This window comes from Cetorhinus maximus, chromosome 8 (genome assembly GCF_964194155.1).
Source record: "Cetorhinus maximus chromosome 8, sCetMax3.hap1.1, whole genome shotgun sequence".
Classification (NCBI taxonomy): Eukaryota; Metazoa; Chordata; class Chondrichthyes; order Lamniformes; family Cetorhinidae; genus Cetorhinus; species Cetorhinus maximus.
This window is the reverse complement of record NC_135886.1, coordinates 142,213,807-142,457,599: the sequence shown is the minus strand read 5'-3', so window position 1 is coordinate 142,457,599 and position 243,793 is coordinate 142,213,807. Positions and strand designations below refer to the sequence as shown.

At 42.8% G+C, this 243,793-nt stretch overlaps 1 protein-coding gene across 4 annotated transcripts; it reads right to left on the bottom strand.

Annotated features, from left to right (window-relative positions):
* Window positions 1-2,798: 2,798 nt before the first annotated feature.
* atp11c (ATPase phospholipid transporting 11C (ATP11C blood group)) lies at window positions 2,799-158,319 on the bottom strand. 4 transcript variants are annotated; one of them, XM_078547698.1, is made up of 30 exons: window positions 157,927-158,319; window positions 125,306-125,425; window positions 122,087-122,176; window positions 121,730-121,810; window positions 121,301-121,408; window positions 116,984-117,112; window positions 112,683-112,786; window positions 94,705-94,755; window positions 93,991-94,055; window positions 93,671-93,752; window positions 91,963-92,113; window positions 81,986-82,183; window positions 81,344-81,517; window positions 71,723-71,880; window positions 70,834-70,905; window positions 66,388-66,461; window positions 66,074-66,177; window positions 64,718-64,899; window positions 61,536-61,802; window positions 57,099-57,273; window positions 52,916-53,018; window positions 46,054-46,199; window positions 44,972-45,031; window positions 44,533-44,660; window positions 35,024-35,159; window positions 33,831-33,896; window positions 28,379-28,482; window positions 27,335-27,491; window positions 19,443-19,551; window positions 2,799-3,916 (listed from the first exon to the last, which is right to left on the bottom strand). In XM_078547698.1, the coding sequence occupies exons 1-29, from the start codon at window positions 157,951-157,953 to the stop codon at window positions 19,456-19,458; spliced, it is 3,408 nt and encodes a 1,135-aa protein (XP_078403824.1). In that variant the 5' UTR covers window positions 157,954-158,319; the 3' UTR covers window positions 2,799-3,916; window positions 19,443-19,455. The 4 variants fall into 4 exon arrangements, with proteins under 4 accessions (XP_078403824.1, XP_078403826.1, XP_078403825.1 ...); XM_078547700.1 differs by lacking the exon at window positions 157,927-158,319 and adding an exon at window positions 139,031-139,140; XM_078547699.1 differs by lacking the exon at window positions 19,443-19,551.
* Window positions 158,320-243,793: the final 85,474 nt, after the last annotated feature.

Here is a 243,793-nt window from a genome sequence, read left to right as displayed (position 1 = left end):
GTTTCCCAATGGTCATCCATCACAGAGTGATGGGCATTTGAAAAGCAGCAGCTGAGAAATTCAGTCATTTAAAAAAAAGATACATTTCACTTCATTTATATCCACTATTATAGTGTATCATCAATATCTCTACATCACAAGTGACCACACTGAAAAAAGTAATTAATTGGCTTTGAAGAGCTTTGGGATGCAGAGGTCATTAAACGCCCTCTATACAAGAAAGATTTTCTCCTCCAATGTCACTTGGCTATTTCTCGTCCACATGTGCAGCCACCCCTGCAAGATGGGAATTGCTGCATCCATACAGTAAGTGACCCTTGTTACAAAACCCAAACTTACCATACAGTGTTGAGCTCGGAGGTTGAGAACCTCAACTCCCAACGGGCCTCGGACTTTCTGTGCATGCACAGGCCAGGAGCGGGCTGTACATGCACAGTTCTGCATCTTTTACATTCTTTGGGCTGAGGACAGGCCTCAGGCACCTGTGCATAAACAGAAGAGGAAGGGTGCGAAAAACCCAGGGCAGATGACCGGGTGCAGAGCATCATAGCCAAGTGTCGCAGGCAGGGGACAAGGACGAGGTGTCAAAAGGAAGTCCCAGGTAAGGCACAGAGGCAGGGGACAGAAACAGGTCCCAGTTAAGAAAAAAGAGCAGAGAAACAGGCTCCCTTCAAACTTTTGTCCACTTTGAACAAAATGTTATTGGTCCCTAACCGGACCTCACCAACAACTTGGGGATCTGGCCATGGATCTAACACCTTGACTATGGGGTTTAGAATGGAGCAGTACGTTATGCTCCACCCCAACTTCTGTCACCAGAGCCAGGAATTCCAGGTTCCCCATCTCTAAATTTACACATAGGAGTTAAATGGTACATTCCTTTAGTCTACCAAAGCTAAGGAATCTGAATACAATAACATTATATGGTATTGGAGCCATGGAAAAACCACAGGCAAAGGGTTCACTATAATGCCACCAGAAATGAGTAGAGTTATGAAAAAGGTTAGGAAAAATTGACAGTCAAAAAAAATTGTGGCTTTTTCAAAGAAACAATTAAGTAATGAGGTTTTCATGAAAATGAAAGATTGTGAGCACAATTAATGCTCATCAACTAGAATAGGGAGAATAAAAACCAAGAAGCTGAAAGAAATTTTAAACAGCACTTAGAATATGAAACACTTCACCACAAGTGGCTACAGTGGCACAAATAATAACAATTTAAAGCTGAAATCAATGACTATTTGAAGAGGAATATTAAAACACGGGAATGGACTTAATAATAGGTAGCTTTAGTTGAAGATCTAGCACTGGCCCAAGGTCAGTGGGTTGAGTGGATGATGAACTCCTTGTGTTGCAATTTGAGAGATAGTGTCTTTGAACATAAATTAAGGGTCTATTTGTAGTTTTGCTTGCGTTGGTGATATTATTATTGTTGTTTCATCCACTGTGAAGACCAGCATTTGACTTTGCAGGACCAAAGCTAGAACTAGGTCAGCATTGGCAGAATTAGCTGAATGCTGCCAGTTCATTTACTCATTTTTGGGCAGAGGAGGCGCCACAAATATATTGTGTATTAGACATCTGATTTATAATGATGAGTAGGTGACTACCCAATGTGAACATGCCCAAATAGACTAATGACAAATAAACTCATTTCCAATTTAAGCTTTTAACTTGCAACAGGAAGAGTTAAGTAATTAACAATTTTGAAATGACCTGAAGCAAAAAAAATAATCCAGACATTTAATATGTACTCCTTTTATGTGTTCATAGCTAGTTCATTGTGCAGGAAAGGATGCAGAATAAATTCCCCTCCATCCAAATATCATGCTATGTGTTTTTATTCAATATATAGCACAGCTACATACTCATGAACTGGATTGGTTACTAAGAAAAGCCATGTTAAAAAAAGAAAAAGGGTAGCTTGGTCATACAGAACTTGAATATTGCTTAAAAAAAGATGTGTCTCATGTTCATCAGACACAAGAATGTCAAGTTTCAAAGGGTGCAACAACTTTTATACTGCATGAGAAAAGGCGGCTGATTAGTTGGCAAGTTGACCGGCTGAGGTGCTGTCATGGAGAATACATTAGGGAACCATTGCCCCACATCCACTAATAGGATGCTCCTGTCAAGCAAAAAAGTCATTCTGCCTATCACATAAATAAGTTATTTCAATGCCAGTGTAATCCAGGTACGTAGGCAGTACATCCCGATGGCAGATCTTATCAAACAGCATGTCTCTTATGTTTGCAATAGGCAGAGCACTGACTGTACTCAACCAGCCCGTGCTTGTAAAGCTCAGAACATAATGTCTAATGTTAGATGTGATTCAATGATTGGACAGCATTTGCTGAACAATCCAGAGTGTGCCAACAGTTAACCTTAAATTGTTAGTGTATCAGTTGGGCTTGCAACGTGGCTCATTTACACTCGCTAGAAGCTACATATATTCATATGCAGGAACCTGTTCTTTCAGCTTGCAGAGGACATGTGCAGGCAACGTGCCTTTATTGAATTAGACAAAAGCATGGGAACAATGATTCCATGGTACATTCTCCATGGCAACGCCTTGACCAGAGTGGACTCGCCAACTAATTAACACCCTTTTCGCATGCAGTATAAATTGTTGCTCCCTTTGAAATTTGGCATTCTTGTATCTGCCCTGAGTGCAAGACAAAAAGCTTCAATAGCATTTCCCTTTTTTCAGCAATAAATAGGAAAATGCTCCTCTTATCCCTTGTTAAAAGAATTATTAAAATGGTATATGCAAATTATATGCACAAATTATAAAACTATTCAAGATGGTATTTGTTTATTCCTGTTTAAGTTCATACAGAAGCTTCATTTTCATATGTACATATATAAAATGCCAGCATACATAATTATCACAGACAAGTTCAATCATATCAAGATCTGGACTTTGTATTTTCTTATTAACTGTAATAATGTCTCATACATTCCTATATATTTAGTTTTGAATTAAAAACATGACTTATTTCTCTGCAAGGTTAAAAAAACCATGAACAATGCTGGTTTATATTCATGCTTCAGAAATTTACCATAGTTTATAACTCACGTGGTAAATGCAACTTTACCAGCTTGCAATATATGGTTTGATGTAGCCTGTAAATAATTAATCTGAAGGTAAGGACAAGAAACGATGTCTTCATTCACTAGCATCAATTGGTCACTGGCTTAACATTCAAAAACCGTAGCTTGTTATATAGACTACTAACTTTAGACAACGGGACATTCCAAATTGCACTAGTATAGAGTTAAAAATGTAAAAACCAACAGGGGCAGTTGCTTTGTGCATCACTCTAAACAGGATTTATCAAACAGTTTAGTCTGCTCAACAGGTAAATAGCATTCAGTTACACAACTTACATCTGACACGGCACTGAAACATTGACAAACAATTCTATAATCCCTGATTACTTAAGTGGAGTTCAAAATATATAATGGAACAGTAACAATTCAAACTTTAATACGTTGACAAGTGAACAATGCTAAATCATTTTACAAGATGACTTTAAAAAAAATTGTTTGATAGCTATCTTAACAAAGCTGCTGGACAAGGCAAATGCAGTCTACCTATTACATTACAAGAAGTGCATTCTCAGAACGCAGATCACTCTGCAGTTTCTGATCTACTACAGAAACGCTGTTCACCAAAGTCAAATTCATATTCAGATACCCCACAAAAGACCATTTCGGGCTAGGTCCAAACAGAAGTTCAGGGCTGTTAATACCACAGGCACTGGGTACAGGGTGGTTTGATGTGCATTACCAGTCCAACCACAATCATTTCTTCACAGGTTGATCAATTCACTTCAGGTTTTGGGCTTGGGCTGAAAGGACCATCTTTAATGTATTTCAATGTCAGCAATTCATGCTTTGTAAATTTTACACTCTGGAAAGGATGAACACAAATGAAAATAATTACGCTAATTTAATACAAGTTAAAAGTATTACACATCCATACACACCACTTGTAGCTATGTGAAAATTATACATGAAGTCCGTGAACACGAAGTTTTACATTTAATCTTTGCTAATGCAAAGTTGATTTTTAAAGTGAAAGAGACATTTCTGAAACCAAAAAAACCCAAATTAAACTATTTGGATACTCCGTCTAATTCAAAAAAATATTTTTTATTTTTAAATTAAGAGTATAATCAACACTTAATCCTTAGCTAGGTTCTTACCATTTGCGAACACATCTAATGATCTTATTGCAATACATTAGTGACATTCACTCTACTGATTAGAATTCAGATTTATTTAAAATTATTAAACAATTGGAATTTAGTTTGAAAATGCTATTATTTGGTTAACTTAATGCATGTTTTTGAATTTCTAAATAGCTTGATTTTTCTTTAATAAGCAGTAGACTTGAACATTGCTGGAAAAAAAAAGACATTCTGTTGAAGTTTTCGCCTCGAACTCATCGCAAGAATACCACATCTAAAAGGGAAAAACAATTTGTACTGCATGAGAAGAGGGTATTGACTGGTCAGCAAGCAGACTCTGATTGGTAGAGGCAATGCCGTGGAGAATGCAACAGGGAACAGCCAAATTCAAACAAGGCAGGCTGACTCTGATTGAATCAGGATTGTTCAGCAAGTGCTGTCAAATTGTGGAATCGCATCTCATGTTGGACACTATTTTCTGAGTTTTGCAAGCACAGGCTGATTGAGTATGGTCAGTACTTTGCCTGTTGTGAACAGCCGAAGGAACGTGCTGTTTGATACGATCCACTAGTCATTGGGATGTACAGCCTACATACCTGGCATCACACTGTCATTTAAATTCATATACCACATTACTTATTTGTGTGATAGGCAGAATGTCTTTTTGGCTTGACAGCAGCATCCAGTTAGTAGAGAATACCACTTGTGTTGCTATTGCATAGTAGAATCCTTATTGTGCTAGAATCATACTGAATCAATTTAAGATCATCACACAGACTCTCAGTGTGGCTCACTTACGCATGGTAGGAGCTACATATATTCACACTCAGGGCCCTGTCCTTGGCAAACAGAAAGAGTATGTTCACGTAGTGCGCCTTTTTCAGTTAAACAAAAACTGGGGAGGCAGTCATTCCCTGATTTATTCCCCATCTTGACCAGAGTTGACCTGCCTGGTTTGAAGTTAAACAAAAGCTTGGCAGTTAACCATCCCCTGGTGCATTCTCCATGGCAATGCTTCTACCAGAGCCCACTTGCCAACCAATTAGCTCCCTCTTCTTATGCGGTATAAACTACTGTTCCCTTTAGATTTGGTATTCTTGTGAATCTGTCCTGATGAGTGCAGGATGAAAAGCTTCAATAACAATCTTTTTTCAACAATACTCAAGTTCTATACTACCAGTAGGCTGCACTAAAGTGGGAACACAAATATCATGCATCATTGCACTGGAACAGAAGTATAATAGAGATAGATGGAAATCCACCACCATGACCCCCCCCAACCCATCCCCCTCTAGTCACCTCAGTTTACTTGTGTTAAACAGGAGTCCTGAAAGGCAGTAGTACAAAAACACATCATTAGAAGTATAATTGTAACTTGAAGGCTACTGGTAGTCAGATTGCAATTTTCTCTAGAAAAAAAGAGAAGGCAGAGAAGTGATCTGATGGAGATCTTTAAGATAGGGTAGATGTAGAGGAAATGTTCCCACTTGTAGGGGCAACTTCTTTACCCAAAGAGTGGTTAGATTATGGAACTCAATACTACATGGGTTGTTGAAGCTAAAACCTTAGATGCAATTAAGAGCACACAAGATAAGCACAAGGAATAAGATGGTAGGGCAATAGGTTGAAATGAAGAGGGGTTGGAGGCAGCTCATGTGGAGCATGAACACCAGGATGGACCAGCTGGGCTGAAAGGCTGTAGACTCTTGTGTAGTTTCTGTGCTGTAGATTCAATGTAAGCTTAGCGAGTCAACTGGCCATAATCACCTGTTAAAGAGAAAAATGATCTAAAGAGAAGGGGCATGACTACTTTTTAAAATATATAGTGAAGGTAATATTGGGATGACCAGAATTTCACTGACATTTAACGAAGTTGCAATTTTAATTCTGATGCAGGAGCTTCTCCCGGTTTGGGGCTACAATAATGTTAGTTAAGAGCATGAACATGAAACAGTTCCAATGTAAATAGCATGACTTCAAACCAGCCTGGTGCCTGCTCCACCTCACCCAGAGGAACCATGCTACTGGCTATGAAATTTACATCCCCAGCCTTTACATGCAATGTGAATTTATATAGCATTTATGTGGAAGGATGTTGCACTTGGATATTTTAATCCAAAACCAATCCATTAGACTTTTTCAACTAACTGCTGGAGAATTTAAAAAACACCTGGCTCCAGTAATTTCTAATTTCTGTTTTAATTGGCTAAAATTTATTCATTATTACTGAAGGAACACAAGACATTGAGGTTACTGGAATAACAAGAACGGAATATTTGTTTGAAATTCCTCTAACTTCGCCAGAGGCTTTAACCAATTTGTTTCAAATAGTTGTGTTTCCATGAAACGGTGTTTGTACATCATAAACCGCAGTTATTTCAAGGTTTGCAGTATTTATTGCTGCACATAAAAGTGCAACATGCATCTGATACAATATCCACAAAACCAAAGGAGATTTGGCTTCAGAAATGACTGAGTTTGCAGTAACCTGGTGTGCCAATTTTAGTTGCTTTCAAAATGTTGCCTTGCATCATCTCTCACCAACCATCTTTCCCTCAAATGATATTCCAATACTTTCTTACATTAAATAACTTCAGGGATATGCAACAACAGATCTAGACAACTGAACAAACAGAATTAATTACTAAACTAAGTAGTTGAAGTGTTACAAGTAAATATTCTGTGACGGGCTGGTTCCCACAGAAACATCACAGGAATCAAATTCTCAAGAGAATTCTATTGCTTGCTCTTTTAAACTGGTTCCAGTAACTTCTAATTTCTGATTTAATTTACAAAGTTCTACTTCAAAACTTAAATTCTGTTTCTTTTCTCCCCCAGAAAATACATTTTTGTTAATGGTCACCAGCATTCCACTAACGTCCTTTCACCCACTGGTCAGCATCTGGTCTCTCTGCCTCTTCCCATATCATCAGGAAGTTACATGGATCTGTGATACTGAAAGTGGAATTCACAACAGAAATACCTCAGATGTAATGCACACCATATTTCTTCAAACTATTTCAAAATTCAGAATCGATGATTTAAGACTTTTGCCAGCTATTTTTTTTAAACTTGTGATTGAAACAGTAACAAAACTGAAATTTAAAAGGAAGCAACTTTACATAATCTTCACCTCTTTTTAAATAGAAGAACTTTAAAAGGGTTGCACTTGCCAACCTCCAATCTGCCAGGACTGTTCCAGAATCTACTGAATTTTGGAAGATGACAACTAGCACATCCACTATTTCCATGGTCACCTCCTTTCGTACCCTGGGATGTAGATTATCCGGCCCTGGGGATTTATCAGCTTTCAGTCCCATTAACTTCTCCAGCATTATTGTTTTAATAATACTAATTTCCTTCAATTCCTCCTTCTCACGAGATCCTTGGCTCCCCAGTATTTCTGGAAAGTTATGCCTTCTTCCTGAAGACAGAATTAAAGTAGTTGTTTAATTGCTCTGCCATTTCCTTGTTCTCTATTATAAATTCTCCCTTTTCCGATTGTAAGGGGCCGACATTTACCTTCACTAATCTTTTCCTTTTTACAGTCCGCTTTTATGTTCCTTGTAAGTTTACTCTCACACTCTAGTTTTCCCCTCTTAATCAATCCGTTGGTCGCCCTTTGCTGAATTCTAAACTACTCCCAATCCTCAGGCTTGCTACTCTTTCAAGCAATTTTATATCTTTGGATCTAATACAACACTTAATTTCTTTTGTTAGCCATGGTTGGGCTGCTTTTCCTGTTGCATCTTTACACCAGAGAGGAATGCATAATTGCTGAAATGCATACATTTGTTCCTTAAATATTAGCTATTGTCTATCCACCATCATGCCTTTAATGAAGTTCCCCAATCTATCTTAGCCAACTCACGCCTCATACATTTGTATTTTCCTTGTTAAGATTTAGGACCCTAGTTTCATATTGGACTACTTCATTTTTTATCCTAATGAAGAATTCTATCATGTTATGGTCACTGTTCCCTAAAGGACCCTGCACAACAAGATTATTAATTAACGCCTTCTCATTGCACAATACCAAATCTAGGATAGCCTGTTCCCTGGTCGCTCCTTCAACATACTGGTCTAAAAAGCCATCTCGTACACACTCCAAGAAATTACCCACCATAGTATTCTTGCTAATCTGGTTTGCCCAGTCTATATGTAGATAAAAGTCACTATTTCTATTTATCTTGTATGGGGGACAATGGATCAGTGTTCACATCACACCACTTCCCCCCCCACAACGCCATCAGTACCCAGGTGACCTAGGGAAGCCAACGTTCCTACCAGCAGACACAATTCCAAGAGAAAGTACTCAAAGAACCCCCTTACGGAATCCCAGTCATATGGACAAGGAGTAGGAGTAGGCCATTCGGCACCTCAAGCCTGCTCCGCCATTTAATAAGATCATGGCTGATCTGATAGCAACCTCAAATCTGCATCCCACCTAACCCCGATAAACTATCACCCCCTTGCTCACCAAGAATCTATCCACCTCTGCCTTAAAAATATTCAAAGACTCTGCTTCCATTGCCTTTTCAGGAAGAGTTCCCATGACACACGACCCACTGAAGGAAAGAATTTTGCCTTTGCTTTAAATGGGCGGCCCCTTATTTTTAAACAGTGACCCCTAGTTCTAGATTCTCCCACAAGAGGAAACATCCTCTCCACATCCAGCCTGACAAGGTCCCCCAGGATCTTATATGTTTCAATCAAGTTGCCTCTTACTCTTTTAAACTCCAGCGGATACAAGCCTAGTCCAACATTTCCTCATATGACAACTCACCCATTCCAGATATTAGTCTGGTAAACCTTCTCTGAACTGCTTCCAATGCATTTACATCCTTCCTTAAATAAGGCGACCAATACTGCACACAGTACTCCAGATGTGGTCTCAATAGTGCTCTGTATAACTGAAGCATAACCTCCCTAATTTTGTATTCAAATCCCCTCGCAATAAATGATAAGATGCTATTAGCTTTCCTAATTGCTTGCTATACCTACATACTAGCCTTCTATGATTCCTGCACTAAGACACCCAGATCCCTCTGCACCTCAGAATCTGCAGTCTCTCACCTGTTAGATAATATGCCTCTTTTATTCTTCCTGCCAAAATGGACAATTTCAAATTTTCCCACATTATACTCCATTTGCCAGGTCTTTGCCCACTCATTCAACCTATCCATATCTTTTAGTAACTTTTGTCCTCTTCACAAATTACTTTCCTCCCTATCTTTGTCTCATCAGCAAATTAGGCAACCATCCCATCCATCCCTTCATCCAAGTCATTTACATAAATTGTAAACAGTTGAGGACCCTGATCCCTGTGGCACACCACTCGTTACATCTTGCCAACCTGAAAGAGACTCATTTATGCCTACTCTCTGCTTCCTGTTAGCTGACCAATCTTCTATCCATGCCAATATGTTACCCCCTATACCATAAGGTTTTACTTTACCCAATAACCTTCGATGTGGCACTTTATTAATGCCTTCTGGAAATCTAAGTTCAGTGCATCCACTGGTTCCCCTTTATCCACAGCACGTTACTTCCTCAAAGAACTCCAATAAGTTGGTTAAACATAATTTCACTTTCACAAAACCATGTTGACTCTGCCTGATTACCTTGAGTTTATTCAAATGCTCTGCTATAGCTTCTTTAATAATAGCTTCTAACATTTTCCCTATGACAGACGTTAAGCCAACTGGCTTGTAGCTTCCTTTCCGTCTCCTTCCCTTTTTAAATCATGGGGTTACATTTGTTATCTTCCAATCTAATGGAATCTTTCCTGAATCTAGTGAGTTTCAGGAAATTAAAACCAATGCATCAGCTATCTCACTAACTACTTCTTTTAAGACCCTAGGATGAAGTCCATCAGGACCTGGGCGCTTGTCAGTCCACAGCTCCAACAATTTACTCAGTACCACTTCTCTGAGGATTGTAATTTTCCTGAGTTCCTCCCTCTTTTCCATTTCCTGATTTATAGCTGCTTCTGGGATGTTACTTGTATCCTCTATAGTGAAGACTGATGCAAAATACCTATTCAATTCATCTGCCATTTCCTTGTTTTCTACTATCAATTCTCCAGACCCACTTTCTATAGGACCAATGCTCACTTTGTTAATTTGTTTCTTTTTTAAATACTTATAGAAACTCTATCTGTTTTTATATTTCTGGCCAGCTTCCTCTTGTACTTTAATTTTTACCACATTAATCTTTTAATCATCCTTTGTGGTTCCTTATATTCGGTCCAATTTTCTGGCCTTCCACCTATCTTTGCACAATTACATGCTTTTTCTTTAAATTTGATACGATCATTAACCTTTCTAGTTAATCACGGATGGTGTGTCCGTCCCTTAGACTTTTCCTTACTCGTTGGAATGTATTTATTCTGTGTATTCTGAAATATCCTCTTAAATGTTTGCCACTGCATCTCTACTGACCTATCCCTTAACCTAATTTGTCAATTCACTTTAGCCAGCTCAGCTTTCATGCCCTCATAATTGCCCTTATTTAAGTTTAAAAACATAGTCTCGGACCCACTTCTCTCTCCCTCAAACTGAATGTAAAATTCAAGCATATTACGGTCACTGCTACCTAGGGGTACCTTCACAATGAGATCATTAAATAATCCCATCTCGTGGCATAATACCAGGTCTAGTATAGCCTGCTCTCTGGTTGGCTCCAGAACATGCTGTTCTCAGGAACTACCCCGGAAACATTGTATGAACTCTTCAACTAGGCTACCTTTGCCCATCTGACTTTACCAGTCTATATGTAGATTAAAATCTCCCATGATTATTGCCGTGCCTTTCTGACAAGCTCCCATTGTTTCTTCCTTTATGCTCTGCCCTACCATGTGGTTACTGTTAGCGGGGCCTGTACACAACAACCACAAGTGACTTCTTGCCTTTACCGTTTCTCATCTCCAGCCAAACGGTTTTCAAATCCTGGTTTCCTGAACTTGTGTCATCCCTTTCTACTGTGCTAATACCATTGACTAACAGAGCCACCCCGCCATCTTCTCTTGGCTTCCTGTCCTTCCTAAATGTCCTACATCCTTTAATATTCAGGTCCCAATCCATGTCCTCCTGCAGCCATGTCTCTATTATGGGTATCAAATCATACTTATTTATTTCTATGTGCGCTCTCAGTTCACCTGTTTTGTTTCGAATGCTTCATGCTTTCGGATACAGAGCCTTTAGTTTTATCCTGGTATTCTGTTTATAACTTCTAGTCTCATCTGTTGATTTACTGTTAGATTTGTACCATCCCTTCCTGTTACGGTCTGTTTTTCATTTCCTGTAACAATTCTTTTGTGCCTCTTTGATTTACCACATCTTCCCAAATTTCATACCTTCCCCCCACTACTTAGTTTAAAACCCTCTCTACTTCCCGAGTTATATGGTTTGCAAGAACACCAATCCCAGCATGGTTCAAGTGTAGACCGGCCCAAAGGTACAGATCCCACACTCCCCAGTGTTGATGCCAGTGTCCCACGAAGAGGAACCCCACTTCTCCTACACCAGTCTTTGAGCCATGCATTCATCTCTCATCTTATTTGTCCTAAGCCAATTTATACATCATACAGGTAATAATCCAGAGATTATGACCTTTGAGGTTCTGCTTCTTAATTTAGTGCTGATCATCTACGTCATATTGACTATGCAGAACCTCCTTCTTTGTCCTGCCTATGTCATTTGTACCAACATGGAGCATGACAACTGGGTCCTCTCCCTCCTACTGCAAGTTCCTCTCCAGCCCTTAGCAGATGTCCTGAACCATGGCACAGGGCAGGCAACATAGCCATCTGGACTCATGGTCTTTGCTGCAGGGAACGGTGTCAATCCCTCTAACTATGCGGTCTCCTACTACCACGACATTCTGTGTAACTCTCCCCTGATTGAATGGCTTCGTGTACCACAGTGCCATGGCCAGCTAGCTCATTCACCCTGCAGCCCCACTCTCATCCAAACAAGCTGATAAAACCTCAAACCTGTTGCAAGGGCGCAGGCTCCAACACTCCTGCCCTCTGGGTCCCCTTACCTGCCTCACTTGCAGTCACACCCTCCTGTTCCCGATCACTGACCAAATCAGAAGACCCTATCCTAAGGAATGTGACCGCCTTCTGGAATAAAGTGTCCAGGTAACATCCCCCCTTTCCTGATGTGCCACAGTGTTTGCAGCGCGGCCTCCAGCTTAATAGCTCGGAACCAAAGTTCCTGAAGCCGCAAACACTTACTGCAGATGTTTGCACCCTGGATCACACTGGTATCCAGAAGCTCTCACATTCTGCAATCGCAGTACATCACATGCTCTGCCATCTCCAATATGTGTTAATTAATTGGTTGCTAATTAATTAACTGTACAACTCCCAATAGGTTTTAGCATTGCCAGTAAACTTTACAATACTGATAAAACAATGCAGTATTTACAATACTGATAAAACTAATACCACCAGTTCCTGGATTACTTGCTCCTTCTGCTGCACCAAAGTGGGAATCAAATACTGAAGGCTGAAAAAGAGTAGGAGAAAAAAGCACCTCCTCTCCTTCCTTCACTAAACTCCCCACTCAGCACACACTACTTCCTGCAGTAAACCTTACCTAAAGCACCTCTTTCCCCCTATGCACTGAATTCCCACATTGAACCAAATTCCTAAATATACTCACTCAGACCAAAGTCTCCCCTCACTAACCAGTCTCAACATTGAGCAGCTTTATGGAAACAGGGTATGCTCTCTGAATCTTACAACTTAATGTTGAGGGCCTGTCGGCCACGACGGGAAAACTCATCGGATGTCTTGCCACCCAAACCTCCACCGTAGGAAATAGGAGGAGTAGGGGTAGGCCATTCTATTCGTCAAGCCTGCTCTGTCATTCAAACAGATCATGGCTGGTCATCTATCTCTTACACCAATTTTCCCACTATCCCCATATCCCTTGATGTCATTAGTATCTAGAAGTCTATCAAATGATTGAGCTTCCACAGCCCTCTGGGGTAGAGAATTCCAAAACATTCATCACCCTCCAAGTAAAGAAATTCCTCTCATTCTTAATTGGCCTGCCCCTTATTGGTGAGATAGTGCCCCCTGGTTCTAGACTCACCAACCATGGGAAACATCCCGCCCAGATCTACCCTGCCTTGCCCTGTAAAAAGTTTGTAAGTTTCAAGGACATCACCTCTCATTCTTTGAAACTCTAGAGACTACAGGCCCAGTTTTCTCAATCTCTCCTTGTAAGACAATCCCGGCATCCGAGGGATTAGTCTGGTGAACCTCCGTTGCACTCCCTCTATGGCAAACACACCCTTCCTTAGACAAGGAGACCAAAACTATACATAATACTCCAAATGCAGTCTCACCAAGGGTTTATACAACTGCAGCAAGACAACTTTACTTCTGTACTCAAATCCCCTTGTGATGAAGGCCAACATACCATTTGCCTTTCTAATTGCTTGCTGCACCTGCATGTTAGCTTTCAGTAACTTATAAACAAGGACACCCAGGTCCCTTTGGACACAAACAATTCCCAAACTCTCATCATTTAAGAAATAACCTGCCTTTCTGCTTTTTCAACCAAAGTGGATAACTTCAGACTTATTCACATTATATTCCATCTGTCATGCTCTTGCCCATTCACTTGGCCTGTCCAAATCCCTTGAAGCCTCCTCACAACTTACATTCCCACCTAGTTTTGTGTCATCAGCAAATTTTAAATTATTACAGTTGGTCCCTAAATCCAAATCAATTATATAGATTGTGAACAGCTGTGGCCCAAATGCTGATCCTTGTGGTACCCCACTAGTAGCAGCCTGCCATCCTACTCTCTGCTTTCAGTCCTTTAATCAATTCTCAACCCACAGCAGTACATTATCCCCAATCCCAGGCACTCTAATTTTGTTTACTAGCCTCCTGTGTGCGACCTTATTGAAAGCCTTCTGAAAATCCAAATACACAGGTCCACTGGTTTTTCCTTTATCTAGGTTATAAGTAACGACCTCAAAAAACTCCAATAGGTTTGTAAAACATGGTTTCCCTTTCACAAATCCATGTTGACTCTGCCCAATCATATAATTATTTTCCAAGTGTCCATCCTTTATAATAGATTCTAACATTTTCCCTAATATCCACATCAAACTAACAAGTCTGTAGTTCTCCCTTTTCTCTCTCCCTCCCTTAAATATTTCTTCACTCAGTTGTGAATCTTTAGAATTCCCAACCCCAGAGAGCTATGGCTGCTCAGTCATTGAGCATATTTAAGATGGAGATTGATGGATTTTTGGACACATGCAGAATCAAGTGATATGAGGATTGTCTGGAGGGAGTGGGGAGGGAACAGAGTTGATGTAGAAGTACAACACTATTATTAAATGGCACAGCAGGTCCAAAGGGCCGTATGACTCATTGCTGCTCCAATTCTTATGTTCTACAATAGCTTTATCAGGCAATCAGTTCATCTTCTACAGTTGTTTTGGGGAGATCATTTTTTTCAAATAGCTTCAGATGAAGGAAGAGCAGTAGAGGAGGAAGTCATCTCAGTACTTTCAGCCCAAAATAATTCTATTTTTATTGAATTCTTAGAGTTTACATTAATACATATTTTATGAAGCCATACTATATTACGGCCGTGTGTGGAGCAGATGGTGCTCCAAGGTTTATCATTGTTGGCAAAATACTGCGGATGCTGGTAATCTGAAACAGAAATAAAAAATGCTGGAAAAACTCAGCGGGTCTGACACAGCATCTGTGGAGAGAAAGACAGAGTTAATGTTGCAAGTCCGTATGACTCTTCAGAGCTCTGAAGAGTCATACGGACTTGCAACGTTAACTCTGTCCTTCTCTCCACAGATGCTGTGTCAGGCCTGCTGAGATTTTCCAGCATTTTTTGTTTTTGTTTATCATTGTTGGGTTTGCTTGGAGAGTTTTGCATGTTCTTGACTGGTGAGAAATCAGCTGGGCCTGGGACTTGAGATGGGAAAGGCATCTACCAACCAGCAGTCACGCTGATTAAGCTCACTATTTTTTCCTTTAATCGAGCGCATTGCTGTGCATGGGGATTGGAAAAATCCATCACCAAAGCCCAAACAATAAATCTCAAGCTGCTCAATATTTCCTCTGCTGCAGACACAGGCCAAACACCATTTGTTCTGACTCAGTGAAGTAGCAGCTTCTTCAGGGGCAATTATGGGGAGGGGTGTGTTCACCCATGTCAGGGTAGGAGTGTATGGAGCAAAGAAAATCATGGCTCTACAGCCAAGAATTAGGTGGAATCCTCCTAAATTGCTGAAACTGTCATTGTTCAGATTGTAATCCAGGTGAGGATTAGGCTGAATACAGATACAGGATCAGAGTACATTTAGAAAGCACCTACTAGGCCAAAATCCCTTCAGCAGTTGGCTTGTATGGGCTAATGGGAGTGTTGTATCAGTGGGTTCTTGCACATTCGACCGCAGGCAAAAGGAGCCCAGGATATTTTTCTCCTTTAGTCAACAGTTTGGGTTCCACCTCTGGGTTCTTTTCAGGTTTTCTCTGTTGCCTTTCATCATGGAGGTGAACGTGGTGCACCGGATAGAGATTCGTTTTTTGTTTTGTTTGGGCTATAGTCTGTTGGATTTCGTACACTGTGTCTTATCTGAACACTCTGGTATAGGTTGCACTGGGGTGACATTTATGAAATATTTAGTGGAAAAAAACTTTACACACAACTCACTCATGAGGGAGAGCATCTGATGACTATGTAATGTAACTGTAACGCCACCAACATTCTTGCCTTGCTCTTCCCTCCGAATGCAGAAAAGGCACTTGATCAAATGGAATGAACTCACGAAACAAGATGGGTCTTTGCCATCTTATTCAGCAAATGAATTAAAATTCTCTCATCCCACACAGCTCTAAAGACCTCAATTTTACTGCAGTCTTTCCCCATTTATGGACCAGACAGGACCTCCTCCATTGCTCTGGCCATTGACAGCATGCAAAGGAGACCCATGCATCCATAGAATACAGGTAGAAAGAAATTTGCACAAGGCATTTGTGTAAATCAATGGCATGCAAACATTTTGTTCCTAGCAACTTTCAAAATGTCAGAGAAATTCAATAACTTTCCAGGTACAGGATCACCCACTTTAAAGATGTAGGGCATGGTTCCTACGTAGAATGCTCAATGTAGATACAAGAATATTTCCTCTTATGCCCAGTAATGGGTTTTAAATGGCTAAGTATGTAACAAAATCTATCACCCTGTACTCAAGTGAACACAAACTGGAATATCCTCCACTTTCTGAACCTATTCTATATGCTACTTTTCATGTTTGCTTCACTAAGTGAAAACTCAATTAGATTCTCTTCTCTACTGAGCAGTTCCATTGTAAACATGAAGGACTGTGACCTGGAAGCCACCTGAGAGCTGCTTCTCAGCCTGTAGCAGGGTTTCTTGACGGCAGGCAGTTCTGCAGCAGCTCAGACTGGTCTGAATAACTTGAGCAAATTAAGTGAGTGGGCAAAGGTCTGGCAAATGGAGTATAATGTGGGAAAATGCAAAATTGTCCATTTTGGCAGGAAGAATAGAAGAGAAGCATATTATCTAAATGGTGAGAGATTGCATAGCTCTGAAATGCAGGGGAATCTGGGTGTCTTAGTGCATGAATCGCAAAAGGCTAGTATGCAGGTACAGCAAGTAATACGTGATAGGATGTTATCGTTTATTGCGAGGGGAATTGATACAAAAGTAGGGAGGTTATGCTTCAGTTGGACAGGCACTAGTGAGACCACATCTGGAATAGTGTGTACAGTATTGGTCACCTTATTTAAGGAAGGATGTAAATGCATTGGAAGTTCAGAGAAGGTTTACCAGACTAATACCTGGAGTGGACAGGTTGTCTTATGAGGAAAGGTTGGACAGGCTAGGTTTGTATCTGTTGAAGTTTATAAGAGTAAGAGACGACTTGATTGAAACCTTTAAGATCCTGAGGGGTCTTGACAGGGTGGATGTGGACAGGATGTTTCCTCTTGTGGGAGAATCTAGAACTAGGGGTCACTGTTTAAAAATAATGTGTCCCCCATTTAAAATGGAGATGAGGCAAGAGACGAAATTTTTTCTCTCAGAGGGTTGAGTGTCTTTGGCACTCTCTTCCTGAAAAGGCAGTGGAAACAGAGTCTTTGAATATTTTTAAGGCAGAGGTGGATAGATTTTTGGTAAGCAAGGGGGTGATAGGTTATCAGGGGTAGGCGGGATGCAGATTTGAGGATACCATCAGATCAGCCATGATCTTATTAAATGGCGAAGCAGGCTTAAAGGGCCAAATGGCCTATTCCTGCTCCTTGTTCATATATTTCGTAAATTAAGTGAGTATCAAAGGTAAGAAAAGGGATAGCAGCTATGTGAGAAGAGGGATGCAGAAGATAGATGTTGGAGAGCTAAGTCATAAGATGGAAGAAAGGAGTTTTGAACGACATAGTTTAGGCATCAGTTCAATACTATAGTGATGTTTATTTAGTGATTTAGGTGGAAATTAACAAAAGTGAACCAACTACAGCATTCGGACTTGAATTTTTACCTTTTAATTACAACCAATAAAAAAATAAACCTTACATATCTCCAAATTATCTGAAAACACTTGATGTGCAGAAATGGTGGTTGGAGCAATGGGAGAACTCTTTTTTTTCCTACAGGGTAGATTAGGCCTTTTAACCACCTGAAATCATGAAAACTTTTCGTCCAAAGGTTGGTACCTCGAGGCACTCAATACTTAACTGGAATATGTGGAAATAAATAAATTTCGTCATCATGCAGGTTGTGTGTTCATGTCCTGGAGTGGGCCTTGAACAAAGAACCTTCTGAGCCAGGCAAAAATGCTCAGAGCCAAGGTGACTAGAGGATTTCTGCCTCCAAATGTGTATGATAATCAAAAACAGCACTAGCCATGTTATTAAATAGTATACATATAGGAAAGAAGGTATTCCTAGCTGGCTTGCAGTACATTAGTATACATTTAAATTAAGGATGTAGTCAAGTATCTAGGAAAGGACAAAGGAAATCTTAATATTTGGTGCCTTAATCCTGCAGATGCTTCTTCACCATTAGCCAGATAGACTACACAACACTGGATGAAGCCAGTTTCCACCAGACATGGGAGCATGCTCATTAATCACAAGGGTACATATTATGGAAAGGGCATGGTTGGGGCTCAACAGCCAAGTTAATTATCATTGGTGCATGGCAAAATGCAGTATAACAGGGTGACACATGGCTAAGTGTGCATGAGGATTTGAGAAATATTCTTCTTCCCCTAATGACTTGAAATCAAAGGCAATTGCAAGCCACCTAGATTGCAAGGTTATCAGGACCTGTTAATTTCACACATTTAAGATCATGCGCAGCATTTATTCTCAGCATTTAAGTGTTAGTTTACTATACCTATTTCAAAACTGCCCCACATATTAGGACATATCAGTCAAGAAAAAAAATCAGATCACATACAGGCATTATTTTACAACTTTGCGTGCTGGATTATTGTGCATCTGTCTCAGGACAGATCTGACATTTACCAAAGTTTTGCATGCAACAGACACAGCTGAAGCTACATTCACATACAATGCACGATTAACAAAATGGAAGCACCCCACATCGACAGTAAATAAAAAGCTTGTGTAAAATTGAAGGCCAGTGGCTACCTATTCATCTGCATCCAAAGATATGGCGTGATACATTGTACTTAAGGGGAGACGGTGGTGTAGTGGTAATGCCATTAGACTAGCAATCCAGAGGCCCAGGATAGCGCTCTGGGGAACATGGGTTCAAATTCCACCATAGCAGCTGGTGGAATTTAAGTTCAATTAATAAAATCTGGAATTGAAAGTAATGGTGATCATGAAACCATTGCCGATTATCGTAAAAAAAGCCATCTGGTTCACTAATTCCCTTTAGGGAAGGGAATCTGTCGTCCTTACCTGGGCTGGCCTGAGAGATTCCAGATCCAAAGCAACGTGGTTGACTCTCAAATGCCCTCTGCAATGGCCACAGTGAGTAAGCCACTCACTTCAAGGGCAATTAGGGATGAGCAACAATTCTTGGCCTTACCAACCTTCTCATATCCCAAAGAATAAAATAAATAGTTTTCAATGTCATACAATCATTTATTATTAACCTGCCAAATCATATTATCATAGTCCATAAATAAAACTATCAAACTAATCTAAATTAAGCAGAAGATCAAACTAGGAGGTAACCACCAAAATACCAGTACCTGTCAGTGGTAATCATGATTCAATTGAGAATGATCTTGCAAGAAGTGGCTCGACAGGGGATCTGGGGGTCGAAACTGAATCAGAAGCCTTGTTATAGACCAAATATTTCTGTAACAATGAGGGGAGAAACTTAGAACACTTATGTAACACAAGCTGCATGAGGTAATAACTGGGAGCTTAAATCTCTTCTCAGAAAGGGCATTTTCATGGTCTTAAATTTGCAATGAAAATAAAATCAATACTATTCACAGATATTTGAATTAGTATGGACACAGGTGTGGGCAGATAAATTTGTAATATAATTTGCATTGCATATTGCCCTTTTGCCTACTATAAATTATTTAGCATGAAAATAGCAAAATACACACTTTCTGCTGTGCTAGGTAATTTGTCCCTGTGCTTTGAAACTAGAAGTTATGAACTGCTACCGGAGACAACACATTTTAAATCCTTGTCACTGAACAGTTTCTCCCTTCTGAACCTGTTGACTACTTGATGGAGTAGGCTACATCACGTATGTCATCATTATAGAACACTGTATGCTGCACAAGTAACAGCCCACAGTAATGTCTGCTCCCAGGGAATCAAGGCAAGTCTGTATAGAAATGGCACTACCAGAATACATTTCTTCTCCTTAGGATGCACTGGATCATTCACTGAAAATTATGTAAGGGTACAGGCTAGCTAGTTCAGCTGTGAGTTGATTCAGACTCTGCTTTAATGTGACTTAGAAAGGATAGAAATGTTTAGCCAAATTTGCATAAGGCGTTATAAGGTTGGGCCCTGTACCAGTCACCACTAACATGCATATAGCTGAAGAATAATATAGATAATAGTATTATGGAAACATTATTTTAGAGAAACCCTCAATTACAAAACATTATCTAATTATAGGAGGGATGTGATTGCACTGGAGGGGGTGCAGAGGAGATTCACCAGGATGTTGCCTGGGATGAAACACTTAAGTTATGAAGAGAGGTTGGATAGGCTTGGGTTGTTTTCGTTGGAGCAGAGGAGGCTAAGGGGTGACCTGATCGAGGTGTACAAGACTATGAGGGGCATGGACAGGGTGGATAGGGAGCTGTTCCCCTTAGTTGACGGGTCAGTCACAAAGGGGCATAAGTTCAAGGTGAGAGGCAGGAAGTTTGGGGGGGGTGGAGGGGTGGGGGATGTGAGGGAAAACTTTTTTACCCAGAGGGTGATGATAGTCTGGAATGCGCTGCCTGGGAGGGTGGTGGAGGTTGGTTGCCTCACATCGTTTAAAAAGTACTTGGATGAGCACTTGGCATGTCATAACATTCAAGGCTATGGGCCAAGTGCTGGTAAATGGGATTAGGTAGGTAGGTCAGGTGTTTCTCACGTGTCGGTGCAGACTCAATGGGCCGAAGGGCCTCTTCTGCACTGTGATTCTGTGAATTGTAAGCTGGTTCATAAAGGACCACCTGCCAAATCCACTTGTTGGTTGATGGTGATGCTATATGTAGCACATGATGCTGTGGATCTGTATTTGGTCTCAGATGCAGTAACCAGGTGTTGCCATTCTGCTTTGCGATTGGGTTTGAAAAAAGCATCTAATTAAGAGTGATTCTTTTTTTTCCCATTAAATTTCTACATCTACAATCCTGTATGAAGATTAAATGGCCTCCAATTTACATTTTGTGGAATTTCAATGTATTTTTGATACTGGAATTCTATGAATTGGCTATACATTTAGTCAGTCAAGTGTTTAGTTTGTGCTTACTGTAGAAACCGGCCAAATTGATAGAAGGTGATCTGAATTAAGCATAATTAATCTAAATGCACACACTATTTCTATTCCCTTTTCTACTTTTGTCAAATCCTGGTTAAATAACATTTCTTTGTATATGTATTATAAATAGTTCAGGATTCAGGGCAGGGGCTTAATCATCTTTGGAATGCAGTGACAAAAAAATCTCTGGCACATTGCAGTTTTTCTTTACACTTGAGTGCGCTCAGCAGGGTGCCGGACACAAATGAAACTCATGCACAGGCTCCAGCCTCTGCAAACCTTGCTACTGAGAAATCTACAGATGTAATGTGTAGTGTACTCGCTATTCCTGTGCAGAAATACCTCAATTACCCAAGGCCAAAAAACCTAGGTGCAAGTTGCCAAAAGGCAAGACTTTGGGGGCACTCTAAGTGGCTGCAGGGTACTCCTGGAGTTAAACTAGATAGAATACTTGCAGACTACACACAGTTCTGCAAAGCTGTTTTTTGAAAAAATATAAAAACTTGACCCTAACATATGAAGTTATGTGAAACTGAGCAGGAAGAATCCTGCCTCTAGTTTCAGGTCTCTACTCAGGTCAAAAGAAGCCACACTGAATGATTAACAATCAACAGTGCCCTGAAATACTGCAGATCTCCCAGATTATGGAGTCTGCCAGAGACAGTGAACTCAGATTCACCTTCCTCTAAGGGATAGACTATAGTTGCACCTCTTTCCCTGGCAACTGTCTTGAGCTTAAACCAGACTGTTCAAAACCATGGCATTATATCTGACCAAGAGATGAGCTGCCGATCACATATCAGCACCTTCAGTAAAACTGCCCATTTCTATCTCCATAACATCGCTTGACTTCACACTGCCTCAGCTCATCCGCTGCTGAAACCCTCATTCAAGCCTTTGTTATCCCTGGAGTTAACTATTTTATCACACGCTTGGCTGGTCTCCCACATTCTACCCTCTGTAAACTTGAGGTCATGCAAAACTCTGTGGCCCACGTCCTTACTCACACCAAGTCCCATTCACTTATCGCCTGTGCTTGCTGACCTACACAAGCTCCCAGTCAAGCAATGCCCTGATTTTAAAATTCTCATCCTTATTTTCAAATCTCTCCATGGCTTCACTCCACCCCATCTTTGTAGCCTCCACCAGTGCCACAACCCTCCAAGGTCTCAGGGCTCATCCAATTCTGCCCTTGAGCATCCCTGATTTTAATTACTCCACCATTGGTGACCATGCTTTCAGCTGCTAAGTCCCCAAGCTCTGGAATCCTCTTTGACTTTCCTTCTTCCTTTAAGACCTCCCTTAAAATCTACCTGCCCTACTTTGCCTTATGTGCCTTGGTGTCTAATTTTTTGTTTTATAATATTGTGAAGCTTTATTAAATTAAAGGTGCTATATAAATGCAGGTTGTTGTTGTTCCATACATTTAAGCTATTGCTCAGAGGACTGTAGGTACTAGCAGCTCCTCACTACAAGCGTGGTAATTAAACAAAACGAGAGAGGAACGCCACCATCCTCCTAACCACAGCATAGGCACACACTGCACCATGTTGAATTGAATTTCCACTGTTTGCAGATGTGAACCTTGAGCAGCAGTAGCTGCTTACCAATGATGGCGAGCACAGAAGCCTGGGTACATGAGTGGGGATTCCAGCTAACACCCTCCACTAGCTTTGGTCCCCAGTCTTAGAGCTTTCTCTGCATCAACCCAGCATTCACTTAAGTGGGGCTATTTGCAATGTGCCAGCCACCTTCTTTGCATTATGGCACTGGTGAACAGAGGCAGCGTTTTCTCAGATATATTAACCTGAGCATTGATGGAGTACATATAAAAACTATTAATGCAATCTAACATAATCAATAGAGTAATATATGCTTTGAAAAATCATAAAAAAGAAGTTTATTTAGATATTTAGACAGTGATTTGCCATCCAGCCTTTGCTATGTTCAGGGTACATTTTATCAACCTAAATCAATGGAAGTAAGAATCAAAATCAATGTTCATGCTGTCCTACATCAAAGACTTCTTCAAACACCGAATATATACTGTTAGCATGAGGTGGGAACGGCAAAGCAAAATAGCCAAGCACATACAAGAACAAAGCACATGTAACTAACACTGAACATGCATTTAAAATAGTATTACAAGAACAGAATTGATGAACTGAATACTGAAACTATATAAAATACATTTTCACCCAGTTTTAACAAATCTTTCTGGCTGAATGCAAATTTCTTGTTTAGCATTTTTTTTGTTACATAGTTCAAAGTTTATCAAGACATGTTACCTGATGGGAGGAACGCGATAAATACATTAAAATAGCACTGACCCAAATGTTAGCACACTAATTGGATGTTGTTCATACTTGACTCTTAGTCTTAGTAGCACCATATTGTGGAAAGCCAAGCTCAGGATCTCGTAAAAAATGTACCAATCCACCCATTACCCACCCCAATGGATACAATTTTACAGAGTTTGCTTCTCTGTAGTTGCTGATTGCGCTGCTTGTAAAAACAGACTATTTAAGCTTCTTTTATTTGCTTATAATGTGGGTTCAGTCCATGAGCAGATTCAGTGTTTACACTGTTATATCTATTTCCGATAGCCTGATGGCAGCTTGTAGACCCAGTTTCAACTAAAACCATTGTTCTGCCACCAGGCTACAGAGAACAGATTTACCACCACAAATGGAAAGCTCTCAGAGCCCAAATTAAAATAGAGAAGCAGTTTTAGTTGACAAACAATTGTCCATTCGGCATTTCTTGAAGTCCAGAGAAACTCCTTAAAATATTTGTATATGTGTGTGAAAGGCATGCTTTAACTTTCAGAGATGTGCATCTAAACAAGCACTCATACAAGTCAGAATCCACGGAAAAAAAAATGGAGGAATGAATAGGCTATACATGCTAGATAGAAAAGATACAAGTTACACATAAAATGAGAGATCACCTCAGTCACTCCAAGAGAAACTCTGGTTGCTGGAAGTTTGGGAGAGCATAAAGACTGTAGACTGTCTGGAAGAAGGCAAGTGTTGTCTTGCCTAGTTCATAGGAGGAACAGGGTGGGGGAAAGAACAGAGTGGAAAGGAGATTAACAGAAGTGTTTCAAGCAGGAGTACAAGTTTGAAGATGTTAAAGAGGGAAGGAAAAGGAAGAGAAGCAAATATAGCTTTAGAGGGTCTCACAAACCAGTTTTGTCATTAAGAAACATCACAAAATTTAAAAACACCAACAGTTTTGCTTTGCTTATACACTATTTCCAGTCAGATGCATCTGAAAACACTGAACAACTAACAATTTTCACCTGATATTTAGCATTTGAAAAATTATTTATTTTTGAAAATACTTTATTTTGGAAGGACTGGCAACTCTTCTTTTAATACCCAGTAAAAATTCTATGTATAGGGGGTTATTATTTTAATTTGAACACCACATTTAGTTTTACAGCAAGTTCTGTAGTCATTAGAAACAAAAAAAGCAAAACAATGTGGATGTTGGAAATCCAAAAAAAAATATTTTGGAAATATTCAGCAGCTCTGGAGGCATCTGTGCAGAGAAGCACCTGTGTGGAGAGGAACAGAATTAACGTTGAGTTGAATATGACTTCCTCAGAGATGAGTTACATTCGAATTGAAACTTTAACTCTGTTTCTCTCTCCACTGATGCTGCCAGACATGCTGAGTATTTTCAGCACTTTGTTTTTAAATCATTAGAAGCCACTCTAATTACTGAAATTGCTGGACTGAAAATAAGCTACCAGTGAATCAGACCAGGCAAAGTTAAGTTCCTTGACTCTTAAATGCAACAGTACACAAATTTATAAGGTGATTTTCTCACTCTCAGCTCTCTCCAAAATGACTGAATCACTCACTTGGCAGCAGTTACTTCTTTCGTGCACCCTCAAGAAACTTGGCTAATCGTCTTCAACTTGGCTCACTTTCTAGATTTAGATGCCAATCCTGGCACTCAACCCAAAGCGAAGGATTTATACCATTGGTTTCAAGTCCTCAGCTGCTAATTTCCCACCCTTTAATTTGTTAACTGTAAACTCAGTGTCATGCTTCCACATATTCGACAGATTTATAAGGGCACACTTTCTTTAGAAATATGCAAAGTTTAATGCATTTACATTGTTGGTTGAGGCTTACTATCGCCAGATATGTTAAAGTATTCTGGAAAGATGAGGAAATCCATATGCTCTGGTTCCCTTTATAAATATATAGACAAGTGTAGAATGTCCCTAAATAGGGGGCATAGATTTAAGCTAAGAGATAGGGGCTTTAGAGGGAAAATGTTTTCACCCAGAGGATGATGGGATCTGGAACTGACTGCCTGCAAGGGTGGTAGAGGCAGAAACCCTGATAACATGTAAAAAGTGCTTGGGTAGGCACTTGAAGTGCAAGACTACGGACCAGGAGCTGAAAAATGGGATACAGCTGGATGTCTACGTGCCAGATGGCACGAACACAATGGGCTGAATAGACTCCTTCTGTGTTGTATATTTCTATGATTTTTATGTTACTCTTGCCTTTCTGTCCTTCACACCCATCAGAAAAGCAGACAACTTTTGCTTTGCTACTTTAGGATCTAGTTATTAGGGTGCTGGAAATGGAAATAGGACTTGGGAGTGAGATTAGGACCTGCTGCAATTGTACTATTGTAGACATAAACCCACTTTAAAAGGTAAAATTTAAAATTCCAGATAGGCAGACCAAATCCACTAGTAATGCTACAAAAAATTACAAATAACAGAATGTAAACAAGTCATCTGTCCTGCAATAAAACATTACAGTCTTTGCTGGGGTCCCAAAGCAATATGTAATATGTTATTGTCCTGAAAATTTCAGCAGAATTTAAGTTTGAATTTACTGGATAGGTTTTCCAAACTTCTCTAAAACATGCAAATGAAGCTGATTCAAAATATTTATTACAGTAAAATAAATTATTGCAGAATTCCATAAATCTGTTTTCTATCCAGTGTTTTCACCCCGCAGTGAGAACACGTATTAAAAAAAAAACTAAGCAAAATGTTTGCAAGGCCTCAATTGTTGAAGTGCTAACTGGAGTTTAGTCTGTATTTTATTACTTATTTCTACTCATTCTCCACCTGAAAACATACAAGTATGTTTGCTAATTGTTTGAACAGAAACAGGACGTGGAGAGCCAGACTGGGTTTTAGATAGATACTCCAGTTTATGTTAAATGGAGGAGGAGGCAACTAATTTTGTACTTCCTCATCAGACTGGTTCAGTCGAAGTGGCTTTTGCTTCCGGAGCCATAAGGTGGGCTTGTCAACCCTTTGAAATTAGATTTTAATGCTCAAAATCATGGAAAATCAGCACAAGAGAATGCATTACTCCCTTGAGTTTGTCAGGGTTAATTGTGTTGCAGTGTTTGAGAGATAGGTGAAAATTAATTTCTTCTGCAGAATCTCAATTAGAAGCTAGATAATCACAGGTCATTGTTCCAAGAGGAACACATTTTCTTACTAGGAACAGCAGCAAGTGGGCTTGGAACACTCAAAAAATCCCTGTATCTTAATGGTATCTTTTTTTATCTGTTCAGATAATTAAGAAAATCATACTCAGCCACTGAAAATAAAACATGTTTTTTTTTTCCAGATTTTTTTCAAACAGGTTCTTAGTTGAAATCTGAGATATAACAGGGACTAACTTAACAGATTTTTAAGGTATCTTGACGAAGAGGGAATGATTAAAGTTTTTACAATTTTTTCACCGAAACATAAGGTCAATGTTCATATGTTTGAAATACAAATGATCACAACTGACCAAACAGCACTGTTATAACGGAGGAAAAGGTTTCCTGCTGCTCACTAATTAATATCACTAGAAGAATGTTTACTAAGAGATACCAACAGCAAAAAAAAGTACAATTTTCCATTAGCAAACTGTTTTTCTTTCCTGAAATATATTTTAGAAAGTCCAAAGTTGTGACACAAACCACCGTCGAATGGAAGGTAAGCAATTACTTCAGATTACAGCAGTATTATAATACCTTGTCATTTCTGTATTCCTTTAGTTAGTTATTTACTGTAACAGTTTTCAAATAGTCACCACTGACAAGAATACACAAATACATACTTTTAAAGAAGGGGTCATATTTTCATGTTTCAACACCTACCTGCAGCCTGCCTTTCTCAAGTGGCTTGCTAAAGAGTTTTACCACAACATCAGGCACCAAACTAACAGTTATTAATAAAATTATAACCAGCCACGCTGAAACAGAAGTCAGCATCTGTGCAAACACATAGTACATTCTTTGTTGCTTCAGGAAAGGCCTATTGGAAAGAAATTAAAATAATTAGGTTCAGTATTTCTTAAGTCACACACAATTCACATGCAAAGAAGTGAGCAAAGTATGTTTGCACAGAGGTTTTTTTATACTTCTTTCGAAGGTTGATATAGATCTGATATAACAGCCTAGACAATTTACAGGGAATACTGTTAAAATAAGCACTCAACCTGTGATATTTATCAACAATCTGGTCAAACTTCCAGAGATGCAGATGCACACTATATGAATTATAGAAGTATTCCAGCTCAATTATATCTTCAAAATTGGCACCAAAAATAAAGCCGTACATAAATATAATGATCAAATTGAATGCCACCAACATTTTGGGTACTCAATAGAACTCATGTTAGGATGGAAGAATTTGTGTTCTTCCATAGATCCTGAAAGCAAAGCCCGTTTAAAATGCAATTGATTTCTGCAAATTTAGCAAAATATTGATATTCCAGAAATGCAGAATTATAGCACAAATTTCACATATTATTTAAATGCCTAGCAGAAAGCAGAATTAACAAATTATGTTGTGGTAATGACACTATAAAACTCCAGTGTTCAAAATCTTAAATGTGCTCTTGTATTCTCTCGTCAAATTTACATTCTCTCATAACTCATGTGCTTCTTGGAGATCAGTACAACAGAAATAGTATTAAATTGAAAGTAATAAATATGGGATCATCACGCTGTTTTAATAATGAAATCGCTATCTACCAAAATGGAGAAATATGCTGTTAGATCTGGGGCCAAAAAATATTTCATAAACCAAGCCATTTTAAAAAAAACACTCCTCTTTGATCACATTGCAGGAGTCGAAACACAAGTTTTGACAAGGTGTAGTTTTCTTAAATGGTATTGCAGGTATTTATATTCACTTACCATATGGCGCCACCCCAAATCAAAGAAAAGGTGACAAAAAAGGCTAAAGAACCCCATATTACAAAGTGGTTGACCCATGTCCAGTATCGAGTGTCCAATACAAGCTGAAAATATAATAAAAGAATGATGGAAATTGAAGGCTATGCAATCAAAACCAAATACCCTAATTACTTGCATGCATTATTTTTTGTTATTGCTCTACACTTTAAAACTAAAATTAGTTATGCAAGCAAAATATTCAGATAAAAACACAAATATAAAACAAATACAAGTTCAAAGTCATAATGCTTACGTGTTCAACTAATTCAGAATATGCCACAAGAGTAAAGGCAAATGAAAGTTTGCTGCAGTAACGTAAGTATTCTTTGCCTGAGCCAGTGTTGAAAGTTGGTGGTGCCAAACTTTCAGCTTCCCGGAAATAAGTTCAAATAGGATTGCTTCTATTTGACATAGAATAAGGGTGAAATACAGGAAAGATCTGGTTCATTTATAAACGAAGGTACAGATCAAAAAGTATAATACTGCGGATGTTGGAACATGAAATGCTGGAAACACTGAGCAGATCTGGCAGCATCTGTGGAGAGAGAGTTAATGTTTCAGGTTTTGTGGCTATCAGAAAGGTCACAGATCTGAAATCTTAGCTGTTTCTCTCTCCACAAAGTATGTCCAGTATTATAGTACTGATCAAGAGTTAGTTTAAGGTTCAGCCATCAGTTCTCCAAATGCTGTCTAAATACTGAGAGAAAAGGAAGTGTTTGCCAGCAAGTCAGAGACTCCCTTGATTCCCTTAGTGTCCAAAAATCAGATCTGCCAGTAAAATGCAAGACTCCAAAAGGACTATGGGTACTTTTACTCCATCATAACCAAAGCTCCAGGTAGTACAGGTAGAATTAAGAGAAGTGTAAAATAAATGTTACACCAGCTAGTTGTTTTGTGTTAAGAGATATAATTAAGATTATTTTTATGTTAAAGAGCCATGCTTAAAACAAAATTAACAAAACTGAATAATCCCCTTTTAAACAAGTGGGCCTATTTCTGTGATTCAAAGTCATTAAGGCACACTGGGTTTTAATAATAGTTTGTTAAGTTGAACAATCCATGCTGGAGTTTAAGGAGCTCCATATACATCAGCTCGTAAATCTCCTGAGAGAAGTATGCCAAAGCAAGAGATTTACCTAATTTCCTGAAGGCTTATGCATTATATAGCTGACTCACTGCTTGGCTATACTACAGCTACTACATACATGAGTTGCTCTGCATTATCTGTTGAGCAAACTAATATCCTACAATGACAGTGATTATTTTTTCCTTTCTTTCAGACAGCAAAAATTCTTTGACCAAGAATAACATTTCCAATTTAATTCTTCAGGGTTGCCAAATTTGTGCTGTGGAGTGCAGTCACTGGGAAAAATAACAAGAGCCAAAACATTTCATGTGCCATCTCTCCAGCCAGCAGAAGACACACTGTCATCCTGCCAGTCTGCTGCACTACTCAGCAGTGCAGAGCACATTCACAAACAGTCCCATTCAGTACTTTTTTCCCTTTAGCTAGGAGCAGTTTCAAAAAAAAAAGGAATCAAACAGGACCTTGAGAATATTTAGATAAAATGAAAACCTAAAGATGAACAAAGAAAAAATTGAGTAATAGTGTCAGACATGCACACAGTTCAGGGGCGCTACAGTTCTTATTTGTACTATGAATATACAAGGGGCATTTCAGAAACGTGAAAATATATAATAAAGGAATTATTATATATGGGAAGGAAAGGTTACTAAATCTGGCATTATTTATTCATGCACAGGATGTGGATATTGCCAGCAATTATTGCCTATCCCCAATTGTCCTTGATACAATGAGTGGCTTGCTAGGCCATTCCAGATGGCAGTTAAGAGTTAACTGCTCTATCTTGCCATGGCTCTGGAGTGAAATAAAGGCCCTCCAGCAAGGCCACAGTAGGTTTCCTTCCCAGATGGCTTTTTACGACAATTTGGTAGTTTCAAGGTTACCATTATTGATATTAGCTTATTTCCCCCCAGGTTTATGCAATAAACAGAATTAAAGTCCTGAGCTGCTGGGTGAGATTTGAACTCATGGGCAGAATATTGGCCGGCGTGTAAAATGATGCATGATGACGTCGGTCGTGCATCCCGGTGTCATTTCGCTATGTCGTTCAGCGGGCACATGCCAGAGGCAGCTGTGTGTCCGCCGCACTGTCAGCGGCCTATTAAGGCCTTTAAAAAAGCAACTAAAGTTGTTAGCAACGCTGCCCGTCTAACTTTAAGGTTAGCGGGCAGGCGATGAGCCCAAGCGGCCTTCGCGTTTTTCAGGAAACCTCATCCACAGGCGGGATGAGGTTTCCTGAAGGATTTTGAAAATAATTAATTAAATTTTGCTAAATTCACATGTCCCAGCTCATGTGACACTGTCACATGATGGAACATGTTTAAATAATTTTTTTTTACCTGCTTTATTAAAAAGTTTTATCATCAACTTAATCTCCCTGAGGCGGCTCTGGGAGATTGCTGTGCTCAAAGAGCACAGGACCCGACTCTCCCTCCTCCCCCGGCCCGCACAGGTAGCGCTGAGCGCTATGGAACACGTATTACGCTGGGTGGGCCTTGATTGGCCCGTCCGCATAAAATGGCAGCACGCAGCCAATCGCGGGCAGCGATTGGCTCCGCGCCTGCCCCTGCACGCCCAGCCGACATAGGTAAGATTCAGCCCCGTGTCTCTGGATTATTAGTGCGGGCCTCTGGGTTACTAATCCACTGTGTCACTGTACCCAACAAGGTTAGTACTGTCTTTGTAGGAAGATTTACACAAAGTCCCCCTCTGCTTTATTTTAACACTTTAGCCTTGGGTTAACACCCATGTTGAAAGTGGAGGAATTTTACATGACTGCATTAAGCATTTGTACTAGGACAGCATCAATAGTAGTTCCAAAAGACAAACTTCCAAAAGACAAACAAATCAGTTCATTACTAAACTGTACACTTTCAGGTTCTCTGCAGCTTCTTAATTAGGATAGAGAAACCAGCTCGGATGATCCAATTTCTGCATCGATGTTGCCAGGTGCTTCAGTGGTCCAGTTCCAAGTCTCCTAAGATTTTTTACTTCATACTTCCTAGGACATACCTAGGTTGCCTACAATATTAGGTAATGTTTCCTGTTGTCATTGTTATTTGATGGAAATCATTTTTGATCAACTTTGTGGTTTGGAGAGGAATTTTCTAGAATTATTCTTCTCCCTGAATTTGCCCAGGATTAAAATCTGTTTCTTCTTTTCTCTCTCAGGAGATTATAAAGATTTTGGTAGGTGCTGAGTATTGTAGGCTTGTAAAACTCACTGAATGGGACAGTCTTGACAGACCAACTAACCTTTGTCAACTTACCTCTATTGCAGATTTATGCTCAGTACCTGCCACACCGATGCAGCTGAGGCCAGCAACTCAGCAGACTTAGAAAATTCATATTGGTGTTGTATTCTATGGTGCTCAGCTTTGAGTTGATTAGTTTTACATAGTCTGTGGAATGTAAAATCAGTACTGCAGAGCAGAGATCTGCTATAATCACAGCATGCTACCGAGGTGTAGTTCAGAATTAATGTCACCTTCCTTAGAGGAAAAAGATAGATGTCTTCATAATGCCAATGCAAGGCTGAAGCATTTGTAACCATCTTTAGCCAGAAGTGCTGATTGGATAATCCAAATGATCTTTAGCTAATTAGATTCATTCCGCACTATACCAAGAAACAGTTGATAGCACTGGATAGAGTAGAGGCTATGGGTTCCGACAACATATTGTCTGTAGTACTGAAGACTTGTGCTCCAGAACTAGCAACATCCCTAGCCAAGCTAAAACATTAGCATCTAGGTGACACTGTAGAAAATTGTATATTTTGTCCCAAAAAAGCAGGATAAATCTAGTTCAGCCGATTACCTCTCCAACAGTCTACTCTCAATCAGCAAAGTGTTGGAAAGTGCTAACAAGCAGCACTTATTCACCAATAGCCTGTGCACAGTCGGGGTTCCGCCAGGACAATTCAGCTACAGACCTCATTACAGTCTTGGTTCAAACATAGACAAAGGAGCTGAATTCTAAAGGTGAAGTGAGAGCGACTGCCCTCAACATCAAGGCTGCATTTGACAAGTGCTGCATTAAGGAGCCCTAGCAAAATGGAAGTCAATAGGAATCGGGGAAAACTCTCCACTGGTTGGAGTCATGCCCAGCAAAAAGGAAGATGGTTGTGGTCGTTGGAGGCCAATCTCAGTTCCAGCACATCTCTTGCAGGGTACTGTCTTAGGTCCAGACATCTTCAGCTGCTTCATCAATGAATTTCCTCCAACATAAAATCAAAGCTGGGGTTGTTTGCAAATTATTGCACAGTGTTCAGTACCATTTGAAAATCTTCAGACACTGAAGCATACCTACATGCAGCAAGACCTGGACAATATCCAGGCTTGGGCTGATAAATGGCAAGTAACATTCATGCCACGTAAGCACCAGGCAGTGACCATCACCAACAAGAGAGAATCTAACCATCTTCTCGTGACATTCAATGGCATTACCATCACTGAATACCCAGCATCAACATCATGCAGTTCTTATCATTGACCAGAAACTGAACTGACTATATAAATACTGTGGCTACAAGAGCAGGTCTGAGGCTGGCAATTCTGCAATGAGGAACTCACTTCCTGCCTCCCCAAAGCCTGTCCACTATCTACAAGGGACAGGTCAGGAGTGTGATGGAATACTCTACACTTGCCTGGATGAGTGAAGCTCCAACAACACTCAAGAAGCTCAACACCATCTAGGACAAAGCAGCCCGCTTGATTGGCACCTGATCCACCACCTTAAACATTGACTCCCTTAATCATGGATGCACAGTGACTATAGGATGCACCATCTACAAGGTGCACTACCGCAACTCACCAATGCTCCTTCGACAGCACCGTCCAAATCTGCGACCTCTACCACCCAGAAGGACATGGGCAGCAGATGAATGGGAACACCACCACCTGCATGTTCTCCTCCAAGCCACACAGACTTGGAATATATCATGGTTCCTGCACTGGTCACTTCGTCAAAATCCTGGAAACTCCCTCCCTAACAGCAATGTGGGTGTACCTGCACCACATGGACTGCAGTTAATCAAGGCAGCTCAGCACCATGCTCTCCTGGACGATTAGAGATAGGCAATAAATGCTGGCCTTGCCAGCAATGCCTACATTCCCTAAATGAATAAAAATTACAGCTTCTGATTTTAAACATGAATACATAATTAAGGCAGAATTTCCATCTACTGATAAGTATTACATGACCTTGATAAAAACTTGAGATAAAGCTGCGCTGGGGCAGAGAGTACGAAAGAATGCAACAAACTAAAAATAACTATTTTCACCTCTCCCATAGATTTTCAATAAACAAACAAGTTTAAAAAATACATACCTTCAGATTAACTGTAAATACCAAAACAGTAAAGACAATTGTCCCAAAACTCCAGTTTCCATAAACCTGCATAGATAACAAAGTCAAACACTACATTCCAGCTGAATACACAAAAGGTTAAATAAGGTTCCTAAGGGATGCAGCCAGCTTTTAATTCAATTTTAAAATCCAAAATTAAACAACATTTAAAAAAAAATCTGATTAATTAACTTATTACAAATACCTGTAGGGCCTTTCAGTATACAAAGCACAATACAAAACAAAGCACTCTTTGTAGTCAATGTTGCTATGCACTGTGCAACAATCAATGTAAACAAAATTGTTCAGTACAGTTGCTAGGGGAATGAAAACTTTTTTTTGGGACACATCTCTGCCCAGGTCCTTCTTCAGGGTGGAATGCTTTTCGGTTTTCAACAAGGAAAAGTTTAGCAGGTCTCAATTTGTTAACATGAGTAATAAAGTATTATGAAAAATCTCCATCAAAATAACCTATTTATGTGTGGCACACAAGTTGGATGCAAATTTGTGTCAATGACTGCACCCTATTAAGTCACCAATATCACCAACAGGAGGCTCTACCCCTCATTGTGTAAGAATCTGAGGAAGAGCTCTCAAACTTTCCTTTTTCACACAACTTAATGGTTGGCTCAAAAGCAAGACAAGTGGGCGCCTAAGTGCTGTTCAAAGCTTCATAAAGAGGAGGTAATACTTTCACAGAATTAGTTACTTTCAAAGTAATGGAACACCACAATAAGATTCTACGACATTGTGGAGGTGATGCTGTCCTTCAATGAAACATTAAACAAAGACTATCTGTTCCTATGATTCAAAAGGGCATTGAGATCCCCTGACTAGCTAAAGATATTCTCCCAACCAATAATTTGCTTAAGGCTGTCTGATCATTTATATATTTGCTGTTTATGGGAACTGGCTGCGCAAAAAAATGGCTACTGTATTTCCCTATATATAGGAAACTGCATGTCAAAGTAAATAATTATATCTAAAGTGCTGTGGATGCTTCTAAAGAACTGGCAAATTCCTTTAGGTATGAAGTAAATAAAATGAAAATACAAAATATTTAATTAACATAGCAAAATCACTACTGAACTTGATTTTAAAACTGATGCCGTTATTCACAAACTGCTTAATGATCAAAGTTGACAGATTAATAATGAATATAGTTCTGTACTGACCAGACCATTCTCTGCAAGGGTTGATTTGTCGTAGAAGAAATAAGCTCCAAAGAAAAATACTAGGCCATTGAACAGCCCCAGAAATGTCCAATAAAGGAAAGGTTTCCATTGTAGCAATGCATTATTGGCAATATTCCTGCATAAGGTGTAAATAAAATTTAAAAGATCAGCCATGGCACATCTATACTAAGATTTCAGAGTTGACTATTGCTGAAAGAGACGTGCTGTCGATGCTTTTCGTCTTGTACTCATCAGGACAGATACAAGAATACCAAATTTCAAAGGGAGCAACAATTTACACTGTATGAGGAAAGGGGTGCTGATTGGTTGGTAAGTCAGCTCTGATTGGTGAAGACATTGCCAGGTTTGCCCTGATGAATGCAAGACAAACAGCTTCGACAGCATGTTTTTTAAAGCAATATTCAACTTCTGTACTATCAAGCAACTATTTCAGATTCGCTCAGAACATTGCTTAATGTATTGACAGAAAATGGAAAAGCATATCACAGAATCACAGTGCAGAAGAGTCCCTTCGGCCCATCAAGTCTGCACCGACACGTGAGAAACACCTGACCTACCTACCTAATCCCATTTACCAGCACTTGGCCCATAGCCTTGAATGTTATGACGTGCCAAGTGCTCATCCAGGTAAAGGATGTGAGGCAACCCGCCTCCACCACCCTCCCAGGCAGTGCATTCCAGACTGTCACCACCCTCTAGGTAAAAAAGGTTTTCCTCACATCCCCCCTAAAACTCCTGCCCCTCACCTTGAACTTATGCCCCCTTGTGACTGACCCTTCAACTAAGGGGAACAGCTGCTCCCTATCTACCCTATCCATGCCCCTCATTATCTTGTACACCTCGATCAGCTCGCCCCTCAGTCTTCTCTGCTCCAACGAAAACAACCCAAGTCTATCCAACTCCTCTTCATAACTTAAATGTTTCATCCCAGGCAACATTCTGATGAATCTCCTCTGCACCCCCTCCAGTGCAATCACATCCTTCCTATAATGTGGCGAACAGAACTGCACACAGCACTCCAGCTGTGGCCTCACCAAGATTCTATACAACTCCAACATGACCTCCCTACTTTTGTAACCTATATGTGGCATACATTATCTGTACTTAAGAGCTGCTGAACACCAGTGACTGAAATGGACACAATGACAAATCTTAATACAAATCAGAAGATATTTAAAGTTCTTGGCCTGTGTACATTGCTCCGAAGTGTGCTTTGCCAAAACAGTAGCACAAACTGCCAAAGATATAACTGATAAAGTACCAGTCCTTCTGAAGCATGAGATTCATGCTTCCTGAGGTTAGGGCTGTTAGGAAATAGGGATAGTTTAAGTAAGTTACATTGGTATTTGCAGGTGTTAGGAATGAGTTTTAGCTTTAATGTTTAAGTTTGAATTGTATTTCCGTATGTGTGCTAAGAAAAGGTCAAGTTGAGTTTTAGTTTCACTTTAAAATGTACCTGCCTTTCTAATGAGAGTTCACGGCTGCAAGAGAAGTTAAGCAAACACAAGAGTAGAAAAACTGGGCTGTTGCCTAGCAACAGGGGTCCAGAGAGGCAGGTCCCTTCCACAGACACAGAATAAACTAGAAACAGCAGTTTTTGAGTTCAGTTTTGAAGACAGCTACCAAGCAGAAGCAACTAGAAAGGACAGATAGCCAGTTCCAAGCTAAAGTTGGTTGAAAGTGGCTGCCAGAGAGAAACTGGAGCAAAAGGAACAGATAGTAAGTCCCAAAACTAAAGAGAAAAGCCGCCAAAAGTCCAGGGGAGTGGAACAGGATACAGTCCCAAGACGACCTTCTAGTCAAAGGAAGGACAAGAACCTAGAAAAGGTCCTGTTAAGTGAAGTTAAGCGTTAGGAGCAAAGAAAGGCTCCAAGCCTCAAGCTTAAAGAGGTAAAGGCTTGGGAAAAGTCAGGAGGTCCAAAGAGGGAAGTGAAGGTCTGTAACTCTTTGCTATCGGCTTACAAAGCAGTGTTGACAGCTGAGTCAGTGAGACAGAGTGCATGGAGGAAAGCTTGAATGCGTGTGGTGACCCAGGGGAGAGGAACATTGGAAGGAGTTCGAAACCCTGGAGGTGGACCCTTGCGGAAGGCATCTGAGAGAGAGTGTCGGTTTGGGAGAAGATTCCAAAGCGAGTTCTTGGAGAGTGGAGATTAGAAGCTCTCATGTGAAAGACAGAGTTCAGTGAGACCGGTTGGCTCAAGGTGTGACAAGTGTTTGGGGGGAGTTGAGGAGAGATCCATAGCATCTATTGGGGTGACATCTGACACTTGGTTTCAGAGTGTGATGTGCTTGACCACAGGTTGCCTATTGGTTTACATAGACTGTGTACTTACTGTGAACATTAGAATACAAGATAGCTTTTGTAATTTGTGTTATCCTTACAAATCTGTATATATCTGTAAAGGTATAGTTGTGCGTGGAGTATTGTAATATAGTTCATATTTTCTTGTATAATAAATATTTTATGCTTTTGTTAAAAGATCATTAGCTGACTCCAGTGACTCTGTTCAGTAGCCCCTCTCCATGTTTCTAAACAAACAAATAAAAGTTAGGATCTATCAAGCTGGGTTCCACCCTGGGATCATTAGTGAACCAGATGGGCTTTTATAACTATCTGGTAGTAGCATTCACCACTGCTGATACTAACTTTTTAATTCCAGATTTAATTAACTAAATTTAAATTCCCCAACTGTTGGGTGGGATTTGAACTCACTTCTCCAAATCATTCATCCAAGGCCTCTGGATTATTAGTCCAGTAACATTAACCATTATGCTACAATGACTGCAAAGAAATCTGAATAGTTGGCCAAGAAACTTGTCATGAATGATATTTCCATGTTCAATCTACAACAGTAATACAAACTCACCAGAAGACAGTAGTGAAAAAACAGCAATGCTTGTTTTGTCTATATCATTGCCATGAAAGCTCAACTGAATGTTGCTCTATGTTGTGGCACTTCAAATGGACAATGCCCTAAAACCCAACATCTCAAAACATGCACTGAATCAATATCCACCTACAAATAACCAACTGGAATTATATAGTTCTTTTTACATGGTAAAATGTCCCTCGGCACTTTACAGGGGTGTTATCCAGCAAAATTCGACACAAGTCACACAGGAGATATTAAGATATTACATACTCTGGTGGGATTTCCCCAAATTTGAACTATGTGCGGTAGCGGACGGGTAAAACGCCATTTTGCCAGCCGGCTGTGATGGCAGGTTTTCATGTCATCTCGTCTCAAACCCGCTTCATTATTTATGCACTCCCGGAAAACACACCGTTTCCAGAGCGGGCGGGCTCTCATGCACCTGCCCGCCATCACCCCATCGCTGCATCACGCTGGATGGCATGTTTAAAGTCCAGCCACAAGCACAGCGCTCATAGCTTCCAGCTCACCACTGCTGCACGGAAGACATGGCCCTGTAACTGAAGAACACTGCAGCCCCCCGGTTTAACGATAGGTCTCTCGAGCGACTTTTGGATGCCATGGAGGCCCGCCGGGATGCCCTGTACCCCTGCTCTGGGCACAGGATGGGCAGCAACGTGACCAATCTGGCTTAGGGGGCATTGGCAGCGGTGGTCAGCATCAACACTCAGTGCCGTAAGAGAGTGAATGATCTCCTCCGTTCCGCCACGGTAAGTCACTCTTCTCACCACTCTCATTCTCAAATCTAGCACACATCCACAGGGACCTCACTCAATGCCAGTTCAAGGGACATCACCATTCACTCTCTCACATTCACCATCATTGTCCTCATCCTGTCCACGGGGCCACTCAACACCCAAACAGGCCAGGCATTCTTGTCATCTGGCCTGGCAGGCATCCTGCTTACATTTTCTCCATCTGTATCCATGCAGGGCAAGCTGGCACACAATAAAAGAAAGAGATCACAGAATGGTGGCAGAATGCCCAAAATCAAAGTCCTCGCAGACTTTGAAAACAGAGCCATCCAGCTGGACGGCGAGGATCTGGACCGGTCCTGTGCTGACGGTGAAGTTGGCTCTGCTCTACCAAGAGAGGATCCAGCAGTGCAACATCCATCAGGTGACCATGCCGTAAGTGAGCCACTTACCCATGCACTAATCATTTCTACTCGCTTTCGCAGGCAAATCTGCAAAACAGCTGACAGGGTCCATGACCCAGGGCCTCCAATCAAGCCCTGAAGGCACCTCAGGAGAGGAATCTGTTGAAATCCCAATTGAAGACCTGTCACAGTGCTCACACTCACCCTCCACCAGCGCAGAGACACACACCTCGGTAGGAGTAGAGTAGCCTCGGGATCACAATCTGGTGAGCACATCGCAGTGTCTGATCCACTGCAGGCGGTGGCAGGGACTTCCCAGCTGTCCAGTACTCGGAGGACTGCTGGAGGCCAGAACGTTGCTGAGTCTGAGTCAGATGACTAACCTCTGTACTCGGTCATGTTGCTGGAGCTGCAAAGGCAAGCTCGGGGACATCAGGAAGGGGTGCCCGCTGCACTCCTCTAATTGCAAGGCACAATGGAGGAGTCCATCCACCTTCATTCTGAGGTGATACCACCGGCATGCCAATGCACCGAGGTTAACAAGGAGCCATAGGCAGGGAGACATTCGTGGGAGTTTATTGACAATAGTGAACAGTATGTACAAGTGATTAACACCCGTGCCCAGGCTGTGCAATCTCTAAAAGAGTTAATTCTCCTTAAGTGTCCTAACCCTCCAATACATCTTGGTCCTCCCCAGGCACCCACAGCGGAGGTGGAGGTGGAGGTGGCCTGCTGGTAGGATGGCGGCCACCATGAAGACCCTGGTCCAGGACTTCGCTCCTTCACAGCTGCACAGGCTCAACTCCATTTCTGATGCCATAGTTGGCCTCCAACAGTGCTTACGCGAGAGGGGTGCCAGGCCGCTCGATCTCTCTCCAGCTACCCCTGCTCCTCAAGGAGTCAGCCTGGGGCCCTCGAGCACCCATAGGAGGGGGATCCGCAGGTGCACACTCCGGGCCCATCCATCCAGGTGACTCAGAGTGTCCGGCCCATCCGACTCCCCTCGTCCTGTGGAGCTAGAACTGCTGAGGTCACAGGAAGAGGGGGGTGCCATTGCTGCACAGCAAGACCCTGAAAGCAGGCCGGGGCCCTCCAAGTCTCAGCCCTCCAGAGGACGCCTGCCAAGGTCATCACAGACAGTGCGTCACAGTCAGCAGGCTGCCTCCACCTCCGCTGTGGGTGTCCGGGGAGCACCAAGATGTAGTGGAGGGTTAGGACAGTTAAGGAGAATTAACTCTTTTAGAGATTGCACAGCCTGGGCATGGGTGTTAATCACTTGTACATACTGTTCACTATTGTCAATAAGCTCCCATGAATGTCTCTCTGCCTATGACTCCTTGTTCTGATGAGCAGTGTTTATGTCACTCAGGTGTGAAACCTTTCTGCACAAGATAAAGGCAGGTGTCTCAGTCCAGGGCCTCTTCCCTGTGCTCTGTGCAACCGACAGACCAAAGTGATGGTCTGGCCTCACACTCCCTGGACACACTACTGATATCTGCACCTCGGCGGTGGTGGTCATTGCTGCAAGAATGTAGTGGGCAAGCACCATAGTGTGTTCTCATTCTCTCAATGTGCTTTCAGCACCATGAAGGAGGGGCTGGCCTCCACCTCTTCAGCATCCGTGACCAGTGACGCTGTGCTCCAGCTCCTGAAGGGCTCAGGTGCTGAAGGTGGACAAAGCATCAGATACTTCTAAAGTTTTATGGCTACATCTCTATATGACCCTGACCACGGAGCGACAGGAGTCAGACATTCTCAGAGGCTGTGTGAAGATTTATGGAGTGTCTTCAACGTATGTCGTCATCATCGTCCTGCAATCGAGCGACTATAAGGGCCTCCACCGCCTCGCCATGACAGGAGCATTCTCAGAGGGTATTCGTGCTGCCATATGCCAGACTGGAGTCAAATGTTCACAAATGCAATGTCAGGAACTATGGGGTCACCTCACTGCATGTTGTCATCATCCTCCACAAATGTAGCAGCTATGAGGGCCTCCCGAGCACGCCTGCCATGTCTTACCAGTATGAGGCCTCATCCCAGTCAGCATCGCCTTGGAGGACCTCCTCACCTTTATCCTTGACGGTGCCCTCCTCATCAAAGGAGACGAGCAGCTCCTCCATCTCCTCCTCAGCCAGGTCGTCTCCCCGTTGGGGCGCCAGGTTGTAACTGGGCACAGCAGATGACGATGATGCACGACACCCTCTGTGGAATCTCAACTTCAGCATCCCGATGGTCTGCTCCATCAAGGTTCAAGCTGCAGCATGAGCCTCGTTATACCGTCGCTCTACTGCAGTCTGAGGCCGCTGCACGGATGTCATCAGCACGGCCTCTGCAGGTAGCCCTTGCCCCCGAGGAGCCATCCCTGCAGCTTCTATGGATCCTGGAAGACTCCAGGGATCTGTGACCAACTGAGGATGTAGGTGTCGTACACATTCCCTGGAAACCGCGCACACACCTGCAGGATGCGTTTCTGGCGGTCACACACCAGGTGCGCATTCAGCAAATGGAAGTCCCTGCAGTTGATGTAGTCCACCGTGTTTTGCAATGGAGATCTGAGCGCCACATGAGTGCAGTCAATCACACCCTGCATCTGTGGGAAACCCAGGGTCTGGGCAAATCCAATCGTTCTTGCATCCTAGCTGTCCTGGTCCCGGGCGAAATGCACAAACTTGTGTGTCCTCGCAAAGATGGCGCCTGTGACCTCATGGATACATTTGTGGGTGGAGGCTTGAAGGATCCCACAGAGGTCACCTGTGGAGCCCTGAAAGGAGCCACTGGCATAGAAATTGAGCACCCAGTCACTTTCTAAGCCACTGGCAGTGGATGCCCTCCATGTCCCCATGGCACCAAATCCTGCGGTAACTGGCAGATGTGAGCGATCAGTTCCCTAGACATTCGCAGTCTTCGGCGATGCTGCTTCTTGGTCATCTGCAGGAATGAAAGGCAATGTCTATAGGCTCTGGGTGTCGCCAGGCACCGGCCTCTAACGGGTCGCTGTGGCTCTTCGGCAGCGTGTGCTGGAGCCCCATCTGCCCCTTCTTCCTGAGGTTGCTGTTCCTGCCTCCGCACAGCCAGGAGCCTCAGTCACTCTCTCCTCCGTCTTCTTCGCGCTCTATAGACCATTAGGCATACAGCTAGTTCACCAAGCTCCGTGATCCTGATGTTGTACTCCAGCAGGATGAGAGAGAGAGAGATACATGGTTAGCATGGGTGTACTAAAAAACCTGTCCTGATTAAGTGTGACGGCCCCTTAAATGCTTCCTGGAGTGTTTTGGCCACCACTTGGATGGCCCTAGGTTAGCTTGAACCATGGGGAGACTGGTCCAAACCGGGATGCTGACATTGCAAGGGGCTGTGAGCACCTCCAGCAGTGACTGCTCCATGGCCAGGTTTAGTGACGAGATTGTACAATGTGTGCAGTCCAACTGCTCTGCAGTCCACTAAAGTGCTCATGGATTTGCAGTCCGTGCCTGGCGGGAGGTGGGATTCTGGAGAACTTGATGGCACTTTGATGCCTGTGCGTTGCTTGAGTGGGCAGATAAGCTAGAAGTCTGACTCCAATCCTATCAATGCGGTTGCGCATGAACACTCATTTTCAGAGGAATGGTCACTTTCTACAGGTTTCCGGAACGCGTGGCCACTTCCCTCACCACCCCACACACCCCCCCACCCCAAATGCTTGTGCACTACATTCAACGGTAAGACTGCCCTTGCCGCATCCACCCCCCCGCCCCAAGTCGCCTCAGAGGCAGGACTGCCCTTAACCACCAACCCTAACCCCGTTCCCCCAACACCAGTGGCCTCAACAGCAAGGCCACACTTGCGCGCCCCCCCTCCGCCTCCCCACAAGTCGCATTAACGGCAAGGCTGCAATTGCCCCTTGCTCCCCCTCAAACATCACCTCCGAGGCAGGGCAGCACTTAATCCCACGCCCTGGCGCCCCTGAAGCCTGCAAAGCAACAGGCGATCCTGGTGAGCTCTGAGGACGTTGCTATGCACTCACCTCCTGTTCACCCAGAATGTAGGCCGCCAAGCGCACGTTGCGAAACACGTTGACGTGCTTTCCCGCTGACGTGGATGCAAGAGCCTGGCGGGATGGCCTGATAATGATATGCTGATGTATTACAATGAGGTTCCCGACGACCGATGGTGGGAAACTTGGCCTGCCGGCGGACAATCGCGACCTGCCTTCCCGCCGTCATGGAACAAATTGCACCATATTGTCTGCCAATGCCACCGTCAGTGGGCACGGAAAATTCCACCCTCTAGCACTCATTTCCAGGACAGCTCAGGGAGCCCTTTTGCAGCATGTGATTAACCCCAGGAGTCAGAAATAGGGGGCATCCGCAGGGTGAGTGGATCTCCTCTTCCCACCCGCTCAATATAATGCCTCAGCAGAAATGGGAAAGTCTGGTTTTTACCATTTCTGAAGCTGAGCAGCACAGCATATACAAATGATATGTGGTACAGTGCATACAGGGAGCTTCTCCAGTAAGAACAGGCTGTCTGCTCAGAGGCAATTCCTCCCCTTGAACTACAGAAGGAAACTAAAAACAGAAGGAAAATTCCTGCTGGGCAGTGTTCCTCAGGTACCATTTATAGGAAGGCTGTGCAAGGCAGCCACTTCAGAGACAATTCTTGGAACTGGAGTGGATAAGTGGTAGATATAATCAAATAGGACAGTGAAAGTGATAGGGAGAGACCGTGACAGCGAAAGTGAGAGAAGAGCAAGAGTGAAAAGGGAGAATGAAAGAGTGAGAGAGACTGAAAGAGAGCAAGTGAGTCTGCATCTATTCTTCCTTGTCCACAAAAGCAGGAAAGCACATTACCCTCATTCTCCACTCTGGCTGTGTCTATACTCGTCTACAGAGAATAATCCCAATCTCAGAATTTTAATGGCACAGGAGGCCATTCTGTCCATCATGTCTGCACCAGCTTTCCAAATTAGCATTATGACCTAGTGCCATTACCCTGCCTTTTCCCCGTACCCCTGCACATGATTATTTGAATAGAAACAACCTAATGCCCTCTTGAATGCCTCGATTGAACTTGCCTCCACCACATTTCCAGGCAGTGCATTCCAGACCTGAACCACTCATTGTGTGAAAACGTTTTTCTCTCATCACATTTGTGATATCACAAACTAGAAGCATAGCATGAAATTAATTCAGTGAAATTGAATTACTAGAACAAGAAGAATTTTTACTAACAGCCACTGCCAGGGAATGGATGAAACAACACCCTTCTTACATGTTCCAAAATGGGAGGGTGCTTCGGAAAACTCAGCAACTTTGCCACAAGCAGCTCAACAGACTTTGTTGGCTTTCTAGATTTTGTTGTGCAGGTGCTACTTGCTTTTGTTAACATAGCTCCTGCTAATGTCACAAAATGCATTGTAACGCTCTAAAGGGCTATTAGCATTAGATTTTTAATAGGAAATTAGAGTCATTACTTACCTGTAAAGGGAGGGGTTTTTTTTCAGTATTTCAATGCTTACATGCTGTTCCAGCAGACCATACAGCAGAATTGGCAGAGAAGTGAAGCAGATATTATATAACGTGAGATAAGTTGCATCATAGAGTGGCTTATGGGAAGAAAGAGCAAAATAAAAAGTAGTTAAGTGTAACATTCCAGAACAGGAGTACTTTTTTAAAAAAAAGCAAACAGAACTTCAGCTTTAGTAGTTCAAAGAAGGGATGGGAAAGAGGAAAAAAGGGGAAAAAGTGAAGGATTTAGTTTATTGATCAACCCAAAGAAATTTCACATGGCACCCCAATTTAGCTCTAATTTGAGACTACAGTTCTTAGCAGCCATCCTTTCAAAAGGTCAAGGACAATCTTACAAATCATCAACATTCTCTCCTAATCAGTAACAGACCAATAGAACAAAACTAACCTGCTGAGAAAATCCGCAGAAGAACTGGTACAAAAACTGAGGAAAGATGAAGCAAAGATTCTATAAAAAAGAAAAAAAGCACTAAATAAACTTGGGAAATTCACAACGGTAAGCACCCGCAGAGATTCTATTATGTTTAAGGTACTATACAAATGAAAGCTGATGTTTAACTGATCTAGCTCACACTTTCATAGAAAGACCATTAAATGCCCCCAGTACAGCATTCAAGAGATTTAATAGGTTTTCTTTATATACACTGTTATGATACGGCAGGTGGTAATTGCCAGGCTGACCAAATCCCAAAGGGCGACTTGGTCAAGCTACCACAACGATTTGCAATTTGTACTTTTATTATAAGAAGGTATGTGTACTGAAGTCAAAAGTAAAGGTTCCATAACCACTTTTGGAGATTTGGGCTTGAATTTTCAGCTGGGTGGGCGGGCATGATTGGCAGGCTCGGGATCAGCCAGGAAATGGGCCGCTGACAGGCCCCTGACCGCGATTTCACGCTGGCTGGCCAATTAACGGGCAGCCAACGTGAAACGTGCACTGAAAAGCTCAGCACTGCGGGGGTGGGGGGGCGGGCGATGACGTCAACACGGGATTGGGACAGCGCTGACAGAAAGATCCCTGAAGGCAGAGCCGAAGACCTGAAACAGCAAGAATGAAGGTTTCAAAAGCTGAAAAAAAAAGTGTCCATGCATCATAATCAGTCACCTGAAAATTGAGCTTATGAAAATGCTGTCCACAGAAATTCATTCATATTTTATTTCATCACGGAAATCTCATCCCACCTGTGGATGAGGTTTGTTGAAAAATGCAAAGGCTGCCTGCCCATCTGCCAACCGTAGGGTTGGACAGGCTATGTAAAATGACACACAATTGTGCCGTTAATGGGCTTAATTGCCCTCTTAATTGTTGGTGGGCGCGCTTCCAACTTTTGCACGTGCCTGCCAACTGAAATATCGCATGACTGCGTGAGGACGCTTGCCCGATGTCATCTCGTGCGTTTTCACATCCATTCGGGAAGGAAGTTCATATAGTTTCATGACATGAACTGACAGGGGTACGGAAAAGCAAACCTTGTAGAAGAAATACTGCACAAGATGTGCTATCCGAATGTAGTACAAATGTCCGTGGGCGAGCAGGAGCTTCTGGAGGTGCTTAAACTTTGGTATTGCATAATCACTATTTCTTGCTGCTTGACGGCCCTCTTTGCCTTTTAAACCTGAAATAAATGAAAGGAAAACCATTTAAAACAATTCAAGAGATGTACGAGCCACCACCTGAAAAAAAAAGGATAGAAAAATAAAAGCTGCTTAGCCTCTACATAGCTGGGGGTGATAACTGCCAAGCATGTTATGTGCCAGCTGCAGGCAGCAACACTTTGGGACAGGCAAAAAACCTCTTGAGGGGTTGGGGGGTGGGGGGGGGGAGAAGTGTGCGCGTGCAGATGATGGCATGAGAGAGGGGGCAAGCTGCAGGAAAGGAAGGGGAGAAGCATTTTTATCCAAATGCCCTCTACCTCCAACACTAAAAAACTATGTAAACAGTTTTTAAGAAGTATACCCTTGTCCCCCTTGTTATTTTTTCTTCAAACTTTGAATTTCAGCCACATATTCCAGCATAGCATGATTACAGGCATGTCAAAATTTTATAGAAATCCCTATGAAGCCATTGTATAGCTGTTCAGGAATGACTGACTATCTGATCCTATTCAAGGGCATGTCAAGGATTTAAGACATAGGTCATAAAGGTCCATGAGCCTGCTCTGCCATTCTTAGAATAGAATCATGGAATGGTTTCAGCATCGAAGGTCATTCTGCCCATCATCTGTGCCAGCTCGAGGCAACAGCAACTCAGCTATTCCCATACCCCCACTCTGCAAATTCTCTCTTCAGGTGCTTGTTGAATTCCCTTTTGAAAACCACAATCAAATCTGCCTCCAACACAATCTCAGGCAAAGCATTCCAGATCCTAACCACTCACTGGATAAAAAAAGCTTTTCTCTCATGCTGCTGTTGGTCCTTTTGCTATTCACCTGAGTAATGTCCTCTGGTTCTCGACTGTGTGGCAACACAATTTCTCTATTTGCCCTGTCCAGACTCCTTATGATTTTAAATATCTCTCAAATCTCTCACCCATCTCTTCTCTAAGGTAACAACCAAAGCTTCCCCAATCTATGCACACAACTGAAGTTTCTCATTCTTGGAGCCATTTTCACAAATTTTTCCTGCCAATTCAATGTGATCATAAACGATCTTCTACTCCAACTCCACTTTCCTGTCCTATCCACATATCCCTTGATTTTCTTGTGAACAAAAATCTATCAATCTCAGTCTTGGATATGCTCAATGATTAAGCATCACCAGCCTTCTAGATAGAGAATCCCAAAGATTCACAACTCAATGACGAAATTTTCATCTCGGTCCTAAATAGCCGACCTTTTATCTGGAGACTAAGATCCCTAGTTCATGTACTCTCTAGCCAGGGGAAACAACCTCCCACCATCAATCCTGCCAAAGCCTCTAAAAATTTTAAGATAATTTACTCTTCTTAACTCCAGAGAGTATTAACACATTCTATTCAAACTCTCTGCATAGAAGCATAGATAATTAGAAGCAGGGGTAGGTCACTTGGCCCTTCAAGCCTGCTCCACCATTCGATATGATCATGGCTGATCTTCTACCTCATTGCCATACTCCCGCTCTCTCCCCATACCCCTTGATGCCTTTTGAGTCCAGAAATCTATTTCCTTCTTAAATATATTCAGTGACTTGGCCTCTACAGCCCTCTGTGATAGAGAATTCCACAGGTTCACCAATTTCTGAGTGAAGAAGTTTCTCCTCATCTCAATCCTAAATGGCCTACCCTGTATCCTGAGATGGTGACCCCTTGTTCTAGACCCCCCCAGCCAGAGGAAACATCATCCCTGCATCCAGTTTGTCCGGCTCTGTCAGAATTTTATACATTTCAATGAGATCTCCTCTCGTTCTTCTAAACTCCAGTGAATACAAGCCAGTTGGCCCAATCACTTCTCATATGACAATCCTGCCACCCCAGGAATCAGTCTGGTGACCCTTTGCTGCACTCCCTCTATGACAAGTATATCCTTTCTTAGGTAAGGAGACCAAAACTGCACACAATACTCCAGGTGTGGTCTCAACAAGGCTCTGTATAGCTGCAGTAAGACATCCTTGCTCCTGTACTCAAGTCCTCTCACAATGAAGGCCAATATACCATTTGCCTTCTTAACTGCTTGCTGCACCCGCATGCTTGCTTTCAGCGATTGGTATACAAGGACACTTCATATATCAACATTTCCCAATCTATCACCATTTAAATAATACTCCGCCATTTTGTTTTTCCTACCAAAGTGGATAACTTCACACTTATCCACATCATACTGCATCTGCCATGTATTTGCCCACTCACTAAACTTGTCTAAATCGCCTTGAAGCCTAACATCCTCCTCACCACTCACATTCCCACCTAGTTTTGTGTCATCAGCAAACTTGGAAATATTACATTTGGTTCCCTCATTCAAATCATTGATATCTATTGTGATTAGCTGGGGCCCAAGCACTGATCCCTGTGCTACCCCACGAGTCACAGCCTGCGATTCCGAAAAAGACCCATTTATCCCTACTATGTTTCCTGTCTGTTAACCAATTCTCTATCCATGCCAATATATTACCCCTAATCCCATGTGCTTTAATTTTGCACATTAACTTCTTATGTGAGACTTTATCCAAAGCTTTCTGAAAATCTAAATACACCACTTCCACTGGCTCTCCCTTGTCTATTCTGCTAGTTAGGATGGGGCAGCCCTGTCATCTAGGAATATTTAGCTAAGGAGACCAAACTGTACATAGCATTCAAAATATGGAGTTCACTTGTACAGAATTCCACACAAGAACAAAAGAAATGGGAGCAAAAGTACGCCATTCGGCCCTTTGAGCCTGCTCCACCATTCCAAATGTGGCCTTATCATATCGAACAGCTGCAGGACATCCAAGTAATTGGTTTAAATAGAGTAGCTCGCTGCAGTAAGGGTAACATTGCTTAAATGAAAAGAGTACAAAGACAAAATGGCAGGTTCAACGTTCACAATAATCTTTGTGAAAATGTTCAGGTGAAGTGCAAATTATATGTGAATAGTACAACCAACTAATGATTGCTGTTATAGCACTATTCCAAGCAGGGATGAGAGTGGCCAAAGACAAAAAGGTCTGAAATTTTTCAGTGACAAGGAATCATGTAATTATAATGCTTATGATCCGCAGGAATGCAAAAGCTTCTTTTTTATATATGTTTGTTCACAGAATGTGGTTGTCGCTGGCTTGGCCAGCATTTATGCCCCAACCCCAATTGCCCTTGGGAAAGTGGTGGTGAACTGCCTTGTTGAACTGCTGCAGTCCATGTGGATTAGGTACATCCACAGTGCTCTTCGGAAGGGAGCTCCTAGGACTTTGACCCAGCGACAGTGAAGGAAAGTCGATATAGTTCCGAGTCAGGGTGGTGTGGGGCTTGTGGGGATGGGGGAACTTGCAGGTGGTGGTGTTCCCATGTATCTGCTAGCTCTGTCCTTCTAGCTGGTAGAGATCATTGGTTTGGAAGGTGCTGTCGAAGGCACCTTGCTGAGTTGCTGCAGTGCATTTTTTGATGGTACACACTGGTGCCACTATGTATCGGTGGTGGAGGGAGTGAATGTTTAAGGTGGTGGATGGGGTACAAATCAAGCAGGTTGCCTTGTCCTGGTGTTGAGTTTCTTCAGTTTATTGGAGGTGCACTCATCCAGACAAGTACAGAGTGTTCCATCACACTGCTGACTAGTGCCTTGCAGATGGTGGACAGGCTTTGGGGAGTCATGTACTGCGTTACTCACCACAGAATTCCTAGCCTCTGACCTGCTCTTGTAGTCAGAGTATTTATATGGTTAGTCAGTTCAGTTTTTGGTCAAGTGCAACCCTCAGGATGTTGATAGCAGGGGAATTCAGCAATGGCAATGCCACTGAATGAAGATGGTTAGATTCTCTCTTGTTGGAGATGGTCATTGCCTGGCACTTGTGTGGCATGAGTTTTACTTACCACTCATCAGCTGAAGCCTAAACACTGCCCAGGTCTTACTGTACTTGGACACAAACTGCTTCAGTATGAGTTGTCGCAAATGGCATTGAACATTGTGTAACCATCGGCGAACATCCCCACTTCTGACCTTATGATGGAGGATAGGTCATTGATGAATCAGCTGAAGGTGGTTGGACCTAGGATGCTGCCCTGAGAAATGCCTGGGACTGAGATGATTGATCTCCAACAACCGCAACCATCTTCCTTTGTGCTAGGTGTAACTTGTCAACCAGTGGAGGGTTTCCCCCTGGCTCCCATTGACTCCAGTTTTGCTAGGGGTCCTTGATGCCACTCGGTCAAATGCGGCCTGATGTCAAGGGCAGTCACTCTCACCTCACTTCGAGTTCAGCTCTTTTGTCCAAGTTTGGACCAAGGCTGTAATGAGGTCAGGAGCTGAGTAGGCCTGGCAAAACCCAAACTGAGCGTCAATGAGCAGGTTGTTGCTAAGCAAGTGCCACTTGATGGCATCGTCAACAATGCCTTCCATCACTTTGCTGAAGATCGAGAGTAGACTGATGGGGCAATAGTTGGTTGGGTTGGATTTGTCCTGCTTTTTGTTTTCAGGACACAGCTGGGCAATTTTCCACATTGGCAGGTGGATGCCAGTGTTGTGGCTGTACTAGAACAGCTTGGCCAGGGTGGCAGATAATTCTGGAGCCTTCAGTACTATTGCCAGGTTATTGTGAGGGCCCAAAGCCTTTGCAGTATCCAGTGCCTTTAGAGTGGAGTGAATCAAATTGGCTGAAGACTGGCATCTGTGATGCTGGGGACCTCAGGAGGAGGCCAAGATAGATCATCCGCTCAGCACTTTGTGGCTGAAAATGGTTGCAAATGCTTCAGTTCTGTCTTTTGCACTAATGAGCTGGGCTCCTCCATCATTTGACGATGGGGATATATGTGGAGCCTCCTACTCCAGTGAGTTGTTTAATTGTCCACCATCATTCACTACTGGATGTAGCAGGGCTGCAGAGCTTAGATCTGATTCATTGGTTGTGGAATTGCTTAGCTCTGTCTATCGCATGCTGCTTATGCTGCTTGGCAAGCAAGTAGTCCTGTGTTGCAGTTCACCAGGTTGACATCTCATTTTTAGGTATGACTGGTGCTGCTCCAGGCATGCTCTCCTGCACTCTTCATTGAACCAGGGTTGATCGCCCAGCTTAAGTGGGTAAAATGCCAGGCCACGTGGTAAAAGATTGTGGTTGAATACAATTCCGCTACTGATGGCCCACAGTGCCTCGTGGATTCGCAGTTTTGAGTTGCTAGATCTGTTCAAAGTCTATCCCATTTAGCATGGTCGCAGTGCCACACAACACAACGAAGGGTATCATCAATGTGAAGGCGGGGCTTTGTCTGCACAATGACTGTCATGGGCAGGTGCATCCTTGACAGGCAGATTGGTGAGAACGTGGTCAAGTAGAATTTTCCCTCTTGCTACTTCCCTTAGCAACCTGCCACAGACACTATCTAGTAACTATGTCCTTTAGGATTTGGCCAGCTGGGTCAGCAGTGGTGCTACCAATGGTCATTTATGTCCCTCACCCAGAGTACATTCCATGCCCATGCCACCCTCAGTACTTCTTCCAATTGATGTTCGGCATGGCAAAGTAGTGATTCATCAGCTGAGGGGTATGGGTGGTCGAGCGGTAGGGGTAATCAGCAGATAGTTTCTTTGTCCATGTTTGACCTGATGCCATGAGACTTCACGGGGTCCGGGTCAATGTTGAAGACTCCCAGGGCAACTCCCTCCTAACTGTATACCACAGTGCTGCCATCTCTGGTGGGTCTGTCCTGCCAGAGGGTGGTGGTCTAGGACATTGTACGGTATGATTGATTCAGTGAGTGTGACTGTGTCAGGCTGTTGCTTAACTTGTCTGTGGGACAAGTCCCCAGACATTAGAAAGGAGGGCTTTGCAGGGTCAACAGGGCTGGCTTTGCCATTGTCCTTTCCAGTGCCGAGGTCGATGCTGGGTGGGGTCTGTCTAGTTTAATTGCTTTTAGACTTCATAGCAGTTTTATACAACTGAGTAGCTTGCTAGGCAGAGGGCAGTTATGAGTCAACCACATTGTTGTGGATCTGGAGTCACATGTAGGCCAGACCAGGTAAGGATGGCAGATTTCCTTATCTAAATGACACTTGGATAGATGAACTATGTCTGAACTAAAGTGAAGGTTTTAGTGACAAACTAAGTTTCAGAAGGATTATTTGCTTTTCAGAAACTGAAGTAATGTCTGTCGTTACTGTATTAACCACATTTAACTAGATTTTCAACTTGTGTAGTGAACATAAAACTCGTGCTGTAGATCGACCAGCTGTGGTGAAAGCTGCTCAATTTTCAGAAATAAACTAACAAAGCAAGTGCCATCAGCAGGGAGGAAAACAGGAAATAAAAGCGGCACTGTTGTACCTCTGCATGGTGCTCGCAAACTGCGCTGTCTGCTTCCTGATTTTCTCTCAATCTGCAGCCATACTCAGGGATATCCTGCCCACACAGCTGCCTCACATTTGGGGCCACATGCGATCACAGAACTGTCCCCATGCTTTGTGACTATCACATGCCGCGTTCAATCCCTCCCTTCTCACCCAACAGCACCACGTCCAACAAAGCTGCACGTCACTTTGCACAGGTACACATCCCCCTTTGCTAGAATTGATAGCAAGTCCATTCCCATTCTGTTTTGCGTCGCAAGCGTGGTACGTTTCAAATACACCTCTGCGGAGGCGGAGGTCGTAAACAAAATTAAAATAGCAGAATTCCATGATCCCAAAACCGCAATTGGCAGAAAGCTTTCATTTCTGAAAATAAGTTTTCTTACCAATCCCAACATGTGCCTCTAGAACCATACTGACATCATTTGCACCATCGCCGATTGCTAACGTTATAGGATGATTCTTTGTGTTCTTCACCATTTTTACAATCTAACGATGGAAAAGAATATAAAGAGCTTTTGACTGGCTAAACCATTTCTGGTAGCTGTACATGTTTCACAGTGTTGACAACTTTCATATTTGGGGACCAAAAATACAGAATTCACATAAATGGAATAGTATGAGTTGTGGTAACATGCAACCATAATGGTTCATAGTTTTGCAAAGTTATAGGGTGAATGTGGTCTTTGGCAGTAGCACAAAGAGAGATGATAACCAATTGTCTGCCCATTTTAAACTTTGCCCGATTTCGCTTTCCATTAATGGAAATTGGGCAAGGTGTGAAACACCTTGATGTGTTCTCACTTGCTTTGCATCATAGGCAAAAATCAATTTTACCCCAATGTTACGTATCAATACAGTTTTTCTTAAAAACGTTCTCGGAATTAAAACTACTTCTTTCAGTTATATATCACCTCGGACATCAGAATATGTCTCAAAGTACTTCAAAGATATAATAAAAAAGGGATGTTGAGTCAAAGAGATTAGACAGTGACCAAATATTGGGCCAAAAAGCAGAGTGTTAAGGAGGATGGTGAGGTGGAGAGTTAGTGGGGCTTAAGAGAGGGGATTTCAAATTGAGGCTAGATGGCTGAAACCACAGCTGTCAATAGTGGGGCAAAGGGATAGGACATACAGGGGTCAAAGACTGAGGGGCAAAAAAGTTTGGGAGTTTGTAAGGTTGGAGGATGTTAGACAGAGGGAAGACAAGACCATGAACGGGTTTAAATACAAGAATTATTATATATCTGAGGCACTGGGGGAACAAGAGATGATGTATGTCAGAAAGCACAGGGGCTGCATGTGAGTGGGACTTGGTGTAGGTTAGGATATGAGTCCACAGAGCTTTGGATGAGCTGTAAGTTACTGATGCTGGAAAATATGAAATTAGACAGCAAGGAATTACAATAACTGAGTCTGAATGTGACAAAGGCATGGATGGAAGTTGAGCAAGGGGTAGAAACGGATGGTGTTAAGAGTTTGAAGCTGGTGATAGTGGTGATGGAACAGATAGGAGTTTGAAAGCTAAAGGTAAGCATTGAATAGGACGCTGAGATTCTGACTATCCAATTGGGCAACGACAAGGTAGGATGATAGTGTCGTCGACAAGGGTAAGGAGCTTGAACTAGGGAGTTGTTTTGGTTATAGCTTTCCCAATGTTTAACTGGAAGCAGTTCATCCAAGACAGTTGAGCAGGCAATATGACAACACAGAAGCAGTGCTGGGGCAGAAGAGATCCTGAAGTGAAAGTTGGTTGGCATTGTTGTTAATTGCATATGGTGCAATGGTGGTTAACTATATGCAAGTGGAGGGCATTAATTGGGTTGTTGCCTGAGCGCATATAAAGTGACACTTACTGACACTGGGGTGAGGATTGAGTTAGGAGGTACATTCTTGTAATGCTTCACTCTGAATAAATCAAAACTGAGTAAAGTTTGGCTCTAGTTTCATCCTTCACCAACTGGCTATCAGGAGTTTAAACAGACATCTTACATGTGGAAGCTGGCACCATTTCTGCAGCTGATGTCATCAGAAAGGAAACATGGAGAGGATAGATCATTGGGGAATTCTGGTCGTCATTGTGTCGGAGTGGGAAGAGAAGTCATCCTTGGAGATGCTTTGATAGGCAAGTAAAAACCAAAGCAAAGGCATTCCAAACATGCTGGACAAAACTGGGAGGGTCATGAAGGGGAAGTTGTTTGGCCAGCAATTTAGTGGTCAATCATGTTGCTACACAGAGATTCAGCAACATTCATGCCCTATTGTTACCATGTATTTCTGGACTTTGGTTAGGGTGTGGTGTGTTGTGAGAAAGATACAAGTGGGAAGTTGCAGGGCACGGGCTGAGAAAGTATACATTCAAGGACTTCAGAAAAATGCAGTTAGACCATGCGAGCATAGTTTGCGGCAACAGAAGAGTTATGGGTGCTTCTTTTCCAGGAGGGGTGATGATGACAGTTTTGAAAGGGAGATGGACAGGGCCTGACGAGGTGAAATCCTTTACGTCAGTTAGGATGGAAGGTCATGAAGGGAAATTGTTTGGCCAGCAATTTAGTGGGAATGGCATCAGGGGAGCTGGAAATCGATATCTGGACAAGGTGAGTTCAAAGGGGGTCATGGGAAATGGTAGGGCAAGTAGAGTGGAATAGGGGTAACAATCTGTAGGGAAGGTTCAGTCGGGCTAGCAATTGGAAGGGGGAGAACAGCATCGGCAATCAAGAGATGGTCTCCATCTTGATGACAGAAGTCTTTTCACGGAAAATTAATATCAACCGTTACTGAAGGTTAGTGATAATTGCTGAATAGGGAAATTATTCACCCAGTAATCAACTGCAGATTTGCAGTAAACTTATAATACTGACATCAAAAACACCTTCAGTTTAACACTCTTCAGTGGGTACTATTCAGCAACTTATTTACTATACAAATCCAGAATACACTACAAATGTCTTAGCTTAGCTGAAAATGCCAAAGATTTAAGAAAAAGTACACTCAGATACGTATATACTCATATGCATTCAATAATAGAAAGCAGGGAATGATCAATAGCCAAATAGGCTTATATCCAGAGAATAAGTTTGACTTAATTGGCCTCTTGCAATACATATGTTGGCTAGATTCCTCCCATGTAGCTGAACTTGGAAAATTAGCAGGACCGCACAACAGACTTAGGATCAAAGTTAGAGCTTGTAGAATAAAAGGAACAGTAGCCACAGAGGTAAGAAATTGGCTGGAAGACAGGAAACAAAGTAGTGGTGGATAGTTATTTTTCAGACTGGGAGAAGGCTTATAGTGGAGTTCCCCAGGGATTGGCGTTAGGACCCCTGCTTTTAATGGTTTATGTTAATGACCTAGGCATTGGAGTACAGGGCACAATTTCAAAATTTGTGGATGATACAAAACTTGGAAGCATTGTGAACTAAGGAGGAGGATAGTGTAGAAATGACAGACAGATTGGTGAAATGGGCGGACAAGTGGCAGATGAAATTTAATACCGAGAAGTGTGAAATGATTCATTTGAGCAGGAAGAATGCAGAGACAATATACAATAAAGGGTATAATTCTAAAGTGGGTGCAGGAACAGAGGGAGTAGGGTGTATATGTGCATAAATCACTGAAGGTGGCAGGGCAGGTTGGGAGCACGGTTAATAAAGCCATCCATCATCCTGGCCTTTATTAGTAGGGCCATTTGAAAAGGAGTTCTTCACCCAAAAACTTCGAGAACCACTGAATTAGGTTATGAGTAGAGTCTGACCCTGCTACATGTCGAGGATAATGAAAGGGATTTGTTTTTTTATAAATGTGATTTTGAACAGAGAGATCACATAGTAATCTCCTGTGAAGCTGCTAACAGGTGTATTAACGGGCACGCGTTATTCTATGGCTAGGGTATAGACATGTTTAAACCATTTGTATCCCAGAAGCTACAAACCCCAACTGCTGAAAATAGGGACATCCCAAGGTAAATTAGATGTTGCCATTGTAAAATAAGTTTAAAAATTGACAAGAGCCTGTAAATTCCCAACTCCAGGTCAAAAGAAACCTACATGGTGGCTTGCCTACTATTCTGCCAAGTTATAGGCACCCATGTCTCAGAGACTAGTAATCCCCTGCTGCATTGCTTGTGGGTAGTCTGGGGTCTAAAGCTAAGTGCAAACCTTGCCTGTCTCTTTAAGGCCACTGTTTAGCGCAGCACACACTTGAACACACAACTGAACGTATCCTGAGGTCAATCTTTAATTGCTGTTTCATGACAAAGGTTTGCAATGTCTCAAGTGCATAGAAGTTACAGGTTTTGTTTTAAAAAACTTAGACTGAGACGCTTACAGCACAGGAAGGAGGGAATTCTGCCCATCATGTCGGCACCGGTCAACAAAGATCTGACTACACTAATCCCATTTTCCAGCGTTTGGCCCATAACCCTGGAGGCTATGGCAATGCAATAGCCTCTTACACTTTTGATATGAGAGATGAAACATGGGATACACAGAAAGATGCATGGATACACAAATGGCAGATTGATGAATTTACACATGGATAAGCAAACATGTAAAAAAGTAGTCAGTATACCTGTGCTTTCTGTAATGGGGCCATACGACAACATAAAACTGCAGTACATCTATGGCATATTTGCAATAGCAGGTTTTTGTAGTTGCTTGCGCTCCCATCTTGGGTTGGTTTCAGTACTAGTGACAGGGCAGCACCATCAATGATCAAACCATATTCCTGCGTAGCAGACCAACTTCTACAACAGAAAAGGATGCAGATTTGTTTTTGAGAAATGCAATGTGTTACACAATTCTAATAGAAAAGTTTATTCTTACATCCGTATCCACATGACTGTGAAATGACCAGATCATTGTAAATTTTGGTGCAGTACAGACGTTCTGTCACTAGATGCCAGTGTACTTTAAGCACTGAAGGTACCCAAAGTAGAGGATGATTACCATATGCATTCTAATTGGAATAATAACTGCAGATATTGATATTCAAACACACCCAAGTGATTAAACATTGATTCCTCAATGTATAAAGCAGGGAAAAAATGACAACATTGAATGCAAGTTGTTGTAAATCATCCAAGGTGCTTCACAGGGGCATTATCAGACACTGAGCTACTCAAATTAGGATAGGTTATCAAAAGCTTGGTCAAATACGATAGATTTTAAGGAGTGACTGAAAGCAAGAGAGAGGCAGAGAGGGAATTCCTGAGATTTGGGCCCAGACAGCTATAGGCATGGTCCCCAGTGGTGGGGTGAAGGAAGATGCTGATGCGCTAGCTGCATAAGTCAGGAACATTTATAAAACAGTGGTCATAATATGCTTCATATTTTTGGAGAATTTGATCGTAATAACTAAAGATTCAAATTTTGATAAGGTTAACTTTAATGGGATGAGACATACTGGCAACAGCAAACTGGTCAAAACAGTTATTGGAAAAAAACTGCAGCTGAACAATGGCAGGGGTTCAAAACAAAGTCTGACCTAACAAGAATATGTATGTACTCCTAAAAGGACAAGAGTTCTATTTACCAAATAAAACAGCCACAGTTGACAAAAGAGGTGAGTGATAACATAAAACTAAATAAAGTGCAAAAGTGCAAAGAGTAAACCTGTGGAACCAGAAGAGATATTAAAACAAAAGGCGACAGAAAAAGATAGTATGGGTTGCAAAGAAAGACTTGCAATGGATATCAAAATTAAGACAAAAAAGCTTTTACAATTAAATAAGGAAAACAGTAGTTAAGGATAATATTGGCCCTTTTAAAAAAACAGATGAAGATAATATTACAAATTAAAACAAGGCAATGGCAGACTTGCTGTATAATTACTTTGTCAGCCTTCACATTAGAGAAAGATAATATATCTGGCATTCCAGGGAAATGGATACTTAATAAAAGAATGAAACTAATTAAAATTAATATGATTAATATGAAGAAAACAATATCAGAAAACAGTGGCACTGAATCTGATAAATGTATTGCACTGGGGGTGTCAGCTTGGATTTTTACGCTCGAGTCTCTACAGTGGAACTTGAACCTACAATCTTCTGGCCAAGAAGTTGGAGTTACCAAACTGAGCCACACTGACTCAAAAGTGTAGATCTGTAAAAGGTAGGTCAAGCCTAACTGACTTTTTTGAGAACAGAAGTAGCAGACAGGGGAATGTCTATGGATATAGTTTATATTGTTGATTTCCAAAAGGCATTCAATGGGATTCTAAATAAGACATCATTAGCCAAAATTAAAACATGGAATTGAAAGCAAATTATCTATTTATCTTGTTAGGTTGTAGAAGACAAGAAAATAGGAATAACAGGTATGTACTCCAATTGGAAGGAAGTGGTAATTGACATCCCACAAAGATCTGTGCTGGGGCTTCAACCAATGAGCTGCAACATCTGTGCAGTGGCAGAGTCGGAGTACCACTCCGCTCCCAGTTGCCCTAAAATTAAGCCACAACTTTCTCGCCCGATATTCTGTCTCAGGCTGGGCGAGAACAGTGCAGTACAGCAGGTTGTGTATTTAAGACCGAGGTTCTTGATTGGTAAGGGGATCAAAGGTTACGGGGAGAAGGCGAGAGAATGGGGTTGAGAAACTTATCAGCCATGATTGAATGGCGGAGCAGACTCGATGGGCCGAATGGCCTAATTTCTGCTCCTATGTCTTATGGTCTTCTGGTTCCAGAGGTGTTGTGTCGAGAGCAGCTGAGTTAAAGGCGGCATGCTGCTTTCTTCACAGCACTAGCTGTACAACAGTAAGTTTACAGGTCCAGGCACTTTGAGAGGCCAGGGAGAACCAGTGAGAAGGTAAGTGTATAAGGTTGGGCAGGAGTGAGGATGAGATGAGATGAGAGTCAGTACTATAGTTAGCCAGAAGTTAGAAATGGCTTTAATGCTTCTAACTTTTTCTGGGTAACTACTACTCCAGGCTGTCGGAACCATCTGAAGTTTGTCACTGAAACCGCAGCATCAGATGGTTCCCATTGTAGGACGATTGCCCAAAAGGAGTTTGAGCTTCCCAGGGAACTGTCATGCAATCTTTACGTGGGGGTTTCCTTGGGGCCGGGGGTAGGGGTGTGGTGTGGTGGTGGCCATGGCCCCAGCACATCTTTGCAGTACCCACCCACCTCACTCCCCTCAAGGTACAGTGCCCGAGAAACATAGGGTTTTTAAAATTCATTCACGGGATGTGGGCTTCATTGGCTGGGCCAGCATTTATTGCCCATCTCTGGTTACCCTTGAGAAGGTGGTGGTGAGCTGCCTTCTTGAACCGCTGCAGTCCATGTGGTGTAGGTACGCTCTCAGTGCTGTTGGGGAGGGAGTTCCAGGATTTTGACCCAGTGACAGTGAAGTAACGGTGATATATTTCCAAATCAGGATGGTGAGTGGCTTGGAGGGGGACTTCCAAGTGGTGGTGTTCCCATGCATCTGCTGCCCTTGTCCTTCTAGATGGTAGTAGTCGTGGGTTTGGAAGGTGCTGTCCAAGGAGCCTTGCTGAATTCCTGCAAAGGCACCTTCCTAACCCACAGCTTCTAACACTAGGCAGATGCATGGGAACACCACCAACTGCAGTTCCCCTTCAGGCCACACACCATCCTGACTTGGAACTATATCGCCGTTCCTTCACTGTTGCTAGGTCAAAGTTCTGGAACTCGTCCTAACAGCACTATGGGTGTACATACACCATATGGACTGCAGCGGTTCAAGAATGTGGCTCAACTTCGCCTTCTCGAGGACAATATGGGATGGGCAATAAATGCTGGCTTAGCCAGCAATGCCCACATCCCGTGAAAGAATATAAAAAAACCGAGGAGATTACACAAACTAGGGTTATATTCATATGAATAGATATAAGTGACTTGATTTGAGGGTTTTAGGATTTTCAAAGGAATTGATGGAGAAGATAGAAAACAACTATTTGAGCTGGCAAGGGAATCTAGGGCAAGGGGACATCACCTTAAAATCAGAGCCAGGCCAACAAACAGTTAGAAATATTTATTTACATAAAAGGCCGTAGAATTCTGAAACTCTTTCCTGAAAATCTCAGTATCCTTAGTGCAGGAGACAGCCATTCGGCCCATCGAGTCTGCACTGGCTCTCTGAAAGAGCCTTCCATCTAGTCCCACTCCCCTGCCTTATCCATGTAACCTTGCACATTCTCTCTTTTCAGGTAGCAATCCAAATCCCTTTTGAATACCTCAATCGAACCTGCCTCCACCACCCTTTCAGGAAGTTTGTTTCAGACTCCAACCAGCCTCTGGTGAAATATTTTTTCCTCACATCACAGTTACTCCTTTTGCCAATTATTTTGAATCTGTGCCCTCTAGTTCTTGATGTTCTTTTGAGTGGGAACAGTTTCTCACAAATTGCCCTGTCCATACCCCTCAGGATCTTGAATACCACAATCCAGTGTCCTCTCAGCCTTCTTTTCTCTAGGGAACACAGTCCCAGCCTCTCCAATCTATTCTCATCCCTACAGTTCTTCATCCCACAAGTCATTCTTGTGAATCTCTTCTGTATTTTTTTCAATGTCTTCACATCCCTCCCCAAGTATGGCACCCAGAATTGGACGCAGCATTCCAGATGAGGCCTAACTAGTGTCTTATACAAGTTCAACATCACCTCCTTACTCTTGTGCTCAATGCCCTTATTAATAAAGCCTAAGATACGATATGCTTTATTAACTGCCTGCCATCTTCAATGACCTATGTACATATACACCAAGGTCGCTCTGTTCCTACACTTCCTTTAGAGGCTATCCCTTTATTTTGTACTGTCTCACCATATCTTTCCTGCCAAAATGAATCACCTCGCACTTCTAGCAGTATATGTTAGCTCAATTAACAATTTAAAATCCAATAGTAATACCTTTTTGCTCGTGATGGGTATTAAGGGAAATGGAGCCAAAAGAATGAATGAAGTTTGGAAAAGGTTAAGCCATAATCTCACTAAATGGTAGAACAGGCTTGAGGTGTAGAACAAATTTCTAGGCTTCAAAGACATACCTTAACAGACTTAAAGAAGAGCATTTTTTATCCTGGACAACCACTTTGTATAGTTCCAGCAATAGCTCATGCACTTTCGCCTCACTTCTTGCTTTGTACTCCTGAATGTTCTTTGTTGTCAGCTCTAAAAGCTTCATATTGGTATGGAAGAGTCTGCAGGCAAAACACGTGGCCATTGCTGTTTCCATCTTGTCTCCTGTGAGCACCCAAACGCTCATACCTGCAGAGTGCAAGGCTTCAACTGTTTCTGCAGCCTGGTCTTGGAGTCTTTTCATAGGGAAAAAATAAAGCAATGCAATCAAATGTGACTTTAAAAAAGTGAAAGTTAAAAGAGCATCAAGAAACAGTAAGTATTAGCATTTCATCCTTCATCAAACATATATTCCAAAAATTATTACAGTTGTGCTTACTGAAACAATGCTTAAATTTTACTCCTGTTACCAGTTGTCAAACAAAAAAAAATTAAAACTTTTTTTTTTAAACCAGCTGCTACCCAGACCAGGCAGACAATTCATTTAGTCATAAGTGGAAACAGAAATTGTTAGAAACACTCAGCAGGTCAGGCAGTGCCTGTGGAGAGGGGGAGATGGGGTTATGTTTCAGGTTGCTGACCTTTCATCAGGATTTGCTGACAAACTGTCATCCACCTGAAACATTAACACCCCTTTCCTCTCACTGGAGATGCTGCCTGACCTTGAGCATTTCCAGCATTTTTGGTTTTTATTTTAGATTTCTAAGCATCTGTAGCATTTTTCTTTTTCTTCCCTAAGGCAAAGGTTCACAAACTGAAAAATTTCAGATACAAGGATGTGGGTGGCCAGCAAGTGACCAAGACAATCTGCTTCCTGACTTTGTATCTATAATTGTGTCCAGGTTGATTACTTCTTCCCTTCCTTTGAGGTTATTATTGATACCTTAACAGACATCCTGACTGGGCTCAGAAACTTTTGATTGTCATTAGTGATGTCAAATCAATTCCTGATTCAGCAGAGAATAGTGGGATATCAAAAGTAGGAATATTTTGAAATGGACAGGTCCTAAAATGAGCCCCAAGTATCCTTCACAAAGTAAGTATTTGATTGGCGATGTCTCATTTGCTGGGCTGATTTTGCAAATTGCCTTCAATGTAAAAATGGAACCCTGTCACAAATAGAAATATTGAAACTTGTGAATAAGCAGCTGCATTCAATGCAGCTTACTTTATTTTTAAAATTGATATTTTTATTCTAGTAAGCCAGTTATTCTATAATTTATATAGTTAAACAATAGAAATGCTATGCCTTTGCCAGACAATATTAGCTAGAACAAAAACAAAAAATGCTGGAAAAACTCAGGTCTCACAGCATCAGTGGAAAGACAGACAGAGTTAACGTTTCAAAGTCCATATGACTCTTCTTCTCCTCTGAATGCTGTGTTCTTCTTCTCTGAAGAGTCACATGGACTCGAAACGTTAACTCTTGTCTTTCTCTCCACAGATGCTGTCAGACCTGCTGAATTTTTCCAGCATTTTTTGTTTCAGATTTCCAGCATCCGCAGTATTTCGCCTGAATATTAGCTAGAAAATTGACTTTGTTTGCAATCAAATATTGAGAATTCCTGTGGCGTGTACCACTGACTGTCACAGCACTACTGCATTATATAATGGGAAAAAGCTATCTTTGACTAACTATTTTGCTCCATGGATACTTGTCCCAGCCAGGAGACAGATCATTCATGAAGTTAGAAATGGTGGTTGCTGGAAGTACCAAAAGTTTTAGTGAAAGCACATTTACTGTCAGGCCAGTCACTTCCCATAAACTCAAAAGTTGCTTCAGCAAGTAGAATAAATGTTAAGAAACAGCCAGCATTATTAACAGAAATGGTGGTGGTGATGTAATGATGTTTCATGTATGTCGATACAACATCCCAAACCTGGCTTTACTCCTGTTCAGAGTGTTGACTGACCTGAGGTCCAATTGCAGAGTTCTGCTTTTATTTCTGCTTCAGAAAGTGATGGTGCATTTTGCATTTGAATGACAGTGCTGGCTGGGAGAAGATTCCACAAGCATGAGAATGTGTGGGGGAAGTTTGCTGCTGCCATTCTGGAAGGTATTAAGTACAGTTTCAATCATACTGGCAACATGTGAAATCTAGCCTGAGTGCCAACTCTTTAATGATTGCGACTGCACTTACAGCTTGGGAAATATATCAGTCCTTTACATGTCTTTCAGAATTGACCACCCTCATCATCTGGTTTTCATGATTTTGCTAAACCCACTCTAACCAGTATCAATGCTATAAATACTTTAAAATATAATAACTTTATCATGAAGATAAGGTATGAGATTCAAAATAAAGTGGGCAAGTGGTGTAGAAGGTCAAATCACTTGTCTTAATTTTTAAAAATTCATTCATGGGGTCTGGGCATCACTGGCTAGGCCAGCATTTATTGCCCATCCCTAACTCAGAGGGCATTTAAGAGTCAACCACATTGCTGTGGGTCTGGAGTCACATGTAGACCAGGCCAGGTAAGGATGGCAAATTTCCTTCCTTAAAAGGACATTAGTGAACCAGATGGATTTTTACAACAATCAGCAATTGTTATCAGCATCAGACTTTTAATTCTAGATTTTTATTGAATTCAAATTTCACCATCTGCCATGGTGGGATTCGAACGCAGGTCCCCAGAGCATTACCCTGGGTCTCTGGATGAGTCAGTGATAATACCATTATGCCACCGCCTCCCCTGGCTATAAACAAAGGCGGATAAAAATAAGTGTTTTATTTTTACTATAATCTATTTAAAATGGATAACATTTGACACAGGTTAATTTATGCAGCAGGATTTATAAGAAACAGAGGCATGTTGTCAAACTGTAACCAAGGTTCCATTATCAAACACAACAACTACATGTCCTGGCATCACCCATATGTGGTGTTCTGGCAATACAAGATTTTGCGCAGATCTCCACATTTCAGCTTGTGATCTTGCAAGTGGGGCAAATGATAAACAGAGGCAAGTTACAGATCTCCTGGTCAAGCTGGTTGAAGAGAAAACATAAGTCGTCACCACATCACTAACTTGTATCCCTCAGCTGATGGGTTGCATTGACAGAATAAGTATGCGGTCTAGCAAGGCCAATGACACGTAGGCTGCTTGCCCAAGATATTGTAACACAATCTGAGCACAATTATAGACTTACTTGTCTTCAACTGCTGTTGCGCCAATTAAATGTAAATCGATTTCAATATCATCGTAAGCTTCTGCTAATTTTTTGTCTCTGTCCTTCAGGGTCATTTTGGCTTCATGAAGCTGTGCACTAATCTGGTCATATTCATCCTGAGTGAGCTCTCTGTATGCGACACAGAGTGTTCTCAAACCATCCTAGACATATGGAATTAAAGCAAAAAATGTGGGAGAATAATTTTTCTTTCCTTTCAGTTTTACTCAATTCCCAAGCCTTTTTTTAAAAACCGCACTGAACATTAAAATATGACATCTTTCAATTGACAGAATTTTGGCCAGTTTAAGATACATGGACTGAAAAAGTGATCAGTATATTGATAATTACTGCTAACTTAACAGAAATCTGTACTTTTTCAACTAAGACTATTAAATTATTAGTAACTGCTAAAGTCAGTAATGGGTGCTAAATGAAAAGCGTGATTTCACATTTTATTTCCATCCTGCAAGACAAATTTTTTTTTGTCGTTACGAGCAACCTTAGATCATAAGACACTGTATAAGCAAACTTTAATTTTGTGTCAAGGACATTGTGCTCATTTTCAGTTTCTGAAACAAAAAAACGGATTTACTGGCTTTTAGCAGTAGAATCATAGAATGATACACTACAGGAAGCAGCCATTTGGCTCATCATGCCTGTGCCTGCTGTTTGAAAGAAATATCTGATTCGTCCTACTCCCCAGCTCTGACCCCCCCATAGCTTTGTACATTTTTTCTCTAAGCATTCAACAAATTCCCTTCGGGTAGTATTCACTTTTTCAAATTGGCTTTTCTCCGAACTCAAGATGGAAATTTAAATCATGCGAAAAAAAGTAACAGCTCAGCAATATTTTCAAAATAACCTTCAGCTGGAACCAATGTGATCTTCCCTTCAAGCTGGTTTATCACTGTGCAACGTGAGGCTGGAAGGGCTTTGGAAGACTGAATCTGGTGCTTCTATTTTTATTTTTGCCTGCTTTATGAAGATAATGTCGCTATCTGGAATCTCCTCAAAAGAAGTTTGATAAACAGGAGATTAAAAGCAAACGAGAGGGTGGCACATTTTAAGTTTATGTCTGAAGGCTTTTTTTTTTGAAGGGGTGGCAGGAGAAAAAGGCAAGTTAATACATAGCAGAAATGATGTCCATCTGGAAAGTTACTTCAGAGGCCAGTAACACTACAATTCACCCCCAGTGCACACCTTTTCTTACCACCCTTGGTGAAAAGCATGGAACTGAACTAATTCCATTCAGGTTGCACAGAAATAACCATTAAATCCAAAGCTACCTCAGAAAGATAATATTTAAATGGGCTACATAAACACATTTGACCTTACCACAGCACTGCGCTCCACGTGCAATTTTATTTCCTCTTGTCTTCCAGCTTTTACCTTTGGAAAAATTGAAGAGTCTGCTCCTTTGCAGAAAAGGAAAATTTTCCCTATTATCGAAGAAAGCAAAATTATATGGGGACGTTAGAAAAATCGATAAAGGCTAACATTTTAGATGTTGTAAAAATTAAAAGATTTTAAGATATTTTGACCAAGGTTAGTGTGACAAAGCTACACACACACCTATCAATTTTATTCAATTTGAAATTTAAACCAAATTCTTATTCTTTCCCCATTTTCCTTAATGAAAAGCACACTACCTGAACTCTCTTTTACTATTACGCTCATACGTCGACGAACAGGGTCAAAGCTAAGAACCTGCAGAAGTTCATACCTGTAACCAAACAGAACAAATTCTATTATTTTTAAAGTTAGGCAAAGCTTGACATGCAAACTCATTTATTTAATCTGAAGTCAGTATGCAGGAGAAATGGACAATCCCAAACCATTCAATAAAAATCAATTTGCAGATTAAATTGCCTGTTGCTTCACTTTTTTTCTCAGATTCTAATCCCTCACTTCTCCCCAAACAGAAACAGAATGATAAAGCACAGAAGGAGGACATAGTCATTGTGCCTTAGCTGGTTCTTTGGAAGAGCTATCCAATTAGTCCCAGGCCCCTCTTTCCCCATAGTACTGAATTTTTCCCCCCCCATTGTGGCTAGGATGATCACTCTCCCTTTTTGTGGGCTGGGGTGTAATATTTGCAATCCTCCAGCCCTCAGACACTACTTCCATATTTGGTAAGCATTGTAAGAATTTCAATCCTTACTCCCCTCAGAAATCTAGGATGCATTGTCTGGAGAAAGTAGTTTTCCTACTTTGAGTACTGCCAACATCATGTATCCCCTCTATCTAATTTCATCCTATCCAATATCTCTTTCACTGGTTCCTTTATTGTGACATTGAAAACATCCTCTTCTTTCATGAAGACTGATGCGAAGCTTTCTAAATGCATCAGTCACATCCTTGCCACCACAAGATGATCTCCATGCTATGATGCACGGGAATGAAAGAAAGAGAAATGGTCAAGATATACAACTGTGAAGTGAAGTGTTCAGCTTGAGGATAGAAAGTGCTGGACTTTGAGAACATAAGAATTAAGAGTAGGCCCTACAAGCCTGATCTGCCATTCAACAAGAGCATGGCTGATCTTCTACCTCAACTCCACCTTCTCACACTATCTCCTTGTGCCTTAATACCCAAAAAAACTATTGACCTCTGTCTTGAATAGGCTCAACAACTGAGCATCCATAGTTTGGGGGAGAGAATTCCAAAGATTCACAACCTGAAGAAACGTCTCCCCTCAGTCCCAAATGACTGGCCTCTTATTTTGAGACTGTGACCTCATGTTCTAAATTCCCCAGGCAGGGGAAATATTTTCTCAGCATCTACCTTGTCATTCTCCTCAAGAATTTAATGTTTCTAATTAGCTCATCTTTCTTTCTTCTAACATACTTAGTAACACAAGAGACAATTTTACGACATAAAACACATCAGTCCTTATTTTGAAACATTTTGTGCTGAAAGGAAAAAAATCACAAAATGCTGTGGTGCTTTTTCGCTTTCACTTCTGCATTTTGGCAAGCATGAGCACTGCAGTTTTAAGAGTCCTCCAAAAAAAAAATGCTCTCTCTAGAACACCGCAATTTTCGTTTTGATTGGGTTTCAGGGACAAATCTTAAGCACCAATGTGAATTACAATGAGTAATGGCTAGTCTTTTTTTTGGCATGGGAGATAAAGAAGGTACTCAACAAATTTGAGGGTGAGAGTGGTCAAGGACAAAAGTTTTTTTCATGATAGGAAACATGTAATTATAGTATTTTTCATGATCTGTAGTAAATAAATGCTTCCAGGCTATTTAAAATGGGTGGAATTATGAGACTTCAAGTGGGCAGAAACATTAGTTTTTCCCTTTGTTTACTTTCTATTACCATCAAGATTGTGGACCAATGCATTTGTACAAAATCACCAAAGTGACCTCAACATTTCAGCATTCAATACAGTGAGTGCATTTAATACAAGATAAAGTCCACACTAACAACAGAACATGATCTTGCTGGATTATGTACATGCGAGACAAAGCAAAAGAATTATGGCAGTGCTTTGCAAACTGTTTTCCAATGTAACCCCATTTTAACTCTCCACTCTCGCAAGCATAATTGGGGATAGGCAAAGGCTGGGGCTTTGTCAGCAATGCCCGGATCTCATTAACGAATATATATAAAAAAGCCTTTTGAAAATTAATGTGATCCCAGACGCCAGCAAAAACAAAGCAGCAGAGTAACATTTGGTGTGTTTTATAAATCATATAAATGTTAAAACTGATCTTAAAAATATTTTATACACTCATGTAGGTTTCAGTCAAACTCTCCATATTCCATGGTGACGGTGGCTCAGTTGAGACCCTCTCCCCCACACCCATTTACATACTGTAATTAGCACCTCTCCCCCAAGCGTGCACACATCCCCCTTCCCAATCCATCCCGCTCCCACCTTCACCGCACTCACGCCATCTGTCCTATCCCCTCCTGCACAACCCGTCTGCCCACGATTTGGATTTCTCCACTTTGCCCGGATGTGGGAGAGCTCCCACCTCCCTCCCCACCACCGCTGGCCCCACTCCCATTCCAGCACCAGCTCCACTCTTCACTCCCAGGTCCAGGCAAGGACTCCTGCAGCAGAGCTGGTGGCCAGGAATATGGCCCAGCACAGAAGGCCCTCTGTAGGGTGCATATGGGAGTAGTAGCTACTGGGGAAACAGCCCTTGCACCTCCCAATCACATAAAGCAAGTTAAAGGCAAGTCAGAATTGGTGGCGGTTTGAAGAAAGAGGGGGTGAGTGACTGCTTCCCTGGACCACAGAGAGATTGATAAAAAAAATTAAAAAGGGCAGAATGTGTTCCATAAAGTGGGAATTCTGCAAAACAGCATAAATTTCTCATCCCTGCAAATTGAAAAATACCTCTATTCAGAACATTTGTTTCAATTTTTTGTACCTCATACATCAAATACCCCCAACAGCACATGATACAGTTCCTTCTATATTCTCTCAACTTTGATGTCAATTTGGTTTCTCCCTCCACAGATGCTGCCAGGCCTGCTGAGTTTTACCAGCATTTCCTGTTTTTATTTTGGAAGAGTAAGCTTTATCGTACCATCGTGTTATTGCTATTTCCAACACCAGTGAGCTTCAAGCCAACAATAAACCACATTAATGTGGACTCTATTGCGTAGACTGACATCACCTTAGGAAATGAACTGAGCCTGTTGCAGCTTCCTACATATAATTCCCCTAGACTTTTTGGTGGGTTCAAACTGAAATCCTGGGGGTAAAAGGATACTGCCTGGATATTCTGTGCCATGCATTACTCAGTGAGCTAGTTTTCCAATTTCTTATAAATTCTCACTTACTGCTAAAATGTATTGGAACCTTGAATTTTAATGCAAACGTGAGCCTCTCAGTTAGAGACACAAAATTAAATATAGAATATAAATAAAATCAAGGCAGAATTTGACCGAGTGCGGCATCAAGGAGCCCAAGCAAAACTGGAGTCAATGGGAATCAGGGGAGAATCCCTCTGCTGGTTGGAGTTATAGCTAGTACAAGGGATGATGATTGTGGTTGGCTGAGGTCAATTATTTCAGTCCCGGGACATCACTGCAGGAGTTCGTCAAGGTGCTATCCTAGGCCCAACCATCTTCAGCTACTTCAACAATGACCCCCAACACAAACTCAGAAGTGGGGATGTTCACTGATAACTGTACAATGTTCAGCACCATTCGCGACTCCTCAGATGCTGAAGCAGTCCATGTGCAGCAAGATATGGACAATATCCAGGCCTGGGCTAACAAGTGCCAAGTAACATTTGCGCCACACAAGTGTCAGACAATAACCATCTCCACCAAGGAAAAATCTAATCTTGCCCCATGACATTCAATTGGCATTACCATTGCTGAATCCCCCGCTATCAATATCCTGGGGGTTACCATTAACCAGAAAATGAATTGGACTAGCCATATAAATACAGTTTCTGCAAGAGCAGGTCAAAGACTAGGAATCCTGTGGAGAGTAACTCACCTGACTCCCCAAAGGCTGTCCACCATCTGCAAGGTACAAGTCAGGAGTGTGATGGAATATTCTCCACTTGTCTGGATGAGTGCTGCTCCAACAACACTTAAGAAGCTTGACACCATCCAGGACAAAGCAGCCCACTTGGTTGGCACACCATCCACAAACATTCACTCCCTCCACCACCGACACACAGTGGCAGCAGTGTGTACCATCTACAAGATGCGCTGCAGGAACTCGCCAAGGCTCCTTAGACAGCACCTTCCAAACCCACAATCTCTACCGTCTAGAAGGACAAGGGCAGCCACCACCTGGAAGTTCCCCTCCAAGCCACTCACCATCCTGACATGGAACTATATAGCCGTTCCTCCACCGTCGCTGGGTCAAAATCCTGGAACTCCCTCCCTAACGCTGTGGGTGTACCCACAGCACATGGATTGCACTGGTTCAAGATGACAGCTCACCATTACATTCTCAAGGGCAATAAGGGATGGGCAATAAATGATGGCCTAGACAGTGATCCCCCATCCCATGAATAAACAAAAAAAACAACTGTATTATATGGTTTACAACAAAATATAATATTGTCATTAACCGTATCATGAAGGGAAGAAAATAAAAAGAAACATCTCACATTTCAATTTCTGAGTCTCTATTTTGTATTTTCATCCAGTTGTTCTCCACTCCTTGAAAGGTGAAGCCCAGTCTGGCAGGGAAAATAAATACAAATGTTTAACATTTAACTCTATAATGGTTTCTGATTTACTGTGCAGAATAGAGGGAAAAATTAAGCATCAGCAGAAATACTTAAAAAGCTAGGCTGCCAGATACCAAAAACTTTAAGATCCTAAATATATGTTTGTTGCAAACACTAACAAGAACAGAAATAGCATATTAAGTACACTACTACATCAGTGTGATTAGTGCATGAAGCACTCACTTGAATCCCAAACAAGAATATTTTAAGCTGTCTATTCCAACCATTCTTGACAAAAAACAACAAAGACAGTTTGTAAACAATGAATTCTTGAATTAGGTAGGAGAGCCGTGAATGTAGGGATTTGGTACATGACATGACGTAACAAACCGGGAGTTAAGGCACTAACTCAGTGATTTTAATGTCAAAATGCAAGAACAAAGTTGTTTGCCAATGTGAAACCCAGAGACTGAATTAATGCCACAAAAGTAACGCAGTGATTCTTCTACATCCAAAAAAGCATATTTTGAAAATGCTGCAAATGCAAAGATACACAAGGGAAAAGAACAGTGATAAAGGAAGTAATTCACTATTCATCTTCAATACAACCAAAATAGGTTCCAATGGCCGTGACTACCAGGAAAAAAAGGATTCAAATAAAAGGTTCAATGCATATTTTAATTTAACATTCTCCCACAACCAACACAGGTGCATTAGCATTTCTTAAATTTTAGTACTGTCTATATGAAGAGGCATCTGTACCCTAAATAAAAGCAGCAGACACAATACCACAATTCATTCTCTTTTAAAATAGTTGGATTCTTACTTTTTAGCACCTTGTACCAAAGCAACTTCATCTGGAGAAGATGAGATGTATGTACACTGGTTCCCGTGCTGTTTTACTAAACCATCCACTTTGTCCTCTTCCTTTACTTGAACGGTGTGACATAAGCACAAAGCACGAAGAAACAGCTCCTCCTTTTCCTGAAAGCACAATAGAAATTGCACCTAAAAGTGAGATTTCAAATAATGCACAAAGGAGTAAAAACACAAAGTTGCCAGGTTTGAAATAATTTTAAATAGCTACTTGAGTGGCCATTACACAAGTGGCTTCAAACAAATTAAGCTAAAAGTTTGTTCATCTTCATTCAGTCTATAAGTGCAATGTTGAGCTTCTGGGTATTTGCCACATTAATTCTTCATCCCACTTTCACGCTCATTGCTCTATGTTGTAGCAATGAAGCATAACACAAGCTCCAGGAATAGCAACTCATGTTTCTACTCAGCAATTTATAGTCTTCCATTTTAATATGGAATTTCTCTCAGGGAGCAGGTACTGGTAACGGAGACATTGGGAAATGAGATGAGGGCTGGTGTTATGGTGGGGAAGGGGAACACCTATTGAAATGTGGTCAGTGAGGTGTTCACATCCCTGGAGTATATCTGCCTATCTTCCCCCAAATTCCTGCGCCGTGGGAGCTTTCTCCTCTTAGCCAGATTTTCTATGCTTCCCTCCCTGTCTGCTGTAACCACTGACACCTTCCTCCGGATTCAACTTATACCCAGCTAGAGTGGCCAATTCTAGCCACCGCACTTTTGAAGGGCCGTCAAGATCAAGAGAGTGTAGGAAAGATTTACAAGGTAGGAGGGGCTTCAGCTATATGGAGACACAGGAGAAGCTGGGGTTGCTCTCCTTACAGCAGGGAAGGTGAAAGAGAGATTTGACAGATGTGTTCAAAACCATGAAGAGATCTGAAATAGATTGGATAGAGAAAATAAAGAGAACAGTTTCCAGTGGCAGAAGGGTCGGTAACTGAAGGACAAAACTGTTGAGTAAAAGCCATATGAAACATTTTTTAAACACAGCAATTTGTGATGATCTGGAAAACACTGCCTGAGAGAGCAAAGGAAGCAGAACCAGTAGTAACTTTCAAAAGGAAACTGGGTAAGTATTTGAAGATGAAAAATTTACAGGGCTATGAGGGGGGAACTAATCGGATAACTCTTTCAAAAAGCCAGCACAGGTATGATGACATGAATGTCTCTTTCTGTACTGTATCATTCTACGATTCTACCTTTTGTTTCTATTCTTGTTTCCTTATCACATTCTTTTTCCTTGAACCTTCATCACGTGTGTCATTTAATCACTCCTGCCTCCAGCCCATCATACACTGCTCTCTTCCATTCTTTCCCTGCCTGCTTTTCCCTGGATTTCTGCTTGTTTAGAAGCTCTTCAGCTCAAACATCTTCTGGTTCTGATAAAAAGTCAAATCTGAAACATCAACAGTTGCCTGGCTGGTTGAGCATTTCCAGCACTTTGTTTACATTTTACATATTGTTTTTATTTCATTTTTAAAGTTAGCTCCCTCACATAGATAAGGTTTTATTTTATTCCTTTCCAGTAATTCACCAAACTTGCTCTAAGCAGAAGAGATAAACATCTTGCGTAATAGTGAACAAGACGACTGTCTAAGCTGGCCTTTGAATCAAATTGCAATGAAAAAAACCAGATGGCTGAAAAGAATCATCCCCGCACAAACAAGGGAGCATTTTATTTTTCTTTCACTTTGTTGTTTGTCAATACATTTTGGATACGAACATATGAATTAAGAGCAGCAGTAGGCCACTCTGTCTTCGAGCCTGCTCCGCCATTCAATAAGATCATGGCTGATCGGATTGTAACCTCAACTCCCCATTCCCAGCTACCCCCGATAACCTTTCACCCCCTTGCTTATCAGGAAATTATCTACCTCTGCCTGAAAAATATTCAAAGGCTCTGCTTCTATCGCTGTTTGAGGAAGTGAGTTCCAAAGACTCACTGCCTTCAGAAAAAATTTCTAATAGGCGACACCTTATTTTTAAACAGTGGTCCCTAGTACTGGATACTGGATTCTCCCACGCAAAGGGCAGAATTTAGCCCTTGGCTGGTGGGGGGGGGGGGTGGAATCCCCAGCTGTCAAAGTGCATGCGTGAAAGAGCACACTGCTCCCTGAGGCAAAGTCCTGTCTCAGGGAGATTAATGGAAGGTAAGTAAAGTCAAAAAATAGAGACATTTTAAAAGTAACATGTCCCCGCATGTGACAATGTCATACAAGATGGGGCCTGTTGATAACAAACTCATAAAATTTATTAAATTTTTACAAAACGGTAATGAAACTTCATCCCGCCAGTGGATAAAATTTCATTAATAATCTACAGACCGCTGGAGCTCCTGGCCTGCCCGCCAGCCTTAAGGTTGGACGGGCAGGGCATTTAACTATCTTAATGAGCCTGTCAATGGCCTTAATTGGCCATTGATAGGTCGGCCGGCTGACAGCTGATTTCGCTGTCCGCCCGCCTTAAGTTTTAAATGGACCGGGATGACGCCAGGGATTCCTCCCGATGTCATCCCGCGTCATTTTCCCCTCGGCGAGCGGGCCGCACCCCCAAATTGCCGAGGGGAAAATCCTGGCCAAGGAAACACCCTTTCCACATCTGCCCTGTCAAGAGTCCCTCAGGATCTTAAAGGTCTCAATCAAGTCACCTCTTACTCTTCTAAAATCCAGTGGATACAAGCCTAGTCTGTCCAATCTTTCCTCCTAAGACAACCCACCTAATCCAGGTATTAGTTTAGTAAACCTTTGAACTGCTTCTAACGGATTTACATACTTCCTTAAATAAGGAGACCAATACTGTACACAGTATTCCAGATGTGGTCTCACCAATGTGCTGTATAACTGAAGCATAACCTCCAACTTTTGTATTCAAGTCCCTTCATAATAATTGATAAAATTCTAGTAACTTTCTTAATGACGTGCTGTACCTGCATACTAACCTTTTACGATTCATGCACTAGGGCACCTAGATCCCTCTGCATCTCACAACTCTACAATCTCTCATTATTTAGATATGCTTCCTTTTTATTCTTCCTGCCAAAATCAACAATTTCATACCTTCCTACATTCGCCAGGTCTTTTTCCACTCATTTAACCTATCTATATTCCCCTGTAGCCTCCTTGGGTCTTCTTCACAACTTACTATCTTAACTATCTTTGTGTCAAGAACAAATTTAGCAACCATACCTTCAGTCCCTTCATCCAAGTCATTTATATGAATTGTAAAAAGTTGAGGCCCCAGCACTGATCCCTATCACACAACTCTCATCACAACTTTCCAACCAGATAAAAGACCCATTTATGCCTACTTTGCTTCCTGTTAGCCAATCTTTTATCCATGCCAATAAAGCTCTCACTGTTTTATCTCCTGACCTCACACTGTTTTATGTCCTGAACTCTCGCTGTTTTAACCAAGTAGAGAAGTATTTTAGTTGGCACTACTTAATAAACCTTACCAAAAAGAACAGTTCCTACTTTATTTTAAACCTTAGAAATAGAATAAACCTTAAATACTTACTAGATACTCACCAGACACTCACCAAACAGCTAGCTCCTTCTCCAAATTGCATCTTTCCTGTGATGTCACAATTTGTTTCTTTCATTCTCCTTTCGAACTCAGCGCTGGCCAGGTTTGAGCAGCTGACAGGTCCCCAGGCTGTATTTATTCTCTCCCCTCTCCGTGCATTTCCCGCAGGTCCGCCTCTCCGACTGCTCTTCCCGAAGGTTTTTTGAACTTAGGTCATCCCCCTCAATGTGCTAATACCATCATTAATTAACAGAGCCACCCCTTCACCTTTTCCTAGCTTCCTGTCCTTCTCAAATGTCACATACCCTTCATTATTCAGGTCCCAATCTTTGTCATCCTGTAGCCATATCTCTGCAATGGCTATCAGATCGTACTTATTTATTTCTATTCGAGTTATCAGTTCATCTGTTTTGTTTCAAATGCTATGTGCATTCAGATACAGAGCCTTTAGTTTTGTCCTTGTTATTTTTGTAACCTCTTAAATGATTTTCTCTTAGATTTGTACTTCTTGTCACATCTATTTATCATTTCCCACATTAATACCTTTTTCTCTTGCCTTGTCTCTACACTTCAATTTATCACATCTTCTCAAATTTGATCCCATGCTCCCACTATTTAGTTTAACACCCTCTCTATTTCCCTAGTTATGTGGCTCAAGAGAACACTGGTCCCATCACAGTTCAAGTGTAGACCGGCTCATCGACAGAGCCCCTACTTTGCCCAGCACTAGTGTCAGTGCCCCATGAACTTGAACCCACTTCTCCCACACTAGTCTGAGCCATGTATTCATCTCTCTAATTTTATGTACCCTATGCCAATTTGCACATGGCTCAAGTAATAATCCAGAGATTACCTTTGAGGTTCTGCTTTTCAAATTCAGCTCCTAGCTCCTCAGGTTTCTATTCAGAAACTCTCTTTCCTAGTTCTGCCTATGCTGTTGATACCTACATGGACCACAGCAACTGAATCCTCCCCCAGCTCTGAGCAGATGTCCCAGTCTTAGCATTGGGCAGGGAACACAGCCGTCTGGACTCTTGCTCTTTGCTGCAGAGAACAGTGCCAATTCTCCTCACTAGAGTCTCCTACTACCACCACATTCCTTTTTGCTTTCCCCACCTTGAATGGCTTCCTGAACCAGTGTCATGGTCAGTTTGCTCATCCACCCTGCAGCCCTCACTTTCATCTAAACAAGCGGAGATAACTTCAAAACTACTGGACAATTGCAAATGTTGAGGTGACATCACTCTTACCCTCTGGGTCCCCTTACCTGCCTCACTCACAGTCACACCCTCCCATCCCTGACCAAATCAGATGACCCGATCCTAAGTTCCTCAGGTAGTGTCCAAGGTCAAACCATCTTCAGCTGCTTCATCAATGACCTTCCTTCCATTATAAGGTCAGGAGTGGGGATGTTCACTGATGATTGCACAATGTTCAGCACCATTCGAAGTTCCTCAGATAATGAAGCAGTCCATGTCTAAATGCAGCAAGACCTCGACAATATCCAGGCTTGGGCTGACAAGTGGCAAGTAACATTCACGCAACACAAGTGCCAGACAGTGACCAACTCCAACAAGAGAGGTTCTAAACATTATTCCTTGACGTGCAATGGCATTACTTTACTGAATACCCTACTATCAACATCCTGGGGTTACTAGTGGCCTGAAACCGAATTGGACTAGCCATATAAATACTGCGGCTATAAGAACAGGTCAGAGGCTAGGGATCCTGGGGCAAGTAACTCACCTCCCTGCTCCCTGAACGCTGTCCACCATCAACAAAGCACAGGTCAGGAGTGTGATGGAATACTCTCCACTTGCCTGCATCAGTGCAGCTCAAACAACACTCCAGAGCCTCAACACCATCCTGGTCAAAGCAGCCCGTTTGATTGGCACCCCATCCACAAACATTGACTCCCTTCACCACTTACGCAGTGACAGCAGTGTATGCCATCTACAAGATGCACTGCAGGAACGCATCAAGCCCCCTCGAACATAGCACCTTTAAAACCATAAGATGTAGGAGCAGAAGTAGGCCATTCGGCCCATTGAGCCTGCTCCACCATTCAATGAGATCATGGCTGATCTGATAATACTCAACTCCACTCTCCTGCCTTTTCCCCATAACCCTTCATTCCCTTATTGTTTAAAAATCTGTCTATCTCAGCCTTGAATATACTCAATGACTCAGCCTCTACAGCCCTCTGTGGTAAATAATTCCACAGATTCACCACCCTCAGAAGAAATTCCTCCTCATCTCTGTCTTAAATGGGCGACCCCTTACTCTCAGATTATGCCTTCTGGCCCTAGACTACCTCACAAGGGGAAACAACCTCTCAACATCTACTTTGTTAAGCACCCTAAGAATCTTATGATTCAATAAGGCCGCCTCTCATTCTTCTAAATTCCAATGAGTACAGGCCCAACCTACTCAACCTCCCCTCATAAGAAAATCCCTCCATACCTAGGATCAACCTCGTGAACCTTCTCTGGACTGCCTCCAAAGCCAGTATATCTTTCCTTAGATACGGGGTCCAAAATTGTTCACAGTATTCTAGGTGTGGCCTAACTAGTGCCTTGTAAAGTTTTAGCACGACTTCCCTATTTTTATACTCCATTCCCTTTGAAATAAAGTCAAACATTCCATTTGTCTTCCTTATTACCTGTTGAACTTGTATGTTAGCGTTTTGGGATTCATGCACAAGGACACCCAAATCCCTCTGCGTTGCAGCCTTCTGCAGTCTTTCTCCATTTAAATAATATTCAGCTCCTCTATTCTTCCTGCCAAAGTGCATAACCTCACATTTTCCTACATTATATCCCATCTGCCAAGTTTTTGCTCACTCACTTAGCCTGTCTATGTCCCTCTGTAAACTCCTTGCATCACCCTCACCACTTGCCTTCCCATTGCGTCAGCCGCACCCACAAACACTACCATCTAGTAGGACAAGGGCAGCAGAAACATGGGAACACCACCACCTGAAAGATCCCCATCAAGACACTCACCACCCTGATTTGGAAATATATCACCGTTCCTTCACTGTCACTAGGTCAAAATCCTGAAACTCCCTCCCTAACAGCATTGTGGATGTACCTACAACCATATGGACTGCAGCAGTTCATGAAGGCAGCACACCATCACCTTCTCAAGGGCAATTAGGGTTGGGCAACAAATGCTGGCCTAGCTAGCAGAGCCCATATCCCACAAATGCTGACCTAGCTAGCGGAGCCCATATCCCAAGAATGCATTTTTTGAAAAGTGATGCGACCGCCTCCTGGTACAAAGCATGCAGGCAACTTTCCCTATCCTGGATATGTCGCAGCATCTGTAGCTCACCCTCCAGCTTAAAGACTCTGAGCTGAAGTTCCGAGCCGCAAACACTTACTGCAGGCTTGTTTGGCCTGGATCAAACAGGCATCCAGGAGCTCCTACATGCTGCAGCCTTTACACATTACCTGTCCTGCTATCGTTAATGTGTTTTAATTAATTATTTAATTATATTATTCACTCATTTATTTTCATTTTGTATATATATATTTTATTAACTTTACCACCAGTTCGTGTAGCATTGTAAACCTTAGAACTGGAATAGAGATTTTTACTACAGTTTTTTTGCATGAGCCAATGTATCTGCCAACATCCAACGAACTACAAAATCTCAAAACATGTTATCTGAATAATGAAAAGCCATACTTTGCAGTTACTTATCTTTCCTTTTCTACATTTACGTCAAAAATGGGCTTTTTCACCCAATGTGAAGCATGCAAGGTAAATTACTCATCACATTAATAAAGCTATCATAATTCTTTGAAAGGAGGCCACCAATCAATTTGCTTTCCTCTTTAAAGCATTCCTTTACACCACTTACCATCCAATACCCTGGGCAATGTCATCTTCTCCACATTAGGGGTGCACTTAGGATCAGTTAATGCTACAAAAACCTGGGATTGAAACTGCGTGCTTCCTGATCTCCATGATTGATTATTTCCATCGTTTCACATTAAACATAAGTGCTACCTTCAATCTTTCAACTGCTGGATGTTCAAAGTTAGGTCACTCAGAACACCTTTGATTCTTTGTACACAGAAACCAGAGAATGATAGGTACATCAAACAATGGATTTAAAAATAACTGGCTGGTAGGTCAGCTGCTACTCTCAAATGAAAAGACTGAACTTAAAAAAAGGGCAGTGCAAAACAGCAGACAACCTCCATTTCCTTCTCGTCAGCAAAGTTAAAGTGACATTTAGTGACGATGTCTATTATCCCCCTTAGCTGCATGAGACCTAATGGTCACCCCAGGCTGGTGGCCTGCTGTGGTTCCTTAAAAGATCAGTTAGATCACATGTGGACCAGGTATCCCTGAATCTAACTGGGGTCAGGCATTTTAGAGCCGCCTGATATTTCCCAGGTAGATTCCTAGGAGTTAAAACCTGAATGCCTGTGTTTTGGTGCAGACAGTGCACTTCCAGCTCCGAGTGAATTTCCTACCCACCATATTGGAAGCTTAAGCAGCTGTTCAGCATCCAAAGTGAGCAAATGTGGTTTTCAAAAATCTGAATGACTTTGAGAGAGGTTAAATAGTGATAGATCATTTATGCCGATTAGAGTATTGTCAAGGGAAAGAGTGACGATAAGAACACAATGGTGCATTAAAAGAATTATCTTTCTCCTCCCACTACAGAGGACAAACAATGCTTTATCACAAGCAGGGACTGAGACAGTAAAACTTCAGCAGAATTGGACAGGTATCTAAAAACACAATGAAGCAATACATACGGAATGGGAAGAGAAATGGAATTACATAAATAGATAGCTCCAGTTGCCCAGCCTGCATTAGCACAGGCACAATGGGTCAAGTTACCCCTATGGTACCCCTTCTATGATCATATCGTAATAATTATCTTCTGTGCAAAAACATGACACTTAAACTCGACTAATCTCCATTGTGTAGGTTTCAAATCATGATTAACAAGGGAACAACTTATATTTATATAGCACTTTCAGCATAATGAAAAGTCCCAAGGCACTTCAGAGGAGCATTATAAAGTATGACACGAAGTCTGATATGGAGATATTGGGCAGGTTTTAGTCTGTGTGACAGGGGTCTGGCCGACTGGTTGGAGTACCAGTGGGAACCCTGCATTGCTTCTCTCCATGATGCCCAACGCTATTCAAGTACAATCAGGCACTTTACTTGGACAGCGTGGGCCTTCCACTGGATCAAGGCTCCAATCAGTTGGAAATTCCCAATAGCTGCTGACTAATCAGAGGTCGGCAACTCCCCATTACAGGCTGCCAGTAATGCACTAAGGTCTTCACAGGGATCATAGCTAGGTCTGTGAAGAAAGGCAAGGATGGGATGGAAGTTGCCGGATGAAAGGGAAGGAGGTTGGTTTTCAGCAAACCTCACTCGCCACTTTCTGATACCTAGTCCTTCCATCGGGCATTGAATGCCTACGAACAAAGGACCATCACACCCAACCCTTCACCACAGAAGGCCACAGGCAAATGCAACATTATTGTACGAGCCCCATTAAATCCCAGTGGGCTCAGGAATAATGTGTGCCACATGGATCGTTAAGGAGCCTAATTACCTTACTGCCACCAGCGGACAGGATTCCTGCATCAGATTCTTCCCACCCCTCGCTAACTGCGGAACAATTTCCCACTGCTGGGAGTTGGGTGTACAGCCTCCTGCACGATTCTTCCAGCTCTCCACTCCTCCCTCCCACCATCATGCCTACCCCTGTGGCCTCCATTAAATTCTGCCCATTAGATCAAATAACCAAAATCTTGGTCAAAGTAAGTAAGTTTTAGGAAGGGCTTAAAGGAGGAAAGCCAAGTAGAGGTGTAGAGAGGCTATTCCAGAGCTGAAGGCACCTAGACAACTGAAGTCATGACCACCAATGGTGGAGCAATGAAAATTGGGGATGCACAGGAGACTAGAATTAGAGGAGCGCAGATATCTGAGGGCTGTGGCCTGGAAGAGATTACAAACCAGAATTATATTCAAAATAAGGAAAAGGCAGCTGAGATATTGTTACCTTTCCAGCCATTCCACAGACTCTACTAGCGGGACCATCATTTGAAGAGATGCCATCCACAACACACAAATCAATGCCTACGTTTTTATACTTGAATCCATCTATGCAACATTCAATAAATTCCATGTCGTTCTCTGTCAGGGTTCCAGTTTTATCCGTGAAAACATACTGGATCTGCAAGGAGAGTGGGAATTAAAAGGGAATAAATACACATTTAAAATTTTTGAAGGTCAAGACATAAGATAAAAAGTAAGTTTTGGGCCACCGTGTTCCATAGGAGAAGGCCCAAATGTAAACTGGATAAAGTTCAAACAGTAAAACGTGATTACGGAAATGATTAGCAGTTGAAAACCAATCAAAGCAAAAATCAGCAAATGATAGTAGTACATGGCAAGAAATATCTTTGAAATGTTAAAGTTAATCAGGAAAGTGTGTTTTATACAAGACAAACTCTCACAGGCGATACAATTATTCATTCAAGTTATTATTGGAGTAGACTGAATTATGTGAAAATGTGCCTTATCCTGCTAAAATTACACAGTGGTCTGTAGGAGAATTATTCACTCTCAGAATACGAAACGAGAATTTCACATGAAAGAGGCTCTTACGATGTCACAGAAGATTATGTATTCTGGTACAGACCTGCCCCAGTTCCTCATTGAGATCAGATGTGTTTACCAGTGCTCCTTCACCTAAATGGTCATCATACATGTCCTTATCCCATGTAATGAAGTAAGAACCCAAGAATTTCTGCATCTCCACAGTGACATACATAGAGACTGGAATGATGAAGTTGAAGAGCACCATGTAGGACAGGAAGTCGGTGAACATCTTCACAAGCTGTAAAAAGTACAGTTTATTAGCTAAATGTACAGAAAAGATTGGTCAGCTTCTTATTTTACCCTCTTTCATCTACAGTTTAAAGTTCTATCTTTCTTAATAGCAAACAAAATAAAAACTAAACATACAGTTAATGATTTGTTCAACCAATAGAATGTGATACCACCCCCCCTCCCCTCACTCAGTTACAACTTCAAAACAAACAAGCACAAAGGTTTGATTTCATAGCCAGCAGTGAAGCAATGGCGTTCATTGCTGACCTCGAAGAAAGCTGTCCATACCAATCCAGTCATCTTGTGACATGGATTTCCCCTTTCCCCAACTACATTTTGAATCTACCACCAATACAAGAGAATCAACCAGGCATCCAGCAAAAGTGATATCAGCAAGCAGCAAAAGTAATCAATCACATCAAAATATTTTCAGAGCAAACCAGGAAGTAAAAAAAAAAAATCCCGTCAACTTTTATACATTTTACAGAGTGAAATAAATAATTTGGACAGAAACATAGGATTAATGTGGAAGGTAAAATATCATATGCAAACCATTTTATTTTTAAGTACGTGGTACTTTATCATGGAGAAATTTGACACAAACATAAAACTATTCTTTCAGGTGTCAGTGAAGCCATTCAGCAATAACTATGAATTCTGTACACTTAAAAATTCAGTAAACATCCCATTGAACAAGGTGTAGCCTTTAAGGGTTTTTAAACAGTGAGACAAGCAATGTAACAGTGCAAGTTCTTGTATTCTGTTGGGGGGCTGGGGGTGGGGGTGTGTGGAAATGGTGCAGTTCAGCAGCGTTACGTCTAAAGCATAGAATCAATGACAGCAACTTCTAGATTTTCACTTATAGTGGGGCATGTGTGGATTCCAGAAGTTGTCAGTTTCAGAGAACGCTGACAGTCTGGCCATCACTGCTACGACAAAGTTCAAGCCAGACATTTGGCAGCTCAAACATTCAACCTGAATGTTACAAGTTCAATTCCAGAGCTATTTATCACTGCAATCTACTTGTTTTAGCTGAGTGAGTTGCACAGCTCTCAGGCATCTAGAAGAAAGGGAAAGGGGTCTGTACAACTGGCGTACAGTCATCTACTGCTGCATCATTAGCACATTTTAGATAATTATATAATGGGATGTGTTGTCTTTGAGTGATTAACTGAAAAAATTAAGCACGCTATATCATATATTAGCAACATGGTTTTCTTATGTCTGATGCAAAATGCACAAGTTATTATTGCTTCCAAAATCCTCGTCAATCACATTGTTTAAAATAGGAGAACTGAGAAAAGGCAGTGCAATGTAATTACAATAACTCCATGTTAAATTATTCATGATAGAAATATCTCTCAAGAGTGCAGTTTTCCCTTCCCAACAGCACTTTAGGCCTACCCGCACTGGATGGACTACAGCTGTTCAAGGTAGCTCACCACCACTTCTGAAGGGCAATTAGGGAAGGGAAATAAATTCTGGCCTTGCCAGAGAGGCCCACATACCATATAAAAAAAAAAAATCTATATACTGTTGGTGCACTTCATTATGAAGGTTTCTTCATTGTGTGTTGCACTTATTGTTTTGTTAGTTTATGAAAATTAAACTGGGGACAACATGAGGAAGAAGGTTCTTTTGTTATCTGTCATTCATGTCTGATGAAATCTCTCGCTAGAGGAGCACGCAAGAGGACGACTCTGGGACAGGCAGTCAGCAGCACCGAGAGGTGCGCGCGAAGGGAGCCGAATGGGAGCGCGCGAGGGGAGCCGAAGGGGAGCGCGCGAGGGGAGCCGAAGGGGAGCGCGCGAGGGGAGCCGAAGGGGAGCGCGCGAGGGGAGCCAGGAGCCGAAGGGGAGCATGCGAGGGGAGCCAGGAGCCGAAGGGGGGGCACGCGAGGGGGAGCGCGCGAGGGGAGCTGGGAGCCAAAGGGGGAGGGCGCGCGAGGGGAGCAGAAGGGGAGCGCGCGAGGGGAGCCGGGAGCCGAAGGGGAGCGCGTGAGGGGAGCCGAAGGGGAGCGCGCAAGGGGAGCCGGGAGCCGAAGGGGGGGGCGCGCGAGGGGAGCCATGAGCCAAAGGGGGGGGACGCGCGAGGGGAGCCGAAGGGGAGCGCGCGAGGGGAGCCGGGAGCCGAAGGGGAGCGCGTGAGGGGAGCCAAAGGGGAGCGCGCAAGGGGAGCCGGGAGCCGAAGGGGGGGGCGCGCGAGGGGAGCCGTGAGCCAAAGGGGGGGGCGCGCGAGGGGAGCCGAAGGGGAGCGCGCGAGGGGAGCCGGGAGCCGAAGGGGAGCGCGCGAGAGCAGGGGTGACTGAAGGAATTTGGTGAGGAGGGAACAAGGTGATCCTTTAAGTACCGTGTGTACGGCCGGTTAAGCATTTACTACTTTTACTGCTTTTAGTTTTTGAGGTCTTATTTTGTGGTTCATCATTTGTAGGGGCTATATTCTGTAACAACGAGGAGCAGGGAAGAAGGGCCCCAGAGTAATTAATATTAAGTATCTTCCATAAGGTTTAATTTAATTTAAAGGGGCAAGTCATGGCGGGAGAGCTCAAAGGTGTGCTCCTCCTGCTCTATGTGGGAAGCCGGGAACATTTCCAGTGCCAGGGGCCAGCATGTGTGTAGGAAGTGCCTCCAGCTGCAGCTCCTGGAAGCCCAGGTTTTGGAGCTGGAGCGGCAGCTGGGGACATTGTGGAGCATCCGCGAGGCAGAGAGTATTGTGGATAACACGTATAGAGAGGTGGTCACACCGCAGGCTAAGTGTCCACAGGCAGGAAGGGAATGGGTGACCACCAGGCAAAGCAAGAGGAAAAGGCAGGCAGTGCAGGAATCTCCTGTGGCTATTCCCCTGCAAAACAGAAATACCGCTTTGCATACTGTTGTGGGAAAGGCCTCTCAGCAGAAAGCAGCAACAGCTAAATTCGTTGCACCGCGGTTGGCTCTGCTGCACAGGGGAGGAGTAAAAAGTGTGGGAATGCAATAGTTATAGGGGATTCAATTGTGAGGGGAATAGATAGGCGTTTCTGTGGCCGCAAACGAGACTCCAGGATGGTAAGTTGCCTCCCTGGTGCTAGGGTCAAGGATGTCTCAGAGCGGTTAGAGGACATTCTGAAGGGAGAGGGTGAACAGCCAGTGGTCGTGGTGGAAACAACATAGGTAAAAAGGGATGAGGTCCTAAAAGCAGACTATAGGAAGTAAGTTGAAAAGTAGGACCTCAAAGGCAGTGATCTCAGGATTACTACCAATGTCACGTGCAGTCAGAGGAGAAATAGCAGGATATATCGGATGAATATGTGGCTGAAGAGATGGTGTGAGGGGGAGGGTTTCAGATTCCTGGGGCATTGGGAGCGGTTCTGGGGGAGGTGGGACCAGTACAAACTGGACGGGTTACACCTGGGCAGGACCGGGACTGACGTCCGAGGGGGAACATTTACTAGAGTGGTTGGGGAGGGTTTAAGCTAAAATGGCAGGGGGATGGGAACCTAGGCAAGGAGTCAGAGGAAGGGGAAATCAAAGATAAGATGAAAAGACAGACAGCGGAATAAGAAGAGTGATAGAGAAATCAAGGGCCTCAGTGAAAAATAGTGGGAACGGGACAAGTAATGTTAAAAAGACAAGCCTTAAGGCTTTGTGCCTTAACACGAGGAGCATTCGCAATAAAGTGGATGAATTAACCACGCAATTAGATGTAAACAGGTATGATATAGTCGGGATTACGGAGACATGGCTGCAGGGTGACCTGGGATGGGAACTGAACATCCAGGGGTATTCAGCATTTAGGAAGGACAGAAAAAAAGGAAAAGGCGGTGGAGTTGCATTGCTGGTTAAAGAGGAAATTAACGCAATAGTGAAGAAAGATATTAGCTCCGACGATATGGAATCTGTATGGGTAGAGCTGTGAAACACTAAGGGGCAAAAAACGTTAGTGGGGGTTGTATATAGACCCCCAAACTGTAGTGGTGATGTTGGGAATGGCATTAAACAGGAAAATAGAGACGCATGTAATAAAGGAACATCTGTAATTATGGGTGACTTTAATATGCATATAGATTGGGCAAATCAAGTTAGTAACAATACAGTAGAGAAGGAATTCCTGGAGTGTATACGGGATGTTTTTCTGGACCAATACGTTGAGGAACCAACGAGAGAACAGGCCATCCTCGACTGGGTATTGTGTAATGAGAAAGGAATAACTGGCAATCTAGCTGTGCGAGGCCCCTTGGGGATGAGTGACCATAATGATAGAATTCTTCATCAAGATGGAGAGTGACATAGTTGATTCTGAGACTTGGGTGTTGAATCTTAATAAAGGAAACTATGATGGTATGAGGTGCGAGTTGTCTATGATGAATTGGGAAACGTTGCTTAAAGGAATGACGATGGATAGGCAATGGCAAACATTCAAAGAGCGCATGGGTGAACTGCAACAATTGTTTACTCCTATCTGGCGCAAAAGTATAATAGGAAAGGTGGCCAAACCATGGCTTACAAGGGAAATTAGAGATAGTATTAGATCCAAGGAAGAGACATACAAATTGGCCAGAAAAAACAGATCTGAGGATTGGGAGCAGTTTAGAATTCAGCAAAGAAGGACCAAGGGATTGATTAAGAAGGGGAAAATAGAGTATGAGAGTAGCTTGCAGGGAACATAAAAACTGACTGTAAAAGTTTCTACAGGTATGTGAAGAGAAAAAGATTGAAGACAAATGTAGGTCCCTTACAGTCAGAAACAGGAGAATTTATAATTGGGAAAAAATGGCTGACCAACTAAATACATACTTTGTTTCTGTCTTCACAAAGGAGGACACAAATAACATACCAGAAATGTTGGGGAACACAGGGATTAGTGAGAGGGAGGAACTGAAAGAAATCAGTATTAGTAGGGAAATGGTGTTGGGGAAATTGATGGGATTGAAGGCCGATAAATCCCCGGGGCCTGATAATTGACATCCCAGAGTACTTAAGGAAGTGGCCCTAGAAATAGTGGATGCATTGGTGGTCATCTTCCGAGATTCTATAGACTCTGGAACAGTTCCTACAGATTAGAGGGTAGCTAATGTAATCCCATTATTTAAAAAGGGAGGCAGAGAGAAAACGGAATTATAGACCAGTCAGCCTGACATCGGTAGTGGGGAAAATTCTAGAGTCCATTATAAAAGATTTAAAAGCTGAGCACATGGAAAACAGTGGCAGAATTCGACAGAATCAGCATGGATTTATGAAAGGGAAATCATGCTTGACAAATCTACTGGAATTTTGCGAGGATGTAACTAGTTGAGTTCATGAGGGGGAGCCAGTGGATGTGGTTCATTTGGGCTTTCAGAAGGCTTTTGACAAAGTCCCACATAAGAGATTGGCGTGTAAAATTAAAGCGCATGGGATTGGGGGTAGTGTATTGAGATGGATAGAAAACTGGTTGGCAGACAGGAAACAAAGAGTAGGAATAAATGGGTCTTTTTCCGAGTGGCAGACAGTGACTAGTGGGGTACCGCAGGGATCGGTGCTGGGACCCCAGTTATTCACAATATATATTAATGATTTAAATGAGGGAATTAAATGTAATATCTCCAGATGACAAAAAGCTGGGTGGGAGGGTGAGCTGTGAGGAGGGTGCATAGATGCTTCAGGGTGATTTGGACAAGTTGAGTGGCAAATGCATGGCAGATGCAGTAAGATGTGGATAAACATGAGGTTATCCATTTTGGTAGCAAAAACAGGAAGGCAGATTATTATCTGAATGGCTATAAATTGAGAGAAAGGAATGCGCAATGAGATCTGGGTGTCCTTGTACACCAGTCGCTGAAGGTAAGCATGCAGGTGCAGCAGGCGGTAAAGAAGGCAAGTGGTATGTTGGCCTTCATAGCCAGAGGATTCGAGTGCAGGAACAGGGATGTCTTGCTGCAATTGTACAGGGCCTTGGTGAGACCACACCTAGAATATTGTGTGCAGTTTTGGTCTCCTTATCTGAGGAAGGATGTACTTGCTATAGAGGGAGTGCAGCAAAAGTTTACCCGGCTGATTCCTGAGATGGCGGGATTGACATATGAGGAGAGATTGAGTCGATTAGGATTATAATTCGCTGGAGTTCAGAAGAATGATGGGGGATCTCACAGAAATCTATAAAATTCTAACATGACTAGGCAGGGTAGATGCATGAAGGATGTTCCCGATGGCAGGGGAGTCCAGAACCAGGGGTCACAGTCTGAGGACATGGGGTTGACTATTTGGGACTGAAATGAGGAGAAATTCCTTCACCCATAGAGTGATGAGCCTATGGAATTCGTTACCACAGAAAGTAGTTGAGACCAAAACATTGTATGTTTTCAAGGAGTTAGACACAGCACTTAGGATGAAAGGGATCAAAAGGTATGGGGAGAAAGCAGGAGCAGACTATTGAGTTGGATGATCAGCCATTATCATAATGAATGGCGGAGCAGGCGTGAAGGGCCGAATGGCCTACTTCTGCTCCTAGTTTCTATGTCACTAATTGGAGAAAAATAAGTTATGTTAACACCCAGCAGGAACATGTGGGTTTTAAATAAGAAATTGTTGATAAAGGAATTTTCTTAGGTAGTCATTAATTGCAGAGAGAGAAAAAAAGGCACCCTCAAACCAAAAAATTTACCATCTCCAGATCTTTAATCCCTACTGAACTGAGACCATTACAATGCAGAAAAACAGAATTGCTCCAGAACAGCACCCATTGTGAAGTGCAAAGGTGCTGATTAATTGGATTAGCTACACAGTCACACACCTCTTTCAATTCAAAATATCCCATATTTTATTCTACAATGGCGTCCATTAATAGTTTCAAAATGGCCATTGATACCCTTACAACAAATTGAAAACTCACTCAGGCATCATCAGGTTCTGTTTGTTCTGATGTACGCTTGGAAAACTGTTCCTGAGGGAAGAATATTATGGACCGGGGAGGTGGGTGCAGACAGCTTGCACCCCGCTCCCCAGAAACAAAGTCAGCATGGAGCTGGCCCGTCCTGCAGCCATAAAGTGCTGGGGGCAGCCTAAACAGGAGCTGAGTAGGGCTTATGCCCTTCACTTTGTAAGGAAGCCCGCCCTCGGGAGCTATCGGCCAATCAGATTGGCGGATTGATAGCTCCACCTGGCCTAGCAGCAGCAAGAGGCCACTGCCGGGGCTGCAACGAGAAAGCAAAAGCCCAATGGATCCCCAGAAATAGGTAAGTCTTGGGCAAGAAGGATTTGGGCAGCTTAGGGTGGGAGGGGTGGGTTTAAGGCAGCAGGTGGGTAGAAGTGGGTAGCTCTCTTGGGAGAGCTGTCCCCCAGTCCACAAAGGAAAGCCTCCAAAGTTAGAAATCCCTTCCTTCTCGCCATCTGAAGAATTTTTTTTTTTAATTCAGTCATGGGATGTGGATGTTGTTGGCTTGGCCAGCATTTATTGCCCATCTCTAATTGGGCTTGTTTAGAGGGCATTTACGAGTTAACCACATTGCTGTCGGCCTGGAGTCACACGTAGGCCGGGTAAGAACAGCAGATTTCCTTCCCTAAACGACATTAGTGAACCAGATGGATTTTAACAACAATCGACAATGGTTTCATGGTCATTATTAGACTTTTAATTCTAGATTTTTATTGAATTCAAATTCCACCATCTGCTGTGGTGGGATTTGAACCTGGGTCCCCAGAGCATTACCCTGGATCTCTAGAATACCAGTCCAGTGGCAATACCACCACATAATCAGGTTGCCCACTCCCACCTAACCAAGTACACCAACCATTTTATGGCATGGGCAGTGTATTATCGGGGTGAACTGGCTTGTTAACAAGCCGAATTGACCCTTGATAATTTAAGTATGGTGGGTGGGCTGTTGATTCCAGTGCTTGCCCACTCTCATATTAACGGGGTGAGTTTGAGGGCGAGTGGGCGGGCACCCGTCCTATTTTGTGTGCCCCCCCCAACCCATGCAGCTGAAAACAAGCTCAGCAGGGGCATATAAAATGCAGACCCAAGTCTGACATGGGCATTGAAAGTCTATTTAGAGGCTATTATAAAGGATGTAATAGCACAGCATTCAGAAACACATAATATAATCAAGCAGGGTCAACATGGCTTCATGAAGGGGAAATCATGCCTGACACATTTATCAGAATTCTTTGAGAAAGCAACAAGCAGGATTGATTAAAGGGGAACCAATAGATGTAATATATTTTGTTTTCCAAAAGACATTCAATAACGTACCACACATAAGGCTACTTAATAAGATAAAAGCTCATGGTGTTGGGGGTAGTATATTGACACAAATAGAGGATTGGCTAACTAATAGAAGAGAGTTGGGATAAGGAGAGAGCATTTTCAGGATGGCAACCTGTAACTAGTGGAGTGCCACAGGGATCAGTGCTGGGTACACAATTATTTACAATATATATTAATGGCTTGGATGAGGGAAGTGAACGTACTATTGCCAAGTTGGCAGATGACATAAAAATAGGTGTGAAGGCAAGTGGTGAGGATGACACAAAGAGTCTACAGAGGGATATAAACAGGTTAAGTGGGTGGGCAAAAACTTGGCAGATGGAATATAATGTGGGAAAATGTGAGGTTATGTACTTTGGCAGGAAGAATAGAGGAGCTGAATATTATTTAAAAGGAGAAAGACTGCAGCACAGAGGGATTTGTGGGTCCTTGTGCATGAGTCATAAAAATATAGCATACAAATCCAGCAGGTAATAGGGAAGGCAAGTTTAATGTTGGCCTTTATTTCAAAGGGAATGGAGTATAAAAATAGGGAAGTCTTGCTAAAACTATACAAGGCACTAGTTAGGCCACACCTAGAATACTGTGAACAGTTATGGTCTCCTTATCTAAGGAAAGATATACTGGCATTGGAGGCTGTCCAGAGAAGGTTCACTAAGTTGATCCCAGGTATGGAGGGACTTTCTTATGAGGAGAGGTTGGGTAGATTGGGCCTGTACTCACTGGAGTTCAGAAGAATGAGCGGCGACCTTATTGAAACATATAAGATTCTTAGGGGGCTTGACAGGGTAGATGCTGAGAGGTTGTTTCCCCTTGTAGGGGTGTCTAGGACCAGAGGGCATAATCTCAAGGGGTCGCCCAGTTAAGACAGAGATCAGGAGAAATTTCTACTGAGGGTAGTGAATCTGTGGAATTCTTTACCGCAGAGGGCTGTAGCGGCTGGGTCGTTAAGTATATTCAAGGCTGAGATAGACAGATTTTTAATCAGTAAAGGAATCAAGGGTTAGGGGGAAAAGGCAAGAAAGTGGAGTTGAGTATTATCAGATCAGCCACGATCTCATTGAATGGCAGAGTAAGCTTGATGGGCCGAATGGCCTGCCTCTGTTCCTATGTCTTATGGAAAGCAAGTATTTTAAAGTGATATTTAGAACTAGTAAAAGGTCATCATAGAGTAGACAGAGAGCAAGGCAGAAAGAATGTGGGAAAGATGTAACAGAGGGTGAGAGAATAATAGAGCAGACTGAATCTAAATTTAAACATTTTTAATCAATAAAAGGTGAAGTATTTTGTGGTGATACTTTATGCGTTTAAATGTCCAGTTTCACAGATTAGGGTTAAAACATAAAATTACTTGAGATATTTGAGCAATGGTGTTGGGCATATTTGCACTTGTCATAGTGTCACAATGATTGACTAAAAATAAACTTAACCTAGCTAATACTGAGACTAGGTGTTGCTTCCTGTAACTGCCAGGGGGACAAATCTCGATACAAAATTATTTTCCAGTTGTGATGCAAATCTTCTCTACTAAAGCATAAAAATGTGTTTAATTTACTCCAGTACCTGGTTGGTGTTTTTTTCTTTGCCTGTTTTTGAACTATACCAGGGCTCATCGTTAGCAGGATCACTTTGCCAGACGTACTTCAATGTGGTGCCTACCAAAGATTTAGTGACCAGTATGCACAGATACACTATTAAAAAAACATTAATCGACCTGCAAGGGAATAAAAAAAATTTCAAATTATTTTTGTGGTTATGATATGCAATGCCGAAATTGCAAGAAATTTTCAATTTAAAAAAATTGGCTTCATTGCGACACATGTATTTGAGAATACAATGGAGGAACCATTACCATATCTAATGCTGTCAGTTCTGTCTCAGTAAATTTCTGCTGTCCCTTTCTCAGTTACCCTAATCCATCCTTTTAATTTTCTGCCTTCCCAAGATTCTGGTCCACTTCTCTAGCATCCTTTGGTCTCTACTGTGACAACTCTCCTGCCTTATGTTAATGCATTACCTACGCCCTTTGCTCCACTATTTCTCTGCCCAGAGCCTTTTGCCTCATCCCTTTTTTCCTCTATTTCATTCCATGTAGTTCGCAATCTATGACATCCTGTGGTAGCAAAGAAACTTGTCCAGTAAGTCAGTACCCTAATAGGCCTTCTTAAACTATAAAATAACTGTCTTAAATTAAGTTTGTTTCCTATTATTAGATAAAAACAATTAAAACATTATTTCACAAAAATCTTCCAAACTGACAGCATGATATATATGCTTGCAATATCAAACATACAGGGCTGGATTTTGCCGTCGGCGAACAAGAGGTGGGTCCCCCTCGCTGACGGCAAAATGACGCGGGATGACGTTGGGGGGAACCCCCGACATCATCCCGCCCCACTTAAATATTCAGGACGGCGGGGGCACAGCGAAATCAGCTGTCCGCCCTCCGACCTGTCAATGGCCAATTGAGACCATTGACAGGATAATTAAAACAATTAAAGGACCTGCCCGTCCAACCTTAAGGTTGGTGGGCAGGCCAGGAGCCCCATGAAAAAACATGAATCCTCATCCACCGGCCGGATGAGGTTTCATGTCGGTTTTAAAAATCTTTAATAAAGTTTCTGAGATATTTATTAACATGTCCCATCTCGTGTGACATTGTCACATGAGGGAGACATGTTAAGGATTTTATTATTTTTCTATTTTTAATGTTTATACAGCTGTCAGCGATCTCCCTGAGGCAGCACTTAGCCTCAGGGAGATGAGCGCTCTTTCGTGCGCATGCATGAAAGAGCGCACTCTCGCATTTGGGGAATCCCCCCCCCACCACACAGGAAGCGCATAGCGCTTCCCGGCGGACGTCACACTGGGCAGGCCTTAATTGGCCCGCCCACTCAAAATGGCAGCGGGGCCCGCTTCTCCAGCGGGGATCAGCTCCCCGCCCACCCGGCAGACAGAAAATTCTGCCCACAATATCTGTTGGGAGTTTTATTGCAACACGATGAACTAAGCAAACATTTATTAACCCCAAAAGGCATTTACACTGAACTGTAGTTTGTGGCGTAAAGCAGCTTATTTAGGCGTTTTACACCAAAGCATTACACTGAGTTGTCTATCATTTCTACCCACCCCTACACTGCTGTCAAGTTCAGAATATGACAAAATATTCTTTCAAAAATATTGAGGGGACACAAGAAACAAAATGAAATAATTTTAAAAATCTATGTGCATAAGTTAGAATGCAACGCATAATTTATAAGAATGTAATTACTTCTCCACCACTGAGCGTTTCTGTGTCTTTCCTTGGTAGTTCAAGGCCATTTTGGTTTCCATTCCTGTATACATGGAAACACCTGAAATTCACATTAGTCAAAAATGAATATCTGTTGTTCAGTGCATGCAAATGTACAAACACTGTTCTGATGTTTTCAATTATTTTACTCTATTTTCTGTGAAGCAAATAGTCCTTACCCACAGAGCTTAAAACTGCATCATAATAACAAACACGTCACTGTTTATTATAAATAACAGAGGTGTCTCCACCCTCCCACAGATATAATTACTTCCATAACAACTGGTACAGAAGCTTACCATATATCTTATCAGTGTTCTTTAACGTGGCTCCTCTTAACAGCAGGTTTTCAGGTCCCAAAGACCTAACGTAAGTAAATAAATCTCAGTTTGGAAGAAAAGGAAATAAATCTGATAAAATAATGAACATTCCTTGGTCCAAAATATAAGCAGGAACCCAGTTAAGAACATTTGCATACAATTCAGAAAGTGTAAGCTTTGAGAACCTGGTTACTCAATGGCTGCAGATGAGCTTTCAAAACACTTCTCCAGTACATACAAAAGTGTCATGAAATGAAGCAAAAATCAACATGCTGTGTAAAATTTGAGTACCTGAAGCAGGTGGCGTTTCACTGGATGAAGTTTGTTCACCAGTTATGTATGACACAATATCATTTATCTACACACAAATTCCTCGCAAATTAAGATATTGCACGATCAGAACATTAATCAGGCATTTTAAAAAAAAACACAGCACTGTTATGAAATTTATTGTTTCAATATTAATATTTGGAAAATGGGAGCTACTCAGTGTCACAGGTGGTGGTGAGCTGCCTTCTTGAAGGTTAAAGATTATAATTGTGTATATAATTGGCTCTAATTTCCAGCCCACCCATCCTGACCATTCCCTGAAGGCAATGCAAGCTTGGTTTTAAAAAGCTGGAAGCATTTATAAAATGTACAGTAACAGATTAGACGGTTACATAGAATTCCATTGCATGTTGTAATGCGTACCTTGCAGTTGGTTCTTGTTTATCACTGAAAACATGAATTCGCCCAACGAACCTGCAATCATCAAATTTCATATTAGTGCTGTATGATTTTGTTTCAAAAATCTTCCAACAGTTGCATCAAAAAATGTAAAATACATCTCTAGCCTCACCAGGATAAAAGAAAGCTGCCAAAACAATATGTTGCAGTAAATTGACTGCACGTGAATTTTTATAAAATGTAAAAACAAGAAGTGATCTCATCTCAAATTCCCAGGATTTATATTGGTTTGTTCTACAACACAGCAAGGTAAAGAAAAACCCTGTATCATAATAAAACATATCATTGTTTCATTAATATTATTGTTAAAAAGAACCCTGCCGGGGCAAATGATTAATGTTTAATTTTGTGTTTTTTAAAAATTCATTCATGGGATGTGGGTGTCGCTGGCTAGGCCAGCATTTGTTGCCCATCCCTAGTTGCCCTCGAGAAGGTGGTGGAGAGCTGCCTTCTTGAACCACTGCAGTCCATGGGGTGTAGGTACACCCATAGTGCTGTTAAGGAAGGGAGTTCCAGGATTTTGGCCCAGCGACAGTGAAGGAACGGTAATATGTTTCCAAATCGGGATGGTGAGTGACTTAGAGGGGAACTTCTAAGTGGTGGTATTCCCATCTATCTGCTGCCCTTGTCCTTTTCGATGGTAGTGCTTGTGGATTTGGAGAATGAATTCGAAGAAGCCTTGATGAATTCCTGTAGTGCATCTTGTAGATGATAGATAGCTGTTATGTCCTGGAAGGTATCAAGCTTCTTGAGTGTTGTTGAAGCTGCACTTATCCAGGCAAGTGGGGAGTATTCCATCACATTCTTGATTTGTGCCTTGTAGATGGTGGACAGGCTTTGGGGAGTCAGGAGGCAAGTTACCCGTTGCAGGATTCCTAGCCTCTGACCTGCTCATGTAGCCACAGTATTTATATAGCTAGTCCAGTTCAGTTTCTGGTCACTCCTAGGATGTTGATAGTGGGAGATTCAGTGATAGTAATGCCTCTGAATTGCAAGGGGAGATGGTTAAATAGTAATGCCTCTGAATTGCAAGGGGACATGGTTAGATTCTCTCTTGTTGGAGATGGTCATTGCCTAGCACTTATGTGGTGTGACTGTTACCTGCCACTTGTCAGCCCATTATTAGCCAGCCCCCAATGACCCAGAGAGAGAGAGAGAAAACATGGACATGTAGCAGTATAAATAACTGTTTACAAATGTCAGCATTAAATGAGCAATATCCCAGGGCAGGTCAATTAGGCCACTATCAATCCTGATCTAAGCATATCTCTGTGGCTCTCAAAGTGTGCCTATTCCTTACCAAAATAAATTTTATCTTTCACTTGTGTCTGACTTTCTGGCCTTTTTGTCACTTGTACCTTAGTTTTGCTTTCATTTATCCCAACCTCCAGACAAGGCAGCTATTGATGCCTATGGTTACTTGGCTTAGTTCTTAACATTCTCATCAAGAACAGAATGATCGTAGGTTCAAGCTTTACTCCAGCACTCGAGGGCATAAATTAGACTGGCACTTCAGTGCAGTGTTGGGGAAGTATTACTTGCCTTATTTCAGATGAGACATTGAAATGAGGTGTGTACACAAGATCTCATGGCACAAAAAGGTGCATCTCCCTCAACCAAAAGAAGTGTGTGGGGAGACAGTGGCATGGCTGTAATGTCATTGGACTTGGCAATCCGAAGGCCAATGCTAGTGCTCTGGGGACATGGGTTCCATTCCCACCATGGGAGCTGGTGGAATTTAAATTTAATGAATAAAATCTGGAATTGAAAGCTAGTCTCAATAATTGTGAGCATGAAACTATTGATTATCATAAAAACCTATCGAGTTCAATAATCTACTTTAGGGAAGGAAATCTGCTGTCCTTACCTGGTCTGGGCTACATGTGACTCAGAAACGTGGTTGATTCTCAACTGTCCTCTGAAATGGCCTAGCAAGCCAGTCAGTTCAAGGGCAATTGGAGACTGCCCCCGTTACTTACTTTAAAGCCCGCTCTACTGCCCTAGTTATATGACCAGAATACTGGCCCTAGCATGGCTGAGGAGACACCCGTCCCAACAATACAGCTCTTAATTTCCCCAGTACTGGTACCAGTGCCACATGAAACAAAACCCATTTCTCCAACACAATCTTAGAGCCACGCATTCAACTCAATATTACTTATCCTAACTTACCCTGCCATTCCTAATGGCTCTTAAGGTGATGAGCCACAGTCCTATACTGCTGCAGTCCACATATAGGTACATCAACAATGTTAGGGGAAAGTTCCAAGATTTGACCCAGCGATGAAGAAACAATTATATAGCTCCAACTCAGGATGGTGTATGACTTAGATGTGAACTTGGAGGTGGCGATGTTTGCAGGCGGCAGCATTTACAAGAGTCTGTTGCCCTTGTCTTTCCAGGTGGTAGAGCTGTTTCATGGTTTGGAACGTGTTGTTGAAGGAGCCCAGGCAAGTTGCTGTAGTGCATCTTGTAGATGGTGTACACTTCTGGGATTTGAACTCATGTCTCTGGATTACTAAGCCAATAACACAACCATAATGCTAACATACCTCCTTGCTGATAACAACAGTGCATAAAAATTCAAAAGTAACTTTTTAATGCTAACTATTTTTGAGCATCCCGAGCACGTTCTATGAATAGGCTACTGCGTGTCTCACTTTTCCAGCGTTTATTTTATGATTCCTGCTAACTTTCTATGTCAGCACTGTTCCAATATTTTATACTTAATTTTCCCTACTTCCTCCTCTGGACAAAGAATATGATAAAAATGTATTTTTCCACCCAGGAGATAGAGAACTCACCCTGCAGGCACGTTGGCTCAAATAAGATGGCCAGCAGGCTTACGCAAACATGGGAGGAGCACAAACGTCCAGTTTAATTCTGTCTCACTTTCCAACGCAGCTTAACTTGACAATATTTAGCGAAGGGTTCTTTCTCCCTTGCTTTGGTACACACAGATCAAATGTAGAACCCCTACTCCACAAATGATTGAATCTTGAGCCTTCTATGACTAAATGACTCAGACACATTGCATATTTACTTTAGCAACTTAATCACCAGGATCACAAATGGAATATTATATTACATGGTTTTCAGATGGCTCTGTAGACAGCTAGGCTGCCTGACTATAATTCAATAGAAAATTGCAGGAATTCGAATCACTTACGCTGTTTAACAATTGATAATTATCAGTGAGAAGGAAGTAGTAGTGTTTGTGACTAAATACATCATGAATGGTACCAGTTGTTACCTTCAAATCCTGCAGGTCCAAGCTATTGAGGCAACAAGTGGATTGCACATAAACAACTCGCTCAATCTGGAACCCACTTTAAAAAAGAATCTGTTCCTCCCAGTGTTACCCATTATCAGGATGACAATTATATTTCATTCTGACCAGCCCTGTGATGGTGTTTTTTTTTTAGCTCATTCTTGGGATGTTGGCAAGGCCAGCAATAATCGTCCATCCCTAACTGCCCTTGATGCGACAATTGTAACTATCTTCAAAAAGGGAGATGTGGAAACTATCGAGGTATATCCCTCTTATCCATAGCAGGAAAATCCTGATGCAGTTTCCCGAATCGCCTACTTCCTGTGGAGGAACTTCTCCCAGAGTGTGGTTTTAGATCTTTCAGAGTAACCTCTGATCTCTGTTGCCAGACAAATCCAAGAAAAATGTTGAGAACACCACCAGGAACTCTTCACTGCATTGATCGACCTGGCCAAAACATTTGACTCAGTAAATTGTAAGGCTCTGTGGATTGTGCTCTAGAGATTGGGCGTCCAAGAAACTTCATCACAATCCTGCAACTGCTTCATGATGAAATGACTGCAGCTATCAAGTGAGGGATCTGAACAGTCCCTTTAAAATCCAGGCCAGTGCCAAGCAAGGCTTGAGATATTACTTCCAACTTACTGGAAAGAAATTATTTGCCTTAAAAGGTCATTTGCCCTCTGGTATGAGTATTAACTACAACCAAGATGGAAAACTCTTTAACCTGTCATCTCTGTGCCAAAACTAAACTGGCCACCACAAACATACATGATCTATAGTTTACAGATGTGCTAGGTTTGCAAGCCACTTGAGATCTCTTCAATTCTGCATACAAGAGACTCGGCACATCTTTGAATGCTGCCTAAACAAAACTCAACCATCCAGACCTGGTAAACCAAATATTCCACCCCCATATGTTGAAGGACAGGCTCCAGTTTATGTTGAGCACTTCCCATAATTTGGCAGCCATCTCTTTCAAGAGGCCAGCATTGACAAAGAGATTCAACACCAGATCAGCGGTGCCAGCTCAGCCTCCTACAAACAGCGAGTGTTTGACAACAAAGGCCTCTGCAAGTCAACAGAAGTCCTAGTTTACGGAGCAGTTATCATCACTATCACACTCTTGTGCTGCAGTGAGACCTGGACTGTGCATCAGCTACGAGTGCTAGAGAAATTCCACAAGCAATGCCTCCGCCAAATCCCTCAGATTCATCGGGAGGACTGTCGAACAAACATTAGTGTCCTTCTTGAAGCCAGCTCCACAAACATTCAAGCAAAACTCCTGCAAAAATCAACTACAATTGGACACTATGGATGGCCGAAAAGAGTCTCCTCCGCCAGGTCCTGTTTTCTCAGCTCTCAAATGGCCAGCGTTCCAGGGGAGGACAGGCAAAACATTACAAAGACAGTCAAGTTCTCCTTGAAGCGTGGCAACATTGACATTAATTAATAGGAAGAACTTGCTACCAACTGTTCAAAATGGCAACAACCTGCCCACAAAGCTGCATCATGCTTTGAATCTAAATGCCTTGATGGGGCAGAGGAGCAGCAGGCAAGGAAAGGAAGCAAATCCCGCAATCTGAATCCCACTATTATGTGGGGTGTCCTGGTCCATGTGCTCAAAGATCAGTGGGTCAAGAATCAGCCTGTTCAGTCACGCGAAGACCAATGGCAGAAACTCACGACCCCGAGTAGACGTCATCCTCCTTAAACAGGTGGTGGTTGACTGCCTTGTTGAACCTCTTCAGTACTTGTAGTCAGTGTTTAGTGGAGAATTCTGGGATAGGAAACTTGATGCAGTCCCCATGACACTAATGTTCTTCTTGGTGTTAAAGAGGAAGGTGCTGTTGAAGAAAACTTGATCAATCACTACAGCGCAGCTTGAAGACAGTGCATATGACAGGCAAAGAGCTCCAATGATAGAGGGGGTAGATAGGGTAGACATTGACTTCAATAGATGTGCCAATCAGGCTGTATGATGTATGCTGTCAAGCTGAACTATAATAATAGCTTCAGGCATCCAGTAATTGCCGAATATTTCATCACACTTGCAAACCCTGTAGGTGGTGAAGAGGCTCTCTACCCAACATTCCAGTTAAACTTCTTGTCGGTGGTGACTCCTTCGTTCAAAAATGTTGAGCTTAAGTGTGTAGGTGCATGCTTAACTAGCTAACTAACTGGGAAGGTGGTGGCACAGTAGTATTGTCACTGGATTAGTATTTCAGAGACTCAGGGTAATGTTCTGGGGAACAAAAACAGAAAACGCTGGAAAATCTCAGCAGATCTAACAGCATCTGTGGAGCAAAAAAAAGAGTTAACATTTTGAGTCCTTATGACTCTTCTTTAGAGCTGTTCTGGGGACCCAGGTTCAAATTAAAAGTCTGATGATGACCATGAAACCATTACCAATTGTCCTAAAAACCCATCTGGTTCACTAACACCATTTAGGGAAGGAAATCTGCTGTCCTTACCTGGTCTGGCCCACGTGTGACTCCAAGCCCACGGCAATATGGTTGACTCTTAAGCATCCTCAGAATATGGGCAATAAATGCTGGCCTAGCCAACGACGCCCACATGCCATGAACGAATAAAAAAAATACTAATGCTGTGAGATGCTGTGGAGTAGCAAATTATGGCCCATTACACCAGAGATTCAAGTGAAATCTGTAGTTTTCAGGTTGCCTAATAACCAGAAAGTTCTTTTCGGTTTTGCACAGATGTTAATTTGCTATTATACAGCAAGAGTGTTTTATCATGGCTTAGCAATTGAAGACAGACAAATGTATTTTACTATGTTTTTTGGAGAAATCATTTTAATTCCATCACATGATAAATCAATTAGTGCTAGACTGAAATAGTCTTTTCTTAATTGATATTCCCACAGAAAGTAAAATCTAAAAGCAAGCATCAACTGTATTAATAATGCAGAAAGGTGAACATAGTACAGATTGGAACTTGTTTTTATAAAATGCAATTCTGTATGGTAACTAGCTACCCCACAACACTACAATGGGCAGAACTGCAAATAAGTGTTCAGTGTAAAAGCAAAATTTCTGATTTTAAAAAGAAACCATACATGTGTATTTAAATTGTGTAATAAATATTCAAAGGATCAGATCTTTAATAAAAATATCACTCAAGGCTATTCCCCCAATGAAATCCAACTGAATTACTACTGCTCACAGAATTCTCACTGGTAGCATCACTGTACAGTGGAGTGTTAGCATCTCTTTGCATATCAGTGTAATCAGAACCATCATTCTCAGTTAACTGGGTTCAGCCTACAGTATTGTAAATGGACAATATCATGGAACAGCTGGTGTAATGCAGCCTGTAGGTACTGTCTAAAGGTTCAAACTAAAATTAAGAATCCATGCTCTCCAGCTAACAATGGAAGTTGACCAATTAATGGACCAATCCCCATCTCCTCTGATAAGCACATGACTTCCTTTTACAGCTTGAATGTTCTGCAGCTTTTCATAGACTTAGGAAACATATTGAACAGACTATGGCCCAAGTAACTTGAGATGCCCAAAAAAATTCTTAGTAGTGGACATTGTTTCCAGTTAATACTGATAAATGTAGGTTTTCAAGGCAATGAGAATGAATGGGTTCACATTGGGTAGATAAGAATACCCAAGAGAATACAGAGGAAAACCACACAAGGATTAGTGCCTTTTATACTAAGTTGAAGGCTGGGAGAAAGGAAGTTTAGCATCAAAAAGCAATCTGGGTCTTCATGGACAAATTAAAATTTGATTAAACATAAACATGTCTAAAATTTGTAAAGAGAACACCACTTAAATGTGAGTTCATGTGATAAAATGGTTCATCTTGATTGATTATATATTGAGGGTATTAGAAAAGGAGCCCAATTAGTGTAACTAAATATGTAAATAATTGAGATTTTTAGATATTAGAGATTTTTTCAAAAAAGGTTTGCAAGATTCGGGCAGTTTAGTAAGTCACAACGACTTCTAAGAAAAATTAAGGATGATAAATCAGAGGGTTAAGCATTTAATTTGAGAGCCATATTTGTATGTAGCAGCTTGGCGACAGCTGTAACCTCAAAATATAGCACAGAGAAATAGAGGCATTGTGCATCCAAAATTGGTTACGAAAGAATGAGATGACAAATGGAAGGGGAAAAGAATACAATGACTATGGACAGAGATCAATCTTGCCCCATTCAATAACAGTTTCTCAAAGGTAGGCAGAGCTCCCCAACCATACCATAGTGCACCCCCAAACGATAAGGTTGCTTGCGCCTGTGTTCTCACTATCAAGGGATATAGTCTTGTAAGGATGAGGGTTTCAGAATAAAATGGTAAAGCTGAAAGAGCTAATCAAATGGCAGAGCTAGCTCAAATGGGCCAAAGCGCTTAATGTTTGTTTCTATATTCTTGTACTATATTCTTCTTAGGAACGTAATGGGCATGGAGATAGGAGGTGGCCATTTAGCCTCTTGAACCTGTTCTGTCATTCAAAATGATCATAGATGATCTGTCTCTACTGGCATCCTTCCACCTACGGGAGCTGGACATGCAGCAAACAATCCATTTAGGTGGCTGCGGGTGGCGCCTTCATTTGGTGCTCCTTGCTGATGGCTATGAAGGCCATTCCTCGAGGGGCAGGCTGTGCCACCTATGAAGTTGCCACGTGACTTAAGTTTTTGTTTTCTGCTTTGGTGCCTGTTGCCAAGCTGGTGTAGCCAATTGTCGTTATGATAATGCACACCAACCCTCAGATGTCGCAATTTCCTTCTTTTGCCAGCAAGTAACTCCCAGGTGTGACAGCTGATGTTTAGGGCTTTCATGTCATGCTTATAAGCATCCTTGAAGCAGAGCCTTGGGCATCACAATGGCAGCCTTGCTTTGGCTACCTCACCATACACAAGATTCTTGGGTATGTGACTGCCTTCTATTTTGTGTATGTGGCCGATCCACTGAAGCCTTCTCTTTCTGATTAGTGCCAACAAACCTGGGAGCTCTGCTTCGGAGGGGACTGCCACATTCGTGATGTTGTCTTGCCAGGGTATACCCATAATGCACTGCAGACAGTGAAGCTGGAAGCCTGGTCCTAAGGGTCAGCTTGGTGTTATTCCATGCATGTTTTGAGAGTCAGCCAAAGGTGGTAGCTGCTTTTCCATCATGAGTATTGAGCCAAGGTAGCAGAACCTGCGAACCACTTCCAGTGGAGCGCTATTTAGTGTGATCAGGGCTGAGATGTAATACCTGGTTCCCATGACCACAGCTTTCTTGGGAAGACCAAGTTACAGGCATGGGAGAGACAGTCCGTGAATTTGGATGATCTGTATCTTAAGTACATTTATCTACCTTGGTTCTGCAACCCATAAAACTCATACCTATTAAAAATTTACGATTGCTCTCCTTGGGGGATGTTTTCTCCCAAATTTCTATCAGATGGTTTCAATTTCCCCAGAAAATTATGTACGTCGCAGCACAGCAGAAATATTCACTCATTTTTACTGTCTCTAACTTTATCACCACGGCACCACGCCCCAGTAGCCCCCTCCCCCATACACACCAACATGAAACTTTTGCACACAAATCTAGATGCTCACTCCATAAACTTTGTTCCGACTTGGTTCAATTTTGCAATTATGGCAACAGTCAACTTTTTTGGCAATAAACCTTAGTACCTTTATAAAACTATGGTTAGGCTCCAACTAGAGTACTGCATCCAATTGTGGTCACCACACTTTGGGAAAGATGCGAAGGTCCTTGAAAGGGTGCAGAGGAGGATGGTTCCAAGGATGGGAGGTTTAGCTACAAGGTTAGGTTTGAAAGGCTTGACTTTACTTCAAGTAGAACAAGGAAATTGAGGGGAGATTTGGTAGAGGTGTGCAAGATCATGACAGGCGTAGACAAGGAAAAACTCTATCCATTAGCTGATGGTACACTGACAAGGGGACACAGGCTTAAGATTTTGGGAAAGAGGTGTAGGGGGAACGCGGGGGGAACATTTAAAAAAAAACACAGCGAGTAGAACCTGGAACTCGCTGACCATGAGGATGGTGGAAGTGAAATCAATGATTTCAAGGGGAAACTGGATGTGCATTTGAAGGAAATAAACTTGCTGGGCTACAGGGATCAAGTGGGGGGTGGGGTGGGACTGACAGGACTCAATGGGCTGAATGGCCTCCTTCTATGCCATGAATGACTCTTACTAATAGAAAATTTATTTATTTATTTTTTTAAAAATCCGTTCATGGGAAGTGGGTTTCGCTGGCTGGGCCAGTGTTTATTGCCCATTCCAAGTGGCCCTTGAAAAAGTGGTGAGCTGCCTTCTTGAACCACTGCAGTCCATGTGCTATAGGTACATTATCAGTGACATTTGGAAGGGAGTTCCAGGGTTTTGGCCCAGCGACAGTGAAGGAATGGCGATACATTTCCAAGTCAGGATGGTGAGTGGCTTGGAGAGGAACTTTCAAGTGGTGGTAGTTGCATCTATCTGCTGCCTGTGTCCTTCTAGATGATAGTGGTCGTGGGTTTGGAAGGTGCTCTCCAAGAAGCCTTGGTGAATTCCTGCAATGCATCTTGTAGATGGTATACTCTGCTGCTACTGCGCGACAGTGGAGGAGGGAGTGAATGTTTGTGGATATGGAGCCAATCAAGCGGGCTGCTTTGTCCTGGACGGTGTCAAGCTTCTTGAGTGTTGTGGGTGCTGCACTCATCCAAGCAAGTGGGAAATATTCCATCACACTCCTGACTTGTGCCTTGTAGATGGTGGGGAGGCTTTGGGGAGTCAGGTGGTGAGTTACTTGTCGCACGATTCCTAGCCTGACCTGCTCTTGTTGCCATAGTGTTTATATGGCTAGTCCAGTTCAGTTTCTGGGCAATGGTAATCCCCAGGATGTTGATAGTGAGGGGGATTCAGTGATGGTAATGCAATTGAAAGTCAAGAAGCGATGATTGGATTCTCTCTTGTTGGAGATGGTCATTGCCTGACACTTGTGTGGCGTGAATGTTACTTGCCACTTGTCAGCCCAAGTCTGGATATTGTCCAGGTCTTGCTGCATTTGGACATGGATTGCTTCAGTATCTGAGGAGTCGTGAATGCTGCTGAACATTGTTGAATGCACAATGAACATCTCCACTTCTGACCTTATGATGGAAGGAAGGATATTGATGAATCAGCTGAAGATGGTTGGACCTAGGACACTACCCTGAAGAACTCCTGCAGTGATGTCCTGGAACTGAGATGTCTGACCTCCAACAACCACAACCACCTTCCTTTGTGCTAGGTATGATTCCAACCAGTGGAGAGTTTTCCCTCTGATTCCCATTGACTCCAGTTTTGCTAGGGCTCCTTGATGTCACAATCGGTCAAATGCAGCCTTGATGTCAAGGGCAGTCACTCTCACCTCACCTGTATATCATGTGAAAGAAAAATACTACAACTTCCTCATGAAAACCAACTCAGTAGTTTCACAGGAACTACAATGACTAAGATATCGTATTTCAGGACATCAAAATTTTTTAAAAATCACAAAGCACCAAACCTCTGACAATTAAATGTTGACAGCCCAGAGTTTGGTACAGAAAGCAGACAGCACCATTCACAACATGGGAATTGAAACGTACAAGCCCAAAAGTAACCAGAAATGCAAAACCTAAAAAGGGATGACCAGGTTGAGCCAAATAAATAAACCAAGCCATGATCCACACACAGAATACCAGTAAAAGGAGTGCAGGTTTGGGGGGCAGGGGGAAGAGACACATTGTATTATAGCAGTATACCTGGTGTCTTGGCTAGGATGCACCAACCGACTGCTCTTGCACTATGTAGAAAGCACAATTACTAGGTTCTGCATTCATCAACTTTATGCTGTTTAGGTGATTGAGATGTGTAAATAATTTGGTCAACTGTATTACTGACAATAGGCAATTAGACAAGCTAAATTTCCTTGGACTAAAATTAAAACCCTCATTATTGTTGAAGGCAGCCTCCATTTCCATCGCAGTTAAATGAGATTTAATGGTTTAATTACATTACATCAGTGTCTACAGTTCAAAAATACTTGGTACGGAACTCCTTGAGGTAGTGAAAGGTTTAATTTAATGTAAGCCCCTTTGTTCTCTCTTAATGGCAAATTGTACATTCATGCAATCTTCCACTAAGAAGGAGTCTGCATTACATAAAATATCTGACATAAGCAAAAGATAACATCAAGGTTCAGGGCTCATTAAGATTTTATTTAATGAGACTTTTTTTTAGACAAAGCTTGGCAACCAGTTTTAAACAGCCAAATATGCAAGTATGACTTGACATTTTACAGTTAATTCACAGGAAAGCTAATGTCACCTTCTGGCACACAATCCCTTCAAAGCAATACAACAGGCAGCATCAAGTTACACTGGCTGCCCTCTCAAGGAAAAGCAGATCTTTCAGCTACATAATTTATTGCATGTTACAGTGCAGTATCAGCTATTGCTGATCCTAAAATTTCACGGAGGAAGACACGAGTAACATCCCCAAAATTCAAGAGAGTCGGGGGTGGCAGAGGTGAGTATGGTGGCCTTTACCAAGGAGAAGGTACTAGGAAAACTGAAAGGTCTGAAGGTGGATAAATCACCTGGACCAGATGGATTACACCCCAGAGTTCTGAAAGGAGATAGCTTAAGATAGTGGAGGCATTAGTGGTGATCTTTCAGGAATCACTGGAGTCAGGGAGGGTCCCAGAGGAATGGAAAATCGCTAATGTAACCCCCCTGTTTAAGAAGGGAGTGAGGCAAAAGACGGGAAATTACAGGCAGATTAGCCTGACCTCGGTCGTTGGTAAGATTTTAGAGTCCATTATTAAGGATGAGATTTCAGAATACTTGGAAGTGCATGGTAAAATCGGACAAAGTCAGTATGGTTTCATCAAGGGGAGGTCATGCCTGACAAATCTGTTAGAATTCTTTGAGAAGGTAACGAGCAGGTTAGACAAAGGAGAACCAATGGATGTTATCTACTTGGATTTCCAGAAGGCCTATGACAAGGTGCCGCACAGGAGGCTGCTCAGTAAGATAAGAGCCCACGGTGTTAGAGGCAAGGTACTAGCATGGATAGAAGATTGGCTGTCTGGCAGGAGGCAGAGAGTGGGGATAAGGGGGTCCTTCTCAGGATGGCAGCCAGTGACTAGTGGAGTTCCGCAAGGGTCAGTGTTGGGTCCACAACTTTTCACTTTATACATTAATGATCTAGATGAAGGAACTGAGGGCATTCTGGCTAAGTTTGCAGATGATACAAAGATAGGTGGAGGGACAGGTAGTATTGAGGAGGCGGGGAGGCTACAGAAGGATTTAGACAGGTTAGGAGAACGGGCAAAGAAGTGGCAGATGGAATACAACGTGGGGAAGTGTGAGGTTATGCATTTTGGTAGGAAGAATAGAGGCATAGACCATTTTCCAAATGAGGAGAGAATTCAGAAATCTGGAGTGCAAAGGGACTTGGGAGTCCTAGTCCAGGATTCTCTTAAGGTTAACTTGCAGGTTGAGTCAGTAGTTAGGAAGGCAAATGCAATGTTGGCATTTATTTCGAGAGGGCTAGAATATAAAAGCAGGGATGTGCTGATGAGGCTTTAAAAGGCGCTGATCAGACCACATTTAGAATATTGAGCAATTTTGGGCCCCGTATCTCAGGAAGGATGTGCTGGCCCTGGAGAGGGTCCAGAGGAGGTTCACGAGAATGATCCCAGGAATGAAAGGCTTAACATATGAGGACTCTGGGTCTATACTCGATGGAGTTTAGAAGGATGAGGGGGGATCTGATTGAAACTTACAGAATACTGAAAGGCCTGGATAGAGTGGACGTGGGGAAGATGTTTCCATTAGTAGGAGAGACTAGGACCCAAGGGCACAGCCTCAGAGTAAGGGGAAGACCTTTTAGAACAGAGATGAGGAGAAACTTCTTTAGCCAGAGAGTGGTGAATCTATGGCTGTGGAGGCCAGGTCATTGAGTGTATTTAAGAGCGAGATAGATAGGTTCTTGATTGGTAAGGGGATCAAAGGTTATGGGGAGAAGGCGGGAGAATGGGGTTGAGAAACTTATCAGCCATGATTGAATGGCGGAGCAGACTCAATGGGCCGAATGGCTTAATTTCTGCTCCTATGTCTTATGGTCTATTAAAAGCGGGAATTTGCGAAGTTTGTGTGTCTGTTTGTGCCAGTGTTTTCGGCCGGTCACAAACTTTGCAGCCTTGCCACCAATTCCATCACCCCCCCCAGTCAAACTCGTAATCTTGGCATCCTATGTGAGAGCACTTAGTTGTCAATCCCATCTCTTCTGCATCACAAAAACCATCTACTACCACCTCCATAACATCACCCATCTCTACCCCTGCCAAAACCCTCATTCATGCCTTCAGGCCTGACTACTGTATTACTCTCCTAGCCAAACTCCCATTTTCCAACACCCCAAAATGATAGCTCATTCAAAACTTTGCTGCTCATATTTTAAACTGCACCATGACCCACTCACCCCTCTCATGTGCCACCTAGTCCAAGGCCTCAAATTGTGGGCTTGTCCAAATCCCTCCACGGTCTCATCCCTCCCTATCTCTGTAACCTCCTCCATCTTATAATCCCCTGAGAATCTGTTTTCCTGCAACTCTGGCCTCTTATACACTCCAATTTGATTCACTCCAGGTGATATCAAGAAACAGCGAGAAGGTACTGGATACTGCAAAGGCTATGGGGTCTGACAATATTCCAGCAATAGTACTGAAGACTTGTGCTCCAGAACTTGCCGTGCCCCTAGCCAAGCTGTTCCAGTGCAGCTACAACATTGGCATCTACCTGGCAATGTGGAAAATTGCCCAGCTATGTACTGTACACAAAAAAGGACAAATCCAACCTGGCCATTTTACAGCCCCAGTCAACTCTTGATCATCAGAGAAGTGATGAAGGGGTCAGCAACATTGCTATCAAGTGGCTCTTACTTAGCAATAGCCTACTCACTGACGCTCAGTTTGGGTTCCGCCAAGGTGACTCGGCTCCTGACCTCATTACAGCCTTGGTTCAGACATGGACAAAAGAGCTTTACTCCCGAGGTGAGGTGAGGTGTGAGTGACTGCCCTTGACATCAAGGCAGCATTTGACTGAGTGTGGCATCAAGGACCCTAGCAAAACTGGGGTCAACGGGAGTCAGGGGGCAAACTGGTGAAGTCATACCCAGTCATACCATAGGAAGATGGTTGTGGTTGTTGGAGGTCAATCACCTCCACTCCAGGACATCAATGCAGGGAGTTCCTCAGGGTAGCGTCTAAGTCCAACCATCTTCAGCTGCTTCTCAATGACCTTCCTTTCACCATAAAAGGTCAGAAATGGGGATGCTTGCTGATGATTGCACAATGTTCAGCATCAGTTGTGACTCCTCAGATACTGAAGCAGTCCATGTTTAAATGAAAGACCTGGATAATATCCAGGCTTGGGCTGACAAGTGGTAAGTAACATTTGGACCAAGCAAGTGCCACACAATGACCATCTCAAAAAACAGAGAACCTAACGATTGCTCCATGGCTTTCAATTGGATTACCATCGCTGAATTCCCCATTATCAACATCCTGGGGGTTACCATTGACCAGAAACTGAACTGGACTAGCCATATAAATACTGTGGTTATAGGTGGTCAGAGGCTAGGAATCCTGTGACGAGTAACTCAACTCCTGACTCCCCAAAGCCTGTCCACCATCTACAAGGTACGAGTCAGGAGTGTCTTCAGCTGCTTCATCAATGACCTTCCTTCCATCATAAGGTCAGAAGTGGGGATGTTTGCTGATGATTGCACAATGTTCAGCACCATTTACGATTCCTCAGATACTAAAGCAGTCCATGCCCAAATGCAGCAAGATGTGGACAATATCCAGGCTTGGGCTGACAAGTGACAAGTAACATTTGCACCTCAAGTGCCAGGCAATGACCATCTCCAACAAGAGAGAAACAAACCATCGCCCCTCACAATCAACATCCTGGGGGTTACCACTGACCAGAAACTGAACTGGTCTTGCCATATAAATACTGTGACTACAAGAGCAGGTCAAAGGCTAGGAATCCTGCAGAAAGTAACTCACCTCCTGACTCCCCAAAGCCTGTCCACCATCTGTAAGGCACAAGTCAGGAGTGTAATGGAATATTTTCCACTTGCCTGGATGAGTGCCGCTCCAACAACACCCAAGAAGCTTGACTCCATCCAGGACAAAGCAGCTTGCTTGATTGGCACCCCAGCCACAAACATTCACTCCCTCCACCACCAACACATAGTGGCAGCAGTGTGTACAATCTACAAGATGCACTGCAGGAACTCACTCAGCCTCCTTAGAATGCACCTTCCAAACCCACGACCAGTACCATCTGGAAGGACAAGGGCAGCAGACACATGGGAACACCACCACCTGGAAGGTCCCCCCCATGAGCCACTCACCATCCTGACTTCGAAATATATTGCTGTTCCTTCATTGTCGCTGGGTCAACATCCTGGAACTCCCCTCCTAACAGCACTGGGTGAACCTACATCACATGGACTGCAGCAGTTCAAGGCAGCAGCTCACCACCACCTTCTCAAGGGCAATTAGGGATTGGCAATAAATGTTGGCATGGTATGTGGGCAGCTATACTTTCAGCCATTAGGCCCCAAGGTCCAGAACCTTCCTTCCTGAAACACCTGTCCACTTTTAATAACTTCCTTAAAACCTACATATTTCACCTTTCCAAATATTTCCTTCCTTGAGCCAGTATCAATTTTTGTTTCATTGTGCTCCTGCGAAGTGCCTAGAGGCAATCTTCTATATTAGAGGGGCTACATAAATGCAAGTTGAACTGGCCCAACACTAGACTCAAAGAAAAAAAGACTTGAATTTATATACTGCATTTCATGACTACTCAATGTCTCAAAGTACTTTACAACCAATAAAGTACTCTTGAAGTGTGATCACTGTTGAAATGTAGGAAGTGCTGCAGCCAATTTGCATGTCGCAAATCCCACACGAACAGCAATGTGCTAATAACCTGTTTTTGTGATGTTGGTGGAGGGATAAATATTGGACAGGACACCAGAGATAATTTCTCTGATCTTCTTTGAAATAGTGCCATGGGATCTTTTACATCCATCCGAGCAGGCAGTTGTAGCCTCAATTTAACATCTCATCTAAAAGATGGCATCTCTGCAGTGCAGCACTCCCTCAATCCTGTACTGGAGAGTTGGCCTTGACTTTGTGCTCAGATCCTGGAGCAGGAGTTGAGTCCTGAACCTTGTGACTCAGAGGTGAAAAGGGTACAACAGCCACATGGGGAGGGGAGCAATGAATTGTGGAATGGAGAAGAGCAAACAAAGTTATGCAAAGGTATAAAATTTTAGTGTCAGATTGCATCAAAATACCTAAAGACATTTTGCATTCAGTGAACCTTTTGTAAAGTCCAATAATGGTCATTATGTCTGAAAACAGTAGCCACTCTACCAGCAATATTCAAACATCAGGGAGCTGACGGAGGAGTTAATTTTATATTATTGTGGTGGCGAACACAAATTTTCCCCACCCAGTGTCATGGGATCTTTAGCCTCTACAGCTTTTTACGTTAAAATATTTCCAATTATTTAACAATTTGAATTAATGATCCAGGAAACAAACTGGAGATCTTGTATTAATACAATTTAGCCAAAACAACTAATCTGAAAGTAGACTGTACTTGAAACAAAGTAGGGGTCTCGGTTTAACATTTTATTAAAAGGAAAGCACATCCGAATGGAGTATTGTCTCAGTTCTACATTGAGGCATCAGTTCGCATAATGCTCTCAAAGAACAGAACATTTTAAAATCCTGGGCCATGCCAGACGAGATCAGCCATACTAAATAATACACTTGTTTTACACATGAACTACTACATCATGATTATATGATGTAATGCTCCTATAGAACAACATCCTTTGATTATAATGAAGTGATGCAATGAAGTTTTTTAGTCAGACTTGAACAGAAAACGGGAACAGGAGGCCATTCAAACCCTTGAAACTCTTTCGAGTTACCAACAGTCACAGATTGCAACTTCTTTCGAGTACAATCACAGTTCTTGGTTTTTCCGGGAGTGGGACATGAACCCACAACCCTCTGATTCAAAGGCGAGGGTGCTATGAACTGAGCCACAGCTGACCCTGCACCGCCATTCAATTGGACTACAGCTGATCTGCATGCATCGATCTGCCTCAGCTCCATATCCCTTAGCTTCCCAAACTAAAATCCAACCATCTCAGTCATTAAAACTCCAAATAGCCACAGGTTTTTGAGGAAAAATTGTGCTCTGGATTTCTACTCCCCTTTTGTGGAAAAATTACTTCCTGATTTCACTTCCAAATGGCTTAGATCTAATTTGAATATTACATCCCCCCTTGTCCTCGATTCTCTCACAAGAGGAAATAGTTTTTTTTCTGAATCTCATATCATCCAAACATTTTAACATTAAAAACACCTATATCAGCTTAATCCTCCTACTGAAGGGAATACAAGACAAGATTATTCAACCTGCTCTCATAATTTAACCCCACAAGCCAAGTACCATACTGATTATTCTGTGTTGCACACACATCAGGGCCAGTATCTCTTTACGGAAGTGTGGTGCCCAAAACTGAACCCAGTACTTGATATGGGGTCAAACAAATAAAAGCTTACTTGTAAAGGTCAGGCTGAGGTTGTTCACATTCAATGGAGGCGTTCAAAGAATCTACTTCCATATCTGTACGGAATGCACTGGTGTCCGGCACAGAAAAGTATGTCTTGTCAAGAATTAAAAACACACAAAAATCAGCATTAAAATCAATTACAATGCAATCCACTTAAAAAAAATTAAATTCATGATGACTGAATATAGGCCAAGTTATTCAAATTCTAATTTTTACAGGCAGAAATTAGAAAAAGGTACAAAGGCTACTTTGTAGTACAGGCCAGTCAGTCTAATCTCGATGGTGGGGACGTTACTAGAAAGAATTCTGAGGGGCAGAATATATCTGTACTTGGAGGGACATGGATTAATCAGGGATAGCCAGCATGGATTTGTTAAGGGGTCGTGTTTTGACAAATTTGATCAAATTTTTTTTAAGGAGGTAACCAGGAGGGTTGATGGGGATAATGCATTTGATGTGGTCTACATGGACTTTAGCAAGGCTTTTGATAAGGCCCCTCATGACAGATTGGTCAAGAAAGTAAGAGCCCATGGGACTAGTAATCCAGAGACCCCGGGTAATGCTCTGGTTCGAATCGTGCCACGGCAGATGGTGGAATTTAAATTCGATAAAAAATCTGGAATTAAAAAAAAATTAATATGTCTAATGATGGCCATGAAACCATTGTCGATTGTTGTAAAAACCCATCTGGTTCACTAATGTCCTTTAGGGAAGGAAATCTGCTGTCCTTACCTGGTCTGGCCTACATGCGACTCATGTCACAGCAATGTGGCTGACTCTTAAATGCCTTCTGAACAAGGGCAATTAGAGATGGGCAATAAATGCCAGCCCAGCCAATGACACCCACATTCCATGGACGAATAAAAAAAAAGATCCAAGGCAAAGTGGCACGTTGGATCCAAAACTGACTGAGAGGCAACATGCAGAGGGATGGTTCTGTGGTTAAGTCTGTTTCCAATGGAGTTCGCAGGGCTTGGTGTTGGGGCCCTTGCTGTTTCTGGTTTCATAAATGATTTGGACTTGAATGTAGGGGGTATGATCAAGAAGTTTGCAAATGGCATGAAAATTGATAGGGTGGCAAATAGTGAAGAGGATAGCTTTAAACTGCAGAAGGATATCAATGGGCTGATCAGGTGGGCAGAATGGTGGCAAATGGAATTCAACCTGGAAAAGTGTGAAATAATGCACTTGGGGAGGGTTAACAAGGCAAGGGATTACATTATGATTGGTAGGACCCTGGAAAAGTACTGAAGATCAGAGGGACCTTGGTGTACATATCCTTAGATTCCTGAGGGTAGCAGAGCAGGAAGATAAGGTGATTAAGAAGGCACATGGGATACCTGCCTTTATTAATCAGGGCATAGAATACAAGAGCAGGGAGGTTATGCTGGAACTGAATTAAATGCTGGTTAAGCCACAACTGGAGGAGTTTGTACAGTTCTGGTCACATTATAGGAAGGATGTGATTGCACTGGAGAGGGGGCACAGGAGATTCACCAGGGTGCTATCTGGGCTGGAGGGTCTGAGCTATGATGAAAAATTGGATAGGCTGGGGTTGTTTTCCTTGGAGCAGCGAAGGTTAAGAGGGGACCTAATAGAGGCATATAAGATTATGAGGAACATAGATAGGGTGGAAAGGAAGGCACTATTTCCATTAGTAGAGGGGTCAATAACCAGGGGGCATAGATTTAAGGCAAGAGGTAGAAGGCTAAGAGGGGAGTTAAGGAGAAATCTTTTCACCCAGAGGATGGTGGGAGTCTGGAACTCACTAGCTAAAGAGTGGTTGAGTCAGAAACTCTCATAACTTTTAAGTAGCATTTAGATATTCACTTGTAATGCCATAGCCTCCAGGGGTATGGGCCAAGTGCTGGAAAATGGGATTAGTGTAGCCAGATCTTTGTTGGCTGGCACAGACATGATGGGCCAAATGGCCTCATTCTGTGCTGTAAATGTCCATGAGTCTACTTAATGTTACAAAATTTGGAAGGTAGATATGTGGCAATAAACAAGCTGATAATCAAGTCGGATATATAAGTAATTAAAATTTAAAGACTGAAAGTCAAAACTTGGCAAGGAATCAAGGAAATTCCATTGTAATGTTGAACAGACAAGCAATTAAGAGGTGATGCTTTACAGAAAAAAAGTAGTCAAAGTTACGATTGGATCATGGAAGTTTACAGCCCAGGAGGGGGTGATTTAGCCCATTTTCCCTGACTGGAGTGATAACTCAAGAGCCTATATGCTTAGACTCAACTCATTAATGTAACATTAAAGATCAAAAAGTAGAAATTTCAACTTGCATAGAATGCCTTTAATGCAGTAAAATATCACAGGCGCTTCACTGGAGGGTTATGGATCAGAACAAAGATTTGTTGGGACGGTCTAGTACTCTATTTAGCAGGTATGGGGAGGGGGGAGAACTAAAAACTGATTGAAGGTTTTGATAAAATATGAGGACATAGGTACATTATAATGTAGCTCCTTTAAGTCCTATGCGTGATTGGACTATTGTACACTCATGAGATAAAAACAAAAAAACTGCGGATGCTGGAAATCCAAAACAAAAACAGAATTACCTGGAAAAACTCAGCAGGTCTGGCAGCATCGGCGGAGAAGAATAAACGTCAACTTTATTCTTCTCCGTTGATGCTGCCAGACCTGCTGAGTTTTTCCAGGTAATTCTGTTTTTGTATTGTACACTCATGTTGCTCAAATGGTACTTCTGAGGGAGGGGATATTGGAATGTTTTATCATTACATTAATCAGAACACTCAATACAGATGGAGGCAAAGTGAGACAAAGCAGCAAAGGTTTGGAGTTTATTTATACTTCAACTTATTATTGACAGCAAACAGGAGCAATCTTGATCCAAGTTGAAATTACTTATGTGAAAGCACAAGCTCTCAGAATTATGATATCTCTGAATGAATTACTGGCACTGAGGAAAGGTCATGCCATAATATGAAGTGCCTAACCAAAAGTGTGTGCAAGTATAGAAAATACAAAAGGTCAGTGAAGAATTTAGATAAGAAGTCTTATTAAACCTGACAAGCAAATTTGTTTTTGCTGTTTTGCTTACTTGTTTCTTTACCTGTCCCATTATCTCACCCTTATGCCTTGCGTCATCAACCTTTGTCACTTAATCTCTTGCCTTTCACTTGATCAGACCCCAACTTTTGTTTTTTAATCCCCTCACCATCCCACACCATTTTCCTGCCTCTGCAAGTTGCTTAAAATCTGTTACATCTCTAACTTTACCCAGTTCTGACGAAAGATCATTGACCTGAAACGTTAACTGTCTCTCTCTATAGATGCTTCCAGACTTGCTGAGTATTTCTAGCATTTTCTGTTTTCTTTTTAAATAAGCAGAGCTTATTTATAAGGAGTTCACTGTATTGGGGGTAATGTATTAGTATGGACTGAGAATTGGTTAACATGCAAAACACAGAGTCGGGATTAATGGGTCTTTTTCAGGTTGGAAAGACAAATAGTGAAGTGCCACAATTATTCACTATCTATATTAATGACTTGGAGGAGGAGGCAGAGTGTAATGTATCCAAATATGCTGACGATACAAAAATAGATGGGAGGGCATGTTGCAATGAGGACATAAGGAATCTGCAAGAGGATATAAAGAGGTTGATTGAATGGGCAAAAACTTGGCAGATGGGAGTTTAATGTAGGAAGTGTGAGGTCATGCACTTTGGTAGGAAATATCAAAAGGCAGACTATGATTTAAATGGAGAGACTCCTTCTCGCAGACGGTAGTCAATGTCTGGAATTCTCTACCCCAGAGTGTTGTGGAGGCTAGATCACAGAGTATTTAAAGAGATAGATAGATTTTTGAAATATCGGGGAATTGAGGGTTACGAGGAGCTGGCACGAAAGAGGAGTTGAGGCCTGGGGCAGGTCAGCCATGATCTTATTGAATGGTGAGGCAAACTTGTGGGGTCAAATGGCCTACTCCTGCTCCTATTTCTTATGAAACTAAGCTCAGAATTAAGTATATGCACATTCCATATTTTTAAAAAAATCTTTATTTTCCTTTGAGCTATTGTTTGGTGAAAGGACATGAAACGAACATTTATGCCTGTATTATCTAAACAAACACTAAAATAAAAAAAAAACTTGCAAAGTCAGTAAGTCATAAATTCTTTCGTTGAGCATATTTTGCATGCACTGTACTAAGTACTGCATTGCCACAAATTACTTAATATCCAATAAACATTACATTACAGGTTTGGAGGGTTTACTGGGACTTAGATACGTAGGCCCTATTGTATGCTTTACCTTCTGACTTGATTCCCCATCCAAATTAGCAGTAGTGACAAAGCAGGTGCCATCTTCTCTGCTCGAGGATAGAAGGATGAGATCACATGGAAACGTTTCATCTTCTCTCACACACACAATATCGCCAACCTAAAAACAAAAGCGCAAAAATCAATTTTCCCCAATTTTACTTTGTTCTGTGTGGCCTGTTTGTTGTACTGTGTGGTCCCTTTAAGATTGCTACATGGTCCTACACCTTAAACAGAACATTGGTTGTGAGCAACCTGCTTGTTACTTTTGCATTGCTGCATGGCCAGCTGAGAGGGAACACTGCCAAAGATATATTTTTGCTTCAGGCAACAACTGTTGATTTCATTATTTCCTTAATTTAATTAAAAAATAATGTAATCTTAAAAACTAGCATACATTGAGAGACATCATATTAAGCAGTAAGTTAAGAATTTTAGAAGTCAAACTACACCGGGGAGGAAAAAAAAAATATCACATTTTAATTTAGCCGAATCCAACAATTTTAAATTCATAGCCCTTGACCTCTCACCCAATAGATTTGCACAACCTGAGTGTTAAATAAAATCAGAAGCACACAGGATCAAGTTACCTTGTGACGACAATTCCAAGGTTCTATATTGTGAAAGTCATACCTGGTTCAGTACCTTGACTAAAGTTTACACATCTTCAAAATGTACTCTGCTCTGGTTGAGAGAAACAGAAGGTGCATACAATCCATTTGAGCCACTTTGGCTTCCCATAATGAGATTTCAAACCAGAATTCTATTTTAAATCCCGTTTCTGCCTCCTTTAAACAGAACCAATAAAGGCACTTTGTGTAATTAGCTGAAACCCAGTTGTGCAACACAGCAGGTAAGCAAAACAGGCCAAGGCTGAAATTTAACTAACTCGCAAATGGCAATGATCAGCAAAATATACCATTTAAGCTACAAAGGAATCAAAAATGTTGCAGTTCCACCAAATGAACCTCAACGGCCAAGAACAAACAATACAACAGGATCGAGAAATTCTCATACCCCATATGCTGATGTCTGGGAATTGAACTTGGGTGGGGGTGTGGTGGGGGACAAGAAGGAAATGTCAGGTGACCAAGAACTATTCCATATGCAAATTAAAGTCAACTTATAATGGTGTAATTATTTTTAAGGCCCAATGGAACAACTTGCATTTATATAGCTTCCTTTAACTTCATGGATGAGAAACATACTGAACAGCATATAAAGTACGACTAGGTGATCAAAAAAGCATGGTTGAGAATATTTTTTAAAAGGTAAAGGAGGAAATAAAAATCTAGCAGATGAGAGAGGTTTATGGAGAGAGTTCCAAAGAGTTGGGTGAGAATGGTGAATACTTTGTTACCAATGATGCAGCAGAGAGGCAGTGCACAGAAATCGAGAGACAGAGGTCTGAAGAGCATGGACTGGGAGATGGAGATGACTCATGATGTAAGTGGGGGGGAATTAATATGGGAATTATATATTAGGATGAGAATTTGAATGCGTTATTGACTGAAAAGGAACCAATGGATATTAGGCAAGGTCAAGGGTGATGAGTGAGTGCCATTAATGGTATATGATATGGGCAGAATAGTTACTTTGTGTGTGTTGTAGAATTCGGGAAGCCAGTGAGTAAGGCAATGGGAGAAAAAGTTGATCGTAGAGCTAAACATCGATAAAAGGTTTCAATAACCCTGGGAGAAGGGGTGATGATGGAGATAGAAGCAAGTGTTCACAATGATTCAAACCTTAGCATAAGGTCCAGTATGGCTCAGATTGCTTCAGTTTAGTGAGCAGCTGGGGTCATGGATGAAGTAAGATGCAAGAGCATTAAAGATTTTGGCAAAAGTCAAGCAAAATGATTTCAGTATTCCAAATGCTCAAGTGGAAGGAGGTCTGATTCTTAACCGGGTGTCAAGTCAATTTTGACTCTTCGTGACAGGGAACCCAAAATAATCTAGTGTTTAGCATTGGCGAGTCTTAAAACTGTTTATCGAACATAACTACAAAAGTAAACTGAGTAAAAAGAGAATTCAAGAATTATTATGCTAAGTTTCATTATCTATGCAAGTAACTAAAAGAACCCACAAATAAATACAGAAAGGAAAGATGCAAGAAAAATCAGGAAAGCAAGATTAAATATTTATTATACAAATAACAAGAATATGCCAACATTGAACCAAAATGTGTGTTAAGTCATAATACATTTTTGAATTAGTCCAAATAGATTTTGTGGACAACACAGGTGTTGACAAGACTTTTTCCAAAACTGATATTCACATACATGACTGCACAGGCTTTGCCACCAGCTATACATATACATACATTTGCAAACATAAATTATGAATGAAGGTATTTCAATGTTGGCTTCCTGATGAGATATAAACAGCGAGTCAGTAGCAGACTACGGATGAATGTGAAGAAAGCTGGTCTTTGGCTAACAACTAAATGGAAATAACAGTGACGTCAATTTGGAAAATACACCCAGCGTTCATCAGTCTGTTGAGATCAACCTTAAGGTCGATCCTTTGTGTCTTTGGAAAATAACATCAACGACAATCATTGAAAGACAAGTTAAATGGAAACTAAAGTTGGAGCTGGAAAATTTCTCTCATAAAAAATGCACAGCATTATCTTAATATACAAAGTTCTGTTTCAAGGTGTTAGTTTGGCCAAAGGCAGATGAGCCAATGGGAATAACAAATCTCATTAAAAAGCAATGGAATCATTAATAGCAACATTAAGAGCATAGAAAAGGGAAGATTTTAAAATGGAAATAATTATGATGAAGAATGAAAAACAAAGTGACAATCTATCAGAAGCATCAATATCTCACCTATGTTGCGAATTGTGACATGAAATAAAAATGGTCATTAAAACCAGACTACAAAAAAAAAATCAAGTGGTTACAAACATGAAGATAATAGGACTAAAAGCTAAAAGAGAATTGGATAACTACTTTAAGGAGAAAGAATTGCAAGGATATGAGGAAAGAGCAGGGGTATTGGGACTAACTAGATGTCTCTTCAAAAGAGTCGGTGCAGACTCAATGGGCCCCTTTTGTGTGGAATTATTCTATGATTCCTTACTAAGGCAAAAAGTCAGCCAGCACCTCTGCCCATCTTGCCAAGGTAACTGCATAGGAGATTGAAGAACCTGTTAAATGAGTTTCAATATTAGTGCTATACTCAGCAAGTCTGTAATTGGTTAAATGCAAAGTATATGGATTGAGGAATAACTCACTCAGATAGTTATTTGTCAATTTAAAGTCTTAAAAAAAATTGCTTTAAAATTGATTTTTTTTTCTTGGGATTATGTAACTGAAGACCTTAAAAAAATTATTTAACTTATCCAAGTTGAATGTTTTCTGCAAAGATGTTCTAAGTACCAGATACACTAACTGCCTGATCAGTTACCATCTTAGCTCCCCCCAATAAGGTAGTACTTGCCCTCACTAACATCTTTGTACCATATAAAATATTTGGTGAATTTTCACTATCATTTGGTATTGCTGGCAAGGATGGCAATACCCAAAACACAAAAATCATTTGAAACCCAAGGGTATCAAACATGTAGTGTTAGCAGTTTTAAAAAAATCTTGTATTTATATAGGTCTTTTCATGACCTCAGGATGACCAAAAACAGTTTACAGCTAATGAAGTACTCTTGAAGTATAATCATTGTTGTAATGGGATCTTTTACATCCACCTGAGGGGGCATGATCACATACCACATGGATGTCAAAATGACTTGTGGAGGACAATGAAGGTGTCCTCACCTTAAAGGCGGATGGAAAAATGAGGGAAATCAGCTTCCTCAGATCCTGTCATAGATTTCTGCTCCATCAGGCTGCATTTAAACTGTGCACAATAAACCAAGAGCAAGTTGTTCAAGTACACTGTAGCTAAAATAGTTGGTGGGAGGCAACACGCTTATATAAGTCAATCTCAGTGCCAGCGCGAATCATCAATCAATTTTAGAACTGCAGTGCACTTTGATATTCTTTTAAAAGAACGCACAACTTGAGTGATTAGGGAGAAAGATGGTTTTAAAAGTTATGGCTGAATTTTTAAACAGATCCTTTTCTCACTCTTTGCATTTGGGATTTGATTGCTAGCATGATTTAATCAAGTACACCTGTTAATTTACTCAGAGCTAGCACTATGTCGGAATCCAACAGAAGCAATATTTTATAAGAAACACTTTGGTACATACGATTACTTATTAAATTATTTGATTTTCAACATAGTAAAGCATCAAGAGAATTGGGGCATTTCATGCAAAGTAAGTTTTAAAGTGCCAAAAATGTTACCTGAATTTTTTCACTCTGTTTTTCTACTATTCTTCCTCCATCAACAACATAGACAGGACTTTTATTGACAGAATTATCTGCTTTGTGTCTGAGCCAATCTTCATAGCCCTGTGAAGTGTAAAAAGCGATAAAACATGAACAGTGAGCTTAGCAATGTTCAATTAATTTGTGAATTATTTGGATGCAAGGATTGTTTGTATACTAATACATTTTTCTATTTGAGTATCTGCGTATTATTCAAATGCACAAGAAAATAAATGCTGCCTTGCTGGCATTATTACAGTACCAAGAAAAAAGGAAGCCTGTCTTGTAAAGAATAAACAAATTGTTCACGTTAAGTCGGTTCTTAATAAGTAAAGTTGCTTTAGATTAAATCAGAGGTTTTATGTAGAATTCTGTACTACACGGTAAGATTACGCAACATCTTACTTGTTTGATTGCAGTTACAATAATCACAAAAAAGAGAGGCAGTCCACTTGTTACTGGGCTAGTTGGAGTATCAACAATAACCTGAGGGGGAAAAATTGATAATTACAGTAAATACTGTTTTTAAGCACAGGAATGTTAAGAGAATGTGCAATCTAGGCAATGGCAAAGTGCTTAAACATCAGCATAGCAACATTTACATTAATTAAAAAGTATAATCTGCTTAAGAACAACAATTGCTACAATAACCAGGAAAAACATGCATTTTAATAAAGGACTGCAGATTCAAAGCAGCATCAAATTATTTGTTTCATATATTACTAATAAAATGTCAGTTTTCCCCCAAGTATTTCAGCTTACCTGTACAAGGAATATGATAAGAAAGTAAAAATTTGCAATTCTTCTGAACTGTTCAAACAGATTTTTTGGAATAAAGTTCCAGTATGTGTACTGCAAGTGAAGAAAGGAAAGAGGAGGTAAGTGTAACTACCATCTCAAAAGTTTTCATTCTTATTGCTTTCGAACAGCAACATAAGAATAAACAGAAACAGGAGTAGGCCATTTAGCCCCTTGTGCCTGTTTTACTACAAGTTTGGCCGATTTGTATTGCTTCATTTACCCACATTCTCTATTTCCCTCGATACCTTAACCTAACAAAAAAAATCTATCGATTTCAGCTCTGAATTTTTCAGTTAGCTCAACATCCAATCTTTTCCAGAGTAAGGTGTTCTAGATTTCCATGACCTTTTAAGAAACAATACCGTGAATTTGTTGCTAACTGCTCAGCTTAAATTAAGGCTTGCTGAGAAAAATGTTTCTCTGCATATACCATATTGAATCCCTTTGTCATTTTAAACACCTATGTTATACTCCTATAGTCTACACACATTCTCCTCAAATACACTATTAAAGCTAATAGGTCATTTTATTGGCATGTTAATCTTTCTGCTCTGATTGTAGATATTTATGTTTACACACATTTTTAGCGAATGAGTGTTTGCAGTCAAGGCATTACATAATGAACGTCAGTTGGATTAAGTGTTTTTTTTTTTAAATGTTACTCAAAGTCTTTAGTGAATGCAGATTTTAGAAATTTGTCTATTAATTTGGTTTCTTATTGCATCAGATCGTTCCCAAACCAGGTACAATATGGCCAAATGCTGGACTACAATTCTCTATTATTACTTAACAGCCATAACTTCATTAATTCAACTGACTTAATATGGAATACTACAAAAAAAAGGTGTGCAACCCTTATGTTGAAGCTGTAGGCATCCTCTCTGCATTGGTCCATTTTTAATATATATGCTGCTGAAACAAGCACCAAAAATCGCTTTTCTAGGGATTTTATCAAAATAGATGAAAAACCACAACTGAGCATTGTTTGTTGATTAACCCAAGATGCGAACCTTTCTTGCCTTAGCACAATGAATTACTTTTGCTCTAACCAGCTCAACACAAAACACAGAATTATATCAGTTCTGATTTAGAAATAGCTGTAAAGATTCAATGGCAGGAATGAACAATAACTTGCATTTATATAAAGAGCCTTTAACATATGAAAAAGTCCCAATATACATCATGTATGGAAGAACTCCCTTTGAAGAATGAAAATTATTGGTAAGGGATCCAATCGTCCCATGTGCCATCTCCACATAAATCTTAAGAACCTGAACACAGCACTGCAAGCAAAGGAGTTGAGCCAACTTTACAATAAGAGGTCCATTTTCTTCGGAATCAGACATGGACTTAACTTCTTCCAAAATTAATTTTGGTTTGGGAGAGATAAATACAGTAAAATGGAGGAGTGCTACAGCTCTACATACTCCAGTAAGTGGGGCAGATCTATTATTAGCCTATAAAGCTGCCGCTCTGGTAGAATAAGTGTTAACCTTCCCTGGAGATGCTTTAAGCAAAGCAATAAAAAAACCCACAATGTTAAGTCAGCCAGCCAGCACAGAAACAAAGGTATAAAGTCAATTTTAACTTTTGGATATTGTCTAGATACAAATAGCAAACTTAAGGTTTTAACTCTCCATTTCTCAGAATATAGATGTAATGAGCACTTACATGTTCACATGAAACAGACATTCAACATCACTTCTGGAATCGGAAAAATAATAACCAGTTCCATCATCACTGCTAGTGTGTAAAATTTCTTATATTTCAAAATGATTGGAAGTGAAAACAATACTAGGAAGTATTATGAAGGGCAATAGAAAATCCCAGAAGAGACCCGAAGTATAATTTTAAAAATAACATTATTAAGCTGGTTTAAAAGGTTTCTCCGCAGAGCCTTGCATATACTCCAACTTAGCAGGCACATTAGACTGAAGAAATTTACATTTAAGCAAGAAGTCAATTTCCAAACGTATGCCAAACATATCTAGCTTTAGGTTTTCTCATTAACATTCAATTTTACTGTTGTTGCCACACTCCACCACTGCCTGGCTGACAGACTGGTGCAGCCATAACTTCACCCAGTTTAATATTATTAAAATAAAAGCTATCCTCTTCAGCTCTTGCCAACACCCAAGTGCTACTGCCTTGGACATCATTAACCTCCCTTGTTACCTCAATCTCCATAGCACAAGAAACCATTTCTTCCTAAATAAGAGCAATATATTGCACATGCTGAAGTTCTGAAATAAAAATAAAGTGCTGGAAAAACTCAGCAGGTCTGGCAGCATTTGTGGAGACAGAAACAGTTAATGTTTCGAGTCCAATATGGCACCTCTTCAGAACTGAAAAGAGGTAGAGATGTGATGGGTTTTACAATATGGGGCGGGGGGAGGGTGCTGGGTCAGATGGAGCAAAAGGCAAGGTCAGGGACAGGTGAGAAGGTGGGGAGATTAAATGACAAAGATGTCATGGAACAAAAGGCAAAGAGTGGGAATGGTAAGAGTAAAAGGAATAGAGTAGGTGTTAACAGTAGAAAAAAGCACTGTCTGAAAGCAAAACATGAGAACAAGATACAGACAGGCACTTGTGGGGTTGGGGAAATACAAAATGAAAGGCAGAATTCACAGTCTGAAGTTATTGAATTCAATGCTGAGTCCAGCAGGCTGTAAAGTGCTTAATTGGAAGATGAGGTGCTGTTTCTCAACCTTGCGTTGGGTTTTACTGGAACAGTGCAGCAGACCAATGATAGAAATGTGAGCAATTACTACCATTACCACTCTCCTTACCTTTTGTTCCATGACATCTTGGTCATTTAATCTCCCTGCCCTCTAACCCTACCTATCCCTTACCTTCCCCACTTTTTCACTAGCATAAAACCCACCACATTTCTACCTCTCTTCAGTTCCGACATTGGACTCAAAACATTAGCTCTTGTTTCTCTCTCCACAGATGCTGCGGGAACTGCTGAGTTTTTCCAGCACTTTGTTTTTACTTGGTTACCATTTCTTCCTACATTCCTTCATGTCAATTCTGAAATAAACACGTAGATTAAGGAATGAATTTTTTAAAAAAAAAATCAAAACTAAATAATGCATTTCCAATGATTAACAACTTGGGAGAACAGGTAAACTTTATACTGCATAGGAATATTTTGAGGCAAGTTAGGAACAGGCTTACCTTTGAAGAAATTATTCTGTTGTCACAAAAACTCTGAGAAAGAAATGTTTCTATCCCAGGAGTTAGATGATGGCCAACATAAATCGTGCGGCTGTCAACTCGTTTTTCCTCCCCAGCACACTTTTTTAAAAAAAAGAGAGTTTGTTGATTAAGTTGCAATAATAGATTCACAGGTTTATCTTTTCATTTTGTCCCGTTCCACTGGTGCAAGAAAACCAAGATACTCGACCTAATAACGAAGCTCGAAACTAAATTCATTTCGTACACACACAGACGACATTTTCTTTCCAGCAACTTTCATGAAAAACATTAATACATCGCTTCTCCATGTAACCAATCTTATCAGATGATGCAAAGGATGGTTACTTTGACTAAGTATTTACGAGCTTGCATTGCAGGTTAATATCTAGTGACTTCTATCTTTTTGAAACTTAAATACTGTGAAATATTTACACCAAGGCTAATTGAATATATACATATGTCTCATTACTGCAGCTATGACAAGTGAAGTTTTGCCATTGTTTAATGTGGCAATAAATGGTCAGAGCACCTGCATTTAATACAACTATGCTAGAGAACACTCGAAAGCAAACAGCTTGCATTATATGCAAGCTTGAATATGAAGCATGACCCCTAGGGTTAATCTTTTTTTAAGAGACACCAAGGGATGGTGGGAGAGTTAGTAGGTTTGTCCAAAAAGGTGGGTCCAAGAAGGCTGCTAAAGACATGGAGAGGAGTAGACACACAATATTAGCTTTGTGTCTTACATCTTTGGCAGTGTCTTCTTGGCCTCCACCTATCACTGGCCCCCTATCGAGCTCTACCTGTCCCACCCCCCTCTACCAGCTTATATTTCATCTCATTTCTATATTTTTTTTAGTTCTGTTGAAGAGTCATACGGACTCGAAACGTCAACTGTATCCCTCTCCGCAGATGCTGTCAGACCTGCTGAGTTTTTCCAGGTATTTTTGTTTTTGTTTTAGCTTTGTGTAATTGGTCTTTCCAACTTATTTAAAGAAATGCTGTTTCTTTTCTAGAGGCATGTTCCAAATCTTCTGGTCTCTGACAAGTGCCCATGAGTAACACCGCGATAGAGTATATGAGACAAAGCTCAGTAAAGCCATTATGTAGTATTACCAAACCCTTGTAAGTTCTCTTTCATTTACAACATAAACACTGCATGTTTACATTACTGAACCAAACAGAGAAGAAAACAAATAGTACAGCTTCAAAAGAAAATCCAACACCCTCAATACACTTCAGGCTGCCAAGTTTTGACTCTTCCCAAGTAATGAACAATTACATTTGAGCAATGCAAATTCCTTAAATTTATTTCAAGAAAATCTTTGTCTTGCAAAACTGCAAGCTTTATTCTTTCTGTAAAGGTTCCACACATGAAAAACAAATACCAGTAGAATGCCCCCTCTCCCAATTCATTGTCTTGAATCATTTCCCCCAGGTGTTCTGATGCTACCTGAATTCTCTCTCAGTCATTGCTATCTACCGCAAAATAATACTCTGGGTGTTCTGAAAATACCTTTCACCTTCTGACCACACCATCAAGGGATTATCCATCAAGGTTTGCAGTGTTAAACAAAAGTAAATTAACCTTTTACCTGGATGGGCAGGATGAGAATTACATCCCCATTCTGTACGATCACTGGGAAAACTAGTTCCTGAGATGGCATTTCCATACATGGGGAAGGATCAAGAAGTTTGCAGATGACATAAATTGGCCGTGTGATTGATAGCGAGGAGGATAGCTGGAGACTACAGAAAGATATCAATGGAGTGGTCAGGTGGGCAGAAAAGTGACAAATGGAATTCAACCCAGGCAAGTGTGAGATGATGCATTTGGGGAAGTCAAACAAGGCAAAGGAATTCACAATGAATAGGAGGATACTGAAGAGGTGTAGAGGGAGTGAGGGACCTTGGAGTGAATGTCCACAGATCCCTGAAGGTTGATAAGGTGGTTAAGGCAGCAAATGGAATTCTCTCATTTACTAGCTGAAGCATAGAATATAAGAGCAGGGAGGTTATGTTGGAACCATATAAAACATTAGTTGGGCCACAACTTGAGTAGTGTGTGCAGTTCTGGTCACCTCGTTACAGAAAGGATGTAATTGCACTACAGAGCAGATTTATGAGGCTGTTGCCAGGGCTGGAAAATTGCAGCTATGAGGAAAGATTGGATAGACTGGGGTTGTTCTCCTTGGAACAGAGGAGGCTGAGGGGAGATTTGATTGAGATGTACAAAATTGTGAGGGGCCTGGATATAGTGGATGGGAAGGACCTATTTACTTTAGCAGTGAGGTCAGTGACTGGGATTAAAAGTAACATAGGTTTAAAGTAATTGGTAGAAAGATTAGAGGGGAGTTGAGGAAACATCTGTTTCACCCAGGGATTTGTGGGGTCTGGAACTCACTGCCTAAAAAGGTAGTGGAGGCAGAAAACCTCACTCATTACGCTGGGTAACTCGTTTTTCAGCCGGCACAGAGATGATGGGCAAAGTGGCCTCTTTCTGTACCGTAAACTTTCTACGATTCCATTTCATGCTTGTGAAAACAATGCTGTAGTGCAGCTCAGACAGTGGAAACATTTAATAAAGGGTCTTAAGCTTGTAAGGATGTAAGGTAAACATCTTCAGAAGCACAATTCTGGGACAATTTTGAGAATTTAGCAACAGGTATAATGAGTGCAAGAAAGGGATGGCAAAAGATAGGAAAAAAATAACGGTGCGCTACTCACAGCTAATCTTCATTGTTAATCTAGTTTTTTTAAAATTGCAGAAGTGAAAAGTTATTCTAAATGAGCACAGCAAATTTTTTAACATTTCAGGTCAACTTAAAACTCTGTCTCTACCTTCCTCTGACCACAAACATCGCCTGATCTGCGGAGTTTTTCCTAGCATTTTTTTGATTTTATTTCTATTAATAATATAATTTTCCTACATGTAAATACATTCACAATATCTCTAAGCTATTTCCATAATACCGGATGTCCCATGGAAAGACAGGCCAGAATGTTTTTTCCCCCCTCAGACTGCATTAGTAATGCTATGGGTATAGGATTGGGAATATGAAACTTCCAGAATTAATCTAGTACAAATGCGAAACTGTCGTAGTACAAATAAGGGGTACAACATGTACAGCAAATTTATTACAGATTGCATTTTCAAATTTAAAAAAGTTATTGCAAGTTACACTGTTACAGTTAGTGTTCAGATTCAGGATTTTTTAAAAATACATTACTGGACCTGCCAACTGTACTGGTTACAAGGGTGGCAAGAGGTGTGAAAAATGACCTAATTTTCAGTTGCCTCTTTTTGAAACAGAGAACACAAATTGAGAACAACAACATTGTACCAGCAGGATAAAAGCTGTCTAAAATACTGATGAAAAGACTGAAATCTGAATTATCAAAATAAAATTATTAATGCAGCTTCACTGATTTGTCTATCAACAAGCTCATGCCAGCTGGTGCAAAGTCCCATCCAGCTGCTTTGCCAAGTTAGCTTTTCAAACCACTGTCAAGCACTCATAGCATGAAAAACAGCATCTATGTCTCAATTAAGTGAGAGCACAATTACGACAACAATGCGTGACAAAATTCAATACTGTAACCAAAAGCAAAAATGTACTTTTAAAAAAAAATCCATTCATGGGGTGTGGGCCAGCATTTATTCCCTATCCCTAATTGCCCTTGAGAACTAAGTGGTTTGCTAGGCCATTTCAGGGGGCATTCAAGAGTCAACCACATTGCTGTGGGTCTGGAGTCACCAGATAAGGACGGCAGATTTCCTTCCCTAAAAGAACATTAATGAACCAGATGGGTTTTTACAATAATCGACAATGGTTTCATTAGACTTAATTCCAGATTTTTTATCCAATTCAAATTTCACTATTCGCCATGGTGGGATTCGAACCCGGGTCCGCAGAGCATTACCCTGGGTATCTGGAATATTAGTCTGATGACAATATCACTATGCCACTGCCTCCCCAAAAATGCTATTATTAAACAGCAGTTAATTACTGCTACTTTATGGCCAAAACAGGATGAGTCTAAAAGCATTTGGGAAACAGACAATTATCTGAAAATAAAGCCTAGTCATAATTGGTTCACGGACAACATTGGTATCACAGGAATGTTTTCTCAACCATCGATTTTTTTGTTCTACATTCTTGGTTAAAGAGGCTATGTAGCTTCATTGGTTGTGGTGTCAGAAGAACAGATTGCAATTTGGTATGAGCAATTAAGTATATTGTATTCTTGCTTTCCTTCTCAAATTCACCTTGCACTAAGAAATGCAACTAAGCCTGTCCACTGTCTGATTCCATCTCTTTCCTGGCCAGTTTGAGGCTGAGTAAGGAAGGTAACCTTGGCGTTTTACTAGACCCACAGTTAAGCTACTGGCCCTTATATCCTCCTTCACTGCTTCCACCTTTGTACTATCACTGGTGTCTGTCCCAGTCTCATCCCAACTGCTACTGAAACCCTCATACATGCTTTTGTTACCTCCAGATTCAACTACTCCAATATGCTCCTGGCCAACCTCCCATATTGGACTTTCCATAAATTTCACCTCATCCAAAACTCTGCTGTTCATATCCTAATTTGCACTAAGCCTCTTGACCCATCAGCCCTGCATTCACTGACCTACACTGAATCCCAGTTCAGCAATGTCAAGTTTGGAATTCCCACCCTCATATTCAAATTCCCCCATGGCATTGTCCCTCCCTATTTCTATGACAACCTCCAGTGTCACAACATATTTCTCCAATTCTGACTTATTTGACCAAGCTTTTGGTCACCTGTCCAATGTGGTTCAGTGGAAACATTTATTTGATAATGTTCCTGTGAAGTGCCTTGGGATATTTTACTACTTTAAAGTCACTATATAAATGCAAGTTGAATTTAGTGAAAATAAAAACTGTATACACAATTTGCCTTTAAATACCATGTTTATCAGAGCAAAAAGGTCCCATGGTGCTTCAGAGGCATGACCAAAGAATGCATACTAAGCCAAGGTGGAGAATATTAGAAGGGGTAACCAAAAGAAAAGAATGGAGTTTGTAGCAAAGCCGAAACATGGTGGCATGACTCTGCCCAATGCTTAACTGGGGGAAATTCAAAGGCTGGAAATTAGATAATGAATAAAGAGATTGAAAGGGGTGGTTATAAATGAAGCTGAATTTCTAAAAAATATTTGCTCATGGGATGTGGGCATCGTTGGCAAGACCAGTATTTGCCCATCCCTAACTGTACTTGAGAGCAGTTAAAAGTCAACCACATTGCTGTAGATCTGGAGGCACATGCAAGCCAAACCAGGTGAGGATGGCAAATCTCCTTCCTGTAGGATGTTAGTGAGCCAGATGGGTTTTTTACAACAATCAATCGATGATAGTTTCATGGTCACCATTACTGAGAATAGCTTTTAAATTCCAGATTTCTTAATCAATTGAATTTATTAACTGAATTTAAATTCCACTGTCATGGCATGGCTAATGGTAAATGCCGAGCTGCCCAAATCCCAGAGGAAAACTTGAAACAGCTGTCAGAATGATTTTTGCAATTTGCAAAGTATGAGGAGAGGTTCTGAAATCAGGAAATGATGTCCCCGATTACTTGTGATGATTTTATAGTAAACGTCTATTAAAAGACTAAAGCAAAAAAAAAAATTAAGACACAATTACACTTAAATACAAGAATGGCTTCACACAGTAAACAGTACTTTAAAACGGTTCCACAAGATCTTAACTACCTTCAGAGCTAAACTTCCCCTTTTCTGTTCAGCAACTATCCTTATAGATTTCAAAATCTATAGAATTTCAGTAATTTTTACCACTAAGAAACATATCTTTTTATTTTCTGTTGGACTTTTGATTTAAAGTTAGAATGGCTGCGTTTGAAATACATATCCACTGGAACAGGGCGAGAGATATATACAATATTGCAGTCCTGGAACAAAGTGTGCCACGAAAGACAGGATGGTGCCAGAATGGACTCCTGGACCAAGGGAGCTGCCTGGCAACAACATTTTAATTGGCCCCTGATCAGGTGACCACATTTTGAGAGAGCGCAGTGCAGCAGAATAGTTCCTATCCTGAAAGGAACAAGACTTAAAACCTCTTTCTCCTGGGTGTGGAAGATTCCAGTAATTCTACATTAATAGCTAGCTGGCTTTTTCTCCTCATATCTCTATAACCTGCTCTCTCTCTCTGAAAACCCTTGTCAAGAGGCAAAAGGGAAAATCACTGTTAGAGATATCGAAAGGCAAGTTCTCAACCAGTAAACTAAATACGAAAGTGCTAGGAGACCACCGCATGTCATCAACAAGAATTGAAAGGAATTTGGAAGACTTCGATCTAAATCAACCCATCGAATCCCGGGAATTGGTGCTATTGATCTGCTTTATCCCACTCTTAGGGCTGGATTTTGCCGTCAGCGAGCGGGGACAGGGCCCGCTCACCGACGCATAAAATAATGCGTGGTGACATCGGGCAGCACTCCCGACGTCACCACACCCCATTTAAATTTTCAGGAAGGTAGGGGCGCAGCAAAATCAGCTGCGAGCCTGCCGACCTGTTAATGGCCAATTGAAGCCATTGACAGAGCAATTAAAGTAATTAGTGGACCTGCTCATCCAAACTTCAGGTTGGCGGGCAGGCCAGGAGACCCAGTGCAAACTACAAAAAGCATGAAACCTCATCCACGGGCGGGATGAGGTTTCATGTAGGGTTTTAAAAATTTTAATGAAGTTTTTTTTGGAAATTATGAACATGTCACATGAGAGGACATGTTAGGGAAATTTTATTTTCTATTTTGAGCTTTTTCACATTTAGAGCCAATCTCCAAGGCTGCACTTAGCCTCAGGGAGATGAGTGCGCTCTTTTGTGCGCATACATGAAGGAGCGCACTCTCGATTTTAGGAATCCCCCCCTGCCTGCACAGGGAGTGCATAGAGCTTCCCTGCAGACGTCACGCTGGCCAAGCCTTAATTGGCCCGCCCACGTAAAATGGCAACGTGCCTCCGATCATAGGTGCCCGCCCATCAGCTTTCCCCCCAACGGGGGGAAATTCAGCCCTTGAAATCCATGTTTTTGTGTCTTACGTGTCTTGAATGTGCGTGTATAGGGGTTTATGAAGGGGTAGAGCTTAGATTATAGAGCTAGAAATTAGCAGTTCATATTTCTTTCTTTGGACATATGCTTCACTATTTCCTTAAAAGCGTTCCTTTCCTTTGATCTCTTTCACTGTCTCAATCAGTCTCTTTAGAAATGCTTTCTTCCCAGATTTGACTGAACTCTTTACTTTTGCTCTTAGGCTTTCAAAAAAACTTACCCTATCCTTACCTTATTTACTTACTCCTTTTTATAACCTGCACATCCCATGTTGAACTAAAACAACTCAATTCAAATCTACTCCAGTTACTGTTTTATGTAAAACTCTGATTGAAATTCCTCCTGGTTTATTAACATATCAAAACCACTTCTTCCTGTTGGCTTTAGACTCTTGCAGAACCTCTGGCTTTTACTCCAAATACCATATTTATAAACCCCCAACAGCCTGTCTTCCAGTACATAAGAAATATGACAGGGTCATTAACAGAAGGAAAATTACAATTTCTTGTTTTCTTGACACAACCAGCTGCCATGATGGGATTTGAACACCCTTCCCTAGAGCATTAACCTGAGGCTCTGAATTACTAGCCCAGTGACATTACCACAAACTCACTATCTCTCAAACATGTCAGTGTTATGATCCAGTTAGGGATCTGTAACCTCTTGCTTAAATTAGACAAAGTTTGAAACCCCAGTTACCCACTAGGAGAATAAAGCCACAAGATTCCATAGGTTTTAAACAAACAAAATAAATTTTACTATACAAAGTCAGAAAACTAAAACAATCTACAATACCTATCTTACATTCGGATATCCAGAATTAACATGAGGTAAATATGAATTAACAGGGAAACTGGTCAAATACACCACACCGCACATTAAATGGCAGATGTGACCAAGGCAGATCCCATGGATTTTTCAGCAACCCACACCCTCGGGTGACCACTGAGTCACAAAACCATTTCCCTCATGAGGGATTTCAACTCTTCACTTTCGAAGTTCGAGCCTCTGAATTCCCTCAAAAGCCGTTCCAACTCAGACTGCCTCAACAACTGCTCGATTTCTCCTGAGGCTGTGCTCCATGATGCACAAAGCCATACTCCCGCCTCTAATTACTGGCACCAGTTCCAACTCTTTCACAGACCACTAGCTTCACTAAGCTGACGCTGGCACTGCCCTTTGGTGTTGCTGAACTCTATCTCCTAACCGCACCTAGCAAGAAATGGCTTCCAGGGTTTCTCCTAAGCCTTAACTGCACCCAACAATTCCCAGGGCTTCTATGGGAGCTGTAAACCACGCAAGATCCAAACTGCAACTCTATTCCAGCAAACAGATAAACTGAAGCTGGAAAACGTTCTTAAACTCTGCCAATCTCCATGATGATGGAGCCTTTCAGGGTTCACTGAATGCTTTGAAACTAATTTAGCTCCAATGCCCAAACAAAACAACTCTCTGGACTGCAGTTCTTTGCAAGCAATGTAGACATCATGTCTCCAGTTAAGTGTAATAGACTCCAAGCTGTTTTAGTTGACTCTTGATCAAGTATTCAGGTACTGATTCTCACTTACGTATTAGGTTTATTTTATTTACTGAAAATTGGTGTAAATACAATAGATCTTATTCTAACATGCCAGTATTTCTAAACACATTGCCACAGAAATCTGTGTAATCCAAATGGTTCTAAACAAAAGCATCAAAAAGAGAATGAATGGGCTACTGCAAACCGTGGAGAATTTTTGATGGCATTTTGGAGTTAGAACACCCAGCTCGAGAACTGAAAGTCAATCACAGGCAATGAGGGAGATTTATAACAGGTTGGTACAATAAAACAGATCTTGTTACACCAGGCTATGTTCCATGTATCAGACATCTCAAAATCTTTTCAACAAAAACAAAGATTAAAAGTGAGAGAGGATACAAAGCATGAGTAAATCAGCTGCATATTAAGAGTACAAAAAGGAGGAAAGAGCAAATCACCTTCCTTGCAATAAAAATGTTTATAAATTGCATTATATTGTTAGGTCCTTCCTTTGCTTCATGCATCAAGGAATCATAAGTGGTAAAAAAAAAACTACTGCGGATGCTGGAAATCCAAAACAAAAACAGAATTACCTGGAAAAACTCAGCAGGTCTGGCAGCATCGGTGGAGAAGAAAAGAGTCGACATTTCGGGTCCACATGACCCTTCAACAGAATTGAAGTATAGTTAGGAGAGGGGTGAAATATAAGCTGGTTTAAGGTGGGAGGCGGGGGGAGAGAAGTTGAGGGTGGGGTGGTTATAGGGACAAGCAAGCAGTGATAGGAGCAGATAATCAAAAGATGTCACAGACAAAAGAATCAAAGAGGTGTTGAAGGTGGTGATATTATCTAAGAAAAGTACTAATTAAGAATGGATGGCAGGACACTCAAGGTACAGCTCTAGTGGGGGTGGGGTGGAAAGACTGACAAGGTATTAGTTGTAGATTTAAAAATAATGGAAATAGGTGGGAAAAGAAAAATCTATATAAATTATGGAAAAAAAAACAAAAAAACAAAAGGGAGGGGGAGGAAACGGGGTGGGGATGGGGGGAGGGGGAGTTTAAGATCTAAAGTTGTTGAATTCAATACTCAGCCCGGAAGGCTGTAAAGTGCCTAGTCGGAAGATGAGGTGCTGTTCCTCCAGTTTGCATTGGGCTTCACTGGAACAATGCAGCAAGCCAAGGACAGACATGTGGGCAAGAGAACAGGGTGGAGTGTTAAAATGGCAAGCTACAGGGAGGTTTGGGTCTTTCTTGCGACAGACCGCAGGTGTTCTGCAAAGCGGTCGCCCAGTTTGCGTTTGATCTCTCCAATGTAGAGGAGACTGCATTGGGAGCAACGAATGCAGTAGACTAAGTTAGGGGAAATGCAAGTGAAATGCTGCTTCACTTGAAAGGAGTGTTTGGGCCCTTGGACGGTGAGGAGAGAGGAAGTGAAGGGACAGGTGTTGCATCTTCTGCGTGGGCATGGGGAGGTGCCATAGGTGGGGGTTGAGGAGTATGGGGTGATGGAGGAGTGGACCAGGGTATCCCGGAGGGAACGATCCCTACGGAATGCCGCCAGGGGGGGTGAAAGGAAGATGTGTTTGGTGGTGGCATCATGCTGGAGTTGGTGGAAATGGCGGAGGATGATCCTTTGAATGTGGAGGCTGGTGGGGTGATAAGTGAGGACAAGGGGGACCCTATCATGTTTCTGGGAGGGAGGAGAAGGCGTGAGGGTGGATGCGCGGGAGATGGGCCAGACACGGTTGAGGGCCCTGTCAACGACCGTGGGTGGAAAACCTCGGTTAAGGAAGAAGGAGGACATGTCAGAGGAACTGTTTTTGAAGGTAGCGTCATCAGAACAGATGCGACGGAGGCGAAGGAACTGAGAGAACAGGATGGAGTCCTTACAGGAAGCGGGGTGTGAGGAGCTGTAGTCGAGGTAGCTGTGGGCGTCGGTAGGCTTGTAATGGATATTGGTGGACAGTGTATCATCAGAAATTGAGACAGAGAGGTCAAGGAAGGGAAGAGAAGTGTCAGAGACGGACCATGTGAAAATGATGGAGCAGTGGAGATTGGAAGCAAAATTAATAAATTTTTCCAGGTCCCGACGAGAGCATGAAGCAGCACCGAAGTAATCATCGATGTACCGGAGAAAGAGTTGTGGGAGGGGGCCGGAGTAGGACTGGAACAAGGGATGTTCCACATACCCTATAAAGAGACAGGCATAGCTGGGGCCCATGCGGGTACCCATAGCCACACCTTTTATTTGGAGGAAGTGAGAGGAGTTAAAGGAGAAATTGTTCAGTGTGAGAACAAGTTCAGCCAGATGGAGGAGAGTAGTGGTGGATGGGGATCGTTCGGGCCTCTGTTCAAGGAAGAAGCTAAGGGCCCTCAGACCATCCTGGGGGGGATGGAGGTGTAGAGGGATTGGACATCCATGGTGAAGAGGAAGCGGTTGGGGCCAGGGAACTGGAAATTGTTGATGTGAGGTAAGGTGTCAGAGGAATCACGGATGTAGGTGGGAAGGGACTGGACAAGGGGAGAGAGAAGGGAGTCAAGATAGCGAGAAATGAGTTCTGTGGGGCAGGAACAGGCTGACACGATCGGTCTGCCAGGACAGTTCTGTTTGTGGATTTTGGGTAGGAGGTAGAAGCGGGCCGTCCGAGGTTGGGCGACTATCAGGTTGGAAGCTGTGGGAGGAAGATCTCCAGAGGAGATGAGGTCAGTGACAGTCCTGGAAACAATGGCTTGATGTTCCGTGGTGGGGTCATGGTCCAGGGAGAGGTAGGAGGAAGTGTCTGCGAGTTGACGCTCAGCCTCCGCAAGGTAGAGGTCAGTGCGCCAGACAACAACAGCACCACCCTTGTCAGCGGGTTTGATGACAATGTTGGGGTTGGACTTGAGAGAACGGAGTGCAGTAAGTTCAGAGAGAGACAGATTAGAACGGGTGAGAGGAGCAGAGAAATTGAGATGGCTAATGTCACGCTGACAGTTCTCAATGAAAAGATCAAGAGAAGGTAAGAATCCAGAGGGAGGGTTCCAGGTGGAGGGAGAATATTGGAAGTGGGTAAAAGGATCCGTTGAACGGGGAGAGGACTCCTGCTAGTTTATCTTTTACCATTATTTTAATTAAAATACATTTCTTTAAAGATGTGTGACAAGTTCAAAGACATACATTACAGTAACTACGTTCTCTAAAAGGCTCAAGAAATATTTAATAATTAAGGTGACATGGAAAAGCTATCCAGTTCAAACAACCCCTTTTCATCACTTTTCAGCTGTGTATTTTTCATCTGTCCACATGACAAAGAACAAACAATTTAACAGAACAAGTCAACAATTTGGGAGCAAAGTCTATTGCTGTGACTTGGCTGTAGTTAACATGACCAAAGCAATTTATATAAGTCAGATTATCCAGTATTGTAATGGATTTCTAACAGAAGCACATTATAAACAAAGGCTCTGTCAGCCAAAATGGTGTAACAGTTTGAAACAACTAAATATAGTAAAAAAATGTAATGTTAATGAGCAACATGGGGTTCAAAATCAATTTGTTCAGGTTTATCTAGGGTCCTAGAATCCTGGATTAGCCTAGAGAGCCAGACCTATCATTTTAACTGGAAAACTTGGCTTTAACTTATTTTCACAACACATCTAACCGTTCACCTCTCCAATTAGCAAGGAAGGCCCAACATTAACAAAGACACAACAATACACACAACTTAAAAGTTGGGCTAACACACAATTATGCGAGGATCAGAATGCTGTGCATCTCCATACACTTAATCTTTACATATTATTAAATTTTAGAAATTGGGCTTAACATTACAATATTCAGCCATTATTTCACATCAATCAATTATGGGCTAACTGATGCCATAGTGATGAAATTGATTCAATTCAATCCACATCAGTAGAGAATTGGAGGATTTTTAATGCTGGCAAGGCTGCATTTATTGCCCATTCCTAGATGCTCCTAGCTGGTACTGGGGCCTCTAACTTTTGTGCTCCACAGGCATCAAGAAAAAAAGACAATTTTTAATCTACAAGAGATGTTATTTTCAAGTATTCACTCAAAGGATATGTTAAGTGGCAGATCAAATGCAGTTAACATCCTTCTAGAACATTCCAAGCTGTACTAAGTAAACCCCTAAAAAGTATCTTATTTAAATTGTGCAAAACTGATAAGCTTCCTTGATGAAGGTACAATATGGAATCCATGTTGCTTTAAAAATTATATATTTGCAACCATGCAAATCAAAGGTCTTAAGTTATGGCTATGTTGGGAACTTGGAGTGAACAGACATGAAGGTTGGACACTGTTTGCATGGGAGGCTAGGATTCTTTGGGGCGGAGAAACAGTGGTGTGCACTGACAGCAACTAAGCCCAAATCTCCTGGCCCTCCTCACATCACTCAGACACCACTTCCTACTCTACCCCAAAGGGCTGAGTATATAGTTCCATCATTAAAAGCTCAAACTCATTGACATTTTCCAAAGTACAGAAACTCTGAAATGAGGGGGCTGCCTTGAGACAAGCAGTCAGGAAAGGCATGGTAAAAGCAGCGAACAGAAGAGAAATGATCAGATGGGAGAAAAGGGAGCCAGCAGGAAGGGTGGGGGGGAAAAATCAGCCAACCTTGGGCCAATGCTATTCATCCATTATTTAAGGCTCCTCTGTATGGTATTTGGATTACTTTTACCTGGCTTAGGTAACTTAAATACTGCATAGCCCAAACACTCTCTGCAAACAGTTACATTTTCAAATCAGAAAAAAAAATAAAATTTTTGTGAAAAAAACGGACTATACCGACTCACAATGGAATTCCAATATATCACTAAGACCAGAGGTTCTGGTGGGAGTGATCAAGACCACAGTTAATGAGAATAGAACTTAGAGTTATCACTGTAGTCTATCCCAGGAAGTTCACAGAAATCTTTTGAATTGCTTTGCAATACACACTACAATCATTGCAGTAACACTTTTTAATAGCTGACAAGATAAAAGTTATACTTTTTAGAAATTATATCCAGATGGTAAACGTTAGTTTGTACTTCTAAGGTCCTCATTTTTCACACGCAATTTGCGTTTACACCACTTACCATTCTATTCCAAAATCTATTCTCAACTCTGCCAATATCCTCAAGTTCTGCTGTAAAGAGTGCTCAGTTTTCACTGGCAGAGCCGATTATGAAACACTAGTTCATGTCTGCAATTTTTTGCACTTTAACAAAAACACTGATCAATATTTGAACAGGTTTAGCTGAACAAAGTTCAAGGTCTTGTTTTAGAGTAGACACATTGGCTCCTTTAGGTAGTGTCAAGGGGATTTGGCAATGGTTTCCACCACTGCAGTTAACAAAAAATGCCCATATGCAATTCGCAAGCTGTACCAGTTCCAATTAAACTTACCCACCTGAGCCCCAAAGGCAGTAACGAACTGACCATTATTCACGGTCAAATAAAACTGGAGTATTGACTCTAATGGAATACAAACTGGACATTATGGTTTATAATTTAGTACAAGCTTAGTGTCATTCAAACCAGTCACCACTATTTACGTCTTTTTAACAAGTGAAATTACATATGGGGGTTCGTATGCAACCCCAGGATCTAAGTTCTCATAATGTCAACAATCAACTATGGGATAGAGCCTATAAAATTTGGTACAGTATCAGGATAGTCAGAGAACTCATGTGGTGGAAAAGTTGCATTTAAAAGACAACTTTAATTCAAAGAATGATAACCGTTACACCTGCAGAGTGTTTTATTCTCCGGGTATAGACATACTGCTAAAATAAGTCTTTTGGAGGAAGAGACTTCTAACTATATTTGACAATAAGTCAAAGTTGGGCCACAATATTACATATATACTTTCACAGGTTCAAACAGATGTGAATTCATAATAGCACTCAAATTATTCCATATTACTACTTCACAAGACACTCTCTAAAATAGACTCCTACAAATAAGTTTATATAGAGGCTACTAAATAGTTAGACTGGTCTGTATACTTTCCTGGAGGCTCTCAACTCACTAACTTCTACCAACAGTTCCTATATAATGTCAATCATCTGCCATTTGTTTACAAAGCCTAACCTCGAAACTTCAGCACAATACTAGATTGAAAAGGCATTGAGTTTTCTGAAACCCAAAAGTAAGCAGGTTATTACTCAAGACAGATAGGCTAAGAGCTACACATATAATGGTCTCTTAAAACCTTTAAACCAACCACATCCTGCTTGCTATTTGAAGGCATTTGCAGAGGAACCTTTGAAAAAAGATTGAGCCAAATTTATCAGAATTATTAGACGATGTAACAAACTGGGTGAAAAAAGGGAACCAATAGTTGTAGCATATTTGGAATCGATAGGGTGCCACATAAAAGGTTACTTTTATTACACGAAAAATATACGGTGTTAGGGGTGATGTATTAGCATGGATAGAGGACTGGCTGACTGACAGGAAACATAAATTTAGGATAAATGAATCATTTTCAGGTTCACAAACTGCAACTAGTGGAGTGCTGCAGGGATCTGTAATGCCTCAGCTATTTACAATCTATATTAATGACTTGGATGAAGGGACCAATTAGTGTAGCCAAATTTGCTTACTATGCGAAGATAGTAAGAAAGCAAGTTGCGAGGAGCGTACAAAGAGCCTGCAAAGGGATATAGATAGGTTAAGTGAGTGGGCAAAAATTTGGGAAAATGTGAGGTTGCTCAGTATGGCAGGAAGAATAGAAAAGCAGAGTATTATTTAAATGGAGAGAGAATGAAGAATGCTGTGGTACAGAGGGTTCTGAGTGAGCTTGTACATTAAGCACAAAAAAGTTATCCTGCAGAGACAGCAAGTAATTAGCAAAGCAAATGGAATGTTGGTCTTTATTGCAAGGAGATCAGAGTATAAAATTAGGGAAGTCTTGCTACAACTGTACAGGGCATTGGTGAGACTGCATCTGGAGTACATGTACAGTTTTGGTCACCTTACCTATTGTATTGGAGTCAGTTCAGTAATGTTTCTCAGGCTGATTCCTGGGGTGCAGGGCTAGTCTTATGAGAATAGACTGAGCAGGATGGGCTGATAAGTCATTGGAGTTTAGAAGAATTATAAGTGATCTTATTGAATCTTATAAGATTCTGAGGGGGTTTGGTGGGCAGAAGCTGAGAGGATGTTCTCCCTCCTAAGAGAAATCAAGAACTAAGGGACAGTTTCAAAATAAGGGATCACCTATTTAAATGAGGAGGAATTTATTCTCTCAGAGGATGGAATTCTCATCCCCACTGAGCAGTGGAGGCTGGGTCACTGAATATATTCAAGGCCAAGTTACACAGGCTGTTGATTGACAAGGGAGTCAAGAGTTAATGGGTACAGGCAGGAAAGTGGAGTTCAGGCCAGTCAGATTAGCCATGATCTTATTGATTGGCAGAGCAGACTCGAGGGACTGAATGGCCTGCTCCTGCTCCTAATTGTGTTATGCTCCATAATGCTCACAATGACATGCCAATAAAAAAACTTAATGCTTGTCATGACTTAAAAGCCTGTAATTTCATTTTAAAACTACTTCCATTGAAGTGAATGGCAAATAGTTTTATCACAATGTCAAAACAAGGAGTGAAAAATCAAAGGCCAATTTAAATACAGCAACGATTTGTAAACTCATGATTGCCTCTAGGTCTACTCAGGTTGGGAGCACAGATTTTTTTCACCCATCCAGAAAAGTGGTACAATAAAAAACTGTTCTAGCAATTCCTTTTAAGATTCTTGCTAGATGGGAAATGCTTCCAAGGTCAGCCAACCATTTCATTGGTATTATGTCCCACTATTTAAGTGGAAAGGGAATAGTGTCAATAGTTGAATAGTGTAATCATTTAAGTGCAATCTCTTCTCAGAGTACAGAACAGAATTAGGAGATTGTGGAACAGGGGTGCAAACTTGTTAAACTCTGTACTCATTCCTCAAAATATAATGAAGGTGACAAGGCTTTGTCACTAGAGAAAATGTACATTTTTTTTTAAAATGCAGGATTACTTTCAGTGGAGTACAGTTTTTCTCCATGTACATTTAATACTGTGTACACCCCAAATGTTTGTAGGCAGCTTTCTGAAATAATTAGGTATATATTTTCAAATCAGCTGCAACCTGCAAACATTCTTGTTCCAATTGAAATCAAGTTTTTTCACAATGCAAGTGGTCTATTAAAGATCAAACTGTCAAGAACTCTTTAATTATTGTGCAGGCACATTTTTGTATCTTCTTACCATTTTGTATCAATCCAGACTCCATATGGAATATCAACAGCTGGAAAATTAATTAAGTTACAGGAAATTTGCTTGTCAGTATTCCCAGAACAAACTTCTTCAAGTCCTTTTAGGGTTGCAGCAACCAGCGAAGTCAAATTCATGGAATGCATTCAGAAAAAAGACAGGAGTTAATGCACACATTCGAGTTGGACAACTTCTGGTAGCTACTTCAGGTTATAGAATGATATAATGCAGACGGCCATTGTGATGTGCTGGCTCTTTGAAAGAGCTTTCCAATTTTGCCACATTCCTGCTGCTTCCCCAGAGCACCAAATGTTTCCGACAAACTGTTCCCTTTCAACTATTTACCCAATTTCCTTCTAAAAGTTACCATTGGCTCTGCTTTCGCCACCCTTTCAGGTAGTGCATTCCAGGTCATAACTTGTTGCATAAAACAATTCTTATCTCACCTCTGATCCTTTTGCTAATTACTTTAAATCTGTGTCCTCTGGTTACTGACCTGCCTACCACCCGGAAAGAGTTTCTCCTTATTTACTCTTATCAAAAATCCTCATGATTCTGAATGCCTTTATCAAATCTCCCCTTAAAATTCTTTGTTAACCCCAGATTCTCCAGTCTCTCCATGAACTTCAACTCATTCATCCCCGATGCTATTCTAGTAAATCTCCTCCACACCCTCTATGGCTTGACATCCTTCCTAAAGTGTGGTATCCTGAATGAATGACACAATGCTCCAGCTGGGGCCTAACCAGGTGATTTATAAAGATCATGCTGGATAAGCTAAAAGTACTGTGATATTGTTGGTATGTTTGTTATGCATTTAGCATAACTTCCTTGCTTTTGTACTCATGTGTCTACTAAAGCCAAGGATCCTACATGCTTTAGCAGCCTTCTCAATTTGTGCTACATTCAAAGATTTGTACGCGCACAAATTACGTTAGATGATGTTAAGCTTATAAATTATTGGAAAAATTTACAGTGAAGCAAGACAGAATTGAGGTCTCAGACCATTCTGCACAGTCATTAATAAACGGCTGATTACAATTCTGATGCAAAACAAATTGCAAGTATCTACAAGAAAAGGCCAAGTGTAATTTGCACTGGCAGTTTGAATGTATGATAACTTACATTTTTTGGTGGCAGCTATGAACATTCTCAAGAAGTTTATAGATGGCTAGATTTGGAACATGCTGAAAAAAGTGCTCAGAAAGATTTTGACAAACTTCAAAGACCTGCCCATCTACTTAGGCAAAAATATGCCAGAAACATTTTAAAAAGTTCTTGTTTGTACTGCTGGTAATCATTTACTGAACTGCAGAAACTCACCAAGGCTCCTTAGGCAGCACCTTCAAAACCCACGACCACTACCACCTAGAAGGGCAAGGGCAGAGGATACATGGGAACACCATCACCTGGAAATTCCCCTCCAAGCCACTCACCATCCTAACTTGGAAAGGTATCGCCGTTCCTTCACCTTCACTGGGTCAAAATCCTAGAACTCCCTCCCTAATAGCACTGTGGGTGTACCTACACCACAGACTGCAGCAGTTCAAGAAGGCAGCTCACCACCACCTTCTCAAAGGCAATTAGGGATAGGCAACAAATGCTGGCCTAGCCAGCGACACCCTCATCCTGTAAGTGAATAAGAAACTAGATATAGTTTAAGTTATATTTGTATTTGTGGGTGTTAGGAATGAGTTTTAGCTTTAAGTTTATTTTACATTTCTGTATTAGTGTGTTAACAAAAGGAGGAACTTGAGTTTTAGTTCCACTTTAAAAGATGCCTGCATTTTAATGAGGTTTTATAACTCTTGAAGCGGAGTTAAAACAAAGGTAGAAAAACTGTGCTGTTGCCTAGTAATAAGAGGCCCACACAGAAAAACAGAAAAGCAGTTTTTTTGGTTTAGTTGAAGCCAGGAGAGGCTGAACACAGCAGAGGGAACGGATTTCCCCATAAGAACCAAAAAAGGTCCCAAAGCCAAGGGGTGAGACAGAAAGGACGGGTCCCAGAAAGACCTTCTAGTTAAAGGAAGGACGGGAGTCTGGAAAAAGTCCTGTTCAGTGGAAGTGAAAGTAAAGAGCAGAGAGAAGGCTCCAAACTTAAAAAGAAGAAAGCTGCAGCATGCAGACTTAAAGCAAAATAGGCTTATGAGAAACCAGAAGATCTGAGGCGACAGTTCACTCCTTACTATGGGCATGTGAAGCAGTGGTGTTCTGTTGGCACAGCTGAGTCTCTGTGTGCGTGCGTGTGTGGTTGGGGGGGGGAAAGAGAGGCAAAGCTTGAACGCACGTGGTGATCCAGGGGAGAGGAACATTGGAAGGAGAGTTCGAAACCCTGGAGGTGGACTCTTTTGGAAGGCGTCCGAGAGAAAGCGTCATTTGAGAGAAGATTATTAAGCAGGTGCTTTGAGAGTGGAGATTGTAAACCCTCGTGTGAAAGACAGTTCAGTGAGACCAGTTGGCTCACGGTGTGACAAGCATCTGGGAGGAGTTGAGGAGAGATCCATAACATCTGTGTGGGGTGGTATCTGTCACTTGGTTTGAGAGTGTGGTGTGCCTGACCACAGGTTGCCTATTGGTTTACATGGACTGTGTACTTACGGTGAACATGAGAAGTAGAAGATAGCTTTTGTAACTTGCATTTCCCTTATGAATCTGTATATATCTGTAAAGGTATAGTTGTGGGTGAAGGAGTATTGTAATATAGTTAATCTTTTCTTCTTTAATAATTATTTTATTCTTTGTTAGAAGCTCATCAGCTGACTCCTGTGACTCTATTCAGTAGCCACTGTAAACAAAAAAATAAAAGTTAGAATCTATCAAGCCGGGTTCCACTCTGGAATCTGGTTTGTCCGGTAGTAACATCTGCTGGGATCATCACACAGGCATTTAACACAGAAGACTTGCAATTAAAGGAGACAAAAGATCATCTTGACTGATTCAAAGGCAGAATCTAATTAAATTCTTCTGAGGCTTCTCATTTTAGGAGTTCCTAAAATACCGCAGTAGTGTCAGTGGCAATTCAGTTGGTAGCACTCTCGCTTCTGAATCATAAGATTGAGGGTCAAAGCCTCACTCCAGGACTTGTGCACAAAATTCAAGGCTGACATTCCAGCACTGTACTGAGGGAGCACCGTACTGTTCAAGATGTTATTCTTTCAGATAAAACGTTAAATCGAGGTCCTACTTGTCCTCTCAGGAAGGGCAATTATACATGGACAACAGATGCTGGCCTGATCAGCAGTGCTCACATCTGGTCAAGAGTATAAAAAAATCCCAGGACACTATTACAAATTGGTAATGTGGCCAATATTCATCCCTCAATCAAATTCACAAAATCAGATTATGTGGTCATGATCAGATTGCTTGTTGTGAGAGTTTCCTCTGTGCAAATTGGTTGCCATGTTTCCGACATTAAAACTGTGACTGCACTTCAAGAGCACTTAATTGGCTAGAAAAGGGCTTTTTACAGTTGTGAAAGGTACTATAAAAAAAATGCAGGTCTTTCTTTTAGTTGTTAGACCATTATTGCTGGAGTCCCCCAATAATCTAAGTGTAACCCCCGCATTTTCATATGCCTGGTGCTCCTTGCAAACTCCAGGCATAGGATCAGTTTCCAAATGTACACTGATAAGACATGACTCTATCACACTACCACCGTGTCTTTAAACCCCTTCACTGCCTGTATTATCTGACCCCTTTCCAATATGCAGTCTTAGATGAGGCACAATACCCCCAACATTGGGAAAACTAAAGCCACTGTTTTCAGCCCCTGCAAAATTCCATCCTCCAGCCTTACCAAATTGGATCATGTTGAATCAGGCTATTACTAACCTCAGTGTCCTACCTGGCATCAAGCTGAGCTTTCAAATCCATATCCTCTCCATTACAAAAAGCGCCTACTTCCATGTCCAAAATATTCCCCACTCTGCTCTTGCCTTAGAGCAGCTGCTGAGCTCCTCTTCGATAAGCTTGCTTATGTTCACTGATCCTAGAATTTTCCCCATTGTTCTTGAACTCTTCCCCCAAGTGTTCTCAAACCCTGGAAACTCCACCCGGCTCCCAACACTGTTGACTCAGTCTTTATGGTATTATATAGCATAACAGCAACTTGCATTTATAAATTGCCTTCAGCATAGGCTCTTCATAGAGGCACAATATCTCCTCCTTTGCAGCTTTTAAGTGGAATATCCAAAAGCTTAGTCAAAGAACTGCACTTTAAGGGAGTTGGAGAGTTTAAGCCCCAGAGGACAATGTTACCATCACAATCCTAATGAAAAAACACCAAGTTGTCTGAATCTTGAATCACAGAAAATTTACAAGAGGAGGCCATTCAGCCCATCATGTCCATTCCAATTGACGAAAAGCTACCCAGCCTAACCCCACCTTCTTCCTTCAGTGCGGGTCATAGTCCTTCAAGTATTCTTTAAACTGTGGTGAGAGTTACTGTCTCTACCACCCTTTCAACCAGGATGTTCCAGGTCCCTACCGCCTATCTGAGTGAAAAAAATGTTTCTTTATTTCCCCTCTAATCCTCCTGTCAATGATGTTAAATCTATGCCCTTAATTTTTGACCCCTCTGCTAAGGTAAATAGGTCATTCCTATTACTATATCTAACTTCCTCAAATAAGACACCCCTTAGGCTGGAACAGAGGAGGTTATCTAATCTTCCAGCATAGCTGAAATTCACTATTCCTGGCAACATCCTCATAAATCTGCACTGTACCTTCTCTAGGGCAATCACGTCTTTCCTGTATTGTAGCGATCAGAACTGTACACAATACTCAAGCTGTGGTCCAACTCCAGTTGTATTAAAGGACACAAGACTCCCCGTAAAGGGCTTGCCCAAACCAAACTGGGCCATTTTCATTGCCTGCTCTCATGCCCACATGTCCGTCCTTGGCCTGCTGCAATGTTCCAGTGAAGCCCAACGCAAACTGGAGGAACAGCACCTCATCTTCCGATTAGGCACTTTACAGCCTTCCGGACATAACACTGAGTTCAACAACTTCAGACCACAAACTCTCTCCTCCGTCCTCACTCCCTTTATCAATGTTCATCTTCATTTTTTAATTTTTTCTTATTTTTTATCCACTTACTTTTATTCATTATTTTATCCCCACCTTTTGTCCTATTTTCAATCTTTTTCCCACCATCCCGCCCCCACAAGGGCCATCTATCACTTGTTCGAGTTGTTCTTTCCAGAGTGCTATTATCACATTCTGTTTTCTGACCTGAATGCCACCATCAGCACCACTATCATTAAAACCCCTTTGTCCTTTTGTCCATGACATCACTGGCAATCTCTCCTTTGCCTCCATCAATCGCTGGCCTTCTATCCAGCTTCATCTACTCCACCCCACTTAAACAGTATAAATTTAATCAGATTTTACTTCTCTTTAGCTCTGAAGAGTCATACGGACTTGAAATGTTAACTCTGGGTTTTTTTCTCTCCACAGATGCTGTCCACCAGCTGAGTTTTTCCAGCATTTTCGGTTTTTGTTTCAGATTTCCAGCATCCGCAGTATTTTGCTTTTATCCATTTTCATTATTACTAATCAACTAATCTTGGCTCCGAAGGAAAATCTTGGGTTCTCCACTGAAGTAAGTCTTCAGTGATGTAAAATGAGCATTCTTAACAGTGTATTACCTCAGCGTGCCAATTGTGTTTTATTTCAGTTTCCAAAACATATTTCCCAATTCAGCATATTTCTCTTGTGTAGTGGAGGCAAATTTCTTGGATTATACAACATGAACTGTACCATGCTGATGCATCTCCAGAATGATGAATTGCCTCTATTGACACCAAATTTTATGGATTTGAATGCAATTACTGCAGAACAATTAAAATCGTAAAGTTGATTAGGCAGCACTTCAATGAACCCAGGACATCCAAAAATAACTTTGGCAGACAGCTTAGCTTTACTAGATAAAAAAGAATGCTTAAGAAGATCTGACTAAGGGAAAACGTAAAGCAGAGAATGCTTCATGCAAATTTTGGTTCTCAAGAAGAGGGATGTTGGTGCTTGGGAATGGAACACCATTTTAGACTAAATATATTTTAGACATATTTTCCAAAATCATAGATTTGCCAAACAGGAGCACTCAAGTGAAGATGTCGTACATGAATCCTGCATTATTAAAAAATATATTTATTTAGCAGCATGGCAGCTCTGTTGCTGCATAGTATGTTTGGTACAGTAATAACAATTTGCTTTTTGGTAGCTGACAATTTCCATCAGTCTCTGGAACAATGGAGATCAATATTTGCAGGAATTCCACTGTCAGCATCAAGCACTCCAAGATTAGAAAAAGCAGTTAGATGTGCCTTGGCCCCAAACTCTAGTAGAGGATCCCTATGTTGCACCATGACATTTCCCCATTTCTTATCATAGAATTTCTGTGCTCTCTAAATGAAACAACCTTCAATTTGGCATTTAGCAGTTTTGTGCTATGGTTCGAAGAAATATATTTGAACTGCCGGCACTCATTTCATATTAGATTTCAAAAATGTTCTCTCCATCCATGCCTTTCTTACTTCTAGACTGGACAACTTCAACACAATCCTGGTTGTTCTTGCACATTTTACCTTTGTAAACTTCATCAGCCAAAACTCAAATGCCCGTGTCTTAACTCACATCAAATCCCATTCACCTACTGCCCCTGTACTGAGTGACTTACACTGGCTCCCGGTTAAGCAGCATCTGATTTTAACATTTTCATTCTGGTTTCAAATCCTCCCTTATCTTTGTAATCTCCTCCAGTCACACACCCTCAGGTATCTGTGCTTATCCAACAGAGGGCGCTGGTGAGAAGTGACTGAAGCATTCTGGGAAAAATCACCGCAGACACCGCGACTCAGGAGGGAACTGAGGAGGACCCACTGTCAAAGAACGGAATAGCCCCAAACATTACATTGATGTAGTGTTTCCACCCTCCCTCCTCCTCAAACCTAAAAAAAGAGGAAGAGGCACTGCCTTCAGAAGTGCACCAGACCTGCGAGGGACACTCTTCTGAAAGTGGATTTTAAAGAAAAAGCAGCTGATTAGTGAGTAAATCCTGGGAGCAGACTCGGAGGGAGGAGCACCGGAGTGGTGTGTATAAATCTAGCTTACCTTGGGGATTCACGGCCTTGTCTCCAGGGAGCAGACTCGGAGGGAGGAGCACCAGAGCGGTGACCTCGGGGCACAGAGTAACTGAAGCCAAAACTGAAAAAGTGACATCATAGGAAAGCTGTGACCTGATTGGTTGGTAGGAAATCTGCACCAAATTTGAAAAAAAAACACTGCAAAGCTAATTAATAAATTAATTATCTAAGTCGAGATGGCTGGGCAGGTGATGTGCTGTAGCTGTATGATGTGGGAGCTGGCAGATCCCATTGCGAGCCGCAGTGGCTACATCTGCAGCAAGTGTTGGTTGCTGGAGGAACTCCGGCTCAGAATTGATGAGCTGGAGTCCGAGCTCCGGACGCTGCGGCACATCCGGGAGGGGGAAGAGTTACCTGGACGCTTTGTTTCAGGAGGCGGTCACACCCGGTAGATTAAGTACCTCAAGTTCGGTCAGTGGTCAGGGTCAGCAGGGTGTGACTGCAAGTGAGGCAGGTAGAGGGATCCTGTGTTCAGGAACAGAGCAGCCTCAGCTCTTGACCTTGTCCAACAGGTACGATGTACTTGCTCCCTGTGTGGATGAGGAACAGGGCTGTAGGGAGGATGAGCCAGCTAACCACGGCACCGTGGCACAGGAGGCCATTCAAGAGTAGGGAGCAAAAAGACAAGTGGTAGTTGTAGGGGATTCTATAATTAGGGGAATTGATAGCATCCTTTGTAAGCAGGATCGAGAGTCCCACATGGTATGTTTCCTGCCCGGTGCCAGGGTGAGGGATATCTCTGACCGGCTTGAAAGGATATTGGAGAGGGAGGGGGGGTGATCCAATTGTTGTGGTCCACGTCGGGACAAATAACATAGGTAAGACTAGGAAAGAGGACCTGTTTGGGGATTATCAGGAACTAGGAACTAAATTAAAGAACAGGTCCTCAAGGGTTATTATCTCCGGATTACTACCCGAGCCACGTGCAAATTGGCATAGGGACGCGAGAATAAGGGGAGTAAATACGTGGCTAAAGGAGTGGTGCGGGAAAGAGGGGTTCCATTTCGTGGGGCACTGGCATCAGTATTGGAACAGGAGGGATCTATCCCGTTGGGGCAGCCTCCACCTGAACCAATTTGGGACCAATGTTCTTCTTAAACCGTACCTCCAACCAAGCTTTTGGTCATCTGATCTACTAGTTCCTTTGGGACTCGATGTCAAATTTTGCTTTATAACGCTCCTGTGAAGCTCCACAGGATGTTTTACTACGTTAAAGGCACTGAATAAATACAAATAGTTGTTGTATAAATAAGAGAATTACAACTTTGTCTTATATTTACTTCAACACTGCAATGCCTTTCAAATGAACACAGCTGGAGGCCATTTAGCCCCTCAAACCTTTTCTGCCATTCAATGCAATTAAGACCGATCTTTGACTCAATTTCACATTCCCACCTTTGCCGCATATCTCTCAATATCCTTGATTTGCAAATATCTATTGCTATCACATTTAAAATTTGCAACTGATCCCTATGCACAGCAATGTCCAACAACCCTGACTGCCCAACTCACACAAGAATAGATGAAAGCTGATGTCCTGTACACGAAATCAGGACAGAATTTTGGACATTCTGTGCACCAAAATTTAGGTGTAGCTCCTAATTTGTATGTACCGTCTTTCCGAGAGGAGGAAAACAATGATATGTAAAGTGGACAGGGGCCCAGAGGATGAAATCTACATCCGCTTTTTTGATGAAGCTTGCACGATTTACACCAAAACAGGGAGTGGATTAATTGGAAAGTCTCTATTACTTTGACATTTCAACTATAAATTACTGTTTGCTTAAGAGAGCGAGCACTTGAGAGAGAGAGAGAGAGAGAGAGAGAGATTTCACAGCATAGCTGAACAAGAATCACTTTAAAGGAGAAAGATGGGGTGCAGGTGGGGAAAGAGAGAGAGTGTGCGCAAGTGAGTAAGAGACAGCAATAACAAGAAAAAGAGCACACACATCTCTCTCTGATATATAAGGTAGTACTGTCCAAAGAAATGGGGAGTCAGTTCCACTGGTATATCAATCACAGTTGTCACTCCACATCTACTATTTAGGGTGTGTAAGGTTTGCCTTAGAAAAACCACAGATGGGTGAATGGAAGAGAAAAACCACAGATGGGTGGATGGAAGAGAAAAACACATGGACTGTTACAACAGCCCAAAATGTTTGAGGTTGCACATGAGGCCCTACATCAGAATAACAGTTTAAAACACCAGTGAGAGCTTAAATGTGGTTTATTGAGGAAGAAATGCTGAATACAGCATTAAATATCAGTTTAAAATCCAGCGCAGACAAGATGGGCAAAATACAATTTGCTAGAGATCATCTGTCAAACTTTACACATGATATCAGCAAATCATGGGTGAACAATCTTCAAAAAATATAGCACACAAAAAGAAAGTGAATCACCTGGTTTTTCTTGTGACCTTGCAATAACTTGCATTTCTCCCAAGGAAATTAATGCAGCAGCTGCTAACTAAGTGAGGCTGACAAGAATAATTAGCTTTCAGGAGACCTCTGGACCTATTTAGACACTTCGCTGCACAGGGTACCTGAACAAGACAGTGACCTTAATGGGACATGTCAGGTCAGCATCTAAAGATCGTAAGTATGCACCCTACTGCCTGGAAGCTAAACAGAGGACTTTGTGGCATTGCCCACAAATTTAGTGGTGTGTTATTTTTGTACTCCTCAGAGACGCTGCACAAAATCACTCCCAATTTGTGAAAACGAACAGCGGGCTGCTCCAACAGCAACATAGGCTGTCACTGTTTGATTCAAGTGTTATTTCAACTCCATATTTTCTTTCAGTACAAAACTATATCACTCAATTGAGTGACACAAACCAGGAATGCTTACACTTTAATTTACAACTTGGCCGACTATATAATTGCAAGGATTCTCTTCCTGGGTTCACATCAAATCTATATCTCCTCTTTGAGTATTTACAACAGCAGGTGAATTCTTGAGGACTTAGAAAATCAAAATGAGAAAAATAACTTGCAATTTAAATTAATTTTGTTCGGTTTATGAGCGTTAGTCCCAAATGGAAAGGGGATAAACAGCAGAATAAATCTATTCTACAGCCAAATCTGGGATATGATGAAAATGAAACAAGTCAGATATTTGCCCTAGTAGAGCTGTAACTTTTCTTGTACCAGACCAGCTCCTGCACAAAGCTGCCAAACTACCTGTCTAATAAGTTGTAATCACACGGTTACCTGCTCACCAATTTGCATGGAATGTCCATCTCGCCACCAATAAAAACAGCCACAAGAGATGTGCTTTTTTAAAGAAAAAAGTTGCAAGTCTCATTAAACATAATGCACCTCTTCGCTTTATCTATAATAGCAAAATCTAAATTTGTAGACTGAAAACAGAGTGCATTTTCAATGAATTGAAGAATGGAAAGCCAGGATAATTATTTTCTTTTTCTGCATGGTATTGGGTATTCTGCCAAGAAAGAGAAGCGCTCAGATACCAGTATCAACACACGGCAAAGGTACAGGCTCAGCTGTGAAAACGGGAGCTCAATTTAATAACACGTCAAAAAAAGGCTCCAAGGAGAACCATGGTCACAGAATAAACTGGCTTCAAGAGTAAAGGTTGCTGGGACAAAATTAGGTAGAATGGGAAGAAAGGTAAAAACCCTGCAACGTTACCTCAGAATATATTAGGGAGCAAGAGGGCAGATAAAAATAGGTTTGTCTGAATGTTAAAGAAAGGAAACTGAACATATGGTCATTGGGGCTGATAGAAATGAAATATAGGTCAGCCACAATTCATTCGTGCTTTTTTTAAATCTCTCAATTGTCCTCCAAACCTCTCCTGGAAATGATTCATCATGCTGCCCATGTGGTCATGCTTCACTTGTAACCCCAAACAGCAAGTATTAGTCCGTTAGTCAACTGCAGGCAGTATGACAGCCACAGCTAAACCTTACCCGCCTAGACTTCCACACATGCTAAGTCTGCAAGACATTACTCAACAACATCAAGAGCAAGAACAATTGCTAACCAAGGACACTTTTACTGATGTGCTGAGAATAATCAGCTAACTCAGCACAGATCAGGAATGAAATCTGCTCTATACTTATGATTGTATATGCACGTCACTTATGCAGGTCACATACCCGATAATGCTATTTATCAACTGAGCTATCAGATGATTCAAGAATGTGTTTAAATGTTATGAATATTGGGAGTAGGATTGATATATTGCTGCAAAAGATAACTTGTCACTTGCTTCATTGGCTACCATTGTGATTTTTAATGTGCCAGTACTGTTCTTCCAGTACTGACACTGCTGCTTGGAGGAGTGCATCTCCAACAATACTGAAGGAGTCTGACACTACCCAGGGCAAAGCAGCCTGCTTGATCGGCACCCCATCCACCACCATTCTCATGTTCATTCCCTCCATCATTGGCAAACAGTAGTAGTGTGCAATCTTCAAGATGCACTGCTACAACTCACCAAGGCTTATTCAACAGCACCTTCCATAACCAGACATCTACTGATTAGAAGAACAAGGGCAGCACCACTTGCAAGTTCCCCAAGTCAGGCACCATCTTGACTTGGAGGTGTTTCTTCAATGTTGCTCGGTCAAAATCCTGAAACTCCCTTAACAGCACTATCAGCATACATATCTTAGAGCACACAGACTGCACCAGCTCAAGGCGGCAGCTCACTACCGCTTAGGGATAGCCAATAAACGCTGACCTTTCCAGTGACACAGACATATATGAATGAATAACGACTACACACCTCTCCCAGTTTTTACCTGCAACTATGACCCCAAACATTGTAGGGGTTAATCTGGTCAATCAAAACACAGCATTTGATCTGCCAACTTTAATGAAATTCTGCAATGATTTAATAAATTGTTCTGTTCCACTAGCGTAGTCCAAACATATTCTATATACGAATAGTTAATTACAAGGAAGGTTTCATGTAACTGCTCTGTGCTGACCTGCTCTGTACAGTTTAACTGTAAACTGCTCCTTCCTTTTGAAGTTTTAATATTAAATCCTGTTTTTTTTTTAAAATCAGTCATTATATATGTATATATATTGTTGTAAAATTCAAATGATTCACTGAACACTCATTAGGAGCTCAAACTCTTGAATAAATATTATGCATCACTATGAAAAGGAATAAGTCGATTCAAAGTACAGTCAAGTTGTGCAGAATCTATACTCCCCTTTTACTACTAGGCTCAATAAAGAAATGCCCAGACAAACCACTGCTGCTGTCCATTAAAACTACCAAATAAATTTAATTTTAATATCTTTGATTTGGGAAAAAAAATTTCCCTCAGCATATCTGACTGTTCACACTGAAGGTCAATGTACAGTGTAGCTTCATTTAGTTGAAAATCACAGGCTTACAAAGGAGTTCTAATTGCAGGCTCAAGAAAACAAGTCAGAGTATCTTAATGCAAATGAAAAAATAACTGCAATCAAAAGTTCAAATAAAAATACAGCATGGCAATTGCAGGCTACTTCAATGGCATGTGACCATATGGTATCTACCTTTCTTCATTATTATTAGGAAGACACTTCAAAATAATTCTGTATGCATGTATATGTTCATTACTTCTATACAAATATATTACTAATATAAACCAAGCACTAAAAGTTAACAGTTCAAAAAAGTTACATTACAACAGGTTTTCTCAAACATTATTGATGAGCTTTGGTATATGCTAAATTGCAGCAGAGCCAACTTAGAAAAGTAAACTGCAAATTTACTCGATCAATCTTCCATCACCAAACAAGCAGAAATTACTGCAAACTAATTTAGTTAATCCCAGAATTACTTCCAAAATAAATTTAAATCTTTGGGAAATATCCTACTGGCACTTTTTATTGTTTGTCACATTTTGATCAAGTTAGATGGTCAATCGGTAATTTGTTATTTAAGCAATGCCTGGAATTAAAATACTTGCAATCTTTTTGGTTTTGGAGAGTGTTTAATTGTGGTTTAGTGATTAGTACATGTTGTGACTTGCTCTGTCAAATGAGTATAATTAGTACAAAATGGGCAGATGTACTTGCTACATGTTCCATTCTCTCTTCTGTATCTTCTTCCTTCCTATTTTTCTGCAGATTGCTTCAAAGTTATTAAATTTAACACTTCTCTGATCAATTCAGTTGCTACATTTGATCAAGAGATGAAACCAACTGGTGCAGCAACCTTACTGAAGACATGAAATTCCATCAACTGAGCGGAGATGTCGTTTGAATACTTCTCAATCATTGCGCACCATACAAAAAATTAATATAATGCATGTGAATAGACTGCACCTTTAAAATCCATAAATATTAGACTCCTGCTAGCCACTGAGATGTTACTGTGGAGATTAATGTACAGACACCCATGATGGTAATATAAAAATTGACATCAGCATCAACACCTAATGTTGGCATCAAATCATCCCATAATGTCTACTGTGTATTGCAAGGCTCTGCTACTTATTTACAAGGCTCTAATTAAGGAATTGTTAGTACTTTGAAATTAGCCCAAGATACTCAGTTAAATTACACATTCAGTTAAAATTCCAAAGTTCGTTCATCATTCAACCTCAGTGCTATCTTGAAGGACATAATTGTTAATAGCTTTATATCATGCTACATTTGCTTGAAAATATTTGACCAGTGGTTATAAAGAAATTTTATATACTGTAGGACAGTGTCGTGTGGAATTTCCCACAGAATCTCAAATAGAAACTGTATCCAGTTAGGTTTGCTCTGTCAAGCTCTGTTAGCTCCTGATCACTGTTATCCAGCGATCCTTAGCAGAAAGTTTGTGCAGATGTTGGTAAGGACAGGCTCGGGTATGAAATGTCAACACACTTGTTCGTGCTGAGGGACGTACTAAAGCTTGGGGCAGCCGCCGCAAAGGCGCAATGGGGAAGAGTCGTTGCCTAAGACCTTTCTGCCACAGTGCACCGAGGGACTGGGAACTGTTTAAATCCCCTCGGGCTGTACAGCTCAAAATGAATGTCTGCAAATGATTGTAATATTCATTTATTGTATTGATGCATTTCGTGATACACGTTGTAAAAGTAGAACCTGATTGTATTTTTGTGATGGCGATTTTGAAATGGTTTGAAATGTTGTTGAAGATATTTTGTGAATAAAGTATATTTTTGCAAAAAAAAAGTCAACACACTTGTTCACATGGAAAATGGCTAGCTGACCAAATAATGAAGGGTGACTGGCAAACATGCAACCATCCTGCAGCACCAAGTGACTAAGAGAAAACAAAACCTTAGATTAAAATCTTTACACTGATAACTGCTCCAAGGTGATAGGCAGTAAGATAAGCTGCCACATCCATTGAGTGTCCTAGCACATGATTCACAACACTTGGCACAGGACTGTGGCTATCTAACCTTCCTTACTTAATATAGATTATGAATGAAATACTTCTAAAGTTCAACCTGCAGTGTGATTCCTTTTTTTTTCCAAAGATGGTACTGCTTATGAAAAAACTGGTGGCTCTATCACTATTTCCATCACACTCAATTATGGTTTAAAAAACTGTTCTACCATAAATTGACCAAAGAACCGGAAACATGTTAATTTCAGAGAAGACATGCAAATTAATTGATGGCTGGCGTGAACACCCGCAAAAACACCTTCTGTATATAGTTTACTGAAGGAGTCTCTGCTCTAATTATAGATAATAAACACGGCTAAGAATATTGCAGCCCATTTTTACACAGTACACTGTTAAAAAAACATTTTTAAGACTTGAGAAAGCGCGGTCAAAAGGTCCAAAATGCAGACCACCAAGGGTACGGGGGGGCGGGGGGGGGGGGAGCAAACTTGTGTAGATTCGGAATCCAGCGGCAACTTGCACCGATGTCGCCTGTGAACATCTGACATCCCAAAGGAACTTATGCAAATAATTTCTCACTGGGGATTGCCGCATTTAACAGTCAATGCAGGGTGGGTACATATTTCAACTCCACACTTCTGACTTAAGAAATAAATTGCAAGAAGTTCGCCGCCAAGGCTGGGGCGTGAATGCAGTACATTTGTGTGTGTGTGTGTGTGGTTAAAAAGTGATTTAATAAAGAAAGCGTGTGCATGATATGCCAATTCTGTTATGGTTAAAAGCTGGCGCGGAAAGGGAAACAACTTGGTGATAAAATGCTGGGGGAACTCACTCAAACAGGGCAGGCAGGCAGCCAGCCTCTGTGGACCGAACCCTTCAGAGAGGGTCGGTCGATGACTTTTCATCAAGGCAACTTTGCAAGCTGGATCAAGATCCACACCCCCCGCCCCCCCCCCCCCCCCCCCCCACACACACAACAAAAAATAACGAGTGGGGGGGTCTAGTTTGCAGGAGCTGCTGCTGCTGCTGTTTGCAAGATGAGTTGCAGCAGCGCGTGTGGAGCGAGCCCCGGGGCTGCTGCACGCGGCGGCTCCTGGGTCAAGGTTCCGAGCTCGAGCCCATCACCGGTCACTGGTCACAGAGCCCGGGCTCGGTGCGATCTCCCACGGCCAAGGTAAGGGAGGGAGAGTCAGTTCTAGACCCCATTTTGGGGGGGGGGGGATATTTATTTATTCACTCACTCACTCACCCATCGGTTAATTCCACAGCGGAACATGTCGCGCCGTCTCCCCTCCTCTCGCCCTCAGCCGCTTAATTCCGGCTGCGCCGCGGCCTCCCGGCGCCCAAGCATCTCAGCGGCCGTTGCTCGGTCTCCCCTCACCAACGACCCTCCTCCTCCTCCTCCTCCCTCCTCTCGGGGCGGCCGGTTTTAGTCAGTCAGTCAGTCAGTGAGAGTAGGACCGATCTCCCTTTTTAACAATTCCCAGTCCTCCCTCCCCACCCGCCCCCCACCCCCCGGACCCGCTCTCGGGCGCCGCCTTCACTTCATATCGCTCCTCCTTTACTGCTCCGGGAGGCGGGGAGAGCGCGATCAAAACAACTGAGCTACGACCAAGTCTCCTTCTGAGCCCCCGACAACGGCCGATATCCTGACACGCCCTTTTCCCCCCTCCCCTCCTTCCCCTCCTTCCCCTCCTCCCTCCTTCCTTCCATCTACTGCGCATGCTCGTTTGCTTTTCCCCCGCGCTGCACCGTGGGATTTGTAGTCCCGAACAGAAACTTGCACATTTTTGGGTTTGCCATGTGTCTGCAGCTTTGGCTCCACTTGATTCATTGGTTGGTTCTGCCACTACGCTTCCAAATTCACAATTGGCAGATACAGAGAAACTGTTCCCATTGGTGGAGAACTACAGGGTACCTATTTACAGCGACTGGCAAAAGAACAAAAGCGACAGGAGGAAAATCTTCTTGAATTGGAAAAAAAGCTTGGGAATAACTGTTCCTTGGCGCATATTTCCATGGCAATGCCTCAACCAATCAGAGCCCACTTGCCAACACCCCTTTCTCATGTGCCATAATTTGTTGCTCCCTTTGAAATTTGTTATTCTTGCATCTGTCCTGATGAGTGCAATAGCATGTCTCTTAGATTCAATTGTGTTTTCAAAAGGGAATTGGACAATTATCTGAAGGGAATGAAACTATTGCAGGGCCATAGGGAAAGAGCAGGGTAGTGATAGGTAAGTTGTTCTTGTAGACAACCAGCATGGCTTGACAGGCCAAATGGTCTCCTTTTGTGCTACAATTAATCTATGAGGCTATGATTCTATTCTATCCACATATGAATTTCTCAACCAAGTCATTGTTTCTGTTATCGCTTTCCTTGCTGGTCTTCACCACTCTGCGACCACCCATTCCTGAGTTGGCCAAAAAGACTACTGCTATTCCAAAGTACCACTTTTTTTAACCTTACCTTCACTGATGCCCACCAGTTCCCCCACCTGCACTGATGTCAAATTGATATCCTTCTTCTGATTAATGTACTCTCACTTCCTCCATCCTTGAAATCTCTGACTCTATGTTGTTACCCTATGCGGGAGATGGTGGTGTAGCACTAATGTCATGGAACTAATAATGCAGAGGCCCAAGCTAGTAACCCGGAGACATGGGTTCAAATCCTATTATAGCAGTTGCTGGAATTTACATTCAATTAATAAAATCTGAAATATAAAGCTAATCTCATTAATAGCGACCATGAAACGATTACTGATTGTTGTAAAAACCCATCTGGTTCACTAATGTCCTTTAGGGAAGGAAACCTGCCGTCCTTACCTGGTTTGGGCTACATGTGACTTCAGACCCACTGCAATGTGGTTGACTCTTAACTGCCCCTCTGAAATGGCCAAGCAAGCCACTCAGTGCAAGAGCAATTAGGGATGGGGAACTTGTGGCCTTGTCGGTAATGCCTACATCTCATGAAAGATTAAAGAAAAAAATGTTGCAGGCCACACCCTCTTTTCTGTTTGCTAAATTCCATAATGAGTAGCTAAAAATTTCATCTTTCATGCCCCTTCTGTCTGAAATTCCCCTTCCCTGAATTCTGCACCTACATCGTTCCTCCCCATAGTGAACACAGGTGAAAAGTAATCATTTAAAACCTCACCAACATCCTCCGGCTTCACACGCAGATTGCCACTTTGGCCCCTAATGGGGATAATGCTTATCCTCTTGCTCTTAATATATTTATAAAATGCCTTGGGATTTTCCTTTATCTTGCCCACCAGTGTTTTTTCATGCCCCCTCTTCATTCTCCTAATTACTTTTTTAAGTACCCTCTTATTTCCTATACTTAAAGCTATAATTTTTATAAAATTACATGGTGTGAGGTCTTAACTTCATCAGCACCCTTGCTTCTGATCTTTGCTGCTGAAAAAGACAGAAGCAAAACTTCCACCCCATCAGACTGATCTGAACATACATTGGGTTTCTGTCATCATTGCTGCATCCAAATCCTACCTCACACTGTGGAAGCATTGTCACTACAAGGACTACAGCAGCTACAAGGGAAAGGCCCATCAGCACCTTTTCAGAGCAACTAGGAATGGACAGGGATTTTTTTTTTATTCATTCACAGGATGTGGGCTTCACTGGCTCGGCCAGCATTTATTGCCCATCTTCAGAGGGCATTTAAAAGTCAACCACATTACTGTGGGCCTGGAGTCCAGACCAGCAGATGTCTTTATTCCTCTAAAGGACATTAGTGAATCAGATGGGTTTTAACAACAATCGATTCATGGTGATCAATAGACTTTTTAATTCCAGATTTATTGAATTCAAATTCCACCATCTGCTGTGGCAGGATTCGAACCTAGGTCCTTAAAGTGCCACCCTTGGTCTCTGGATTACTAGTCCAGCGACAATACCCCTACAGCATCACCTCCCCATTTGGTTTTAATTACTGGGATTTTGTGAATCAAACAATGCTTAAGAAACAACTGTTGACAGTTTCAACAAGGAGGTGAAATGTTATTTTTTTTAATTTTAATTAAGAATCATATTACAGGAAATCAGCAAAAGAGCAAAATTATTGGATCTAATGCTCAAATTACATATATATGGCACCAAATTTCTTGAACAATATTATGTCTAACAATTCAATAAAAAGGCTTTTGGCACAGCCTTAAATACAAAAGTGTGCTTTGTGGAATTGCATGTTATCACAAAGGTTAGCAACAAGCACAATATTAGTAACATGCATTTCAACTAAAAAGAAACAAAGAACTTGAATTTATATATCAACTTAAACCACCCTCAGTAAATCCTAAAACATAGGAACATAGTGACAGTGGTTGGCCACATAGCCCTTCTTGCCCAATTTACCAAATCTACTGTGTTCGGAAGAACAGTCATATTGGACTCAAAATGATAACTGTTTCTCTTTCCACAGATACTACCAGACCTATTGAGTGTTTCAAGCGCTTTCTGTTTTTATTTCAGATCTTCAGCATCCTCAGTATTTTGCTTTAATTTTAATACCATAAAATTTCATCTCATTCTTGAAAGTGCCAACCGTTGTTTCTGAAGCATTGTTTGAATTGAACTAGCACAGCAGGGAAAAGTGAGTCTGTTGGAAAGCTCGGAGTAACATGGGACTTGTTCTTGTAATGCTACACATCTCCCAGATGTGCAGGGTACAGGAAAAGGGGTTGTAAGATTTATTTCAGTTGTGTTAATTACTTACATACAAACATACGAATTCAGAGCAGGAGTAGGGCACTTGGCCCTTCGAGCCAGCTCTGCCATTCAATAAGATTATGGCTGATCTAATTGTAACCTCAACTCCACATTTCCACCTCAATAGCCTTTCACCCCTTTATCAAGAATCTATCTACCTCTGTCTTAAAAATATTCAAAGACTCTGCTTCCACCACCTTTTGAGGAAGCGAGTTTCAAAGACTCACAGCCCTCTGAGAGAAAAAAATTCTCCTCATCTCTATCCTAAGTGGGTGACCCCTTATTTTTAAACAGTGGTCCCTAGTACTAGATTCTCCCAGAAGAGGAAACATCCACATCGACCCTGTCATGACCTCTCAGGATCTTATCTGTTTTAATCAAGTGCCGCTTACTCTTCTAAACTCGGGTGGATACAAGCCTAGCCTGTCCAACCTTTCCTCACAAGGCACCCCACCCATTCCTGGTATTAATTCAGTAAACCTTCTCTGAACTGCTTCCAACTCACTTACATCCTTCCTTAAATAAGGAGACCCATACTGTACATAGTCCTCCAGATGTAGTCTCACCAGTGCCCTGTATAACTGAACCATAACATCCCTAATTTTGTATTCAATTCCCCTTGCAATAAATGATAACATTCAATTCACTTTCCTTATTGCTTGCTGCACCGACATCCTTGCTGTACCTGCATGCATTTATGCCTACCCTCTTGTTTTCTGTTAGCGAGCTAATCTTCAACCATGCCAAAATGTTACCCCCTACATGAGCTTTTATTTTGCACAGTAACCTTTGGTGTGACACCTAATCAGATGCTTTCCGGAAATCTAAGTATAATACATCCATCAGTTCCCCGTTATCCATAGCATATGTAACTCCTTCAAAGAACTCCAATAAATTGGTTAAACATGATTTTCCTTTCACAAAACCATGTTGACTCTGCCTGATTACCCTGATTTTTTCCAAGTGCCCTGCTATAACATCTTTAGTAATAGCTTCTAACATTTTCCCTATGACAGATGTTAAGCTAACTAGCCTGTAGTTTCCTGTTTTCTGTCTCAATCCCTTTTTGGATAAAGGAGTTACATTTGCTATTTTCCAGTTGAATGGAACAGTCCCCGAATCTAGGGAATTTTGGAAAATTAAAACCAATGCATCAACGCTCTCATTAGCCACTTATTTTAAGAATCTAGGATGATGTCCATCAGGACCTGGGGACTTGTCAGCCCGCAGCTCCGACAATTTTCTCAGTATCAATTCCCTGGTGATTGTAATTTTCCTGAGTTCCTCCCTCCTTTGCATTTCCTGATTAATAGCTATTTCTGGGGTGTTACTCCTATCCTCTATAGTGAATACCAGTGCAAAATATTGGTTCAATTCATCTGCCATCTCCTTATCGTCCGTTATTAATTTCCCGGACTCACTTTCTCTAGAACCAATGCTCACTTTGTTAACATGTTTCTTTTTCAAATACCTATAGAAACTCTTACAATCTGTCTTTCTGTTTCTTTCTACATCATTTTTACAGGGTGTGGGCATCACTGGCTAGGCCAGCATTTATTGCCCATCCCTAATTACTCTTGAGAAGGTAGTGGTGGGCTGCCTTCTTGAACTGCTGCAGTCCATGTAACTTAGGTACACTCATTGTGCTGTTAGAAAAGGAGTTCCAGCAATTTGACCCAGCAACATTGAAAGAATGGCAATACATTTCCAAGTCAGGATGCTGTGTGGCTTGGAGGGCAACTTCCAGGTGATGGTGTTCCCATGCATCTGCTGCCCTTGTCCTTCTAGATAGTAGCAGTCGTAGGTTTGAAAGGTGCTGCCTAAGGAGCCTTGGTGAGGTTCTGAAGTGCACCTTGTAAATGGTACACACTGCTGCCACTGTTCGTCTATGGTGGATGGAATGAACGTTTGTGGAAGGGGTGCCAATCAAGTGGACTGCTTTGTTCTGGATGGTGTTGTGCTTCTTGAGTGTTATTGGAACTGCACTCATCCAGGCAAGTCGAGAGTATTTCAACACATTCCTGATTTGTGCCTTGTAGATGGTGGGTAGGCTTTGGGGTGTCAGGAGGTGAGTTATTCGCCACAGGATTCCTAGCCTCTGACCTGCTCTTGTAGCCACAGTATTTATATGGCTAGTCCAATTCAGTTTCTGGCCAATAGTAACCCCAAGATGATGATTGTGGGGTATTCAGCGATAGTAATGCCATTGAATTACAAGAGGAGATGGTTGGATTCTCTCTATTTGGAGATGGTCATTGCCTGGCACTTGTGTGGCTTGAATGTTACTTGCCACCTGTCAGCCCAAGCCTGGATTTGTCCAGGTCATGCTACATTTGGACATGGACTGCTTCAGTATCTGAGGAGCTGTGAATGGTGCTGAACAATGTGCAATCATCAGCGAACGTCCCCAATTCTGACCTTATGGTGGAAGGAAGGTCATTGATGAAGCAGCTGAAGATGGTTGGGCCTAGGACACTACCCTGAGGAACTCCTGCAGAGATGTCCTGGAACTGAGATGATTGACCTCCCGCAACCACAACCATCTCTCTTCTAGCCAGCTTTCCCTCGTACTCTTAATTTTCCTTCCTTATCAATCTTTTCACCATTCTTTGCTGTTTTTTTTAAATTCAGACCAATCTTTTGACCTTCCGCCCATCTTTGTGCAATTATTTGTTTTTTCTTTAAGTTTGATACTATCTTTAACTCTTTCTGTTAACCATGGATGGTGAGTCCTCCCCTTCGATTTTTTTCTCTCACTGGAATGTATCTATTCTGTGTATTCTGAAATATCCCCTTAAATGTCCACCACTGCATCTCTATTGACCTATCCCTTAACCTGATTTGCCAGTTCACTTTAACTAGCTGTGCTTTCATGCCCTCATAGTTGCCCTTATTTAAGTTTAAAATACAAGTCCTGGACCCACTCTTCTCTCCCTCAAACTGAATGTAACATTCAATCATATTATGAGTAATGTTTAGTCTACGTTGATTGCAGTTTGTTACAGTAAAAGTCTTAAAATGTGAAATCTTGTCCATTGGTTCTTCCAGAAGGTCACTGGGAAATTTATTTCTTTTTTAAAAGTTACTGGTCTGTAGAGGGATCGTAACACTGACCAATCAATCTTCTAAATTCAAAGGAATACAATCAAGTTTATGCAATTATCCCATAATTTAACTTTTCAATCCACATACTATTCTGTTAAATCTGCACCATATCCAAAACTAATATATTGGTCCTGAGATAAAGAGCCCAAAGCTGAATTTAATCTGAATGGAATCTGGTCAAACTCTGTACAATCGAAGCATCTGTTCCAGCCCTTTGTATTGCAGCATAGAGATAAAGGCCAACATTCGAATAGGCTTTTTGATTACTTTTTGTACCGCTGCATTAGCTTTTAGTGTTTTGTGTACATCGACACCTAAATCTCTTTTCTCCTCTATAGTGCCTAGTTTCACATCGTTAAGAAAATATTCAAATTTGACTTTCTTGGAACTTCTGACTCAGCAATGAAAGTTCTTCTATTGAGGCAAGTCAACATTTAATTTGATATTTAGAAGCAAAATGTACAATCCTTAAAACAAAAGCTCAGGAAACATGATTACAATTTTCGAAGATAAGGAAAGCCTAATTGAGTATTCTGTTTTGAAATATCACTCAATTCAATGTTGTCCTGCTGTAAGAAGATTGAAACGATTGCAGACATCATAAAGCTTATGTTGCAAACACTATACTTATGATTCAGGTACAGTGCTACTAAACCTGTGAATGGTCATTCATTTGGAACAAAATTCATTCATTCTGGTTTAAAATATATGTTGATTTATGTAACTCCTCAATATAAACATTTAACTGGGCTCACAATCTGTCTCAGTTCTAGCATTTATTGCATATCATGGGCAACTGCATTTCAGAGATAGCTGTACCATACAGTGTTAGTAACTGTATCCTTAGAGAATGTAAGGTTTACTGAGTGTTTGCTCTGCTTGTTTGACTGTGATGTATGTTGTATAGCAGGAGGTTCCTTAGTTTATTGACACTTTGAGCGCCCTTGCCACGCATAATAGCAGTGACACTGATGCAGAATGTAGTGAAAATTGAATTGTAGCAATTGAATGCTTTATGTTGTTGATTAAGTGAACAAAAATGGGAAATAAACTTAAATCTTCTAAAGGAGCATCAAAGGCTGCTGGTTACATCTGTTTCCAGGTTCCTAGTTCCATTGTAAAGAAATGTAACACCGAGCTACACACCACGTAAACACCCATTGTTTCCTGTGTGAACATTATCTCTGGAGTGAGACCAAGATATCATGAGGATTCATCAGCAAAGACAGTGTGGTCTGACTCTGGGACAGTGTCAGAATACGTGCAACACCGTGTCTGCTTCTTTGTAGTATTCAAACCTAAATCAACATTGGAGATTGTAATCTGATGTTGTTTGTTTTAAGGTGTAGTATATCCAGTGAAAAAATTTTCATCATGTTAGTTGCACTGGATGAACTGTTACGTATGTTAAGACCACTCGTTGTCATATAAGCAATCCATGCCGTATTTTGATTAAAAATACATTTTAATTAACTTTTAACTTAAACTCTGGTGCACAGTTCATTCAGCCTCTCCAACCCATGGTTGTGGCAGATCCATCAAGCTATCTTGCTATCGCTACAGAACTCTTCCCAAAACCCCACTGTCTTTCTCTCCTGACATTAAAACATCCGTATCTCTATAATGCACCTTTAATCCCATGACACTGTTTCGAAGAAGAGCTGGGGAATTATCCAGGTGTCCTGGCCAATATTTATGCCTCAATCAACATAAAAAAAACAGATTACCTGATGATTATTACATTATTGTTTATGGGAGTTTGTTATGTTCAAATTGGCTGCTGTGTTTCCTATGTTACAACAATAACTACACTTCAGAAGTACTTAATTGGCTGTAAAGCACATTGGGACGGCCATTGATTGTGAAAAGCACTGTATAAATCCAAATCTTTCTCACGTTCTCCATTTCATACCCAGGCCTGGATCTTCAAAAGCCTGTGGGGAGAAGGGTGGGTGGGGGCGCTCTTTGAAAATTGCACTCCCAGTTAGCATGTCAGCCTTCCAATGCTTCCGGAACACGCTACAGTTTCAATGCAAGGGCGGGGCAAGGAGGCGAGAGTCAGCAACCCGCATGCCTCCAATTAACTGACCGTTAAGATTGCTGAAAAGCTTGTTAATGGCCTGGAGAGAGCCAGAAGGAGATTTTCAAAGCAGCGAATGGGAAGAGCGAATGGTCTGAGGCATATTAGTTCATAGCTGTTGGGAGCAATGCGGGGAGCCATAATGTGATGTTGCTGCTGAATTAAAGTGTTGAAAAAAAAGTGTTATTGAAACTGAGGTGCTTGAGAGTGGCACAAAGTTACCATCACTCGAGCAGAGCGGGTGAAGGACCATGTGATTAACCGTTTGACTACATGTATGCACCATGATGCTGCTGGGCCTCTGAGCTTTTGCTTGCCCCAATCTGCAAGGTAATGGCAAGCCCAATCATGGATGCTTTCTGCCTTTGACCATTGCACTCTACGCACTGCCTGGCACCACTAATTGAGGATATAACGAACAGGGTGGATAATGAGGAACCAATAGATTTAGTGTATTTGGATTTCCAAAAGGCATTTGATAAGGTGCCACATAAAGGTTACTACACAAGATCAGAGGATTGGCTATCGAACATGAAACAGAGATTTGGGATAAATGGGTAATTTCCTGATTGGCAAACTAACTAGTAGAGTGCCACAGGGATTAGTGCTGGACCTCAACTATTTACAATCTGTATTAAAGACTTGAATAAAGGCACCGACTGTATTGTAGCCAAATTTGCTAACAATACAAATACAGGTAAAGAAAGCAAGTTCTGAGGAGGATGCTAAGGGTGGAATCGTTCCAGAATTGCACTAAGTGCGTTAGTGGGCATGTAAAAAGGAGTTTTACCCACCAGCTACAATGGCAGATTTTTACACCATATCGTCTCCTTCCCACCTCAATTTATGCAGCCATGGGAAACACACCGGATTGTGGCCGGCCTCTGATTGGCCCGCCTCGCCATTACCTTGCCGCTTCCTCACGCCAGGTGCCATATTTAAAATGCAGCCGCAAATTCTCAATGCTTGTCCAGGACTGCTCCGGTAAAGGCATGGCCCTGACAGCCAACAAGAGTACAGCCCATTGAATCAGTGTCATATCCCTAGGATGCCTTCTGGACGCCTCGAAGGCCCACCATGATGTCCTCTAACTCTCTCTCTGGCCACAGGAGACCCATCAGTCTCACCGCTCTGAAGAAGGTACTCCCTCCAATCCAGCAACTACCACATAGGCCAGTTGAAGAGGAGAAAGTACAATCCCCGATCACACAGCGACCACAGAGACTCAGGCTTGCTTTATTCAAGCATATGCAAAGGAGCCGTGATCATTCCTAAGAATGAAGACCCAGCTCCCAGATTGATTACATTTCATTACTTCTGTACTTTTTCTTATCATAATACATTTGAGTACATTTGAATACATCCGATCGGTAACCGACACACAGGTCCCATGTTAACTTATCCTATTGAGTACATAAACATGTGATTTTGCTAACCAATTATTCTAAAGGAGGTGTACATAATTACATTAGCCAATCAAAATTAAAACACGTACGCAAAGACCTTGGTTCTCACAACTCAAGACTGTTTGTGTTTCACCAAAGCCCCCTCTTTGTCCATTGTATGTCCTCCCATATCTAAGCTAAAACCATCTGCCCCTTCCCTATGTGAGAGGGGAGTACACTTAATCTGATTTATGTCCTGCTTGTGTCTTCCAGTCTGACTCTCAAGGCTGTGCAATGTTCATCTGGTAATCTTCACCTCTTAATATGTTTAACAGCCATGTCTGCCTTGAGATTTTAAGGGTTTTTCAGTAAATTCTTACTGTATTCTCTTTTAGCATTTTTAATTTTCCCCTAACAACTCCATTGAACACAGAACAGTAGACCCAGAGTAGCATTGAGAGAGGGATCATGTGGTGCAGGATCCTCACGTGGGTGTTCGCTGCTGACCTCACCATCACCGCAGGGACGGTCCACATCCTCTCTGGCCAGCTCCAACATGCGACTCTCGAACGGAGTGAGAACCTTGATGTCCGGCACTCCACCCCCGAACTGGAACCTCCCCCATTGATTATGCAGGACAAGATTGCACACAAAGACAGATGCAGAGACTGTGAGTAATATAATCCCAGCTGATGTTACTACTATACAAGTCAGATCCCAGGGTGGGAACCTGCCTTAATAGATTCTAACTTTTAATTTTTGTTTAGAAATGTGGAGGACGGCTATTGAACAGAGTAACATGAGTCAGCTGATGAATGTTTAACAAAAGAATAAAACATTTATTAAACACGAAAAGATGAACTACATTACAACATTTCTTCACCCACACATATACCAATACAGATATGTACAGATTCGTAAGGATAACACAAGTTCCAAAAGCTATCTTATACTCAAAGGTTCATAGTAAGTACACAGCCTATGTAAACCAATAAGTGACCTGTGGTCAGGCAAGCACACTCTGAAGCCAAGTGACGGACGTCATCCCAAACAGATGCTATGGATCCCTCATCAGCTTCCCCAGATGCTTATCACACTGTGAGCCAACCGGTCTTACTGAACTCCATCTTTCACATGGGGGTTTTCAATTCCCATTCTTGAAGCACCCACTTTGGAATCTTCTCCCAAACAACACTTTCTCTCAGATGCCTTCACAAGGGCCTACCTCCAGGGTTTAGAACTCTCCTTCTGATGTTCCTCTCCCCTGGATTCAAGCTTTGCCTTCCATGCACTCTCTCACAAATACTCAGCCATGCCAACAAAACACCACCACTTCACACGTCCAACCTTTGGCTGTCTCTTTGGATATTGTGGCTTCTCGCAAGCCTATTTTGCTTTAAGTCCATGCACTGCAGCCTTATCTCTTTAAACGTGGGGCCTCCCTCTGCTTCTCACTCTTAACTTCACTTAACAGGACCTTTTCCAGATTCTTGTAATAAAACATATAACTTGCATAAACTTAAAGCTAAAACTAAAACTTAAAGCTATAGCTAATTCCTAATACCCACAAGTACAAACACAACTTACTTAAACTATATCTTGTTCCTAACAGTGAGCAAGGTGCATGCCAGACCAAATGAGAAGGATGCCAGGCGTGTGTGTGTGTGCTGATTGGAGCCATGGATGGGATGAGGAGGTGATCTCCAGAGGAAATGAGGCCAGATGGAGATGTGAGGGTGCATGTGAGAGTGAGTGGTGATGTCCCTTGAGCTGGCAGTGAGTGAGATGCCAGTGATGGGCTTGTGAATGGGTGAGTTGAGATTGATGAGATGATTGACTTACCCTGGTGCCACAGATGAGATCATTCATCTGTTTTCTGCACTGGATGGCTGACCTCTTATGTGCAGCGTTGGCACTGACCACCTCAGCCACCGCCTCATGATGTTGGGGATGATATATTAGGATGTAAAGAGGATTGGCTAATGAACAGGTAACAGAGAGTTGGGATAAATGGGTCATATCCTGATTGTCAAACTATTAGAGTGCCACAGGAATCATTACTGGGGCCTCAATGCAGCTACCAAGCACGAATAATCTCCACTTTCTGTCTTAGGCACATCTGACACATCACCCTCAGGCAGCTTTAACCCCAAACCTAGCACCGAGAGCACATCAACCAGCGCAGCAACACACACCTCAGTAGGACCTAAATGTAGAGTAGCCTTGGGATCACAATCTGGTGAGCACAGCACACAATCTGTTCCACAGCAGGTGGAGGCAGAGTGCTTCATCGCCAGCACTCTGAGGACTGCTGCAGGCAAAGAATATGCTGAGTCCGAGTTGGATTATCAGCCTCTGGACTCCATCCTCAATCAGTCGTTGGAGCTGCAAAGTCAATCAGGGGAACATCAGCAACAGATGTCTGGTGCAATACTTAGATTGCAAGGGACAACGGAGGAGTCCGTCTGCTTTCAGTCCGTGGTGATAGCGCGAGTATGCTGACACACCAAGGTCAACACTGGCAGGATGGTGATTGCCATGGAGACCTTGGTCTAGGACATTAGTCCTGTACTGCTTAGTGGGCTGCACTCCATCGCTGGTGCCATAGTTGGTCTCTAACAATGTCAACACAAGAGGGGTGTGGAACAGCTCAATCTCATTCCAGCTTCCCCTTCTCCTCAAGGAGACAGCCAGGGGCTATCCATAGGGAGGAGGATCGGAAGCTCGACACCCTGGGGCCACCACCCAGGTGACTCTGGGAATGTCCGGCTGATCCAAATCCCCTCTTTCCGTGACTCCAGCTCCAGCTCCAGCTCCATAGGGAGGGTGCAGCTGGCCCACAGTAGGACACCAAAGTAGGCCAGGGCCCTGCAGGTGTTGGCCCTCCAGAAGAAGCACGCTGAAGTCATCACAGACAGGGTGTTGTGGTCAGCAGGCTGCTTTCGCCTCCGCTGTGGGTGTCGGGGGAGCACCGAGACAGAGCAGCAGGGCTAGGAAGTCCCAAGAATGTCTCCTTGCCTATGGCTCCTTGTTATGAGCAGTGTTTGTGTCACTCACCTTGGTTCCTGCACAAGATAAAGGCAGGTGTCTCAGTCCAGGGCCTCTTCCCTGTGCAGTGCGTAACTTCACTGCAAAGTGACAGTCCGGCTTCACACTCACTGGACACATCAGTGATGCCTGCACCTCCATGGTGCTTGTCATTGCTGCCAGAGTGCTGTGGGCAGGCATCACAGAGTTCCGTATTCTCTGAGCGCTCTCAGCACCTTTGACGTCGGGCTGGTCCCCATCTCTTCAGCATCTGTGACCGTTGACAGTGTGCTCCTGAAGGGGCCAGGTGCTGAAGGCGGACAAAGGATCAGATGCATTTAAAGTTACTGCTATGTCTCCATTCACATAGGCATTGCCCTGGTTCTCTGGATTACTAGTCCAGCGACAATGCCACTAGGCCATTGCCTCTCTCCTGAAGTGGTCAGGTGCTGAGGGCTGATAAAGCATCAGGTGCATTTAAAGTTTCACAGCTGTGTTTCCATGATATGACCCTGATCACAGAGTGCAAGTGCGCTGCCCTGAGCCAGACAGGAGTCAGACATTCACAGAGGCTATGTGAAGATCTATGGAGCGTCCTCGCTGCAGGTCATCATCATCCTCCTGGAATCTAGCGACTATTAGGGCCTCCGCTGTGTCTCCATGACATGAGCCTGAGCACTGAGGGTATGTGCACTTCCATCAGTCACACAGTCACAAACGTTCACAGATGCAAGATGAGGATGTCAGGACTGTCCTCACTGCATCTTGTCATCATGCTCCACATATTTTGTGGCTATGAGGGCCTCCCGAGCACGCCTGCCTCACCTGTCCAGTGCGATGGCCCCATCGTCGGCATCCTCGCCTTCGAGGACCTCATCACCTTCATCCCCTTCGACATCCTCCTCATTGGAGGAGATGTGCAGTTCTTCCATCTCCTCCTCAGCCAGGTCCTCCCCCCATTGCAGCACCAGGTTGTGCAGCACGCAGTAAGCGATGATGATGCGTGACACCATTTGGGGACTGTATTGCAGTGCTCCACTGGACCTGTCGAGGCACCAGAATCTCATTTTCAAGATGTCTATCATTTGCTCCACCAAAGTTTGGGTTGCGGCATGAGCTTTGTTATACCATTGCTCTGCTGCCGTTGTCTGAGGCTGCCGCACGGACATCATTAGCCACGTTCTCTGTGGGTAGCCCTTGTTCCCAAGTGGCCAACCCTGCAACCTCTGTGGACCCTGGAAGATGTCAGAGACCTGAGACCTGCTAAGGATGTAGGAGTTGTAGATGCTCCCTGGGAATCGTGCGCAGACCTGTAGGATGCGTTTGTGGTGGTCGCAGACCAACTAAGCATTCAGTGAGTGGAAGCCCTTGCGTTTGACGTGGTTGACTGCTTGTTGCAAAGGAGATCTAAGTGCCACATAAGTGCAGTCGCTGGCATACAAAAACATAGTAAATAGGATCAGGAGTAAGTCATTCGGCCCTTCGAGCCTGCTCCGCCATTCAATATGATCATTACCGATCCTCTATCTCAACGACATACTCCCGCTCTCTCCCCATAATCTTTGACACCTTTAAAGTCTAGAAATCTATTTCCTTCTTAAATATATTCAGTGACTTGGCCTCCGCAGCCTTCTGTGGTAGAGAATTCCACTCACCACCCTCCGAGTGAAGAAGTTTTTCCTCATATCTGTCCTGAATGGCCTACCTCATATCCTGAGACTATGTCCCCTTGTTCTAGACCCCCAGCCAGAGGAAACATCATCCCTGCATCCAGTCTGTCCAGCCCTGTCAGAATTTTATACGTTTCCATGAGATCTCCTCTCATTCTCCTAAACACTAGTGAATACAGGTCTAATCGACCCAATCTCTGCTCATCTGATAATCCTCTCACCGCAGGAATCAGACTGGTGAACCTTTGCTGCACTCCCTCTATGGCAAGTGCATCCTTTCTTAGGTAAGGAGACCAAAACTGCACACAATACTCCAGGTGTGGTCTCATCAAGCCCCGTACAGCTGCAGTAAGACATCCTTTCTCTTGCACTAAAGTCCTCTCCCAATGAAGGCCAACATATCATTTGCCTTCTTAACTGCTTGCTGCACCTGCATGCTTGCTTTCAGTGATTGGTATACAAGGACACCCAGGTCCCTTTGTATATCAACATTTCCCAATCTATAATCATTTAAATAATACTCTGCCATTCACTTTTTCCTACCTAAATGGATTACAACACTTATCCACATTATACTGCATCTGACTTGTATTTTCCCAGTCACTCAACTTGTCTAGATCACCTTGAAGCCTTTTAACATCCTTCTCAGCACTCCCATTCCCACCAAGTTTCATGTTGTCAGCAAACTTGGAAATATTACATTTGGTTCCCTCATCCAAATCATTGATATGTATTGTGAATAGCTGGGACCCAAGCACTGATCCCTGCGATACCCCACTAGTCACCACCTGCCACTGCGTCATGGCCACCTTTTGCAAGGGGATTCTACAACTTGCCCAGTTGGCCAATTGTTCTGCTGCCCCCTAAAACACACACTAATTTGCAGTCTGCTCCCGAAGAAAACCTTGTTGCAACTATACAGGGCATTGATGTGATCACACCAAGAGAACTGCATACAGCATCTCACCCTGTCAAGCCCCCTCAGAATCTAACATGTTTCAATAAGATCACCTCTCATTCTTCTAAACTCCAGTGAGTATAGGCCCAAACTCCTAAACCTTTCCTCATAAGACCACCCCTTCATCCCAGAAATCAACCTAGCAAACATTTTCTGAATTGCCTTCAATGCAATACTCTTGGTGTGGCTGCACCAATGCCCTGTATTGTTGCAACAGGGTTTTCTTACTTCTTTAATCCATCCCCCTTGAGGCCAACATTCCATTTCCGTTCCAATTACTTGCTGTAAATGCATGCTAACCTTTTGCAATTCATGTATGAGGACATCCAGATCTCTCTGTATCACAGAATTTTGCAGTCTCTCTTCAGTTAAACAATAATCTGCTTTTCTATTCTTCCTGCCAAAGTGGACAAGTTCATCATATTTCCCACATTTCCTCACGGTGGAATCTAGAACAAGGGGAAACAGTTTCAAAATAAGGTTACATCTCCCACTGAAGACAGAGATGAGGAAGAATTTCTTCTCCCAAAGGGTCATTAATTTTTAGAATTACTTCAGGGAGCATTAGGGGCTGGGTCATTGAATATATTCAAGGCTGAGTTAGACAGATTTTTGATCGACAAGGGAGCTGAAGGTTGTGGGGGCAGGCAGGAAAGTGGAGTTAAGGCCATAATCAGATCAGCCGTGATCTTCTTGAATGATGGAGCTGGCTCGATGGGCCGAGCAGCCTACTCCTGCTCCAATTTCTGATGTTCTTGTGTCTCTGGCCCAATTGGGGCTTTGCATATTAAAATATTGTTCGGTGAACTATGCAGACACGGCACAGGTTCAGGACTCAAAATGACCCAGGCATCAGGTTCCCGATCCTGGATTGCCCTAGGTGTGTATTTCTCTCCATGCAAAGTGCTTTGGGATGTTTTGTTTCCTTAAAAGTGTTATATAAATACAAGGTATTGCTGCTGAAACTATGTTTGTTTATTCTGTTTCAACGAGAGGAACCTAACATTTGGTTTAAAAGGGGGATTAAAAATCTCTATTCTTAAACCGATTAATAGCCTGGAACTGCCTGTTGAATTACTTCTGTTTTATTTGGGCAATGTTCCCTAAAGTACAGAAAGAACTTACAGTTAAAGGCACTGGAGCTGGGTTCTTCTGATTAGCTGCTGTACCTTCAGCACATCAATGGAAATCCTAAATACATGCACAAATGGGGATTTGGTTGATCTGCCGAAATTATGGTGGCCTATGGACAACCACTAAGGAAATGTCTAGCGTTTGTGTGCCTAAGCCTCCATCAATGCCACTGTAAACCATTGCAAAGAAGCATACTTGCAAGAAATGCCTAGAAATAATCTGTTCCCATTGCTCATTTGCAGTAGATATCTCTTGCCTTGGAGCCAAAACACATTTTTGGCTTTATCTTGTATCTACACAGCCAAACCCAATGTTTATCTTCCCAGCACCTATCGTTCATTTATTTTATCTGCTAGAATATAGGTTGGTTACCTGTAAATAACAGGCAAATTATGTCAAGAGTCAGATTGTGTCTCCTTCAAACTTTGCATGACCTGCCATCCAGGGAAAACCCTTTGCTTACAATCTGGAAAGTATGTTTTGTCCATGGTGTTTCTTCATTATTTTCCTGAGGTACAGAACAGAGCCCCCCAAAAAAGCAATGAATCCTTAACCATGTCTACAATAAAAATATTGAATACAGAATTCAACATTTATATTACTGCCTGTCTGCCTTCTTTATAGGCCCATTTGAATATTTTTTGATTAACTCAATGATATAACTTCTCTTGCATTTTTATAACTGGCATTCTCTCTTATCCCTCTTTCTTTTCTTTCTTTTTTTCTTTTCCATCTAATTCCATTTAATTTCTCTCCTCTCTCTCCTCTGCCCAGAAATTCCTGACCCTGATGCAATCTGCAATGTGTATTGCCAGAAATTGCATGAAATACATCAGACATGATGATACCCCTGTCAACCATGCTGGGGGGATTCCTCAGTTCAGGGAAAAAGACATATCAGAAGAGCTAGAGTGGTAAAGGTTGCATCATGTGAATAGATGCAATGAAAACAGAGAAACTGGGAGAATGGAAAAGAGTCATCACAAGAATTAGGGTGTCAGGATATGTCATCAAGGTAACTGTGGGAGTCTGTGAGCTTGTAGTGAATATTCGTTGTCAGCCTATCCTCAGAAATGGAAACGGAGCAGTCAAGGAAGGGAAGGGAGAAGTCAGAGATGGACCAGGTGAAGGTGAGAGAAGGGTGGAAAACTGGAAACAAAGGACAGATCTGCACTAAGTGCGGTAACTGGCTTGACAAAAGACATTTTACCCGCCGGCAGCAATAGTGGGTTTTCGCACCGTAACATCCCCTTCCCGGTGAGTCCCGCCTCATCAATAATGCATTCACGGGAAACACGCCGGATCACTGGTGGGCGGCCTCCGATTTGCTCGCCATGCCATTATTTTGCAGCTTCCTCACGCCAAGCCACATGTTTAAACTGCAGCCGTGCACACTATTCTCAATGCTTGCAGCCCACGACTGCTTCAGTGAAGACACGGCCCCAAAAGCCAAGAAGAGTGCGGACCCCAATTCAGTGATGCGCCTTTGAGATGTCTTCTGGATGCTGTGGAGGCCTGCCACAATGTCTTCCCCCCTTCACTGGCCACAGGAGGCCCATCAGTCTCACCACTCTGACTTGAGAGGTGGTGGCAGAGGTGGTCAGTGCCAATACTGCACACAAGAGGTCAGCCATCCAGTGTGAAAAATAGATGAATGATCTCACCCGTGCCGCCAGGGTAAGTCAACCATCTCATCAATCTTAACTCACCCACTCACAAGCCCATCACACATTCACTGGCATCTCACTCACTGCCACCACTCACTCTTTCACATACGCCCTCACATCCCCATCTGGCCTCATCTCACCTGGAGATAGCCTCCTCATCCCATCCATGACTCCATTCAGCACACATGATGCCTAGCATCCTTCTCATTTGACCTGGCATGCGCCTTGCTCACACTCTCCATCTGTTTTTATGCAGGGACAAGATTGTGCATAATCAACAGGAGAGGTCCCATACCAAGGATGGAATGCTGGACATTAAGGTTCTCACTCTGTTTGAGAGTCATGCATTGGATCTGGCCAGAGAGTACGTGAACCGTTCAATGACAATGAGGTCGGCGGCGAACACCCATGTGAGGATCCTGCACCACCTCATCCCTCTCTCAACGTTATTCTGAGTTTAATGTTCTGTGTTGAACATGGCTGCCAAGCACTAGTAATCTTCACTTTCTCTCCTAGGCACATTTGCCACATCACCCTCAGGCAACCTTGACCCCGACCCCAGCACCGAGAACATCCTAGATGAGGACCCTGAGGGCAGCACCACTGAAGTCCCGCAACGGTGCTCACCCACATCCTCTACCAGCACAGCGACACATGCCTCGGTGGGACCTAGATCTAGAGCAGGCTTGAGTTCACAATCTGGTGGTCACTGCATGGATGCGTGTTTGCAGCAGGAGGAGTAGGCAGGTTCAACTGAGCTTCCTGGCATTCAGAGGACTGCTGGGGAAGAAGCGTCTATGACATCAAAGTCTGATGACGAACCTCTGGTTTCAGCCTTCCAACTCATCGTGGAGTCAGCAGAAGGTGAAGGAACATCACGCAGAGCTGTTGGAAGCCCTCAACAGAGTTGCAGAGTGAGTCGGAGTAATGCGTCCGCCAGCTCTCTGATGAAGTCTTGCCTGCAAGTGCACATATGGAGGTTTCCATGGGAAGGATGGCAGACGCCATGGCGACCCTGGTCCAGATGAACATGGAGATGGGCGCAGACCTGCACTCCATCATGGTAGCTATGGGTGAGTTTCTGCAGTCGCAACACAAGGGGGAAATGGGGCACCTCAATGTCCCTCCAGGTGCTCCTTCCGCTCGAAGACTCAGGCCCTTGGGCACCCGAAGGGAGGAGGAGCAGCAGCTGGACACCCCTGGGTCATCCACTCAGGAATCTCAGAGGCTTTCCTCTGAGTAGCCTTTGCCTGTGACCCCCTCAACCTCATCCTTTGTCACTGCAGAGGGAGCAGCTGGCCCACAGGAGGACAGCCAAAGCAAGCCAGGGCCCTCAAGGCCTCGGCTATCCAGAGGACACACACCAAAGTCATCAGAGGCAATAGACCCAACCATTGCATAAGCTGTCTCTATTGCTGCGGATGTCAGGGCAGCACCTAGTACAGGTGGTAGGCCTAGAAAACTTAAGAAACTCTGATTGCAAGTGGTTGCATGGGTGAACACATCTTGTTGATTTATAATCTGAAAATATATTCAGTTTCACTGAATAATGTGTAATGTTGTCTTTCAGCTTCATTGACAGGCTTTGCAAGTCCTCCCCCTGCATCTCCCCATCCCCACTAGCAGTTCAGCTGCACGCAGCTGAACCACAAGTGATTCTGGAGGGAGAAGTGTGTGTGTGTGGGAGGTCCTTCTGAAGCCTCATGCAAGCACTCTCCCATGCGTGCAGAGCCTTCATCCATCACACTCATCTCACTGACCTGAGCATTTTCAATGCTGCCTGCTGGCGTTCTCTTTTAGTTTTCCATCTGAGCTGACCTGCACCTCTGCCCACCCACTGATTGCACACCCATATGTGAAGATGGATGTGAATTTCTAAAATATTTTTAGGAATATGCTGGTATTCTGTAAAGTATGTGTGTGTAATTAAAACCTGGTGTAAGGTTAGTAAAAACAGCTTGTCTGTGGGAGCAGAGAGATGAAAGGTAAGGGTGCAAGATTCATGCATTTGTAATGAGAGGCTCTGGTGAATTTGAATGTACAAATAAATAGTTTGGGTTTTAAAATTTGCAGTAAGAGAAAGGGAAGGTCTTGACTTTCTAACTGTTAACTTCTAAAGGGAGTTTGGAAGTGACAAGGGACTTTTACAACTTTTAAAGGTTTCATGAGTAAACAAGGGAAGGTTATTAAATTTGATTCGACCTGAAAGTGGAGGCAATAGGAAAACATTTAAAAAATTTATATTTTGGAAAAATTGAGTCCAAGGAGGTGCTTAGAACATTGAATTCTAAGATCAAAGAGGAAAAGGATATTGAAGTAAAGATATTTAGTTGAGTTGTATTGGTTGTGTGGGTCAGAAGTCCTGAGACCAGCTCTGTGCTGAGAAAAGTTGTGGACTTGAAGCAGCCATCCAGTTTCAAGCCAGAAAAGACTTTGTTTCCAGGAAGCAGCCTGTTTCTGAACTTCCTTCAGATCCACAGCAGAATGAAGAGAGTGAGAATTTGTGTGGTATACTTGCTATTAAAGTGACAGCAGTTTTGTCTTGAATGATATTATTGCATTTTAATGTTTATAAATCTATAAGGGAGTTATTGCCAAGTAGTCTACTTGTGTTTTGACCAAGTGGGTTTTTTAGGGAAATGTTTTGAAAGACAGTTTAACTGTAATTTTAATATTGTGTGTTTAAATTTTTTTTCTTCTTGTTAATAAATCTTCTAATTTTAAAATTCTAAAAGTGTTACAAGGATTCTATGCTTCTGGGATCAGTAGTTTTTCCCTCTTTTTCAAAATACAAAAAAGTAGTCGTAACACCATGCAGCACCTGTGCCCATCCAACACGAGGCTCTGCTCACTTTTGATTTGAAAAACATGGTTGTAGTCACGTTTCTCATAAGCTCCCCTATCCTGTCCTCACTTCCTTCCCCTTTCCCCATCATTGTGGACCTCCCTGGCATCATCTTCCACCTCCCCACCATCACCTACCAACCCAAACCCTTGTCATTCCATGATATCCTGGTGAACGTGCATGTCCTTACCTCTCAGAAAACCCCACCCATGTCCACATTGACTTCCCCGACCTCCTCCTTCCCACTCACAGGGCCTGTGTCTGCCTCCATGTCCTAACCAACCACTCTCGCTACCCCTTCTACCGTTATCAATGCACACTTACCCTCCTACCCTACTGGCTCCATCTACCCCCTCTCATACTCATCATTCCCTTCTACCATGCCCACACTCTGTTCACTCCCCAGGAAGCAGACATTGACTCCACAGACCCCTCCCTTGCACGTTCACCTAGATGTCGCCCCCATGTACTCCCTCCTCCACCCAGCCACCTTCCCCTCTCCAAACTCCCTCCTCCACCCAGACATCTTCACCCCTCCGAATTCCCTCCCTTACACCTTCCTCACCCTTGCAGCATTCTCCCCTGTTACACCCTCCTCCCCCGGACAACATCAGCCTCCCACCACAACACCTTTGTCACCCACCGGATACTTGCATCACTGCACTCCCAATCTCACTTTGTCCCCCTAGGCACCTTCATCCCGCTTTCCAACCTCACCCTCTTTGACACCTTTGTCCCCCACCCTCCCAACCTTACCCCCGCCACCTGGATACTTTCGTTCCCCCCATCAACCCCACTTTTTCCCCCCAGACACATTTGTTCCATCCCTCCCAACCTCAACACCCCACCGACAACTTTGTGGCCCCCCTCTCAACTTCTGAGTCCTTCGGCTCCTCCCCCCTACTCTGGATACCTTCACCCCCCCCCACCCAGGCATCTTTGCCCTCACCCCAACCCGACACCTCCTTCACCTCCCACCCCCCACTCCCCCTGACACATTTGTTCTTCCCCTGACACCTTCGGACCCCCCGACACCTTCGTCCACCTCCCTGACACCTTAATTTCCCCTTGGCCCCCCGCTGACACTTTCATTCCCCCCAGACACCTTTGCATCCCCCTCCCAAACTTACCCCCTCCGACACCTTCGGTTGCCCCCCAACCTCACCCCCTGACACCTTTGTTCCCCACCCCCCCAGCCTCACCACAACCCCCGATACCTTCGTCACTCACTCCGCACCTCACCTGATCCCCCACCCCGACACCTTCATTCCCCCTGCCACTATGAACCTCATCTCCCCAACACCTTTGCTCCCCCCCCACAACCTCGCTGCCCCCGGGACACCTTCCTCCCTCACTCACACCTAGACCTTCCTCTCCCCACCTCCCCCCACCCCAGCAATCTGAAGCTGTCCATGGCCAAGACTGATATTCTGCAGCAGGCCCGAAGGATCAACTGAGATTTCCCACTTTCCAAGGGCTGCTTTGCGGCAGAGTCAGGTACATGAGGATCCACCCAGCATGCGACACACATGTTCCTCCAGGGCTCCAGCATCTTCTTCTTCTTGGATGTCTGTAATCTGAGCTAGACCCTAAAGGTGAGTCCCAACTTCTGCATGTCACACTTGTCTGGACATGTTCTGGGACAGCGTGTTTTCCTGCCAGTGTAATGGCAAATCAGGTTTGGGAGGACGCTTCCGGTCAGGTCTTACTTTGCATCCCATTAGTGGGATGCAAATCGTGTTCACGCTGGCTTCCAGTGGGATTCAAATTCTGCCATGGTGGACACCATCAGATGATCCTGCTGTGATTTCACGCCGGTGTGAAACCAATTTCTGCCCCTCACACCGAATTCTCCCCCTTGCCTGCCATGACACCCGTCGCCAATGGAACCGGATGATCTGCCCAAAGTCAATGAGATTGAAGAGATAATTTTCTGATAAGACTCCAGAGATGGAGTCACCAGTCCATATTGGAGAATGGCAGGTGCACAGCTAGCAGTTCTCAACAAACAGAAAGTCACAGGTAGCAACCCCAAGCTTTTCAGATATGCATTGGCAATGGTTGAATTTCCTTGCACAATGGGTACTCTCAAAATTGTTTTATTCTATTTTCTCTGATAACCTTAGGAACAGTATAATAAACTGGAAGGGGAAAAATCCATTCAACTAATTTCCTCTGAAGTACCATTCACAATTCCTGACAAAGTCCATTTATCTGGGTAAACAAAGCCAAAGGCAAAACCTCAAACTTGCTGCAGATATCATTGCCATGCACTGACTGACATTCGAAGAGCAGCCTTTGTCTGACATACAATGTAACGGAAACTTTATGAGGGATTTGAAGGCTTTAGAAAAGGTGTAGAGAAGATTTACTAAAATGTTTCCAGGGACTCTTCAATTATGTGGATTGACTAGACCAGAATGGTTTGAAAGCTCTCCGCCTCTTCCTTGAGTGGAAGCCCATCCATTCACCATCCACCCTCCTTTGCTTGGCCGATCTTGGTTCTCACATTGAACAGCTTCTCCTTCAACTCCACTTGCTCAAAATAAGAAGTGTTGCTATAGGTACCCAAATAGCATGTGCCCTTGCTATGCCTGCCTTTTCGTGGGATATGTGGAACATTCCTTGTTCTAATTCTACTCAGGACTTTTAAAAAATAAAATCATTGATGGGACGTTGGAGTCGCTGTCTAGGCCAGCATTTATTGCCCATTCCTAGTTGTCCTTGAGAAGGTGGTGCTGAGCTGCCTTCTTGAACCGCTGCAGTCCATGTGGTGTAGATACGCCCATAATGCTGTTAGGGAGGGAGTTCCAGGATTTTACCTAGTGACAGTGAAGGAACAGCGATATATTTCCAAGTCAGGATGGTGAGTGGCTTGGAGGAGAACTTCCAGGTGGTGATGTTCCCATGTGTATGCTGTCCTTGTCCTACTAGATGGGAGCAGTCATGTGTTTGGAAGGTGCTGTCTAAGGAACCTTGGTGAGTTCCTGCAATTCATCTTGTAGATGGTGCACACTGCTGCACTGTGCATTGGTGATGAAGGGAGTGAATGTTTGCGGATGGGGTGCCAAACAAGCGGGCTGCTTTGCCCTGAATGGTGTCAAGCTTCTTGAGTGTTGTTGGAGCTGCACTCATCCAGGCAAGTGAAGAGTATTCCATCACACTCTTGACTTGTGCCTTGTAGACGGTGGAGAGGCTTTGGTGGGGGGGTGGTCAAGCAGTGAGTTACTCGCCACACAATTCCTAGTCTAGCCTCTGACCTGCTCCTGTAGCCACAGTATTTATACTGGCTAGCCTAGTTTAGTTTCTGGTCAATGGTAACCCCCAGGATGTTGATAGTGGGGGATTCAGCACTGGTATTGCCAAGGGGCGATGATCAGCTTCTCTCTTGAAGATGGTTATTGCCTGGTACTTATGTGGCACAAATGTTACTTGCCACTTGTCAGCCCAAGCCTGGATATTGTCCAAATGCAGCAAGACCTGGACATGGACTGCTTCAGTATCTGAGGAGTTGTGAATGGTGCTGAACATTGTGCAATCTCAGTGAACATCCCAACCTCTGACCTTATGATTGAAGGAAGGTCATTGATGAAGCAGTTGAAGATATTTGGGCCTAGCACACTAACTGAGGAACTCCTGCAATGATGTCCTAGAACTGAGTTGATTGAGCTCCAAAAACCACAACAATCTTCTTTTGTGCTAGGTATGACTCCAACCATAAGAGAGTTTTCCCCCCCGATTCCCATTGACTCCAGTTTTACTAGGGTTCCTTGATGCCACACTTTGTCAAATGCTGCCTTGATGTCAAGAGCAGTCACTCTCACCTCACCTCTGGAATTCAGCTCTTTCGGCCATGCTTGAACCAAGGTTGTAATGATGAGAGGAGCTGAGTGACCATGGCGGAATCCATTTTATAGCACTGTTGATGACCCCTTCCAACACTTTACTGATGATCGAGAGTAGATTGATGGGGCAATAATTGACTGGGTTGGATTTGTCCTGCTTCTTGTGTACAGGATATACCTGGGCAATTTTCCACATTGCCAGGTAGATGGCAGAGCTGTAGACATACTGGAACAGCTTGGTTGGGGCGTGGCAAGTTCTGGAGCACAAGTCTTCAGTAATATGGCCGGAACATTGTCAGGAGCCATGTGACAGAATCATTCGTGCCTGCTGGTGTCGGGCGTGTTTAGTGGCGTGAGTGGACAATATGGTGAGAAAGTCAAAAATTGGCTTCATGACATCGAGAAACCAGTTTGTGATCGTCCGCTCAGCCCATCGATGACAAGTTGCATTTCCCATTAGACGTCGGGAATCTCATTGCAATACATCAGCATATCATTATAAGGTTAGCCCACAGGAATCATCACCCCCCACTGGATTGTCTGTCCGCTTGCTGCTTATGCTGTTTGGCATGCAAGTAGCCCTGTGTTGTAGATGCACCAGGTTGTCACCTCATTTTTAGGTATGCTGGCTGCTGTTCCTGGCATGCCCACTGCACTCTTCATTGAACCAGTGTTGACCCCTGGCTTGGCGGTAATGCTAGAGTGGGGGATATGCTGAGCCATGAGGTTACAGATTGTGGTTGAGTATAATTCTGTGGCTGTGCCTCATGGTTGCCCAGTCTTCGTTGCTAGATCTGTTTGAAATCTATTCTGTGTATCATGGCGGTAGTGCCACACAACATGATGGAGGGTATCCTCAACGTGAAGACACTGACTTTGTCTCCACAAGGACTGTGCGATGGTCACATCTCTAATGCCGGTATATGGATGACTGTATCGATGGCACTTCCTGCTCTGGCGATGAACTAGAAAATTTCATTGACTTTGTTTCCAGTTTTCTACCCTTCTTTCACCTTCACCTGGTCCATCTTTGAGTCTTGCTTTCCCTTCCTTGACTTCTCTGTTTCCATTTCTGAGGATAGACTAACAACAAATATTCACTACAAGCCCACTGACTCCCACAGTTACCTTAACTACATGTCCTGACACCCCTCTTCCTGTAATGATTCTTCCATTTTCCAAGTTTCTCTGTCTCCATCGCATCTATTTGGATGATGCAATCTTTTCCATTCTAGTGCATCTGATATGTCTTTTTTCCTCAACCAAGGAATCCCCCCAGCATGGTTGACAGGGCATACCAAGATGTCTGATATATTTCACACACTCTTGCTCTCACACCTTACCCTCTCTCCCAGAATCATGATAAGGTTCCCCTTATCCTCATCTTCCACCCCACCAGCCTCCAAGTTCAGTGAATCATCCTCCTCCACTTCCACCACCTCCAGCATGATGCTACCAAACACATCTTCCCCGGCCCTCCCATTTCAGCATTCTGAATGGATAGTTCCCTCTGACACCCTGGTCCTCTCCTGCTATCACCCCCTCCTTTGCCTATGATATCTTTCCACGCAAGGACAGGAGATGCAACACCTGTTCTTTCACCTCCTCCCCTTTCACCATCCATGGCCCCACTTCTTCCAAGTAAAACAACAATTTACTTGTACTTCCTTCAACTTAGAATACTTCACTTGCTGCTCATGATGTGGTCTCCTCTACACTGGGGAGACCAAGTGTATAATAGGTGACCACTTTTTGAAACACCTCCATGCAGTCTGCAAGCATGACTCCGAGCTTCCTGTTGCTTGTCATTTCAGGTCCCCATTTTGGTCCCACTCTGACCTTTCTGTCCTTGACCTACTACAGTGTTCCAATGAAGCTCAATGCAAGCTCAAGGCACAGCGCCTCATCTTTCAACTCAACACTCTGTACCCTTTTGGACTCAGCATTGAGTTCAACCATTTGAGATCATAACCCCTGCCTCCATTTTTGGTTCAGTTTTATCTTGTGTTAGGAACTAGAGATGGTTTAAGTAAGTTATATTTGTATTCATGGGTGTTAGGAATGAAGCTTAATTTATATTTCTGTATTTTGTGTGTTAAAAGGATGAAACCTGAGTTTTTGTTTCACTTTAAAAGATAGAAACATATAAACATGGAAAATTGGAGCAGGAGTAGGTCATTTCTTTGAGCCTGCTCCACCATTCAATATGATCATGGATGATCCTCTATCTCAACGCCATACTCCCACTCTCTCCCCATACCCCTTTTCACCTTTAGAGTCCAGAAATCTATCTATTTCCTTCTTAAATACATGTTCTTTCTCATCCTCCCCTTTTCACTTGTTCAATACCTATTACATTTCTATCTTTTCTTTGATCTGATGAAAGGTCATTGACCTGAAATGTTAACTCTGTTTCTCACTCCACAAATGCTGCCACAACCTAATGAGTATTCACAACATTTTCTGTTTTTATTACTGAAGAAGTTGGTATTGTTCTCCTTAGAGAAGAGGAATGAGAGAAGATATTTGATGGAGGTGTTCAAAACCACGAGGGGACTGGACAGAGTAGCTAGAGGAAAACTGTTCCCATTGGAAGAACAGTCGAGAACCAGAAGACACTGAGTTAAGGTGATTGGCAAAAGAACCAGAGTTGACATGAGGAAAAACATTTTTATGCAATGAGCGGTTAGGATCTGTAATATACTGCCGGACAGTGTGGGGTGGAGGCAGTTTAATCATGGCTTTTAAAAGGGAATTGGATAAGCACCTGAAGGGAAAAAAAAATTCAGGACTACGGGGAAAGGACCAGGGCGTGGGACTAGTTAAATTGCTCTTGTAGAGAGCTGGCATGGGCATGATGGACCAAATGGTGGTCTTCTGCGCTGTAACCATTCTATGATTCCACAAAAGGTTCCAGGTACTTCATTATTAGGCCTAAGGAAATTGTCTGATCCAGAAGAAAACAATTATGCTTGGTTTAAGAGATTAGCTTTGAGGTTTTCAAATCTGGGGAAAGAGATAGAAACACTGCAAATATAGGAAAGAAGTCCATGAGATTATGAGCAAGGCCACTGAAGACCATTTGTTAGTTATAAAGGAGATGTTTGATGTGGAGAAGGCTACAGTTAGAGGTAGCAATGCATTCATGTAGAGATTATAAGGTTGGAGGAGATTGTAGAGCAAGACAATTTTGCAGGGTAGGGAACTGTGTTTTGCAAGCAAGGATGTTGGTGGATAGGAACCAAAGCAGGGCAATGAAAATATAGATGATATTCAGGCAAGATCAGGTAGGTGCAGCAGAGTCTTGGGCACAATGGAGTTCATGGAGATTAGAGGATGAGAGATCAGGAAGGTAGCATTTCACAAAGTACTGCTCTATGATTAACAGCCTCTGTGCATGCATGCTTATGCTGTGTTTCATGTTTCCTCTTGCTGGCTTATTTCTTTGGCAATTTTTAAATTGGCAAAAAGTGAAGAGAACAGATTTGGAAAAAAAATCACTTCAGTACACATTCAATACAGGAATTTCTGTGTAAATGGGATAACTAAACAGGCAACAGCAACAATGTTGATTTTCACTTAAATAGTACCTTTAACATGATAAAACATCTCAAGGCATGTCACAGGAATGATTATCAAACGAAGTTTGGCAATCAGAATAAATAGATATAAAACTATGTTTTATATCCCACAACTCTTTCTCCGGTACATCAATGGCTGCTTTGGTGCTGCATCATGCTCTTGTCTGCATCTGGAAAAATTTATTAATTTTGCTTCCAATTTCCACCCCTCCATCATTTTCACATGGTCCATCACTGACACTTCCCTTCCCTTCCTTGACCTCTCAGTCTCAATTTCTGGTGATAGACTGTTCACCAATATTCATTACAAGCCTACCGACTCCCACAGCTATCTCGACTACAGCTCCTCACACCCCGCTTCCTGTAAGGACTCCATCCCATTCTCTCAGTTCCTTCGCCTCTGTTGCATCCGTTCTGATGATGCCACTTTCCAAAACAGTCCCTCTGACATGTCCTCCTTCTTCCTTAACCGAAGTTTTCCACCCATGGTGGTTGACAGGGCCCTCAACCGTGTCTGGCCCATCTACCGCGCATCTGCCCTCACACCTTCCTCTCCCTCCCAGAACCATGATAGTGTCCCCCTTGTCCTCACTTATCACCCCACCAGCCTCCGCGTTCAAAGGATCATCCTCCGCCATTTCTGCCAACTCCAGCATGATGCCACCACCAAACACATTTTCCCTTCACCCCCACTGGCAGCTTTCCACAGGGATCGTTCCCTCCAGGACACCCTGGTCCACTCCTCCATCACCCCCTACACCTCAACCCCCTCCCACAGCACCTTCCCATGCAACCGCAGAAGGTGCAACACCTGCCCGTTTACTTCCCCCCTCCTCACCATCCAACAGCCCAAACACTCCTTTCAAGTGAAGCAGCACTTCACTTGCACTTCCCTCAATTTAGTCTATTGCATTCGCTGCTCTCCTCATTGGAGAGACCAAATGCAGACTGGGTGACTGCTTTGCGGAACACCTTCGGTCTGTCCGCAAGCATGACCCAGACTTCCCTGTTGCTTGCCATTTCAACATACCACCCTGCTCTCATGCCCATATGTCCGTCCTTGGCCTGCTGCAATGTTCTAGTGAAGCTCAACGCAAACTGGAGGAACAGCACCTCATCTTCTGACTAGGCACTTACAGTCTTCCGGACTTAATATTGAGTTCAACAATTTCAGATCATGAACTCTCTTCTCCATCCCCACCCCCTTTCCGATCCTCCTTTTTCCAATAATTTATAATTTTTTTACAACTATATTTTTTTCTTTTCCCTCCTATTTTTAAATTTATTTCGATCTATTGTTTCATCTCCACCTTTTAGCCCATTTCGATCCCTTTCCCCCACCCCACCAGCACTAGGGCCATCGGCCACTAGCTTGCTTTCCTTAATGTCCCCATTAGCACATCTTTTAGATAATATCACCACCATCAACACCCCTTTGTTCTTTTGTCTATGACATCTTTCGCAGTCTTTTCTTGGCCTCCACCTATCACTGGCCCCCTATCGAGCTCTCCTGTCCCACCCCCTTCTACCAGCTTATATTTCATCTCATTTCTATATGTCTTAGTTCTGATGAAGGATCATATGGACTCGAAACGTCAACTGTATTCCTCTCTGCAGATGCTATCAGACCTGCTGAGTTTTTCCAGGTATTTTTGTTCTTGTTTCAGATATAAAAAGCCCTGGGCAGTTATTCTACTACTACGAGGAAGGATACAAGTAACTAAGTAGCCAAAGTATATCAGTCATCACCACGGCCAATCATATACTCATTATCTTAAAGCATTTGACTAAAATTCAAAGTTATTTCAACCTTGCAACAAGTGGTGATGTGCCCACATTTGCAGGTACAATTTTGGTCATCATAAGGGGTATCAAGGGATATTGGGGAAAGGCAGGTAAATGGTGTTGAGGAAGAAATCAGCCATGATCTAACTGAATGAGGAAAAGGTTTGAGAGGCTCAATGGCTTATGTTCCTATTTGCTGCATGAGAAAAACATTGGATGGAATCATCCCAGATTTGTTTAAAGTGCGATAGCGGGCGGTAAAAAGAACATTTTACCCACATGCCCGAATGGCAGCTTTTCTCGCTGTATCGTCCCAATCCAACCTCATTATCATGCCTTCCTGGGAAACACACCATTTCGATGGCGGGCCGGCTCATTCGCCTGCCATGCCGCCACATCGTCATTTCCTCACGCTGGGCACCACATGTAAAGCGCAGCCACACGCACACCTCTCAGTGCTTTCAGCCCAGGACTGCTGCACAGAAGACATGAAAAGCTAGAAGACTGCAACCCCCACCCCGAATTAGTGACATATCCCTGGGACACCTTCTGGACACCGTTGGAGCCTGCTGCAATGTCCTCTATCCCTGCTCTGGCCACAGGAGGCCCTTCAGTGTCACCACTCCAGCTTGGGAGGCAGTGGCAGAGGTGGTCAGTGCCAACGCTGCACAGAAGTGGTCAGCCATCCAGTGCAGACAATGGACGAATGATCTCACCTGTGCCACCAGGGTAAGGCTAACACCTCATCACTCTAAACTCACACGCTCACAAGTCCGTCACACATTCACTGGCATCTCACTCACTGCCAACTTAAGGGACATCACCACTCACTCTCTCAAACAAACCATCACATCTCCATCTGGTGTCATCTCCTTTGAGCTGCATCCTCAGCCCTCACCCTCTTGAGGCCACTTGTACAGATCAACATGTGTCCCCACACAAATTCTGGGATACCCCCCTTCCCTAGTAATGCCCTAACCCTGCAGCCTCTTCCCTTGCCTGAGGCCAATTCTCCCCCTTCCTCAAGCCAGCCATAGCCGTGCAGGTGTTGATAAGCCATCTCTGCCTGAAAGCTGGTCTCGTAAGTAGAGACCTGCCCGTGAGCCCTCCTAAAAGTGCTGTGGTGCTGCCTGCGAAGCCTGGTGCTGATGACAGTGAGCGCTGCCCGAAGCAAGGTAGGCAAACAAACTTCGAGGTCCTGAGCAAAGTGCAGCTCGCCAAGTGCACGCCGCTTATGTTCAGTTGTGAAACACGTCAGCGTGATGTGCTCAGATGATCCAGCTTGGGTGGATTATTCTGGCGAGCTGGGCTTATAATGAGATGCAGATGTATTAAAATGAAGTTCTCTATGTGTAGCGGCAGGAAACGTGGACTACCATTGACAGATGAAGCAGACGGTTGTAAATGTATTTCACAATAGCGTGAAACCAATTTTTGGCCTTCCCGCCATATTGTCTGATCACATCACCAAGCATGCCCGCCGCCAGCGGGCACGGAAAATTCCGCCCATTGTCTCCTTTTTTTGATCAAAACGTTAGAAAATTACAATAGGATGAATGGCTTCTGAACTCACAAGTACATTCCTGGTCAACTTGTCCCAGGCAGAAAGCAGAAAATGGTGGCTCATGCTTTACACTATGGTAGAAGTACCGTAATGTAACATTTGATATCTGAGAAAAAAATCTGCAACAATACTATTTATGCCAAGATTTTGTTAATGCACAGAAAATAAACACATTAGGCTCAATCTGTTTTAAAAATAATTAACTTTTCTTACTTTGAGTATTGACTTATTCTTTTCTCCCATTGAAAATTGCCGGAGATCTCAATACAAACAGGAAACTTTACGTTGAGTAAGATCCTGTTTCCTGCTGGACATTATTCCCGGACAACAGGATACAGTACTTTAATAGATTCTGGGCATAGAGCTGAGAATTCAGTGCCAGTTCTCTAGTCCATGAAGCAGCCTGACACAGGAATAGCGACAATGTTGTCACCCTGTATTTCATCATTTCATTATTTCTCTCATCTCTCTCTGCGTCATGCAATACAGATTATTGTGCTGTTAGTACGCAGTAGAAGCTGAAAGCCACACGAAAGTATTGAAAAATATTTACAGGATAAAATTGGAAAGGAACATTTTGAAAATAAGTGTTTTAAAAATTTAACATCTAAATATTTTGGATTTACTATTATTAAAATAATCAGTAAACAGCAGATTTAATTCAGATCAGTATCATATCCTTCCCATGGAATGAAGCACAAGCAGATAGGTTTGTGTGTCTGGCCTGCCACCATGTGGCATAAAAAAAACTAGATTTATTTTAGAAAATAACCTTTTGGAATACAGTATTCAATTAATTTGAGACATGACTTATGGTGAAGGCACTGTGCTTAGGCGTAGAGGTGAATTCGTACCTATGGGGCGGTATTTAATGGAGGCAACGTAGTCTTGCCTGATGGCTGGAGAGCAGCTGAGAGCCCTGCAAATACTCTTTTCAGGAAGGCCTGCGCATTGGGTTCCTCCAGGGCCACTCAGCCCTTAATCTCATTACAGCCTTAGTCCAAACATGGACAAAAGAGCTGAACCCCAGAGGTGAGGTTAGAGTGACTGCCCTTGGCATCAAGGCAACCTTTGACCAGGTGTGGCATCAAGGAGCCCCAGCAAAATTGGAGTCAGTGAGAACCCGGGGGAACTCTTCACTAATTGGAGTCATACCTAACACCAAGGAAGATGGTTGTGATTGTTGGAGGTCAATCATTTCAGTTCCAGGACATCACCACAGGAGTTCTTCAGGGTAGTGTCCTAGGCCCAACCATCTACAGCTGCTTCAATGACCTTCCCTCCATCATAAGGTCAGAAGTGGAGATGTTCGCTGATGATTGTACAATGTTCAGCACCATTCGTAACTCCTTGGATACTGAAGCAGTCTGTGCCCATATGCAGCCAGACCTGGACAACATTCAGGTTGATGAGTGGTAAGTAACATTCACGATACACAAGTGCCAGGCAATGACCATCAACAATAAGAGAGAATCCAACCATCTCTCCTTGACATTCAATGGCATTACTATCGCTGAATTTCCCATTATCTACATCCTGGGGGTTATCATTGACCAGAAACTGAAATGAACCACTGATGTACAGAAGTGTGTACCATCTACAAGATGCACTGCAGCAACTCATTAAGGCTCCTTCGACAGCACGTTCCAAACCTGCGACCTCTACCACCTAGAAGAAGGGCTGCAGATGCATGGGAACACTACCACCTGCAAGTTTTCCTCCAAGCCACACATCATCCTGACTTGGAAAGATATCACTGCTCCTTCACCGTGCAGCGGTGAAAATTCTGGGTCAAAATTTTGGAACTCCTTCCCTAACAGCACTGTGCGCGTACCTACACCACATGGACTGCAGCAGTTGAAGAAGACAGCTCACCATCACCTTTTCAAGGGCTATTAGGAATGAGCAACAAAAATGCTGGCCTAGCCAGCGATATCCATGTCCTGTAAAAGAATTTTAAAAATTAAGTACAAAGCATTGATGGGGCAGAGGCAGGGAGTTGGCAGGGTCCTCCCCTACCACCCTACTGCCCAGTTAAATGTCCCCACCACCAAAATCGCCACAGGAGAGGCCATTAAATTACTCCCATGGTTTCCAAAGCTCTCCGCCACTTGGTTTTCCTCACTTCACACCTGTCAGTTGTAGACTATTTGATAGCGATTGCTTGATAGCTATGATTAGTTAGCAACTTGTTGCATCATGTGATTTACCAGGGCCGTGTAAGTTGAACTAGATGGCCTTGGTCATTTTTCATTTAGCAATACTAGCATTAACTTTGTGATTGTGCCATAAACTGCATAACAGATCAGATCGAAACATAGAACAGTTTCAGCATAGGAGGTGGCCATTCAGTCCAACTGGTCTATCTGGCATTTGCCCTCTCCCACCCTATTTCACATATCCTTCTACTTCTTTCTCCCTCATGTGTTTAATCATCTCTTAAATGCAGAAGAATACAAGAAATAGGAATGGGAGTAGGCCTTACAGCCTCTTGAGCCTTCTCTGTCATTTAGTAAGATCATGGCTGATCCTCAAACTCAACTTCCCTTTCTCACCCAATCTCTATAACCCTCAATTTCCTTAGTGAGTACAAAAATTATCAATCTCATCCCTGAATATGTTTACCAACTGTGCATCCACAACCTTCTGGGGTAGTATGAGAATGGATGTTATTTTTTAATATTTTGGGGAATATTGTGTTATTCTGTAAAGAAGGCTGGGTGTGTGTGTGTGTGTGTGTGTGTGTGTGCGTGTGATTTAATTAAGCTGGGCAAGAGATTGATAGGAGTCAGGTTGTCTGGGGGTTTTGGAAACATGGGGCAGAATATTGCGCTCGTCGGGAGGCGCATGCCCAACCCAAAACATTTCTACAAATTACTACAATCTTAACTTTTAACAAATTCCCAAACTAATCTCCATTAAGGCAACAGCAACCTATAGACTTAACCAGACACCAGGCAAAGCATTTTCACCTTACGAATTCAAAATGAGGTTCTTTTCACTTTGTTTCCTTGCAGACACAGTGGTAGGCTTACAGCTGCTTTTGATCTTACATTGCCTCTGCTCTGCATACACAACACTGCTGAAGTTATACCTGGCACAGCTCATTGAATATAAATTCTCATTGTATCACCAGCCTCTTCTAACAATAAAACCCCTTTCATATACCAATTTTATTAGTAATATAAACATATTGCTTGGTATCTGCTAGATAGGTATCAGTTTTCACTTCTTGAATGCTCTATTCAAAAAATGCAAATGCACTCTATCTCTCCCACATATCAAATTTAGTACACATCAAAGCATCCAGACTAGCTGTCTTTAATCCAATTAAGACACACCCACAGACTAAACCTCTATTTTATAAGAAAAATACTTTCCAACAATATTATATACATTGGTATCTTCATGACACTGAGCAAGCATAAAATGATGCGGGGTGACTTTGGGCGAGCATCCCGACGTCATTGCGCACTTGTACAATATTTTGGTCGGTGGGTGTGCGTGGGAGTCGGCAGCAATTGGCGGGCAGGCGAAAGGCCAAGCGGCCTTTGGATTTTTTGCGAAACCTCATCTACGGGCGGGATGAGGTTTTAGTCAGTGATTAAGAAAAGAATAAAAACTTTTCAAACTAATTTCTAACATTTCCTGCTCATGTGACACAGTCACATGAGGGGACGTATCATTAACATTTTTAAATTCTTTATTTTTTATTCAAAATTCTTCAGCTCCCTGAGTCAGCTCTGTGCCTAAGGGAGCTTTTAATGCGCACACCCCTATGCATGCGCACACTTCCGCACTCGCGCTCCTCCTGCCCCCACCCCGGCAGCGCTGAGCGCTGCCGCATGCATTTCATGCTGGCTGGCCAATTAGCGGCCAGCCATCGTGAATTCCATGTCGGGGCTTGATCGGGAGCGGCACTCAGCTTCGCGACTGCTCCCGACTGCCCGCCACATCCGCTCAACAAGGGCAAAATTCTGCTCATGGAAAGGATAGAGGTGTTAAGTTTGAGGTACAAGTAAATAGGTTAGATATAACATTTGCATTTTTAGATAAGTTGAGTGTTTGTTTGAATATCAAAGGGGAGTCAGAGGTGAAAAAACATGTTTGCATCTTGCAGGACTTTCATAGGTAAATAGTAGTGGGGATATTATATTTTATTGATCCAAAAGCAAAGACAAAATGGAAACATGAAAGATCTTATATTTGAAAGGGTCTGAGTTTCAAAGAGGTGTGGGAAAGTGGTGAAGGGGAGATAAAGGGAAAAAAGAGTACATTAGAGTTACTGTGGATAGCTGGAGATAGTTTTTGGGTTGGATATGGCTGGAGATAGCTGGAGCTGTTGAGATAGCTGGAGTTCTGGGCTGGAAGCGGGTGCAGTTTGAATCACTCACCTAGACAAGCCAGAAAAGTTTTGGGCTGCAGCAAGCAGTTTTATTCTGAAGTGGATTCCACCGCAGAGTGGAAGAGGGTAAAGGTCATGTGGTACACCTTTGTTGAAGCTACAGCAGTTTACCTTGTGTAACATTACTGGATTTCATTGTAGATATCTATAAAGGAGTAATGCCTGAAAGGCATTTACTTGTGGATTTGACCAAGTAGCGAGTTTTGGGGGAATATTTTATAAGACCAAAATTAATTGTGTAACTGTAATCTTGTGTGCTTAAGTGCTTAAGTTTTCTTTTATTTTTGTTAATAAAACTTTTACTTTTAATTTTTAAAATCTCAGAAGTGTTACTGGACCCCTTACCGCTGAGATTCTTCTCGGTTTCAGAATACAAAAAACGGTTTAGCCATGTTTCCCTCTGGGATTTGGTTTGTGCAGCAATTAACACTGGCTGTGGTCATAACAGGTAGAGAATTCCAAATATTCCCAACCTTTGTTAAGTGAGAAAATTCCTGAAAGCGTTGAGATGAGCAAGCACACAGAATGAACTCTGTGCAGGAGATTTCAATGCTTATCAACAAGAGTGACTTAGTAGCACCATACTGAGTGAGTTGGCCAAGGACTGAACAAATCTGCCAGACTGGGCCTGAGTCAGGTGGTGAGAGGACCGACATAAGGGGAAAATGTGCTTGACCTCATCCTCACCAACCTACCTGTTGCAGTTGCATCTGTCAATGACAGTATTCGTAGGAGTGACCAAAGTGTGGAGCTAAAGTTCCATCTTCACACTGAGGATTGTGTAGCGCTACCACCATGTCAAATGGGACAGATTCAGAACAGATCTGGCAGCTCAAAACTTGACATCCATGAGGCACCGTGAGCCATTAGCGTTAGTCTGAAGCTAGCCCGTACCTTAAGACAGATTCATTTCCAAACAGCAAAGTAAAGTCACAAACTCTCCCAGTTCCCCCCAGATGCACAGAGTGAACTGGTTTATATACTCTTGTAATGATTCCCTAATCCTTCCCCAAAACGGGACAGCTATGCTTAATTACCAACTTAAAGCATGTATTCCATTGCAGCACAATTTCAACGTTAACAATCAGCAACAGCAGAATTGTATTCAACCACAATTTATAACCTCATGGGCCAGCACATCCCCCACTCTTCCAGTGCTATCAAGCCAAGGAATCAACCCTGGTTCACTGTCTGTAGAAGAGAATTCCAGGGCAGAGCCAGGCATGCCCAAAAACGAGGTGCCAACCAGGTGCAGCAACAACAAAGGACTGATGGGTTCCCCAGTTGCTTTGATAAATGAGTGTTCAGCACAGAGACCAGTTGTTCACCGTTTATGTTGGTGTTTTCTCATATGTGATGTTAAACCAGACCTTGATTTTTCAGGTCTGATTGCAAATATTAAATATGAAGTCATTGTTAGAGGGGTGGGTGAAGGCACTAGCTTTGCGACATGCATGCTTGTCCTGTGGAGACCTGACTCTGTCCTCAAATGTTGAGATTGCTTGATGACCAAGACTTCTCCGGTTAGATCTGTTGAGGGTTCTTTCTTCTCCACGTGGTAGGGCCCAAATAACAGGCTCTGGGATTGACCTTCAGAAAGTCTTTGAATTTGAGTTTGAGGTGTCCTGTGATCTGCATTCCTGTGCTCAGCTGGCTGTAGAATATCACCCTTGATATGTGGGAATCCTCCATGTGGAACACATGGCCAACCCAGTAAAGCTGAGCTCTGATGAGAATGCTCTCAGTACTGACTATGCAGCAGCCTGCAAGAATTTCAGTGTTGGCGATTTTGTCCTGCCACTTGATATTACAGATAGAGCTTAAGCAGCAAAGGTGGAATGCATCAAGTTACGTTATGTGGCGCCATTAATTTGCCTCACAGTCATAGAGAAGTGATATAACAACTACTGCCTGATTCTGGCTTGGTAAACAACGTGCATGTTATAGGTGGAGCTAAATCGTCCCACAACCAATGGATCAGATCAAAGTTCTACAGTCCCATCACATCCAGTTATGAATGGTGGTGGACAATTTAACAAATAAAGGGAGGAGAAGGCTCCAATACGAACATCCCCATCCTTAATGCCCAGAACATCAATACAAAAGGCAAAGCTGAAGCGTTTGTAACAATCTTCAGCCAGAACTGCTGAGTGGCTGATTGATTCTGAGATTGCCAACATCATAGATGCCCATCATCAGCCAGTTTGATTCACTTCACGTGATATCAAGAAACAGCTGAGCACACTGGATGTAGCAAAGACTATGGGCCCTGACAACGTCTCGGCTGTAGTGCTGAAGACGTGTGTTCAGAAATATCCATGCTCCTAGCTAAGCTGTTCCAGGACTCTACCAACAAAGTGGAAAATTGCCCAGGTATGCCCTGGACAAAAAGCAGAATGATCCAGTTCGGCCAATTACCACTTGGTCAGTCTACTCTCAATCAACAGCAAAGTGACAAAAGATGGCATTGACAATGTTAAGCAGCACCTACTCATCAATAATCAGTTAACTGATGTGTGGGTTCCACCAGGGCCTCTAAGCTCCTGACCTCATTACAGCTTCATATGGACTTACGAATTAGGAGCAGGAGAAGACCATTTGGCTCCTCGGCCCTGCTCTGCCATTCAATAAGATCATGGTTGATCTGAAAGTGGCCTTAACGCCACATTCAGCCTACCACTGATAACATTTGACTTGACTGTTAGTCAAGAAACTATCTATCTCTTCAGTAAAAATATTCATTGACCCTACCTTCAACGCTCTCTGGTGAAGAGTTCCAAAGATTTACGGCCCTCTGAAAGAAAAAAAATCTTCTCATCTCCATCTTAAGTGGAGACCACTTATTTTTAAACTGTGTCCCCCAATTCTAGTCTTTCCCATAAGGGGAAACATCCTTTCAGCATCTACCCTGTCAAGTCCTGCCAGGGTCTTATTTTTTTATTCGTTCATGAGATGTGGACGTCGCTGGTTAGCCCAGCATTTATTGGTCATCCCTAATTGCCCTTGAGAAGGTGGAGGTGAGCTGCCTTCTTGAAAGGCTGCAGTCCCTGTGGTGTAGGTACACCCACAGTGCTGTTAGGAAGGGAGTTCCAGGATTTTGACCCAGCAACAGTGAAGGAGCAGTGATATATTTCCAAGTCAGGATGGTGAGTGGCTTGGAGGGGAACTTCCAGGTGGTGGTGTTCCCATCTATCTGCTGCCCCTGTCCTTCTAGATGGTAATGGTCGTGGGTTTGGAAGATGCTGTTGAAGGAGCCTTGGTGAATTCCTGTAATGCATCTTGTAGATGGTACACACTGCTGCTGCTGTGCGTCAGTGGTGGAGGAAGTGAATGTTTGCGGATTGGGTGCCAATCAAGTGGGCTGCTTTGTCCTGGATGGTGTCAAGCTCCTTGAGTGTTATTGAATCTGCATTCATCCAGATAAGTGGAGAGTATTCCATCACACTCCTGGCTTGTGCCTTGTAGATGGTGGACAGGATTTGGGGAGTCAAGAGGTGAGTTACTCACCACAGGATTTCTAGCCTCTGGCCTGCTGTAGTAGCCACAATTCAGTTGGTCCAGTTCAGTTTCTGGTCAATGGCAACACCCAGGATGTTGATAGTGGGGGATGCGGCAATGGCAATGCCATCGAATATCAAGGGGTGATAGGTAGATTCTCTCTTGTTGGAGATGGTCATTGCCTGGCACTTGTGTGGCAGGAATATTTCTTGCCACTAGTCAGCCCAAGTCTGGATATTATGTAGGCCTTGCTACATTTGGACATCGACTGCTTCAGTATTTGAGGAGTCAAGAATGGTGCTGAACATTGTGCAATCATCAGTAAACATCCCCACTTCTGACCTTATGATGGAAGGAAGGTCATTGATGAAGCAGTTGAAGATGATTGGGCCGAGGAAACTACCCTGAGGAACTCTGCAGTGATGTCCTGGAGCTGAAATGATTGACCTCCAACAACCACAACCATCTTCCTTTGTGCTAGGTATGACTCCAACCAGTGGAAAGTTTTCCCCCTGATTCCCATTGACTCCAGTTTTGTTAGGGCTCTTTGATGCTACACTTGGTCAAATGCTGCCTTGATGTCAAGGGCAGTCACTCTCACCCTCGCCTAAGCTCTGCAGTCCAGCCACATCCAGTCGTGAATGGTGGTGGACAATTAAACAACTCACTGGAGGTGAAGGCTCCACAAATATCCCCTACATCAATGATGGGGGAGCCCAGCTCATCAGTGCAAAAGATAAGGCATTTTAAAATTAATTTAAAAAAAAGATCTGATCCATTGGTTGTGGAATCGCTTGCTGCTAATGCTGTTTGGCATGCAAGCAGTCTTGTGTTGTAGTTTCAACTGGTTGACACCTCATTTTTAGACATGACCTCCTGCACTCTTCATTGAATCAGTGTTGACCCCCTGGCTTGGTGGTAATGGCAGAGGGGGGCATATGCTGGCCATGAGGTTACAGATTGTGTTTGAGTACTGCTGCTGCTGATGGCCTACAGCACCTGATGGATGGCCAGTCTTGAGTTGCTAGATCTGTCCGAAATATATCCCATTTAGCATGGTGGTAGTGCCACAAAACACAATGGAGGGTATTCTCAATGTGAAGATGGGACTCATCGCCACAAGGACTGTGCGATTGTTACTCCTACTGATACTGGCGTGGACAGATGCATCTGCGACAAGTAGATTGGAGAGAACGGGTGCAAGAATGTTTTTCCCTCTTGTTGGTTCCTCACAACCTGCCACAGGCCCAGTTGAGCAACTATATCCTTTAGGACTCGGACAGCTCGGTCTGTACTGGTGCTACCGAGACATTCTTGGTGATGGACATTGAAGTCCCCCCACCCAGAGTATATTCTGTACCCTTGCCACCCTCAGTGCTTCCTCCAAGTGGTGTTCAACATGGACAAGTGCTGATTCATCAGCTGAGGGGGTGCGATATGTGGTAATCAGCAGGAAGTTTCCTTGCCCACGTTTGACCTGATGCCATGAGACTTCATTTATGTTTCAGTAAGATCACCTCTCAATCTTCTAAACTCCAATGGATTCAGGCCTCGCCTGTCCAACCTTTCCTTGTAAGATAGTACCCCCATCCCAGGTATCAGTCAAGTGAAGCTTCCCTGAACTTCTAACACATTTATATCCTTTCTTAAATAAGTAGACCAAAACTGTAAACAGTACTCCAGATATGGTCTCAGCCATACCCTGTAAAACTGTAGCAAAACATCCTTCCTTTTATATTCCCTTCCCTTTGCAATAAACGACAATATTCCATTTGGCTTCCTAATCACTTGCTATACCTGCATACTAACGTTTCCTGATTCATGTTCCAAGACACTGAGATCCCTCTATATCTTAGAGTTCTGTAATCTCTCTCCATTTAACTAAAATGCTGCTTTTCTATTCTTCCTGCCAAAGTGGACAAGTTCCATCTGCCAAATTTTTGCCCATTCACTTAACCTATCTATGTTCCTTTTCAGACTTCTCTTCACAACTTACTTTATCATCTATCTTTGTGCCATCAGCAAATTTAGCAGCCATACATTTGGTCCTTTCACCCAAGTCATTGATATAAATTATAAGTGGTTGAGGCCCCAGCACTGATCCCTGTAGCATTCCACTCTTTACATCATGCCAATCTGAGAATGACCCATTATGCTTACTCTCTGATCCTGTTAGCTAATAAATCCACTATCCATGCTGATATTGTTACGACCAGTCCTTGGGTACGGTCCCCCAATTTGTTATGATCCCAGGTGAGGAAGAATGAGCTGGCTCACCTTCTTTATTCAACAGCTTTGATTGGCTACAACAAGGTTAATGTAAAAGGGATCCCTTCCCTCATGGATACCTTTTCCAAGTCCAAATGTATTTATGTTTTAGAATGTGCCAATTTAACCAGGCTTCCTTGAGTCAAAAGCAGAGTAAGTTTATTAGTTACTAAAAATCTGAGGAAAAATAATAAAAATGTAACACACCTACACACAGATCTGAAATGACAAGTTGAATCCAAATAAAAGTTAAAAATGATATACGAATCAATCTTTGGCTTGTCTGTGGGATGTAGATGGCAAAACGTTGCAGCCATTAAATTGGGTGATTCCGGTAGAGCTGATTTTGGCAGTTTAGCAGTTAGTCTGGAGACACTTGGTTCTGCAGGTTAGCTGAAGAAGTGGTCCTATTTCATTTTTTTGATTGTGGCTTTGCTGACTTGCTTCCAGCAAAGACAGATCAGAGAGAACCTTTGTCTACAAGCTGTAAAGGGGTGCCTAGCTGATCTTTTTCAGCTGTGACTCTCACAGGTTCCCTTTATCCACATTGCTTGTTACTTCCTTAAAGAACTCCAATAAATTGGTTAAACTTGATTTCCCTTTTACAAAACCATGTTGGCTCTGCTTGATTGCATTGAGATTTTCTAAGTCCCCTGCCATAACCTCCTTAGTAATAGATTCCAGCAATTTCCCTACAACAGATGTTAAGCTAACTGGCCTGTTGCTTCCTCAGTCTAAATATGGACCAGAAGAGCTGAACTCAAGAAGTGAATGAGAGTGACTGCCTTTGACATTAAGACAGCATTTGACCAAGTATGGCATCAAAGAGCCCTAGCAAAATTGAAGTCAATAGGAGTCAGGGGGAACATTCTCCACCAGTTGGAATCATGCCAGCACAAAGGAAGTAGGTTGTGGTTGTGGTTAGTCCCTGGACATTGCAACAGAAGTTCCTCAGGGCAGTGTCCTAGGCCCAACCATCTTTAGCTTTTTGTGGGGGCTGGCAAATGAACTGTCATATTTCTTGAATTACAATAATGATAATGCTTCTAAAGTACTCAGTTAGCTGTAGAGTGCTTTGGGATGTCCTGATGTTGTGAAAGGCACTATAGAAATGCATGTCTTCCTGTTTCTTTTTAATAAGTTATCATTTTTAATATAGTAATAGATTAGCTGTCCTCTTCTTCATAGCCAGAGAAGTTAGCGGAGTAAGCAAAGTGAAAGATAAATTTGGAGGCTAAACAATGGGGACGGTGAAAGGCTAAAAAAAATAAATAAGTGGAGCACAATTTTGATGAAAATATTGGAGTTGGGCATTTCCAATAGACAGTGCCCCAAAATAATTGGCAAGCAAGAGAGTGGATACTGTGGTGTAATAGTTATGGCAGTGGACTAGCAATCAGGTGGTAGTTTAAACACTCATTTTCTTTTATGCTTTCACAGGTGTGGATATTGCTGACTCGGCCAGCATTTAGTGCCCATTCCTAATTGCCCTTGAGAAGCTGGTGGTGAGCCACCTTCTTGAACCGCTGCAGTCCATGTGGTGTAGGTACACCCACAGTGCTGTTAGGAAGGGAGTTCCAGGATTTTGACCCAGCGACAGTGAAGGAACGGCGATATATTTCCAAGTCAAGATGTAATGTGGCTTTGGAGGGGAACCTACGGGTGGTGGTGTTCCCATCTGATGCTAACTCCTTCGAGGTGGTAGAGATCACGGGTTTGGAAGGTGCTTTACCAGGAGGCTTGGTGAGTTGCTGCAGTGCTTCTTGTACATAGTACACACTGCTGACAATGTGCATCGGTGGGGGAGGGTGTGAATGTTTAAGGTGGTGGATGGGGTGCCAGTCAAGCAGCCAATCAAGTCCTGGATGGTGTCAAGCTTTTTGAGTATTGTTGGAGCTGCACTCATCCAGGCAAGTGGAGCGTATTCAATCTAGTTCTGTTGAAGGGTCATGAGGACTCGAAACGTCAATTTTGCTCTTCTCCGCCGATGCTGCCAGACCTGCTGAGTTTTTCCAGGTATTTCTGTTTTTGTTTTGGATTTCCAGCATCCACAGTTTTTTGTTTTTATATTTATATATGTATTCATTCACAGTCTTGACTTGTACCTTCTAGTCGGTGGACAGACTTTGTGGAGTGCTAGGGGGTGAGTTGCTTGCAGCAGACTTCCCAGCCTCTGGCTGCTCTTATAGTTACAGTATTTATATGGCTGGACCAGTTCAGTTTCTGGTCAATGGTAACCTGCAGGATGTTGATAGTAGGAGATTCAGTGATGGTAATGCCACTGAATGTCAAGGTGAGATGGTTAGATTCTCTTGTTGGAGATGATCATTGCTTGGCACTTGGGTGGTGCGAATGTGACTTGCCAATTATCAGCTCAAGCCTGAATATCGTTCAGGTCCTGCTGCATATGGACACAGACTGTTTCAGTATCTGAGGAGTTGTGAATGGTACTGAACATTTTGCAATCATCAGTGAACACCTCAAAAATATCCATTTCTGACCTTATGATGGAGGGAAGGTCATTAATGAAGCAGCTGAAGATGGTTGGGTCTAGGACACTCCACTGATGAACTCCTGCAGCAATGTCCCTGGTTCAATTCCCATACCAGCTGTAGTAGTTCATGGAGGTCTACCTCCTCATCTTGCCCCGTGCTTGTGAAGTCATGTCCCTCAAGCTATTTTTAACCAATTTTCTCTCTCCAATGGAGAGAGATGCCTAGGGCCCTTTGTGGACCATGGCTAATCACCATTCCCATTACTGGTACCAACAGATTACCAAAAGGGAATGCCTCTATTTGCAGTGTTTGGAGCAAGAGGAAAATCAATAAAATGATACTAGCGAGGTCAGATTGCATGAAAGATGTTCTGTACTCATCTATGAACCCTTGCCTGTAGTCATTTACTTAGTGTGTAGCTGTAACATGTACGCAAGATGTGGGCTTTGCTCTCTTTAAACTGTCTGCATTGAGTTGCATCCATCAAACAATTAAACATTTCTGCCAGCTGTGGATTAGCAGTAGCAATCTTATTTTTTAAGGTAAAATGTTATGGGCATTACAGACCACCCCCCCCCCCCCCTTTTCCCTCGACTTTGTATCTGGGAATTGAGCATTCACTAGGCACAGGTGTTAGTTGTGACTCAGTGATAGCACTCTCGCCTCTAGGTCAAACAGGTCATGAGTTCAAGTCCAACTTCAGAGACTTGAGCGCATAATCTAGGCTGACAGTGCAGTGCAGACTGGAGGACATGTTGCACTGATTAAGCTGAGACATAGAGCAGAAAGGGTATCAGTTTCTCGGGTGAATGTGAAAGATCCCATGACACTATTCAGAGAAAAGCAATGGAGTTCTCCTCAGTGTTCTGACCAATATTTATCTCTCAACCAACATCATTCAATCTGGTCATCTATTCATTTCTGTTTGTGGAACCATCCTGTGCACAAATTGGTTGTTGTTTTTCCCTTACAGAATTATGGCAGTGATTACACGTCAAAAGTACTTCATTGGCTGTAAAGCGTTTTGGGATGTCCTAAGATCATGCATATTGCTATGTAAATGCAAGTTCTTTCTTCCTTTTAAACCAAACTTGAGTGACTTCCTATTTCTAACACCATTCTGCTCAATTACAAGGATCATCCAGTGTCGCTAGGGGTTGTCATTGGAAACCAGCAGAGGGCAGCAACACATCATACAAATAAGTTTCAGAAGTAATTATTTCTATTTTACTCCAGAAGAAATTATTACATGAGCTTGTACTCCCAGAAGGGAGCAGTGTTTGCAGGGTAGGGGTGTTGGTAAGTCAGAGATGCAATGTTGTAGTGCTATGTCTGCCCAAAATTCCCTGAAACTATGGCTTTCCTACTAGGATTAGGAATTGCACAAATACTTTCAATATCTTCAACTTTATTACTTCGAGCAATTGCAGAAAGAAGCGCATGTACATGCTTAAGGAAAAAAAGGCCGTGATTCAGTAGAACTGATATATCACAGCTTCTACAATGGTACTTGTTGTATTATTACTTATGTGCACAGCAGACAGGTACTATACCTTTAAGAATGCATGGTGCTTACTCCATCATGACAACAGAGCACGCGATGTAAGAACCTTGGGCACCATCTTATACATCCAGTGCCAGTGAATGTCAGCCAGTCAGTGTCAATGTCAGTCAGTCAGTCAGTTTAGCATGTGCAGTCTGTCTGTATACTAAATAACTACTAGTAGCCCAGACACCACATGTGCCTGTGAGATATATATTAGTGTAAATAGTTAGCTTTGTTCAATAAACCTTTGACAAGATCTCTGCTATCTCGAACCCATTCCCGACTCTTATGTTGCTTAAGGTAGCATAAGAACAATATCACATCAGTACTGCTCTCATATCCTTTACATTAGCTTAATAATTCCAGCAGCTTTGGAAGGAATGGGATGTCGATGTATATTAAATGCACTATTTGAATACATGATGATGATGGCTTGAATCTACAGAGGTCCAAAAAACTTTAACAGAATGACATAAATAACAAAGTTCAAACAAGGGTGATCTCCTTATTTGCAGAGTTTGCAGGGGAGAGCATCTTAGGAAATCACTGGGGATGAGTTAGGATGCAGGAGGAAACCATTAAATGTTGGGGGAAAGTGGGGGGTAGACTGCCCATTGTCTTTCCAATACCATACCATCTTACCAGTGGCAAGGAAGGCAGTGGACAAACCTCCCACCCAGAGCCCAATTGAGCCACTTAAGTGGCCAATTAAGGACCTCTTTAGCATTTAATGGGGTTGTGGGGGAGACCATCAGGTAAACCCAAGCAGTCTCCTGTCAGGTTCCAGGGATTAGAGGTCCACCTTTTCAGACACTCTTTCTGCCACAGAAGGCCCTTCAGTGAAAATGTCCAGCACTGTCTGCTCTCACCAACTAACACCCCCACCTCGCTAGGGTCTGCCTGACTGACCCTGGCACCACTAGACCTGGCTTACCTAGTTATGAGGGCACACGTTCATTGATGTGCAGTTTCCACCACTCCCAATTAATTAGCTGACACTAACAAAATGCGACCCTATGTCCTGTGGATTTCCAAATCGGGTTCGTCCTCCATGTGCTGGTCTGGCAGTGGGACCACTACAATAAAATCCAGTCTAATGTTACATGGCCAATGGTTTTCTAAACATTGCCATTGTGGATCGACAACTTTGAGGTATATTCTTTGCAAGCACATGCTACCTACCTGCAAGAACACATGGGTCTCATAATAGCCAAGAATTGAGAAATGCTTTTTAAAAAATTAATTCACGGGATGCAGGCTTTGTTGGCTGGGCCAGCATTTATTGCCCATCTCTAGTTTCCCTTGAGAAGGTGGCGGTGAGCTGATTCTTGAACCGCTGCAGTCCATGTGTTGTAGGGAGGGAGTTCCAGGATTTTGACCCAGTGACAGCGAAGGAATGGTGATATATTTTCAAGTCAGGATGGTGAGTGAGTTGAGGGGAACTTCCAGGTGGTGGTGTTCCCATCTATCTGTTACCCTTGTCCTTCTAGATGTTAGTGGTCGTGGGTTTGTAAGGTGCTGTCAAAAGAGTCTGGTGAATTCCTGCAGTGCATCTTGTATATGGTACATGCTGCTGCTACTGTGCATCGGTGGTGGAGGCAGTGAGTATTTGTGGATGTGGTGCCAACCAAGCGGGCGGCTTTGTCCTGGACAGTGTCAAGCTTCTTGAGTGTTGTGGGAGCTGCACTCATCCAGGCAAGTGGGGAGTATTCCAAAACACTCCTGACTTGTGCCTTGTAGATGGTGGACAGACTTTGGGGAGTCAGGAGGTGAGTTACTCATCGCACGATTCCTAGCCTCTGACCTGCTCTTGTAGCCACAGTATTTATATGGCTTGTTCAGTTCAGCTTCTGACCAATGGCAACTCCCAGGATGTTGACCGTGGGGGACTCAGCGATGGCAATGCCATTGAACATCAAGGGGCGAAGGCTGGATTCTCTCTTGTTGGAGATGGTCATTGCCTGGCACTTGTAAGGCGCAAATGTTACTTGCCACTTGTCAGCCCAAGCCTGGATATTGTCCAGGTCTTGCTGCATTTGGACATGGACTGCTTCAGTATCTGAGGAGTCATGAGTGCTGAACATTGTGCAATCATCAGCGAACATCCCCAATTCTGACCTTATGATGGAAGGAAAATCATTGATGAAGTAGCAGAAGATGGTTGGGCTGAGGACACTACCCTGAGAAATTCCTGCTGTCATGTCCTGGAGCTGAGATGACTGACCTCCAACAGCCACAATCATCTTCTTTTGTGCTAAAGGAAGCCAGCGGAGAGTTTTCCCCCTGATTCCCATTGACTCCAGTCTTGCTAGGGCTTCTTGATGCCACGCTCTGTCAAATGCTGCTTTGATGTCAAGGGCCGTCACTCTCACCTCACCTCAGGAGTCCAGCTCTTTTGTCCATGTTTCAGCCAAGGCTGTAATGAGGTCAGAAACTGAGTGGCTCTGGTGGAACCCAAAGTGGGCGTCAGTGAGCAGGTTATTGCGAAGCAAGTGCCGCTTGATAGCACTGTTGATGACCCATTCCATTACTTTACTGATGATTGAGAGTAGAATGATGGGGTGGTAATTGGCCAGGTTGGATTTGTCCTGATTTTTGTGTACAGGACATACCTGGGCAATTTTCCACATAGTTGGGTAGATGCCAGTGTTGTAGCTGTACTGGAACAGCTTGGCTAGGGGCATGGCAAGTTCTGGAGCACAAGTCTTCAGTACTATTGCCGGAATGTTGTCAGGGCCCATAGCCTTTGCAGTATCCAATGTCTTCAGCCGTTTCCTGAAATCACGTGGAGTGAATTGAATTAGCTGAAGATTGGCATCTGTGATGCTGGGGACCTCCGGAGGAAGCTGACACGGGTCATCCATTTGGCACTTCTGGCTGAAGATTATAGCAAATGCTTCAGCCTTATCTTTTGCAGTGATGTGCTGGGCATCCCCATCATTGAGGATGGGGATATTTTTGGAGCCTCCTCCTCCAGTGAGTTGTTTAATTGTCCACCACCATTCACGACTGGATGTTACAGGACTGCAGAGCTTAGATCTGATCTATTGATTGTGGGATCACTTAACCCCATCTAGCACTTGCTGTTTATGCTGTTTGGCACACAAGTAGCCCTCCTGCACTCTTCATTGAACCAGGGCTGATCCCCTGGCTTGATGGTAATTGTAGATTTGGGGATATGCCATTCCATGAGGTTACAGATTGTGTTCAAGTACAATTCTGCTGCTGCTGATAACCCACAGCGCTTCATGGATGCCCAGTCTTGAGTTGCTAAATCTGTTTGGAATCTATCCCATTTAGCGCGGCGGTAGTGCCACACAACACGATGGAGGGCATCCTCAATGTGAAGGCAGGACTTCGTCTCCACAAAGACTGTGTGGTGGTCACTGCTACCGATACTATCATGGACAGATTTATCTGCGGCAGGCAGGTTGGTGAGGATGAGGTCAAGTAGGTTTCCCCTCTTGTTGGTTCCCTCACTACCTGTCGCAGACCCAGTGTAGCAGCTATGTCATTTAAGACTTGACCAGCTTGGTCAGTAGTGGTGCTATCAAGCAACTCTTGGTGATGGGCATTGAAGTCCTCCACCCAGAGTACATTCTGCGCCCTTGCCACCCTCAGTATTTCCTCTAAGTGCAGCACTGATTCATCAGTTGAGGGAGAGTGGTATGTGGTAATCAACAGGAGGTTTCCTTGCCCATGTTTGGGCAGAGGCCATGAGACTTCATGGGGTCCAGAGTTGATGCTGAGGACTCCCTCCTGACTCTATAGCACTGTGCCGTCACCTCTGCTGTGTCTGTCTTGCCAGTGGGATGATGATGGTGGTGTCTGGGACATTATCTGTAAGGTATGATTCTGTGAGGATGACTATATCAGCTCTCCCAATTTCATTCACCCCCTGATAAGGATGACCTTGCAGGGTCCACAAGGCTGAGATTGTTGTTTCCAGTACCTAGGCTGATACCAGGTGGCTCATCCGGTTCCATTCCTTTTTCATGATTTTGTAGCAGTTTGAGTGGCTTGCTAGACAGCATTTCAGAGTCAATCAAATTGCTTTGGGCCTGGAATCATATGTAGGCCAGATAATGGTTTCATGGTCATCGTTAGACTTTTAATTCCAGAATTTTATTGGATTCAAATTCCACCATCTGCAGGATTTGAAACCGGGTTCCCAGAACATCCTGGACCCAGGATTCCTAGTCCAGTGACAAAGCCACTACGCCATCACCACCCCTTCCCAGATTTTGACTCTTCAAAAGCATTCCATATTTTGGATGCACAAAATTGTAATACAATGCACACTTGCATATGAAGAACTATTTACCTTACCACTTTTAGTAGTACTTTAGTTTGGTTAGAAAAATCACCTCGATTCAGTGAGAACACTGGCCCAGTTCTCCAACATCGTTCTTATGCCCACTAACCATCACTCCATCAAACGCCTATGTCTCATATGCCATTCCCCCACCCTCATGTATCCTAAATAGCCATTCACCCAATATTCAATTTTGATAGACATCAGGAGCCAAGATTTTGAAATGGACATGAAAAAATTAAACCTCTGACAATCTAATAGAACTGTCACTCAAACACACTTCACATTGGAAGAAAAAGCTCCAGAGCCATTTTAAAAACAAATTACTTCCATAAAGTGGTCGAACACCTCTTAAAAACAAACTAACATCTATTCAGTAACCACAAAAACAGCTAACCCTTGTTATGATCCAGATGGGAGGAGTGCACTGTCTGTCTCGAGTCCCACTACTCCACAGGCCACTACATATATTTAAATGGCATTTCCAGCTAGCTGTGTGCCAAATATGTGCTTTACCTATTAATCTCAGAATGACCACTCATTGACCAGGTTTCTTCAATAAACACCAAAATTATTAGTTTACTATAAAACCAGTCTTGTCAAATAGAAAGGCCAAAACTTATTAACTTAGAGTATGAAATATAAAGTATAATAATAACTCTTTCTAAATACACACACTCACACACACACGTGTTACATACACACAATAAAATAAAATAAAAATAGAGGAATTCTGCCGAATGTTTAAAAGTCAATAGTTCAAGGGAAAAGGATTGATGCTGAAGTCCTTGAAATGGTGTCCAGGTTATATGGTTGGTCTCTCAGCACTGGCCTGCAAAACAATCGATGACTCTTGCACTGCTTTTCAGGTGGACTTGAGGAACACTTGCAGATACTCAATTCCAGCACATAGAGCAACCTAGGAGCAGCTTATATTCACTTCCGGCTTTCGACTGACTGATTGTGGACTGCAAAGAACTGTGGTCTTCTTTACACAAGCAGTTGATCCTTCTTTTTCTCCCAAAGCAAAACCAAAACCAGCTTTTAAACACAGTTTTCCAGGTATGTTTTTTTTCAAAGCCATAAACCACCATGTGACCTCTTTTTGTAAACATTCCACCAGGGTTAAGAGGTATCCAACACTTTAAAACTGCTTAATTACCTTTTCTTGTAAAATGATGTCTTTTCCAGGAATAACAATCAGAGTCCTTGCATTAACCTTTAAAAGATACAAACTCCTCCAGAATGTTCTTAGTCCTTGAAGATGAACTATTTTCAGTGATCAAAGCATTCATGACGCCCTTTAATAACCTCTTAAAACAGTCATTCAAACAATGGAAACAACCCCCTGCTGAAATAAGTGGTTATGTTGCCTTTGAAACTGAACAACACATTCATAATGGGCTCAGATGTCCCTTGTAATTGCAAGCAATGGAACTCATTGGAACTGAAGGTGGCAAGGCTTTTTCTAAGCCATGCCAGATACCCTATCAATCATAGCAATCCAGGAGCAGATGGCTGTTTTTCCTTTCTAAGTGAAAGCTGGAGAAGTTTTTCCCCCAAATTTAAAGCACAATGGACATTTAAATCACTTTAGATCATGTCACTAGGGTTTGCAAGCATTGTTTTCTTTTGTCTTGAATGCATAATAACACTCTTCCTAATGGGGAAGGTACTCCAATACATCTCAAAACTTAAAAAATTCTGGTCATCACCTTTGCAAGTCAGAGCCTTGTGATAAATCACTGCTGTAAAAACACATCTAACTTTTAAGGTGCACTTAATAATGACATTTGAAGTTGTCAAAACATTTAAGACTCACCTGTCAAAATATTCCTGACTCCTCAGCAGGCTGTCCCCAAGGAAAATGAACTCTCTTACCTGGTGGTATTCAGAAGATGAAAATACATGTGGACAGGAAATAAAATTTTCCCCTAGGGCTGTCATTGGTGACCCTGATGTCAGAGGATGGGGGTTGCGACCTGAACCTAACCCAAACCTCTTACAGCCTTTGGGAAGTTTGTGTGGGCCCATTTTTTATACAGTAAATTTAAAATTGTAATGAAAAAAGCAAAGTTTTGGTGATTTCTGAACTGATTCTCAACTCCAGCACGACATGGAAATCTGGCCCTCTGTTTCTCTTTCCACAAATGTCGCCTGACCTGCTGAGCATTTCCAGTTTTATTTTATGTCCTATTTTCAGCATCTGCAGTATTTTGCTTTTGACTTGGATATTGGTTTTCCAACTGAAGTCCTTTAGACCCGCTGTGGCTGACATTTATTTTGTCGTTTGTGAACTGAAGTAAACTTCAAATTAAATTAACAGAAATGAGGATATAAGAAGGAACATTTTTCCAGCAGCTTTTTGTGATCTGCTTGACTGAACGCATTTGTCAAGGTGTTCATTTAGAAATCAGTTTGTGTTTGCTTTTCCATGATAAAGCATGAGGCAAACATGAGGCATGATTGGTAACTTTTTGCAATCTGTGGTCTCTTGTCCTTTAATGATAACATTTGCATGCATTGCATGGAACCTGATCTACAGACCATTGGCCTAAAAGGAACTACGTGCTACCCAAGTGCTTTTTATTTGATCTGTGATCCGTATTATAAGAACATAAGAGCATAAGAACTAGGAGCAGGAGAAGGCAATTCAGCCCCTCGAGCCTGCCCCGCCATTCAACACGATCATGGCTGATCTCATTTCGGCCTCAACTCCAATTTCCTGCTCTCTCCCCATAACCTTTCAACCCGTTACTAATTAAAACTCTGTCTATTTCCTCCTTAAATTTATTCAGTGTCCCGGCATCCACTGCACTCTGAGGTAGTGAATTCCACAGAATCACGATCCTTTGAGAAAAGTAATTCCTCCTCATCTCTGATTTAAATCTACCACCCCTTAGCCTAAAACTATGGCCTTTCATTCTAGAATGCCCCACAAGGCGAAACATCTGCTCCAGTCTACTTTGTCTAACCCCTTTAGCATCTTATATACCTCAATTAGATCTCCTCTCATCCTTCTAAACTCTAGCAAGTATAGGCCTAAACTGCTCAATCTCTCCTCATAAAACAAGCTCCACATCTCTGGAATCTATCTAGTGAACCTAGAGTCACTCTTCTAGAGAAGATATTTCACTGGCAGCTTTCTGGCCGATACTTATGCCAGTTGGGATTCACACACACTAGCGGGAGTGCGTTTCACATTTCTTGAAATATAAGGACTGGCCCCTTACCTGTGGCCTTACTTAAACAATTAGGGACAAGATGTGTGAGTGCAATACTGCCAGTCAGTTTATTTAGAAAGCAAAAATCATTGTCACTTAAACAACTGAAAATAGGGAACTGAATGAAACAGAATCTGCCAACCTCAAAGAAAAATAGCTTGTATCTATATGGATCTTTTCATGATCTCAGGACTTCCCGAATTACTTTACACCTGATTAAGTACTTTTAAAGTATAACACTGGTGTAATATAGAAAACTTGGCAGCCAATTTGCACACAGCAATATGATAATGACTAGATAATTTGCTTAAATGATGTTAGTTGAGAGATAATGCCTAGTCATAACTGAGATATTGAGCAGCATATTTTTAAAGTATTACGTTCAGCTTTATAATGAATCATTGATTACTTCGCTAAAGGTAATGTTTCTTATGCATCACAACTTTCCAAATTGTCTAGAAGTGAATGCTTGACCATCACCAGTGACTGACCTGTGAATTTACTTTCGTAATGGGTGTGTGAGAGAAGTTTCTTCACCCACTCTGTTGGACAATCTTCCAACTCAGACGTTGTGGGTTGGATTTTTGTGGAAGATGTGGGAAGGTCCCATCGGGAAACTTCTCGACTCAGTGGACCTGCCTCCTTTCAAAAGGCCCGCCATATTTTCATTCTGCGGTGGAGGGAGGGCATGGAAAAGGTGGAGTCAGGCCTACTGCCTCCAGAGGTAGGCCTGAGGCAGCACCGGAATTGGGCAGGTAGCAAGGCTGGAAGTTGGAATGCCTGCCTCCATTTACTGAGACATTGGCCGAGTTGTAACTTGAATGTCAGGCCCTCATACCCTCACCCTTCCATACCCCCAACCGCCCTCAGACTTTTCCACACTCCCTTATATCCCCATGCCCCTCCAAGACCACCCATACCCCCATCCCCCCTTATACTGCCTCTATGCACCCTCATACCCACCATTCCCCTCACACCCACCATTCCCCTCACACACCCCCAATGCTCCTTCTATTCTCCCCAAGCATCCACCATTGCCACTCATCCAGTATCCACACTGTCAAACCCAAGGATATCTTTGCAATTGACATTATAAAAATAAACTCCTAACAATCTAATCTCATTCAAATACACCATATTGAAAAAGAACCCTCCCATAAAAAAAGCCATTCTAAAAACCTTAAGTCCCCTCAAGTAGCTAATCTATAATAAAAACAAATATCTATTTCACCAACCACATCAAAGACAACTAATACTTTAATAACCAATTAAAACTGTCAAGCAAAAGTCTATATAGCCCCCTGCTGAGATGAGTGATTCTGGAGATTTTGAAACTCAGCCAAGCATTCATAATGAACTCAGCTGTCATAACAAACCATTACAGCTCACAAACAATGAAGCCTGTTGAAATTGCAAAAACAGATGGCTTGGTTTTTTTTGAAACTACACAAGATAGCCTGTCAATCAATGCACTCAAGCTGTATCTGTTTTTTTCTCTAACTGACAGCTACTGAAGGTTTTTTTTCACTTTTTTCAAGGTCTTGGCATTTAAATCACTTCAGACTTTTACACTAGAGTTCCCAAGCAGTGTATTCTTCAGTTTTTAATGCATAAGAGCATTTATCTCAATGAAAAATGACTTTGAAGCACCTCAACATTTACACAATGTTGGTGTATATAATGGCCAACTTACCTTTGTAGGACAGAACCTTATCTAATCAATTAATGCAGTGAAAACACATCTGTCTTATAACTGTTATGATCCTGGACAGGCCCCCACATTTATGTTACGATCTGGTTAGGGGCCAGTAATGTTCAGTTCAAAGTAGACACAGCTTGAGATCCCAGGTACTTACTAAGAGATTAAAGTTACAAGATTCCATGGTTTTGAACAAAAAGGATAAACTTTACTATACAAAGACAGAAAATCACAGAATCAGAATCAGAATCACAGAATCACACAGTGCAGAAGAGGCCCTCCAGCCCATCGAGTCTGCATCGACACGTGAGAAACACCTGACCTACCTACCTAATCCCATTTACCAGCACATAGGTAACCAACATCATGAATGTTATAATGTGCCAAGTGCTCATCTAGGTACTTTTTAAAGGATGTGAGGCAACCCGCCTCCACCACCCTCCCAGGCAGCGCATTCCAGTCTGTCACCACCCTCTGGGTAAAAAAGTTTTTCCTCGCATCCCCCCAAGCCTCCTGCCCCTCACCTTGAACTTATGTCCCTTCGTGACTGACCCTTCAACTAAGAGGAACAGCTGCTCCCTATCCACCCTGTCCATAACCATCATAATCTTGTACACCTCGATCAGGTCGCCTCTCAGTCTTCTCTGCTCCAATGAAAACAACTCAAGTCTATCCAACCTCTCTTCAGAACTTAAGTGTTTCATCCCAGGCAACATCCTGGTGAATCTCCTCTGCACCCCCTCCAGTGCAATCACATCCTTCCTATAATGTGGTGACCAGAACTGCATACAGTACTCTAGCTGTGGCCTCAACAAGGTTCTATACAACTCCAACATGACCTCCCTACTTCTGTAATCTATGCCTCGATTGATAAAGGCAAGTGTTCCATATGCCTTTTTCACCACCCCACTAACATGCCCCTTTGCTTACAGAGATCTATGGACACACACGCCAAGGTCCCTTTGTTCCTCAGAACTTCCTAGTGCCATGCCGTTCATTGAATACTTCCTTGTCAAATTACTCCTTCCAAAGTGTATCACCTCACACTTTTCAGGATTAAATTCCATCTGCCACTTATCTGCCCATTCGACCATCCCGTCTATATCTTCCTGTAACCCAAGACACTCAACCTCACTGTTAACCACCCGGCCAATCTTTGTGTCATCCGCAAACTTACTAACCCTACCCCCCACATAGTCATCTATGTCATTTATATAAATGACAAATAATAGGGGACCCAGCACAGATCCCTGTGGTACGCCACTGGACATGGGCTTCCAGTCACTAAGGTAGCCTTCTGTCATTACCCTCTGTCTCCTACAACTAAGCCAATTTTGAATCCACCTTATCAAATTACCCTGTATCCCATGTGCATTTGCCTTCTTTATAAGTCTCCCATGTGGGACCTTGTCAAAGGCTTTGCTGAAATCCATATAAACTACATCAACTGCACTACCCTCATCTACACACCTGGTCACCTCCTCAAAAAATTCAATCAAATTTGTTAGGCATGACCTCCCTCTGAAAAGCAAAACAATTTACAATACCTATCTTATACTCTAACATTTAGAATTAACACGAGGTAGACGTGAATTAACAGGCAAACTGTGGTCGAACACACTACACTGCACAATAAATGGTAGATGTGACTAAGACAGAACCTATGGATTTCTCAGCAACCCACCCAGACGTCAGTATTCACAGTGAGTCAGGCAACCTTGTTAAAATTCTGTGTCCTACAAGAAGGATTCCAAACATTGTAATTTCGAAGATCTCTGAGTTTGCTCAAAGCCACTCCAAATCAGACTGCCTCAACAACTGACCACATCCTGGGATTTCAGTCTCGTCCCCTGAGAATACGTTCTCCTAGATTCCTGAGTCTGCACTCCAGCATCAAATCACAGGGACAACTCCAGCTCTTCGATCATCTTGAGCAGAATACCAGCTCCAAAGGGTTACCTTCACCCCAATGGTCTGCAGCACATAATCACTAACCTTCCACTGCCTTTTCACATCTCCAAGTCTTCTTCTGAGCCCTCACTACTCGGAGTCTGCCAACAGCAGCATTTTTATTGCTTGGAATCTCCTTCTTTGCCCCTCTCCCCAGTGGTTTCTCTCTTCGGTGGTTGCTACCAGTGATTTAATAAGAACATAAGAAATAAGAACAGTAGACCATTCGGCCCCTTGAGCCTGCTCCGCCATTCAATAAAATCATGACTGATGATCTTGTGTTTCGATTTCCACATTCCCATCGAACCCCGATAACCTTTGATTCCCTTGCCTAACAAGGATCTATCTATCTCTGACTCAAAAATATCCAATGACCCCACCTCAACCAGCTTGTCAGGCAGAGAGTTCCAAAGTTGCACAACCCTCTGAGAGAAAAAAATTCTCCCCATCTCTTTCCTGAAAGGGCGACCCCTAATTTTAAAGCAGTGCCCCAGTAGTCAATGGTTTCCCCCGGCCCCAGTGGTCTCTTTCCAGTGGCTCCCACTCTTTCTCTCTGGGACCCCTCCCTGGCCCTTCTCCTTGGGTTCTCTGTGTGGGTTCCCATTACCTGTTTGGGACCTCTCCATGTCTCCTCTCCCTGTCCCATGGCTCATCTCGTTATGGCGCCTAACTCCTGGGTCCCAGGATTGGGTTTTAGCGCCGTTATTTTTCCCTCGCAGTGCCCTGGGCACTTGTCCCTGGCTGTGGATCTCACAATGCTGAACTGCACATGCGCAACCTTCACCAAATCTGTGCATGCGCGGAAACTCCTGGAGTATGTTGCGACTTGTAGTTCCTGACATTTGCTCAGAAATCAGGTAAGTTCCTAACTCTTGACACAATACAAAATCTAACTATTGAAACTAAAAGAACAGAAGTTCTCGAATATTTCAAAGCCTGTTGATGAAGGCTTATGGCAGACAGTAATGGAGAACCCATTAGGGGATTTCTCAACTAGCACATTGAGGAAAGAGAATGAGAGAGACTGCTCAATTGCAAACGTGAACTTTAGCCTGGGATGGAGTGTATTAACCGCAGAATCACAAAATTTTAATGACACAGAAGGAGGCCATTTGGCCCATCGTGTCTGCACCGGCTCTCCAAATGAGCATTATGACCTACTGCTATTGCCCTACCTTTTCCCCACACCCTTGCACATTGTTTCTATTCAAATTATCATCTGATGCCCTCTTGAATGCCTCAATGGAACCTGCCTCCACCATATTTCCAGGCAGTGCATTCCAGACCCAAAGCACTCGTGTGAAAAGGTTTTTTCTCACGTCACATTTGCTTCTTTTGCAAATCACTTTTAATCTGTGCCCTCTCGTTCTTGATACTTTTATGAGTGGGAATAGCTTTTCCCTATCTATTCTGTCCAGCTCCCTCATGATTTTGAACATATCTATCAAATCTCCTCTTAGCCTTCTTCTTTCCGAGGAGGACAATCCCAACCTCTCCAACCTATCTTCGTAACTGAAGTTTCTCATCCCTGGAACCATTCTTGTAAACCCCTTCTGCACTCTCTCCATTGTGTTCACATCCTTCCTATAGTGTGGTGCCCAGAACTGTACACAATACCCCAGCTGTAAGTATTTCAATTCTTAAGGGAAGAAAGGAAAGCATACTCACAAGTCATACCACTCTTTAGCAGAATTGACCCGTACGACTCATCCATCGAGGATTGGAGTCAGTTCACGGAGCGCCTAGGTTTCTACTTTGTGGAAAATGAAATAACGGTGGACAAGAAACAGAAGGCAACTTTTCTAAGCATCTGTGAGAGCAAAATGTACAACTTAATCTGCAGCCTGACGCCCCGAACGCACCAAATTCCAGATCCTTCAATGAGCTAGTAGACCCCCTAAAGGCACATTTTCACCCTATACTATTGGTGATCATGCAAAGATTCAAGTTCAACTCTAGAGTAAGGGCTCCTGGTGAGTTGATCGCAACATACATCGCAAAGTTAAAACAGTTAATGGAACACTGTGACTTTGGTGATACTTTAACTGACATGTTGCGAGATCATTTGGTTTGCGGTGTACATGATGATGCCATTCAACACTGTTTACTTGCAGAAGTTAATGTAGACCTGAAGTGTACCATGGAGATAGCGCTAGCAACGGAGAGTGCTGAGAGAGTCTCGCAGGCTTTGCAGAGTGTGCAACATGGTGCCATTCTTCAGTTGGGAAGGGAACCTACCACCAGGTGTGGTGGGAAAACCAGGGAGACAACTGTGAAGTGGGACACGGTCCCTACAACTCAAAAGATAAAAAGAAATGCTGGAAGCGGCTCACCAGTAACCCAGAAATTAAAGTGTTACTAATTTTGGGGCCATCATGTACCGGAAACTTTCAGATTTAAAGAGGCAAAATGCCACTACTGTCACAAAAAAAGGCATGCTGTAAAACAGTGCCGGTCGAGATCGAGACAGCCATTCAGACAGCAGGACAAGTTGAATGAAGTGCACAATGTAAATGAATCAGAAGCTGCTAATATTGATATCTATTCCCTATACAATCTTAAGGCAAGGAAAACTGAACCAATCACCTTCAAGTAAATGGGAAGCCTCTAGTTCAGGAGGTTGACACAGGAGCATCGACCACAGTGGTGGGAGAAAACATCTTTAAATACCTCAGCAAAGGTACCCAGCCATGAAGTTTGGAGCAAACCACGGTTCAGCTGAAAACGTACACTGTAGAGGCAAAACAGGTGAAAGGCATCGCCTCTGTACCTGTATCCTGCAGGCAACAGACACCCCGGCTGCCAGTAATTGTGATAACAGGTGAAGGACCTAACCTTCTGGGCTGTGATCGGTTGAAAGAAATAAAACTCAATTGGAGAAAAATTTTCAAGTCTCAACAGGAGGAATTCCTGAGTTGTTAATGTGGATTCTGGAGCAATACCGCAGTTTTTTAAGGCAAGATGTGTGCCTTATGCCCTAAAGGAGAAGGTGGATGCAGAATTGTGCCACTTGGAGGAGTTAGAAATAGTCCAGCCAGTCCAATTTTCAGAATGGGCAACTCCCATAGCCCCTGTGATGAAACCAGATCAAACCATTCATATATGCAGAGATTACAAATTAACTGCGAACAAGGCTGCTAAATTAGACAAATACCCAATTTCAAGCATTGAAGATCCAGACACTAAACTTGCAGGAGGAAAATCCTATACTAAACTGAACATGAGCCATGCATACCAACAGCTAGAGTTAGACAACACATCTGGAGGGTATGTCACCACAAACACGTATAAGGGCCTGTACCAATATCCAATACCTGTACCTGTACCAATATACATGCCTACCCTTTGGCGTGTCATCGGCCTGTGTGATTTTCCAAAGAACTATGGAAAGCCTACTACAAGGACTTCCCTGAATTATCATGTACCTGGGATGACATCCTGATCACAGCATCAACGGGAGCAGAACATTTGGCCAACCTGGAAGAGGTTCTGAAGAGATTTTTGGAGGCTGGCGCACATTTGAAAAAAGAGAAGTGCACCTTCCAGCGACTGAATTAATGTATTTGGGTCATCGAGTGGATGGCCAAGGTTTCATTTAGTAGAGGAGAAAGTCAGGGCAATCAAGGGAGCACCCTCTCCTACCAACATCATTGAGCTCAAGTCTTTTTTGGGCATGGTAAATTATTACGGTTGCTTCTTGCCTAATCTCTCTACAGTGTTAGCCCCTTTACACTTATTGTTGAAGAACAACAGATGGTCCTGGATGGCACAGCAAGAGGAAGCCTTCATAAAGTCAAGAAGCTTTTACACTCATCATGTCTGCTAGTACACTATGACCCATCAAAGGTATCAATACTAAGTTGTGAAGCATCTCCCTAGAGAATAGGAACGGTATTGTCACACAATATGGAGGATGGATATGACAGGCCAAGAGGATATGTATCCAGAATCCTCTCTGCAGCCAAGAAAGGTTACTCACAAAAAGAAAAAGAAGGCTTATCTGTCATATTTTGAGTAAAAGAAGTTCCATCAATATTTGCATGGTCAACGCTTCACCATAGTGTCAGATCATAGTGACCACCGCACAGTCGTTGTGAAGACGAAGTCCCGCCTTCACAATGAGGATATCCTCCATCGTGTTGTGTGACACTACCACAGTTCTAAATGGGATAGATTACAAACCAATCTAGCAATTCAAGACTGGGCATCAGCAGCAGCAGAATTGTACTCAAACACAACCTGTAATCTCATGGAACAGCATATCCCCCACTCTACCATTACCATCAAACCAAGGGATCAACATTAGTTCAATGAAGAGTGCAGGAGGGCATGCCACGACAGCACCAGGGATATCTAAAAATGAGGTGTCAGCCTGGTGAAGCTATAACACAGGACGACTTGCATGCCAAACAGCATAAGCAACAAGTGATAGACTGAGCTAAGCAACCCCACAACCAACAGGTCAGATCTAAGCTCTGCAGTCCTGCCGCATCCAGTCGTGAATGGTGGTGGACAATTAAACAACTCACTGGAGAAGGAGGCTCCACAAATATCCCCATCCTTATTGATGGGGGAGCCTAGAACATTAGTGCAAAAGATAAGGCTGAAGCATTTGCTACAATCTTCAGCCAGAAGTGCCAAGTGGATGATCTCCTCTGGAGGTCCCCAGCATCACAGATGCCAATCTTCAGCCAATTCGATTAACTCCACGTGATATCAAGAAATGGCTGATGGCACTGGTTAGTACAAAGGCTATGGACCCAATATTCCAGCAATAGTACTGAAGACTTGTGCTCCAGATCTTGCCGTGCCCTTAGCCAAGCTGTTCCAGTACACCTACAACACTGGCATCTACCTGGCTATGTGGAAAATTGCCCAATTATGTCTTGTACACAAAAAACAGGACAAATACAACCCAACCAATTACCGTCCCATAAATCTACTCTCGGTCATCAGTAAAGTAATGGAAGAGGTCATCAACAGGTCTATCAAGCGGCACTTGCTTAGCAATAACCTGCTCACTGATGCCCAGTTTGGGTCCTGCCAGGGCCACTCAGTTCCTGTCCTCATTATAGCCTTTGTTCAAACATGAACAAAAGAGCTAAACTCCCGAGGTGAGGTGAGAGTGACTGCCCTTGATACCAAGGCTGCATTTGATCGAGTGTGGCATCAAGGATCCCTAGCAATACTGGAGTCAATGGGAATCAGGGGGAAAACTCTCCACTGGTTGGAGTCATACTTAGCACAAAGGAAAATGGTTGGGGTTGTTGGAGGTCAGTCATCTCAACTCCATGGCATCACTGCAAGAGTTCCTCAGAGTAGTGTCCTCGGCCCAATCATCTTCAGCTGATTCATCAATGACCTTCCTTCCATCATAAGGTCAGAAGTGGGGATGTTTGCTGATGATTGCACAACGTTCAGCACCATTCGCAACTCCTCAGATACTGAAGCAGTCCATGTCCAAATGCAACAAGACCTGGACAATATCCAGGCTGACAAGTGGCAAGTAACATTCACACCACACAAGTGCCAGGCAATGACCATCTTCAACAAGAGAGGATCTAACCATCGCCCCTTGATGTTCAATTCAATAGCATTACCATCACTGAATCCCCCACTATCAACATTCTGGGGATTATCATTGTCCAGAAACTGAACTGGGCTAGCCATACAAATACTGTGGCCACAAGAGCAGAAGCAGGTCAGAGGCTAGGAATCTTGCGACAAGTAATTCACCTCCTGACTCCCCAAAGCCTGTTCACCATCTACAAGGCTAAGGTCAGGAGTGTGATTTTTTAAAAATATATTCATTCATGGGATGTGGGCATCACTGGCTAGGCCAGCATTTATTGCCCATCCCTTGTCCAGAGGGCATTTAAGAATCAACCACATTGCTGTGGATCTGGAGTCACATGTAGGCCAGACCAGGTAAGGATGACAGATTTCCTTCCCTAAAGGGCATTAGTGAACCAGATGGATTTTTACAACAATCGGCAATGGTTTCATGGTCATCATCCAACCTTTAATTCCAGATTTTTATTGAATTCAAATTTCACCATGTGCCATGGTTGGATTCGATCCCAGGTGCCCAGAGCATTACCGTGGGTATCTGGGATACTAGTGAGTGAAAATACCACTATGCCACTGCCTCCCCTCATGGAATACTCCCCACTTGCCTGGATGAGTGCAGCTCCCACAACATTCAAGAAGCTTGACACCATCCAGGACAAAGCAGCCCGCTTGATTGGCATCACATCCACAAACATTCATTCCCTCCACCACTGAAGCACAGTAGCAGCAGTGTGCACTGCAGGAACTCACCAAGGCTTCTTTGACAGCACCTTCCAAACCCATGACACTGCCCTCTAGAAGGATAAGGGCAGCAAATAGATGGGAACACCACCACCTGGAAGTTCCGCTCCATGTCACTCACCATCCTGACTTGGAAATATATCGCTGTTCCTTCACTGTCACTGGGTCAAAAACCTGGAACTCCCTTCCTAACAGTCCTGTGGGTGTACCTACACCACATGGATTGCAGAGGTTCAAGAACGCAGTTCACCACCACCTTCTCAAGGGCTACTGGGATGGGCAACAAATGCTGGCCCAGCCAGCAAAGCCCATATCCCGTGAATAAATTTTAAAAAACCACAATCCACTGTTGGGTTTATTATTGAAGATAAGGCAATCCCACCGATAGCCTCTGATGGAATTCAAAGGTGGGCTTTAATTTTGTTGGCATATGAGTACGTCTGGGTGTGCATATAGCAAATGCAGATGTCCTCAGTCATCTTCCTTTGCCAGAGAGCATTACGCATGCTCCAGTGCCACAAGAAGTTGTACTTGTGTTGAATTTCCTGGACTCCTCACCAGTCTGTGTGAAGCAGATAAAGAATTGGACAAACCAGGATCCAATTTTATCAGAGAACAAGGTATTGCAAGGATGGTCAAATGCACAAGTCTCTGAAGAATTAAAACCATTCTATGCCGATAAATCTGAACTGAGCTGACAAGATGGTATTTTATTTTGAGGAGCAAGAATTGTCGTCCCTTCACAGGAAGAGAGCCATTATTGACAGAGCTTCACAGTGCGCATCCAGGTATTTCGAAAATGAAGATGCTTGCTCAAAGTTAAATCTGGTGGCCAGGTAGAGACAGTGATATAGCAACAATGGTTAAACACTATCTCCAGTGTCAACAACAGCAGAAGTTGCCTGTTTCAGCCCTACTGCATCCGTGGGAGTGGCCTGGTTGACCCTGGGTTAGACTACATATAGACTACGTTGGTCCATTTTTAGGTTCCATGTTTTTAGTGGTCATCAACGCACATTCAAAGTGGATGGATGTGTATGAAATGAGATCACCTACATTGTGTACAACTATTGAAAATCTGCACCAATGCTTTAGTGTACATAGCCTACCAGAAATCATTTTTTCAGACAATGGTACTGCTTTCACTAGCCTGGAATTCCAGAGTTCCATGAACCTAAATGGCATTAAACATGTCAAAACAGCACTGTACCATCCCTCTTCCAATGGGTTAGCAGAAAGAGCAGTACAAACTTTTAAAGAAGACATGAAGAAACTACTTGAAGGAACATTAGAAATACGAATTTCAAGATTTCTTTTCAACTATTGCACAACTCTGCGTGCAGCTATGGGTTCAACACCTTCTGAATTGCTAATGGAATGCCACCTTCATACAAGATTGAGTTTACTGTTCCCTAAGTTAGAGGAGAAGGTGGAGAAGAAGCAGAGTAGTCAGAAAGTGAACCATGATGTTCAGAGTAAAGATTGGAAATTTACTGTGGGAGGAGAGTTTTTGAGCAAAACTTTACAACTGGACCAAAACGGTACAATCGTCTCTGAAACAGGACCTTTGTCATATCAAGTGGAAGTGGATAACAGGATTGTTAGGAAACAAGTGGATCATTTCAGAAGTAGAGAGACACTCCAACAAACAGCTGTGCCACCTGAAATTGAAGTCGAACCCTTGATCCCTGAGGTGCCAGATCGACAAAGAATGGGCATACCTGATGTCTCTGTTGAAGTATTATAATAATAGTGAACACCAGGACCCAGAGGAGATCCCATGGCTGCACCATCTATCTGGGCATACATAGTGTCATTAAAATATTACTCAACTGCACAAGTTGCTAAGTTCATAAACTCAATGAATACCGATTTGGAAAACGGCGGCGTGTCTATGTTGCCATGATATAGTGCCAAGGTGCAAATATCGATGACTTCCTTCAGCAGCACATTCATATATCAGCTCACAATATTGAATGAGGTCATGGATAGCATCACTGCTATCACTATGTAGAACTGTGGTAATCTGATGTGTAATACAACTTTAAGAAGAATGTTATAATGGTAGATCACATGATATTAGTATCCAAAAGCAGAGTAGCACGAGCTACCTCTGTAGTTGGTAGTCTGTAGTTAGTAGCAGCAGTAATTTAGAGATGGAGTTTGAAGTGCTAGTGCATGTTTATTTGCTGCTGAGTACCTTTGTAAATAAACACAGTGTTTCTATCTATGAAGTGTCTGCTACTCAACTCTATCATTAGTACCAAACTGGCCACCCCTTACAACAAGTGTGCGAACAGGATCCAACAAACTGGTTACTAGGATCCAACATGAATGCATCTAGTCTTTTCAAAGGTGAAAGAATCCTTCATCGTGTATGTGGAAAGCTCACTAACAACTGGCTGTAGTAATTCACTCAACCATTTGGCAATTCATGCTGTGCAGAACTGGTCATTGATAAAACAGTGTGTAATGGGACATCACTTTTGTTTTTCTTTGGCAGCCCATCATGTGTGGATGTGGTGAGCCATGAGGATGAATCCTAAAATACATCGCTAGGCAGCTCGTCACTCTTACTTTTGAGCTTGCTTTTGAGCAAGGCTGTGCGGTTATGTTTGGTGGCAGATCCAATAGATACAAAATTTGAACTGTCATTAAGAACAGCATGCTTTTTGTCAACATAATCACACTTGTTTAGAATGACTACTTCATTTGATGCTGGTTTGTGGCAGGATAGCTGAGAATAGAGGAGTTCAAACTCAGCAAATACCACAAACAAAAACAAAAATTGCTGGAAAAACTCAGCAGGTCTGACAGCATCTGTGGAGAGAAAGAGTTAAAGTTTCGAGTCCAGATGACTCTTCTTAGCAATATAGTGACACAAATGGATCAAATCAAAAAATGAAAGAAATTTACCTACTTCAGACCTCAGACTAAGAGCACCATAGGGCAAGGCATAGATTAACTATTCTGCAACTAATCTACTCAATCTCATCCTACATGAACGTTCACTCTATTGTTTATGGGTGGAATCATCCCAGATTTGCACAAAGTGCAGTAGCGGGCAGGAAAAAGGATGTTTTACCCGCTGGCCGCAATGGCGGGTTTTTGCGCCATATTGCCCCATTCCTGGCGTGTTCCATTTCATTAATAATGCATTCCCGGGAAACACACCGGATTGCTGGTGGAGCGGGCTCTGATCCGCCCACCCTGTCATCAGGCCTTCAGTATTCCAGGCGCTACATTTAATGGCCACCCCTGCACAGAGCTAGCACTAAGGCAATGGAAGTTGTTGCCAAGTTATGGCTGCCAAAGGGAGGAAACATGCTGCCCTCAAATTTAGTGACGCCTTCCTCGGGCGCCTACTGGACACTGTGGAGGCCCACCATGAAGTCCTCTATCCCCGCTCTGAGTGAAGACCAGCAAGCAAGGTCACCAATCCAGCATGGGAGGTGGTGGTGAGCAGCAACGCCCTGCAAAGAAGGATAGCCACCCAGTGCTGAAAGAAGATGAATGATCTTCTCCATACCACCAGGGTAAGTCACTCTTCTCATCACTCTCAACTCACACACTCACAATCTCATCACACATCCACTGGGATTTCACCCACTGCCATTTCAAGGGACATCACCATTCACTCCCTCAGACACATCTTCATCTATCCTGTGGATCGTATCCTCATCCTGCCCAAGGCACCAGCCACCCAAATATATCAGGCATCCTTCTCACCTGACTTTGAAGACACCCTGCTTACACTGTCTCCATCTCTATTCATGCAGGACAGCTGGCACACAACTAAAGGGAGAGGTCACAGACTGGTGGAGGAATGCCTAATATCAAGGTCCTCACAGACTTTGAAAGTAGAGTCATCCAGCTGGCCAGCAATGATCCAGACCATTCCGGTGCTGACGGTGGGGTTGACAGTGCTCACCCAAGTGAGGATCCAGCAGTGCAACATCCATCAGACGTCCATGCTGTGAGTCAGTTCCGCTGTTTTGCAGTACCCTGCCATGCACTAATTATCTCTCCTTGCTACCTTCAAAAACAGTTCCTCTGACATGTCCTCCTTCTTCCTTAACCGAGGTTTTCCATCCACGGTCGTTGACAGGGCCCTCAACCGTGTCCGGCCCATCTCCCGCGCATCTGCCCTCACGCCTTCTCCTCCCTCCCAGAAACATGATAGGGTCCCCCTTGTCCTCATTTATCACCCCACCAGCCTCTGCATTCAAAGGATCATCCTCCGCCATTTCCGCCAACTCCAGCATGATGCCACCACCAAACACATCTTCCCTTCACCCTCCTTGGCGGAATTCCGTAGGGATCGTTCGCTCCGGGACACCCTGGTCCACTCCTCCATCACCCCCTACTCCTCAACCCCCACCTATGGCACCTCTCCATGCCCACACAAAAGATGCAACACCTGCCCCTTCACTTCCTCTCTCCTCACCGTCCAAGGGCCCAAACACTCCTTTCAAGTGAAGCAGCATTTCGCTTACATTTCCCCTAATTTAGTCTACTGCATTCGTTGCTCCCAATGCAGTCTCCTCTACATTGGAGAGACCAAACGTAAACTGGGTGACCGCTTTGCAGAACACCTGCGGTCTGTCCGCAAGAAAGACCCAAACCTCCCTGTCGCTTGCCATTTTAACACTCCACCCTGCTCTCTTGCCCACATGTCTGTCCTTGGCTTGCTGCATTGTTCCAGTGAAGCCCAATGCAAACTGGAGGAACAGCACCTCATCTTCCGACTAGGCACTTTACAGCCTTCCGGACTGAATATTGAATTCAACAACTTTAGATCTTGAACTCCCTCCTCCATCCCCACCCCCTTTCCCTTTCTTCCCCCTTCCTTTTGTTTTTTCCAATAACTTATATAGATTTTTCTTTTCCCACCTATTTCCATTATTTTTAAATCTATACCTTTTATGCCCTGTTAGTCTTTCCACCCCACCCCCACTAGAGCTGTACCTTGAGTGTCCTGCCATCCATTCTTAATTAGCACATTTGTTTAGATAATATCATCACCTTCAACACCTCTTTATTCTTTTGTCCGTGAGATCTTTTGATTATCTGCTCCTATCACTGCTTGCTTGTCCCTACAACCACAACCCCCCCCCAACTTCTCTCCCCCCACCACAACTTAAACCAGCTTATATTTCACCCCTCTCCTAATATTACTCAGTTCTGTTGAAGGGTCTTGAGGACTCGAAACGTCAACTCTTTTCTTCTCCGCCTATGCTGCCAGACCTGCTGAGTTTTTCCAGGTAATTCTGTTTTTGTTTTGGATTTCCAGCATCCGCAGTTTTTTATTTTTATCACAATCTGGTGAGCACATCGCACTGTCTGACCTACAGCAGGCAGCGGCAGGGACTTCCCAGGTTTCTGGCGCTCGGAGGGCTGCTTGAGGCCAGGAAACTGCTGAGTCCGAGTCAGACGAGGAGCCTCTGGACTCGGTCATATCTCAGTTGCTGGAGTTGCAAAGGCAAGTTCTGGGAGTCAGCGCGGACCTGTGGGAGACAATCGGAAACTGAAGAGCACCTATAAATAAAGACCAGGGGATTGCAGAGTGGCCTACCTTTCTGGGAGTTGGTGTGGACCTGTAGGACACAGTCGGGAGCTGAGGAACGCACTGTTTCACCATTTCAGCTGCTGTGAGGCAGGAGTGGGGGAAAGAAAGCAACTGTGACGTCACAGGAATCTAGTAAGTTGATTGGCTGGTAAGTGCTCGGTCTAAGGGACAATGTATAAGAAACCAGCTTAGGACACCTGAGTTAAGGTAGATCTATAAATAAAAAGAGCTAAAATTTTATCAGGATGTTGCCTGGGCTGGAGAGTTTTAGTTATGAGGAGAGATTGGATAGACTGGGGTTATTTTCCCTGGAGCAGAGGAGATTGAGAGGGGACATGATTGAGGCGTATAAAATGATGAGGGGCATAGATGGGGTAAGCAGGAAGGAACTTTTCCCCTTGGTGGAGGGATCAATAACCAGGGGGCATAGATTTAAGGTAAGGGGCAGGAGGTTTAGAGGGGGCGTGAGGAAGAATCTTTTCACTCAGAGGGTAGTGGGAATCTGGACCTCACTGCCTGAAAGGGTGGTAGAGGCAGAAACCCTCATAACATTTAAGAAGTATTTGGATGTGCACTTGCGATGCCATGGCATACGAGGCTATGGACCTAGTGCTGGAAAATGGGATTAGAATAGTTAGGTACTTGTTTGACTGGCAGAGACTCGATGGGCCGAAGGACCTTTTCCTGTGCTGTAGACCTCTATGACTCTAATATAAAAAATAAAAACCTGAAAACTTAAAAACTAAAATAAAACAATAAAAATAAAAATAAAATAATTAAAACAAACATCTAAACACATACCTGTGTAGTTAAGTAGCGTATAACCTTTAGTTGCCAAAGGTACTAGCATTCAATACACGCAGTAAATTGTAGCATACATAGGAAGGAAATAATTAAAGTAAATTAACTAATTTATTTTAATTAACTAATAACTATGTTAGAATGGCGGGACAGATGTTATGTTGCAGCTGTGGCATGTGGGAGCCTTTGGACGCCAAGGTGATCCATGACAAACACGTCTACAGGTGGCGTAAGCAGCTAGAGGAATTCCGGATTAAGGTTATCGACCTGGAAGCTGAACTGCAGACACTGCACAACATAAGGGAGGGGGAGAAATACCTGGACACTTTGTTCCAGAAGATGGTCGTACCTCTTAGAATAGCGTCATCTGTTTTGGTCAGCAGTGAGGGACAGGAGGTTGTGACTGTCAGTGAGGCAGGTAATGGGACCGAGCAGGCAGTGGTAGAGGAGCCTCAGACTTTGCAATTGTCAAACAGATTTGAGGTGCTTGCAACCTGTGTGGACAAAAGCGAGGTCTGCAAGGTGGATGAGCAGGCTGGTCATGGCACTGTGGTACAGGAGGTCATTCATGTGGGGGGAGCAAAAAGGAATGTAGTGATAGTAGGGGATGGTATAGTGAGGAGGATTGATACTGTTCTCTGCAGCGAAGAGCGAGAATCCAGGCGGCTGTGTTGCCTGCCTGGTGCCAGGGTTCAGGACACCTGCTCAGGCTGGACAGGAACTTGTAGTGGGAGGGGGAGGATCCAGTTGTTGTGGTCCATGTAGGTACCAACGACATAGGCAGGACAAGGAAAGAGGTTCTGCAAAGTCAGTATGAGGAGCCAGGTATTGAATTAAGAAGCAGAATCTCAAAGGTAATAATCTCTGGATTATTAGCTGAGCCACGTGAAAATTGGCATAGGGCAAATAAGATTAGAGAGACAAATGCGTGGCTCAAAGACTGATGTGGGAGAAGTGGGTTCCAGTTTGTGGGGCACTGGCATCAGTACTGGGGAAAGTGGGGATTGTACCACTGGGACGGTTTACACCTGAACCATGCTGGGACAAGTGTTCTTGCAAAGTGGCATAGCTCGGGAAGCAGAGAGGACTTTAAATTGAAAAAGAGGGGATGAAGGATCAAGCTTGGGTAGAGGTAGCAATTCAAGGTGTAGGGTCAAGACAGAAGAGAAACATAGTAACATGAGAAATGAAGGTCAGAGAATGGCGGGAAGGGATGGAGAGAAAAAAATCTAAGAATACATCAAGAGCCAAGACTAGATGTTACAAACGTAACAAAAAGACAAAGGGCGGAATCGTCCCAAGTTTGCACTAAGTGCGGTAGCTGTAATGGTGGCTTTTCACGCTGTATTGTCCCAAACCCACCGTATTAATTATGCATTCCCAGAAAATATGCCTTTTCCATGGTGGGCGGGCTCTCATTTGTCTGCCATGCCATCACCTCGCCCCACCAGCACGCTGGGCGCCATGTTTAAATTCCAGCCACTTGCACACATCTCAGTGCTTCCAACCCACAACTGATGTAAAGAAGACATGGCCCCAAAAGGCAAAAAGATTGCAGCCCCTTGGTTCAAACCCCTTGAGCACCTTTTGGACACAATGGAGGCTCCCCGTGATGTCCTCTACCCCAGTTCTGGCTGTAGGATGAGCAGCAACATCATCAATCCAGCATGGGAGGTGGCAGCAGCGGTGGTCAGCACCAATGCCCTTCAAAAGAGGACAGGCACCCAGTACCACAAGAGGACGAATGATCTCCTCCGTTCTGCCTGGGTAAGTCACTCTTCTCATCACTCTCAACTCACACACTCACGAGCCAATCACACATCCACAGGGCCCTCACTCACTGCCGGTTCAAGGGATATCACCATTCACTCTCTCACACTCACCTTCATTGTCCTCAGCCCATCCATGGGACCACTCACCACCCACACTGCCAGGCATACTTCTCATCTGGCCTGGCAGGCATCCTGCTTATACTCTCTCCATCTCTATTCATGCAGGACAAGCTGGCACAGAACAAGGGGAAGATATCGCAGACTGGTGGAGGAATAGCTGAATTAAAGGTCCTCACGGACTTTGGAAACAGAACCATCCAGCTGGCTGGTGAGGATTGGGATCATTCCTGTGCTGATGGTGAGGTCGGTGGCGCGCTACCAAGTGAAGGTCCAGCAGTGCAACCTCCATCAGACAACCATACTGTGACTGATGGGTTCTGTTTCACAGGCCACTGCCATGCACTAATTTTCTCCCCTAGCTTCCACAGGCACATCTGGGAAACAGCTGACGGAGTCCACGACCCAGGGCCTCCAATCAAGCCCCGAAGAAACCTCTGAAGAGGAATCTGGAGGCACCCTCCCTGAAGACCCGTCACAACGCTCACCCACACCCTCCACCAGCACAGAGACACACACATCTCAGTGGGACCAAGCTTTAGAGTAGCCTCAGGATCACAATCTGGTGGGCACATTGCACTGTCTGATCCACAGCAGGCAGCGGCAGGGACTTCCCAAGTCCCCGGCACTCAGAGGACTGCTGCAGGCCAGAAATTTGCTGAGTCTGAGTCAGGTGATGACCTCTGAATTTGGTCATGTCACAGTTGCTGCAGCTGCAAAGGCAAGCTAAGGAACATCAGGAAGGGATGTCAGCTGCACTCCTCAGATTGCAAGGCACAATGGAGGAGTCCGGTCCAAACCAGAATGATGACATTGCAATGGGTTGTGGGCGTCTCTACCAGTGACTGCTCCACGGCCAACTTTAAGAAGGAGATTGTACAACATGTCTCGTCACCCAACTGTTCTGCAGGCCACTAAAATGCTTGTTACTTTTCAGTCTGTGCCTGAGGGGTGAAAAGCTCTGAAGCACTTGGTTACACTTTTATGCCTCTGCATTGCTCGAGTGGGCAGAGAAGCTAGAGGCCTAACTCCAAGCATGTCAATGTGGCTGTGCCTGAACTGTCTCAGCAGCTGCAGAGGAATGGTCACTTTATACAAGGTTTCCCTAAGGCGTGGCCGCTTCCCTCACCCACAACCCCCCATGCCCCACGTGCTTGTGCACTACCTTCAACTGCAAGGCAGCCCTTGCACCCCCCTACCCCCAACAAAGTACCTCAACTGCAGAGCAGTCCTTGACCCCCCCTCCACGTGCCTCAACCACAGGGCAGCCCTCGCGCACCCCCCGCAACATGCCTCAGCCTTGAAGTCCAACAGGTGACCCGGGTGAGAGCTCCACAACGTTACTGTGTACTCACCTTTGAATTCCCCTCAAACTGCAACCTGCCAGCCTGCCTTTTATATGCTGTTGTGAAACACGTCGGTATCGATCCAATGGGGCGGGGCGGGGGGTGGGGGGATGATTCCAGTGGGCTGGGTTTATAGTGATATGCAGACGTATTACAATGAGGTTCCCTGCATCCAATGGTGGCAAACGCCTCACGCCATCAGCAGGTGGAGCAGACGATTGCAAACTGGTTTCATGACGTCATGAAGCCGATTTTTGGTGTAGCATCCATAACAAAGTAAATGAATTGATGGCCCACATTGAAATAAATAAATATTATCTGATAGCAATTACGGAGACGTGGCTGTAGGACGGCAAAGATTGGGACCTGAATATTGAAGGGTACATGACATTCAAGAAGAATAGGAAGCTAGGCAAAGGTGGAGGGGTAACACTGTTAATCAAAGAGGGCATTGGTGTAATAGTTAGCGATGACTTTGGTTCAGGAGATCAGGATGTAGAATTGGTTTGGGTGGAAATGAGGAATAGTAGGGGAAAGAAGTCACTAGTGGGAGTCGTCTACTGGCCACAGTAGCCACAGTGTAGGACAAAGTATTCAAGAGGAAATATAGGGTGCTTGTGATAAAGGGATGGCAGTAATCATGGCTGATTTTAATCTATATATAAACTGGAAAAATAAGATAGTTTCTTCGAGCAACATGTTCTGGAGCCAACCAGGTTATATTAGATTTGGTATTGTGTAATGTGACAGGATTAATTAATGACCTCAGAGTAAAGGTACCCCTAGGTAGCAGCGACTACAATATCATTGACTTTTACATCCAGTTTGAAAAGGAGAAGAGTGGGTCTAAGACTAGTACCTTAAACTTAAATAAGGGCAACTGTGTGGCATGAAAGCTGAGCTAGCTGAAGTGAACTGGGAAACTAAGCTAGAGGATAGATAAGTGGCAGTGGCAGACATTTAAGGGGATATTTCAGAATATTCAGAACAGGTATATTCCTATTACAAAGAAAAATTCTAAGGGGAGGGCTCACCATCCATGGTTAACTAAGAAGTTAAAGAACACATCAAACTTAAGAAAAAAGCATATAACTGCGCAAAGATGAGTGGCAGGACAGCCGATTTGTCAGAATATAAAGAACAATAGAGAATGATTAAAAGGTTAATCAGAAGAAATAATAAAGAGTATGAGAGGAAGGTAAGAGAAATGTAAAAACAAATAGCAAGAGCTTCTACAGGTATTTAAACAAGAAAAGAGTAGGTAAAGTTGGTCCTCTAGAGGGTGGCATTGGGGAGTTAATAGTAGGTAATAAGGAAATGACAGAAGAAATTAACAAATATTTTGCTTCTGTGTTCACTATAGAGGATACAAAAACAATCCAGTAATAACTGTAAACCAAAAGGTGAAAGGGAGAGAGGAACTTGGTGAAATTGCAATCACTAAGAAAATGGTATTGGGCAAACTGATGGAGCTGTGAGCTGACAAGTCTCCGGGTCCTGATGGACATCATCCCAGGGTTTTAAAAGAGGTGGCTAGTGAGGTAATAAATGCGCTGGTGTTAATTTTCCAAAATTCGCTAGATTCTGGAAAGGTTCCATCAGACTGGAAAGTTGCAAAAATAGCCCCCCTATTCAAGAAGGGAGGGAGGCAGAAAACAGGAAACTATAGGCCAGTTATCTTGACGTCTGTTGTGGGGAAGGTGCTAGAATTGATCATTAAGGAGGTTGTAGCTGGGCACTTAGAAAAGCTCAAGTTAATCAGGAAGAGTCAGCATGGTTTTGTGGAAGAGAACTCATGTTTAACCAATTTATTGCAGATTTTTAAAGGAGTAACATACTTGGATTTCCAGAAGACATTTTATATGGAGACACATCAAAGGTTCTTGTGGAAAATAAAAGCTTGGGGGGTAGCACGGATAGAAGATTGGCTGACTGAGACAAGTGGAGTCCTGCAGGGGTCTTTTTAAAACATATTCATGGGATGTGGGTGTTTTGGGCCAGCATTTATTGCCCTAAGAGTCAGCCACATTGCTGTGGGTCTGGAATCACATGTAAGCCGGACCAGGCATGGCAGATTTCCTTCCCTAAAGGTCATTATGGAGCCAGATGGGTTTTTACAATTGGCAATGGTTTCATGGTCATCATTAGACTTTTTATTCCAGATTTTTATTGAATTCAAATTCCACCATCTGCTGTGGCCGGATACAAACCTGAGTCCCCAGAGCATTACCCTGGGTCTCTGGATTACTAGTCCAATGACAATGCCACTAGGCCATTGCCTCTCCCCTGAAGTGGTCAGGTGCTGAGGGCTGATAAAACATCAGGTGCATTTAAAGTTTCACAGCTGTGTTTCCATGATATGACCCTGATCACAGAGTGCAAGTGAGCTGCCCTCAGCCAGACAGGAGTCAGACATTCACAGAGACAATGTGAAGTTCTATGGATTGTCCTCGCGTGTGGTCATCATCCTCCACGAATCTTGCAGCTATGAGGTCCTCTTGAGCATGCCTGCCTCGTCTGGCCAGTACGATGGCCTCATTGCTGGCATCCTCGCTTTCAAGGACCTTATCATCGTCACCCAATTCGACGGCCTCCTCTTCAGAGGATATGTGCAGCTCCTCCATCTTCAGCTGTGTGTGCCACAGGCCCTGCCGCCCCTTCATATTGTGGGAGGTGCTCCTCCCTTTGCTGAGAGAGGCGCCTCTGCCACTCCCTTCTTTTTCTCTGGTCTCTCTAAGCCATGAGGCATATCGCTAAATCACCAGGCTCCATGATCCTGACGTTCTCCTCCTGCAGGATCAAAGAGAGAGATGCGTGGGTTAGCAAGGGTGTACTAAGAACCTCTCTTGGTTAAGTCTGAAGGGCTGCTCATGCATGCCGGAGAGTGCTGGCCACCACTTGGGTGGCCAATATGTAGTTTGCTCATTGGCTGTCAGAAACCCACCCAACTCCGCCTCACTCCACTTGACCAATTGGCGGCAGCTTCGGTCACTGGACTGCATACTGTGCTCTCAGCTCCGGCGCAGGCATTCTCCTAACCCACACTGCATGACTGCGTTGTTACCTTGAAGCATAATGGTATCGGTCCACACCTTAATAAAGACATTGCATGGGGCTGTGAGCACCTCTGCCAGTGACTGCACCATGGCCACCTTTTGCAAGGGAGTTATACAACTTGCCCAGTCTGCCAATTGCTCTGGTGCCCCCAAAAACGCACATTAATTTGCAGTCTGCACCTGAGGGTGAAAGGTTCTGGGGCAGTTGGTGGCACTTTCATGCTCTTGTGTTGCTTGAATGGGCAGAAAAGCTTCAGAGGCCGGACTCCAAGCATGTCAATGGAGCTGCTGCTGAACGGTCTCAGCTGTGGAAGAATGCTCACTTTTGCCAAGCTTTTCCAAGTTCGTGGCTGCTTCCCTCACCATCGCACCCCCAACCCCAACACCTCCCCCCCAGCATGTCCTTGAGCACTTCCTTCAGTCTGTCTGTGCTGCCTTGCCCCCCCACCCCCACGCACCCCCCGCTGCAGTCTGACCTGCACTGGAACCCTTGCCCCGGCACCGCACTGAAAGCCAGCTGGGAAAAAATAACTTGCCTGTGCCCCCCGCGAATATGCAGTGGATCTTCCTTACGTCCTATGGGCGATGCTCGCGAGCACTACGCAAGGTTGTGTGCACCCACCTCTGAGTTTCGCTTGAAGTTCAGGTCGCCAGGTGCATGCCTTTTAAAGGCAGTGGTGAAGCGCGCCGTTCTGAAATCATGCCGAGGTGGGCAGTAAATTTGAATGAGGGGATGATTCCGGCGAGCAGGGCTTATAATTAGATACAAATGTACTAAAATAACGTTCCCGATGTGCGGTGGCAGGAAATGGGGCTCGCCATTGATGGGTAGAACGAATGATTGCAAACTGGTGTCACAACAGCGTAAAACTGATTTTTGGCCTTCTTGCCATATTGTCCACCCCCGCCTGCCATGACACCCGATGCCAACGGGGCTGGAAAATTCTGGCCTATGTCTCACTTTAACATTGTTAACGTGCTTGGAAATAAATGTGGCCACAAACATGGGTCGAGTACACTCTTGGAGAAATTCAATTGAAAACGTACCTGTTCTTAACTTACCTGGGAGTCCTCTGTACCCCTGCCTCAGGTATACAAACATTCGCTTGGCAGGACAGAACTTTAATATTGTTGAAAAGAGAGATATGTTGCTGAAGCTTTTTGTCCTGCACTCATCAGGATAAACGCTGATCGAAAACAATCACAACATTTATGTTATGGAGAAGAGTCTGTTGATTAGTTGTCAATTCTGGTCAAGGTGTTGCCCTTCTTAATTATGGTTACAGATTCTTTTCTGTTGGCTTTGCCACCAAACATGACTGCACAGCCTTGCTCAAAATCAAGCTTTAAATACATGTCCCAGAGGGAAAAAACAGTTCGGACCAGTGCTCTTATTTCCCAGTTTTTAATGATGTTTTTCATTCTAGTTTTTTAGTCTTTCAGTTTAGCTTATTAAATTTGCTGCTCATGATGTACTTTCCTCTATATTGGGGATAACAAATGCAGGATATCTCTGTTCAGTCTGCATGTATGAGCCTGAGCTTCCAGTCACCTGCCACTTTCTCTGCTCCACTCTCCGACCTCTCCGTCCTCGACCTCCAACATGTTCCAATGAAGCTCAACTTAAGCTCAAGGAACAACACCTCCATGTTTCATTGAGGCACTTCACAAATTTCCGGACCTAACATTAAATTCAGCAATTTCAGATCATAACCGCTGCCCCCATTTTGTTCACTTATGTATGTATATGAATATTTATGTATTCTTTTTGATTTTGGACTGCCACTGTTGGTGACGATTCTGCTTTTACAATTTACACCTAGATACATCTTCTGTTTCTTTTGTCTTGTACCATTATCTCATTTGTCATTCTCTCCTGCCTTCCAACCTGTCACACACCTTCCCTTTTGTTTTCTTCAACACTGTACTTGCTTAAAACCAGTTCCATCTTTAACTTTTCCAATTCCAACAAAAGGTCAACAAAATGTCAGGCAGAATTTTCCATACCTGTTGGTGGCAGGTGTATTTGGCAGCGTGAGCTGACAATATGGCAAGAAGGCCAAAAATTGTTTTTACACTGTCGTGAAACCAGATTGCGATCGTCCGCTCCACCCGTCAATGGCAGGACGTGTTTCCCGCTACCGCACATCCGAAACTTAATTTCAATGTTTTTGCATCTCATTATAAGCCCTACTCGCTGGAATCATTCCCCCCACACTGGATTATCCAGGCACGATGCTGTGCAGATGTTTCACAACTGTACATCGTCAATGCGCATCTGGAGAACTTCACTTCACTCAGAACTTCGAGGTTTGTTTGCCTACCTTGCTTCCGGCAGTACTCGCGGTCATCGGCGCCAGGCTTCACAGGTAGCACCATATCACTTTTAGGGGGTCTCATGGGCAGATCGCTATCTGCCAGAACAGCCATAAGGCGCGGGTGGCTTTTCAATGGCTGCAGGGCTAGGGCTTTCTTTGGAAAGCAGAAGAAGTGGCCTCACGCAAGGGAAGAGGCTGCAGGGTGAGGGCTGTACCGGGGAAGGGCCGTATCCCAGGGTGTGTGTGGGGGGGAACATGTTGATCTGTGCAAGTGGCCTCAAGATAGGGAAGGCTGAGGAGGCAGTATCCAGAGGAGATGAGGCCAGATGGAGATGTGGGGGTATGTGTGAGAAAGTAAGTAGTGATGTCCCTTGATTTGGCAGTGAGTGAGATGCCAGTGAATGTGTGATGGGTTGTGAATGTATGAGTTTAGAGTGATGAGATGGTTGCCTTACCCTGGCGGCACAGATCAGATCACTCACCCTCTTTCTGCACTGGATAGCCAACCTCTTCTGTGCAGCATTGGCACTGACCACCACTGCCACCATCTCCCAATCCGGAGTGCTGAGATTACTGGACCTCCTGCAGCCAGCGCTGGGGTGGAGGACATCACGGGCGGCCTCCAAAATGCATTCCAGTGACGGGTCACTGAACTCTCCTTGGCTCTCAGGGCCATGTCTTCACTGGAACAGTCCTGGGCTGCAAGCATTGAGAACTGTGTACACGGCTGCAGTTTAGGTATGGCACCTGGAGTGAGGAAATGGTGAGGTAATGGTGTGGCAGATGACTCAGAGGCCGCCCACCAGCGAGATGGCGTGTTTCCTGTGGCTGCATAATTAATGAGGCGGGAAGCGGATGATACGGCCTGAAAACCCACCATTGTAGTTGCCGGGTAAAATGTCAATTTTCCACGCCCGCTACCGCACTTAGTGCAAATCTGGGATGATTCTGTCTGTCAAATCTGTTTCTCTTCCTACATATTGTCAGACCTTGCTGAGTATTTCCAGCTTTTTTTAAATTTATGATTTACAGTGTCTGCAGTATTTTGCTTTGCATTAGGCTAGGAATAGATCCTTGGGGGCAATTCCTGATGTAGCAGTGCAGAGGTATGAAGAGATGCCATTGCTGGAAATGGTCCAGTTAATATTGGATAGGTAAGAGTGGAACCAAGTAAGGACATTCCAGCTATTTGAGAAGTGGAGGTGAAGCAGTGAAGAAGAATGGTAATAAAGACTGCATCACAGCCAGTAAAATGAGATTGATGAAGATGAAGAGGAAAAATACACTACAGTCATAATCATAGAAAACATGATTTGTGACTTTGATTGGGGCTGTCTCAGCTCCTTGGCCAGGATGGCAAATTGAGATTCAAGCATGGCGTTGCAGCAAAGATAGACAAACAATCGGGAGGTGACAATGCTGTTAAGAGGAAAAGAAGATTAGAGATGGGACACTACTTTGGAAGGACAGAGAAGTTAAGGGTGGATTTTTGATGAGGGGGTAATGATGGAATTTTTTAATGGGAGGTAGACAACCCCTGAGGAGAGGGAACCATTAACAATACCAGCTAGCATGAGGCCAGGAAGGAAGGTTGGAAGTCAGTGGTTTTGTGGGATAAGTGTCAGGACTTATGTCTCATGGACAAGATGAGCTGGAAACAGGAGGAAGATAGGAGGACAGAGCCATGGCAGAGAGTGCAGTTTGGGTTGGTGAGCAAGGGAAAAGGGTAAACTGAAGCAGATTCAGTTGAATGGATAGTCTCCATCTTGTCAACAAAGAAACCCATGCAGTTCTCACACTTAGGTGAGGGTGGGTGAGGATGGGCGTTGCACCAGAAAGGGGTTTAGTGAAATGGTTGGTGGTGAAGTGCTTTCCAGGATAACTCTGGACTAACTGACAACTTAGTGGAGGAGCATGAGGCTCAACAGTACTTAATGTTGTTCAGTGAGATCTAATGATCAAGGGATAAACCAGTTATGTGACAAATACATTCATATCTGCACCATTTGAACTTGTGAGAGCAAAGATGGCAGCAAACTAGGATGAGAGAGAGTAAAAGTTGCATTGGGGACAAGGGCAGTAAAGGTGAAGGAGAGGGAGTGGATGAGCTAATCGACAGCTAGAGTATTGCTGCCAAAGGTTAGGCAGTTGGGAGTTTGAAAGAGCAGTTGTAAGTGACTTGAGAAGAGTTTATTCACAGAGGAAGTAACGTTACAAGGGTAATGTGGGTGGTGAGGAATATAAAGAAATGGTTACAAATGGCCTTTACTGATTGATACTATGGGAGTGGAGAGGCCATGTGACAGGATGAGGTCAAGGGATGGACATTAATATAGGTTGAAGAGCTTGTCTCCCTCCATATATTTAATGAGGACAAGTGGACAGTAAAGTCAAAGGAGAGAGGGCCAGGTGAACTAAAAGGATGACTGAAATCATTGAGGATTGAGTCACTCAGTGCTCAGACTGAAAGATGAAAAGAGGGAAGATATCTTGAGGAGAAACTCAATAGAGCTTGCCAAGTTGATGGAGAAGAAGGATTTTAAAGATGAGGAGAGAAAGGTGGAGTAACCTGAGGTGCTTGAAGGAGACAGATGGGAACAGCCAGGTATGATTTGGAGGTTTGAAAGGTCGCTGGGTTAGAAACATCAGTGAGGGGCCATATTTTAGCCAAAGCCATGACATCAATGCAATCATTTCATGTTTCTTCAGTGGCAATACTGTGAAAAGTATGGGTGAGAGAAAAACTGGCTACAGGTGAATTCAGGCCTAAGACTGCACAGAGGCAGAATATGGGCTTAAGACCTGGGAAGTTGTGACAGAAGAAGTGAGACACAAAGGATGTGGTCAGAAGCAGAGGCTAGGAGGGTAATAGGTATCTGGAAAAGGGACAGGCAGTTAAGTTTAAAAAGATAGCACTGCCCTGGTTAGCAAAATGCTGCAACAAGCTTATAGAATCATAGAGCACTGAAGAAGGTTATTTGGCCCAGTGTGAAAGAGCTACCAATTATGTCCACTCTCAACATTTGTCACAGAGCCTGCAATTTTTTTCCCCTTTAAGGAAAGATCTAATTCCTTTTTGAAAGGTATTATTGAATCTTTCACCTCTCTTTCAGGCAAAGTGTTCTAGATGATAATTTCATTTTTTGGTCAATTATTTTAAATCTATATCCACTGGTCATGATTGTTTTGTCTATGGAAACAATTTCCCCTATTTATTTTATCAAAAGCCCTTATAATTTTAAATGCTTTTATTCAATCTCCTCTTTTAGCTTCTCTACTCTAAGAAAAATAAAACATGTTGAGCCAAAATATTCTCAATTATGAGAGAAGTCTTTTGTTTAATGAAATCATAGGTGTTCTTTTAAAAAATGGATTTATGATTTGTTGTAAAACTCAGAGGAAATCTTTCTTTGTGGCACTGATACAGTGGCCTGCAGGATCAAAAGAGGGCCAGGGCTGGGATACTAGGCCACAGGCACACCAATTTGCAACAAGAGTCCAAGTCATTGAACTAGAAGCTAGGTGACAAGTACTCTATGCCGCATCTGATCCCCTGGCAAGCACTTAATTCAGGACACAGTGAATCACAGGTGAGATATACCAGGTTGTACAGATATATTGTACCAATCATATATTCAGTTCAAATGACCAGTTTACTGAATGAGACAAGTCTAGAATTGAACATACTAATAAATGATCATGAACAAATAATGAACAATAGCTCAAGGATCAGAGAAAAATATTAATGATTATAGGATTATAAGCCTTTATTTGTGACATTTTGACCAATCACTGATTTATATGCATTCTAGTCATCTAACAGATGTGCACCAAATCATTGTTAAGTGATCTGCTACTAACTAATAATGTTGCACTATGTACTGAATTATTTATTACATTATATATTTTAAAATCATAATTTCAAGTAAAATTTATTTTCCTGTTTTTCGATGAGGAGTCAGTTTTCAATCACTGTTCGTGTGATCACTCGAATCATTAAAGAAACTTCTAGCTGTATAGTAGTGTGAAGCATATGGTGAATTCATGTCACTGCCAAGTTCATTGATAGAATAGTCACTGTATGGGCCAGTTTGTTTATCTTTGATTGAAGCTGAAGGAGGCCCATGGTACGCACTCTCTGAAGAAGTTAGAAAGCTGTCTTCAATACTTCTCTGATGTGTTCCCTCTGTAGATTCAGTATTGATGCTGCTTGGTGAAGCAATGGCGGTGTGAAATACATCAGGATCTATGTTAACTGACAGTGTTCTTGAGTCTCTAGGTGTTGATACAAAATGTTGAGAACTATCTGGATATGTGAACACGTCATCATCGTCAAAAGAAAGTTCATTTGGCCTGAAAACGAATGGCTGAGAAACAAATGGCTGAGAAACAGGGCTTCTGGGTGTCAACGGTGCATCAGAGTAATCTCTGTGAATGAATGACTGAGAAATAGGTGACATCTTCAAAAATGCACTGTCCTCAAAATCGCTGCTCCGGAATGAACCCTGCAGCCTTGGACTCAGGCTGCCAGGAGGAAAAGTTGATATTTTTTGTGATTGAAGAAACGGTAGTGATAAAGGAGATAGTGGCTGGTAAGACGGGAAAGAAAGCGATTGCTCCATGGACTGAGAATAATGAGATGGTGAGAGAGGTGGTGGTGGCACTTTAGGTAATGGACTTCTGCTTTGTAATGTATCTTGGGTTGCTAGATATTCAGCTTCAGATGGTATAGACATCGATTCCTGAGGGGAACCAGGTGCTACGCTTTGGTAAGAAGGGAAAAATGATCGTTGTCTGGCTGGTGAATGAACTGGTGAAAAAGCCATTGATGGATCAAAGGAATGCACTCTTGATTGGAGATTGTCAGGTGAAATACTTGCAAAGTCATCACGGCTTGGAATATTGCTTATATTCACCTCTCTCACTGAAGGGCTATCAGTGGAAATCCAGCCTTGTAACGATGGTGAGTGTGAGATATCAATCGGAGGATATGGTGTATCCTTCCTCTTCAGTGAAGAATCCCCTTTGGATATGTCCTGAATAGATAATGGTGATAAGCCTCCATATGATAGAGAGGGTGCTTGCTGTTGTACAAATGAATGGCCAGCTAATGGCAAATTTGGAGATGAAGCAGTTTGTCGCTGGGGATAGAATTGCAGAGGGCTTTGTGGTGAGTGTGTGATGCTTCCATAGCGCCTTTCACCTGAAGATATCTGTTGACCTGGGGGTATATAGGCCAATTCAGATTCTTCATGAAGATTTGGTGGAGCTAAGTTTGAAAGCTGTTGATGTGATAAGGTGGGCGACTGGTATTGGGATTGTGACTGAAGCCGTGACTGGGCAACAGATTGTTGGTTAATACCTTGCGAAAGCGAAGTTAATGGGTGCACTGAGGATTGGTCAATCTCTGGGGCATGAATTCTCATGTCACTTGCCGTGGGAATATAGTACGCCCTAGCACCCAAATCTCCTGATGAAACACTACCATGGTATGCATACTGATCTGGATTAAAGGGTTCTAAAGGAGCCACTGGTATATTAACTGATTTTGATCTGGGTCTTTGTGTTGGAGAAGATAGGTATTTTACTGGTGGGTGAGTAAATGATACTGTTACGGGTGCTGGTGATAAGGAGGGTGCCATGTGCCTAGATTGAGGACTGATTGGTGACAAAGGGGTTTCAGGAACAACATGTTGTGAACTTGTGATTAGCCTGGAGGTAGAGGATGTTGGGTCAGCATATGATTCAACACTTACGATGTCACCATCATCTGAAATATATGCTGACCTGCTGCTCCTCTCTAGACTATCTAATTTCACTGAATCATAAGATTTTTGATGCACATCAGGCTCAGGCATTAAATTAACTGATTGTGTACTTGCCCTCAGAATTGATGAAGGATAATGAGAACGATCATCTTGAAATGTTGTATTACTTCTTTCGAATTGGTTTGTGAAGGGAATGGGTGTTTGTTGTTTCATTAACGAGCGAGTGGGGAGAAGGGGAGCTGATTGGGATAATAATTCTGCTGGCACTGTGGCTCGGCGAATACCCCTGACAAGATCTTTGTCATAAACAGAGCCTGGATGTATGTTCCTTGCTGCAATGGGTGGTGCTACATCACATGATGGTGCCACTTGGGGGGTTGAGGGAATTTGTGAAGCTTCATAATCTGAAAATTTTGTATCCCTTTCTGAAATGGGCAGTGCTACATCATACGGTGATACCATTTTGGGGCTTGTGAGAAGGCGTGAAGCTTGATGATCTGGAAATGTGTTGCTTTCTGAAATTGGTGATCCTACACCATATGATGATATCATTCTTGGGGTCGGTATGTGGCGTGAAGCTTGATGATCTGGCAATGTGTCGCTTTCTGAAATTGGTGATCCTACATCATATGATGATATCATTCTTGGGGTCGGTAGAAGGCGTGAAGCTTTATGATCTGTTAATGTGTCGCTTTCTGAAAATGCTGATCCTACATCATATGATGATACCATTCCTGGGACTGAGCGAAGACGTGGATCTTGATAAACTGGCAATTTTTTGTCTCTTCTTTCTGGTTTAGTAGTTGCTTTGTGTGGAAATTGTTGGTTTGATGAAGGAATAAGTGCTCGGGGTTTTGGTGGTAAGTGAGGAGATCGTGAGCAAGGGCATGCTAGATGAGGAGATAGTGGACGAGGGGAAAATGCATGGGAGATATGTGAGCGGAGAGGTCGTGGACAAGTAGTTTTTATCTTAGGTGGTGGAAGAGTAATTGTTTCCATGGTTCTGCAGCTACTTTCACTTGAAATATTGGGTGATATGTTTTTCTGATGTTTTTGCCGCGTTTGGCGTTGTCGTGATAGCCTGAATTTTTTAGTATGGCAAATAGGTATATTTTGCTTTTTCGAGGGGCAAACAGTGTATTTCCTCGTTCCATCTGGAGATCCACTTTCTATAATGGTTATTGTAGGAGACCTGAAATAAATTTGGACTTTCAGTAAGTGTTTACGAGAAAAACTATCTGTAAAGACATCTTCTAGGAAAATAACTCAACTATAAACAA

Bases quoted from the DNA above. Each gene is read 5' to 3' on its own strand.
- atp11c (XM_078547698.1), bottom strand. From the start codon at position 157,953: ATGTTCCGCTGTGGAATTAACCGATGG. The intron at 70,906-71,722 runs GTAAGAATCCAA...TTTCCCTGCCAG, and splicing joins TTGGTACAAGGTGCTAAAAA to ACTGGGCTTCACCTTTCAAG. The intron at 57,274-61,535 runs GTATGTCTTTGA...TTTCTGTTGTAG, and splicing joins TCTTCTTTAAGTCTGTTAAG to AAGTTGGTCTGCTACGCAGG.